At 43.5% G+C, this 288,358-nt stretch overlaps 2 protein-coding genes and 2 long non-coding RNA genes across 10 annotated transcripts; all 4 read left to right on the top strand.

The window, feature by feature from the left end:
* Window positions 1-31,245: 31,245 nt before the first annotated feature.
* On the top strand, window positions 31,246-126,589 carry BCAS1 (brain enriched myelin associated protein 1). 5 transcript variants are annotated; one of them, XM_060033385.1, is made up of 13 exons: window positions 31,246-31,317; window positions 32,456-32,464; window positions 33,828-33,888; window positions 58,768-59,339; window positions 78,875-79,021; window positions 80,072-80,116; window positions 82,507-82,641; window positions 89,140-89,316; window positions 100,871-100,912; window positions 108,387-108,560; window positions 116,500-116,565; window positions 122,483-122,743; window positions 125,681-126,589. In XM_060033385.1, the coding sequence occupies exons 1-13, from the start codon at window positions 31,246-31,248 to the stop codon at window positions 125,753-125,755; spliced, it is 1,836 nt and encodes a 611-aa protein (XP_059889368.1). In that variant the 3' UTR covers window positions 125,756-126,589. The 5 variants fall into 5 exon arrangements, with proteins under 5 accessions (XP_059889368.1, XP_059889369.1, XP_059889371.1 ...); XM_060033386.1 differs by lacking the exons at window positions 32,456-32,464; window positions 82,507-82,641 and having other exon boundaries at window positions 33,810-33,888; XM_060033388.1 differs by lacking the exons at window positions 82,507-82,641; window positions 100,871-100,912; window positions 108,387-108,560; window positions 116,500-116,565.
* Window positions 126,590-129,995: 3,406 nt separating this feature from the next.
* Window positions 129,996-179,928, top strand: LOC132438996 (uncharacterized). 2 transcript variants are annotated; one of them, XR_009522258.1, is made up of 3 exons: window positions 129,996-130,311; window positions 131,892-131,944; window positions 179,791-179,928. It is a non-coding gene; the product is annotated as an uncharacterized lncRNA (long non-coding RNA). The 2 variants fall into 2 exon arrangements; XR_009522257.1 differs by having other exon boundaries at window positions 179,871-179,921.
* Window positions 179,929-186,321: 6,393 nt separating this feature from the next.
* LOC132438446 (uncharacterized) lies at window positions 186,322-194,209 on the top strand. Of its 2 annotated transcripts, XR_009522195.1 has the most exons (4): window positions 186,322-187,099; window positions 187,987-188,097; window positions 191,031-191,085; window positions 193,346-194,209. It is a non-coding gene; the product is annotated as an uncharacterized lncRNA (long non-coding RNA). The 2 variants fall into 2 exon arrangements; XR_009522194.1 differs by lacking the exon at window positions 193,346-194,209 and having other exon boundaries at window positions 191,031-191,302.
* Window positions 194,210-243,830: 49,621 nt separating this feature from the next.
* Window positions 243,831-244,691, top strand: LOC132438997 (small ribosomal subunit protein eS1-like). Its single transcript, XM_060033389.1, has one exon. The coding sequence runs from the start codon at window positions 243,851-243,853 to the stop codon at window positions 244,643-244,645; it is 795 nt and encodes a 264-aa protein (XP_059889372.1). The 5' UTR covers window positions 243,831-243,850; the 3' UTR covers window positions 244,646-244,691.
* Window positions 244,692-288,358: the final 43,667 nt, after the last annotated feature.

The following is a 288,358-nucleotide window of genomic DNA, read 5'->3' on the forward strand; positions in this document are numbered from 1 at the left end:
ACCACTTAGAGTTCATAAATTCTTGCATCTATTCAGGAGGAGGAAATTCAGTTTGACTGTATTCTTTGGGCTTCTTATGCCATAGACATAAAAATAAAGCAGCTTTTCAATTTAGAGAGGACCTTATGACCCAGAGCGTTTAAGTAATTTTACACAAACAGAAAAGCCGGAATTATTAAAGAAGATTCAGATTCAAGCTACAAATCCCGTTCAATGGGGGCATTGTTCTTTTCTCCTCCAGGGAAGGTTGAGTGAAAGTGGATGGTTCCAGTCAAAATCAGGAAAGCACACTCCACTTTTTTCTCCCCACAGCCAGTTATGCAGTGGAATTACATAGTTGGGAGCCAGCTGGGGGAAGAGGGAAACAATACTGCAATTGAAAGAACACTGCTTTGCACACACGCTTGGTTTAATAATATGCTTTGTGTTTCTGCTTGTTCATATTATTGGATCTTCTCTGGTTAGAAATGCCCCAGCAAATTAACAAAGCTGCAGTCTCAGCCCTCACCAAAATAGGAAGAAGCGAGAGCCTCACAGGGCTCCCCACGACAGGGGTTCTTGCTCTGGATATACATTGAAACTACCTGAGTAGCCTTAAGATAATACGAAGTACCTCTGCCCAGGCACACCCGGAACCTACGGAAACTTAATTGCTGGGCGGGCAGCTTAGATGAGCCCAATGTACAGTACAGCCAGGGCTGAGAACCACTGAGCAAGCAGACAGGTGGGCAGGGCCGGACAGCTCTCCATCATGAAGCAAGCGGGCTCTCTGTCCTCAAGAAGATGCACTGTGGGAGGATGTGGGCATCATGGTGGATGTTCGGACATCAGAGAAGTCATTGGTCTAATTCCAGTCTGACTCTGACTGGCTGTGTTTTTTCAGGCCTTTTCTGTAATCTCCCTGAACTTCTCTCAATTTCTATTCTGTGGACCGAGGAAAAGAACTCATTCTACTAATGATTCAAAAAATCAGTATCGTGGCTCACAAGAAATACTTTTTAAGTGGACCAGGATAGAATGCAGTAGAATATAATTGAAATAGAATGTACTACATAGAGTAAGTAAGAGCATTTTTTTTTTCAGATGCCTGTGTGTGTGTGTTTCGGTGAACACGGTCCTAACGAAAAAATGTGTGTCTTAATTGTAAGTGACCATTAGAAAAGTTTGAAAGCCTGTATTCTCACCTACAGGGTTTTTGGGAGGATAAAACGAGATAATGTTGCAGTGCACGTCGCGTATGTAGTGCACATCACATATTATACAGATTAGGTAGATTGATAGATCAGTAGATTGATAGACAAGCAATCTACAGCAAAATACGTCTAATTTGGTGCACAGATGACGGAACCAGCTGGATGAAAGTGGGGCCACTTCAGCTGTGGTTCTGTTAGTGGTAGAATTGGAAGGTCTGTGTCCTAAGAGAGCATGATTTTGAAAGGGACTCAAACCCTCGATCGATTCCCTGTGTGATGAATGGGAATTTGCTCCATCACATTCAGATTCAAGAAATGTCACATCTCTTCTTTTCCTCGTTATCAAATGAATCCAGCTGAAAACCTTCACTAACTTCATTGCTGAGAAATTCAGTCTCAGTCCTGGTTATGGGGTCACTGCTCTTTTTTTTTATATAATCATACAATAATAGAAAATAATAATAAAACAGCTGTGATTTATGAACCTTATTATGTGCCAGGCACTGTGCTAAGCACTTAAGTACATTGTATTGTTTAATCCTACCTATGAGATACTTACTATTACAATCTCTATTTTCCAAATTGGAAACTGGGGATTCAGCATCTCCGGGGATTCACTTTGAAGTTACAGCTGCTGTTTCTGCTAATTACCCCCCTTACCGACCTGTTCTTCTTCCGTCTGCAGAGCCCAGATGCTTCAAGTGGGCTCAAAGATTCTCCCCTTTCCCCTGACCACAGGCTCAGACTGTAACCCTCATTGTTACTCTTAGAACCTCTGCTCTCAGAAGCTAGATTCCACTGGCGTCCCATAGCTGCCCTCCAGGGAACATGAAAGCAAAGGTGGCACTGGTCTCTGGCACTAACAAAAACAGCAACCACCCAAGAGAAGTGTTGCCCCTTCCTTGGAACTGGGCATAACCCTCTGTCTACCAGGGTAGAATCACTCCCCCTTTTTCAACCACCAGCCCCAGCTTCCCTCCTGGGATCCTCTATGCACCTCTTTCTTTTTCTTTAAGAAAAACCTAAATCTTGTCCTTGGAGTGTTTAGAAACCTCTGTCTTTGAGCTTGAGACACAAAAACCACGTCTCAGGGAAGCACAAACACTAAACACAGACAGTTTGGCTAATTCCTTAAGGAACCTCTCATGATTTCAAAACTCCTACATTAAAAATAAGTATCTCAATATTTGAGGTGTTCCACGGTAACAAATCACTTTCACTGACACCGTTGGTTCCCCACTTATTTGCAAACAGAACCCTGTTTATTTTTCCAGACAGCAATGCGTCCAGCCCTAGGAAGTGAGCCATGCTTGCTTCAAGCCTACTGCCACACGTGGCAACGTGTTACAATTTGCCAGTGATTTGCCTGCAGGTGAGGGGTTCTTGGAGCTATTTTTCTCCCTGCATCTGAGAGTGCCACTCAAAAGTGATGCTCCATCCTGCTTTGGAAGCTACCATGCCAGGATGCGATATTTAGATCAATACAACCATGGGATAATAGCCTAAGGACAAAAGTCAATGTTCCAAGGACAGTTCAGTGGAAAGGTGGAAAGTCCTACTTTCCTTGATGACATTATTAAACCAGTATCATCCCGGGGGCTGCAAATTTGTGTACTTCTTAAGTAATAAATAAGTGTACTTGTGATTTAAGCCACTGTTTTTGGACATTCTGCTACTTGTGGCTAAGACTATCCCTACAGATGCATGAATCCTTCAGGCAAAGAGGAGAAATAAGTCATTAGGAAAACCTGAACAAACTTTAGGGTACCAACTTCCTTGACTTAACAGTGTTTCGATCTTTTCTGCCTTTGCTGAGTTACTCAGACTAGATCTTCAACAAGCTTAGCCCTGGAAGCTCCTTCAGGTTTAAAGTGTTGGGGTAATATGTTATTACCTAGAAATGCAAAGTCTTTGTGTCCCTTTGTGTCTCTGATAGCACTGTTCAAAAACTTTTCAGATAATTCCACAAGCATTTATGTTCCCAAGGATGCTGGGGGATGGCAGCAGGAAGGTGCAGTACAAGGTGCCTGAGACACAGTCCCAGTGTTCATGGGGCTTGCTGTCTAGTGGAGAGATGGGCCTGGAAAGGAAACGTCTCAAATACAGCATGGCAAATACAGATTCCAGGTGAACAGAGAGGAGGGATGCTCTTACTTCAGTTCCCTCAAGAATTTTGGTATAAAGCAGAAATGGTCAGAAGTGAAGGGCATGTCCCATCCTTGATAATGTTAAGAGATGAATGAAGAAATTTCTCCAGGTGACTTTGGGGTTCAAGAGGGAAAGGGGGACGAGAAAAGTCTTTGGATGAAAGGAAAGGGATGTTGGAGATTCCAGGGAATTACTGAGGCTTAGGCAAGTGACTTCAGAGCAGAAGCTTCTGCCCTTCTTAAAAAAAAAAAAAAAAAATCCCTTAAGGCAAGAATATTAAAAGTCTGGCTGATAGCGTGAATTGAGGACCAGGGGAAAATATGAGATTGACAACCATAAATTACAAATAGATCCTTCCAGATTCTTGTTCTCCCTCTGTCATTCACTGTTGCCTTGTTCGCAGCTAATTTGACAGCGGTTTTTTTAGGTTGTCCTTTGCTGAGGTTTTTCCCCCAAAAGAATTTAACTAACTTTTCACTGAAAACTCTGAAAACTCATTGAAAACACTGTGAAAACTCACTGAAAACACTGAAAACTCAACTCTCTTTATTTTGATCCTGATAGTTTACTGAATTATTTACTATTTATTTCAATGATCACTAACAGGTGCTACCACTGTAAGCGGGTATGGGGGCAAACATAACTGAGTCGTATAAACGTAACATTCAACAGGTGGGAACAAAGGGAGCCTGCAGACCATGGAATAACCAACTTCCACAAGCCGCCAGGTGCTGTGGGCATCCTCAGTGTGTTTTACAGTCTGTGTGTGTGCAAATAAAAGAACCGTCTATTTATAGAGGGAATGGAGGAAAAATCAATCCAGAGGTGAATAATAAGATCTATTTTACTTTAGTCAATCATTCTGTTATCTGGGCTTTGAAATATATCGTACTTCCCTGAGATAGATACAGTAGTTCTTGGACTGGAATGTAGCATGATATTCTTGTTTTAAAAGACTTGCCGAACTTTAATTGGTACTTCTTTTTTAATGTAAATTTATTTATTTTTATTTTTGGCTGCGTTGGGTCTTCGTTGCTGCACACAGGCTTTCTCTAGTTGCGGCGAGTGGGGGCTACTCTTCGTTGTGGTGCACAGGCCCTAGGTGCGCGGGCTTCAATAGATGTGGCACAAGGGCTCAGTAGTTGTGGCTCGCGGGCTCTAGAGCGCAGGCTCAGTAGTTGTGGCTCAGGGGCTTAGTTGCTCTGTGGCATGTGGGATCTTCCTGGACCAGGGCTCGAACCTGTGTGCCCTGCATTGGCAGGTGGATTCTTAACCACTGCGCCACTGGGGAAGTCCTTAATTGGTACCTTGAGTCGCTAGCCCAAAAGCTGATCAGTGATACAGTCGGTCTTTAGGACTAGCTTCACCAGAACCTTCCTGTCCAGGCAGCTCAGGAGCCTCATCTCTCCTGGGGTGTCTCTTCTGTTTGCCTTACTGTTTCCACCCCTCTCCACCTGCGCTCTGCCTCCCAAGGCCAGCCTGTGTGGACGGCGTCAGCACGCAATTGACATAGTGCTGTGCCCTTGGCTTCCGGTTGGGTTTGGCCCCTGGGGATACCAGACAGGAAGTTAGAGAAAAGGAGGAGAGTGAGGTGACCTCAGGCTGGCCGTGTCCTTCTACAGAAAGTCACTGTTCTGCTTAAAGCAACCAGCTTTCTCCGCTCTCTTTCTTTCTGAGTCCACGGCTGCTACCCCTTGGGTTTCCACGCTGTCCTTGTCCTTCTGCTAAACTCCACACACACCTTGGGGATGAATCTCTCAGGAGATAAATCTCCCTTGAATTGTCCTCATTTGAGCGTGCCATCTGTTCCCTTCGGACCCTCACTGATACACCACTGGAGGGCTCTCTTGGATGCTAGCCACGGACTTGCGGTTTCAAAGACACAGGGGGAGAAAATCGATGGGGAAAGATGTGGTTACAGACATACTTTCCTTTTAGGAGGAGAAATTGTCAAGGCTTGAAATCTGCTTGGAGGCAAGGGTGTGGGACAGTTTGAGAAGTTCCTGATGGTACATGCTCTCCGAACAGCTGTTCTTGGCTTTTAAACAAGGCAGTGTCCTTTTATGAGAGTTTACACACTGTAACTTAGAAAAAACATGATTCCCAGGAAATCAGCAGCAGTAAATGATGCCAGGAGAGTTTGAGAAAACTATAGGTCCCGTTTTCAAAAATCCTCTTCTCTCTCTTCTTTTGGAAACTTGGAGCAGCGTTGAGAGTGTGCTGAATCATAGGAGTAGCACCAACGACAGTAAATTAATTGTCGCAAACATCGATTCAGTGCTTCCGGTGTGCCAGGCACGAGCTCCAAGCTTTCCGGGCACTGGTTTGCTTAATCTTCACCAACTGCCCTGAGAGTAGCTACTACTATTCTTCATACTTTACAGGTGAAGAATTTGAGGGCGACAGAAGGGCAGTGACACTCACTTGGTCACACAGCTGGTAAATGGCAAAAAGGAGTCAAACCCAGGTCTGTCTGATTTCAGTGCTACCCGGGGCTCGTCAAGCGTGGGCTGGGAGGCGGGCATGGGCTCAAATGCTGCCTTTGCTGCTTAGTGCTCGGGTTGCCTTGGGCAAGTCACCAAAACTCAGAATCCATGTTTATCCAATGAGGCTAATATTACCTGTGTCCCAGGGCTGTTGTCAAAATGAACCCAGGTCCCCTATGCCCCCTACAGAGACCCCTGTTACAGAGTGGACTTTCTAGAACATGCAGGAGAAGGGCAGGAGGTTGGCATTGCGAGGGCATGGAGTTCCCATCCCTTTGCAAATCTGCTTTCGTAATTCTTAATTTGGCCAACTCAGCTGGGGCTATAGTTGAGGAATAATAATCATGCTGAACGTTTATTTTTTGCCAGACTGTGCCAAGGGTGCTGTGTGCAAGATCTCCTTTCAACCCCACATAATCCTAAGAGGGAGGAACAATCATTATCCCCATCTGAGCAGTGAATAAACAGAGTACCAGAGAGGTGAAGTAACTTGCCCAGGGCCACACAGCTAGGAGGTAGCAGAACTCACATTAGCACCCAGATCTGCCTGGCTCCTGCACCGCTGCTCTAATCCCCTGTCCTATACCGCACACCTTTCTTTATTGCATTTAACAAACATTTCTCTGCTTACTCTGTGCCAGGAACTGTCTGAACCCTTCAAATATTAACTTGTTTCATCCTCATAAAAACTTCATGAGGTAGGCACTATTATCATCTCATTTTCATGGGTGGAGAAGACTAAAGCCCAGAGAAGTTAAGTAACTTGCCCAAGATCACACAACCTTTCCAATTCCAAACCCACTTTTTCTTAAGTTTGCAAATGAAACCAATGTCAGGCACTGTAGTATGATGGGAGTGACAAGTTTGAGTTGCCCATAGACTTAGTGATGTGTACTCCCATGTCATAAAGTTGTGTTCTTTGTAAAAGGGTGAAGGAAACAGATAGTGGTTTTCAATCCTCAGCCTCACCATAAAACAGCTTGGGGTGGGTCATGGCCTCAGTGGGGATACCAAAAAGATGTCAGAAAGCAAGCCCTGTACTGGTTTAACCTCAGAGATTCGAGAGAACCTCCAAGCCGTTTGTCTGCAGACAAAATAATTCTGTATGAAATGCTCCCAACAAGCAGCCCTGGGCCAGGAGAAATGAGCTGGAGAAACACCCATTCCCTTTTTCCACAGGGATATGGTGGATACGCCAGGCTGAACACTAAAGGTTAATTGCTCTGAGTAATATTGTAGCATTTAATCCTGGTGCCAGACGAACTGAGGCAATATTGACCATGGTTCAGCCAACATCAGAATGCAAACACAAATGAAAACCCAAGTCCTTAGGCAGAGAGAGTCCAAGCAGGAATCTGAATATCCAGAAAGAGCAAGCAAGGCCGGGCAATCCCCTCAGAACTTAAAATTTGGGACCCATATGCCAGCGCTTTACTACTAGCAGTGTTGTGTGCGCTGGGCCTTTGCACATGTAGCTCTCGGTGCTAGAAGCAACTTTCTCCACCCCTCCAGACCCCTGATTTTCACCTGACCAATGCCACGTTTTTGTTCAACTCTCATGTGTAAGATGCTTCCTTCAGGAAGGCTTTCTCCCCCCCGAGGCAGAGCTAGGGTGTCTCCTCCTCAGTCTTGTATTCCCCCTGCTGTTTGAACACTTTTTTTTTTTCAGTTTATACACATGCATTTCTCCCTATTAATCTGTGGCCCAGACAAATCTATACTTTTTGTGTCTTTGTATCCTCTTGTAATCTTAGCACTTACCACAAGGCCTGGCATGTGATAAGTGCTTAATAAATGTTGAAAGGAAAGAAGAATGGATGGATGCATGGATGAGTGGCTGGATGGTGGCTGGATGGAAGCGTGAATAACTGGGAAAATGCATGGTTGGGTATTTGGATGGGTGGGTGAGTAGGTAAGTGATTGGATGGTTAAGGGGATGACTGGATGGACGGGTGAGTAGACAGATGGACAGATACCTCTAGGAGGCAGCTGATGAAGGAATGACAAAAGCTTCCATCTTCTGGAATCAAAGAAATCAAGTCTTCTCCCAACTGTAATTGACCCACAGAATTCTGTAACTCCATTCCTGTGGAAGAAGGTACAGGCCCCACTCCCCCTTTCTCAGAATGTAAGTTGTCTTATTTTTAGACACTTGTTCTCCTTCAAGGTAGTCTATTTGCTAATTGTAAGCAGATTTCACCTGGATAAAGATATAGTTCAATACGGGTCACATCTAGGATTGATCCTGAGAGCTGAAACCACAGCCGCCCTTGTTCCTAAGGAAAAAATGAACACTTCTAGGGGTTTTCTTTTCCAGCCCTCTGGCAGGGGAAAGCCACTGGAACACTACTGATTTCTTAACTTGTGAGGGCTATGGGGTTTGAGGGGGCAAAACTGTAGTGAAGTTGGTTGTTGATCTGAAGGGCAAGCAATTCCAACTATTACAAGTAGTATGAGACCTGGGTTTGAATTTCAACTCACTTCTAGTTGTGAGAAAACCTGGCTAAATTTAACTTCTCTAAGCCTCCTTTTCCTCATCTGTAAAACAGGCAGTAGGAATAATTGAGAAACAGTATGAAAGAATATCTCAAAGAGTTTTGTCGGGATTTGAAAAAAATAGCACATTGTAGCGATTGTTCAGTCAATAATAGGTTGACATAGTAGCTGGTAGGTAGAAGTAACCCAAGTAGTAATACAAATATTTTCAATTCAATTAAAAAATGATTAATAGTACACTAGGATTTCACAAATTATGGAATACTTATCAGTGGTGATAGAGAAAAATCTTTACATTGTAAATAAAACGAGATTTATATAGCATTAACTCACCAAGTAAGCAAGTGGCAAAGTTATTCCCTGTGAAACTTTCTTTCAGTTACGAGTTACTGCTTTTAATTTGTCAAGGAGGAAATCTTAGTTTGATGCCGGAATTTCTTTAACATCGTTTAACAGAATGAGCAGGACTCAGGTGTGGGTCTTAGGCAGGTAACAGGATCTAGCTAGAATGTATGACCCTTCTTTATATTTGTTTGAAGTTTATTTTTTTAATGTTACTTTTCAATTGTGGGAAGTAATATTGGTTTTCCTTTTATGGTAATCATGTCCAATTAAAAAAAATACATCAAATAAAATTGTGAGTCAATTTAAAAGAAACATATAAGTGATAGTTTAGTTGGCATAGGAGGTATGGCAAAAAACCAAAAGTGAGTAACTAAAGTTTGGAAAACCCTGCAGGAGGAGGGAGAAAATACAAATATGGCCATATGGATAATGTTTAAATCCACCTATGAAAAACTTGCCATCTTTTTTCCTAACCGTCTGTTTTAATCTGTCAGAGCAGTGTACATTATAGCTCCTAAGAGATGGCTTTTCTCATATTCTCAGCTCTAGCTCTTTAGAGAGGCTAAAATAGCCCAGATGCCTAAACACTGCACGTGGTGAGTTGAGAAATCTCCTTCTCTCGAGGGAAGGAAAAACACTCACAAAGCTCAGCTTAAAGCTTCTGCCTAAATGCAAGAGGAAGATGGATGGACACCATCTGACAGCCTTGTTGGGATTCGCAAACTCAGGTGTCTACAGTTCAGAGAGACCCAGGGCATGTGATACACATGTTGGAATAAACTCTCCATCTAAAAAGAGCTCGATGCCTGGGCATTTTTCCAGAGGTTTTTTTAAAAAAAATAATATGTTTTAGATGAAAAAAATCATACCTGCTGCTTTAAACACACATGCTTTGCATACTAAGTATATGCAACTATATTTATATACATATAATATATAACATATTATACATTGCATTAAATGCATTGCATTAAAATGTAGTATATCAAATTACATTAAATATATTTCACTTTCACAAGGATACTTACAAATGGAGACAATGGGGTCTCCTACTCTTCTTTTTGGTACTTTTGATAGAAACTTGTGCATAAGAAACATGCATGGTTCTTTTAAATTTACCCTAAGAAAAAATGGCAGCATGAGGGTGAGGATAAAGGGCAAACGATGCTGGGACTCAGGGCCAGAGAAAGAGAGAGGGAGATGGAGGTCGGGGTAGGGGGAGAGGAGGGGACCAGGGTGAATTGAAACTTGAGCAAGGAACATGGATCTTTAAAAGGTACAGCCGGGCTTCCCTGTACTGTAAGAGGGATTAAGAGTGGTTAAGAGTCCGCCTGCCAATGTGGGGGACACGGGTTCGAGCCCTGGTCTGGGAAGATCCCACACACCGCGGAGCAACAAAGCCCGTGTGCCACAACTACTGAGCCTGCGCTCTGGAGCCCGCGAGCCACAACTACGAAGCCCTTGCGCCTAGAACCCATGTTCCACAACAAGAGAAGCCACTGCAATGAGAAGCCCGCGCACCGCAATGAAGAGAAGCCCCTGCTCACCGCAACTAGAGAAAGCCCACGCGCAGCAATGAAGACCCAATGCAGCCAAAAATAAATAAATAAATTTATTTAAAAATAAATAAATAAAAGGTACAGCCAATGTCCAATCCCTGTCAACAGTGATGAGAGACTACTTCCTAGCCCTTTCCAAGTTAGAACTGTGAATTTTCGTATGCAATTCCCTGATTATTAAATTAATTCCTGCTTTTAAAAAACACTCTTCCCTTTACCCATTCCTCTGTCGATGGACACTTAGGTTGCTTCTATGTCCTGGCTATTGTACATAGTGCTGCAATGAACATTGAGGTGCATGTATCTTTTCGAATTATGGTTTTCTCCAGATATATGCCCAGGAGTGGGATTGCTGGATCACATGGATAAAGAAGACGTGGTGCATATCTACAACAGAATATTACTCAGCCATAAAAGAAACGAAATAATGCCATTTGCAGCAACATGGATGGACTGAGAGATTGTCATACTGAGTGAAGTAAGTCAGACAGAGAAAGACAAATATATGATATCGCTTATATGTGAAATCTAAAAAAAAAAAAAAGGTACAAACGAACTTATCTACAAAACAGAAACAGAGTTACAGATATAGAAAACAAACCTACGGTTACCAGGGGGTAAGGGGGGAGGGATAAATTGGGAGATTGGGATTGACATATACACACTACTATATATAAAATAGATAACTAATAAGGACCTACTGTATAGCACAGGGAACTCTACTCAATACTCTGTAATGGCCTACATGGGAAAAGAATCTAAAACAGAGTGGATATATGTATAACTGATTCACTTTGCTGTACATCTGAAACTAACACAACATTGTAAATCAACTATACTCCAATAAAAATTAAAAACAAAAAACCAACACTCTTCCCTCTGACAACATCAGGGAAGATTAATCACTAAGATTATGGCCCTCATGCCACTTATTTCCACCTCTGCCTTGGTTGAGTAATGAAAGCTGATCAGGAAGGAGGCCGAGTCCTGGAAGATAAACGGAACTGGGTGTCAATTGTTTTGGCAGTCGACAAAGAATAAAGACAAATGTCCAATAAACATGTGACAGCATTTTCACCCTCATGTTCACTAAGGCAGGAAAAATTATGAGATGGCATACTGATGAGAGGTCATCTTTTTTCACTAAGCAAACACAAAATAATTTTTTTAACTGTGAATGCCCAATTTTCACCTGGATACGAAGAATCTGTCCCTCTCACACACTGATTCATTCATTCATTCATCTGTGGAAAAACAGAATATAATCATGAGTGTTGGCGACCCAGTCCCTGGCCTCACGGAAGGCCATTTAGTGGAGAGGAATTTGGCCATGTGTATGAAATGCCTTTAAAACATGACTATCCCTTTGATCCCACACTTCAACATCTGGGAAATGCTTCTACGAGAAAAATCTAGGAAATGACTTCAATAATACTGCTGCAAGGATGTCCATCTCTGTCATGTGTATAATAGTGGAATATGTCAAACACTTAAATGTACAGCATGGCCAGTAGTTAATTCATCTGGGGCATGGCTACTCAGAGACACTCCAAACCCTATTTTAAATGACATATTTGGCAGGATATACAGTGATTTTTAAAAAAAGATATCTTAGCTTCAAAACAGTATTTCAGAATCAGTAATGTTTGTGATATTGACATGGAATGAGAGAAATACCAAAAGAGAGTATTTCTCAGTGATAGGGTTATGGATTAGTATTCCTTTTATACGTTTGCTCCCTGCATATTTTATAATGAGCATCTATTCCTTCTGTAATGAGAAAAGAGAGGAGCAGTTTTTGAAGTTTTGTTCTCTAGAACCCTTTTAAACTGTTAAAAACTACTGAGGACCCCAGAGTGCTTTTATTTATGTGGATTAGAGCTACCAAAATTTGCCATATTAGAAATTAAAGCTAAGAATTTAAAAAATATTTATAAATTCATTTTTTAAAAAATAATAAACCCTTTCCATGTTAACAAAAATAACATTTTATAAAAAGAACTCTTTTTCCAAAAGCTTCCAACAAAACTATTTGGTTTGTTCCAAAACTGAAAACAAAAGGCAGAAATAATGGTACAGTGTTTCATTTTTGCCAGTCTTTTAAATTTCTGCCTTCCGAGAAGACAGCTAGATTCTCATATCTGCTCTACTTCAATGTGTTTCCATATGTTGCTTTGGTTAAAGTATAGGAAGAAAATCCAGCCCCACACAGTTCTGTAGCTGGACAAGGAAGAAGTATTTTAACAGCCTCTTCAAATAATTGTGGGTAGTGTGCCATGATGCCACGCCAAAACTTGACAAAGGACAGTTTCTTAAGGTTAGTTGTAGTGTGAAATCTGAAACCATATAATGAACTTTTTATTGTCTCTATAGATGTGAGAGGATGAGCGAGAGAAAGGCAAATAGCATCTTAGTGATATTATGAAGACTGTGTAACCTTTTGGCCCACCTGAAAGGCTCAGAGACATCCACAGATTCCTGGACCACACTTTGAGAATCGCCATCATAAATTATCCACAAGAAAGTGTGTAGCTCCTACCAAATGTGAAATAGCTAGCTAGTGGGAAGCAGCCTCATAGCACAAGGAGATCAGCTCGGTGCTTTGTGTCCACCTAGAAGGGTGGGATAGGGAGGGTGGGAGGGAGATGCAAGAGGGATTCACTTTGTTATAAAGCAGAAACTAACACACCATAGTAAAGCAATTATACTCCAATAAAGACGTTTTAAATTAATTAATTAATTTTTAAAAAAATTATGTAGCTCTAGGGTGTCATCCTAGGAGAGTTGGAGTGATAGCTCCATTTTTTTGTTTGTTTACATTTGTTTGAGTAACCTTTTGAATTATTTTTTTCACTTTTTCCCATGTGCATCTCAATTTAAAAAATCAACTTTCCTAAGGTCATTATCATAGATTGGTTCCATGGGATGCAGACTCTGAGATGGAGATTTGCCTGTCGGGAGTTTATTGGGGTGTGCTCTTGTGAACCACTCCTGGGGTTGGGGGGGGCGGGGTAAAGGGGGTGGGGCTGGGCAGAGGGAGAAGGGAAACACTGTCAATCCGACAGGGAGCTCTGGAGCTGAGCCCACCTTTCAGGGCTGTCCCCACTGAAGCAAGGTGACCAGGTCTTTATATGTATACTAACCAGTCATAGGATGCTGACTGCCCAGGGAAGGGCTGATCTGAGGCAGAGCAAGTTCCAGAGAGAGAAAGAGCCATCCACAGCCAGCCCTTCCAGAAGCTGGGACCGAGCGCTCAGTCCTGGAGGGGGCGTCCGGGCAGGCCTTGCAGCATTCCCTGCAGCCACATGGCTAGTTCAGTGCCAGAGCTGAGATTAAACCCTGTCCTTCCATTGGACTCTGGAGCCTCTGTAAAGAGACTCTCTGAACACTCTCCTCATGTAATGAAGTCTCTATCCATCCATCCATTGCGGATGACGACCAAAGCAGAAAATCCTAAGTTAACGGCGTAAGAAGAAAGGGTGGGATCTGCACATCACCCTGTCCTGCACGAGTACAGTTGGCCCCGGGCTCTCTGCTCCTCTCGCGGTGAGAATCTGATCCACTTGTCGTTTGCAAGCATGATAAGCAGGTCCAGGTGCGATTTGCTCTGGGCTCTCGCGGGATGGATTCTGGGAAAATGGAGGACTTTTCCCGAAGATTCACACACTTTCCCCATGGTGATGGGAATAAGCTAACTGGCCAGGAAGGGGAAAGGAAACCGTAGAAATTATGCCTTGGAAGTGTCACCTGAGTCTGAAGTGCTACTATTAAGAAAGTGAAATAATCGACGTAGGGATATCCACGCCCATCTATAAGATTGGAGATGGGGGTACCCAGCTACAGGGGCTACAGATACCTCTTACACCCACACGGCCGTAATGAATACAGTAACGGCCTGTGTCTCTCTGACACAGTAACCTTTTCTCTATTCTGGAAGTCCCCACAGAAGGAAATCTCTAGTTGGCATCTGTGTCGTTGTTCATGTTTGCTCTAATACAGAGGGAGACCTGAGGTGGTTTTCTGACACTCCTGCCCAGGAAACCCCGTCCACCTTTCTGAAAGCAGGAAAAGAAAACAAAACAAACCCTGCCTGCCCTCCGATCTGTGTTCTCTGCCTCTTACTTCATTCAGTGTGAGCAGGAAAACCCCACGAGAAATCACACAGGGAGGGAAAATTATTAGCACCTCATAATACCGTATTTCCAACTCTATTTGCAGAAGTATTTACAGATGCTTCTAATTTAAAACAGCTTTCTGACTGAAGTCTCTGAAGCACAGTACGTTGACAACAGTACGATATTTAGACAGTTTTATCCTATGTTCGTGGTAATGAAGTCTTGGAACGAGCTAGGAAGATGGGAGTCCTGTCCCCTTGCCATCCTCAAGAACAGGGGTTAGCAGGGAAGCCATTAATTCTAACGATTAGAAGAAAGAAACAAATGACTAAAATTGTGGGAATCTAACATGGTGTTTAATTTCCATGCCAGTCCGTGTAGATTGTGCTCCTTCTCGGCAGCCTCTCCGTAGCTGTGCGGGTCCTCCTACGGCCTTTATGTCCCTGTAGACTCTGAATAAGCATGTGGGTGCGGAGACCACTGCAAAGCTGGTGTTGGAGGCTGGTCTGCAGAATCAGATGGGTTAGACTGTGTGAGCTCCCTTACCCCGTCCATGCTCAAAATCTAGCTCCCAAGTCTAGACTAGGATCCATGAGGTCAAGATCTCCCTTCTCATCAGTGCTGTCATATAGAAGCTAATGTCATCCCTTTCTTTCCAAACCCTTCCGAACCATACTTTGTGCCAGGCAGTGTGTGAAGTATTTTCTCATTTGAAATAATCAAATTATCTCATTTGATTCCCACAAGTCAGGGTGCTGCTGCCAATACCCCCATTTAGCAGACGATAAAACTGAAGCACAGAAAGGGCAATCTACCTTCTCAAGGTCACACAGCCAATCAGCTCCCGAAGCCAGGATTCTTTTTTAGACTGCATGGCTCCAGAGCCTGGGTTTCTAATCAAGGCTGGGCCCTGGATTTAGCCTTTAACTGACTCCAGTGTCAGTCTATAGTTCAATTTGGAGCAAGACATTTGTCTTCTCAGAACCTCTGTTTCCTCCTTACCCAAGTAGATACCTCTTATGTCATATGATTTTACTAAGGAGCACATCAGGTAATGTACAAGAAAGTGATCTGAAGAATGCCAAGTGAAGAGTGGACACATGTATTAGATTTAGTGTCTCAGCCAAAGCAGGATGGGCATGCATGACCACACTGTGATGTCTGGGTCATTCCCCCCTCTGGGTCAGTGATCAAAAACACGGCTGAAATCAGCTCAGAATGAGTGAGAGGCCTGCAGGTAGAAAGGAGGAGTGTCTGCAGTGCTCGCCGGAGGAGGCCTGGAAAAGTTGCCAGGGACACTTCAGATTTCAGATTTCCGATGAATCTTCAGCAGAGGGACCAGCTCCAGTCCAGATTCCAGGAAAGCAGTTTGATAACAGGAGCTGACAACTTCATGAGTTTGTAATATTTGAAGAGGGGTGGAGATGGTAAAGAAAGATTAAGAGGAGAACCAGGTCATGAGATGTGATGATGAACACCACCTAAAATATGCATGGCCAGGAGCAACTCCTGCCATGTGGACGGTCAGAAGTGAATTCTTCCACCAAGAAGTCTGTCAACTCACTGCTACCTCCAGCCAGTGCCCTGAGCTTGGTTTAACACTCTGTGGTCACCATCTTGAAATTATTAACAATTTTATCTTTGAACTCGTGTTGTGGAAGCAAAATTGGATGGGACAACCTATTAGAATGGTCAGACCAGAACACTGACAACATCAGACGCTAGTGAGCGGACTTCCCTTCCCTGGTGGCACAGTGGTTAAGAATCCGCCTGCCAATGCAGGGGACACGGGTTCGAGCCCTGGTCTGGGAAGATCCCACATGCCGCTGAGCAGCTAAGCCCGTGCTCTACAACTACTGAGCCTGCTCTCTGGAGCCTGTGAGCCACAAATATGAACCCACACGCCACAACTTCTGAAGCCCATGCACCTAGAGCCCGTGCTCTGCAACAAGAGAAGCCACCGCAGTGAGAAACCTGCGCTCAGCAACAAAGAGTAGCCCCTGCTCGCCGCAACTAGAGAAAGCCCGCATGCAGCAACGAAGACCCAACGCAGCCAAGATAAATAAATAAATAAAAATGCTGATGAGGATGTAGAGCAACAGGAACTCTCTTAGATCGCTCGTGGGAATGCAAAATGTTGTGACCAGTTCGGAAGACAGTTTGTCAGTTTCTTATGAAAGTAAACATGCTCGTACCATGTGATCCAACAATCATACTCCTTGGCATTTACCCAAAGGAATGGAAAACTTGTGTTCACACAAATACCTGCACATAGATGTTTATAGCAGCTTTATCCATAATTGCCAAAACTTGGAAGTCACCAAGATGTCCTTCAGAAGGTGAATGGATAAATAAACTTGTATATCCAGACAATGGAATATTATCCAGCGCTAAAAAGCAATGAGCTAGCAAGCCATGAAAAGACATGGAAGAAACTTAAATACATATTTCTAAGTGAAAGAAGCCCATCTGAAAAGGCTATAAACTGTATGATCCCAACTATATGACATCCTGGAAAAAGGAAAACTATGGCGACATTAAAAAGATTAATGGTTTCCAGGGTTAGGGGGAAGGAAGGATGAACAGGCAGATCACAGAAGATCTTTTGGACAGGGCATTAGTCTGTATGATACTACAATGGCGGATACACATCATTGTACATTTGCCCAAACCCATAGAATGTGTAACATCAAGAGTGAACTGTAATCAAAACTATGGATTGGGGGTAATTATGAAGTGTCAGTGTAGGTTCAGTGAATGAAACAAATGTATCACTCTGGCGTGGGATGCTGATAGAGGGGGAGCCCTGCATGTGTGGAAGCAGGTGGCATATGGGGAATCCCCATACCTTCCTCTCAATTTTGCTGTGAACCTAAAACAATAGAATCTTTAAAAAACATCTGATGGAAAAGGCGGCAGGTACGTGAGCAGAGGAAGCACGGCACACACGCCTGCTGCCTGTGGCTGCCTGTTCACAGATAGCATTCATGGTGCCCCACAGGAAGAGAATCCCAGGGGACCGTGATGGGTGGGTGTCTAGCAAGCCTCAAGGTGAGTATAAAGTACAGTGTGTTGTCGCTACAGCCGAGTTTGTAGGGGCGCTGGCAGCCCTGAGAAGCCGCAGTTTCCATTCAAACCAGAAATTGTCTCGAATGCAGAAAGAAGGCGATGCAGTCTAAGAAGTATGAACAACAGAAGAACCCTATTGCATGAGTTGTTACTCATGTTACCTCGCTGCCAATGTGCAAAAATGATGACTTAGAAAAGGAAAGATGGAGCAACCAGTAGCTTCTTTTCCTTTCCACCCTTCCTCACTCCTCCATAAACTGAAAGTACGCGCTGTTGGTAGGATGCATGCGTGTCTAGAAGCAAAATCAAAACAGCGGAGTCAGTGTGTGTGGCATTTACTCTGCTTTAGTAAAAAGGCGAAATACGAGTGTGTGATGTGGGAGATTCTGCACAGGAGTTCACTGCATTTAAAACCGCTATTGCACAATAGAATATGAATGGTAAAACTCATGCTAATAACTTTTAAAATTTTTCTTTCCTTAGAGTGACTTAGAATAGCAAATAAAATACATAACACGTAGCGAGAGACTGTGGAAGAAGGGAAAGCGCTTTCTATCTCAGGATGTCTACCAGTACTATTTCCTGCTTTCAGAGCGAGGGGCTCAACATTTTCCTCTTGCACTGGGTCCTGCACATCATGTAGCCAGCCCTGCCCACATTACCACTACTCAGTAACACTCGAGGAGATTCTAAGATACACCAGCCACAATGCCAAGTGCCCTGCCTGATGTTCCTTCGTGGCCCGAGTCACTCACGGCCCTAAACCTCATATAATTAATTCTCCCGTAAAACAGATGCCAAACTCCTAATCATGGCGTGGACGTAACTGAGATGGGTGGATGTGAAATGCTTTGCAAAGAGTAGAATGCCATCCATGGGGCACTTATTGTCATAAGTAATGATGGGGGGGGGCGGTCCCATCAGGAAGTGCTTGCCCAGCACCTCTTCGACGGCGGGGAGGTGGTCACCCCGTTCTGCAGGGTGCTGAGAGTCGGGATACAAAAACCAGCACCAAATCAGCTCCAAGGCACTGGCAGCCAAGAGGGGCGGCAGAGACTGAGGGGGGCGGAGGGCAAGCTGCTTGTTCCACTCAGCAGCTGGTGACGTGTGAACCCAGGGTCCGGGAGCCCAGGCCCTTGACCCCCAAGGCCAGCCTGCCTCTGTGCTTGTGTCCGCACTGTGTGCGCGCCTGACAGCTGCTTAGCAATTGGGTTTATGACATTCCAGATTTAAAGGTACAGTGCTGAGCTGAACTTGAGGTTATAGACCTAATTATGGTGCATCCAGCTGTGAATTCAGTTTTTATTTCAATAGTATTTTTGTCCCTTAAATGTGGCTTTCTGAAAGGGGCCTTCTCCAGCTCTCCCTGTTTCTCTCTCTTAGCAGCCTCGGCTTTTGTTTCATAATGAGGATCCTACTCTGTGACTCTATTTGTAGGACTCTGTGTTTAATTATAATGAGCCCGGGCAGGGTGGGGACAGGGCCTCTTTTCCTCACCACTCTAAATGCAGGCCTATATATAGCCCAGTGCTCAACAAGTATTCATGGTGGGTGCTTGGATGTGCATATTAATGAATAAAGCCACAATAATTACTAGTTTGTATTTCTCCTGAATGTTTTCAAGAACACTGAATAATATAACTTATCATGTTTCCCTTTTTGCAATGGCTATCAGGAGGCTCAAAGCCACATCTGTGAAGCCTTCATAGCAAGTTTGTAAATCCACATGCAGATTTATATGTGGTGCTGGTCCCGTTTGCTGTACGCACTCTTATTTTTCTATCTTCTTTTGTTATCTTTTTATTTATGCTCTCATACTGCCTTGCATATGTCTTTCTAAGACACCTTAGTAAATATCCTTGCTGGAATTAAATAAAATAAATAGCCTGTCTGGAATTTCTGGCCTGCAGAGAAAAAGAATGCCTTTTCCAATGCCGGGCTCTGTCTCCAGAGCAATAAGCCACCCTTAGGTTACCTGCCTTCCAGTATCCAAAGCCCTTTGGGAGTGATGTTTATGCGACTGGGGGCGGTGCAGTGGGTGAGATGTTATTTCCTCCCGATTAGGTGGTTAGGTGGTGGCGGAGGGGGTGTTCCAGAAAGCGTGAAGGTGAAAGGCAGACAGAACGGTAAAACCTTACAGAACGTGTTTTCCCTGCTCTGCCCATGACCCGTGGTTACCGGGGAGGGGAATTAGCTACCCAGGTCAACCCGAGCAGCTGCGGCCAGTGAGGGCAACCAGACAGGATGCTTGTGGTGCCAGGGAGGCATTAGCACAAAAGAAATCAGGTACTCGGGTTTTATTGGAGAGGTGAGGACAGCCCCTGAATCCAGGAAGAGAACCTGCTTCTATAGGGCAGTCGGGGAGAGGAGGGCTCCACCCAGACTTGTGTTTGCCCTGCTCTGTGTATTCAGCCAGCAGGCTGCGGACGAGGAAGCAAAGGGCAGGGAGCCGCCGGGCTCAGTTGACAGCCTGGCACTGGGCAGCACCAGCTGGAGACACAGCGCTCCAAGTAAAAGCAGCTCCAGGTGACACCAGAGGACAGAAGACACTCCCACCAGGGGCTCAGCAGGTAATTGCTTCCAGATCCTTTAAGCATGGCTGGAGGGTTGGTTGTTTGTGGCAGGCAGTGAAATGTAGAAGCCAGGGGTCAGAGAGGGTTGCGCTTGACCCCGGCTCTGCCGCTGAGTCACTGCGTGGTGTTGGGTATGTGAGAGCCTCAGTTTCACCATCTGTGAAATGGACCCAAAGATAGCCTTACCTGAAAGGATACAAAGATTAAATGGCAATGTGGGCAGTGTCAAGTTCAAAGCAACAGAAACAGCTCCTATTTGCATGGAACAGTGGAGCGTCATTTCAAGTGTAAAACTTGGGGGAAAGTCAGCAGGTGGAAGGGTATTCTGTGTGATTTGGGGACCACCATCAGGACAAGAATCCCCCATAGTAAAGCCAACTTTGAGTCTGTGTCTAGGGCCATTGTCTAAGGAAGTAAAGGAGACAGGGAGAAGGACTCCCCGAGTGCCTTTTGTGAATCCTGCTGTTCACATAAATTGTCCTAGTTAACATTCAAGACTGCCCCTTGAGGTAGGTGCTGATTCAAATCCCAGCAGCACAACTGCAGAAATTTGCATTGCCCTCAGAAGTTTTCCTGCTTTGAAGAGTCATGGTGACGAGAGGGTGGGACCAGTCTCAGTCCCACCTTGGGCTGCCTGGTTGCTCTGGGGCGGGTGACTTCACTCTCTGGGCTTCAGTTTCCTCAACTATAAAATGGGCATTATCATAGTACCGAGATCGAAGTGACAGCCATGAGAGCTGAGGAGACCAACGCATGGGAACACCTGTGCGCTTGACACGTTAGCTGTTATTTTTGTTGTTGTTATATCATCATCGCCGTCTGATAATTAGGAAAATGAGGTTGGAGGAGGGCGTGGGTAGGAACTCCTTCTAGAGCTCACAGAAAGGAAGTTGTGAAACTGGGATCCGATCAGTGCCAGAACTTCAGTGAGAGGAGTGAGGCACTCACCCTGGGTGCAAAATTTAAGAGACACCAAAAAACTCAGTTTTCGAGATAAATTATATTTTAAGGCAATGGTTTAAAATTTTAAGATCAATGCCAAAACTCCACTGTGAACAAAGTAGCAACATATTTAGTAAAGATAGGATCAGTCCCAGCACTAACTTTGGTTTTTTTAAATATTGTGGTGAAATATATCGTCTATCTTGATGGCTGAGTTTTCTGGTGCCCCTTAAATTTTACACCAGGGGGCACCTGGCCCCATCCTCATGGCACTCTGCGCCAATTGCACTGCCTTAGATGCCTAGGGTGTATAGATCCTTCCTCTCTCCCTAAATAAAAGGCAAGAGAGGGCTGTGCTAATGTAGTTTTCAATTTAAGGGGTCCCAAATCATGGTGGGTGTTTTTTCCAAAGGGTTCTGAAACTTGGGAAGGGTTGTCTTTTTAGGAAAAAGGCATGTGCTTCAGGAGAGTAATGGGCCTGGAAAAGCCCATCCTGGCTTGTTTCCAGTGATGGGGTTGCACAGGGAGAGGGTTGGAAAAGACCTGGGAGGGCTGCTCTCGGCTCCCACAGGCCTGCCCGAGCTGCTGGCGGGTTAAACATTTGTGGAGCGTCACCATGTCAGCAGCTTCTTTTGCTGCCCAGACCTGGGCCTGGACGTGGTTAAGGATCTGAGTGCCTGAGTCACGTGGAACCAGGTTCAACCTTAGCTCTGCCTCTCCAGAGCTTTCTTTCTGATCAGGATTACTTTACTCTCCTTTATCCATTTAATCAGCAAAGGTGAGTTGAGGGCTCGCTCTGTGCAAGCAGGAAAAGCAAGGCGCCTGCCCTCATGGAGCTTATCTTCTAGGGATGAAGGGCTTGCGTCACTAAGCCTCAGTTTCTTTATCTGTGTAATGGGGGAATAATGTGGGCTGCTGAAAGAGAAAATAGAGACAATGTAAATAAAGAGCCTGGCCCCAGGCACCTTGGAGGCAAAATTCAGGGAGGCACTCACTCTTAGGTGCCCATCTGCACCTACCCAACCTTGAGGGGGAAGCCTCCTTGCATTTTGCACCCGGATGCCTCTCCTGTCCCACCCTACTCCTGACCCTGCCCAGCCCATTGTAAGCCTGCAGTTAATGTTACCTGCTATCTTTATTAGCTTAAAAATGGTTGATGCAACGCTCAGAATAAGATACTGAGCTCTGACCCTTCTAGGAACAACAAGGCGTAAATGGATGCAAACACAATGGAGTGTTCCAATAGCAGGACATCAGTTACGAAGCGTTCCTAAAACACTCAGCACCATTTTGATAAAGAAGCTCCTTCCCCTGGGCCCACATGGGCCCATGCCAGGGCGCAGGGCACAGGACTTGGGGAGCACAGAGACGGATGGATTTCAGTCCTCATGTGCTCCCCCGTGCAGGTGGCAGCCTGCACCACTGCACACTGCAGCCCATGCTCCCAGCACGGTGCTGGGGACCATGGGGAGATGCAGGACTATGGGACCTGGCAGAGCAGGTCTGTTCTCTTTATTCATCTTGACCCTGCCTTTGGAGTTGGGGGGCAGAGGGCTTCTGCTGGTGTGCCAGCCTGGCCATGTTGACACCGCCCTCAGTGGGTGGTGAGAAGGGCCACAGTTGGCCTGCATTCCATTGCATTGATCAAAGGTGTTTCTGTTTACTTGGTGACTAATTCTGTCGCCATTCCACCATTCGAGGACCTCCTCCTTTCATTTAACAGTCATTTAGCTGCCGGCTGGTAAGGCAGCTGCAGGGCAGGTTGTACCATATTTGGTGTTTGATCTGTTCCCAGGAGGATGGCATACTGTTAAGCTGTAACTAAAATGAGGAGATGCTGGCGGTGGTGGGAGGGCTAGGAGGGGATAAAAGTGAAGGTGTCTAAGAGAACAAACTTGCAACGAGTCATAAATAAGCCATAGAGATCTAGTACACAGTATAATGAGTATAGAAAATAATATTGCTTTACAATTGTGTAATGTGATAAATATCACTACATCGGCAGTTACCTTGCAATATATAAATGTATCAAAGTAACGTGTTGCACCTTAAACTTACACAATGTTACACATCAAATTTATTCAATTAAAAATCTTTAAAATTAATTAATTGATTAAATTAAATGAAGCCACATGAACACAAATCGCTGGAGTAAATGAGGGATTCAAAGGAAACTTCCAGAATGGCCAATTTACTTGTGGATCAGACCACAGAGCTAATGGGATCATAACATTAATATGAGAAATAAATAGTAAAAACTAACATTTTCTCATCTGACTACTGCCAAGCCCTCGGGCTAAATCTTTCCAAAGATTATTGATGACTTCTCAATTTTTTATTCCTCACTTTAGATCTGGCTACATTCCTTGACTAGTTATGATTTTAATTTCTCACTGCAAAAACACATATGCAATAAATATTTAATATTCTATGTTGTATTAATAAATAAAATATAGCATAAGTTATATGGCAGAGGAGACAGTAAAGGTAAGAAAGTTAAGAGTTTGAACTCTGGAACGAGGCTGCCAAGGGTTAAGTCCTGATGTTTCTTCTTACTAGCTGATCATCTGTATTGGTCAGCTCAGGCTGCATAACAAAAATACCATAGACTGGGTGGCTTAAACAACACATATTTATTTTCTTACAATTCTGGAGGCTGGGAAGTCCAAGGTCAAGATCCTAACCAATTCTGATTTGGGGGAAAGTTTTCTTCCTGGCTTGCAGTCCTCACACCTCTGCCCTCTTGCTGTGTTCTCACGTGGGAGAGAGAGAGCAAGCTCTTAGGTGTCTCCTCTTATAAGGACGCTAATCCTAGAGGATTAGGGCCCCACGCTTATAACTTCCTCTAATCTATCTCTAAATACAGTCACATTGGGCTAGGGTTTCCACATGTGAATCTGGAGGGGGATGTAATTCAGTTCATAGCATGATCTTAGGCAAGAAATTTAGGGTCCCTGGGCTTAGGTTCTGTATCTGTAAAATGGGGACCAAAAGAATATCTGCCTCATGAAGTTCTTAGGAGTATATAATACGAAAAGCATAAAAAAAATTAATACAGAAAAGTTAATACAGAGAGTTAATACAGAAAAGCATTCAGAGCAATACCCAGCATAGAGAAGGCACTGTAGAAGTAGTAGGTGTTATTGTTTCTAAAGTATGGCACACTTTATTTACCATTTATAATAATAGCTAATCTTTATTCCTCAACTGCTGTGCACCAGCCAGTGGGCTAAACCCTGCATGAACTGCTTTCTTTTCAGCTCAGCCTCCACGCAGTGACATTGGGGCCAGATCACTCTCTGTTGTGGTGCTGCCCTGTGCATTGTAGGATGTTTAGCAGCGTCTCTGGTCTCTACCCACTGAATGCCAGTAGCAGCCTCCCATCTTGAGTCATGACCATTAAAAATGTCTCCAGACATTTCCAAATGTCCCTTGGGGGGCCCCCAGTTTGAGAAACACTGCTCTTGAATCATTGTGAGAAACAGAAGCATATTTCTAAGGAGAACTTTTTTTTTTTTTTCAGTGGTACGCGGGCCTCTCACTGTTGTGGCCTCTCGCGTTGTGGAGCACAGGCTCCAGACGTGCAGGCTCAGCGGCCATGGCTCATGGACCCAGCCGCTCCGCGGCCTCTGGGATCTTCCCAGACCAGGGCACGAACCTGTGTCCCCTGCATTGGCAGGCGGACTCTCAACCACTACACCACCAGGGAAGCCCCTAAGGAGAACATTTTAATATAATAATGTAACTCATCAAGAAATATGACAAGATCTGAAATATAAAATGTAAATATATAGTCCTGGATAAGTGGGACCAAATGCACCAGACATTATATAATTTAATATACTAGCTCTGTGCCTGCTACGTGCCTACCTCATTTAACCTTTCCCACACACTACTGTGATGTATAAAGATTGTTGGGTAAGTGTCACAACCTTCCTGTGCCTCAGTTTCTCAAAAACAATGAGAAAATATCGAAAAAGACAAAAATGTTAATTCAAAAAGATACATGCCCTCCAATGTTCATAGCAGCATTATTTACAATTGCCAAGGCATGGAAGCAACCTAAGTGTCCATCAACAGATGAATAGATAAAGAAGTTGTGATACACACACACACACACACACACACACACACACATTTATATACAATGGAATACTACTCAGTCGTAAAAAAGAATGAAATTTTGCCATTTATAGCAACATGGATGGACTTGGAGAACATTTTGCTAAGTGAAATAAATCAGACAGAGAAAGACAAATACTGTATGATATCACTTATAAGTGGAATCTAAAAAATACAACAAACTAGTGACTAAAACAAAAAAACAAGCAGACTCACAGAGATAGAGAACAAACGGATTGTTACCAGTAGGGAGAGGGAACGGGGGAGGGGCAATATAGTGGTGAGGGGAAACGGTTATTATGGGATTATATGAAACCATGTGTGTGAAACTTTTGAAAATTGTAAAGCGCTGTAGAATTTAAAGACTCTTTCATTCAATTAAAAAAAAAGAAAATTGAGAAAATAGCATCTAACCCAGAGAGCGGTTGCAAAAGGGCCAAGGGAAGTCAATACACACAAATCAGAAGTGCTCGGGGGCTTCCCTGGTGGCGCAGTGGTTGAGAGTCCGCCTGCCGATGCAGGGGACACGGGTTCATGCCCCAGTCCGGGAAGATCCCACATGCCACGGAGTGGCTGGGCCCGTGAGCCATGGCCGCTGAGCCTGCGCGTCCGGAGCCTGTGCCCCGCAACGAGAGAGGCCACAGCAGTGAGAGGCCCACGTACCGAAAAAAAAAAAGAAGAAGTGCTCGGCTCATAGGAAACACTCAGAACATGCTTATTGTTGTCACCGTTACGAATACTGTCATTTTCCACAAGAAAAATGCATTGAAAGGGCCCAGTGCCTCACAATCGTGGGGTTTACAGAGGCATGTGTCACTCCAGAGCTCTTTTTCATGAGGGGGAAGAGGGGGTGCCCAGAAACGGAGGAGAGTGATGGCTCCCCGCTCAGGCTGCCCTTCTACCCTCCTCCCGCAGGGCACGTGCCCCTCACTTCTCAACAACCAATCAGGAGGTGAGGCTGTCCAGGAGCAAGTGTGCCCTGCACCCCTATTCTCAGGGAAGGAAAGCCGGAGACCCAGGAGGTTTCTTTTGATTTTCGGGCTGACAAAACAGAGGGCTCAAAAAGGAGTGCGGGACTTCCCTGGTGGTCCAGTGGTTAAGACTCCATGCTTCCATTGCAGGGGGTGCAGGTTTCATCCCTGGTCGGGGAACTAAGATCCCACATGCCACATGGGCGGTGCAGCCAATAAAAAAAAAAAGAAGTGCTTTGAAAGGGTTGTGAATGTTTTCAAATGCCCAGGCTGATTGTGATTTGTGGGACCTGGAAGCCAATGCGCGTCCTCCATCTGAGAATCCCGAGCTGGTTCTGGGTACCAGGGTAGTCGGCATCCGGAAGGGTCCCTGGCCTGGGGGATGCTCACTTCCCCAGAATATCCAAAACAGCACCTCTTGGCCTCAGCTCTCATGGAAGTCACCCAGAGATCTTGAAAATATTCCGATGCGGGGGCCCCACCCCGGGGAGTCTGATGGAATGGGTCTGGCTGGGGCCCGGGCCCGGGCATTTAAATCTCCAGCGGTGATTCTAATGTGTAACCAGGTTTGAAGACTGGCCTCAAGGACACGGTCGGGAAGCGGAGAAGTAAAGGGACTTTCTCATCTGAATGAGCCCCGTCCAAAGACTTACCCCATGTTCTCCAAATGCTGGGCCCTCAAACATGAGTCCAATTTCAAAAACAAACCCTTCTGCCATATGGAGGCGTGTGTTTAATGTCAGATAAGGTCATAAGAACAAAACAACTCACACCATCAGTTCATCAAAGAAGGGGCATTTTGACATCACCTTCAACTTTTTTTTTTTTTTTCAAAATAAAACCTAGCTCTTTCAAAGAATATGTTTTTCTTGATGAAAAAACTTGTCATCTAATTTATGTTTCTCCTTTGTTGGAGACTGGAGAAAACTTCATCACAGACAGGAATTGTCATCTGGACCACCTGGAGCCTCGGTTTTACCATCTGCTAAATGGGGATAAAAAGGGCCCTTGCCTCACAGAGTCCCCGACCTGGCTTCCAGGGTGATCAGCTTATCCTGGTTTGCTCAGGACTTTCCTAGCTTTAACAGGAAAGTCCTGCGTCCCAGAATGCCCTCATTCCCGGGACAACCTGGTTGATGTTCCCCATCACGGTGTTTCCCCTTATGTGCCTGATCGTGAGAATCACCTGTGTGCATTTGCTAAAAATACAGATCCAGGGCCCCAACCTGACTTTTTGGTGAGACGATCATGGGAATCAGAAGTGCTGCAAAGTTCTTTAGTTGATCATATCAGACAACTGGGGGAAAATGACTGAAAATCTCAGTGATGATCATGGTGATACTTCTAATCATGAAGAACACCTTCAGGGTACTCACTGCGTTGCCAGACCCTGTTCGGGGCACCTTCCACGTATTAACGCCTTAACTCCCATGAAACTCTTAAGTGTGTGCCCTTATTATCCCCATTTTACAGAAGAGGAAACTGAGGCCCAGTGAGGCTCAGTCGCTGGCTCAGGGTCACTCCTTCAGTATGTAGCCGAGCAGGGATTCTCAACTTGGTGGTTTGTCTCCAGAGCCCACATTTTTATCCTGCTGCAGTGCTCTCCACCCAGAATTCTTAGCACTGGGTTGGCACGTCATAAGGCAGATGTGATCATCATTATTGTCTTATTAGTTGTACTGTCTTTGGGGCTAGAGGACTTGCCACTGTCTTGCCAACTTTTATCGGAAGGTTTAACTGCTAAATGTAAAACCGTTTCCTTTGACCTCCCCAGACATTTTGACCTTGCCCTGGAGGCTGAATATGTTCATTTCTGCCGATACTGACATTGACCAATAGGTGGCAGTAACTGTTTTTGTCTCGTGGAAATCAGGCTCCTCGCAGAATTTGAAGGAAGGGCAGGAGCAATTTCACAACACATATGTTGTAACTGCTGGTGGAAAGCAATGTTATCTGAGTCCAAGTTGTCCCCGCAAAAGACGTGCAAATGGATTTTCCTTTTCTGAGTCCATTTGGCCTTGAATCTGCCAAGAGGCTCCTTAAAAGTGCAATGATTGGGGTAATGGAACCCGAACTCGAACCCGAACTCTGTGGGTTGAAAAAATTTCTCTCCTGCTTGCACACATGACATCTCTCCCAGTCCAAAGATTTTTTCATAACCTCAAATATTTTTATTGAAGGTAGCCCCCAAATTGGACTAAATTTAGATTGAATAACAGGAACTTTGAAAGTTTGTAAATCTTTTGGTAAATAATTTTTAATTTTATAAAACCTGGATGATGGAGATGTCATCTAGTGTGTGTCCATTTTTGCAAGTGGCCTTGGTCGAGGAATTTAACCTACAAAGCTCAGTTTTCTCATCTGTAAAACTGGAATGATGATGCCACTGCCTTGTTGATTTGCTATAAGGAATGAATTCATTTACAGCAAGTAAAGCTCTTAGAACAGTTTCTCAGCACATCGTAAGCACTCACCAAATTTGTTGTTGTTATTATTATTATTACTATCTTATCATTACTATGGTTAGAGTGTTGTTGTCATTATTTTTATACACAGTGGGTTCAAATCCTGGTCAGTCTCAATTTGGGCAACACTTAACTTCCCAGCTGCTTCAATCTCCTTATTTGCAAAATGGGTATATATGTTACCCAGGGTGATCTTGAGCAGAAGTGATAAACTTTGTAGAAAGGGCCAGACAGTAAATATCTTAAGCTTTGCAGGCCATATGGTCTCTGTTGCAACTACTCAACTCTGCCTCAGTACGTGAAAGCAGACGTACGTAGATAATACATAAATGAATGGGCATGGACGTCTTCCAATAAAATTTTATTTATGGATACCAAAATTTGAATTTCATATAATTTTAATGTGTCACAATCTATGATTCTTCTGATTTTTTCTCCAACCACTTATAAATGTAAAACCCATTCTTAGCTCACTGGCCATACTAAAACAGGCGGCAGGCTGGATTTGTCCCCCAGCTGTCATTTCCTGACCCTGGCCTTGAATATTCAATATTATATTCATAAAGTCCCATTTATAGATGAAGTGATGGCCTATTGTAAGTATGTATATCTTGGATTTTATAAATAGAAAATATTGCAACATAACTAGTGTCCTGTATGTTTTAGCACTGCTCAGCCTGATTACATGTTGTAGTTAGTAAACATATATAATCCCCAGATTCTGATATCTACCAGGTTCCCCCAAGAAAGCCCTTTTCTGGCCTCCCCAATTTCTGATTACTTGAGTCTATTACCGGGGCATAAAAACTCATACCATGGGCCAGAGGCCCATGGGAATCCTTGGAGATGCACTGGCTGCTTTCAGCCAGAAAGCAAAAGCCCTGGCTGTTATTCTGGGAGCCATCAGGGCAGATGAGCCAGCAGCCAGGTCTTTGGAGACGCACGCTACGCTGGAATCGTTTGTGTGCGTGGAAAAGCTTTTAGGTAGTAAGGAAGCTTGGAGTGGCTGAAAGAGTCCCACTTCTGGAACCAGACATACTCTGGGTCAAATCCTCACTCGGCCATTTTCTGGATGTGTCCTGGGTGAGTTTGGGAGACTCAATTCCCTCCTTTACAAGGGGAGGTAATAATATGTGGGACATATTATTACCTCCCCTTGTAAAGTTATATGTGGAACATTCCAGTGGTTGGGAGCACAGGCAGCCGGTGTTTGAATCTAGCCATCTTTTTTTTTTCATCTTTATTGGAGTATAATTGTTTTACAAAGTCTCTACCATCTTTAACAGGCTGACCTTTGGAAAGTAATTTACCTCCTTGTGACTCAGCTTCCTCTCAGCTAGAGGGACACGATGGCAACACCTCTTTCACACGGGTGTGTAGGGCTACATGAGACGGTACAGGAAACGCTCTTGGAAAACAGTGCTTGGAACTGAGAACATGCTAAATTATTGTTAACTGTTACCATTACTGTTCTAACAAGGCTCTTGAGAGGTTTAGTGATAATGTGGGTAAGTGTCTAGTTCAGCGCCTGCCTGCCGGGTGAGGGGTTGTTATGAATGATTATTCCCTCCACTCAACTAATAAGTAATAATTTAGCACCTGATCAATGCAAATGCAGTGCTGAGAATAGGAGATACAACAGTGGGTAAAGACAGACAGTCCCTGCCTTCGTGGTGCTTACAGCTTATTGGGGAAGGCAGACAGAAGTTAAATGCTCTGTTTTGCCCTCCAAATCTAGATCAATTGTTACTTCATTCCAGAACCATCCTATTCAGTGCTGCCACCTCTTGCCCTCTGCTGTGGCCCCCCTCTTGTTACATTACAAATTTCCTTTTTATTCATAGCACTGAATCCTATGTGTTTTGATAACACATTAACATATATATTGCTTCTTAAGAGCCACACATTATTCTAACCGCTTTACAAGCATTAACTCATTGTGTCCTTGTAGCAGTCCTGTAAGGCACAGAGAGGCTAATCAACTCATCCAAGGACACACAGCAGTGAGGGGCAGGGAGAGGGTTCAAGCCCAGGTTGTCTTGCTCCCGGTCTGTGCTCATAACCACTGCACCATGCTGCCTTGAACTATCGAAAACGGCCTGATTTGTGGATTTACTGTCTGTTTGTTTATTGTCTGTCCACCCGACAGATTTCAGCTCCATGAAGTCGGGGGCCTCATCCATTTAATTCACAGCTGTAACTCTAGTGTGTGGCACAGCGTAAGGTACAGAGCTGGCACTCACTATATATTTGTTGAATCAATAAATGAATGAAGATATAGCCAAATAAACACATAATTACACGTAGTGCTAAATGCTATGAAAAACAAAGCCAGTCCTATGAGAGGTTTTAACAGGACTAAATTTAGTTTGAGGGTCAGAGAATACTACAAATTATAAGTATTATTTTAACTGTCCCCATTCTAAAATCTCCTTGATATAATAGTTGTGACTGGCTAAGAAAGAAGAAAATGTTATCTACACGGAATATCCTTTTTGAGATGATAATATTCTCCCAGCAAAGAAATGTAATTGAAAACTGGGGCTGCATTTGACTTCAATTCTGTTGAATTTATGAGCCCAAAATCTCCCCTCATTCCCCAAAATAAACACAAGCAATTGGTCTACCTGGGGCTTGTGATAATATACCCACAATACCTTGGCAGTCTCTGCACCTTAGTTTTATAGGCAGGAGTGAGACTTCTGCTGGTCTTGGGTTTTCATTTTTCTCTGTGTCTCTCTTTTTCTCTGTTGCAGGAACAATGGGTAACCAAATGAGTGTTCCCCAAAGAGTCGAGGACCAAGAGAACGACTCGGAAGCGGACACTCACAAGGTGGTGTAGTTATGGTCACTGGGTCATTAGCTACTAGTTGGGAGAGTTGGGGGTAACGGCAGAATAAACAGCCTGCCCAGGGCTCATCACAGAGGCGTGGTTGATGCTGCTTTTCCCAGGGGTTGTTCGGTTGTATTCAAACCTCCAGAACCCATCAAGGAGCTTGTTAAGAGTGCAGGCCCTTAGGCCCCGCTCAAGGCCTGCTGAGTCAGAAATTGCAGGGCTGGGAGCCTATGAAACCTGTCTCCATGGTGATTGGTTCCCCTGGGGCCAATCTGATCTCTGTTCCCAGGTGGGTTTAGACCAGGGGTTCTCAGCTGTGGGTGATTTTGCCTCCCCACCAGGGGACACTTGGCAGTGTTTGGAGATGTTTCTTGGTTGTCACAACTCGGGTAGTGCTACTGGCATCTAGTGGGTAGAGCCAGGGATGCTACTAGACACCCTGCAATGCACAGGACGGCCCCACAGCAGAGAATGATCCAGCCCGAAGTATCAGCAGTGCTGAGGATGAGAACCCCAGTTTTTGATCAGCAGTTTGCAGCCGTGGCTGGACATTAGAATCATCTGGGAAACTTAAACATAAATCGTGAGGCTGGAATTGTACCCTAGACCAATGAAATCAGAATCTGTGTGTGGGAACCAGGGCGGCACCTGGATTTTCAAGGCTCCTCAGCTGTTGCGTGTTCAGCCGACGGGTAGAACTTCTTGTTTGTGAATCCCTCCTTTAGAAGATTGCTCTGGAGGGCTGAGGCCAGGGACACCCAAATGCTTCTCCTTAGACCTTAGATCTACAAGCAGGCAGCAGAGAAGCTACATGTCCACCACCAGTGCTTCTGCAATCAACTCAGTTTAAGATCTAGAGCCCAGTTAGACATGGAGATCATTGTAGGAGGAGGTAATACCTACGAACTGATATTGATCACAGCATAGAGGGAATTCCTGCTCAGAACAGAAGGCTGCAGTCAGAGAAGGTTCTCACACCTGACCACGTATTAGAATCCCTGGGAAATGGTGAAAACGCCCGATGCCCAGCACCACCTGAGACCAACTAAAACACAACCTCCGGGTAGGGGCCCTGCCATCAGTAGTTTCCCAAGATCCCCAAATGATTCCGAGTCTGGGAGCCTCTGGCCTCCAGGACCAGGCAGTGACAAAAATGAGCAAAGCGGGAGGGTGAAGCCCGTTTGCAGACAGCTGGTTCTGACCAACTTCACCCTCAGCACGTTCCCAGAGACTTATTTTTCATGTGAAGCTGGAAAATGGTGTTAATGCAACCTCCTGATTTTTTAAATATTGGCAACTGATTCCAAAATACTTAAAAAAAACAAACAAACAAAACTTCTGTGAGCCAAGTAAATCAATTTGCACACCAAGTATTACCCCAGGGATGCCTGTTATGACCTCAGACCCAAATGATCTCATGAGTTTGATATTTCAATTTTATGATTTCTTGGTGGGGTTAATGATAAATTCAGGAACACAGGCTTCTTTTATTTTTATTTATTTATTTTTGGCCACACCATGTGGCTTGGGGGATCTTAATTCCCCGACCAGGGATTGAACCTGGGCCCTGGCAGTGAAAGCACCGAGTCCTAACCACTGGACTGCCAGGGAACTCCCAACACAGGTTTCTTTTAAGCAAAACTGTTACAAAAATATAAAGAAAAGAAACATCTTTCACATCTCCCCAGTAGTTTCCCATCATCAGGAGGTGAGTATTTAGTCTTTTAGGTTTTTTTCTCTCTTCACTTATTAACATATATTATACTACTAATAGTATTGGCAAAATAAGACACGATATGCAAAGTACTTAGCATATAATCAATATTCAGTTAATGCCAACTATTAGAGGTATAATTTATTTTATTACTAAAATGACATTATATAACATACATTCTTTTTTGCAACCTTTTCTCCTTTCCATGTGAGAGTATGTGTATATGTGCGTGTGTATATATGTGTACATCTGTGCATACATATATATGTATAATCTTTTTAAATGTCTACAGTAAATAACAGAAGAGAAAAAAATTCAGGGCAGTGGTCTAAAATCGGAAGGGGGTTGTAACAGTGCAGGGGAAGGAGTGGACGCGGAGCAGAAAAATAGCAACAACGAACTTCCTGTATTTGACGAGAGACGCCTGTGCTTGTGTGCAGGACCCTGGAGTGTGGTTAACCTCACAGCATGTCAAGTTCTTGTCCCTTCCCTGGTCACACCAGCACCCCAGTTTGCCTGTGTGTCCCATCTGTACGAGGGTGTCTGTCCTGCTCGTGCTGTGGGGCTCATTGAAAGGAGGTAGAGACCATTCAAAGCTCTTATCAACACAGGAGTCCAGTCCTTGCAGCGGGTTATAGAGTTTCTCTGAGGCGTGATAGAAAACGGGGTAGTTCCTAGAAATGCAGACTTGAATTTTGTGAGGCACCCTTGCGGCCTTGAGTTTTTCCGACTTTCCCCAAAGACTCGGCTAATACTGCCACATGTTCTGTTCCAGGTGGCATCTGGCGACAAGTGTGGTCAAAATGGGATGCCGGTGATGGTATCCACCCACTCTGTTCAACTCTACCATGAAGGTCAGTGTCATGTGGGGACTGCTCCTCCTGGGGGTTGGGGGGATGGTGAAGGGTCTGCTGATCCCTGTTGATGGTGAAACAAGATGGAAGAGTTGAAGCCACAGACTCACGTGGAAGACACTTGTATTAGTTCCTGGGGCTGCAAACACAGTGTCACGAATCAGGTGGCTTAAGCAACAGAAATGTATTGTCTCACCGTGTTGGGGCCAGAAGTTGGAAATCAAGGTGTGGGCAGGGTTGGTGCCTTCTGAGATTTTGCGGAAGAATCTGTTCCCCTGCCTGTGCCCTGGTTCCTGGTGGCCTCAAGCACTCCTTGGCTTCTACGTGGTGCTCTCCCTGTGTCTTCATAGCATCTTCCTTCTCCGCTCTGTGTCCAAACCTCCCCCTTTTATGAGGACACAGCCCTGTGGGATTGGGCACACCCCCACTGGCCTCATCTTAACTTGGTCCTCTGTAAAGACCCTCTTTCCAAATGAGGTCATAGGAACTGGGGGCTAGGACTTCATCTCCTTGGCAATTCAACTCTTTTTTGTTGTTGTTAATTAATTATTTATTTATTTTAATTTATTTTTGGCTGCATTGGGTCCTCGTTGCTGCACATGGGCTTTTCTCTAGTTGAGGCGAGTGGGGGCCACTCTTGGCAGTGGTGTGCAGTCCTCTCACCACGGCGGCCTCTCCCGTTGCAGAGCACGGGCTCTAGGCTCACGGGCCTCAGCAGTTGTGGCCCGTGGGCTCCAGAGCGCAGGCTCAGCAGTTGTGGCACACGGGCCCAGTTGCTTCATGGCATGTGGGATCCACCCGGACCAGGGCTCAAACCCGTGTCTCCTGCATTGGCAGGCGGATTCTCAACCACTGCGCCACCAGGGAAGCTCCTCGGCAATTCAACTCTTAACAGTACTCATCTCTCTTGAGTATGTATGATGCCTGGAAGAGGCCGAGGCTTTACAGCAATGAATTAAAAGCAATACAGTAGAAACACTAAGAGTCTGGCCTCTTCAGAGTCCGACAGACCAAAGTGAAAATCCCTGTCCTGCAACTTACTAGCTGTGTGACCTGGAGCAAGTCGTTTGGCTTTCTAAGCCTCGGTTTTCTCATCTGTAAAGTGGGGATAAGAACACCTAGCTCACAGAATTGCTGAGAGGACTCAAGGAGATCATTCACCAAGCATTTTACATATTACCCAGCACTTAGGAATTCCAAAGAAACAAGTAAAATATAGAAGACGACAGAGGGCAGTATTAAAACTGGACAATGTAACTTACCAATTTGATTTCATTCTGGAGTATAAGGCTATAACTTCAAAGCATCAAAAATGACTGAGTCCTACGATGTGAGGAATATCTATAAATTATATGAGGCAGTATAGCCCAGTGGTTGAGGGTATGAACTCTGGAATCAGACTGCTGGTTTTGCCACCTACCAGCTGTGTGACCTTGAGCCAGTTAATTAACCTCTCTGAACCTCAGCCTCCTTGTCTGTGAAGTGGGATAATAACAGTACCTACAACACAGATATCAGATATAATACAAGTGTATCTTTCAGTGCCTGGCACATAGTGAGTGCTATGTATGTATTAGCTATCATGATTATATGAGGCTTATGGTTGCTGTCCTTTACATGTAAGTTTCTGGGCTTCAGCTTCATTTCCTGAACAATGAGATGAATCATAGCATTGGTTCCAGCGGCTTTAGAATTTCCTAGTGTAAGAAAAATAACTGCTCTCTGTTTCCCCTCGCTATGCTCTGCTACCCACACCACATCTGACACCAGATGTGTGGGTTTTCCATACAAGTGATTCTGTGACACCAGCTGGGTGTCCCACAATTCAGTTCGGTTCTGACACCATCAACCCAGAGTTAGCAGCAGCTCCCACAGGTAAAGGGCTCACTCCCACAAGACTACCTCCCACTTCAGTTGCCAATGGCAAGTGGGGAGTCCCCAGGTCACCCACAACTTCTGTTCCTACTTGGCTACAAATCAGAGGTTCTCACGATCTCCTCCTCAGATTCAGTCATTTGCTAGAATTGCTCACAGAACACAGGAAAACAACGTACTTATTAGATTACCCGTTCATTATAAGAGGATGCAACTCAGCAATGGCCAGATGGAAGAGATGCGTAGGGGAAGGTATGGGGGAGGGAATCCTGGGGGCAGTGGATGGGGCAGTGGATCTTCCATGTCCTCTCTGGACAAGCCACCCTCCCAGCACCTCCCCGTGGTCACCAACCCAGAAGCTCTCTGAACCCTGTTCTTTAGGGACATTTGTGGAGGCTTTATTATGTAGGCATGCGTGATTAAATCATTGACCATTGATGGTGGAACTCAATATCCAGCTACTCTCCCCTCCCTGGAGATGGGGGGCGGTGAGGCTGAAAGTCCCAGGCCTCTAATCACATGACTTGTTCCCCTGGCAACCGGGGCCCCCATCCTTAGGGGCTTTTCCAAAGTCACCTCAATAACATAAACTCAGATGTGGTTAAAAGGGGCTGGCTTGTTATGAATGATAAAAGTCTTCTTCATGGCTCTTAAAGTTAAGTTTTAGGAGCTCTGTGCCAGGAACAGAGATGAAGGCCAAATATAGATTTATTTTTTAATTTATTTTTTGGCCACGCTGCACTGCTTGTGGGATCTTAGTTCCTCGACTAGGGATCAAACCCATGCCCCCTGCAGTGGAAGCGTAGAGTCTTAACCACTGGACATCCAGGGGAGTCCTGTATTTCTTAATACATTATACCCCCAGGTTGCTTGTTAAAAACTTAGATGCCCAGGTCCCAGCCCATAGCCTCTGTCTAGACTACCCTAAGGTTGAGGCCTGGGGATCTGAACTGTTGAAAGCTTTCTAGAAGATTCTGACGCATAGCCAGGATTGGCAACCACAGGATGAGATCATGTCACAAGTCTCTTCCTGCCTTTCAACCTTGTGAGTCAAGCTTCTACTTTGATGTGCACAGAATGGATTGTACTGACAGCAGCGGCCTTTGATGAGAACAGTGTAAAGCTGGCTGTTGAGATGCACAGACTTTGAAATGAGAATCATATTGTTTTTATAATTTGCAAACTGTAGGTGTTCTCAAAAAATTGAGAGGCACTGAGAATATAATATGCCCTACAGAAATGGTTTTCTTTATCATCATTTTATCTGTATTATTACTGTTGTTGTTGTTTTTATGCCCCTATTTAATATGGGGCACAAGGGCAAGGAGTGTGTAGGAAGGGCATAGGAACAAACTTGAAAATTGAAAAAGTCTTTCTCTCTCTTTCTGTCTCTCTCTTTCTCTGCCCCTCCCTCCCTTTTTTTCTCCCTCCTTCCCTCCTTTCCTCCCTGCTCCCAACATTTATTTTTATAGAAGAGGCAGTCTTCCTGGAAAGAGGAAAATAAGTAACAGAAATATAGGGTAACAGTCTGGGACAGTGTATTGCTGTGTGGATACCTACACACAAGGGAAAAGAGAATCTGGTTTGAGTGAGTCGTAGGTTGGTTGCACGTAGCTCTCATACTCTGCAGCCTTGCATCAGCACCGGCTTGAGAATCTGTAAAGGGTTTAAGTTAATCCTCTGAAGTCAAAAACTCTGCCTACGTTCACTGACAACCCAGGTCTCTGCAACTCACTTTGGAATGATTATCTCATTTAATGAGGAAGGCAGCTTATCATCCTCATGCTCTTTCCCCTAGGTTATTATAGTTTTCGATGCAGTTTTTAAAGGGGTATGAAAGTGGGATTCTGGGTGACTTTTTTTGTCCTTTGGACAGAATTTTCTGACTGGGTCTTTTGATGCACATTTGTGTTCATCTCTCTTGCTGTTTGCACATATGTATGCACGTAGAGAAAAGTCACCAGAAAAATAGCTAAGTGGGATGCTGGGTGACTGTTTTCCTTCTTTCCATCTATACTTTTTCCTGTTATAATTAAAACTGTTCATTGCCATGCGGGAATGTTTTCTGTGAAGACTTATTGAGAAGCAGTGATGGCACAGTGGCTGAGCACACAGCCTAGGGAGTCAAGATCCTAAATTCAATTTGTGGCTCTGCTGTGTGACCTTAGGCAAGTTGCTCAGCCTCTCTGTTCTCACATCTGTAAAATGGGAATCATAATAGCAGTAGGCCAGAGCTTTGAAGATCACTGGGAAGCTTAAAGGAGTTGATAGACCTACAATATTTGGAAGAGTGCCTGGCACGTGGTCAACATGTGAGGAAAGTTTATTTTTCTGTGTTGGATTTAATGTTAATAAAGGCTGTCATTACAGTTTGAAGTTAACTGTATTAGCCCTGTCTAGCATAGCACTTAGAAATTTAAAATCTGACCTTAAAATTTGCTTTTCCTACATCCCTTATTCTTTTTCAATGTTTTACTTATTTGTCTTCCAGAGACACTGTGGGAGAGAGCAATCAGGCAAAACACCTCTTTTAAAGTGATTCATGAAGTTACATTCTGTTTCTTCATAGAAATAAATTTATTTCGCACAGTATTTTTTCTTGGGAAGGGCAAGAGACCAGGGGATTGTGATATCAAACAAACATTAATTAGTACAGCTCATGTGAATGAGGGCTTTCTCTCCAAAGCTTAGCATTATAATTCATCTTCAATAACAGTATCTTAGAAAATCAAAATGTCTCATTTCTATTGCCACATTATATTTCTAGCTTAATTTGCCAATTTCAGATGCCATTTGAAAGTCGTGTGTCAGAGAAAGCTGGTAATGATGCCAAAGCCTCGCACAGCGTGATTTACCTGCAGTGCCACAGAGAGCAACACGTTGTCTTGCAACTTCGGGTTAGAGGCTAACGTGTTTGCTCTACCAAAACGTGATTGTTTAAATTCATATATTCGGTTTCTCCCTTTCTTTTTCCAGTACATGTTGATTTGAATTCCAGAGTAGCTGGGGAAGTACTTCCAGCAGAGCAAAATGTTCATTGGTAGAGTGGTCGCATCAGTTAGGGCAGACACACACAGTCCTCAGCAAAAATAGGAATGAGCTACCACCAAATACAGCACCGTGAGGGATCTCAAAACTATCCTGCCAAGAAAAGGAGGCCAGATGGCCACATCTGAATCTCCTGAACCTGTGAATATGTTACCTTGCTTGTCAAAAGCAGGTTTTGCAGAGGTAATTAAATTAAGGATCTTGAGATGGGGAGCTGATCCTGGATTATCCAGGCGGGCCTAGTGTAACCACAGGGTCCTTATAAGAGGCAGTGTTGCCAGATTGGTCGTATGGATCACCACTTAGGCCCTAGCCAGGCTGAAGCCCCCCTGCCTTGGTGGGGAAGGTGCTTTTCCTGTTCGGATTCGCACAGCCAATGACGAAACTGACGCTGAGGCTGAAACAGCACAAGCTTTATTCCATGGCCAGAGAATGGAGAAGCGGGGACTTAGTTCGAAAATCAACTTCTCAACCCGCCTTGGTCTGAGACACCGTATATATAGGAGGGTCGAGGCAAAAGGGAGGGAATTGAATAAAGAGAGGGAGAAATGTACAAGACTTCTCTGAGAATAGGGGTGTGGTATGCTCAGTACTGGAACAACACCCCTTTTCAGTCCTTGTATGCCCTCCTCCGGCTGTTGCCATGGCAACTGTCAACAGTCACGGTGCTGGCGGGTGTCATTTAGCTGCTAATGTATTACAGTGAGCATATAATGAAGTTCACGGTCTGCTGGAGGTTGGGGCTTCTGCCATCTTGGCCCTTGCTGATTCGAACCAGTTCTGGTGGGCTCTTGTTTTTCTCTTCTGGTGGTCTCCTGTAAAATACGATAACACTTCTCTGCAGCTTATATCCCCTCAAGCAAGGCGGAGGGTTAGAGCTCAAGACTAACAGCCATGGTAACAGGAGGCAGGAGGGTCAGAGTCAGAGAAAGAGATGTAATGTTGGAGTGGATGTCACAGAGAGAGAGACTTCAAGATGCTCCATTGCTGGCCTTGAATATGGAGGAATGGGCCATGAGGCAAGGAATGTGGATTACCAAACCAAACTTGGGTCCACTTGCCCCATGCACAGCAAAGCCAATATACTGACACTGGATTGTGGTGAAGGAAAGTACAGTGTTTATTGCAAGGCACCCAGCATGGAGAATGGGCAGCTTAGGCTCAAAAGACTTGAACTCTCCCCTGGCTTCTGGGGAAGGGTTTTTAAAAGCAAGCTGAGGGAGAGGGTTGCAGGCTGCCTGATCAGCTCGTGGACGTTCTTCTGATTGGTTGGTGGTGAGGTAACTGGGAGGTATTTCAGAAATTTCAGTCATCAACCTTCTGGTTCTAACTGATCTGGGGTCTCCGTGCTGGTGGTCATCATGTAGTTAACTTCCTCCACCTGTGGGGTTTTTAGTATCTGCAAACCAACTCAAGGATATGGCTCAGGATATTATCTGTAGCCCTTGAAGAGGAACTAAAGGTCTGGACTTTGTTTTGTGGCTAAACTATAATTCTTTTGTCTTGCTTGACTGTTTTCCTTTGTTTCTGCATTTTCTCATTTCTGTGATTAAATTTGCTCTTGGGAACTTGGGGAAGGCCTAGGAGGCTAAAGGTTTTCTGTAAACAAGAGGCGGGGGACACAGAGGTCTGTCCCCTAGAAGGTCCTGTAGGGTCCTGCTCGATTTCAGAGCAAGGAAGCAGATTCTCCCCTCAAGCTTCCAGGAGTTGACCCATTTTTGATGTCTGACCTTTAGAACTGTAAGATATTTTGTGTTGTTTTAAGGCACAAAAATTATGGTAATTTGTTACAGCAGCAAAAGGAAACTGATATGAGCACACTGAAGCTTCCGAGGCTCACAGACCAGGTCCTGGCTCTGCCGCTCACTAGCTTTGTAACCTTGGCAAGAAATGTGTACTCTCAGAGACTCATCTCGAAAATGGGAAGAATAATAATATTAACTGTGTAGGGTGGCTCCAAGAACAGTGGCTGGCACAGGGTAAATGTGACGAAATAAAAAGACAGGGAAATCTACAAGCAGAGTAGCCCTTATCATTGGCCTTTCCCCTGTTGTATCACCTGCCCAGACTTTCCCACCTGTGTATTTATGCCTAAAACCTCACCCGTTTTTAGGGAAATAAAAATGCCTCATTTTTCTCCTTCTTTGATTCCTTCTATGAAAATTATCACATTAGTTCCCCCTTTTAAAAAAATTGTTCAGTTCTCACTGCTGATGAATGGTGGAGACTAAGGCATGATTTATCTGCCAGAAAACGCCATTTTTCAGAAACAGAGGACCGTCTCTGTTTCACCTGGGTAAGAAGTTTCTAAAAAATTAATCTTTCCTTTTTTTGTTCCTAGTTGATTTTTTTCTAAAAAGAATTGCCTGATTTTGCTTTTTTTAAAAGAAGAATTGGAATCATTTCACTGGATTGAAAATCCTTGAGTAAACAGTGCTCCTGCCGATGCTGTAACGTGATGAATGGGAGGAAAAGAATATGCCAATCATGATGCCTGGGCAAAGTGTGATGGGAGACCCGGTGCCAAAACTCATAGCTACCTGATAGAGAGAAAGACGTGGGACCAGCCTCACTGGTTGGGAAGGGAGCAAACACACGTGCCCTCTTAGCATCCTCTATCTCCCCACAATTGGCCAGCTTTTTTAATGTTTCGCCCACTTGAGTAAAAATTCCTGAGAACAGAGTATTTCCTTTGTTGTTGCAATAATCCCAAAGTTAACACAGGCTCTGAGATACACAAAGGGCTTGGAAATGACTGATGAACAAACGAACGGTGGCACAGAGCAAGAAAATGCGGCTGAAGAGAGAGTTGTAGATCCTGATGTATCTGCTGCAATAATACAGCCCTAAGTAAATAGCACTTTTAATTATAACGAGAAGCCTGGGGGTTGGCAGTTCCAAGCTCGGTGCAGCATCTTGACGGCATTATCAAGACACCAGATAAGTGTGCCAGTTATGTACTGCGGCTCACAAGATGCCACAGACCCACACATCACATCCTTACATGACGGGGCCCAAAAGCCAGAAGGGAAAAGCCACGATTTGCTGCTCTTTTTTCTCCTTTTATTAGAAAAGAAAGGAAGGTCCTTCCTAGAAGCCCCTGCCTCAAGTAGGCATCCACTTATATCTCATTGGCCAGAGTGAGGTCACATGACCACCACTAGCTGCAGGGGATGCTGGGAAGTCAGGTACTTCTCTGGGCAGCAAGCAAAGAAAACGGGTTGGAGTGGATTGGCCACTGGACAGGCAGTCCCCAGTGTCTGCCAGTGTTTTGATTTCAAAGAATTACAATTGAGCAACCGAAAGTAGCCACATATGTTTACTCAGGCCTTTCAAAAGTCATTAAAGGGATCTAGCTCATTTCCTGAACGCCCGTTTTCTCTCTCCTTCCACCATCTTGCTGTATATATCTCACTCAATAAATAAGCTCCTTATCTTCAGTCCTCCACCCTGCAACCCTGCTAGACATGCCACCCACACAGGCACTTCCTCCGGGTTGCACTGCGACAGCTCTCTACTTAAAGTGGTTACAGAGAATCCTGAAAGCGCTCTGCCAGGTGGCCTGACAGCTCCTGGCTCCTCTGTCCTCGGAAGTATGCAGAAGTCCCTGTGAAATCTAATACTTCTCAACCTCTTAGTGCTTCTTCTCATCAAAAATTCTAGTGGAGGGCTTCCCTGGTGGCGCAGTGGTTGAGAGTCCGCCTGCCGATGAAGGGGACGTGGGTTCGTGCCCCGGTCCAGGAAGATCCCACATGCCGCGGAGCGGCTGGGCCCGTGAGCCATGGCCACTGAGCCTGCGCATCCGGAGCCTGTGCTCCGCAACGGGAGAGGCCACAGCAGTGAGAGACCCGCGTACCGAAAAAAAAAAAAAATTCTAGTGGAGAATTTCTGTCTGGTACATGTAGCCTCCCTGTTACTCTGTTGTGATAGACAGTCTCCAAAATTGCACATCCCTCCCCTCCCCCCAATAATCAAGACTTCCCAGTATTCACACCCCTGTAGTCTTCTCCCTTGATATCTGAGATGACCCTGTAGAACCAATAATATGTAGTGGAAGGGATGATGCATGACTTCCAAGCCTAAGTCTTAAGAAGCCTTCCAGCCTCTGCCTTTGTCTTTCAAAGCACTAGCTCTGGGGAAAGCTAACCACCATGTCAGAGCGACTCAGACTGCCATGGTGGAAGGGAGCCCAAGCTAGTCACATGAAGAAGCCATGTGACAAGAAAGAAATGCTCAGCTAGTCCCCAGATGTTCCGGCCATCCCAGGCCGGGACAGATCCTTGAGCTCCACAGACGTGTGCAAATCCCTTCCATTCAACTGGTACATCTTTAATTCATTGTTTTGTAACAGCTACAAGGTATTTTAAGGTGTGGATGTACTGTAATTCATTCAGCCATTACCCTGGTGTTGGGCTTTTTTTTTTCTATTTTTCTCTACTCTGAGCAATGTTGCAATAAACATTCTTGTACATGTTTTTTATTCTTTGTATTTTAGATAACTTCTTCAGGAGGGAAGCCGTGTAATGCAGGCACGTGTTGTTTTATTGAGCTTCACTTGATTGTGCTTTGCAGATACTGCATTTTTTGCAAATTGAAGGTTTGTGGCAACTCCGTGTTGAGCCAGTCTATGGAGGCCATTTTTCCAACAGCATTTGCTCACTGCATGTCTCTGTATCACATTTTCGTAATTCTCACAATACTGCGAACTCTTTATGGTGATCTGTGATCTTTGGTGTTACTATTGTAATTGTTTTGGGGTGCTGCAAACCTCGCCCATGTAAGACAGTGAGCTTAATCAATAAGTGTCGTGTGTTCTGTCTGCTCCACCGACCAGCTGTTTCCCCATCTCTCTCCCTGTCCTCAGGCCTCCCTTTTCCCTGAGACACACCAACTGTTGAAATTAGGACAATTAATAACACTATGGTGGCCTCTAAGTGTTCAAGTGAAAGGAAGAGTCACACATCTCTCACTTTAAATCAAACGCTAGAAATGAATAAGCATAGTGAGGAAGGCGTGTTGAAAGACAAGACAAACCGAAAGCTTGTGCCAAATTGTTAGCCAAGTTGTGAACGCAAAGGAGAAGTTCTTGAAGGAAATGAAAAGTGCTATTGCAGTGAGCACATGAATGGTAAGAAAGTAAAACAGCCTTATTGCTGACATGGAGAAAGTTTTAGTGGTCTGGATAGAAGGTCAAATCAGTCACAACGTTAGCTTGAGCAAAAAAAAAAAACACCCTAATCCAGAGAAAGCCTTCACTCTCTTCAGTTCTATGAAGCCTGAAAGAAGTGAGGAAACTGCAGAAGAAAAGTTTGAAGCCAGCAGAGGTTGGTTCATGAGGTTTAGGGAAAGAAGCCGTCTCCATAACAGAAAAGTACAGGGTGAAGCAGCAAGTGCTGATATAGAAGCTGCAGCAAGTTATCCAGAAGATCTAGCTAAGATAATTAGTGAAGGTGACACTAAACAACAGATTTTCAGTGTAGAGGAAACAGCTTTCTATTGGAAGAAGATGCCATTTAGGACGTGCATAGCTAGAGAGGAGAAGTCAATGCCCGGCTTCAAAGTTTCAAAGGGCAGGCTGACTCTTGTTAGGGATTAATGCAGCTGGTGACATTAAGTCGATGCCAGTGTTCAGTTACAGTTCTGAAAATCCTAGGGCCCTTAAGGGCTAACTCTGCTCTGCCCATGCTCCATACGTGGAAGAGCAAAGCCTGGATGACAGCACGTCTATTTACAACATGATTTACTGAATTTTTTTTTTTTTGTGGTACACGGGCCTCTCACTGTTGTGGCCTCTCCTGCCGGGGAGCACAGGCTCCGGACGCGCAGGCTCGGCGGCCATGGCTCACGGGCCCAGCCGCTCCGTGGCATGTGGGATCCTCCCGGACCGGGGCACGAAACTGCGTCCCCTGCATCGGCAGGCGGACCCTCAACCACTGCGCCACCAGGGAAGCCCCAAAAATGGTTTCTTGAGATGGAATCTACTCCTGGCGATGAACCTCTGAAGATTGTTGAAATGACAACAAAGAATTTAGAATATTACATGAACTTAGTTGATAAAACAGCGGCAGGGTGTGAGAGGATTGGCTCCAATTTTGAAAGAAGGTCTACTGTGGGTAAAATGCTGTCAGACAGCATCACATGCTGCAGAGAAATCATTCGTGAAAGGGGCAAACTTCATGGCTGTCTTATTTTAAGACATTGCCACGGCCTCCCAACCTTCAGCAACCATCACCCTGATCAGTCAGCAGTATCCACTTCGAGGAAAGACCCTCCACCAGCAAAAAGCGTACGACTCTCGGAAGGCTCAGATGATGCTTAGCATTTTTAGCAATCGAGTATTTTTAAATTAAGGTATGCACTTTTTTTAGACATAGTGCTACTGCACACTTAATAGACTACAGTATAGTGTAAACATAACTTTGATATGCACTGAGAAACCAGAAACTTTGTGTGACTCACTTTATTGCAATATTTATTTTATTGCTGTGATCTGGTGCCAAACCAAATCTCCAGGGTCTGCCTGTACAATGGTTAGACAGGTGCTTTTGGACAAACCACTTGTGTCTGAGGCCTCACCCCACCTCTCAGCAGCTGTGTGAGGATAAACAAGAGACTTTGTGACCTGACGGTAGAGAAAATGAGATAGTGCTTGCAAACCCCTTTACTTGGTGCCTGGAACAATAAATGATGGCCATTATACTTATATAGACTCCTGAAAATAGTGGTTCCCAAACTTGAATGCACATTAGAATCTGCTGGGGAATTTTTAAATCCTCATACCCAGGCCTCACCTGGAATAATACAATCAGAAGCCCTGGAGTGTAGGGCCCGGGCATGTCTTTTTTCAAGTTTCCCTGGGCTAAGTATTTTTAAAGTTCCTCGTGTTCTGCCAGCGTTGAAAACCCTTTGAAACACACTCCAATAGAAAATTCCTTATTCACATTTTTCAAAAGTGAAACATTGGCATCTCTGTTTTAATTTGTTTGGGAACATTTTTGTCCCTGCCATGGCTGACGCCGGGGGCACAGCTTTCCGTTCCAGGGCGCAGACCGTCTGGGTGCATTAACTTCCACGCAGCTGTCAAGTAACACACAGCCTGCTCTTTGCCTCTCTGGACCAAGAAGACAACCAGCACACTCCTCTCTAAAGATAGAAGCATGCACACGGTTCCTGCAGCTTGAGCGATATGAACCTGTCCCTCTCTTAAAGGGAAGACCAAGAGAGCCAGGGAGAGACCAAGGGAAAACATAAAAAAACGGCAAGAAGAGAAACAGTATCGTCCTGTGACAACTGCACATCATCTCATTTCTCCGGGGCGCGTTTTCATCAGATCTGGAAATGGAATAAACACACCCGCTTGCCAACAACTTTTCAGTTAACAAAAATAAAAATAATAAATCACTTAGACCAAATAAAAGGTAAGGTGCCCTCCAGATTGCTAGAAGTTTAACAATTGAAACAGCACATTAGTGGGTGAGATCTGATATATGCAAACATACCTCAAAGACCAAATACTTCTGGGAATGAGAGCAGGAAGACATAAGCGGAGTCTGGCTCCATTTGTCAGTACAGAAGCTGGGATGTGTATCAGTGATTCTCAGAGTGGTCCCTGGACCAGCATCATCCCGTCACCTCAAACTAGTTAGACCTGCAGCCCAGTTCAGACCTCCAGAATCCAATGCTGTGGGTGGGGCTGGCCCTCTGTTCTCACAAGCCTTCCTGGAGATTCTGACACTCCCCCAGAAGCAAGGACCACTGCAGCTGAGAACTGGCACGAGATGTGGAGGCTGCAGGAAACTGGAAACTCTCCCTGTGTCAGCCCTCGGCCCGGCTGCCCTGTGAGAATCCCTCAGCAGACAAGAGGATATTTCAGTGAAAGCCCCATTTTAGGATTTGCAAATGAAATTCCCCAATTCAGAAACATCTAAACATTCTGCTGGCCCAGCGCCAAGCTGTCAGTGGATCTCATATTTGCCAACCTCTGATTCTGTAAAGTTTTTCTCCCTAAAGCGCATCTCTCAGCAAAGCCTTTTTAAATCATCATCATTGTCATCAGGTTATCCCAGCCTGAAACAATTAAACATTTAAATCCTACAGCCAACTCCCAGCGTGCTGGCTTGACCTCTCGGCTCGCTGGGCATCCTGCCCATGATGATGGGATCCCATGTGAGTTTCCCACAGGGAGGGACCAAGTGGGCGGGAGGTCGCCTGTGACCCGTCCCCTTTGCAGCTGTCCTGTCTTAAACCAAGAAGCTGCCTGTGGTTAATTCACAAGTCCTTTTTAGAATGACCTTGGGAGGTACAGGGATTCCAGGTGACTTAAAAAGTTTGAGTTTCTGAGTTTGCTGAGCAAAGGGTCAGACTCTGGAATATGGAGGTGCCCCAGAGGTCATGCCCCTCACTCCAGGATGCAGGACCCACTTGGCCTGGCAACTCCTCCAGTCAGAGCTGCACCTTGTCGCTTGCAGAGCCTGCCATCACCGCTGGGCAGCCCCAGGCAAACCGGAAGCAGGTCACACATTCCTCCAGTTGGCTTTAAATCCCACCTCTCTTTGCTAGACCTCACCTTTCCCTTTATTTTTTCTTTTCATTACTTTACATTTTTAAGTGACCTGGGGGCTATACCTAGCAAACATTCTCAACAATTTACATAATAAGATAGGACAGGGAACACCTTCCCATCCCCAATTCTGATCACTCCCCAACCTCCATCCCCAAATTTCCTTTCTTAGAGGCCGGAACTCTTTACAGTTTCTTGTGGCCCGAGGTATTCCACGTGTGTATATTTTTAAATCCTCCCCTCTACCTCTTGACACCATTAAAAAAACGAACGGGAACATACTATACAGACCGTCGAACATGGCTGTTTTTCACTTACCGTATGTCTTGGAGAATGTTAATGCCTGTGGAGCAGTTCACTGTGTGGACAAATGATCATTTATTTAACCAGGTCCCTATTGCTAAGCCATTAGGGTGTTTTACTATTTTGCCACCACAGCAATAGTCCAGCAGATGATGTGTATCTGTTACATGTGTCTTTGTGTGGCTCTGTGCGATTGTATTTATAGGGTAACATTCCAGAAGTAGAAATCAGAGCTCCCAGAGTTTGTGAATTTTTAAATATTGATATATATTCCTGAATTATCCTCCAGAGAGACAGCCAGATTACGCCTCCTCCCACAAGAGATGCGGGCATTCTTCCTCATCCTTTCTCCGCTGCCGGTTACTGCATGTTTCCCGTTTTACCAAGTTGATAGGAGGAGAGCTAAGTCTCACAATTTTATTTTGCTTACATTTTACTACTCATCAGGTTGCACATCTTTTCATTGGCTTAAAAGCCAACCCTCTGTCTTTTCTGTGGACTCCCTGCTCACGTTTCGTGTTGAGCCATCCCCTGCTGTGCTGGTGTTTATATAATGTCTTCATTTTCAAAATTGAGATATAATTCATACACCATAAAATTCACGCTTTTCCAGCGTACAGCGTAGTGCTTTCTAGTGTATTCACGAGGTAGTGCGACCATCGCCACGACCTGATTCCAGAACATTTTCATCACCTCACAAAGAAGTTCCTTGAGCAGTTCATCTCTCGTTCTCCTCCCCAAGCCCCTGGCAACCACTAATCTGCTTTCTGTCTCTGTGGATTTGCCTATTCCGGACATTTTATGTAAAGAGAATCATACAATATGTGGCTTTTTGTGTTTGGATTCTTTCACTTAGCATGATGTTTTCAGTGTTCCCCCATGTTGTAGCAGGGAGCAGCACGTCATTGTTCTGTATGGCTAAGTAATACTCCACTGTATGGATATGCCGCATTTTGTTTATCCAGGCATCAGCTGATGGACATTTGAGTTGTATGCCAGTTTTTGCGTGAACATATGTTTTCATTCTCTTGGTTATGTACCTAGGAAGGGAATTACTGGGTCATGTAGCAACTTGATGTCTAACTTTTTAAGGAACTGCAAAGCAGTTACACCATTTTACATCCCAGCAGGAATGTATGGGAGTTCCGATTTCTCCACATTCTCCTCAACACTGGTCATTGCCTGTCTTTTTGATTATGGCCATCCTAGTGGGTGTGAAGTGGTAACATATTGTGGTTTCGATTGCCTTTCCCTAATGACTGATGATGTTGAGCATCTTTTTATGCGCTCATTGATCATTTGTATCTCTACTCTGCAGAATATAATGTCTTCTGTTTTTTAATAAATTTATTTTATTTTATTTTATATTTGGCCGCGTTGGGTCTTTGTTGCTGCACGCGGGTTTTTCTCTGGTTCGGCGAGCGGGGGCTACTCTTTGTTGCAGTGCATGGGCTTCTCATTGTGGTGGCTTCTCTTGTTGGGAGCACGGGCTCTAGGCATGTGGGCTTCAGTAGTTGCAGCACGCAGGCTCAGTAGTTGTGGCTCACGGGCTCTAGAGCGCAGGCTCGGTAGTTGTGGTGCACAGGCTTAGTTGCTCTGCAGCATGTGGGATCTTCCAGGATCAGGGCTTGAACCCATGTCTCCTGCATTGGCAGGCGGGTTCTTAACCACTGCGCCACCAGGGAAGCCCTATAATGTCTTCTTGATTTGGCTCTTTTCCGCATCCTTCTCCTCTAGCCCCTTGTTTCATATGACTTTCTGGCTAGATACTCTTAGTGCCCTGGGGCCCCAAGCTAATAACTGTCACTTTTTAGCCGTGTTCTTTGTGGCCTGAATTCAACCTACCCCCACCTAGCATCTCCAAAGCTTACCCTTTGTATCCTAAGAGCTGAGGGCACTAATAGAATGTTATATGATTTTCTTGTTGATTTTTTTTTCCATTTAAAAGCTGTTTAATATTGTAAATATATGTGATGAGTGTTCCTGCTGCTTTGCATCACTGCTACCCTTGGGGGTGGGAGCCACTCATCACGTTGCTGCTGGAAATGTGAATCTCTAGAGCCTCTTTTGGGGAAGTAATCTGGCGGTGTCTCTTTTAGAAGTTAAATGCACATTAATTTGGGTGCAGCAGTTCTACATCTGTACCTCTATTCCATAGAAATAAAGTACTGTTTTAGGATTTTTGAATATGGAAGTTTTCCCCAATGTTGTTTATAATGGAAATGGAAAAATAAAGGTTTGGAAACTATCAGAATGTTCATTAATTAGGCAATGGCATACATGTCTTTTGGTATATCCATATTAAGGAATATTTTGCAGCTATTGAAAAGAAGATAAGATAGATTTGGATATATTGATTGGGAGGGAGAACTATTGATGTCTTAGTCCATTTGGAATGCTCTAACAAAAATACCATAAACTGGGTGGCTTAAACAATAACCATTTATTTTTCACCATGCTAGAGGCTGAGAAGTCCAAAATCAGGGTGCCAGCAGATTCTTTGTCTGGTGAGGGACAGGTTCCTGGTTCACAGTCAGCCATCTTTTCACTGTCTCCTCACACAGTGGAGGAAGCAAAAGAGCTCTTTAGTGCCTCCGTTCTAAAGGCACTAATCCCATTCATAAAGGCTCCACCCTCATGACCTAATTACCTCCCAAAGCCCCCACCTCCTAATACCATCACAGTGGAGGTTAAGATTCAGCTTATGAACTTTGGGGTGGGGGGTGGGGGGCAGACACAAACATTCAATCCATAACAGTGATATATAAAAGCAATCAAAAACAATATCCAAATACCATATGCTAACACATATATATGGAATCTTAAAAAAAAGGTTCTGATGAACCTAGGGGCACGACAGGAATAAAGACGCAGACATAGAGAATGGACTTGAGGACACAGGGAGGGGAAAGGGTAAGCTGGGACGAAGTGAGAGGGTGGCATGGACATATATACACCACCAAATGTAAAATAGATAGCTAGGGGGAAGCAGCCGCATAGCACAGGGAGATCAGCTCGGTGCTTTGTGTCCACCTAGAGCGGTGGGATAAGGAGGGTGGGAGGGAAATGCAAGAGGGAGGGGATATGGGGATATATGTATACGTATAGCTGATTCACTTTGTGATACCGCAGAAACTAACACACCATTATAAAGCAATTATCCTCCAGTAAAGATGTTAAAAACAAAACAAACAAACAAACCAAAAAAATCTAACATAATCGTATTTTTATAAAAACCAACCAGGATATATGTACATGTGTCTGGGAGGCTTGTATGTATTTGTCTGAGCATGAACAAAGTTTGATAAGCCACCCGGCTTGCAGATGTTCATTATACTGCAGTGAGGGTAGAAGGTAGAGATAGGGAAAGGAAAGGGTTGAAAGATTAATCATATGGGAGGTAAACACATGTTAAATGTGTATTATTATCGAACTGAGAAAAAAATCAAACATCTGATGTGTCTTTGAGTGAAATATTTGCTCATGTTGGAGCAAAGCCTGGTTCTACAGGTAAATTATCTTTGTATGTTCCAGACTTTTATAGGCATATGAATGATAGGAAATGTGTGAGTAAAGAGGAGAGGAAAAATCCTTAAGTCACTGGTGTAGTCTTGCCCCACAGTGACTAACAGTCACTGCTGACTTCAGAGGATGCTTCCGGGAGAGCGTGGGGTGAGTTACCTTCTGCCCACATAATGTTTGAACCCAGCATTTTCATCACCAAATGTTTAGACACATTGTATCCAGCTGACAGTTGAGAATTCTTCCCTCCTGCCCCCCAAACCCGTTCCTTTCTTTTATTTATGCTAGAATCTCTTGGAGAAGATAACCTGGCTTTTTAATATTGAGATGGAGAGCATGAAATCTGATCATTCAGTGAAGTTTTGAAATCTAACATCTCCCTCCAAGCCATAAGCAGCTGCCACGTGAATCCTTATTTCAAGACCTTTAAAACAACAAATGCATTTACACAACACAGAAAGCCACAGTTGTTTGAAGTGTCATTTGACTCCTGCAGGCTGACCGCAAAAGGGTCATTTTTGCAAAACTTTTTGAGGTCTTCATCGGTCTTCCCTAGGGCCTATTGTAATCCTTTGATATTCAACTACAGTCCCCTTTTGAAGAATTTAGTGTGTCATCATCTACTTTCCCTTCTATTTTTCCTTCTTCTTTGGCGAACTACTTTAACTCTGCCGGATCCCCATCCAACAATAACCATGTGTGTGATCTTTATATGACTATGAACTCTTCCATCGTTTGCAAGATTTGCAATTTCCCTTTACAATTAGTGTGCATTGTATTTCCTCTTTATTTAGCTTTTATGCTGACTGACCACCATATTGACAGTGTCGCATAGGAAGGGACAGCGTCGCGTAGGAAGGGATGTCTGAGTGGGGAATCGTAAGTGGACACTTCATTTGTGGATAAAATTATGATGACAGTTTCTGTTTTCCTCTTTAACCTTAAGAACTAGGAATGTTTAGATAATGAATTCTTAAAAGAAGTCCAAAATAAGTTTAGCCATTTTAAAATGAAAGTGGCAGGGAGGGGAAACATAGGGGTAAGGAATTAAGAGATACAAACTACTTTGTATAAAATATATAAACAAAAGCATGTATTGTACAGCACAAGGAAATATAGCCATTGTTTTGTAATAACTTTAAATGGAGTATAAGCTATAAAAATATTGAAGCATTGGGCTTCCCTGGTGGCGCAGTGGTTGAGAGTCCGCCTGCCGATGCAGGGGACACGGGTTCGTGCCCCGGTCCGGGAAGATCCCACATGCCGCGGAGCGGCTGGGCCCGTGAGCCATGGCCGCTGAGCCTGCGCGTCCGGAGCCTGTGCTCCGCAACGGGAGAGGCCACAACAGTGAGAGGCCCGCGTACCGCAAAAAAAAAAAAAAAAATTGAAGCATTATGTCGTATACCTGAAGCCAATATAATGTAAATCAACTATACTTCAATAAAAAATATACATAAAAGTTAAAAAAAACCAACAACTCCATCTCTGCCACCGCCATTATTACTTGGGTTGCTATTTTTGCCGTTGTTAGAATCATGGCTGCTGAGCATGTGCTATGCCCCTGGCTCTTCTCCCTGCCTTACTGTGTTCCCTGAGTTAATCCTACTATATGCCAAGCACTGCTGGGGGCACTGGGGATGCAGCTGTAATCAAAACACACCAAGTCTGTCCATTCAGGGCTTACGTTCTACTGGGGAAGAAACAAGTAAACGATGAATTAATGAGATCGTTTCAGAGACCAATGAATGCTCTGCAAAATCCATGGAGTGAATGGGGTGAGTGGGAGGGGTTACTTTAGAGAGGGTGGTCTAGGAAGGCCTGACCTGGGGCCTGAATGATGACGAGGTAGCCATGGAAGATCTTAGGGAAAGCGTTCCCAGGTGGAAAGGACAAGTGGTGTGAAGAGCCTCGGGTGGGACTACAATTGGTGAGCTGAGAGGTGAGAGGAAGCACACAGTATGAGCTGAGGTTGTGGTGGGTGTGGTCTACCGTACAGTTTGTATTACTGAGTCCAAGTTTGTGCTGCACGACAGACCAGTAATTTGAGAGATGAGGCATTGGGGCAAGGAATAGCGACTTTATTCGGAAAGCCAGTAGACCAAGAAGATGGTGGATTAGTGTCCCAAAGAACCATCGTCCCCGAGTTAGAATTCAGGCTTCTTTTATACTAAATGGGGGTGTGGCTGGTTGCTGCAAACTTCTTGGTGACAGAATCCTTTGTTCTTGCAGCTGTCCATGTAGGTCTGGTTATAATGTTCCTATAAGCCTCCACCAGGACAAATGTTATTTTCTGTTCTGCAACTTTCTATCTCTATATGAATGGAAAAGTGTTATACCTTTAAAGGTCAGAGCCCATCTGAAGATGGGCTCTCCTGTATATTTCAGGCTCTAGGCAACTTTTTTTTTTTTCTAGGCAGCATTTTTTTATACAAAGATGCAGAGCCAGCATGACTAAGCACAGGCAACAGAGCGCAAGGGTTAGAGCTAAAGCGATAGATCCAATATGGAGTCAGGCTTGTTCTTCTCTGTTGTATTTGGACTTGATTTTAATGTGATGAGGCCCTCTTTGGATAGTTTTATGCAGATTAATGATATGATCTGATTTTTATTTAAAACAAATAAACAAAAATCATACACCAGTGTTGCCCAGATATGAGAAAGCACAGGCTTTTATTCCGCCTTGTGCAGAGTTTTTTTTTTTCCTTGAAAATCCACTAATTCTGTTAACCAGACTTTGTTCCACTCATCTTTCCTCCTTTGCTCTTCTGTTCTTGCTTCTACTACAATACATTGTTAGGAATTTGAGCTTTGAAATCAGGCAAACATGTGTTTAAATCCTGACTCCACCACTTGTGAGCAGAATAATGTTAGAAAAGTGACTTTATTCTCAGAGCCACAGTTTCCACATCTGTAAAATGGGAGTGCTGATGGTATCTAGCATAGATTTGCTATAATACATAAATAAAATGTATCTTGTTACATACAGCATTTATTATAATGCCTGGCACCTGGGAAACATTCCATGAATATTAGCTGTTGTGATTACAGTTGTACCAAGTGAAAATTGTAGCTTTGGCACATGAAAAAAACAAAACAAAAGATAGCCCTTACTCAGAAGTTCTGAACAGTGTAACACAAACCTTGTATGTGTATGTATGTGTGCGTCTTAAATATGTGATAGAAATCTGATGAAGCAGTTTGTTTTAACTAAGAATACTTGGTGCTTGGAAAAAGCATTCTTGAAACTTCTCTGGCCCAGGTTCTTAGATTTCTGAAGATAAATTAATTCATATAATTACTATTTTAAAAGTCTTTCCAGAGCACCCAAATTTAGAGGTTAAACCATTGGAATAATTCCTTTCCTTATGCTTCTATTTAGAAAATTAAATAGTAATTGTAGTAATAATATATAAATATAACAAAACAACTAATAGTTATTAACTATCCACCACGTACCCGCCTATGTTAAGCACCATGTAGGAAGTATTTCATTTAATCCTCACTCTTTGAAGAAGACCCTTATTTTCTTGTCCATTTTATAAGAAAATTGAGGCATAGAGATATAAAGTAACTTGTCCAGTTCACATATTTAATATTTTAGAGGTTAAACCCAGGTCCCTCTGATCCACAGTCTAAGTACTTAACAATTACGCTAAGATGCCATTCATCTCCATCACATGTCTAGATAAAATGGCTTTCTTAGGGCTTCCCTCGTGGCGCAGTGGTTAGGAATCCGCCTGCAAATGCAGGGGACGTGGGTTTGAGCCCTGGTCCGGGAAGATCCCACATGCCGCGGAGCAACTAAGCCCGTGTGCCGCAACTACTGAGCCTGCACTCTAGAGCCCACGAGCCACAACTCCTGAGCCCGCATGCTTCAACTACTGAAGCCCACACGCCTAGAGCCTGTGCTCTGCAATGAGAGAGGCCACCACAGTGAGAAGCCTGTGCACCGCAGAGAGGAGTGGCCCCTGCTCACCACAACTAGAGAAAGCCCGCGCGCAGCAACGAAGACCCAACGCAGCCAAAAAATAATTTAAAAAAAAAAGACTTTCTTAAAACACACACACACACACACACACACACACACACACACACACACAACAAAATATATTTTCTGCATTAAGGAGATCAAAATTTTCAACTCTCCTAAATATTTGGGAGCTACCATTTACATTCTTACTTGATTTCTTTTTATCTTCCTTAAACTCTTACACATTTTTTTCATGGAAAGTAAAATCTCTTTGGTATGTCATCTGTTTGTCTGCTTTAAGAGAAAACTTTTTATTGAAACCAGATTCCAGATGGGCTTCTCCCAAGATTTTTCATAGGAACAGAAAGCTTAGTTCCAGTCATCTAGAAGGAACTTTTTATTCTTTCCATAATAATGTGAGGAAGGCTTGTAAATTATCCCCATCTTTGCAAGAATATAAAACCTGGAACTCCAATGGGTTTTCTTCCTACTCATTCACACAGATTGGGTGTGTGTGTGTGTGTGTGTGTGTGTGTGTGTGTGTGTGTGTGTTAATGCTTCAGAACATAATGTATTTGTTTTTTAATGCTTATCTAAGGTCTCAAATGACTGGAATCTCTTTGCCCACTTGGATTTTTTTCCTTCACTTTTACTGAGAAAACAAAGTGTTGGCGGGTATTTTTTTGTTTCTATCCAGCTTCTTAGAGCTCACTTTCTCCCATTTCATTTTCTTTCCCCTCCTCCATCCCATATTAAATGCCTCCTAGACATATTTGAAGAGCCCAGAGACCACTTCTCAAGGAGAGGATTGATTGCTATTAATTAACAGGTGAAATAGGTACTGACAAATTCCCTGAAATTCCCTGCAAGTCACTGAGTATGTACTTAATTTGAACTGGCATAAGTGAAAAAAAAAAAACAAAACTTGCTGGCTCTGGCTATGTAATTGTAAACCAGCTTCAGGGACAGCTGGATTCAGGTGTCCAGATGCTCCCATGGACCTCTTGGCTCTGCTTTCACCTATGTTAGTTCTCAGGCAAGCACTCTGAAAGGTGACAGCCAAGGCCACCAGCTCCAGTTGTACCTCCTACTGGTTTGCCAACCCAAGCACAAAGATTTGTAACTCTGTTCTAGTAGGTTCAGCAAAAGTCGCAAGACTGATTTTTGTTAGTGTAGCGTAGGTCATGTGCCCACCTAGGAGATGAGCATTTTAGCAAGGGAGATAGAAGCTTCAGATGATGGACTTGGATATACACTCACTCAAGTTCGGGGGGCAGAGCTTCATGGAAATGGGTTGCCCCATCTAAGAGGTCCTAGTTCTTACAAGTTATCAAAAATACTTTACCCATTCTCTGATATCAAGAGCTATGGTTTGTATCTGTTGTAACTCTTCATGCACTGAAGTCTAGTTTAGATACCTGGATGTAAGGGATGGATCCTTTGTTGAAGCAATATATTGGCACTTTTTTGGAAGTCTGTCCATGGGAAGATTCTTTTCAAAGACTTTTTCTCTGACTGTAATACTCTTACTTACCACTAGCTCCTTGTCTTCCCGCCAGAGAGCAGGGAAGACTAGAGGAGATCAGTTGATGTTCTTGGCATTTTGAAAAGCCCTTCCTTGTTTTGAATCTTCATCTCCTCCTTTTTTGTCAACTGCTTCCCCTTCTCCTGGCATGGAGCATCCCCACAATTCATTTATATTCACTCTGACAGTTCAACTGCCTGAGTTGCTTATTTGGCATCTTGACACATCCATCCATCACTTCTTTATTCCCACTCTCTCCCTCCCTCTTCCCTTCTGAGTATAATAGTTACCACAATTACGAATTCCAGGACCACAAGAAAAATGGTTAAGAAGAGCCAAAGGATATATCCAGTGTTCATAAAGGGTCTGAGTTTATGAGGAGCCCCTAGTGCTTGTCACCGGTCTTCAGTACCATTTCTTCTCTGCTCCTCAAAGCTTAAAGAGGAGACCACCACTCTGCACAGGAATCCAGAGCCCTCTCTCCATCTCTCCCTCCCTCTCTCCATCTCTCCCTCCCTCTCTCTCTCCTTTACTGTTTGTTCTTGACTTTAGACACTGTGAGATCCTAGAGTTTGGCAAAAATAATTGCTAAGGGATGTGTGTATTTCTCACTACCTATGAGCAATATGAGATGAGCTAAATAAACCTCGGTTCTCTTCTTTCTCTTTCTATCATCCTGCAAACAGATATTAAGAAGTGGTTGACTACAAACTACACAGTCACAGTATCTGTCAGTTACTAAGCAGCTACTACGGAAAAGGCAGGATTCTTGATCCTTTGCATGAGTTTTCTCCTTTAAACATCAGAACAACCCTGCAAGGGAGCTTCTATTTTTCCCATTTTACAAATGAGAAAATTCAAAGAGTTTTAGTGACCTGCCCAAGGTCACACAGCTTATCGGTAGAGAATCTTGATCTTCAGCTGTGATTTCCAATTTTGTAGTGTATCTTTTCCCCTTAATATTGCACTGCTTTAGAAAAGGGCCCTCGAAAAGAATGCAGTTCAGTTAGGTCGACGCAGAGTTCAAAACAGAAACAGGTGGATTCTGGAAACAGCACCCCTCCCTGGAGGGGGCAGAACCTGCACCCACAGTCTTGCACAGGTAACGCTACACTCTGCCTCCATGCGGCCCAAGGTCTAATCCACTTTCCTGTGTAGACATCTGAACTTCCAGACTTCACAGTGGAAACTTTCTAGAATATAAGATAGAGCATGAACTTTGGAGTCAGATTTCTGCCCATAACCAGATTCTGCTTGTTGGCCAGCTGTGGGAAGGTGGATCAACCTCTCTGGCTGTCCATTTTCTCACTCATGAATAATGACAATAACTAACGTTCATAACATTTATTGAGCATTTACTATATTCCAGGCACTGTTTGATGTGCTTTAAAAATATTAACTCATGGAATCTTCATGACAAAATTATGGGTGTAGGTCCTACTATTTGCCTCATTTTACCAGAAAATTGAGGCACAGAAAAGTTAAGTAACTCAGATTCAAATTGACAGTCTGGCTCAGTGGTTCCCGAATGTGAGTTTTGCCCCCAGGGGACATTTGGCAACTTCCGGAGACATTTCTGGTTGTCACCACTAGGGGATGCTATGGGCATCTGGTGGGTAGAGGCCAGGGATGCTGCCGTACACCCTGCAAGGCACAAGGTGGACCCTGGAACAAAGAATGATACGGCCCCAAACAACAATAAGTCCCGAGGCTGGGAAACTTGTTCTCCTAACCCCATAACTGCTGTCCTGCCTCCCAGGTGAAATCATGATAATTAGCTTCTCACAGGATTCCCACGGAGATAAAGAAGATAATTAATGTGTCACTAACACAGCACCTGGTGCGTGCCTTCCAGTAACTTGGCTTTCCTCTTCCCTAATCTTCCATTCCTCTCTCCAGAGAAAAGCAGGGTCAGAAGACACCTCGATAGCTGACTTCTGCTCCGCAGAGGGACCCAGGCACAGCAGAGTCCCAGACTGCATCACAGCCTCTGTGTAGGAGACGTTGGGAGTCCATTAGCAATCCTTGAATTTCCTCGCTGGGCTGAATGACCGCTGTTGATGTTTGTGTTTACAGTTGATTTGGAAACAAGTGTCCAGGAGGATAATGTGGCCACTTCTTCCCTCAAGACAATGGAGATAAGCGCTGTTGCGGATGCCAACGGGAAGAATCTTGGGAAGGAGGCCAAACCCCAGACACCAGCTGCTAAATCTCGTTTTTTCTTGACACTCTCTCGGCCTGTACCAGGACGTACCGGAGACCAAGCCACGGATTCATCCACTGGACCAGTGAAGCTTGATGTCAGCTCTGATAAAGCTCTAGGGAACAAAGACCCGAGTGAGCCCATGGCGCTTCCGGTGGCAGCTGCACTGGGTTGCGACCCAGATAAAACCCCCGTGCAGACCCCGGCCCAAGCCGAGGGGCCCTCTGCCACTTGGGGACCAGAGTCTCGTCTATCTGAGTCCGGAGGGGCAGCCCCCTCCAAGCCCAAGGACTCCAGCTTCTTTGACAGACTCTTCAAACTGGACAAGGGACGGGACAAGGCCCTCGTGGACCGCCAGCAGGAAGCCAAGAGTGCAGAGCATCACCACCCCACCGCCGAAACTCCTGGAATCTCCACGCAGTCGGACGATGTCCCTGCAGAGAGGGTAAGACAATCCGTTTTGTTCTTAATGCAGGCTCGGGGGGCACTTGTGGGGCAGGACGATTGCACGTGTGTTGCTGTGCCATCACGGAGGGGTCCTGACAAGGTCTCAAGCCGCGGATCCCTCTAGAACCAGCAGCACATTGCAGCGCGGTGCTCGCCAGGGTTTCTGCGGGGCAGAAACATCTGTTGGAAGAACAGCAACAGCTGTGGCATCTGTTTCACGTAAAAGAAAAGAGGAGGTGAGTCACATACAGATGAATCTGTCCTTCCATTTATCAAAGGCAGAGGTGGACAGGTTGCATTTATGATCAAATGGAGGCTGGAGGGAAAAGCATTAGCAGAATAAAAACGGTTCCTAAAAGACTTAAATACCTGCCCGTCTCAGTAGCTGGTTTCATATACAGAATGTTTATGGGCTTTTGTTGGAATGCAGTTCACTTCTTCCGTTTAATAGCTTGGACTGATCTTTAACTATCTTTTTCACTAAAGTGTGCGTTTAAAGAAAGAGCTTTTACAGCTCTGGGCAGACTCTTTTATGTACAAATTATTTTTCAACACGCTGGAGTAATACCTTTGTAAAAAACGAGATTTTTTTTTTTTTTTTTAAGGAGGCATCTGAACCGGTTGCTTTCTTTCCTGCGCAAAGAAAGGCAAGTCCTTTTGATCTTAAAAAGAGCGTTTGATTTTAACCTTGAGAGTTTGTTTGTATTGGGGACCGAGAAAAGAACTCCTTGAATGAAGAAGGAAATAAAAGTAGATACATTGTATCTTAAGGCACTTATTCCCTTAGTTAATGGATTTCAACAACAGGATTTTTCAAAATTTGGGAGTAAAGTGCCCCTACTTGAGCTTAGACCCAGGAAAAAATTAACTGGGTTGTTTTTTATTACATGGTCGTGTATCGTTGCTGTCAATATATTTGTCTTCATGACAACCAGCTTCCCTGCCAAGTTGCTAATGATAACACTGGCTGTCATTTATTTAGCCTTTACAATGTGCCAGGCTCTGTTCTAAGCACTGTCCAGATATTACTTTCCTTCAGGAAAATGAGTATCACATTAATCTGAGGTTTTAATGTATCCAGGATGCTGTCAAAAATTATACTGTAAATATTAGACACCACCTGAAAATTCTGGACTGTTAGAATTGAGGCACAGATGATGAGGCTCGTATGTTTAGGCTCATGCTATCAGCATTCTTGTCATTTCTGTAAATTTTTACTCTAAGAACTGATTATTATAGTTTCTTTCAAAAGTTAGAAAAATTGCCCTTTAAACACCCACTTCCCCAAATGCAGCAGTTCAGGAGCCAATTGAATAGCTTTCTGTTTAATTCAAAGTGAGTCTTCAGATGTATGCTGGCATCACATCTTTACTGAGGGGGACGCTGCCAGGTGCAGGTGAAGCACGGCCACAGTGGTGGACAGGACAGGGTCCCGGTGCTCAGGGAGTTTTTGGTCTAGAGAGAGAAGAGGTACAAAAACCTCACAGTGACAATGCAAGGTGCCCAGTGCTCTGGTGGGGAAGGCCAAGTGTTGGAGAGGATGTCCAGACATGAGGAGAATTAGCCTACCTGGCCCAGGGAACCTTCCATCAAATGTATAAACCTGGAGCCCGAAAGATCCTTGTCTTGGGGCTATAAACTGGTCATCAATATTCATGAATATTTGAGAAGCTCTTTACTACTTTACTTTGAGTGGGGAAACTCTTGTTGCCTTCTTGTTATTGGTCATGGGCTACTAAGGCCATTCTGAGTTTTTGAAGAGTCACATGTTTCATTTTCATGGGCATCCAAAGCCAGCCCATTGCTTGAGTTAGGAAAAGGCTGAGTTATTTATGGAAAGAGGATGAAGGACTGAGCTTTCCCCATCTTGGGATAGGTGTCTGTGATGCACCGAAATCTCCATCCTAATTAAGTAAACCCGTTCAGCCTCCGAGAACTGACCCTTGAAAGTATTTAACCTTAAAAGCTTAATGTGATCCATCCATTCCTATCCTAAGAAGAGCGCAGAAAGGTTTAGAATTGTGCTTTATCAACTCAGTTTTATTTTAATTGAGTGCTCTGGGACAGCACCTCAACTGGAGTGGAATGAGTTCCAGAATGAGATGAGATTCAGAAGATGGGGTCTGTGTTGGGAACATGGAAGGTATTTAATATAGTCAAGCCTGAAGTTCTAGTAACCTCTCAGAAAATCTAAAAATTGTCACTTATCTTCCTTTTGGAATAAGTGAATTTGTTTCCCTAGATTCACCCATGAAATTTGCATCTGTGTTTGTTCCACTACAAATTTCCATTTTTGGTTGGTTGTATCATTGGGATTTGAAATATGGAGTGCTCACTCTGCCCTACGTGCTTATAAAACATGGAAAAGTTATGAAATAGCCACTCATTTCTCCTCCAGTCTGTAAACTTGTGGATATTCAAATACATATATCTGTAAAGGTTTTTAACAACAACAGCCTTCTGATTGTTAAGATTTCTGTTCTGGTCCCTGGCTGCACAGTCTGTATTTTGGGGAAAAATCAATTGTCCTGGAAGTGTAATGAAAGGGTCCAGCCCTCAGAAAGTAACAGGAATAAAACTTCTCAGTCAATGGCTTTCTTGGTGGGAGTAGCACATGATGCATAAGTGGCCGTCAATGTATCGATTGAGAATTCTTAGGGTAAATTATGCCTTCGGCTCAGCGGTGTCAGCTGTCTCTCCTCTCCCACCCACTCAGTCCTCCCCCCCACCACCCGGTTTCACTGTGTGTCTCTTACTGGATTGGAATTCCAGCCACAAACCCACAGAGCCGTGAATTGGGAGAAAGATGCCACCATTTCATTCTGGGGGAAACACACAAATCTTCTGTGTTTTCAGAACGACAGTCTTATTTTTGTGCCTTATAAAACTACATTCAGAGCATAGCATAATTAAAACAAGGCCAGAATTCACGAACAAATGAAGCATTTACTACATAGGCCAAAGAAAAGATAGATTATATGCCTGAAAGGTTTCACTGAGCTGTGATTCACACAAACCAATGTGTTGGCAGGGATGAGGTGGGTTTTTTGTAATTTTTCTCTCACCCCAACAATTGAACCAGAATTATAAATACGCATTTAACAGATTCAGCCCTCTCAAAATTGATCGCATCATGAAAACTTGATCTTTAGTGGGTAAAAAAAAAAGCAACACTGAATTTCTATTGTCACTGGTTAATTCCAGAAGTGTCTTTAGGTTGGGGGTACGGGTGCTTTAAGTGTTGCCAAGCACAGATTCAGGAGATTTAAACAAGACTATCCCTTTTCTTTTAAAAGTTTAATTAAATTCTGTGTTATTTAAACACCAACCTTGTGCAAGGCACTTAAAAGATAAATTATGGTCCTAGACCTTCAAAGATCATGTGATCTAGTAAGAGACACACTATTTTTTAAAAATCATATGGTATTTGTCTGTTTTCAATTCACTCTTTTTTTAAATTAATTAATTAATTTGTTTATTTTATTTTGGGCTGTGTTGGGTCTTAGTTGCTGCGCGCAGGCTTTCTCTGGTTGCAGCGAGCGGGGGCTACTCTTCGTTGCAGTGCACGGCCTTCTCATTGTGGTGGCTTCTCTTGTTGTGGAGCACGGGCTCTAGGCGCGTGGGCTTCAGTAGTTGTGGCTCTCGGGCTCAGTAGTTGTGGCTCGTGGGCTCTAGTGCTCAGGCTCAGTACTTGTGGCGCACGGGCTTAGTTGCTCCACGGCATGTGGGATCTTCCCGGACCAGGGCTCGAACCCTTGTCCCCTGCATCGGCAAGCGGATTCTTAACCACTGTGCCACGAGGGAAGTCCCAAGACACACATTTTTAAGGGAGGTTGTGATAAGTGCATTGATCCTGAAATTCATTCAGGCTACGGATTTTTAGAGAAGTACTCAGTGTTTTGCTTCCTCCTCTTCTTTTCTCTCTTGAACACATACCATTCAGGCTTTGTCCTCCATAAAACCTGCTCTTGTCAAAGCTGCCACGATGTCACACCTCCCCCCTCACCTCAGCTGCCAAACTGAGTACATCTCCATCCTTATCCTACCCTACTTGCGGGTCACACCTGACACAGCCCACCATCCCTTCCTTCTTGAAGCAGCATCCTCACTTGGTTTGCAGGCTCCCCACCTCCCTGGCTGCTCTTCCTTAATCTCTCGTGCTGAGTCTTACCCTCTAAACATCGGAGTCCCCATCGTTCAGTTCTTGGATGTCTTCGTCTTTAACTACACTTCCTTCCTTCCTTGGAGATCTCCCCCAGTCCCAAGGGTTAAATATAGCCATCTGCTGACAAGTCCCAGATTGATGTCTCTAGCCTAGATCTACCCCCGAAGTCCAGACTTGAGTATCTAGCTGCCTCTGGTGCCTGTCTACTTGGATTTCTACACCGCTGTTTGAATGTCTACTGGACATCTGGACCTCGATAGGTCCAAAACTGAACTCTTCATTCACACTCAACACCACCACCACCGACAACATACCCACTTGTTTAATCCACAGGCTTCTCATCTCAGTTACTGGCAACTCCATCCTACCACTGCTCTTTAGTGGTAGAACTGGAATGAAAGAACCAAGATCTCTACAGTCCTTTTCTACATGGTATAAAGTAGTGAATTAGAACATAAGCATTGAAGTCAAGTAGCCTAGGTTTCAACTCTGTGTCTGTCACCTACTGGCTGTGTGACCTTGGGCAAGTTACTTAACCACTCTGAGCCTCAGTTTCTTCATCTGTAAAATGGGGATAATAATAATATCAAGCACATTTTCACATTATTCACATTTCTGAAAATTAAATAAGTCATGTAAAGTACTTAACACAGAGCTATTGCATTTTGAGAAATATTATCAGTATCACGGTTTTTCTCCCCCTTACTTCACATTTTAGTCTTTTTACCCTTCCCCTCCATAGTCTTCAACCAAAACCTGCAGAGATAGCACAATTGAATCTAACTTGAAAGCTACATAACCAAAGGCATAAGTCCTAATTTGGGTTAAAAAAAAGATGCCAGAGTTGTAAAATTATTTTTAGAAATAACAGAATTTATTCTATACCCATACCTGCAAGCCCCATACCCGCAAGCCCCGTTTTCTTTGTCTGACATTCAAGGGTCTCTACAAGCTTTCCTTTGTCTGTTTGTCTAACTGTATTTTCCCCTATTCCCCTAAATTTATCTGGTCAAAATGGCCAACATATGACCTGTGCAGATGCCTTCTGCTCCCCAGGATTTTCTCTACCTGTATCTCCTTCTCTCTCTGTTTATCAGAAATCTACTTCACCTTCAAGTGCCAAGTTCTCCACGAAGCTGACGAGATGTCCCCACTCCTGGCTGGTTTCTGATGACGTGAATCCCTCTAGTGTTTCTTTTCTTTTTTTTTGGTATTCTATATGTTAAGTGAAATTCTGTGATAAAATCACTTTGAAGGAATCATCTCACTGAAACATCAAAACTTACAAGGGAATTTTTGTATCTTTACCATTTTACAGATGAAGAAATCAAAGCTTTAGAGAAATCAAGTCACTCACTCCAAGTTACACAGCTAAAAAAGAATACGTGTCCGTCTCCAAAGCCCATACTTCTCATGCTCAATATTATGTTTATACCAATTATTTGAAACTGCAATAACGTTGCAACTATGAAAAATTAAATAATGATGTGAGGAAGTGCTTTTAAAAATTTTAGTACATGCAGTATTGGAAATATCAAGTTAATCTCAAATCAAAAAGAAAAAAAAATCCCCTCATTCCAGCATTTGAAGGCCAAGTGAATTACAAGGTGTGTTTTTTATTTCATCCTGTTTACCTCTGGCCAGAAGGCCATGACATTTCAACAGGTAGAGAGAACTATCCACCCAAAAGTGTTTGTCAGTAAAGAGGGAAAACCTGTCTTAAATTATACAGGTTATGGAGTAAGCAAGGTTTTCAGCTATAACGCTATAATTTTTATGAACTTTATAAATTAGCACTAAGAAACATTTGATGTGAAACATTTACTGTAGCAGAGGTGCAAGTGTTAGGAGCCTGATTGACACAGGAATGAGTTCAGATTTTACCACTTACTAGCTGTGTGGTAGAGTCAACTAATAACAATTGCCCCAGTTTTTAATAATTGGTTATTCCTTGGCTGTGTAGTAAGCATTTGTCACACCTTAATGGCTTTGATTCTTATAACAACACAACAAGGTACATATTTTTATTGCCATTTAACAAATGAGGAAGCCAGGGCTCAGAGAAGTTAAGTTACTGGCTCAAGGCCACACAGCTAAATTAGTGGCAGAACTGGAATCAAGATCTGGCAGTGACCAAAGCCTGTTACACTCACTCATTTCAAAACCTTGTGTTTTCATTCACAAGAGGAAGATACTGCCTGCCCTAGACGCTATTGCAAGGACAGAGATGACATGGGCAGTCAGTAATAATAATGCTAAATGAAATAGTATATTTTCTAAATTGTCAGAAACTTAGAAATAAAGAATAATGAAATAGAGCAAATGGTCTTCCAGTATGATGGAGTTTGGATAGTATATCATCTATGGTACCTTTGGTTGCAAGTAAAGAAAAAAAAAATCAGTAGTGGCTTCGTTAATGAAAGGAAATGTACTATTTCTTGTACATAATAAGAATTCGAGAAGTGGGTTGTTTAGTCTGGTTCAGCATCTTCACAGCCCCAGAATGCATCAGTCTTCAGTGCCCTCTGTGTATTGGCTTGGTTCACAGGCTTGATCCCTTGTGGTTTTTCTTTTTCTTTCTTTTTTTTTTTTTTTGTGGTTTAGTTGATGTACAATATTATATAAGTTTTGGGTGTACAAGATAGTGATTCACAATTTTTAAAGGTTATACTCCATTTATAGTTATTGTAAAATATTGGCTTTGTGGTTTTAAGAAGGTTGCCATAGTTCCAAGCAGTGTATAGAGTCATAATGTTCTATCAAATAAAATAGGAGTTTCCTAAAATTTACTCATTGGTGAAACGAAGTCACATATCTGGGTGGAGGTACAATGGGGGGGGTGGAAAGTTTCTTCAGTAGAAAGCAGGCTCTGCCCGCAAAGAAGATATGTCACAGGTAGAAACCAGATATATTATTTTCTATCAACTTTATGTGAGAAGAACATTAAGTGGATGGAGCTGCTAAAGGCTACTACAGTATCTCCCTATGGTAATTTATTTAAATAAATAGCTCTGTTTTTTTTTTTTTTTTTTTTTTTTTTTTTTTGCAGTACGCGGGCCTCTCTCTGTTGTGGCCTCTCCCGTTGCGGAGCACAGGCTCCGGACGTGCAGGCTCAGCGGCCATGGCTCACGGGCCCAGCCGCTCCGCAGCATGTGGGATCTTCCCGGACCAGGGCACGAGCCCGCGTCCCCTGCATCGGCAGGCGGACTCTCAACCACTGCGCCACCAGGGAAGCCCAATAAATAGCTCTTTAACTTGACTGATCCACAGTAAGAAATAGATTTTACATCTTGATGTGATACATGTGCATGTACATGAAACAAAGAATTCACCAAATAGTAGTATTCTTACCGCACGTAACACAGGCTATTTTCTATTCTTTCCAGTCTATTTCATTTGATGGTTTTAATGCTGGTTTTGATCCATTAAATTATGTTCCAGTCCACCCGTAGTCACAATCTGAAGTTTGAAAAACTCTTTTCTACCACCATCACCCTTTTCACATAGGGAGACAGTGATCTTGAGGGATGTGACTGTTTCTTATGCAACTGGGTGTCCCCAGTGCACCCTGCCTGGCACACCCTGGCAGGCAGTAATGTTCGTTAGATGAACTTGACAAGGATGAAGGTGGTACGTACACATCATGTTACAATTTTTCAAAGAATGTTGGAATGTATTATTGCAATCTCATTATCACCTCTGCCTAACACAACTTTAAATAAAAATGATTTCGAAATATATGTACGCTATAGATGTTTTCTCATAGATAAACTATGTAGAATCATGAATCTCTACTATTTATTTGGTATTTTTCATTCAGCCTTTAACATGTTAGGGTGTTAATCATCACGGTTGAGTATCAAGTGAATTGTGTTTTGCAGTGAATTTGCAAAATAAATTTTGAGTTTACTTTCCCTTTGGCATTATCCAGTCTGATTCTCTCCTTCCAAGGTTATAATAACAGTCCTGATTTATTGAGCATTTACTGACTCACAGAGGAGTGCAGTAACTTGCATAAGATAAAGTGGCTAGAAAGCGGCAGAGCTGGAATTTGTCACCTACAGGCTTAGTCACTGTGCCTGTGAGTTTAAAAAGAGGGAACGTTTAGAACCTTTGGAAACATATCTTTTTAAAACTCCTGAAGCTAGTATTTCCCAAACTGACATTCTGTGGACTCATCAGTCCAGTGAGATCAGCCTAGAAATAGGGTGCCACCGTCAATAGTTTCGGAAAATAGTACTTGCTTTATACTCTCCTGAAGATTCACAGTGATGCCAGCCTACTAAAGCCTCTGAAAAGTTCTGCAGCAGAAGCACACCTGCTTCACTTTAACTGCTTCTCAGACTTAATTATCCATAGAACAGTTGCATCTTCCAAGGAATAGTTCTTCTAGGAAATGCTGAGCTACGCATGTAGACCAAAGTTGGAAAATGGGCTCTTGTAGGATGCATCATGCCACAGATGGGTTTTATTTGACCTACGCAGTGTCTTAAATAATATTTTAATTAATTGATAACATTTTGAAATTGACAAAGTTCACAATAGTTTTAAATTATGAGATTTCAATAGAATTCCGTATTTCAGAAATTTCTGGAAAATGGGAAGTTTCATCCTATATTCCCAGGTGGGATGTCAGTTGTGACTGCCCCTCGAGATGGGGCATTCACTCCCCAGTTCACCCAAGTCCCCACCCCTCCCTGTTGGTTCCTGAGAGTACAGCGTGTGAGTTGTCCTTCACTATAACACTTGCACTGTTATTTTCTTGTGGTAGAGTTGAGAGTAATTCCATCAGAGACCACTTTGCATCCTTCGTAGCACATAAGGCAATTTGAAGCAATTTAGGTGACCATCTGGCTAATAAACTATAAATCCAGCCCAAGAGTCAGTTTGTCGGCAGGTGTTGAACAGTAAATGGGAGGCATTGATACTTTAATTTATTCATTCAACAAACATCTGAGTGCTTGCTTTGGGCCAGGAATGATTTTAGGATGGATAGAATGATGTACCTCATGGGAGCTTTCATTCTAGTGGAAAGACCAGCAATAAACACGAAAATAAATACACAAAGAGTTCCAGTGTATTAAAAGGGTTACAAATGAAATAAACAGAGTTTTGAGAAAGCAGAGAAGAGAAGGGGCTGGTAATTAGGATTGGGTAGGGGGTAGGGTCAGGAAGGATTTGGTCTAATGTAAAACTTCAGGAAAAAGGATGTGACTTTTCTTTTTTCTGCATAAGGCCAAACCATTCTTAGAAAATCTGCAGCTTAATTTTGGCAGCATTCAAAACAGTTTTCTCACTCCTGGGAAGTGTTTGTTAAACAGATGACAAACTCGTTCTAGACTGTGGGTTATTTGCTTTTGTATTTTGAAGTGGTTTTTTTTGATGTTGGATATTTTTTTCTCTAATAAGTGTAAATTGTCATTATCAGTCTGGAGGTTGCACATGTTGGAACTGATCATAGAACAGAAGAATCTACCACAGATTCTTTTTTTGCCTGATGTGAAGTGGGAATCACTCTCCACCCACCCTTTGCCCACAGTAAATGTATTTTTCAATTTTATATCATACATAATGGACTCTATTTAAGAGTGTGCCAGGGCTTCCCTGGTGGCGCAGTTGTTAAGAATCCGCCTGCCAGTGCAGGGGACATGGGTTTGAGCCCTGGTCCGGGAGGATCCCACATGCCGTGGAGCAACTAGGCCTGTGCGCCACAACTACTGAGCCCGCGTGCCACAACTAGAAGCCACCGCAGTGAGAAGCCCTCACACTGCGCAGCAAGGAAGACCCAATGCAACCAAAAATAAATAAATTTAAAAAAAAAAGTGTGCCAACTTATGTGTTCTTAGGAATATCCTCAAAGTAATTACTGTTGCCAAAAACAGAAGCAAGGAAAGAACATTGTATTGCTTAATCCTCGACCCACATTTCACTTGCCATTGGAAATCAAGTTGACAAATTCACTTACCCCTCAAGCAGAGGAGTTACTGAGACAGAAAATGGAAAACCCTTATTTATAGGAAGAAAGTGTGAATTGCTTTCTCTGATAGATTTCTTTCCACTCTCCACCTATGACTACAATGAACAACTGGTTTATTTAATCTTTTAACTAAAACATCTCTGCATCCGTCAATATCATGGGCTAATGAGGCTCTACCATGTCAAGGTGCTATGTTACACTTCTGCCACCAAGATAGAATATGAGTTTTTAACATCCTGAGGTTATGTCTACAGAATATTAAAACAGGTGGTGATCTTATGATTTATAATAAAGAGCATCATACTGGATAATTGGTCCAACCTCGCTTGATTCAATTAGCATAAGCAGCTAAAATGAACAGTTGCCTCTCTCTCCTCCCAAAAAGAGGAGGGAAAAATAGGTAAGTGGAGCATTTTTAGATCTGTGTCATGCAGATTCCCCAATTAGAAAACATGCCAGAAGACAATATGAAAATCTGGATTTCACGTTTCAATATTTTTATGTTCTTTTTATTGCCCTCTGAAGTGTCTGATAATTTCTTAACTACCTGCATCACTAGGAAGTTTATTTCAACCGTGGCACTTTGGCAGTACACAATTTTAAAGCCTTAAGAAGGTTTGAAAAGGCAATTTGACATCTAGGAATTTATTGAGAAAATGGGCAACATTTTATCCACAAGCTTTTTTTTTTTAAGTCTGGCATTGCCTGTAAGAGAAAAGTTGGGAAGATCTAAAAGATCTAATTGCAGGGTTTTTGTACTGATTGTGGTACACCCTTACACTGGACATCATAACAAAGATGACATAGAAATAGAAGTATTGACATGTGAAGACGGTTATAACATAATGTTAAATAAGAAAAGCAGGTTCTGGACTTCCCTGGTGGTCCAGTGGTTAAGACTCTGTGCTTCCACTGCAGAGGGTGTGGGTTTCATCCCTGGTTGGGGAAGTTCCACATGCCATGTGGTGTGGCCAAAAAAAAAAAAAAAAAAAAAAAGGAAAAAGCAGCTTTCAAAATAATATATACAGAAAGGTCCCTTTTGGGTAAAAATCATATTTGCCTTGCCTGCCCACACATATTCATCCTTCCACCCAAAGAGGGGTGTGGAAAGAAAAATTGCGGATTGTTAGTAGTAGTTATTTTCTGTAATGGGATAATGGGTGCATGTTATATTTTTACTCTTTGCTCATCTAGATTTTCTCTTTTTTAGAAACAGAGCAAGTAAGCACTGAGTACTGCCTAAGTATAAGGAAAATACTACAATCTAGGTAATTTCCTGATTCCTCCACTAGATAGCGCTATGAAGCTTGCAGCATCCTGAACTGTATTAGAAACTGCAGTAGTAACAAGCGGTTTAACAGGTTATTTTCGCTCACGGTAATTCCGGAACTGTGCAGTCCAGAGCTTGTGTGGCAATTTCCTGCTCAGAAATAACACTGATTTTTAACACGTATAGCTCATGTGTATTTTGGAAAGAGGAATTTTGTCGTGGGTGGCAGTTTTCAAAGCCCTTTCGTAATTGGCACTTCTTAAGGTTGTGCTACTTGCGTTCTTTCCTAATTTTTGCTTAAAAGATGTGAGTGCATTTTTATCCGTTGATGTGCATTGGGAAGCTATAGTGGGAAAAAATAAAAATACAAAATTAGCTACAGGGGTAGACCTTCCTTCGGTGGTTTTGGGCTTTGTAGTAAAACAAAGTTTAAAACAAAAAAAGCCCAACTCTTTCGGAAATGTTGACGTTCCGTTAAATATTATTGGTAGACTTTGTTCTTAGAGTTCCTTCCTGCTTGTTTCAGTAATTTGCTTCCCCTTCTATGGGAATTGGAGGATAAATTTTTATTTTTAAGAATTAACCAAATCCCATTTTTCATCCCCAGTCTGACAATGGGTGTATGCAGGTGATGTGCTCCCAGAAGAAAAAAAGTAAAGACGTGATGTATGTCTAGAGAACATTGTTGCTGAGCAGATGATGCCCTTTGTGCCGCTGGGGCAACCAAGTGGGAGAGGAAACATAGCTCCTCCCTTTAATCCCAGGCAGCCTGTGGATCGAATTTCCAACAGATGGAAAAGAGTAATGGGTTTCTGTACCAGTCAACATTTTTTTAGACAAATCTTCCTGTGTTAAACTGCCTGTTAGACACTGATTTCTCGGTACAAAGATTCAAAATGAAACCATTATGCACAATCGGTGGGGACATCTAGATGAGGTAGACATTCATCACAAATAGTTCCAGACAAAGCTTTTTTTAGCCTTGATCGTCCTGCCTTCACTTGTATTTTCACTTGGACAATGCAGACCTTGCTTAGAGAAAGACGAAAGCCAATTGACAATTTACAGTGGAAGGAAGGTACCAGAAGTTCCATATGCGTTTTATTATAGGCAATCAAATTAGGATGAGGCAGCACAATTTTTCAACATGACAAATTGTGATCACTTAACTAGTGTTCCTATCTGTTTGCCCTTGGAAGCCAACAGAAAGGAAAAAAATACAGGCCTCTTCCATATGGATGAAAAGCAAGCTGATACCATGGACACCTGTTTGCTTAAAAAGAAGTTTCCAGATATTTCCTGGAGAACGCCTATGTTTCTATCTAAAATTTCTGTTTGCTGAGAATGATCTGCAGGCCTCATGAGAATAGCACAGATGTATTTGTAGTTAAGGACAAAGCTCCTACCAATAACCCAATATTTAAGGCATAGGCCACAAACTGGTGGCCTTGGGCTGGATCGTCTTCCAAACTGCGTTGAGTGTGGCCCTCTGGATGTTTTTTAAAATTTGGAATTAGTTGCCCACATTTTGTTTTAATTTTTAATAGATAATACATTCACATGGCTCAAAATAAGAAATTATGAAACGGTATACTTTTCTACCAATGCCACCCGCAATAGAGAATCACTGTTTGTATTTTTAAATGAGTCTTTCTTGAGCATATATTAAGCAAAAGATAAGTATAAATTCAAATTCCTTCTTTTTTAAGCAAATGGTAATATAATATACACTCTGTTCTATCCCATGCTTTTTTTTCCCAGTTAACACTACTTTCTATATCTGTACAGCTTCCTCATTTGTAACACTTGCATAGTTTTCCAATGAATGGATGTACCATGATTTAGCCAGGACCTTATTAATGACATTTGGCAGGTTTCCAGACATTTGCCATGACCTCATTGTAGTGAATAAGCTCGTGTATTTGTTATTTCACACTTATGTGAATTGAGGTTTAAAAGCAACCCTTAGGAGTGGAATCGCTTGGTAAAAGAATATATTCTTTTTCTTTTCTTTTTTTTTTTTTTTTTGCAGTACGCGGGCCTCTCACTGTTGTGGCCTCTCCCGTTGCGGAGCACAGGCCCCGGACGCGCAGGCTCAATGGCCATGGCTCACGGGCCCAGCCGCTCCGCGGCATGTGGGATCTTCCCGGGCCGGGGCACGAACCCGCGTCCCCTTCATCGGCAGGCGGACTCTCAACCACTGCGCCACCAGGGAAGCCCCTCTTTTTAAAATTTTAGTTGATAATGCCAAAATTTCAGCCCTGCCTCAGGACTGAAATAGTATATACTTCAATCAGTAAAATATGAGGGCCATTGAAAAACATTTGGTCATTTCCAGTTTTCAGCCGTTACAATAAAGTTTTTATAAACGTTAATGTATGGGGTTTTGTGTGAATGTCAGTCTTCATTTCTCTGGGGGAAAAAAAAGCCAGGAGTGTAATTGCTAGGTTATGTTGGAGTTGCATATTCAGTTTTTTAAGAAACTGCTAAACTTTTCCCGATTGGCTGTACCGTTCTGCATTCCCGTCAGCAGAGTATGAGTGATCTAGTTGTTCTGCATCCTTGCCAGAATTTGAAACTGTCACTATTTTGCACTTTACCCGTTCTGATAGGTGTGTGGTGACATCTTATTGTAGTTTTACTTTGCATTTCCCTAATGGCTAATGAAATTGAACATCTTTCGTTTGCTTATTTGCCATCTATATCTTTTTTTTTTTTTTTTTTTTTTTTGCGGTACGCGGGCCTCTCACTGCTGTGGCCTCTCCTGTTGCGGAGCACAGGCTCCGGATGCGCAGGCTCAGCGGCCATGGCTCACGGGCCCAGCCGCTCCGCGGCATGTGGGATCTTCCCGGACCGGGGCAAGAACCCGTGTCCCCTTCATCGGCAGGCGGACTCTCAACTGCACCACCAGGGGAGCCCGCCATCTATATCTTTTGTCCAGTGAAATGTCTCTTCATGTCTTTGCCATTCTCTAATTGGATTGCTTGAATTTTTTGTTTGTTTTACTGTTGAGCTTCGAGAATTCTTTATTTATTCTAGATTCTAGTCCTTTGTCAGATAAGTGGTTTGCAAATACTTTCTCCTCCTTTCTAGCTTTTTTTCCATTAAAAAAAATGTATTTATTTATTTGGTTGCACTGGTTCTTAGTTGTGGCACGCGGGCTCCTTAATTGTGGTATGCAAACTCTTGGTTGCAGCATGTGGGATCTAGTTCCCTGACTAGGGATTGAACCCGGGCCCCCTGGACTGGGAGTGCGGAGTCTTAACCACTACGCCACCAGGGAAGTCCCATTTTTTCCATTTTTTTAAATAGGATCTTTCACAAAGCAAAATCTTTTAATTTGGATGAAGACCAGTTCATCATTTTTTCCTTTTATGGATGATGCTTTTGATGTCAAGTCTAAGAACTCTTTGCCATAGATCCCAGAAATTTTCTCTTATTTTCTTCTAAAAGGTTTTTTTTTGTTTTGTTTTTTGTTTGTTTGTTTGTTTTTTGACCTTGCTGCACAGCATGTGAGATCTTAGTTCCCTGACCAGGGATTGAACCCTTGCGCCCTGCAGTGGAAGCACAGGGTCCTAACCACTGGACTACCAGGGAATTCCCCTGAAAGTTTTATACTTTACATTTTGTATTTAAGTCCTTGGTCCATTTTGATCTTTCCTCTATTGAATTGCTTTTGCACCTTTGTCAAAAATCAGTTGGGCACATTTTGTGTGGGTCTATTTCTGGGTTCTCTCTTCTGGCCCAGTCAACTATGTGTCTATGCTTCTACCCACCAGTACCACACAGCCTTGCTTACTATAGCTAAATAACAAGGCTTGAAATCAGGAAGCCTGCTTCTTCCCACTTAATTCTTTTTTTTCAAAATTGCTTTAGATATTCTAATTCCTTTGACTTACAAATTTTAGAATAATCTCATCTATCTCTACAAAACATCTTGCTGGGATTTTGATAGGAATTGCATTAAACCTGTATATCACCTTGGGAGGATTGACACCTTTATTGTGTTGAGTCTTCCAGTTCATGAACACTGTATGTCTCTCTGTTTATATGTTCTTTAATTCCTTTCATCAGTATTGTATAGTTTTCTGCATATAAGTCCTGTACATATTTTGTATTTCATTTTTGGTACAAGTATAAATGGTATTATTTTCTAACTTTATTGACATGTAACTGAAATATAATTTTTGTGTAAGTTTAAAGTGTACAACTTGATGATTTGATACACGTATATACTGCAAAATGATTACCACAGTAGGGTTAGTTAACAACTCCATCACCTCATATGATTTCCATCTCTTTCTTGTGATGAGGACATTTAAGATCTACTCTCTTAGAAACTTTCAAGTATATAATACAGTATTGTAAATTATAGTCACCATGCTGTATATTAGATTCCCCAGAACTTATTCATCTAATAACTGGAAGTTGGTACCCTTTGACCGACACCTCCCCATTTCTCCCACCCCCCAGCCACTGGCAATCACTTTTCCATTCTCTATTTCTATGAGTTCAGCTTTTTAAAATTTCACATATAAGTGATATCATACAGTATTTGTCTTTCTCTGACATTTATCTCAGCATAATGCCCTCAAGGTCCATTCATGTTGTCACAAATGGCAGGATTATCTTCTTTTTTCACGGCTGAATAATATATATTATATACAGTCTTCTTTATCCATTTATCTGTAGACAGACACACTTGTTGTTTCCATATCTTGGCTATTGTGAATAATGCTGCAATGAACATGGGAGTAGAGACATCTCTTCAAGATTCTGCTTTCATTTTCTTTCCCACAAATGGGATTGTGGGATCATACAGTAGGCCTATTTTTAATTTTTTGAGGAACCCCACACTGTTTTCCATAGTGGCTGCAGCAGTTTAGGGTCCCACAAACAAAGCACGAGGGTCCCTTTTCCCCACATCCTCGCCAACATTGTGTGATGATAGCCATTTTGACAGGTGTGAGGTGATATTACATTGTGGTTTTTATTTGCATTTCTACGGTGTTTGGCTGGTGGAGAACAGTTATTGTCTAAAAGCTTTCTGTCATATGCTAGACTGGCCTTTTCCTAGCCCTTTGGTTCGAGCAGGCGTTTCGGGAGGGTTTGCCCATCGGTGTTTCCTGGTCATTGGCTTCTCCAACTCCAAGTCCAGGATATCTGCGGCAAAAGGAAAACCCAGGCAACTCACCACCATCTTGTTGTTGAGGTACCTAGCTGGCCTGCCTTCTCCTCTCCACCACTCGGAGTCCTTTTGTGTTTGTTTTCTACATAATGTCCAGGATTTTCCACTGTGTTTACTGGGAGGAATGAAGGAAAGTCTATATCCTCCTTCTTCCTGGAAGCAGAGTCTTACGTTCTTTTTTTTTTTATTTTTTTTTATTTTTTATTTATTTATTTATTTTGCGGTACGCGGGCCTCTCACTGTTGTGGCCTCTCCCGTTGCAGAGCACAGGCTCCAGACGCGCAGGCTCAACGGCCATGGCTCACGGGCCCAGCCGCTCCGCAGCATGTGGGATCTTCCTGGACCGGGGCACGAACCCGTGTCCCCTGCATCGGCAGGCAGACTCTCAACCACTGAGCCACCAGGGAAGCCCCTCGACTGCTTCTTCTGCTACGGGGCTCTTTGCCCCATACTCCACCCCCAGCCCAGAAACCTTCCACCTAGAAAGCGCCTACTCTATAAGCTGCTGCCCAGCAGATTGAGAGGAAGCTCAGTGTGACTGACGGTGGTCTTCTCTAACCACCTTGCGTTTATCTGTATCTCAGTTGACCTGAACAATCTACCCCGAAACCCTCCCCACCCCCATCCCCACCTCATCCTTTTCTACATGTTTTTCACGCCCTTTCCTCTGTCTAAAATTCCTCAGCACGCCATCCTTCCCCCACCTCCGCACGTCGACCTGTAGCTCAGGCTCCAGGGCCGAGGGCAGACGCCACCTCATCTTCACACCTTTCTTGTCCCTGTACTTCAGCTGTTCTCAACCTTGTGCACATTGGAATCACCCAGGGGCTCTAAAAATATTGACGCCTGAGCCCCACCTCCAGACATTCTGATCGAATTGGTTCGGGTGGCATCTGGGCATTAATACTGGTTGAAAACGCTGTGCAGGGCTAAGTGGGCTAGCGGAATTCTTTTATCTCTTTATGCGAGTACTTATCCCCCTCTGCTGGCCTTTATCCACTGTGAGACTGTAAGCATCTCGAGAGAGGACTGTGTCTGATTCATTTTTGTTAATCTCACCGGGCTCAGAACAAGGCTCAGTAACGTAAACTATGACAGTAACAATAATGATAATGATAATAATAGCTAGCATTCACTGCATGTTTACTATGTGCTACACACCATGCCAAATCCTGTGGATGGATTATCCCATTTACGCCCCGACCACTCTGAGAGGCAGGTGCTACTGATCCCCCTTTTACAAATGAGCAAACCCAGGCACAGATGTCAGGGAACAGGCCCAGGATCGCACTGGTGTGAAGGATGGAACAGAGAGTGGAGTCTGGGCGGGCTGGCCTCAGAGCCCGTGCTAATATCATTTTGCCTCGATACAGTTTGTACATGGTCAGAATTCCCCCAGCAAGCTATTGAGTGAAGGTGAGTAAATGAGTGATTGGAAATAAATAACTATTTCCTAGGCAATAGCTCCGTCAGGCCAAGTGGGGCACCTCTCCATTAGATTTAGTCCTGGTACCACTTTCATAATGGCTCATGTTCCAAACACCTGCTTGATGATTTGTGTAGTATTTTTTAAATTAATTAATTCATTTATTTATTTTTGGCTACATTGGGTCTTCGTTGCTGTGTGTGGGCTTTCTCTAGTTGCGGCAAGCAGGGGCTGCTCTTCGTCGTGGTGCATGGGCTTCTCATTGCGGTGGCTTCTCTTGCTGTGGAGCACGGGCTCTAGGCGTGTGGGCTTCAGTAGTTGTGGCACACAGGCTCAGTAGTTGTGGCTCGTGGGCTTTAGAGCACAGGCTCAGTACTTGTGGCGCATGGGTTTAGTTGCTCTGCAGCATGTGGGATCTTCCCGGACTAGGGCTCAAACCCATGTCCCCTTCATTGGAAGGTGGATTCTTAACCACTGCGCCACCAGGGAAGTCCTGACTTATGTAATTTTTCTTCTTTTTTTTTTTTTTTTTTTGTGGTACGTGAGCCTCTCACTGCTGTGGCCTCTCCCGTTGCAGAGCAGAGGCTCTCGACGCACAGGCTTAGAGGCCATGGCTCACGGGCCCAGCCGCTCCGCAGCATGTGGGATCTTCCCGGACCGGGGCATGAACCCATGTCCCCTGCATCGGCAAGCGGACTCTCAACCACTGCGCCACCAGGGAAGCCCAATAACCCCGTTTTTAATGCAGGTTCTTCTGGCCCAGTCCTTGGCATTAGGGTAACCCACGTGCCAAATGAGTGTGCCGGAGAAGGTGGTCTAGAAACTCAGAGAAGGGAGTAGATTCCATGGGTGCTGTGGCCCAGAAAGACTTCAGTGGAGAAAGTAAACTTGAGCCCGAGGCTGAAGAATGAATGGGTTTGAGGTAACCTGGCTTGGGCCAAGGTCATGGGAGTGAACGTGAAAAAAAGGAGGATATTCAGCCTGCATCCCAGCCTCCTGGGTGAGTTAGAGAGGAAAATCCGTCCCAATAGCACATCCTTCACACAGTTAACTCCCAGATCCTGAAAGCGGAATTATTATTTTAAAACATCAGTACTTTTTTTTTCAGTTGATACAATTCAGCACTGCGGGGATTGTGGGAAATCAGATAGAGGCATCTTCCATGATTAAACTGGAAGACCACAAAATATTGGCATCATACATAACCTCTGTGCAGAATTGGGAGAAAAGGGTTTTTGTTTGGGATGCAACGTGCACTGCTGCGTTTGTTAGCCTCTGGCTCCAAACAATGTCCCTCCAACTAACTGCAAATGCTGATTATGTTAGAAAGAGGGGGCAGGGAAGGAAGAGTGACTCTCATAAGCTCCTGATTGTTCTACACCCCCGTGGGCAGAAGAAGTATGGCTGGAATTAGGGGGTAAGGGAGACAGGGGCGCGAAGCAAAAATATTACTTTGAGAGTCCACATTCAACAAGCGGCAACCATGAAAACTCTGTCTTGTTCCTAGGACATAGCTGACGGCACGGGAAAAGAAGGACAGGAAATCCCAACTGTGAGTTGCTCTGTCCCCGGGGTCCCTGAAGAACTGGAGATTGCAAAGGAGGACCCCCAGACAGAGAATAATAATTCCATCATGAGCTTCCTTAAAACTCTGGTAAGCAGTTTCATCTCCTTTTCTATTCTATTCCTCAATTTTATTGCTCAAAAGTTTTGTTAGATCTAAGAATGATGCATACTTGAATGTTACTGCTCTAAACGGCTTGATGCAGCTGGGACATTGGAGAACAGGGACAAGATGTGCTTCGTAAGGGAATTGGCTTTCAGTGAAGGAGTCTTTAGTTGCTGCGAACTGTGAGATTAACTATGCGACATGAGCTATGTGGTAGTAGAACGCTACTGCAATTGGATATCTTATGGTCATTGATCATAAAAATAATTGGAAAATACTTCCTTGAGTTGCTGACCTATCAAAGCATTTTTGCCACTCAAATGGCAAATAAAACTGTAGAAATCACTATCTTGTTACATCTAAAGCTCCCATTTGACTGGGTGGAGGCAGGGACTCACATCTTGCATTGCTTGCTCCTGTCTGACTCTTCAGACCCCGCAGCTTGGCACCTGCCAGACACTCAAAAAAGGGCTGAATGCGTGAATGCATAATTAAACAGACATCTCCAAGTGTTTGGGCTATTCCCAAAGGCCAAGACCAACTTCAAAAGATAAAACAGAAAAAGTCAACCGAATGTGCCACAAACACCAAAGGCTTGTACATTTGTTTGGATTTAGTGGTGGACTTGTTGGAAAGTGTGTAGCCATTCCAGGAGACAGTTTTGAATGTGGTCAAGCTCTTAGTGAATGTATAAGATCTGATGCATTTCATTATAAAATATTAATTTTGTTAACTTATGTATACTTAGGTATTACCCAGAAGTCCATGGGTTTCTACTAAATTAAAAGGACTTCTCATTACATTCCTTACTTGTAGAGTGAAGTGGACCACCCTAAATAAAAATATGAAATAGGGAATTCCCTGGTGGTGCAGTGGTTAGGACTTGGCACTTTCCCTGCCGGGGCCCAGGTTCAGTCCCTGGTCGGGGAACTAAAAGAAAAAGAAAGAAAGAAAAAGAAACACCCTACAGAGCTATGGTTTTTTTTTTTTTTAGAGCTATGGTTTTTAACATTTGGTTTTTCTCAAACTTTTAAGGTTTCGCCTAACAAAGCTGAAACAAAAAAAGATCTGGAAGACACGGTAGGTCATTTGAAGTGTGTTTGGGTTTGGATTTACGTATGCGTCTTTGTTTTTGGAATTTTGTGTGCGTGGGATATACCTACACACATATATACATATTTAGCAATTTAATAGTGCTGTTAGCTTGTCTTTAAAATGTTCCACTTATGTTAATGGTATTTTAATGCAAATTTTGGTGGGAAGCTTGAAATATGTGCCAATTCTGGCTAAATAATGTCATAAAAACCAATTTCTTATACAGAATAAGAACAGAATACTCATTATTATATATCATCTTAGTCTTTTTAGCTGTGTGTAGAGAGACCCAGGGAATATGGTAAAAGTTAGCCACTGGAAATGCAAAAGTCATGAGACTCAATTTAAAGCAGATGTGAGCTGCTAGATTTTGGTTTTTAAAAAATATGTCTTGCTTTGTTTTTCATGTAATTTGAAAAAAATTAGTCTCCACTGCAATGGCAGTTGCTTGGTGCATGAAATAGTCACCAGTCGACACTTGCCAAATGAAGGAACAAGTAGAGGGGTTAGGATGCCCTAGAGAGTGTGTGCTTTTTCGCCGTCATCCTAGAAATTCAGCCAGTTCCCCTCAAAGTACATTTTGTTTGGAATGACTGCTTTCTAGAGATGTTTTCCCTTTGCACTTGAGAGAACCGATTTCCTTTCGTAGAACACGTGGTTTAAATTTCACGGGAATCATGAGGGAAATTTAACTTGGTGACAGATAAATGTCTTGTGTCCTCCTTTTGATAACTGAAAGTGCTTTGAAAGGCACTGGGACCAAATAAATGGCTTGGCCAACCCAGTATATCTGCTCCCCGTATTTGAAGGGGCTAAGTTGTGAAAAGGATCCTAGAATTTGTCTCAGAAGACCTGTGTTCGAGCCGCAGTCCTGCTACTTGATAGCTGTGTGATCCTAACCTGTCTGAACCCAAATTTCCACATCTGTAAAACTGGGGCAATAAAAATTCTGCCTCCCCAACCCCAGGACTGAATGAAGGTGTGACAGTGCCTGGTAAACCCTGGAGCTCTGTTCAAATGTAGGTGATCCCTATTTCCATAATCACAGCAGGACAGACTGAACATCAGGATTACATCTGTATTGTACTGATTGGTTCCTCTAGAATTTTCTTCTTCCATTGAAAAAAAGATATATCTGAGGTATCTACGTGCATTTTCCCATAAGGTTATTTATTTGCTACAAGGCAGCTAGGGTCAAGTTCAATGAATGGTTGGGTCCAAATGTTTCTCTTTGGGTTCTGTGTCCTGCATTGTTGGAAATCACAGAGTCAGCACAATAGGCTATAAACAGTGGGGTATGTGGGTGTGTTGTGTGGCTCCCCGAGTGACCTGATGCCCTCACTCCCTTTAGCTGCTCACGGCATCAAGGCTCTTCCCCCACCCAGAATGTCCCAGCTGAAAGTACCTAGTGGTAAAATCTCATGGCCCTGCCCAGAGAGCTATGCGCTCAGTGCTGATGGAACTGGACCTCAAAAGCAGGTTTTGTGAATGTAGGTTGTCCGTGATGCCCACAAACAGACCTCTTTCTACCAACCTGGTTCTCATACTTGCCTTCTTGACATCTTTTCTACTGAAGTTCTTGGATTCATGCTTTTGAAATGTCAACACTTTTGTCCATCTTCTCATTTGGCCCTGGGCAATTTTTAGCACACTCCACTGCTGCACACACAAAATCCCCTGCCATTTGTGACTTGAGTCAACAATTCTGAATGGTTGTAGCTGGGCTATTTTAGTTCCAATTTCCCCTCACTTTGGCTCAGTGGACTGACTCACTCTAGAAACATCTTTTGCCCAGGAGATCTGCCCATCTAGAAGTCAGTTGAGATTTTTGTGGGTGATACTGCTTCCCTGAAGTTTCTAATACCGCAAAAGAGGAGATCAGTTTGAGAATGAAAGCCATTTAGTGGCAGTACTTGACTCCAGGATGCAAAAATAAATTGCTTGTCTTCAGGTATTTTTTTCTTCTGTTTCACGTGACAATAGCATTTAGATTTTTAAAAATCATCGGGTAGGGACTGCATTATCGTTTTTATTTTTTAATTTTTTTCACCTGGATATTACATGTCCTGTAGACAAAGCTTAAATATCTTGTCATTGTCTTTAGCAAATGGAGCTGCATTAATCTGGGTCATTTAAATAGGTTGCTGTGTTGAAAATCAACATGTACCTGAAATAGACTGTGAATTTGCACTTTAACAAATCGTCTTTGAGAGTTTGAAAAAGATAAGCATTCACATGATGTCTTGTGATTGGGAGATGGGGGTGATATACCGGCAGCTAATTGAAAAAGTAATTACTGCGCTTAAAAACAACAGAAAAAAAATGCATTCTGTTTAAAAACAAAGTTCTAAGCTGTGACTGCTGTTGCCCAAAAGGCATCTAAAGCAGAAAGTGTCTGTGATGGACAAGCTGGGCAGAAGACATCCGAGATCCAGGCTAAAGGCACCAAGAAAAAGCATCTGCATAGCCCCAGGCTAGGACTCGCCTTTAGAAAATTCTTTAGGCATAAGGTCTGTATCTTGTTAAAATAGGAGGAAAAATAAGAACCCTGGTCTTCACCACATGACACATGTGCCCATCCTGTATCCAGCCTGCTCCACTTCAGTGAAGACAGAGCCTTGGGTGGTAGAAATCATTAGAGGGGAATTAAGTACTATGTGAATCAAATTTCAGAGATTTTAAGTCCCCATAATTGTAAACATCTCAGACTACTTTCCTAGTGTGGACCAGGGTTCTGAGATTATTCTTCTAACCTAGTGTTTCCCAAATGTTGAATGTTTGCATACCACCTTCATCGTTTTTGGCAGATATACCACTATTTACTTGATATTTTTATATTGAAATTGACTCACTTCCTATTTAAAGATATCTGTAAAAGTAACTTTGTATTACATCACACTTGGAAAAGCAGATCATTTTTCATAAGAGGAATGTACCATTATATGGGCAATAAAAAAAGAGATTACATTCTAGCTGTCTCGCTTGTGTTAAGCTCTGAGTCTATTGCCATTTCTAGCTTTATGAAAAGGCAATTAGCCAGCAGTAGGGAAATGTTAAAGATTTCTCTACCGGCACCAGACTGAGATTTTCCCCCAATGGTCTTAGAAAGATGAGAATTGAAAAAGGAAAAGTATTTTCACGATTTTAATATTTAATATCATAGCACAATCTGAGGCCATCTCTGATCCCACCAATGGTATGCTTGCTATACTTTGGGAAATGCTCTTCTAACCTCAAGATAACAATTCTATCTTCCTGTGGTCCGTTCCATCTCTTCCCTGTATTAACTAAACTTATACTGAGCCCAAATGGAAGCCCAGGCAGAACAAAACAATGAATGAAGGCAGAGCAAGTTCTGTCTCCACGTTCTTGGAAAGTAAAGACAACAGAGAAGTGAGTTTCGGAGATTTCACTCTTCTAATGTCTACGAAAATGCCAGTATTTGTCTGAAACCATCAATTAAAAGGATCCCTGACTTGGGCCAGCATGCTTGTAAATTTGTTTAAAATATCCACCATTCTCCACTAAGTTGAATGAACTTATTTGAAAAACTTCCCCAGCTGGATGTAATAGTCCCAGGATTGTGTATGCAGATAAAAGCTCCGTAGAAAGCTCTCCCGGCGGAATCTATATTTGCATAAACAAACTATGTTATGAAGCCACCCTTCGATTTCCATACAGGGTTATTTTGTCCTGTAGCGAGACAAGGGGGTGGATGAGAGACACTGCAATGGGGGAGGGAACCTTAAAAAGTGGTACCACTGTATGTGGGCGACAGTTTGGTAACTGCTAGTGAAATCTGTCAGGGATCTGGTACAAAGGAATCTAGCTGAATTCCCACCGGTGCTTCGGTGAGTAGGGGCCCTTGAAAGTTTAAGACGCTATGACTCCCCCTCCCCCGACCCCCACAGATCTGCATTTCATCACGACATTCATTTCGTGCCTCCAGAATCTCTCCCCTCCCACAAGTGGACCACCCAAGTTCAGTATTCCTGGGGCTTCCCCGAATTGTTGGCTTCACATCCTGCCAACTGAGTTGACGTTTGGGGTAGGAGAGGATTCTAAAACCACTGGGACGATGGAGAAGAAACGACCCTTTCTGGGATACTGTAACACAGACTAAGGTTTTGCCTTGAGTTACATTCGGTCTATTTTTTTACGTTAAAGTAAAGTAAGGGGACAATTCCCAGATGTTCTTAATTCTCATTTATACAGCAGTGTGGTAGATCTCATTGGCTTTTACCTTCATGCCTAGGACAGTGTTTTTCTTTTCCTCAATTGGTTGTTCTGTCATCCCAAAAGATAGGAAAACAGGGCCATTAAAATTGACCAGGCAGAGTCCATCAGTGAACCCTGTTGCATGATTATGGGACGTGTGATACTCATCCTCCTTGATTTCAGTGTGACCTAAGACAGAAAAAAGACATCCAAGCAAATTCAAGGGTAAAACGTTATCTTCTAGTTTTGCTCTTAAAAAAAAAATACAGTGGTTACCAATTCTGGTTAACTCCTCCTTTCATTTCTTTGTATGTCAATTTTCCTTCCTATAAAAAGAATCTGCTTAGTTTCAAAGAGGAAAGGCTGACATTAATCAATGAAATAAGTTTATTATTATAAATAATAAGGGGGTCAGCGTTTCTTTGCTGAATCTGAATTTTTTTTCCTTGACTTAATCACATGCGGTTCCTCAGAATAAAACCTTTTCACACGACCTGCAAACGTTGGACATGACCCATGTACACAGAGCAGGACATTGTTTTAGAATGTCTTTGCCACGCCCGGAAATGTTCCCCTCCCCACTCGGGTTTGCTCAATGCCCACCCTCTCCGCAAGGCAGCTAAAACATTAGCAGCTGCCTCCCAGGGTTCATAAGCTTATGCCACACATTCATTGCTTTCTGGCTCTTGGTACAATGTTTCCATCTTACTAACACGTCCCCTCTGCCACCCTCAAATGTGAAAATGATGAAAACTTCTTGTGGAAGAAGGTAAGGTCATCTGATATGCAATCTCCAAATCTAATACATTAGAATTTCATGGGTAGGGTTGCCAGATAAATAACAAGTACCCAGTTAAATTCAAATTTCAGATACACAGCAAATAATCTTTGAGTATAAATCTAAGTATGTCCCAGGCAATATTTGGGACATCCTTAGGCAAAAAACTTATTCTTTGTTGATCTGAAATTCAGATTTAACAGGACATCCTATAGTCTCACTGTTATTTGCTAAATCTGGCAGCCCTACTCAGGGGATTGTCTCCAAAAAACATGGATAGAATTTTCGTAGTCTCCTCCGTAATGGAGACAAAGAGCATGAATTCAGTTGATGCTGGCAGAACACCATGTGGGGCACTTCTCTGGGAAGCGAGGAGATGAGTAGGCAGGGAAAGGATGACTAATGGGTGTGTGTGACTCCACAGCCCTGTAAGGAGGGGGTGGGTGGACGGAAACATGACATGGCAGGGTGCTATGTGGGTAGCTCTCTGTGGTCCCTCTCGTAAAATTAATTTGTTATTTATTTAATGCCTGTTTTGAGCCAGACACTGGGCCTGATGGGTGGTAGGAGTGTAATGGTGACTAAGACATAACAGCTCTTGCCTTCACAGAACTCATACTCTGGCCAGAGAAATGCATACTCAACAGTTACACAGATATATTCGTTATATTTTATTACTATACATATGATAGAGTCATGTCCTTGTCATGTTTTTCGAAGATCTCAGGGTATCTTCCCAGGGCAAAGAGAATTGGCCATTTCCCAACAAAACCGATCAGTATAGATGTGTTCCTCAACCTTTTTCCCATTATCACCCCCCCACCATGAAGCTTCTTTAGATATTTTCTCCCTAATTGCCCTTCTCCCCATGGAATTTTAGTACAACAGCTACACTGTTTATCTGTTGATGTACCGTGGCCCTTAGTAGGGCCATAGGCAATATAAACATCTAAAAATTGCCCATAACGCACCGCCCCAAGAACAAGGGCAATCTCACCCCCCAACTTTCCCCCACGTGGAGTTAAGATTGCCGTGGCTGAGAATGCATATGCCGTAGACGGTTCCATCCCCTGATGGGCACAACAGCACATGGAGTGGGGAGACCTTGGTCTGTTGGAAGCAGTGTAGACAGAGTAGCTATTCAGAGTCTGGGTTTGGGTATCAGACTCCCTGGATTCAGATGCCAACTCTGTCGCCTTATAAGTGCAATCACAGGCAAGTTATTTAACCACCTGGGACCAAAATTTCCCTAACAATAAAATGGACATAACAATTAATTCCTTCCTCATAGGACTGTTGTTAGAACATTCAGTTGCTTAAAACAGTGCCTGGCACTGGTACCTTTTATTGTCACTATTAAATCAGAGTTAAAAGTTGGCCATCTCTGTGCCTAGTCTCCTTGGACCCTAGTCCCTCTTCCAGAGGCTGAGAGAGAAAGGAGGCTGAGGGGAACAAAAGGAAAGGGTCAAACCAGCCAAACCAGAGGCGTGTGATGGGCTAAGCAAACTAGACCTGTCCTGGCTAGAAGTCTAGAACTCCAGAACTAGCTTTTTTTGGTAACCCCCACGTGGCTTTGGCTGGGTAGGCTGAGCACATACGCAGGGGTGTCCAGGAGCTGGTTAGGTAACGCGGCGTCTCTAAGTATAGAAAGCAAAGCAGCAGAATTTAAATCAAAGCAGTGTGGAGCAATGGAGCATCTGCTGTAATGATGTGAGCAGAACGGACGGTTTACTTAAGCCAACAAGAACCCTTTCTTAGAGATAGAAGTGAGGTCAGCCTCACCCCGCCCCCAGATTCTTGGCCTAACATGGACCCCTTGAGCAAGTGGGGATTTTCCCAAGAAAGCAGAAGGGGAGTTGATGTTGGGGACCACGCGTGGCCACTCCTTTCCTTCCTGCTTCCATCACGGCTCTCTGATGCTTTCAGAGGGCGCTGAGAGCACGCTGTCCGCTGTGCCTGGTGTGCTTCTCCTCCCTCCTGCAGCTAATTTCTAGTCACCCTTCAGGTCAGGACACAGCATCCCTTTCTCTATCAAGCCTTCCTGATTGCCATGATGGATCTAATTCCCTAGTTTAGCCTTTTTTTTTTTAGCACCAAATCCTTCTCTCCACCCCACAGCACTTATCATAGTTGAAATTTTACATACATTTGTGGAATTATTTGTTTGGTGTGTCTCTCTCTCTCTCTATGAGGACATGTAACCCCAGCACTCAGTACCCATCGCAGGTCATAGAAGGCAGTCGATGCATTTTTTATGAGTACATGAATAAATCATAGTACTTTCCTCCTGTTTTCTGGAAAAGCAAGCAAGCTAGTTGGTGGAGGGCACTTCCCCTTCAACCAGTGCTTGTTAATTTAATTACCATTTAGAGCTAAAACAGCACCAGGTGTCCGAGACCATTTGGAACATGCATAAATGCAGAACCGTCTGAGCTCAGCCATTTTGATTGCACTGTTGATACAAGGCAGAGGTTATTTTAAACCCTAGCATTATGCGGTTTTATACATTTTTAAATGGAACTGGGATTATTCCAGGATCACCTATCACAAAAGTCATTTCTATACATTGGCCCTGTAGCTCCTGATTCGAACATAGAATCTGTTCAATAAATGACTCCCTCCTAGTATCAAAGAAGTCAGCACAGAAGATACTGTCTTACATCAGATAGTAAAGTTCACATTTTTTGTGAACTCCCTTTGGAGGGGCAACGTGCAGTGTGGAAAGAGCACCAGATAGGAGCCGGAAGTCTGGATCTGAGACCAGACTGTGGCCCTGGTTAGTGTAGGGCAGGTCGTAGACCTCAATTTCCCCATCCATGAAAATTCGGGCATTCGATTAGGTGGTCTCTAAGACTCTTTCCAACATCAAAAATACTCTGAAACGTCCTGAATTTTTCCACACCCTGTTTCTACTGCCAGATTTTTTTTTTTCTTTTATTCAGAAAATGTAGTCAAAGATCTGACCTCCCTGGGAATTTAAAGGGTTGTGTCACAAGTCCCTGGACCAAGGATCATTAAAATGAAGATGCTTAAGATGACGAGGTTAGGTCAGGTGAGCCCAGTGTTAAAAATTTTAATGCAATGTTCACTCACATTGCATTAAATGGAGGTAAATGGAGACTGTAAGTCTCCTAACTCTTCCTTTGTCCCATGAGTCGGGAGGTGGCAGAGCATGGAAGTAACAGCCCAGTCACTGAAGAGATCAGATGTCCCGGAAGGGGACCTCAGCCTGGCCGCTCGGAGTGGGGAGAGATGGGGGGCGGTGGCATGGAGAGAAGGTGGGGGAGAGCAAGAGAATAGGGACTGAGTGAATAGCATTTGGAGTTTTGTATCAATGACGATCCATCCAGTCCCATCTAATTTAGATGTTGAGGCTGCATCTGAAAGTGAAGAAATGGGGCTTGTGGATGCTGTTCAAGCTCAAACCTCTTCCCTGAGTTCCTTACACAAACTCTATAGACTATAGATCTCTAGATCTTTATAGACTAAACTTTGTAGACTACAGATCACTATAGTAATCTCTAAAGCAGAGTGTGAGAGGAAAACTTCAGCACTTCTCTTTGGAAGTATATTTATTGGAACCCATCTTTCATTTCAAATTTGGATTAGTAAAACAATACATCTTTATCATGTAAACAAATACGTGTGTATTGGAGGTGCATGTTCAGACTATTTTTACTGCCATGACCATGGTCGAAAGAAGACCAGGGTCCTCAACATGACCTAACATTCTAACAGCCAAGTGCCTCTTCCAATCACTTTGAGTCCTAATGCGTTACTTACATAAACATGTTACATGATGGTTCTATATATTTTTTTTTCTGCAAAAGGAATATATCTTGATCTTTTTCCAAGATTTTAACACAAATCCACATCCATGTAGCATATTTGGAAAATACAGAAAATTATGAAGAAGACACTTAACTTGCATAACCCCAGTCCATATTTGTAAAAAAGAGATCTTTTGCTTTTGAAATCCTGAGATCATTTTAATTTTTTTGAACTCTTATAGGGTGCCGAAAAGTCACCCACCACTTCAGCCGACCTCAAGTCAGACAAAGGCAATGTTATGCCCCAGGAGCCCCAAGGGGCTGCCAAGAATTCTACATCCACTGAAACAGCAAAGGAAGGTGCCAAGGAAAAGGGGGGCCCCACCTCTCTGCCTCTGGGCAAACTGTTCTGGAAAAAGGTAAGTCCTAGTTTCAAGATTTGGAGAGTCCTTGGGGCCAGGATGACTTGAGATATGGTTTCTATTGGGCCAACGGATGTATTCAGCAATGCATGGAGTTTCTTGTTCTCCAGAATGACTCATCTTGCCATTGAGTTGAAGACTTGTAGCTCACCCCCGGGAAAAATGAAATACCTATCGCGTTAGAAGCATGTGTTTTGTGGGAAAGAAAAGGAAGTGAACAAGTCGAATTTTTCATTCTTGGAATTAATCCGGTTCATGACAGAAGGTTTATGGTATTTCGTGATTTCATTTTCTTTCTAAAATGGTGGGTTACATGAAGGTTATGCCCCCACCAGCAGTATAAGGGAGCACATTATCCTACACCCTTGACAACAGCGTTTTATCAAACTTCTTAATACTCGCCAGTCTTACAGAGTGAAAAATGGTACTCAAGTGTAATTTTAAATTATGTATAGTTTGTGAATGAGGTAGGGTGCCTTTTTTTTTTTTTTTTTTTTTTGTGGTACATGGGCCTCTCACCGTTGTGGCCTCTCCCGTTGCGGAGCACAGGCTCCGGACGCGCAGGCTCAGCGGCCATGGCTCACGGGCCCAGCCGCTCAGCGGCATGTGGGATCCTCCCGGACCGGGTCACGAACCCGTGTACCCTGCATAGGCAGGCGGACTCTCAACCACTGCGCCACCAGGGAAGCCCCGGGTGCCTTTTTTTTAATCTGTGTTAAGAACCATTAATGTTTTTCTGTGAATTGTTTATTCATAAGTTTTGCCCATTTCCTAAAACTGGGATCGTTGGGTAGATTGTTCCTTTCATCACAGCACAATATTTCTCTTTGTCCCCTTAACAGCTTGGGGCTGTTAGTATATTTATTTAACATCAATGCTGTTTTGCTCATGGTACATCTTTGGCCATTCTTGTATCTTCAGTCTTCCTTAGATTTAAGACTTGTGAATACATTTTTAGTTCCAGAACAAACAAACGAAACTAATAAAATGTGGGTTACTCTGGTTTCCTCCTGGCTTTCTCTGAGCTCTCCCAGCCTGGCGAGATGAACCGCCTCTGGGCTCTCTGCCCCTCCTACCCCAGCCAGATGGAAGCAGCCATCAGCAGCCCCAAGGTCTCCATCTCCTTGGTTGTCAACCAGTTCACCACCAGGGCAAGCCCACAAGATGCTCTGTGAGAGGAGAATTCAAACCGCTGTCTGAATTCTTTTCCCTTGAGAATTAAGGTGCCAAGTAAGGAAATGAGGTGGGTAGGGCTGAGCAATTCTGAGAGCTATTCCCTGATCTCATTGCTGAGCAAACCTCAGCTGCCAGACAGGTGCAGAACTCTTGCCTGTTTTAAATGTGGCCAAAAGATGAGCGAGAAGTCAGGGATGGGGCAGGGGGAGGTGGTGGGGGCAGGTGTAAGATAGAACTGGAAAAATCTAACTTAGCCGTTTCAACAAAACATCCATGCCACTTGGCACACAATGCAAGGAAGGTGATAAATACAGATGCCGCTGTGCTGTTAGTTTATGCTCTTGTCCAGAATCCAGCTGGATTTCTGAAATGTTCTCCTGTTTGTTTTCTGTTGTACAGAAATCTCCCTTCTAGGTTCTGCCCAGAACACAAACTCTTAATACTTAATGAAAACTTGGGATGATGTCACTTGGCATTCTGTTCAAATCCTCCTTCTTCACCAGTCTTTTTTTACAAAAATATTTTATCAGCAATATAATGAAGGGGAAAATTTCCAAGAAAGTTACATCCATATATTGGTGGCAAGGGGGAGACTTAAGTGACTCATATTCAAATATTTTTACTTAAATAGCCATATATACATATATTCAAAGTGTATTAGGAAAAATAAAACTAGCACATTAAAGTCAAGATTTAACATATATTTTGGTCAAGGTGAGACTATATAGATTTAGTTTAAAAAGGCAATGCAATTAAAAGGAAAGTGTTATGTAATTAATGGTACGGATAATAAGTAAATAACGGTAAATCGGGGTCCTCCAGGAAGCGGACACTAAGACAGAATTGATGTGCAGGAGATGTATCGGAGGAAACCGACTGTGGAGGATAAAGGGAAGGGGGCAGGAGTGGATGGCGAGAGGCTGCAGACCACAGCGAGGGGCTGACACCTCTGTGCAGGGAGAGAGGGAAGGAGGAGAGGGTTGGAAAGACCTCAGGGTGGCTGTGGTGCTGAGCTGGGCGGGAGGTATCCCCCAGAGCAGAGCGTGCCCCGGGGGGAGTCCTGCATTGGGCAGGACCAGCCCAGCACCCTCTGTGCTCAGTCGTTTCCGGGGAGCAGCGAGATCTCAGCGGTAGCAGATGCTGAAGGCGTGACAATCGAAGCCTGCCTTTCTTGCAGGGAAATCTGACCAGCACACGGCCACGGCTGCCACAGATGGTGCGTACAATGTGGCAGAACTATACTGGAGGTCAGCAAACGACTGAAGTTGGAGGAACACTGATGCAGGGTTAAAAGCTTAGAGTCAGACAGATCCCACTCTGAGTCCCAGTCCACCTCCATGAGCCTCAGTTTCCTCATTTGTGAAATGCAAATGATAATAGTACCCATGCCATGGAAATGAGCGAGGATTAAATTTTAAAAGGCCAGTAAACGCCTCCCCGCCACCGTCACCACCACCGCGGTTCACACAACAGCGTCTGATGAGTGGTCCGTCCTCCTTCCGTCATTTATGCTCAGAGGGCTGGGACACTAACATGTCCACTTCTGCATCTTTCTGTGCCATCCAATCTGGGGGGGCTTCTAAACTTCACATGCTTTCTCTTTCCTTATCTTTGGCATCTATAAGGGATGTGTTGGTTCCTCTCTGAAATTCCGGCTCTTTCCATTGAAAATAAAAGTCAGGACCACTGGGCATTCATCTATTCATTTATTTCAGTCTCACTGGTTTTTCACCATTATCTGACTTTTATTTCTTTAGTAGATCATAAAAACAGTGAGGTTAAGAGAAACTAAAAACCAAGTCTCCTGTAAATCTTGTCTTTCCTTCTTTCACCCAATCTGAAAGAATAGATTATATGGAAGTGAAAAAGGGGAGAGTCACTCATTCAGCAGTGGTTCTTTGTGCTAATTTTTTGGGGGGGGGTGTGCGTGCTACGTTTTAGGCATTGAAAAAATATCAGTGAGCAGATTGCTGTCCTCTGGTAGCTTACATTCTCATGAAGGAACTTATTTCTAGTAGGAAACAGAATGAAAGTCTTTGTTTTCTTTTCTTTAAATTAGAATAAGCTTTGGCTATAAAACCATTCTGGTAAAAATTTTGAAAAACAAACAAAGGGAAACACCAGAAAATGCTGATATTTCCACTAACTAACCCTAAGCTTGCTTTCTTCTCTTTTAATTGAAAAGCTTTTAAACAAACACATTTTGAAGTTTGCAATTATGAACATCAGAAATGAATTTTTCCCCTAACAGGCTGTCAGTATGAAACTATTTATTATTTTGATTTCTAGTCTTGATTGCTAAAGTAGTTCTTATTATAAACAAAAACAAAAATAAGCTTTGAGAAAATTAATTTCAAATTATGTTGTGCTTGCCAGAAAATGTTTAAATCCAGTTATATGGCCTAACTGCGCCCTTGATTGTTCAGGGTTAACTGGAATACCATTTGCTCTGTGACCTCACAAAAGTTATTTACTCTGTTTGGGTTTCTTTTTCCTCCTCTGTTGAGTAAAAAGATTGGAGTAGATTATCTTAAAAAATCTTGGGGATGGTGAGTTTGCGTAACAGTCAGAATCAGAAAGGTGGGACTATGTAACCTTGGGCAAATTACTTGATCACTCAGAGCCTTTATTTTCTTATCTGTAAAATAGGCACTGTGTTTATCTCACAGTGTTGTTATGAGAATCCAATCATTTACATGGAGAGCATCTGAGACATACTAAGGGCTCAGTGAACGGTGTTACCCTCATTTCTTCAAGTATGACGTCGCTGGTTATGATCTGAAAAGCCACGTGGGGCTTCAAGTGCCAATAGCACCCGAGGTACAAAACAAGTCTAAGACATATTTACTACCATCAAAACCTTGAAATCCACTTGGAGGAGTAGGATATACACGCATGCATGCACGCGTGCGTGTGTATGTGCCGGCACACAATTAGTAAATGATACATTTGGAGCACCTTCAAAACAGCCTTTTTCCTGATTTCCTTTGGGAGAGACAAATGATGAAGTAGAGAAATAATGCGAGTTCTGAAGCCAAAGAGACACATGGTCAAATCTCGGCTCTGAGGGTTGCTGGCTGTCTGAATGTGAGCAGAGACTTACACCCTCCAAGCCTCACTTTCCTCAGCTCTGAACGTAGGAGGTGGTACCTACCTTTCATGATGTGGGGGGAGAACTGAGTTGGAAAATGAATGCAAAGTGAGTGGCATTCAGTGAGTGAATTACAAAACAGTCAGGTGTGGAATCCAGTGTTAATCCGTGGAATACAGCTTAAAAACTCTGCGGCTGTTCAGACAAGGGAGCAGTCAGTGTAGGTCAAAACAGACTAAGAGAACTTAAAAATTCCTTTGACTCATCTGGGTTATTTCAAATACAGAATCTTGTGTGTGATCCCAGAATCCATGGGGATCCTGGTTTAGAAAGCCCGGCACAGGGCTGGACAATTATGGAAGCACTTGAAAGATGGGATGAAGTATCCAGCCTTGACAGAAAAAGTCTTAGGTCCACCGTGAAATCAGTGAACTCAGAACAGCCGTCACGTGATCCAAATGGTGCTTCTGGAAGACTTGGTAGCAACAGGGTGTCTTCTGGCTTAAGTGCTACCATGTGACAGCATTTTAAAGAAACATTCCTTTAAGAATTGAAATGCGCTGTTTAAAGGAGAGGAGCTCTTGTTAATCCCGTTTATATGATAAGTACATATGCTATTTAGATCCTTATTCTTGGCAATATAAATGTCCAGACAAGATCCTTTAGATTTCAAACTGGATTTTTGTTGTTGTTGTTAATGAGATTGGACAATTTTTAGACTCGCCAGATAACAGCCAGATGTCCAGTTTATTGAAAAAGATTGAAGTGTTCCTGGTTTTGAGATTCGAATGAGAATCCCACGCTCTGTGTGTTTCCTGACCAGCCCCACACCTTATCATGCTCCTCTGGCTGAAGGACTTGAGAACCTAATAAATGCCTCTGGTCTGCAGAAATCGACCTTGCACTTTACAATCATTCTCTCTCATTCGCTTTGAAGTGAGTTGCTGTGCCGTCCGATTTTCCTTCCTGTCTCTGAAATTCCTTTCCCAAACATATTCCCAGTGTGGAAGAGTTAGTCTTCTCTCCTCCTCCTTAGAGATCACCCATCACGGCGTACTCGCTGGCAGTGGAAATGATGAATTGGAATCTGGTTCTGCTGGGTCCTCAGCTCACAGGCTTTCTGCTGTGTGGAAAAGATGAGGAGAAAAGGAAGAAGCTGTCCGATGTCTTTGTCTGTAGTTGTGTCTTGAACGTGGAAACCATCCCAGTTACAGATACACATTAAATGTGAGATCCAGGATGTCAGCTTTGAAGGAGAATTAGAGACACACCTCAGACTTCAAAGGGAGGTATTGTTTTAGAATAAGAGCAAAATGTAATAGGTATTGGAGCAGAGGCCTGGAAATTAGGGGAGATCTGCTTCCATTTTGAAGACTGACATGGATTACTAACATAAAAACTTAACCTGCTGCCTAACGCAGAGCCCAGTAATATGGGTTGCTATCATTATTATTATCTTTGATAGTATTACTGCTTTTCTTCAGTTCTGTAGTGTCGCATCTAAGGCATGTTCACAAGATGGGTAGATGCAAGCCAACAAAGGATATTTATTAGAGGATCAAAACCACATGCAAGAAGCTGTCTTTGGGACGGCCTCTGGAATCTGGCCTCAGGCCTGTTTATTCAGAGTCTTTATTTGTAACTTGGTCAATAAACTGTGAAGGGCATTTGTCAAGTTTACAGGCTGGGTGGGCTCATTAATGCAATCCAAAATATAAACAATATAACAAAATATAAACAATAAGGATCTCAAAATACTGGCACAATGGGCTGAAGTTAGGATGTCCTGGGATTTTTGTTTTACGAAGGTCAATGTGCCACTTATCCTGTAGGGAACAGATCATCACAATTTTAACTGAGACCCACACCATCCTGTACCCCATTCCAGTGCTGGAACCCAGCATAACCTAAGAGCAACGTTGAAAATGTCTGCTCCTAAGGGATTCAGGAGCAAACGTATATCTGAGATAGATATAAGGAAATTTTGAAAACAACATGGAATTAGTCAAGAAAAGTTTTTTTTAATATATTTTATTGAAGTATAGTTGATTTCCAATGTTGTGTTAATTTCTGCTGTACAGCAAAGTGATTCAGTTATACATATATACACATTCTTTATCATATTCTTTTCCATTATGGTTTATCACAGGATATTAAATATATTTCCCTGTGCTATACAGTAGGACTTTGTTGTTTATCCATCCTCTATATAACAGTTTGCATCTGCTAATTCCAAATTCCCAATCCATCCCTCCCCCACTCCCTTTCCCCCTTGGCAACCACAAGTCTGTTCTCTGTGTCTGTGAGTCTATCTGTTTTGTTGATAAGTTCGTTTCTGTCATATTTTAGACTCCACAGAAGAGTGATGTATGGTATTTGTCTTTCTCTTTCTGACTTACTTCATTTAGTATGATCATTTCAGGGTCCATCCATGTTGCTGCAAATGGCATTATTTCATTCTTTTTTATGGCTGCGTAGTATTCCATTGCATACATATATGTACCACATCTTCTTTATCCATTCATCTGTCGATGGACATTTAGGCTGTTTCCATGTCTTGGCTATTGTGAATAGTGCTGCTGTGAACATAGCGGTGCATGTGTCTTTTTGAATTATAGCTTTGTCCACATATATGCCCAGGAGTAGGATTGCTGGATCGTATGGCAACTCTATTTTTAGTTCTGTGAGGAACCTCCATACTGTTTTCCATAGTGGCTGCACCAATTTACATTCCCATCAACAATGTAGGAGGGTTCCCTAAGAAAAGTCTTAAATAGGTCAAGTAGGCCTAATTTATGCCACTTTTCCTCAGCATTCACAAAAATCGTTTCCATTAATTGAACACATCCTATGTGCGGGCACTGTGCTAAGTGCTTTACACATATGAGATTAACGTCAGCAGTTTTCATCGACTGAAGCACGTCAATCCACACCCCTACTCATCCCATTCACATAGTTCTAGGAATCTGAGGAATGTGATCACAAATCAGTCCAGGCCCCCATATGTCTCTACTGGGTGATCTCTCCCACACCACACCACTGTCACCAGAGCCACCAAGGAGAAGGTCCACACCAACTTACCCGACGCCTCACTGATGTCCTCACGAGCCTGCCATAGTTCCCCTGCCACTTGCAAAGCAGTAGGAGAAAACTCTCTTTCTGTGTGGTGCTCAGCTCTGGGAGCAGCGGCTCGGGACACAGAGTGACACCATTTAACCAGAGCCACCCTCGGCATCCACGCAGCCCTTTTCTCCCCAGTGGACGCCCAACTCGAGGGTAGCTGAGCAGGTCTGAGTTGGTCTACCAGCCACCAGCATCCTACCCAGAGCTCCTCCTGCAGGTAGCTGGCTTGCCTGGAGTCCTAACTTCCATCGGTGAATTCTCTTTCTGATGTCCTTTTCTTAAAGTCTTTATTTCTTCTCCTCCCATGCCTTCTGACTTCTAGAAAAGACTGTAGACAACTGACCCCTCATTGCAAACATGGCTTAAGTTGTCCCTCCCACCATACACACACCTTCCAGAGTCTCTAATGCCCTTGGAAAGGGAGGTCTTCACATACGTACGGGGAGGAGCTGTGTGGCCTGACCCCAGCCACCAGACGTAGGTGAGTCTCAGCTCTCCTCAGGCATGACTTTCCCTTCACAGGCTTTATTGTATCTATTCCTTAGAACAACTCTCTGATTGGTAACAGTCCAATAGCCCACTTTTGAGTAAGTGAACTGAGGCTCAGCGAGCTGTGGTTGACTGGCCCAAGGTTGCACAGCTAAAACAGTGAATTTGAACCTGACTCCATAGCCCAAGATGCTCTAGACTTGGGTTCTGAGCAGGTTTTCCTTACATGTGCCGAACACTAAAGGGAAACAAGAACCTGGCGTCTCATTATCCAATTTTGGGTCCTTCTTTTAACTGGATTTCAGCCACCCCAACATGAAGGCTATGCCCTTAGGCCAGTGTGCAAATGTACAAAAATGTGCAAAATGATTTTGAGTGGTTCTTGAAGACAGCCCTAAACATTTAATCAGTCATGTAATGCAAAGTTATCTTCTCGCCATTCTACTCCGTTTCCTTTGGTGACCTTAATTATAAAATCTCTTCGTGATATTAATAGGCATTTTTTACTGTGCTAATAACACTTGCTGGTCTCTCTTTTTAACAAAAACTTAAAAATAATTAGAATTTAATGAGCATTTTTGTTTTATTCATTGCAGTAGTTTTGATACATACTTTTGGTTACAGGGAGGATGTTGATATTACATTCATGATAATGATAAGATGCTTTCTTTTAAAATATATTTGTTTAAGTAAAAAGATAGTCAACTTAAAGACAAATATCACGTAAATACAGATGGTACACGGGCAGGTCAAGAATCGTGAAAATGGTATGCAAATTACTGACTTTTGAGAAATGTCCCACTGGGCTAATTCCCAAAATAAGGAGTGTTTTGCTGGGTAGTAGAACTTTGAAGTGGGAAATAGTCATTGCTTTTGAAACAGACGGTACTTATAATGCCAACTTTGAAACATCAGAAGGATCTGGATGTCTGAAGCCGTAACAAAGATGATGGAAACATCGCTGTTGAGAATAGCTCCTTCCACGCCGCACCATCGCCTACACCCAGTTCTCAGTTTCCTGTAGAAAACAGTGAGCAGTCAACAGCCAAGAACTTGCCAGACACAGGAAACCAAAGCACAAACTAGTCTCCTTACAACCAACTGGGACAGGAAAAAGGCCTTGAAAACCTAAAAGTGCCGTTCTTACATAGTGGGCGGGTTTTCTCAGCCTAACGTAGACAGTATATTGACTCTTGAAACTTTTGTGGGTCAGGTTTAAGGACGCCTGGCTTTTAAAATATCATTTAACTCTTTGCCTTTTCATGGGATTAAATAGCATCCAGGTGGTCTCGGGAGAAGGGGTGTAGTTCCAAGAAAGCTACACTGCTTGCAGTTCCTTTTGAGTGTGCTATAATTTTCTGACAATCAGAAGCTTCCAGAAAACCCACAGTCCATTTTAGGGACATATTTTGTGCGCAGGTAAGCTTCAGTATGAGAAGATAAGGAAAAATAAATGGTCCAAGCTGAAGATCTCATCTAGCGAGAGAGCAAGTCTGGTAGAGGAGGAAGAAGCCCACACAGTCACACACACACACACACACACACACACACACACAAACAAAGTGATTCTTTTTTTTTTTTAAATAAATTTATGTATTTTATTTATTTTAATTTTTGGCTGCATTGGGTCTTCGTTGCTGCGTGCAGGCTTTCTGTAGTTGGGCGAGCGGGGGCTACTCTTCGCTGCCGTGCACGGGCTTCTCATTGTGGTGGCTTCTCTTGTTGCAGAGCATGGGCTCTAGGTGCGGGGGCTTCAGTAATTGTGGCACATGGGCTCAGTAGTTGTGGCGCACGGGCTTATTTGCTCCGTGGCATGTGGGATCTTCCCGGACCAGGTCTCAAACCCATGTCACCTGCATTGGCAGGCGGATTCTTTATCACTGCGCCACCAGGGAAGCCCCACACAAAGTGATTCTGATCCTTCAAGTTACCACGGCAGGGGGAAAACCTGGCTTTTGGAACCATTTTCACCACTTTTTTTTTTTTTTTTTTTGGCGGTACGCGGGCCTCTCACTGTTGTGGCCTCTCCCGTTGCGGAGCACAGGCTCCGGACGCGCAGGCTCAGCGGCCATGGCTCACGGGCCATGGCTTACGGGCCCAGCCGCTCTGCGGCATGTGGGATCTTCCCAGACCGGGGCACGGACCCGTGTCCCCTGCATCGGCAGGCGGACTCTCAACCACTGCGCCACCAGGGAAGCCCTCACCACTTTCTAGCTGTACCATCCTGAACAAGTGACTTCACCTCTCTGTACTTCGGTCTCTTGTCGTGTAAGTGAAGGTCACCATGCTGACCACTTGGGGCTACTTTAAGTGACATGGTGTATGCAGAGCACCACATGAAGAAGATATATTTACAAATGTCAGGTCCCTTCTTCCTCTCCCACTGCATGTTTTTTTTTTTTTTTTTTTTAATTTATTGATTTATTTTTGGCTGTGTTGGGTCTTCGTTTCTGTGTGAGGGCTTTCTCTAGTTGTGGCGAGCAGGGGCCACTCTTCATCGCGGTGCGCAGGCCTCTCACTGTTGTGGCCTCTCCCGTTGCGGAGCACAGGCTCCGGACGCGCAGGCTCAGTAGTTGTCGCTCACGGGCCTAGTTGCTCCGCGGCATGTGGGATCTTCCCAGACCAGGGCTCGAACCCATGTCCCCTGCATTAGCAGGCAGATTCTCAACCACTGCGCCACCAGGGAAGCCCTCCCACTGCATGTTTTTAAAGCAAAAATAAAGGCAGGACTTGGAACAAAATCAACATAGATAAGAGTTCTTACCCTGGAATCCAAAAGAAAGACAAGAGTCTATGAACACCCTGAAATTATTTGCAAAATATTTTGTTCATGTTTACTTTTCTGAGAAGAGAGACCAGCTCTGTCAAGTGAGTCTCAAAGTGGTCTGTAAACACCACCACCCACCCACCTAAAAATCCTTCAGAACAACTGCAAAAAATATGCAAAGATGACCTCCCAAGTTGGAGCTTGGCGAACTGATATAATGATTGTGATATTGACCTTTGATAGGATTTGGATAACTCCTCTCTTATTTGGGGCAGGACTGTAGATGCCAGAATTACTGCAGGGATTAACAGGGTTTGAAGCTGGGTGTGTTGGACCCCAGCCCTCTGGCCCTTCATAGAAGTATTTTAACCAGATTGTACTTTGGCATGGTGACCTTGGCCTACGTTGAACGCTGATGTAAGATGGAGCTTCGGATGCTGGCCACTGCCCGACTGCCAGGGTAAGGCTGAGTACTGCTTGCTCTCTGAGCACCATGGGATGGATTTCTCTGGACACGTTACCAGAATTTTCCTGAGAAGCTCATGTATCTTGCCTAACAATGACTGTATCGTGTGACCAATCATAGATCCCTCTTTTCATCAGCTACCAGAAACTGTCAAGGCAAACGTGTTCCTTGCCCACAGCCAAGACTGTAGTTTGTGTTTTCTGTCGCATCCCTTCTCCTTACTCCATTTGTATTCTGCCTGCATCTGTATGTTTATTTTTCCTTTGTTACATTTTAAAATACATAACTTAATTTACACTGTTTACATTTGTGTAAAGCTCCTTGAGTTTCTTCTTGGAACAAGGTAGCATAAGCTATGTCCAAGAATGGCACCCGAGAGCTGTTAGCCCCGGTTTTGGTAACAGTCTGACTCTTACTTTTGTTTTTATCTTCCCTTTAGTCAGTTAAAGAGGATTCAGTTCCCACAGGTGCAGAGGAGAATGTAAGTTATGCATTAAATGACAGAATCATTCCATACTCATCTCCGGCATGATGGACCACTGGGGGTGTCAGCTCTGGGGTCCTGGGTTCTTGCATGTTCCAAGTGTTATTCATCCGCTGTAGACTCTTTCTGCCTTTCACGTAATTAGGGACCGTGGGGGAACAACTTTGGATAAATATTTGTAAAGCCCATTGAACCAATGCAAATAAAATGCAAAATCAGAGCACACATTTTTAGCATTTGTTACCCTTAAGGGGCTGAAAGAGTCTACTAAACATAAGAACATCTTGCCGCTTCCTTAAGGGACAATGATGCTGCACCCTCTGCTTCATCTTACTTCGATCGCTCTTGCGCCTTTATTTCCATGGCAACCTAGATTCTCCACTAACAGTGGGTGGTACCCAGGACAGGTAGTTGCATCAGATATGATGGCAGATTGCTGCAGTAGTTGCTGTGAGACTCTTGGTCTCGGGCAGGAGAGCCAACTGTATGGGTCTACACTTGACAGACATAGGTTGAGCTTCACTCTCTTTTTGGCCTTTAATTTCCGAGAATGATGGTCAAAACTTTCAAGACGTTGCGTTCATGTCTGAAGGAGATGGCTCCCTGTGAGACACCACAAAAACGTGTCTTTCCAAAACATCTTCCAGGGAGATGAATACATTGGCCTTATGAGTTTCAGACCCAAAACAGCAGCTTTCTGCTCTGAAAGAAGTACAGTCTTTGGAAAATGTTCTAAGTGGGCGAAGTTCACAGCCCCTTAAGATAGAAACTGTTTGTTATCATTTCACCAAAGCAAAATATGTTTGGCTCTTCCGAGGTGTCTCTTGTTTGCTTGCCATTGATGGGACTTGTGTTTTCACCTTTATTTAATTGCTGGAACTGAGCAGAAGTTGAAAATCCAATATGTTCCAGAAAGGATGTCTGTGATGTGGAATAAAAATTAGAATGGCTATGTCGTAATTCTTGTTGGGAGAAAACCCTTCGGAATCTGCTCTGTTGTTGTTGTTACTGTTGTTATTTCTCTTTCCTTCTCTCCATCTCTCCCTTCTTTCTCTGCCCCCCCCACCTTCTTCTTCCCCTTCTTCCCCTTCCTCTCCCTCCCCCTCCCCCTCCTGTCTCCCCCTCCTTCTTCTTCTTCTTCTTCTTCCCCCCGACCCTTTCTTTTTGGAGCCAAATTTAGTAGCTCACAAAGCTCAGGTCTCTGGTAATTCAAATTCTCATGAGTTTGCTGGCTATTTTCTAGCAAGCCTAGGTCTCTGTTTCAGCAGCCTACAAGAGGGACCTCTTCCCATGAACTTTAAATTTAAAAGCTGCAGGTTAAATCCAGGGCAGTTGTTAGCTTCGAAGTTCCAGGTTTTCTGAAGAGAAACTTCTTTTTGGATATTCATGTGTAGTTGCCTATCCGAGGAACCTCGTGTCTCTTGCAGCTCGCACGGGAAAATGCAGAGTTGATCTCCAGCAGGCAAACAGAATGTGTTTTATTTTCAAATTTGAAACAGAAAAATAACATGAATTAGTTAAATGATTGATACTGAAAGATAACACAAAATCAGATAGAGATACAAATGAAAGCAAAATATTGGGATGGCCAAAAAGTACATTCAGGTTTTTCTGTAATATCTTATGGAAAAGCCCAAACAGACTTTTTGGCCAACCCAATATTTTTGTCAAGAAAATAAAGAAGCATTTAAAGATCGCTTTAAATTGCTTAGTCCTACAAATGATGTTTCTATTTCTAAGCTTTCACATTTCATCTCCTAACTGTTAGTTGGAAAGAGCGAGGCTAAAATGTTGTGATCTTGGCCCCATCATCCCCAGGCTGTGCTGCCTCTTGGACCTCAGTTTACTCATCTCTTAAATGGCCGTAATAATATTACCTACCCCTTAGGATTCTTGTGAGAATTAAATGAGTAATGCAGGTAGTATGCGTATTTCAGTGCCTGAAACATAGGAAGAACTCAGTAATTCAGGGTTGGCAAACTACCATTAATGGGCCAAATATAGCCCATCACCTGTGTTTGTATGGCCCATGAGCTAAGAATGGTTCTTACATTTTGAATGGTTGAAGAAAAATCAAAAGAAGAATAATATTTTGTGATGCGTGAAAATTACACAAAATTCAAATTTCAGTGTTTATGAATAAAGTTTTATTAGAACACAGACACCCTCCTTCCTTTACACAGTCTATGGCAGCTTTCATGCTACAAGGGCAGAGCTGAGTAATTGCAAGGCCCTTTGCAGGAAGAGTTTGCCTCCCCCTGCGGGAATGTCAATGCATAGGAGTTGTAACAACAGGAAGTGAGTGCTTCCCAGTAATCAGGGATTATATTTCCTCATGAAATTACACACCTCACAGCTGACTCAGTGTCCACGTGGAGTCAAGGTATGTGTAAAACAACTAGTTTAATTTCCTTTTCCCAAGTAAGAGAGATGGTGTTAATCCAAACAATGGATAATACTCTAATCCTTCAGAACAGGACAATTAGGTGTCATTAACCATATTACAAGAGTCCTGAAACAGTCTCAACTTCTTCTGGCTGAAATGCGATTGAGTTTAGTTTTTAAAGTTTCTCTACCGAGAATTTCCAAAACTGATCTATCACCCAGTGCAAAGTAAAGAGCAGGCTGATGTCAACATTTTTCAAAATGTTTTATGAAAAGAAAAATAAGGTGCTTGAAGCCCCTGGAAGTTTTAACGCTTTTCCTAGAATGAGCCTTTGGTCCTAACAGGAAAAAAAATCTGTTTATCCTGACTACGGAAAATATTGAATTCTTTTGTTGTAACCTGAAAATGTTTTGACCACTGGTTAATTGAGGTAATGTTCTAACTAATGGTGGGGGGCTGGGGGCGGGGGTGGGAGCTTTCCTTTCCAGTGACCTATTAGATCAGGGAAACAGGTATTTCTCTTTCTTAGTGATGAACTTCTCAGTTGCAAGTGAAAGAAAACCCATCTCTACCTGGATTAAAAAGAAAGTGGAATTTATTGGCTCTCATGCTCTCCCTTGGCTCAACCTTCTTGGCCTGGCTACGTCCTCTGCCTTCCAACATCACGTCAGCCAGTGCAGAGTAAAGGAGAAACTGGTCCAGCAGCAACCCTGCACGTCCTGGAATTTGTTCCTGTTCATTGACTTAAACGGGTTCCCATGCTCTGTTAGTCAGCATCTGCCAGGTTGTGTTGCAATAACAACCAAGCCCCAAATTCCAGTGGTTTTCAATAGCACAGATTCTTTTTTTTTTTTTTTTCCTCACTCATGCTGCATATCAGCTGTAAGTTGGCTTGTGGGTGATCCTTATGGCCTCTTCCTACTGAAATCTAGATGGAAAAAGCAGCCCCTTCAACAAGGAGGTGCAGCTGGAATGGCAGAGAGAAAATAGTGCCATGGCTGAGCCATGGAATAGCTCTTAAAACTTTCACTCAGTCGAGGTTTATATCATGTCCACTCACATTCCATTCTCCAAAGCAAGTCACACAGCAGTGGGCATGCATGTGTAATTCTTTTATAGGAAGGCAGAATGAATAATTGGGAAAATTCTACTTTCTGCCACATATTCCCATCCCTGAACTCATATGACCAAGGAGCTAGGCCATGTTAATTGGCTTAGACCTGCTCAACCAGCTTCATCCGTATTACATAGTATTAAAGTTAGGGAGGATTGTCCTCCCAAAGAAAACCTAGGGGGCTGAGAATGAGGAAGAATGTGAAAGAGTTACTGGGTATAAAAATGAAATCTCTACAGTGTCTTTGCAATTAAATAATCATGTTATAAATCAAATCAGAACAAATCCAAATAAGATTCTATAATTTAAAAATTTAATATCAATATTATTATGTCATGGGTGAAGTTTAAGTGGAGGAAATCCATTTTGCTATAAATCAGTTTCTGAAACTCACAGCTCTAGTAAAAACTGTGTAAACCAAATTTTAAGAGTAAATATGGTATATTACTAGGGGCAAAAAGTGAAACCTTTTGCTGAAATGTGTATTGTCCGTGTTAATTGTACTAGCCATCTACATGCAACATACAATATCCCCTACTGAAATCAAGCAAGGGAGACTTAATTCTAAAATGTAGCACAAATCTGATTTTCACCTTGTCCACTGTACCCAAAGTTAAAGTGTGCAGATGCAGTCATATATTCTGATTAAGGAACAACTCTTTCCAAAGCTCTGGCCTGGAAAGGAATCAGAAAGCTATCCAAAGAAAAATCAAATTCTCATGTCTGTATATGCAAATCAGATCCTCACTTAGCTCGAATCCTTCTAGATTTCCACACTGGATGTCAGTGGATTTTTTTTTTTTCTTGGCTGCTGAAAGCCAACTTCTTGGCCTGACTTCAAAGCTAATGAGAGTCCCTAGAAGTCCCTTTTTTTCTTCCTACTGAAATAGTTGTGTTTTGAAGAATGGACTCTGGGCTAGGATTTATAAGTTGACACCCCTTGACATTTGGAAAGGTCCAGTAAGAAAACCATTGGCACTCAAGTAAAGTTGATGTGCAAAGTTATTCCCATACAGTCATTTTATCATATGAGTAAATGGCCCACCACGCTCTCCACACAAAAAATGAACTTGCTGCTTCAATCGCAAATAAATCTGAACCCAGAGTCAGTGAGTCAGACTCTGTTCATTACCTACCTATGGGCCATTTCCCATTCCTCCACCCTCTTTCTCTTGATCTTAGGTAAGGTTGGCAACCCCAAAGTATTTCACTGTGATTTGTCTAAACCAACAATCCCGTTTTCTTCACCAATAATTAGTCAAGGGGTAAGGATGTGACCTACTTTTGGTCAATGAAATGTACCCTGAGTAGAGGATCAAAATACAGAAGTTCATTTGAAGCCACTCTTTTGCTGTGACTGTCCTTCCTTCTTAGGACATTGGGTTGAGGATGTGATGCATGGAACTGTGGCAACTACTTTATATCCATGAGGCAGCAGATAAAAGGATGAAAATTCAGTATGACAAGGATGGCAGAGCCAAAGGATAGAAAGAGCCCAGGTTATAGAAACACTGTGGAGCCACCGAACCAACCCCGTAACTTCCTACTTTCAACCTTCTTCTTCCATATTGTTATTGGTTAAGTCACTATTAGATATTCAGTTACTGGTAAACAACTCCATCCTCATTGAAATGACTACTTGCCTGTGGTGCGACTTTGGCTAAGTCATTCACTCATTATGATTCTTGATCTATAGAATAGGGATAATGTTACGTACTCTGAGCTGTCTTGAGTAACTCAGTAACTCTTTATTGAGGTAATGTATTAAAAATACCTTGTACAATGTCTGACATAGTAAGAGATAGTTATTGATATCTTCTCTAAATAGTGGACATGTGCATGGTGGGTGATTCCAGGTAATTCATGCCCGTGGAGTAAATGGCTCTCAAATAGCCTAAGTAACAACCGCTAGTGTTAATTAAGTGCTCGTTACATGTCAGGCACCGTTCCAAGAACTTCACACGTGTTGCCCGATTTAATTCTCAAAACAACTTTCTGATGTGCATACTATCCCCATCGAGAAGTGAGAAATGAAAGCACAGACGTGTGGAGTAGGAAACTTGGATTAGAGCCCCTGGAAGGGGTAGGGTCAAGATTTAGGCCCAGGCAGGCTGGTCACTCCACCAGGCTGCCTACATTTCAGATGTACCCCAGGGCTCTTGTGGCTGAAGCTTATTTTTCAGAAATGCAATTAAGTCAGGCCTGGATGCGGAAACCCAGGACCACATTTGACCACTAATCCAGCCTCTTATCTGGCTCTAGTCTCTGCCTGGTTTCCTAAAGACAGGCCTGGGTTGAAGACAGACAGCCCAGCAGCAGAAGCCTCCTCCCAGTCGTGCTTTGTTTGACTGTCCAGTGGTTTTAGTGTTTTACTGTCTTTCAGTGGGACGACATAACTTTCATTTGTTGTAGTTCCCACCACTCCTTTTTGTCTTAAACCTGGTCAATCCATGCTGACTTCACCTGCCTTGCATTCTGGGGACTTTTGACTTTATAACTCCCCAACCTAGATCTTAGATTACAAAGGGAAAATGCTGCAAGTTGTGTCAATACCTTAAGAAACGGAAGGTGGGGAGAGAATGCTATGATTTAATTGCCAGGTTTGGGGATGTTTCTATATGCTGATTTGCTGATGGGCACCTTCCTGCTTCAGCTGACAATATAAAGATGAAGGGTCCTTCTCAATTTGGATCATTTGGGTTATTTGCAAACCAATGGTATATTCCGCATGGAGGAACGGAAAATGATTTCTCCACAGTCATCCTGTGTTTTTAGAAATGACTAAGTTCCCTTCCCCTCCTCCCTAACAGCAAGAACAGGATTTGGAGGAAGCTGGGGGTCTGGCACCAGCCAAAACAAATGCAAAGATGCCTTTGGCTCTAGAGGACTTCTCTCTGCGGCAGAGATGACAAGTGTTTGTGTAAAGGGCCAGATAGTAAATGTTTTAGACTTTGCCGGCTACGTGGAGTCTCCGTTGCCAATTCTTCATCTTTTTAAACAATTTTTCCAACCCTTTAAAAAATCTAGAATCTATTCTTAGCTCATGGGCCATCCTCAGACAGGCTCTGGGATGAATTTGGTAGTAGTTTGCCAACCCCTGCCTGAGGAAACGAAAAGGAAATTATAAAACTCCAGGCCAACTAACTCTGTCGCATTGCAGGGACCAGTGCAAACACAAAAGCTGTCCCAGGTGTGACTGGGGCACAGCCCAAACGGAGTGAGGCGATGCAAACGAACAAAATCTGGAATCAGAGCGCAGGTGAACCATCTAAGGGCAGGGCTTCCATCTCAGCCCCCCACTGGTGGCCATCCCTTCAGACATTCAAGGGGCGCTGAGCTCACGAGGTACCCTGCTGGGGGCCACAGGAACTTAGCCAGGGTTCTCTTGCCAAGTTCATCCTGTTTCTGAAAGCAGGAACTTCAGTTAAGTAACAAGAACAAGTGACTGGTCTGGGGAGAAGTGGGAAAATGAGTTAACAAGGAAGTCAAGCCCATTAAACTGAGAAGCTTTCACGCTATCCTTTCTTGCAAAGAGGACGGTTTCTCCACAGCTGCAGCGAGCTAGGATGTGCAGTGGAAAACATCCTGGCCACTGTCCTAAGATTGTACCCTTAAGGACATAATTACACAGGCCAGGTGTGATCTACCTTTAGGGGAGACCAAACAGGTGGGTCTGATAGATTGATTGGAAGGGGTATTGAGCATGCTCTGAAGGGCGGTCCTTAAAAGGGACTCCCTATGCAAGCCTTGTAGCTTCCCAGGGCAGGAGTTTTGTCTCTTCCACTTCAGCATATTTGGAGAGCACATGATATGATGTAAGTATTACTTCTTCAAGATGTGCCTGTGGATAACCTAGACTCCAAACTGTAGCTACCATGTGGTTGAGGGGAGAACCGGGACCCCACTTTATAAAACATGTCTGGGGGATGGGGTTTTTTCCCACTGTCTTATTACCTGGCAAAACAATCCAGGTGGTGTGTGAATCACAGGTAGAGGCTGTAAAGTCCAAAGAAGTAGAATCAGCCTTACAAACAGTGGATCTCAGCGAAGAAGGAGATCGCACACCTGAACCCACAGAAGAAACGCTCAAGAGCGCAGAACGCAAAACACCAAGACCCTCTCTGATGGCGTTTCTCAGACAGATGGTAAGCCCTTGCTTCCAGTTCAGGGAAACTGAAATACATACATCAGCTTCTGAGACCAAAGAGCCCAGGTCAGGCAGTGAGACATGACTCTAGGTAGTATAGATGGAATATAAACCGAATAGGAGTTGAGAAAATTCCCTTTCGTCCTCCTGATTTAATCACAGAGAATGTCTCTCTTTATTGCTAATTTTCCTTAACCTTTAACCCCTGCTAACTGCCTTCTTAACAAAGGAGGAGCTGGCCTGGGCTCCTGAGCTGTGGCAGACAACAATACCAACCTGGAAGTTAATAGTGTTGCTTACTTTTAATTTTATTTATTTTTAAAAGTTTCGCTGTGTATTTGGCAAATGATCCCATTTTCCTCGTTATGGTAATAATATGCAGTTTCCTTTGAAAATACGTTTATTTACATAAAGAACATAAGGCATTTTTAAAGGATTAAGTAATTAATAGTTCAAGTTATATTTTGATGTTGGAAAACTTCTGAAGGGGATGTATGAGTGACACAAATTTGGGCAAAGCTTGTTTATAGATAATTCCAGAAAGGGTATGATATGAAAGGAAATGACGATTTCCTAATAGTGAGGGTGTATAATTTAGTTGGTGAATTTGCCATGTTTTTAATTTCTATAGAATGGAAGGAATCTGGGCAGACATCTTTGGGCGTCTGTGAAGAGTCATGTGCATAAAATATCTAAACATCCAGGAACTTAATATAATGCAATCAAACCCCAATCGGCTGGAAGACAAAAAAACAAAAAGCCATGTAAAAGGTCATTGGTTTAATTCTCTTTTAATGAAAAACAAGAATTTCATTATAGTGTGCCTTTATTTTCAGGAGTATTTGGGAATTAATCCTTTGAGAAAGCAACTCTCTAATTTCACAAGCTCAATCTGTTAAGGAATTCTTTCTAGTCCACAAAACAAAACAGAACAAAACCCTTGCCAGTGGGAGATGAGGAATATTAGAAATCACTGTTAGAAACTGTTGACAGGAATCATTTTCTTTTATTGCTGAATTCTCATGGAGTAAGAAGTACTGGGCAGCCTGCATGGCTGGAACCCCATCTGTATTCCTGGCCATTTATTCTGCAATTTGGCACTGAAAATGGGCATCAAGATTTGAGATTTTTAAATCAATTTTTACATGACATCAGGAAAGAAAAGAACATTTGGCCTCTTTCTGGCAACCCATCTACATTACAAATGGGATCCCCAAATAGCTCATCACAACATTGAGGATGGTCCAGCTTTCTAGTTTCTGGATGGAGTTGAGAGATACAAAAAAAAAAAGCAAACAGAATGACTTTCTCTTCCAAATAATCAACATGAGACTTCTTCGTTTAAAAGGGAGGAAAATACAAGAGCCTCCAAATAAAGCATGAAAGACCTCTAAACCACCCAATGCATCCATTCAAAACAAGTCCTTAAATTCAAGTGAGGTTCCATACTTAAATTCATCCTCTGGAGTTATCCATTAGATGTTGTTTGGGGATATTTTCTAGCAGTAGAAACTGTGTAAGTCTGAACAAATTGGAAACAAGCGTCGTTTGGAATTGATTCTCCATAGGATAGGCATGGGGTAGAAAAGGACACATTTCCCCAAGTAATCCTCCGTCACTTCACAGTGCCAGGTCTTATAATGTCCATTGTTCTTATTTCCTGTTGCCCACTAAAAGGGTTATACCTGGGAGCTTGAATATTATTGCTTCCTTTTAATGTTTAAACCCCCAAGCTTCCATGATTGTTGAGATTTCCCCTAAAATTCCAGATTTCTTAATTATTCTGGTCTTGCATTCTGTTTTGTTTTCATTAGAACATTATATTCCCATTGCAGTTAATTCAGATACACAAAAGACAGGGGTTTTTTCAAGTTTACCACAATTCCCACCACTCCCTATTGCCCCACCCAGGCCACCTCCCTCATTGACATTTCTGGTCTATCCCGTGGGTATTTGAGTTTGCAGCCCCAGATACAGAGCCATCTCACTCTTTATGAGAACTTCATTGAATCACATTGTCTGGGTTTATCATGTTCTGATTAACCGTTGCGCTATGGATGGACATTTGGTTTCCAACTTTCTGCATTTCATTTATTCACTTATTCAACAAATAATTATTAAGCTCTCACTATATTCTAGACGATACAGATACGTAAATAGATGTGGTCCGTGTCCTCATGCAGAACAAAGCCTAGTAAGGAAAACAGACTTATTTTGAAGTCTGTGCCATATTCAGTGAGCATACACCATGTATCTTCCACACGTGATCTCAGCGGCTTCACTAACCTGCATGAATATCGTTATACGTCTACTTTTTGCCCAGGTGTTAATATCCCCATAGTGTAGAATCCTGCAAGTCAGCTTCAGCAGTTTTTTTCAGGAAACACTTTTGGGTAATATTTCATAGCTTTCAAACTAAAGTCTTTGGATTTATGTAGGGAAACAACAAACAAACAAAAAACTGCTTTAAGGGCTTGACGATAGAGGCAGCATCTGGCCCATCGCTATGGGATTTTTATTTTCTATTTCTTTTAGTATGTGCCTGAGCATTATAATTGAATAAGTGAATGTTTTAAACTGATTTTAAGTATTTTTAGCAAAATATAGTTTTTAAAAGTAATTGATTTAATAGAAGGGAAAACTCAATTGCAAACACATCACCCTTGTTTTGTAATCAGGGTTTCCATTCATCTGATCATTGATTTTCTACTTTCTAGCCTTCCCTTCCCTTAAATTTCTTTCAGATAGCGTATTTTACTATCCCATGGCAAAGTACTTCTCGGTTGAGTATTTTTTTTAAATAAATGCATTTCCCAGTTCATTTCTAAAGTGATCTTTTTCTTTCCAGAAATCAATCTTTCCTAAAAATAGAAAGAAGATCATTTTTCAAATAATTATATTTCAGGGAAAAGAAAATAGAGTCATATAAGTCCTAACATTGCATTGGGCACATGTAGATATAGCACTTCACAAAAATCCTATGGGCTCCTGCAGACATTCGAAAAAATTGCAAGGAATAGCTAAGACATCTGTCACACCCTAAATAGAAAAAGAGTCTTATGTGTATTAATTCAACGGTATGTCAAGAAATTGGCTATCTGAAGCACTAGTATATTTTTACAAAGTGCGTGGGTGGAGAACTGTATTCATGTACCCACAAACCAGGTAGGCAGATGAAACCAGAAAAGGTGGTGGATGGAAGTACAAAGATAATAGATTTATACTTTGTCAATATTAATAACACCTTACACTTGAAAAGTGCTTTCTCCTGCAAACCATTGTCACATACATGGTTTCATTTAATCCTCCTCCTGTCTCTTTCTCTAGACCATTAGTTTTGTAAGAAACTCTGTTGGAATAACCTTCTCAGGCTTAGATAAGAAAGACTCTTGAACTTTAATACTGGGCAAATTAAAGGCCCAAGTGAGACAGCCATGAAATCAGAGGGATTTTGTTAATTACACTCAATCTAATAAATCTAAGAAAACCTGCTGAAATTGACTGTCTTGTGGAAAAAGGAGAATCGTTTGTAAGGATAATTATAAAACAACAAACAGGCGTCTTTTAGCCAAAGTTTTTGATCTCAACTTCTTCCCTGAGTGTTAACATATGAATATTGAGTTGTTCTTTAAGGTAAGGTTTCTGAAAGTAGCATTTGTTGGGGGCAATTCCTGTCTCCATCAGCGACTTGCATTCTTTCCTACCCTAAAAGGGGACTCTGGAGTCATTTGGTGGGTCTCAGCTATTAATAGTAATAATAATAATAGCTACTGTTCTAAAAACCCTGTGAAACAAACACTCTTCCTGCCCCACTGTGCAGATGAGGGCACGAAGACTCAGTGTTTAAGGGACCTGCCCAAGGTCGCGGAGCTGGTCGACAGCAGAGCCGGAATTCAGAGTCAGGCTTTCGTTGCTTCTAAAGCTGAGCCTTGTCACTGCTGCCTCCTGTGCTGCTTCTGGCAGCCATTTTCTTGGAGAGTAAATAGAACAACCATAGCTCCATTTTTGTGATTCTCCACCTGAAATTACAACAAAGCACGAGAAAGCAGAATTCATACATGTCTTACATAAAGCTTGGACGAAAGTTTTCTGAATATACTTGTCACTAAAGCGAGATTTACCTTGGCTGTGTCGTTTTGTCTGAATTGTCCAATTCCATTTCAGGTGAGCGTCTTGGTAAAACACAAAGATTGGACTCATAACCTCTGTTTATCCTGGAACTTTCTAGCAGGTCCAGTTCTTTAGATTTGTTGTAATGAGGTTGATTTAGTAAACAGTCGGGCTCCTCTACTCACACTAAATTAAAATATCCCAATTCTTCCTTTAAATCGCAACTTCAGTTGGGATAGATCTCTATCAAAATACACTTGTATTCCTTTCAAAGAGATTTGAACTGACCATCAAACACTTCCACTAGAATTTTAAGTACCTAAGTGATATATATCAGAGATGCTTCCAGCATTCTTCAGAGTATCAAGCTATAGGAATGCATGACACAATGAAAGAAATTTAAAAGTGATTTCATTAATATGCAAGGCTTGGATTCACAACCAGATCCCATTTCAGCACCGCAGGCTGGATGCCCTGAGATGCTTCATCTTGGATTCTTGTGAATAAAAATAAACTCTTTGTAAAGAAACTTGCTCAGTATCATACTGGGAAATCTCCACAATTACTTAATAGTCTTCAAACTGTTCTTTAAAGTACTAAATAGTCTCTGAAAGCATTTTTGTCTCTTTAAACAGCAACTCTGTTTTTTGTGACAGCTGGGAAAAATAAGCTTCTGAGGTTATGGTCCTTTGAATAGAAAGCCCAACAGGAACTATTTTAATTTGTCACTGAAAGAGGGCTCTGCAAAGAGGAAAGAGGAGGGGTAGAAGGAAAACAAAGGAGAGAGGGAGAGAGGGAAAGAGAAAGGAAAGAAGGGAAGGAAGGAGGGAGGAAGGAGGGGAGGAATTGTTAATAACTGCAGGTATTGAAGAGACCTCAGATGGACTTAATAAGACCCTTAGTCTAAACTCAGCATACAGTCACCTTTGCATAAATACCGTTTTATATGTCTCAAAGTGAACAACAGAGAAAAATCTTAGAAAAACTCGAGGTATTCTCCCTTTTTTTTTTTTTTTTTTTAAAGACTTTTAACCTATTTGCAATGATTTCCCTGGCAGCATGACGGTCTGTTTTCAGGATGGTAGTAGCCTAGATCCACTACTGTCAAGGGAGCCTTCTGATTCAATCCAAATTCTCCCTCAAGGGCTAGCTAGGAAAGGAAGGAAGAAGAAAATCAATTTTAACCTTAAACTGGCAGGTACCTAACACTAACCAAATTGAAACAATTAAAGGGAAGTTAAAAATCTCTCTCTCTTAGCGGGTGTAACATGACTCCTAATTATCCATTCAGGTTTTGCTTTAAAAAACCATGTTGGTTGGTTGGTTTTTGCCTTTCAGCATTCCCTAAAGGCCGCCTCATTAGGACAGGACCCTGTGTTCTATAGGACCCTAGGGAGTATGTTTGAGTAGGCAGGGTAGTTACAACACAGCCTGAATTCTGGAGGCCCCGTGAAATCCCAAAGTGGTAAAACTCTTGGGTGAGAGCTGAAAGAGCTAGTTGCAGGGAGAGAAATAATAACTGAGAGCCCTTTCTTTTTCTAAATGTTCTCAAGAAATTGGTCCTTGTAGAACAATGCAGAAGACCTAGAGGAAGAAAAAAACCACCTTCCATCTGAATGGGTCTAAATTGTACAAAGAGAACAGATCCTTATTTGCCCTTGGGTTGAGCAGCTTGGGGAAACCCATGACAATGATATCTCTAAGAAAAGTGCATGGAACTTCCAGACACTGGGAGTTCAGGCTGAAGAAAGAGTTCAGGAATGGCTTCTCCATTCCTAATCAATGAAGAAGTAGGTATCAAGGTCCTAGTAGCCTAGCTCTGGAAAGGTTGCTTTGGGGGTAGGAAGGATATTGGAATTCTCATACTGTGTTCAATCATAGACAGTCCTAGTCAAGTCTTCTGGATCAGAGAACAGCACCAAGCAGTAAAGATAAGCATATTTGTGCCCTGATGATAGGCACGTCCCATAAATATCCCTATTTGAGATTTTCAACCTCCACCTTATCCAAGCCCTTATCATTTTTCCTAATTAGGTAGCTTCATAGTAGATGCTCAATAAGTGTTTGTTCATTGAATGGTACCTCCTACCTTCTACGGGCAGTGTGGGGAGGAGGTTAATGTAGAAGATGGGGCTTCCCTGGTGGTGCAGTGGTTAAGAATCCGCCTGCCAATGCAGGAGACACGGGTTCAAGCCCTGGTCCGGGAAGATCCCACATGCCGCGGAACAACTAAGCCCGTGTGCCACAACTACTGAGCCTACGCTCTAGAGCCCACGAGCCACAGCTACTGAAGCCTGCGCGCCTAGAGCCGGTGCTCCACAACAAGAGAAGCCACCGCAATGAGAAGCCTGCACGCTACAATGAAGTCGCAACCAGAGAAAAGCCCGCGTGCAGCAACAAAGATCCAAAAGCAGCCAAAAATAAAAAAATAAATAAGAATATAGAAGATGGACTCATTGCCATAGTGCCAAATCATGGCTCCCAACCTGCTACTTCCATGACCCATGTTAGTTTCTCGAAGCTTCCATTTTCTTGCTGGTAAAACAAGAGCAATAAAATTGTTCCTCTATCTTAAGACTGTGGAGTGATAAATAAATGAACTAACGCATGTTATTATATCATTTAGTACAGTTCCGGGCACTTAGCACTCCACTAAAAGTTAGCCTTCGTAAATAATAATTTTTATTATCTCTGCTAATATGAGTACCCCATCTCAGATTACAGAGGCACATGATATTAACCAGTAAAAAAAAGTACTGAATGCTTTAATGTTTGTAACTGTTCTCCGTGCAGGTGTTATATAGGTTCTTGCTGTCCGCAAGCAGAACAGCCGAGATAATAACAGTGGAATCTAAAGTCTTCTTCTTTGTGCCACAGAGCTTAACCTCCACTTCTACAATCCCTCCCTCTAGCCAGGAGGAGGAGACCATAAGCATTGAAAACATATGTGGGGTTAGACCTGAGTCCAAATTGTTAATAACTGAACAATTCATTGCCAGACTTCTTAGGCCTTCTATCAAGCGTCAAGCATAGAACATTACTAAATCCACAGCTAAAACTGCAGACTCCAGCATTGGTCTGTATTTGTCTATGGCCAGTTAGCTTAAAGCAGTGATGCCTCAGAGTCACCTGGAGGGCTTATTAAAACAGATTGCTGGGTCCCAGCCCCGAGAGTTATTGACTCGGTAGATCTGGTGTAGTTCTCAGGGTTTGTATTTCTATCAGATTCCCAGGTGATGCTGAAGCTGCTGGTCCCGGTGTCACACTTGTAGAAACTTTAGCTTAGATTTTTGATTTAAGGGCCCAAATCTGTGACGTCAGCCCCATTCAGCCCTGTCCCTGATGCCGCCGGCCACAGGGGGCACTAAAGATTGGAAAATAGAGTGTTCGACAGTCCATCACTCTGCCAGGGGCAAAAAATACTACAGCAAAACACCCACCACTTAAATGTTACCAATAGATAGCTACCAATGGTTTAATTGTTTGTTTACTTATTCATTCATTCTACATGTTCAACCACCTTCTGGTTCCAACATCAGTATTTTCATCATCATTTGTTTATCCCAGAATTACCTAATCCCAGGGTTTAAGACTTTTATTGTAGTTATTTTTGGAGACCAACACTTGAATTTAATCCGACTCTGGTTATAGACCACATAGAAATCATGTGACTCATGAGGAAGGCGTTTCTAGTTGGTCTTCCATTTGTCCTGACCTTGAATCTCAACAATGAATGACTGAGGTTATCCATTTCACAACCTCCCTTGCGTTCTCCATGTTGCTGTGCTTGTGGTAGCTGAAAGGCCATTGTCTGTTTGTTATTTTAGTCAGTGAAAGGGGATGGAGGGATCACCCACTCAGAAGAAATAAATGGGAAAGACTCCAGCTACCAAGTAAGTGATCTGTAAACTCGGTTCAATGGTGGGTTTAGCTGGCATGCTCTTGGTTCTCTGCAGCCTTATTTCTGATGCAATTCTCAACCACAGCCAACTCATTTGATGTCTCTAGGTTGGGTGCCTGCTGTATACCAGGCACCACTTTGGGCTTTGCAGATGCAAGCACGAACAAGCTAGAGTTCCTCAGCTATTTCTTACCGCAAAGCACCTTCATGTGCTCTTCCCTCTCTCCACATGGACAATTCTTTCCCATTCTTCACATCTTGGCCTAAATGTCACCTCCTCAAAAAGCTGTTCCCTTTCCACCCATCATCCCTGCATCTTGTCCTTTTACTTCATGGCACTTGTCACACATTGAAATAAGTCATATGTCCATGTCTCCCCTACCCCTTCCCGCCCCTGTCTGGAGTATTTGTAGAGCAAGGAAGGGGCCTCTTCTATTTTTTTTTTTTTTTATCACATTGCATGGTGCCTGGTACATAGTAGGAGCTTTTTCTGGAATAGATGTGTGAAAGACATGGGGTCAGGTGGTTCGTTTCTATCATTTTCTCTATCCTAAAGAGACAGCTATGACATTTTTATAAATATATGTATTGTTTTTTCCCCAGTGGGATCATCTCATGCTCAACACCCTATTTTATAACCTGCACTCTTTTTTAACTTAGAAATATACCTCCACAAAAATGTCATCAAATATTCTTGTTCTAATTTTGGTAATACAGAGATGTGGTTAAGAGCATGGGTTGCAGACTCAAACTGCCTGGGTTTGAATCCTGGCTCAGCTATTTTTTAGCTGTGTGACCAAAGGCAAATTACCAATCTCTCCATGCCTCAGTTTCTCATGTGTATAATGGAGCTAGGAAAAGTGCTGCCTTATAGGGCTGTCATGTTTAGGTGAATCCATACATGTAAAGCACTTAGAACATTCCTGGTGTAGGGACTCAACAAGTGTTAGTTGCTGTGTTTATCAGCATGAGCTGCCGTAACAAAATACCATAGAGAGGAGAGAGAATGAGTATTTTGGTGTCTCTTCTTACAAAGACACTAATCCTGTTGGATCAAGGCCCCATCTTTATGACCTCAATTAACCTTAATTACTTCCTTACTCCAAATACTTTCACATTGGCTTTATATGGCTTCACCATATAAAGCCATAGCTGTTGCTGTTGTTCTATTACTATTATTATTGTGCTTCTGATGAGAAATTATCACCCTGTAATGTTGTTCGTATCACACACACACACAGATTCCAGCAATTACTAAATAATTTATGATATTTCTACTTCCATAATAATTAGTTTATCCTGTATATTTCGACATGGAATATATTGCTTTTTAGTGCATTCAAATTATTTTCATTTTTCTTTTTTAACTTATTACTATACCTGCCCCCCCCAAACCCATACTCTGGACCACTTTGGAACCAAAAATCCCAAAGGTTACTACCTTGGAAACATGATAAACTTACGTCATTCACCATGAAACACTGAAATATGTTTGTACATTTTGTCTGGAATCTGACAGTGAAACAGTTATGCCAGTCATTTTGGTGATTCTAAAATCTGAAAACAGTCAGTGGAAATTTGAATGAGCTGGAAACGTCATTCTATTTACACTCATCTAGAAATGTTTTGAGCATTCTATTTTCCAGGGCTTTGGATCCAGACGTGAGAAGATTGGTGTGTACTATTGGGAGATGACAAATGCTTCGTTTAACTTTGGAGGGTGGGAACAGACATTCTCTGCTCCTGTTAGATTTGCCCTCTGAGTTATAAAAGCCTTAGTTGATATTTCCATGAAAAAAAGCCCAAGAAATTCCCAGCCTGGGTTGGCTTCCAGTGTCTGAATCAAGCGGGATGCTCCAGTAACCTTGTGCTCCAGCTTCCTGCCAGCATCCCTGGGTTCTAGGAGAGGAGACACTCGGGTTATTCAGATGGGAATAATTTTCGTTACAAATTTTGAGACAGCGTCAAGCCCCAAAGCAAAGATTCTAAATCTTCTGCATTTCATGACAAAGCAGTCATGCGCAGTTCCGATTCTTAGCTCACTCTGAAGGTAAGGAACCGGCCATGTATTGTTTCCAGAAGTTCGTTTCTAAGCCATTTTTTAAAAAAAATTAGGCCTAATAGGGATGGAGTAATAACCATGTGGTAAATGGATATGACCCATTGAAAGCTCCCCTCCTGAAAAAAAATCAGTGTCCCATGAGAGCTGTTGGTTTGTAGGGACTTCCCACTTCACACCCGAGTGATGTGCTAAGGGAAGTATTTTGGGAACACTTGGAAGGCGAGTTGCTGGCCATTCATCCAGCCCATTTTGATGGCGACTTACCATGTGTCAGGTGAGGTGCTGGGGATAAAGCAATGGAAGAGACACAGAGGAGTTTCGTGCTCCGGAGGGAATCAGAACATTTCCAGGTGAGCAAAGAAATCCCCGTGATGACTGCAAACATAAAGAAAATTCAGGGGCTTCCCTGGTGGCGCAGGGGTTAGGAATCCACCTGCCAACGCAGGAGACACAGGTTCCAGCCCTGGTCCGGGAAGACCCCACGTGTTGCGGCACAACGAAGCCCCTGCGCTATAACTACTGAGCCGGTGCTCTAGAGCTCGTGAGCCACAACTACTGAGCCCGCGTGCCACAACTACTGAGCCCATGTGCCACAACTACTGAAGCCCATGCTCTGCAACAAGAGAAGCCACAGCAATGAGAAGCCTGCGCACCACAAGGAAGAGTAGCCCCCCCCGCCACAATTGGAGAAAGCCCGCGTGCAGCAACGAAGACCCAACGCAGTCGAATAAATAAATAAATATTTTTTAAAAAATACAATAGGGAAAGGTAGTTAAAAAAAAAGAAAAGAAAATTCAGCAGTGTTCTACAAGAAGGGGGGTCAGGCATCTTTAGACCCTCTAATCAGGGACTGTGTCTCCAAGGAGGTGATGACATTTGAGCTGAGACCGTCCGGGAAAGAAGCAGTCATCTGAAGCCCTGGAGACAGACCGAGCAGAAGCACAGCCAGTAGGAAGCTCTGAATTGAGAATAAGTTTGTTCAAGAAAAAAAAGCACCGTGTGGCTGGAGCAGAATGAGTGGGGGGATGGGGGGTGGGGCGGGATAGAAGATGAGGCTGGAGAGACACGGGGACTCGATTCAGCAGGTGTCTGTATTTCTTGAGCGCCTTGTCTACACCCGCAGCTTGGATGCTTAGCCACTCAGAGTCGCTGCTGCTAGTGTTAAGCCAGGACCACCAACTCATCCCAGTGGGCCCGGGACGTTCCTGGTTTTAAAAAGGCAGGTTCCATGTCCTAGAACCCCCTCACTCCCAGACAGACCAAGACGGTTGGTCCCTTTATGCTTGGCATCCAGACGCTGTGTGCAGTGGGCTTTCCATTACTAGCTAATTTAATCCTCACAACACCATGAAGTATGATTTGTTTGTTTGTTACTCCCGTACAGAAGAGGAAGCTGAGAGATCACACCATTTATTCCAGGTCATACAGCAAGGATGTGATGAAACCAGAACCACACCATGTTTTTGTTTTTGTTTTTAATTTTTTATTTTATTATTTATTTATTTATTTTGGCTGCATTGGGTCTTCGTTGCTGCACGCGGGCTTCCGCTAGTTGCGGCAAGCGGGGGCTACTCTTTGTTGCGGTGCGCGGGCTTCTCACCATGGTGGTTTCTCTTGTTGTGGAGCACGGGCTCTAGGCGCACGGGCTTCAGTAGTTGTGGCACATGGGCTTCAGTAGTTGTGGCTCGCGGGCTCTAGAGCGCAGGCTCAGTAGTTGTGGCACACGGGCTTAGTTGTTCCGCGGCATGTGAGATCTTCCTGGACCAGGGCTCGAACCTGTGTCCCCTGCATTGGCAGGCGGATTCTCAACCACTGCGCCACCAGGGAAGTCCCCACACCATGTTCTTTTGACTCCAGACACTGAGCTTTTAGCTACTCACTGTATCTTAAAATCTTCTATGCAACAAAAACAGTTAACAGGGTGTTTGAGCAGGGTCACTGGTTTCTGGCCTTTGTGCAGAGCAGCACGGTGGGAGTTTCTGTCTCTTTCTAAGGCGAGTATCTGCTCTAGGCCCTCTGTTATACTCAACATCTGTATCTTAGCATTTGCTACAACTTTGGCAACTGGGATCCAACAGAAATATTCAGGACATGTGCTTGTAAAACATCTTCTTGGGCTGCACTGGATGTCTGAGGCTTTGATCTCCAAGGAGTTCTGCCCTCCAGGAGGGCGCTGCAGCCTGGGGAGGCCTTCGGGACAGGGGAATTTTCTCTGTCTTCCTGCTCATTTCTAAGGGGTGTGTTTGATTCACTGATGTGAAATGACAGTTCTATGCCCTCTGAATCAAAACTGTCACTTTGTCCTAGAACTTTGTGACTTGGGGACAACACATACATTTTATGAATCATAAGTTGTAAATATGTATCCAGTGGGCCAAATGCAGCCCACAGGGATAACTGTGTTGTGGTTGTTTGCTGTGAACAGGGCTTTAAAACTTTCGATGTCAATATTTTTAAACTGACATATTTTGCATTTGAAATAATTCGATTTCAAGCTTCCATCTGAAAACATAGAAGATATGACAGCACTGGGGCTGTAATCCCACATCGTATCTTTGGTGGGTCTGAGCAGTTGTGGCCCCTTTAGACAAGGCATGTGGCATTCAATTCACCACAGTGCCCCCTACTGCAAATTGTCTCCCCAGCATCAAAGCCAGCAGAGCTTGAACTGTTTTTCGTACACTAGAGAAATATTTCTTTGGCCTTATGCTGCTTTCACAACTGGGGAAATAAGTTCACCATATGATTATTCTTACTCCTAGCCTCTTTCATGCTTTCGTTTTATCTGTCTGACCCCCAGAGTCATTTCAGTTCAAGCAAATTATGGGAAAAAGTCTTTTACTTCCTAACAGATTTTTGGTTGTCTGTAATTTACGTAGAATTTTGGATTTTACAGCCTTATTCCTCCAAATTGTAGGAACCAAGTAGGAATGCAAACATTTCACTCTACCGTGAAAAGATGTATGTTCACAACTAAAACCATTATCTTCTTTTACCACTGTTTTATGAAATGACAGTTTCACGCTAGAAATTAAGATAGACATAATCATGAAGAAAAGACCAGGCATCCCAAGAAGAGTGACGTGTGGTTGCAAGTGGGAGAAATCCCCTCAAAGCTGGCTCATATAAAAAGGGGCTTCAGGAACGGCTAGATCCAGGGGCATGCGTAATGCCATCCATACGAGGGCTCTTTTTTCCCCTTTCTCTCTCTTCATCTCTCAGCTCTGCTTTCCTCTGTGCCTCATGGTTCATTTTTCAGAAAAAAGAAATTCCACTTCCAGGATTTTTCTTTGGAAATGGTGGTGGTTCTGGAAGCTCCAGGCTTTCATCTTCCCAGCTTCAAGTTCATGGAAAGGGAACTGACCTCTCTCTCGGTTGCTTTAGCAAAGCCCTGAGATTAGCCCAGGTTTAGCTGCCTTTGGCCAGCTGGAACCAATCCCAGCAGCCCAATCACATGCAGTGCTCTGACCGGCCAGTCCTGAGTCGTGTGCCCTTTGTCCAGGGATGAAATGAGTGTGTCGAAACCACAGGGAATAAACCAGAGAGAAGGGTGGTTCTCCAGGGAAAACCCAGGTTCTAGTTCCCGAAGAAGGAGTAAAGAATGCTTGCTGGGGAAGTTTTCATTAATGAATGAATGACCAGATTGGTAAATAAATGTCCCCACTGTGACCTCATACCATAGAAAGTATTTACACATTTTTCTTACTTTTTTCCATCTCACCCAGGAATCCTGAACACGTAGGCACCATCCAACCTTTGAACATCTCTGTTTTAACATGTTTACTCACCTGCCACTGAGCGTTGTCTTGCAGCCACTAAAAATGCATTTTGTTTGAACTTGCTCTAGGCCCCAGAGGCCACTGAGAAGGCGGTGGTGCCGCCGGAGTCAGAACCGGCAGTCGCCGGCCAGAAGGGCAAAGAGGGCGCCTGCAAGGACAAGAAGGCGTCTGCCGAGACCGAGAAGCAGAAGAGCAGCAAGCAGGAAGCCAACGAGCCGGCCCCGCGCGTGGAGGCCCCGGGGGAGGCGAACTCGCTGCGGGACGGGGACAAGTCCCAGAAGAGGCTCGAGAAGCGGCGACCGCCCCTCGGGGGCTTCTTCAAGGGCCTGGTGGGTGGACGGTTCGCCTCTTCTTTCTGGGCTTTTCCAAAGGGGACCGGCTGGCCAGGGGGTGGCTGGGCCTTGGCCAAACACCGAGGATCTGCTGTGTGCCAGGCGCAGAGAGCAAGGTGGGCGCAGGCTTCGCTTTTCCGCGGCCACAGGCAGGTGTGACGCTGATGGCGGGGGTGGGGGGTGGGAGGCAGGGGCGGGCACGGGAAGGGAGCCTGAGGGTGAGGACGTGGCCTGGCCTTGGGTTTGGGAGGAGGGGGGCGGGGGCTTCTCAGAGGTTCCATGTGAGGAGGGACCTCAAGTTAACCTGTAGAGGGATGAGGCAAGGGGAAGTCTGAAGGCAGGTGAGGTCCAGGCCATGGGAACAAAGGTGTGGGGGGGAGACGGCACGGATCTGAGGCTCAGTCTGGCTGGAGGAGAGGGAATACAAGGATGGGGTGGGTTGGCAGGAACAGGTGATGATGAGAAGCAGGGATACTCGTCTGTGGCCAAAGTCAGCCTTGTGGAGTTTGCACCAGGGAAGCTGCTGTGAGCCTGGCCCTGGGTGGTGGGTATACAGACCAGGCTAAAACTTATTAGCGCCTTCCCTCTGGGGAAGTCCAGTGAGGGGTGAGTGGAGGCCAGACATTAAATAATGAATTAAGCTTGGGGTTCTTTATTTGTGTCCATTTGGTTCTTCTCTGTCTCCTTCTTCAGACTGTTAGCTTAGGGAAGGCAGTGACCAGACCTGTCACAGGTAGACGTGCTGTCCCCTCCATCCCGCCCGCGTGTGGCTAGAACACAGTCGACACCCCAGCAGTGTCTGTTGATGAACGAATAGATGGAGTGAAATACGCTACTAGTAAAGGTTTCATTATATCTGGGATAACGTAAATCCTGGCAAACAGGGAGAAGAATCATCACCCAAATAATAAGGAAGAGAGACAAGTGAAATCATACCCAGGGCCCGTGGGAACGTGGGTTGAGCCAGGAGGGCCAGGCAAGGCAATACTACTGGCATCAGCTATGGGGCCAGTGAACCGGGGTTCACCTTCATGTTGCAGTGAAGATGGGGTAGTTACGTGAAGCAAACTGCCCTAACCATTCCTAACTATGCCATTTCATGAGTATCTGTAGACATTGGTGGCTTCTAATATTATAGTAGAGGTTAGGCGAGACATTGGTGCCCTCTAATATTATAGTGGAGGTTCGGCGAGGGCTGTGGTTCCTCTGGCCCCAGTTGGGTCTTTAGAAGCATCTCTGGGGAGTTTATTAGAAATACAGACTCTCAGGCCCCAAGTTTAAAATTTTATCAGTGTCATCTATTTCTGTCTCGTCTTTGTGTCCTTGAGTATGTGTGTAGAACCTCAGTTTGAGGCTCACTTTCTAGTGGGACACATGGAACTATAAAGTAGATAAATTAAAACACAGAAATGTTAGTGTGGGAAGTCACGGAGGGGAAATAAACATGGTAATGTGACGGGTTACGCTGGGGATGAGGACAGCAGTACGTGTGCAGCTTGGAATCTGTGGATCCAGAAAGTGTTTCTGAGGAGATAATATTTGAGATGAGACAGGATTGATTATCGGTGCCAGACAGGAAGAGAGCAAGACTCTTTGTTCCAGCAGGAGGGAACAGCATGTGCAAGGGCCCTGGGGTGGGAATGAGCTTTGTATGTTTGAGGCCCCGTTGCTGGGAGCTGGTCAGCTAGGTGAATAATAAAAGTCGCTAAGGTTGGAGCAGTGGGCAGCTCAGGCTGGCTGTACAGGCTGTGCAAAGAATGTTGACATAATCCTACTTAAATTGGGAAGCTATTAAAGGGTGTTAAGCAAGGACCTTTGTTTATAGCCTTTAAAGACTATTTTGCTGCTATAGTGCAGAAATGGCTTATAGAGTGGCAAGAGCAGAAACAGATGCCCAGGGTAGCACTTCTAGGGTTACCTGGGAGAGCCAGTGGCGGTGTGGCATTGTGATGCCTGCAGAGATGCCAAGACGTGGGCAGGTTCTAGATAATAATTACAATTCAAGTCACCGAGCCCTTCCTCTGAGGCTGTGCTTCACTTATATTCATCATCTCTTTAATTACGGCAACGTCCCTTTGAGGTGGAAGTGCTTATTCTTCAAGTCCTCCATCTTCCCATTGTCAGGAGACTCCCAACAGTGGTGGAGAACGAGGGAGGGGTTTCCTGCCATTTTGCAAGGATCCGATCAAGCCCTGAGGACCGTCAGGCTGGACACATTTCCCTGGGGTTGTCTGACCCCTTTCCTGAGAGGGCAACGCCGGCAGCGGGACTGGCACCAGCCAGGGACCCATCGAGGCCCTGTCACCTACAGGAAACGAGCTTCTGGCCCCCCTCACCCCCGCCCAGCCCAGCCTCAGCCCTCAGGTCAGCTTCTCAGAGACTGCACCGCCAACCACTCCCTGCGTGACCTTTGCCCTCCTAGTGACATCCCCTTCATTCTGCCCCTTTTCCCCTCCTCCTCCATATGCTGCTTGGATTCTAACAGAAAGCAGCCTACTTGGCATTACATGAAAACTTTGCAAAGATACGTTTTGTAAGAAAAGCAAACAGGCAGTGTGGTTAGAAAGTGATTAGAGAGGGTGACGGAAGTGAGCTCTAACTGTGGCAGGTTTTCTACACCCCAGGTACTAAGTACATTACAAGTCAGGACTCACTTTATCTTGGAACAACCCCTCCGAGATAAATGTTATCACCTCCATTCTAAAGATGAGGAAACTGAAGCAGAAAGAGTTCAGCCATTTGTCCAGGATTTCACAACGCTAGAAAGTAATATAACTGGGCACTGAACTCGGGCATCTCATTGGAAACCGTCCTCTTACCCACTGGCCACGAATAAGGTGTATTTATGTGGCACAGAGTCGGTGCTACATAAATGGCAGTTGTTGATATTACAGCTGTTCACTAGGATACAACTTCTTGTATATTTCTCTCCAGGGACCCAAGCGGATGTTGGACGCTCAAGTGCAAACAGACCCCGTATCCATCGGACCAGTTGGCAAATCCAAGTAAACAAATCACCACGGTTCCCACCAAGTTCCGCCACCAAGAGGTCTTCTCCCCACTCAGTCTCCTCCCCAACCCCGCTCCATGTATATATTTTTTCTTCTGATGGCCACGAAATGAAATTCTGCTTACAGATTAAGCCTGAGCTGTTGTATATTGAGGTGTATTATTTCTGTCTCTGGTCCAGTCTTTCCTGGTAAATATAACCGTCAAGATGGTTTAGCAGGTTAACGAGCCAGGTCAGAAGAGTCGATGGTTGCCAAGCAGGTAGGGGGAGGGGACCGAGGACTGCGTTCTGGTGAAGTTATGAAAAATGGCCGGTGATGAGTAAGTTGCAGAAGGAAAACGCCTGCCTGAAGGGATTAAGCTTTGTAGTAAATACACGCTCATCCTCTCAGCTTGAAGAGGAGAGACAAGAATCCGTTTGTTTAAGTTCATGTCTCAAGGAGGGAAAACGTGGGCTCTGTGTTGGGAGGTTGCCAATTTTCTGGAACGGAATGTGTGGGGAATGACAAAGGAATGAATAAGAGTTGTTTTTCAAATAGGGTTCTTGAACGTTACTGACGAGCGGGAAAAGATTGACTGGAGAGGGCTTGACATAATTTGGGAAAACAATTGCTTTTTGAGGCTCAGTGACAAGGGCGGGGATTACAACTTCAAAAAAAAACAAACCAAACCGAGTAAGTGAAGTTGCGAGTTTATTTTGCAACACTAGGGGGCGCCAAGGTCTCCATTTTCATCCCGCATCCTGCATCCCTAACAAAGATTTTGGTCTCTGCAATCTTACATTATTAATGTTTCTCAGATGGCTGAGGGGCTTGCTTCATCTGTTCTGTCTGACACTTATCTCAAGTCTGTCTGTAATTTCCTAATGTTCTCAGGATGTGCTCTGATAAAACCCTCCCTATAACCCCAGTTAATAATAAAAATTTACAGAAGATTATTCAAATACCTGAGTTTTTTTTAATACTTGTACAGAGGAGTACATAGGACGATGAGTGTATTAAAATGTAATCCAAAGTAGCCATATGATTGACTGATACCATGTATACTGTATCTTTCTCTGATTTAATAAAAAGTACATTTACATCTGAAGGATCTTTTAATTTTCAACTTTGAAAGCAGGTCTCTCGTGCTCTATGTCTGAGATGCCTTTATCTTCCACAGTAGAAAATCAGTGCTCTTTTTGCATCTTATCTCTTCTCCCAGATCCTTCTCAATTTCCTTGTATGTGGGCACGTGCACATACAAATGTGTGCACACGTATATTTGTATATACGCACACATGCACATATATACAAACACTTTCTTAGGCCACGCCGCCTAGAGCAGAGCCTGAGACAGGGATTCAGATGCACGTGTTAGGCTGAAGGAGGGCTCCCAGGGGAAAGGGAAGAAGAGAAGGACAGGGCAGGGATTGGTCTCAGCTGGAGTTGAGTTTCGTCCTGATCTGCCAGGGGGCCCTGGAGCATGAATTGCACCATAAAGTTGGTCATACCTACAAGGCAGGGTTTGTCCCCTTGTTGGTGAGACATGGGCCACCCTGGCAGGTGTCAGGACAGGCAAGCTGCTCCCACTGAGCTGAGAAGCTGGATCCCTTACCAGCTAGAGGATGAGGGTCATCCCAAGTGTCCACTACAGGTACACATGTATACGTCCAAGCGTGTATTTATACCCACATATGCACACATTCATACGTATAAACATAGTTACTTCTATACAGGAACAGATAAGTGCATGCACACATTCATAATCATACACAGACACGTGTAACCGACAGAACCACATGCATACACTGACTCATACAAGTCCATTGCATGTACAATCCATCACAGTGATTAGAAATAACATTGAACATCCTCTCCTGACAAGTCTATACCTTAGGCAAATAAAACAATGGCTTAGGCAAAAAGGCCTTTGGAAAATGTGTTCGGGACAAAAATGTTTCTAAAAGAACAAATTGGGAGCTCCTTGGCTCCTGGAACCCGCTGGCTCCCAGCTTGGGCTGCCTGAATGCTCAGTTTCCAGTAAAGACCAGAGGCCTTTTCCTTGCAGAGGGGTTGGTTTCTTCATCCCTCCTGCCCGAACCTGGAGAGTCCTCAGTGTCTGTGACTCACCCAGCTGAGAATGACCTCATGCTGCTTCATGTCTGCATGCTTAACTTTGCCCAAATGAAGAAAAAAAAAAAAAAACATTGGGGAAGCCCTTGGTGGGGGGTGACTTTCCCTCCACCTCCACCATCGCCATTACAGTACATGGGATGATTCAAGGCAAACAGGCAGCTGGTTACTGCTTTGTCTCTAAACACCAGGGGGGTTGCCTGGTGTGACCTTTGGGCTCCAGACCATACCAGTCTATTGAGAAAGGTGACAGTATTATTTGCAAGCTTCACCTCACTGGACACAGGGGCTTTTTGCCTTGAAGAGAAATGTCCCCAGGCAGGGCTGAGTCACTAATGCAGAAGGAGCCCTCCCACCCTCTCCCGCCCCAGAAAAACATTTTTTAATTTTTAAAAAGAAGTTCTCTGCTGCGAATCTTGCTGGAAAGCATGCCAACAGTTTCTGTAACTGGTTTCCCATCCTCCTGGCCAAAAAAGAGAACAATCTTGTAATGAAATTGCTTTTTTTTTTTTTTAAGAAAATTTAAGCCAGATAGGACTCAAATAAATGGCTTATTGGGGGGATTCTAAAGCCAGTTGTAGCCTGAGAAGCAAGTTCAAACTCCATTTCTGAGTTTTGTGGAGTTTGTTTGGTTTTGACTGGCGAGCCAATTCCTGATGCGTTTACAATAAATACTAATTTCCATGCTCCTGCTGACCTAGTGTGAAAAGAGCACACAGTTCCCAAGTGAGCTCAGGAAAGCTCCCAGGACACGGATTCACAGAAGGACTGAAGTTCTTCAAACTACAGAACCCAGGAATGCCATTTGGATAGCAAAACGGCACACAGTAAAATGTTAAGAACACCCTGAAACTGAAAGAGAAATTACGACCTGGAGGAGGGGGCAAAGGTACCTTTTTGAAGTTGACATACTCATTAAATTATTGACTTCTTTATTTTTAGGTGCACATGGAAGAGTGTCTTCTCCAATGTCATGAAGAAGTACCCTTTCCAGGAACTGGGCCTTTGAGCTGAAATGGCTGCAATCGGGGAAAACAAAAATCAAAAAACTCTGCTTTCCAGCTCCAGCCAACGGCGACTTCTGGACTGATATCCATAAAAGAATTCATTCAAAGGCACAGTTGTTCTCAGCAGCCCCTGAGGTCTCTCATGAATTCATCCTCTTGGGGAAAGGGACACATACCACCCAAGGAAATGCCAAACTGGTTTTATTGTACCCCCCTGCCCTTTAAACAAATTATCGGGGATTTAAATACACACACACACACACACACACACACACACACACACGCAGACTCTCTAGCTGGACTGTTGTTGTTTGTTTGCAAACAGATGCACTGGGGTCCCCTTTAATTAGATTCCAAGAGGCTAGAATCTGTGTTCTGCTGGCTCTCTCTCAAAGTGCCTGGAAGGGAGCAGACCTGACGAGTATCATTTCTTTTGTCAAATAATCCCAAGTTGACCTTAAGCCTTACAAAATAAAATCAGATCGCCACCCTACCTTAGAAGGAAAGCAAAATGATTTCCATTATTAACTCACCCAGGTTGCAAATGCAGGGAATGCGCTTTGCAGAAATGTAAGATGATTCTTATCAGCTTTTATCCTCCCAATGTCCCTTTTTCGGCCTTTTAAAAAGGCAGTTTGCTCGGTGAGTAGGATTAGGTTCCTCTGTGGTCTAGATCTTGTTCACTCTATCAGTGGAAATAAAGGGAGTCCAGCCCCCCTGGAAATTACAGGCTCCATTAGGAAGAAAAGAAATTACTTACAGAGCAGCAAATTCTGTAAATTTGTAATTCAGATCTTAGCCCTGGCCTGAATGCCAGTCAGGATCCAGCCCTTTGCATAAATTGGTTTTCTGGGGAGCTTAACTCTTTCGCCTCTGTTTCCCTTCCCCGGAAACCTATTCACTCAAGCCTGTCTATCCCCTGGCCCTTTAACTAGCCATAGCCCGTGCCTGGGTAGCAACCCGTGCAATTTCACAGAAGTAAGGGTAATAATAATAAGGCCTTACATTAACACACTTCACCGTTTATAGACTGCCTTTTGAATACATTATCTAATTTAAAGCTGTATGCCCCTAACTGCACTTAATTGCCTCCTTTGTTATATTTTATTATGAGGGGGACTGGTGTGCACCTGTATGGCTTTTTTTTTCCCCCAAAGGCGCACTCCTTAACAAAATGGCCTCCAGCTGGAACTCTGGCAATGATTGCTCATTGCTCACGTGATTTATTCTCGTTGAAGGACATTTCCCTTTAAATCTGGCCACAGCCGGGAGTTCCAAGATCTGGCGTCCCACAGTCTCTAGCCTGGTCCTTTTCCCTGACTGCCCGACCAGGAGGCTGGGCTGAAGCAACTCTTTAAGAATATGTTACTCTTAAGTAACTTCTAGAAAGTGGTCAAGTTGAATGAAGAGAACTAGAAAAAGAGGGCCAAACCGGGTAAGTCAATTGCCTTCTGTGATTCTCAGTCCCCCAAGCAAAGGTAAAGTTGGTTGTTGGTGGTTTTTCCATTCTTATCAGCTCAGTCTTGGAAGAAGCTTGAGGAAGGGTAGTGTGATTGCAAACCGTTTAAGTTGGTGTCATTGCTAAGCATGTAAGTCACCCTCACCAGCCCACCACGCTCCACAAAGCAGCCTTGCCTCTCTCATCTCCACACCCAACTAGGGGAGAGGGCGAGTGACTTACCTCGTCAGTTTCCTCCCTAAACAAGAGGATAATAAAAGTGCCAACTTCATGGAGTTGCTATGAGCATGGAGCAAGTTGGAGCAAGGCAAACGCTTTATGCAGTGGCTGGTGCATAAAAAACAGTACAGGAGGGCTGATAGAGCACGGGGCATTTTAGCACCAAGTAGCTGAAAACTCCTGCTCAAATTGGCTAATTAATAATAAAAACAGTAGGGATATTTATCATTTCATGTAACAGGTGTTTTGTCACAGCCTGCCTCTGATTCTCTGGGACTCTGCTCTGCCATGTCCCATGAGCTGACCTCATCCTAAAACCAGTGCCAGATGATGGCTGCAGTGCCAGACAAGGGAATGACGGGATTACCATAATCAGTTTTGATTTATCATTTTGGTGAAATCAATATTGAGACGGCAACTAGGATAATGCAGTAAACAGTAAAACAAGCATTAATCTCAGTTTTTTTTTTTTTTTTTTTTTTTTTTTGTGGTACGCGGGCCTCTCACTGCTGTGGCCTCTCCCGTTGCGGAGCACAGGCTCTGGACGCGCAGGCTCAGCGGCCGTGGCTCACGGGCCCAGCCGCTCCGCGGCATGGGGGATCTTCCCGGACCGGGGCACGAACCCACGTCCCCTGCATGGGCAGGCGGACTCCCAACCACCGTGCCACCAGGGAAGCCCTAATCTCAGTATTTTTTAAAAGTAGCCGTTCCCCAAAACAACCAGGCCCCTTCAATTCAAATTGATGGGACCTGAGCAATTATGATGCCTGCCCTGCAAACCAGGGCCATTAGACCGTGGGCTCGTCAACACCGGGGACCTTCTTGTCTCACTCACTGCTCTATCGTCAGTGTCTAGCACAATGCCTGGGCATAGTAGATACTCAATAAATGGCAACCAAATGGGTAAATTGATAGATAAATATTCTATGGCCACGTCCATTGGGAAGAGGGTTGCCTTATGCTCTAGTATGAGTTTATTTTAGCTCCAAGTGTTTGATCACTCAGACATCTTCCCTCCTCAGGTGCCCAGCTGAGTGGTCCTCAAAGTGTGGTCCCATACCAATCAGTATCAGCATCACCTGAGAACCAATTAGAAATGCAAATTCTCAAGCCCCTCTCCAGACCCACTGGATCAAATGTGTGTTTTCACAAGTGCTCCAGGTGGTTCTGATGCAGAAAAAATTGAAAACCACTGGTCTAGGTTGAGCTCTTACTTCACTGAGCATCAATTAAAAAAGACCAGGAGATGCAAAGATGATGATAGCTAACACTGGACTTTACTATATGCCAGGTATCGTGCTTCACATGAATTCCCTTGTTTATTGCCCATTTTACAGATGAGAAAACCAAGGCTCAGAGAGGAGAAGCAACCTTGCCCAAGGACACACAGGTCAGAACCAAGGTTGAAACCCAACCTAAGCTCTTAAATGCATGTTTTCATATCTGTGGGAAAGACAGGCAGACAAAAAGACAATCATAATATAATGTAAGATAAGTAAATGCAGGGCATTGTGGAACTCAGAGGAAGGCACTGCTACAAGACTACAGGGGATGGCCATTGGAGGAGGCGACAGTTGAGCTAACTCTCAAAGAATGGCCAAAGGGGTTTCCAGCAGAACAGAAGTTCAAAAGCCCGGAGTCTACAGAGAGAATGGCAAGTAGCTCAGCATGGCTGGAGAGAGGCTGCGAGGGGAGGATAGATAAGATGGTGAAGGCTGGGGAGAAGGCCAGACCAGGTCAACAGGGACACGCAGTAAGGAGCCCATGGTAAGAAGTTTAAACTTTCTCCTGAGGGCAGTAGGGAGCCATGGGAGAGATCTGAGCTGGAGGGTTACAAAATCAGATTTGTATTTTGTTGCAGGCATATCTAATAATGCAAACTCAATTCAACTAATATTCATTGGATTCCTTGAGTGACCTGAACTACTAGATACCATAAAGTATCATCATTTTGTTTTTAAGACTCTTTAACGAGTGTAAGAAATACTCAGATGAAACCTCTAAATGGCACTGGTCCGTAAAAAAATGCTTCAATGCTTCTTCCCAAGCGTCGTAAGTGTGAATTTGGAATTTTGTCCCACAGTCCATCCAGATTACCCACATCTATGAACCAAGGCTGTGAGATCTTGAGTCAGTTACTTTACCTTAGTTTGCTCATCTGTAGAATGGGAATAATAATGGAACTTAACTCAGAGACTTGCTGAGAAGGGTAAATGAGACAACGCATTTATGGCTTGCTAGCATGGTGCCCGGCAGGTGTTGAGTGCTCAGTCAGCATTATTGATGAGGCTGGTGACACCTGTGCAAGGTAGAGTGTACGTCTTCTCTTTCAAGGGCTTAAAGCCCATCCAATCTTTGGGACACCCTTAAGCCGCATCCCTGTCTTTCCCCGTCCTGGTAACCACTTGTCTGTCTGGCTCATCCAAGAAAAGAGAAAGGAGGGAGGAGAGAGGGAGAAAAATGCCGATCTTCCCTGGTGTCCATCCCCTTCTAAAATAAAGTAGAATTGGGGGTGGGTGGGGGAGGGAACTCAGATCTGCCTTTGACTTTCCTTGGTTGTATCTACTTGTACTGTTAGCCAGGTTGCTATAGTAACAGATGCTATGGCTGCCCCGCCTCATTGCTCCTCAGTCCAGCTCTGAGTTCACCGGTACTGATAACTTCCTACCTCAATGATCCCTCCATGATTTGCTTTTCTTCTTGGTGGCTTCCTCCAGGGGCTGTGAGAACTTGTTCAGCCCCCATGCAGGGCATCCTGGAAATGCCTGAAAGTTCATGTCCCCAGAGGCTACCCTCAACCAGTGAGGGGTGGAAAACGGTGGATAAATATCTCAGCTTCGCCATCTTTTGGGGTGGGTCTTCCGCATGCTCCCACAGTGTCCCCAGCAAGACTGAACCCAACTGCCCCAGTAGTAACACTCAGAAACACACTCTCCCTCATTCACGCTCCCGGGGACCCCTTCCCAAATAAACAACCTGCGTCCAACTTCTTGTCTCAGGGTCTGAATCTAAAGCGCAAACGTCTGTGTCTCACTTAGGGTTCTCTCAGGGAACCTCGCTTGTGCCAGTAGTCTAATAGAGGAGGATTAATATGGGTAGTGGTTTTAAAGGTGCTGGAAGAGCTGACAAGGCAAGCATGTGACAAGGAGGCCATCCAGAGATGAGACACAGAAGGAAGCCACAACCACTATTAGGGCCAGACAGATAAAAGGAAGAGGTGGTGTTACCAGACCAGGGAACCCGGTGGTCCTGTGGGAAATGGAGCGCCATGTGGGGAGGTGCGGGAGGGGAAAGACTGCCTGAGGGCAGCTGTGGGGACGGGGGTCCGGAAGCAGTGTTTTTCTGCTGATGGGAGGGAAAAATATCGTGGTGCCAGAGCCTTCCACTGGCTGAAGCAAACCAGGAGCCAGTTGGCAATGGAACCTGGGAAAGGCAGTGTGAAGGGCAGCATGGAGAGAGGAAGTAGGAGCAAATAGGCAAATGCCCAGCACAGTCCAAGACCCTGCTTTAAGAGAGAGAAAAAGAAAAAGCAGGGAGCAGCTTTGGTCAGGGACCCATCCCCTCCCCTGTTTCCACAGACAAGAGCACATCTACTATGGTCTCTGAGACAGCCCTGTCACCTTCTGTCTCTTCAGGACAGAGGAGTGGTTAAGGACACAGGCTCTGGGTCCAAGGGCCTGGGTTGGAATTCCAGGTCACTTCACTTCTCCCAGGCTCACTTTCACATCCATAAAATGGAGCTGAGAGTGGAATCCACCTCCTGGGGTTGCTACGGGGATTTAACAGCACACTCCCTGCAAAGCAGTTAACACGGTGCCTGGCGCATAATAAGTGCTGAGTAAATGTTCACGTTTATCAGAACATTATGAGATTCAACTGTCATTTGAGTATTTGGAAACTGATTAAAATTCCTGCTCAGACCTGTTTCTTCTTCTCTTAACCACACAAACCCCCAACTTCAAGTCTAGAATCTGAGACTCTGCCTCCAGTCTCTACTTCCCTGCCTTTAAACAACAAAAATAAAACACCAAGGAACTTTTCCACTTTCACAGAAGTCCTGCCAGAACCCAGGGAGAAGCAGCCTTCTCCACCCCTCTTGGCTCAAAACCCTCTCTCCACAGCCCCTGTCCCCTCCCTCTCTTGGCCAGTTGTTCACAAGTAGCTTAGCAGTTTTGAGGACACAAAAACAGGAAATTGTGCACCAGTCCTGACTAAGGCTAAAAAACTCATGTGCAAACTCTGCAACATACAGATTTCTTCAGCTCACACAAAAATAGGGCCTTGAAAAATCAGGTCCCCTAGCCAAGATCTCTGGATTTGCTTAATCATGCCCTTTGCAAAATTATAACTTCTTTAACCATAAAGAAGAGATGGTGAGAAAGAGGGAGGCGGGAGGTGAAAGGTTTTAAGTTAACCACAAGACAAGACAGGAAATTCTGGAATGGGGGCTGGTGGTGATGTTTCTTTCATCCCTCGATGCCATAGCAGCCTTGGATAGCAACTCTGGAAAAATGACCAAGCCAGGAATTTTTTTTTTTTTTTTTGCTGTTGACTCTGACTCAGAGGGAAACGTAGGCTTCTTCATTCAGGGGCTAAATAGAGACTATTGGATCCAATTAAATAAAAAAGAGAGAGACTATCAGAGACTATTAGAGACGAGAAGCAGAGAGACTCTGAATCGTCTCCATCTGACCCTTTATTTGACGCAGACAGCAAACATTTGGTGAGGGCCTATTCTGCCCTTGTTCTGTACAGAGACAAGGAGAAAGACAGAACAATTTTAAATCTAGAAACTCTTGCTAATATAGCTGTGATATGTATAAAGCAGAAACCCCCAGGTCTAGAAGGAGAAATAAAGAAATCCACCGTGGTAGTTGTAAGCTTCACCATTCCTCTATCAGTAACTAATAAACAAACCAACAAAAGCAAATTAGTAGGAATTAAAAAAAAAAAATTAAAAACAAAATTTGACCAGCACTATTTACACAGTTGGTTGAACTGACATTTATAGAACAAAGCAACCAATAACTGCAGAATATATAATGTTTTTGAAGTACATATGGAATATTTACCAAAATTGACTGTGCTGGCCATACAGTAGGCCTAAAATTTAGAAGATGGGGCGGGCAGTGTTTGCTGTTAGATTGGATAAGAGTATCAGAAAGAGACGGAAATCAAGGTTGACATTGAAGGACTCGGTGCTCTGAAGTCAAGGGTGACTGGTTCATGCTGCATAATTACCATTTTGGAAAGATGGTGTGTGTGTGTGTGTGTGTGTGTGTGTAGTAGGCATAAGATAGTCCGGAGTATTTCTATGTGTGAGTCAACCTGGGAGTGAACCTGTGTCCAACTGAACATGAACCAATTATTCAAACTTGGTTTCTGGAATATTCCCAGGGTGAAATAAGTCCCTGGTTTTATCATCGTCTTCTCAGTTTAAGTGTTTGCTTGTCTTGTGAACTGGGTTGACATTATCTGTTTCAACTTGGAATGGTGGACACACAGAAATAAATCTATGAAAGTCCCATGACGTTGACAGACACTTCTGAAAAAAGGAGTGGATGACCCGATTCCTGGCCGCCTTTATCAATGTGGGATTGGTTTATTCATTGACCGATTGAGTATCAGTTGTGAGTCTGGGCCTGGGAGAGTGGTAAAAAGAAAAGCAGAGGACACTCCAGTATGGCTAAGGAGGGGTCCATTCCCAAGGCCATATATCAAGGAAATGCTGTAGGAAATCCCACATGCATAGTTGTGTGTCGTACCCTTGTGTGATATGTTTGGAGTAGTAATGAAGAACATTCTAGGACTCAGTTCTTCTATGAACTATCCCTAAGACATTGGGCTTGTATAAAACATCACGTCTCAGTTTCTTCACTGTAAAATGGCAGTGATTTTGACAATACCATCATTGTAGAAGTAACCAGATGAAATTCCCAGCCTGCTCAGAGCAGTACCTGGGATTAAGTTAGCACAAAATTAGCATTTGCAGCTCTTATCGTTATGCTGCTTCAAACATTTTTATCCTTTTAAAAAAAAATTTGTGAAATCATATATTTCTTTAAAGATTATACTCCATTTATAATTATAAAATATTGGTGATATTCCCCACGTTGTACAGTACATCCTCGTAGCTCACTTAATGTTGGATTGGCCCAAAAGTTCTTTCGGATTTGCTGCAAGAGCTTATGGAAAACCCGAACGAAATTTTTGGCCAGCCCAATACATAATGTTTTATACCTCTTAATCCCCTACCCTTCTATTGCCCCCCTCCCTGCTTCCCTCTCCCTACTGGTAACCACTACTTTGTTCTCTATATCCGTGAGTCTGTTTCTTTTTTGCTATATTCACTAGCTTGTTTTTTGTTTTTGGTACGCGGGCCTCTCACTGCTGTGGCCTCTCCCGTTGCGGAGCACAGGCTCCGGACGCGCAGGCTCAGCGGCCATGGCTCACGGGCCCAGCCGCTCCGCGGCATGTGGGATCTACCCAGACCGGGGCACGAACCCGTGTCCCCTGCATCGGCAGGCGGACTCTCAACCACTGCGCCACCAGGGAAGCCCGTGCTTGTTGTTGTTTTTTTTTTTTTTAATATTTATTTATTTGGCTGCATTGGTCTTAGTTGCAGCAGGTGGGATCTTCATTGTGGCATGTGGGATCTTTCAATGCGGTGTGAGGGCTTCTCTAGTTGCGGCGTGCGGGCTTAGTTGCCCCTCGGCATGTGGGATCTTAGTTCGCTGACCACGGATTGAACCCATGGCCCCTGCATTGGAAGGCGGATTCTTAACCACTGGACCACCAGGGAAGTCCCTGTTGTACTTTTTAGATTCCACATATAAGTGGTATCATACAACGTTTGTCTTTGTCTGGCTTATTACACTTAGCATAATGCCCTCCAAGTCCTTCCATGTTGCAAATGGCAAAATTTTACTCTTTATTATGGCTGAGTAGTATTCCATTGTGTATGTGTGTGTATATATATATATTTATATATACACCACATCTTCTTTATCCATCTGTTGTCAGATACTTAGGTTGCTTCCATATATTGGCAATTGTAAATAACGCATGTGATTGTAAATACATGCATTGGGGTGCATGTATCTTTTCAAATTAGTGTTTTTGTGTTTTTTGCATATATGCCCAGGAGTAGGATTGCTGGGTCATAGGGTAGTTCTATTTTTAGGTTTTTGAGAGCTCTCCATGCTGTTTTCCATAGTGGCTGCACCGATTTACATTCCCGCCAACAGTGTACTTAGGGTTCACTTTTCTCCACACCCTTGCCGACGTTTGTTATTTGTGTTCTTTTTGATAACAGCCATTCTGACAAGCGTGAGGTACATCTCATTGGGCTTTGGATTTGCATTTCTCCGATGATTAGCGATGTTGAGCATCCTTTCATATGCCTGTTGGCCATCTGCATGTCCTCTTTAGAAAAATGTCTATTCAGGTCTCCCGCCCATTTCTAATAGGGTTTTTTGGGGTTTTTTTTGTTTTTTTGATGTTGAGTTGTATGAGCTATTTATATATTTTGGATATGAACCCCTTATCAGTCATATCATTTGCAAATATTTTCTCCCATTCAGTAGGTTGTCTTTTTGTTGATGGTTTCCTTCGCTGTGCAAAACTTTTAAGTTTAATTAGGTCCCACTTGAAATCATATATTTTTAATGTTAGGGGAGAATAAAGATAAAACAGCCCATGATAATCCCATCTCCCTGACTCAGTCTTATCATTACATAGTCCTTTCAGATATTTTTTATATAGATTATTTCATACAAAAGTACCTTGCATACAGCAGGTAATCAATAAAATGCATACTGACTGCCTGATTGTCCGATTCAATGCAAACTATTTTGTGTTATGCGTTGTGTACCTAAGTTATATTACGTATGATATGATGATATTATAATTATAGCATGTACATTCCCCTTATGTTTTTTCGTAAGCTGTGTGATCATAATTTTTATGGCCTTAGGATCTCTCATGTCAGCACATGAGCTTGGCTAAGCCGTTTCTCTTTTGCTCATGTCAACGCACGAGCTTGGCTAAGCCATTTCTCTTTTGCTGTCGTACGTAGAATTACTGCAGATCACTCTACTTTGGACTCTACCACAGTAAACAGTTCTATGTATTGTGTTCTGCCTTTTTTGGAAATTTCTTAAGATGATCGTAGACTATGGAATTAAACATCCCAAGCTAAACCTTTAAGTTAGCTGAGCAGGGAGTCCCAAAAGATGAAACCAAAATGGGACTCCTTCCATAAGGTCAGGTTGAAATAAAATGAGCTCTACAAGATGATAAAACTACGTATGATCCTATCTTCATTCTGAAGTATTGCTTTTCACTCTTTGAAAAAACATTGTATGAAAACCTACAACTCCCTCAACACGGATCAATAAAAGGTAAGAGTAGTTAGACGTGTTCATAAACAAAAACAACGGCACTGTCACTCTTAGTAGGTATGTGTTTAAAAAAAGAGCTCGTCAGACCTCTGGTTAATCCAAAGACTGGCTTTTAAAAGCTGCGGAGAAAGATTCTCAGCCGTGTATTGTGTTTCCTGAAGCGGAACCCCTAACATCTTAGGATGGGTTGGGTGGATAAGTTTCTCTCTCACGGTGCTGGTAAAGCAGAGAGGAAGGAGCGATCACAGCAATCTGTTTAAGTGAGAGCCGCTTCCTAGTGATGCGGAGACAGCCAGCTGCGCCTTGATGGTTATTTGTCACAGCAATGATGGGTGCAAGCCTGGTGGTGCAGAGTCTCTGGAACCAGGCAGCCATGGGCATGAAAAGCGCCTTTGCCACTTGCTACCTTGTGACCGAAGGTACCTTAGTAACTGACCGAGGCAGGGTTCAGTCCCAAATCTCCCTGGTTCTGAAGTCCCTGGGCTTCCACAGGTAACACTACGCTCTCTCCAGATTGGTTGTTCTCCTATTTTGGTTGATTCCAAAGTTTAGTGGAAATGGGAAGAATGAAAGAGGGAAGGCCAAGGAGAAGGCTGTTGCTGTGCCTCCTTGAGAGAAGATGGTGGCTGAGGAGGTGGTGAGAAGTGGCTGTTTTCAGGACTTACTTGAATAAAATGTAACACGATAGTATAATCGATGTGGACCTGAAAGGGGGCTGAAGCACACGGCCTAGCAGGTAATAGTGCTCAACAGATTGGTTCATTGGCTCCCAATGGATACCAACCTGGAATTGGGAGGTTTTGCTTTTCACAGGAAAATCTGCAGGTTAACAAGAGTATCTTTCTCCCCACACCGTCTTTTCTTATTTCATCCCATGAATGATGGCCTTAAGGTAGGGTGAGAAGAAAAGAAAAATAGGTAACCTGAGAATAAAACTACTGATTCAGTGATAGTTACATGTCCACTCTCTGTATTTTATCCTATTGAATCTTCAAAGGAGCCCAATGAGGTGGGGATCTTCTCCCCATTTTACACATGAGAAAACAAAAGTAAAAGGAGTTTACAGAATTTGCCGGAAGCCACAGAGCTGTTAAGTTTAAAAAAAAAAAAAAGAAAAGAAAGAAAGGCAAGGATTCCATACGGGTTTGTTTGATTCCAAAGTTTACAGGCTTAATCATGAAGCTGTATTGCTTCCTGCCATGTTAGTGGGAAGGAGGGAGATTCAGGGGGAGGGAGAGAGCTTCGTTCTTCTGTCTGCACGTTACATAACTCTTTCGGGATCAGTTTAAGGAAACGGGCCAAACCTCTGTTGCCAGCCTGTGGCTCCAGCCCGCTCAAGTTCTGTGTTTTCTCTTATAAATGTAAGAACACACAACAGCCCCTTGGGGTGGGAGGGGGGAGGGGTTGACACTTGTCACCCAGCATTGGGGAAGTTGATCGTTTTAGGTCCTTTTTAACTGTGTGAATGCCTGACACTTGACATTTGGGCAAAAGGGGAAATAAAAAGTCCCCAAAAGGCTGCCTGGGTCCTGCGTGGCTGATTCCTTGCCAAACAAGAATCCTCCCTTGGCTGTCTTCCCTCAGAAATGATTTTCAAACTACAGTTTTAAAAACAATTCCTTTGGGGAATTAAAAAAGCAATCATGTTTTCGATAGAAAATTGTTGTGTCAACAGAAATGCATGAAAAATAAAATCACCAATTTCCCTATCACCCAGAGAAAAGCACTGTTAACAAATGAATGCTTCCTTCTTTCTTTTCCCTTATGCATATAGACCTTTTTTTTTTTTTTTTCCTGTATGCGGGCCTCTCACTGTTGTGGCCTCTCCCGTTGCGGAGCACAGGCTCCGGACGCGCAGGCTCAGCGACCATGGCTCACGGGCCCAGCCGCTCCGCAGCATGTGGGATCCTCCTGGACCAGGGCACGAACCCGTGTCCCCTGCATCGGCAGGCGGACTCTCAACCACTGCGCCACCAGGGAAGCCCCGGGCATGCATTTTTTAAATCAAACATTGTATTACCAGCACTTCCCCATGTTTTCAAATTTAAAAACTTGTAAAACGTGGTTTTTAGTAACTACCTAAGAGTCTACCCCAATGATTATTATAACATATTTAATCATTTCTCCATTGGTGGACATTCCTTTGTATCCTATTTCAAGCAACATTTTCTCCCTAGGAATGTTTTGCCTTTATACAGGTATTCTGGCCCTATCCTACCAAGCAAACAATTTTAATTTCCCATCAAAATCCTTCTAGGCTTTTCTACATCAGAATAGTTGGGATGCGAATCAGAGGAGTGATCTCAAATCACAAGCAAACCCCATGCTCTACCATAGAAGCAATGGCCTGTAAGAGGAAATCAAAATGCCCTTTTATTGAGCTTTTCAGTCACCCCAGTTAAAAGCCAACCAACAAAGAACTTTCTCTTGCCTCCCCCCGCCCAGGCCTTTCTGTAGCCTTATGTTCCTCTTTCTCTTTGCTTTGATTTCTGTCTCTTAACCTCCCATTTACCCCTCAAGATGCTGTCATCTCTCCTCCACTCTCATTGCCCTGCTGCAACTGTCCTTGCAAAATGCCAGATGCATTGTCCTATGCTTTCAAGTAATTTCTAACTGCACAAGTGATAGAGAAAGGCATTTTCCTAGTTAAAAATAATTAACAACTTAAAGATAGATTCCCTGGTAACCACTTATCCCTCATCTTGGAAACTTTCCCCTCCAACAAGGGTATTTAGCGTTGCAAGTGTGGTGATGGGGGAGGGGAGCAGTTTCCATGTCCTATCTACACATACAGAGAGACTGAGAGGGGCGGAATGAGAGGGAGATGGAAAAGGTGCCAGGTAGTATTTGTTTCGTTTGGAAGTCTTTTAGTGTAGCTTATCTTTCTAAGTGATCCTTGTGTCTCCACAGCTCAGATATACAATGGACCAGAGTTTATTTACCTGTAACTCTACTGATGGACATTAGGTGTTTACTGTCACAAACAAGGAGGCAACAAAGAGTACTATTGACCCTCTTCCTCTGGGCACTTCTGTGGGAATTTTACTGCTCTAGGGAAAATACCGAGAACTGGACCTCCAGGCCACTGAGCTGAGTACTTTTTCCTGATAACGTGCACACACATTGACATCACCCCCTCCAAGGTGGCAGCGCCAATTTACATGAACAGCCTACTTCAATCCTTCTACACTGGGCTCTTCAGTAGCGTCGTGCAGCAATACTACCCCATCTACTGCTTTTTAAAAAACTGAAATATAGTTGGTTTACAATATCGTGTTAGTTTCGGGTGTACAGCAAAGTGATTCAGTTATATATATATGTATTTCAGATTATTTTCCGTTATAGGTTATTACCAGATATTGAATATAGTTCCCTGTGCTACACAGTAAATGCTTGTTACTTATCTATTTTACGTATAGTAGTGTGTATCTGCTAATCCCATATTCCTAATTTATCCCCACACTCCACTCTCTTTCCCCTTTGGTAACCACAAGTTTGTTTTCTATGTCTGTGAGTCTGCTTCTGTTTTGTATATAGATTCATTTGTATTATTTTTTAGATTCCACATATAAGTGATATCATATAATATTTGGCTTTGTCTGACTTACTTCACTTAGTATGATATTCTCTAGGTCCATCCATGTTGCTGCAAATGGCAATATTTCATTCTTTTTTATGGCTGAGTAATATTCCTCTGTGTGTGTGTGTGTGTGTGTGTGTGTGTGTGTGTGTGTGCGTGTGTGTGTGTATTGGACAATTGGGTTGTTTCCATATCTTGTCTATTGTAAATAGTGCTGCTGTGAACACTGGGGTGCATGTATCTTTTTGAATTAGAGTTTTCATCTTTTCTGGATATATGCCCAGGAGTGGGATTGCTAGATCATATGATGGTTCTATTTTTAGTTTTTTGAGGAACCTCCATACTGTTCTCCATAGTAGATGCACCAATTTACATTCCCACCAACAGTGTAGGAGGGTTTCCTTTTTCCACACCCTCTCTAGCATTTATTATTTGTAGACTTCTTGATGATGGCCATTCTGACCGATGTGAGGTGATATCTCATTGTGGTTTTGATTTGCATTTCTCTAATAATTAGTGATGTTGAGCATCTTTTCATGTGCTTGTTGACCATCTGTATGTCTTCTTTGGAGAAATGTCTATTTAGGTCTTCTGCCCATTTTGGTGGTGTTTGTTGTTGTTGTTGATACTGAGTTGTATGAACTGTTTGTATATTTTGGATAATAAGCCCCTGTCGGTAGCATTATTTGCAAATATTTTCTCCCATTGCGTAGGTTGTCTTTTTGTTCTCTTGATGGTTTCTTTTGCTGTGCAAAAGCTTTTAAGTTTGATTAGGTTCTATTTGCTTATTTTTGCTTTAATTTCTTTTGCCTTGGGAGACTGAGCTAAGAAAATATTGCTACGTTTATAGCCAAGAATGTTCTGCCTATGTTCTCTTCCAGGAGTTCTATGGTGCCATGTCTGATACTTAGGTCTTTAAACCATTTTGAGTTTATTTTTGGATGTGGTGTGAGGGAGTACTACCCCTCTACTTCTTATTCTACTTCTTCCTGTTGCTTTTTCATTCTCCCAGCCTATCTTTTGTAAATCCCCTTTGCAATCATCCTCTACTCTGTCCTGAAGTGGCTCTTGCCTGGAATTCCTCACTTCTTTCTCTACCTGAGCAATCTCTTATATCCCATGGCTTGCACAACCAGCTCCTTCAGGGGGTCACAGACTCAAATATGTATAGGAACCAGGCGGGTGAAAGAAATAGTGGGGAGTCCATGAACCTCTCCCCTACCACCCAAGCCCCAATTCACCCCCAGCTCCAGCCATTGCTGCTTTCTTGGAATCCACGTCTAATACTCTCAGATAGTTTTTTCTTTCAAAAGAAGCTGGAAATCTAGATTGGTATATAAATGCTCACATTTTTCAAGAATAGGAAATTAATTTAAAAGAAATTGTAACCCCATGTGGTCCACACAACACACCTCTGAGGATGATTCAGCTGCTAAGATGCCAGATGGGAACTTCGACCTCAAATAGTGATATAATCACTCCCTTTCTCAAATCCCCCTTTTCCTTCCTTGGGCCCGTCCCTTATCCCATTGGTCACTAATCCTCTGATTCCGCCTAAGAAATTGTGCCAGAATTCGGCCCACGCTTCCATCCTCACTGCCGTTGCCTTAACTCCGAAGCTCACCAAATCCCCGCCCTGCCTGGGCCTAGAGCATCCTCCTTGGCCCACCTTTGTGCTATCCTCCTCGCTGTTCTAGAGTGTTCTCAAGCCCACCTCCACCCCCACCCCCCACCCCCACCGCAACCTGCTCAGAGTTTTAGTAGCGTCACATTGCTCCCAAAGCAAAGTTGCCAGCTACGGCCACGTTGAATCAGCATTTGGCCCAGCATTGTAAGATCTGACCCAACATAACCAAATCAGATTTCATATAAACCTTCAGATATTGGGCTTTTCCTGAAAGATCTGCCTGGCTGGCAGCACTGGGTCTGCAGCTTCACATGGAATTAATTACCCGGAGCCCAGCAGTGACTGTCACCATGGAGAGTTGGGGGCTTTGCCCCCGCCCCTCTTTTCTCACCCTGACCAGCCTCCTGTACCTGTGTTACTGGCTGGCCCTGAAGGCGTCTGCCAGCCCTGAGCCACAGGCTGAAGCCCACGCTGTTAGCTGCGCATGAGACCCTGTGCTATCTGGCCCCTCTGCCCCCAGCCTAAATTCCCAGCCCCTCTTTTCGACTCCCCTTTTTGTTCCTGACTCACAAAAAAAATTGTTTCTGACCTGAATCTAAGCACCACTCAAATACCATGACTGTTTTAGTTACTTAAACCAAGGTAGACGCACTCCGTTCAGAGAGGTCGTACGTTTGGCTCCATAAATCTCTCTTCAAATCGCTAATGAAGTTGAGCTTGCTCTAGACAGTGCGTTTCAGGTTTAAGAAACTCCTCCTGAAGTTAGTTCTCAGGAGGACCCCACTCAGCTCTGATTCTAATGGAAGGAGACTGAGGGGCTGACAGACAAAGTCACACCTACTTCATGTAACACCCCAGGAGGAATGTCCTGAAAATCATCATGCAGTAAAAATGCAGCTCACCTTCCTGCAGGACACACACACACACACACACACTCCTTTTAACTAACTGGTCTTCTTCCTTGATATACGCATTTAATAGTAGGCATGAGCATTGTTTCACTACATGGTACTTAGTTACAAATAAGTCATTCATAATGACTATCAAGATTATTTTTGTAAAACGAGATAAAATTGTTTTAATTTGTTTCAAGATGCTTTGAAGTGGTAAATTCTACTCGATGCCTACCCCATATCCAGTCTCCCTTCTTTCTTATTAACAGAATATCAACTTTAAGGGGGGTGGGGGTGGGGGCTTTAGAAACTTTAGCTTTAAAAACTACATTTCCCAGCCTCCTTTGCAAGTAGACGTGGCCGTATAACATGGTGCTGGCCAATGAGATGTCAGAAGTCATTGGTTGGGGGGCCTTCTCAAAAGGCTCCTTAAAGTTTGGGGGTTGGGTGGGTAGGGGGGTGGTCAAGACTCAGGTGATCTCTTTTCCCATTCTCCTTTTCTGCTACCTGAAAAACTATGTGACTATGAGGAAAAGACCCAAAAATTTAGCCTTAAAATCTATGCTACACCAACATGCCTCTGAATTTCTTACTAAACGGGAAAAATAAATCTTATTTAAGCTGCTGATATTTGGGTTATCTCTTAAAGGCAGGTAAACTATATTCTATTCGAAGCTACTTTGAAGGGAGGAAAAAAAACATTTTTCCCTCTGGCTAGCCCACCAAAAATCACTGGAAGGGACTAATTAAGGAACAGCTGAAATGATATTACTTTATTCATAGCAAATATTTCAAAATTCTTAATGTCCTGTTTCACCATTTTTTGGTCTTCTGGCTCAAATGTAGTCCAATGTGAAATTTAGCAACTGTGCATATAATAAAGGGTGATGTGAAGAACTGACCATCTGAAATATTTAAACCCCAATTTTTATTTCCATTTTGGCCGAAAGCAAGATGTTCCTTTCGGTGGTAAGAGGCCCTCAATCTCCCACTTTACTCTATGTGACTTAACCTGATTGCATTCCCACTGACGTTCTGGATTTTTCTGTAATCTCCTTTCCTTAATAAATTCAAGATGGCCCCACACATCGCAAACAGTTTATAATAGTGTTACTGTTTCTGGGCTAAATTGGGGATGCAACCCTGGCCAGTAGCTATGTCTGTGGGTATCTGAATAATTGCTTCAATTCCCCACTTGTTTCTGAGTGAGTGTCGGCCTGACCTCTGGGCACGGCAGATCATTACTCACAGTCAAACTGAAAGTTTCAACGCTAAATGTGACCGTGTGTGCTATATCTGCTTTCTCTCTGGCCGATTATTCAAATACCATCGAGTTGAAGTCAAGTTGTTCCAGAGTGCACTGAATCTTTGCCCCAAAGGTCCCCGTAGGAGTCCTTCCTTGAAGAGCTTCCTTTGCTGTATTGTAATCTGTTTCTCAGTGAATATGTGATGATTGGATGCTTTCAGCCTGATTCTTTTCTCCTGCCTCATGTCCCCTGGAGATCCCGCTGCCTCCTTATAAAAGCCATGTGTATCTTATCTCCTCCAGCGCAGTTGCTAAAACCAGAAAGCGGCCTGGAAAACATTTCCCCAAACTGTACTGTTTTTCATCCTTTCTTTCTGACACCTCCAGATAACTTGTTAGCATATTGTCTTTCCCTGCTTAGCATTGCCCCAGTGGGTGTTGGGGGACTGAGTGACATCACCCAGGAATTTATAATTAGAAACAAAAACGCCTCTTTCCAAATCTATAACACCAGGAGACAACTGGAGAGATTTTTAGAAGTTGTTGGTGAAACCCCAAATGTAAAAGGGCTTTTCTGATCAGGTGGACACTCCACTGGCTTTTAGGACGCGACCAGGAAACCACTGGGAACAAGCGGCAAATAATCTTTCCAAGTGCTGATTGCAGTGCCACATGCCAGGGTGGACACTCAAGACCTGGGGTTAGCCTTGGACACTTGGCAGGAAATGTCACTGGGATCTTGGCTCTCCCCAGGCAAAGCTGTGTTTCTCGAAGTTCCTGGAAATCTCTGAGAAGTGGTCTGAATTTCTGCCACTGCAGAGTTGGAACACAGTGACTTTTGATTATTGAGTTTTCATTTGTTCAACCAATTCTTACTGAGGGCCTGTCTCAGCAAGTCTTATGCCTGGGGCCTTAGCTGCTACCACCCAGAGTTCTGGTCTTTTGCTATGAATAATATGACCAGAGCTCTACTGTCTGATACATTAGCCGCTAGACACATGCAAGTATTTAAATTTAAATTAACAAGGGACTTCCCTGGCGGTCCAGGGGTTAAGACTCCGCACTTGCACTGTAGGGGGCTGGGTTCCATCCCTGGTCTGGGAACTAAGATCCCGCATGCGGAAAAATAAAATTAAAAAATCAATACATTTAAATTAACAAAAGGTAAAGGAAGCTACAAATTTGTCTCCTGGGTTGCCTTGGCCACATCTCAAATGCTCAATAGCCACGTGGGGCTGATGTTACCCTGTTGGGCAGCACAGATCTAGAACATTTTTATCATCATGGAACGTTCTTGTTGGACAATGCTGGGCTAGAGAGTCTGACTTGCCTGGGACACTCCTGGATTACACCTATTGACCAGCTGTAATCAGTAATAGCACCTTCTTTTATTCTCAAGGCATAAATAATAATTTAAGAATGGAAATGAACTTGGCCACCACCTCCTGGCAGCCTCCCTACGCCAGTCTTTGGCAGGACTTCGCTGCGCTGAGACCCCAAGCCCTTTGCTTTGATGAAAAAGTTGGCAGTGTCAGCAAGCCCCTTGCCTTTTTTCCTGATTCTCTCGCACCTGTCAAATCCAACAATGTTTATTGGAAAAAAGAAAATCCCAGTGAAGAAATTGTCAGTTCTCCCAAAGTGAATGATCTGCTCGTAAGCAGTTTCGGTTTTGGTTTTTCGTTCCCCATGCCCCAAAGACCTCAGCTTGGCCCCATTTGCCCTGAAGGCTGCCGGTGGGTCACACAAGAATGGGAGATGGGGAGGCAGGCTTTGCCCACCGCGGCCGCCAGGCCCCGCCTCTATGCCAGGGACCTCCGCACTCAGGCCCCGCCCCCAGCTGCCTTCCCTCCTGGCCTTGGCCCCTACCTGTCTCGCCCAGCAGAGGGCACCTGAGTTTACTCTTCTCTGTAAGGAATATTTACACAATCGTTGGGGATTTTTTTTTTCTTCCAGTGTTACTTTTTTTGTGAGTAGCAATCCGAGGTGCCAGATAATATAGGTCACTTTAAGGACATGTCATCCAAACGTGGAGATGAGAGCCGTTGGGGCGGCAGGCGGCTCGTAGGGAACCGCACACTCGCCCCCGCGGACGCAACACCGCAGCCCCCGTGTCCGTGGCGCAGACACCATTTTGCAGAACTAAGGAAGGAGGTCCAAACCGTCTTCCCTTCAATCCGTGCCGCCCCTTGGGCCAGGCCTGGGGGGCTAGCGGGCCGCCCCCAGGAGCTCCCCGCTGATGCTGGCTTTGCCCTTTGGGGGCGCCCTGGAAACAGTCTTGCATCTCACACCCCTGCCAGGGAACAAAATGGTGGGAACTGGAAAGGGGTGGCTGCAGGGACCGGAGGTGGACCCGTATACAAGTTGCTTAGCTGCCCCTCCCTGCACCATCAGGCCGCATTTCAGTATCTATCTGTCCGTCTGTCATCTAGCATCTCCCTCTCTTTCAATCTCTTTTTCTACCCCTGTCTCTATCTCCTCCTCCCCCATTTCTCTCTCTCCCTCTCTCTCCTCCACCAATATCCCTCTCAATCTCTGTTTCTCCCCCCCACTCCCTCTTTTCCAGTTTCTGTTTCGTTCTCTCTCCGTCCCCCCCACCCCCCATCTCTCTCCTTATTCTTCCGGCAGCATTCTCTGCTGGCGTCTTCCGCTCTCCCCACGGAAGGGGGCTGGAGTCCCAGCTGATCTGATGTCTGCTCTGGGCTTCTCAGTGTTCGTAATTCATTGCTGAGCATAGTTTGTGATTTATTTTTCTGTATCTAAGGGGTGAGGTGCTGAGGCAAGTTTGGGTTTGGGTTATTTTTTTCCTGTTTTGGTACCTCAAACATAGGAGGTTCAAAAGCTCCTTTCTAAATGGACGTTCACTGCTCTTTTCAAGATTCCCAGACAACTTTTTGAAAGGGCTTCTCGGTGGCAAACCCCCAGGACTACTCTGTTGTACCTTCTGGGAAGAAGACAAGCCTGCGGCTGGGCTCCTGGGCTCTAGTTGCTGGGCGATTTGTCGGCGGCATCCTCAGTGTCCTTTTCTGGAATAATTGCGCCTTCCTTAAGGAATAAGTAGGACGGTGCAGGTAAAGGGCTTCGGGAAGGCACATGGCATGGATTCAGTGAACTGCAGCGAGTGCTAGTTTATTATTTCTTTGCCACGAGCTCCCTCCAGGAGGCTAGAGCTTGGCTTCTGAGCACAAGTGCTTGACGGAGGGAGCTTTGTGTCCCCTGAACCGAGGAGTCCTGCGGGAGAGGTTTGGCCCTACCTCACCTGCGACTTCCTTTCTGTGACTTTGTAAGTCAGGGCTTTGTGATTCAGTTTCTCTTTGAATAAAACAAATGCTCTTTACTTACCACTCCTCCCATACTGTTGATAAAACACACTCAACACACCTTTATGGAGCCCTTATGATGAGCTAGGTTTAGAAAGAAATACCCGGTCACTGCCCCACCTGGCATGGTGAGGGTGCCTGGGGCAGCGCCCGTGTTCGCCTCAGTGCTAAGGGCACGTCCTTCTGTTCCCCAGGTGTGCTTGGTTGGGTGACAAATAAGGTCACTCTACAGAAAACGTAACACCAGGCCTGGGTAAGCTCAAAGTCAGGTGTAAGAGGCAAAGATACATTGATAGATGACGGAGAGATAACTGATAGATAGGAGAAAAATAGATGATAGATAAATGGATGCATAGATAGATAACTAGATAGACAATTGATTAGAGACAACAGATGAAACAGATAGATAGATAGATAGATTAATAGATGAGAGAGACAGACAAACACACGGGAGATTGAGAGAGCTAGACCTAGACCGGGCATCACATCCTACCTGCAGAGCTGAGTAGCTCTGTGACCGTGGACAAATCACCTCCTCTCTGCGTCTCCATTCTTCATCTGGAAACCAGGGATCACTGGGTGGTACCCATCTCTGGGGCTGGTGGGCTGACTAGCGGGCAGGTGCTTTGGCCTGTGCTCATGCACAATCGGCTCAAGTTTTCTCAGTGGGCAACCGATCACATGGTCGCGGCTCTAGCGAAGAAGGGGTTCACCCCCCCAAGAAAGAAAGAGAACATCTCAAAAGGAAATAATTGTAGCATACAGTGTTGTGTGTCGTGTCAGGAAATAGAATTCTATTTTATGGTTTAGTACATTTTTCTTTTGGAGTTCATCTGGGGCTGGGGAGATGGGCTCTACTGTCAGATTACGGGTCATCTAAACTGACAACAACACAGCAGGCCAGGAGGGTGAGGGCTAGGGTGGAGGACGTACACCATGCAACAGGGGAAAGGATGATGGCGTGATGGCTTCTGCCTAAGCTGGGTGACAGGAGAGGGACAGGGACAGGGGAGGCAGAGAAAGTGGCCTTCTGAATAGGAGCCCAGACCTCCTGCCATGTCCTGCTCGCACATACCCCCAAACAGAGCAGATGAGGCAGAGGCCAAAGGAAGCACGGTTTTCATTTCAGAAACATCCACGTCTCCTGCTCCACCAACTCTCCAAATGCCTTTTTTTTTTTTTTTTGGCACTACATGTGGCAAGTGGGATCTTAGTTCCCCAACCAGGGATCGAAACTGCTCCCCCTGCAGTGGAAGCATGAAGTCTTGACCACTGGATCACCAGGGAAGTCCCCAGATGCCTTCTTGAATTTTATTATCCCAACCCCCCAACCCCTGCCCCACTGAGGAGGAAGCCAGAGCCCAGGGAAGCTGGGTGATTGTGACAGCCACAGGCCAGAGGACCAGTGTTTGGACTCTCCTCCCTCTCTAAGGCTTTCCTGCCTCTGATTACTTTCCACCTTAGGTCAAGTTATGGGGTCCTCATAGCTGAGATTTGTCTTACCTGCTTCTTAAACCTCAGCTCAAACTGCCTTAAGCAAAATAGGAATTTATTGGCTCATATAACTTAAAGATCTAAGAGCTGATAGCTTCAGGCATGGCTGGATCCAGGACTGGGGCTCAAACCAATATCCACCAAGTTCATCTCTTTTTCTGCTTTCTTCTGTGTTGGCCTCACTCTTGGACGGGTCCCCTTTCCGAGGTCCCCCCTTGGATAGGGGACCTATCCAAGAGTAACTTGGTACTCTTGGACCAAGTAACTCTGGTAACTTCACATTAACATTCTCTCAGCTATAAGCCCCAGTGGAAATAAAACACCTCTTTGCCAATAAATCCAGCAAAAGTCTTGGCTCAGGTCTCATCTAACTAACTTAGACCATTCGTGAACAGATCAATTTGCCAAGCCTAGGTACTAATGTCCATCCCTGAAGACAGGATTCAGGGTAAGGCCCCCAAAACCCACATGAGCTGCAAGTTGGGGTGGTGTTAGTCAAAGGAAAATGAGGGAGCTTTTTACTCAAAGAACGGAAAGTGGATACTCTGTAAACAAAATATATGGATGTCCATCGCATGCAGTAAGGGCTCAATACACTTTAGCTATTAAAGGGAGCACTTGACCAAAAGTTAAAGACCTTAGGGGATCATTGAAGCTCCAGAATCATACCTTTAAGCCGGTGGTTCTTTATCTTGGGGGTTCTTTGTCTTAAAACTCTTCCATCCCTGAGCCCCACCTTCACGGGTTCTGATTCAGTTGATCTGGGGTGAGGTCTGCCCAGCACCGGTTATTAAATGCACCCAGGAGAACATAATGTGTGGGGCTGAAAACCACTGCTTGAAGCTAATACACACGCTTGGCTGGTGCCCACAAACTCTCAGCCATGGGACCACCTCCTTTAAGACCCAAGGAATTATTAGGAAGTAATGATTATATGGGATGCTTCAATGCAGAATTTTAAAATCTCTCCACATTATTTCTTCCAGTGTCCCATGTGCTGAAACCAGACTTTGGTGGTAGCTAAAAAAGTGCAAAGTGGAACAGAGCTTGGGTGTGTGAGAGTGTGTGTGTCCCTTGTGATTATACAAAACCTTACCTGGAGTGGTTAAATCAGCAACACAGATGACTCAGAAACTTAACTAATGCTGAGTCATATGCCTCCTTGTTTTTCAACTCTCTTCCCCCTTCCTCCACCTCATGTCATCCACAAACGTCGGATAAAAGGTTGTGGGTATTTAATATCATCAATGACAGACGGGCGGACATCATGTGCCTCCAGAGATGATATCCTGAGGATACAGCATCTTCTCTGCTCCGCACTCCAGCCAAGAATGCACAACCTATACCTAATCAGACAAACACAACTTGAGGAACATTCTGTTATAATGGGGTAGCAGTCAGGGGAAGGATGGTGGTTTTCAAAAATGCTAATCTCACAAAAAACAAAGGAAAACTGTGGAAATTTTCTGGATCCAAGGAGGCTAAAAGAACATGACAATTAAATGCGAACCCTGCCCCTAGACAGGACTCTGTACTGGCGGGGGGAATGTCAAAAGCAACAGCACAGGCTAACTGAGGAAACTGGAATATGGACGATAAATTAAAGAGTTGTATCAGGATAAATGTATGAAGTTGTTAAATCTACTGTGGCTGTGTGAGAGATTATCCCCATTCTTAGCAAATACATACTTGGAATATTCAGGAGAAAAGGGCCATGATGAATGTAACAGCCACAGATGGTTCAGGAAGAAAGTTTGTGTGTGTGTGGCAGGGGGCGGGGAGAGAGAGAGAGAGAGAGAAACCGAACAATCAAGTAAATGGAGTAAAATATTAATAATATTAGGGGCTTCCCCGGTGGCACAGTGGTTAAGAATCCGCCTGCCGATGCAGGGGACATGGGTTCGAGCCCTGGTCAGGGAAGATCTCACATGCCGCGGAGCAACTAAGCCCATGAGCCATGGCCACTGAGCCTGCGCTCTGGAGCCCGCGAGCCACAACTACTGAAGCCTGTGCGCCTAGAGCCTGTGCTCCGCAACAAGAGAAGCCACTGCAATGAGAAGCCCGTTCAATGCAACAAGAGTAGGCCCCGCTCGTTGCAACTAGAGAAGGCCCGCACACAGCAACGAAGACCCAATGCAGCCAAAAATAAATAAATAAAATAAATTAAAAAAAAATTTTTTTTTAATTAATAGGTAAATATACAGGGTATACAGGTAATCTGTATTATTTCTATATTTGCAACTTGGTGGGTAAGTTTGAAATTATTTTCAAGTAAACAGTGTTTTAAAAGCTGGAGACAGAGAAAGGCTATAAACAATAAACAGAGTGTTCGTTTAGTTGAAATGTAGAAATATACTTCATAACTCATGAAGATTAAGAATTCCAAACACACGCACACACACCCCAACCCCCATATATCAAAGCTCATACCTCACACTAATAAAATGAAGCGTTCCTGTTTGCACCCGAGACAATTCAACAGTCAAAATGTGAGGTGCATTCCTGAACATTTTCATAAACTCTCCCAGATTAGGGGGTTTACAGGAAGCTGCCGGATGGTACAGCCACACCCCAATGGCTTCTCAGGACCCACTAAGTTACACTGCAGTACACACAGAAACACTCCCTCTACTTAGAGCGTCCCGGTGGTATACATTGCCCCCTTAGAATAAAATCCAAACTCTTAACGTCTGGCTCACGAAGCCCTGTAAGCATTTGGTCTCTCTCTTTTTTTTAATTTGGCTGTACCACGTGGCTTCCGGATCTTAGTTCCCTGGCCAGGGATAGAACCCAGGTCCCCGGCAGTGGAAGCGTGGAGTTCTAACTACCAGACCGCCAGGAAATTCCCTGGTCTCTTTCATTTATCGAGCTTCATCTCAGACTCCCCCTCGTTAGCCTGCTTTCTGGTTCTTGAACACGCCAAGCCCTTTCTTAACTCAGGGTCTTTGCATCTGCTGTTCCCTCTCCTGGAAAACTCTTATCCAGTGCTTCACATAACTGTCTTCATCTTCCAAGATCATGTCAGTCTCAACTGTTGTCCAGCTCTCTCTATTTATCATAGAAATGACCACCAAGTGGATTTCTTTTAAAACTTCGTACAAATATAGTGCAGAAACCTTATCTAAACATCTCCCACTCTGCTCAGTCTCTGGGTACTTCTTTTCGCTTCTGCTCTTTATAAAGAGACTATGCTGCATGACCCCACCCTTCTTTTGGGGTTACCCTCACCTCCTCAGAGAGCCCTTCCCTCGACATTCTCCTCCTTCCTTTATTTTTCTTCATAGCACTTATTACTCTCTGACCACACACACAGTATATATCTGACAAATATAATCTACATATATTTCTGACTATCACTCCAACTCCCCAACCCCAACCTCCAATAGATTGTAAATTCCATGAGGGCAGGGAGTGTGTATATTTTTATCACCACTGTATCCCAGCACCTAAAGCCGAGCCTGGCATAATAGACACTCTAGAATTTTTCTTGAATGAATCAGTGAATAAACGAGCAGAACTGGATACACAGCTGGCACTCCATGAATGAACGTTGGAAAGAAGAACAAAATTGGAAGCCTTCAAGTACCTGAATTCAAGACTTACTATAAAGCTACAGTAACCAAGAGAGAGTTTTTACTGATGTAAGGAGAGCTTTGTAGATCAGTGGAACATCCAGAAATATACCCACACAAATAGGATCAGTAAAAAAAAAGGCATCAACTTAACGGGAAAATGGTAATCTTTTCGACAAATGATGCTGAACAATTGGATATCCATAACAAAAAATAATGAACCTTGATCCTTTTCTCACAGTATACATGAAATATTCATTTGAAATGGACCAAAGAGCTAATAGACCTAAATATGAGAGAAACTTATAAAACTTTTCAAAGAACACAGGAGACAAATCTTTATGGCCTTGGGTTAGGCAAATATTTCTTAGGACACAAGATCATCTATATAAAAGGAAAAAAATGGATACATTAGTCCTCATAAAAATTAAAAACTTTTGATCTTCAAGACCCTATTAACAAAATGAAAAATCAAGTTACAAATGGGGAAAATATTTGCAAAGCATATAGCTGATGAAAGGCTTGACCCTACAGTAGAATAGATAAAGAATACCTATATTCTAGATATATAAGTAATAAGAAGACAATTTTTTTCAATGGGGAAAATGTTTAAGCAGACACTTGACCAGAGAAGAAAGAAGAATATCAAATAAGCACATGTACAGATATTCAATATCATCAGTCATTAGGGAAATGCACATTAAAATCACAATGAGATATTACCACACACCCGCATTCTAGGCTAAAATTTTAAAGATTGATAATACCAGCTGTCAACAAGCATCTGGAGCAATTGGAACTTCCATACAGGGCTGATGGGAATGCAAAATGGTGCAGCCACGTTGTCAAACAGTTTGGTATTTCTTATAAAGTGAAACATACACTTAGCATGCGACCCAGCAATCCCACTCCAAGGCGTTACCGAAGAAAAATAAAAGCACACGTCTACACGAAAACTCATGTTCAGTCATTCATGACAGCTCTATTTATAATAGCCCCAAACTGGAAATAACCCAAATGTCCACCCACTGACGAATGAATAAACAAATTGTTATACATTCCTGTGATGGACTATCACACAGCAACATCAAGGAAGGAATTACTAATATGCTCAAGAACACGGGTGAATCTCAAAAACATGTTCAGGGAAAGAAGTATATGATCCATTTATATGAAATTCTAGAGAAGGCAAAGCTATAGAGACAGAGAGCAAACCAGGCATTGCCAAGGTTGTAGTGATGGTTGTAGGGCTGTATGCCTTTGTCAGAATTCAAAACCAGACTTAACATGGGTGCATTGCGTTGTATGTAAATTATACCTCAATGAAATACAAGCATGTTGGATGAAAAAAAAATGTATTTCTGTCAGATGTGATATTTATTCACTTTCCACCTGCGGAAGAGTGCTAGCCTCAGCAGCTGTTGCCTGTCGACGCTGACGTTCTTGTTAAGCTGCTGGGTCACCATAACCTCCTCTGGTGTTGCCAGAGGACAAATAATAATGATGACTAATGTTCATGCCTTGGCCCAGTCACTGACCTTGACCTCCTCATCTGTAAAATGGGATCATCGCAAGGCCTGCCTCCTAGGCTTGTTTGGGGGAGGGCAAGAGGAAGTCATCCATATTAAGTATGACCTGGCAGATGCTCAGCAAGTATTAGCAAGCACTACACTAATTATAGGTTGGGCATTTATTACTGTGTCCGGTCCTGGGCTAAGCTCTTCGGAGACTTTATTCCATTTCACCCTCACAGGGCAGGGCTTCTTCTTACTTCCCTCTTACAGATGAGGCTGAAGATCAGACCAGTGGGGGGGGATAGAAGGTCACACAGCTGGTAAGTGGTTGGATTTGGGATTCAAATCCAACCCTGCCTGACGGCACACTCAGAAGTGCTACGGGAATCCAGTTCTGATCATCACTGCTCTCCTTTCTCTTGTTTCCCTTCTATTCTTGAGTCACCAAGGAGTCATATCCTGTGTCATTAGATCCTTCAATGGCCCCTCTGCCCACTGAGTCCTCCACCCACCTCTATGGCACATCCTTTCTTAGTGTCTTGCTAAAAGAATATCCAATCAGTTGGAAAGCATTCATGGTCATCTCTTCAGAGAGGCCTTCCCTGACCTCTCTCCATCTCTTTTTACTGCTGTGTTCTTCATGGCATTTGCCCTCTCTGACATTGTATAGTATCATTTTTGTTGACTGTCAACACACACACACACACACACACACACACACACACACACACACACACACCTCCCTATCCTCGTCCCCCACTCCACAGACAAGGGCTGAATCTGTGTGGAGTGTTGGTTTTTTCTTCCCCACCATGCTACCCCTAGTACTTAGACTCTTCACATGGAACTGGTATAATCATAAAGTTTGAGAAGGAACTTGTAAGGCCCTCATCCAATGCTTGCATTTTTATAGATGGGGAAATCCAGAGAGGTTAAGTGACTTCCCCAAGGTCACACAGCTGGTTGGGGCAAAGCCATAGAGCAAGCATTGAATTCTTTTGGGTCCCCATCAGGTGATGGTTCTGCTTCTTCACAATGCCCTCATGTCCAGGTCTAAGAAAGCAAGAGGCACAAGACACAATTTAATCATTTTTAAAAATTAATTTGAATGTCATGTAGTAGGGCTGGCAGTGAGGGGTCTAGGGGACATTTGACCCAGGCCTTATAGTGATCTTCTGATGTCATCTCCAAAAATATTGCAGGCCTTCACAGGGATGTAGTAATAGGGCTTCACCTTTATACTTGTGTCCCATCCACAGATCATGCTGCTTATATAGTTCATTCTAAGATATGGTGTCTTATAAATCCTATAATCCTGTATACAGCCCAACGTCATTGCAGTGAACAGTAATCAGTGTGTGTATTCAAGTTCTTATTTTATTCAGTGTAGACACTGAAAATATTTCATAACTTTTGGTAACCCCTGTTTCCGCAATTCTTTATTTTTATTTCTTGAGATGCTAGAAGTCTCATCAAGTAGGCACAGCCTGGTCCTCTCCCAGACGCTCTGTGGTCCTGGGTCCCATACCTGTGTAGTGTCCACATTCTTTGAGATAGAATCCCCATCATACTCACTCCCTGGGGGTACACAGCTCTCTGGAAGGCTGAGAAAGACAGTCTTCTCAGGCACAAGCTCTAACAGGAGGTGGTGTTTCTGCAACTGGCTTTTACACAATTTCCCTTTTGCATCTCTACACAGCTCAGCCTCATCCCTGGTTGCATGCTGTTCTGTGGATGACTTGGCATGAAACATTATCTCTGCAAGAAAAACAAGTCAAAGGCTTAGGCCCTGATGGTGAAATCAGCACTCACTCAGCGAGCAGCCAAGGGAAATGGGTACCTGGCTATGCTCAGGCCACTAGATTAAAAGGCAACATCCCACGTGCCAGAGGGCATTACACAGAAGCTCATAAGGGACAGATATCTAGGAGTGTGTTTGTCATAAACTCAAAATCTGTTTGAATAGCCGACCCAAAGTGGCAAAAAGAACTATTAGCCAACCAGTGACCCAAAGGGTGACTTTATACTTCTGGGATGAAAACTGATTGTTAAAGAAATCCTTTGTGCTTATCACAGATATCAACGTTTGATGGCATTGGCTGGTCCCAAATTATGCCAAAAATGACTGTTCAGTAGCAATTAGAATACCTTTTTGCTTCCCCTTAGACAAATTTTCGACGGTTGAAGCTGCCCAGTTTCTTAAAATGAAAGTCCATCCTTGCATATAGATAAGCCCTAGCACTTGATTCTTGGATTAGTGGATTTTCTCTGTTGCAAAATTTGGTCATTAGTCAAAGTAAATATTTACATATCCATTTAGAGTTCAGATCAGAAGGAGGAGGATGTAATAGCAAGACTACTGCCGTTGCAAGTGGAAGCAGCATAACTCCATCTGCTTTAAGAATAAAAAGGAATTTATCATTGTATGTAACTGACGCATCCAAATGTACTGTCGACTTCAGGCATAGCTGGATCCAGGTGTCTAAGGCAGTTAGCAGCAGGAGCGGGCCATTCTCCTTTTCTTGGCTCTCTTTTCCTCTGTGTTGGTGTTATTTTCAGGTAGACTCTCTCCATATGAATATAAAGTTATCATCTGTAGCTTTAGGCCTAGATGATCCTCATGGCTGGTGAGTCCAAAGGAAACACACATGCGCACACGCACCTTTCCCAATACCTCTAACAAAAGTCCCAGGTAAGAACCTCACTGACCATATACTTGAGGCACGTACCCAGTCCAGAATACGTTCTCTCTTAACTGGCCATTTCGTGTGTAACCAGTTGTTTACCATTACAAACCAGACTGACCCGCCGATGCTCTCCTAGGTCTCCCTAGGCATTCATGTAAGTTTACGCTGGAGTAGAGAGATGACTTATGTCTTTGGACACCAGACACAATAGCTGGCTTACCTTTAGGAACCATGGTCTAAGAAAACACTGTGAATCTGTAAACCAGGTTTACACACCAAAGAACAAGAGAGCTCTCCCTTCCTACAGGAAGAGCAGGCATGTCCTCCCACCTCAAGCTCCCTTGAGAGCTGGAACCACCATCACCAGTGTCACAAACATTACTGTTTGCTCTCTCACCTGTGACCATCCCTGGCCACATTGGATCACAGAGTTTGAGTAATGCATATATTCAATGAGCAGAACGATGCAACGTCTCTGCATTGATGGAAGGATGTGAGAAAAGAGGACAGAGACAGAAAAGGCCGAGTGAGCTCTGAAGTCCCACCTGCCACTCTGCTAGCTACCAGAAGCATTGCGCTTCCTTTTGCGGACGGTGCCAAAGCCGGCCCTGAGCGCTTCCCTCCTGAAACCGTGGGCGGGGAGGCCCTGCTGCCGGGGCTGAGTCCACAGAGCCCACAGACCAAGCCCTCAGCCAGGAAAATGAGTCAAAATGACCTTTCCACTCTGCCTCCTTCCTTTAGAAGGAAATTTTCCCTGACATGGCGTTTCATCTTAATAAATCATGTGCAGTAGACTTCAGGGCTTGAGAAAACATTAGCACTGGCTAACATAACCGGCAATAACAGAATTTCTTGCAGCCTAAATAAAAAGTTGATGTATGACTTCCCACTTTCATTCCTGCCTCCCCACACTTAGGCTTTAATACATTTTTGTAAACGATAATAAAATTAAAAAAAAAAAAAACAAGACAACAGAGTGAAGTACTTCTTGAGATCCTGCCCAGTCTATTTTTTTTTTTTAAGTTTACAATAGTCAGAATCATCGTTCAGGGTTAGGATATTCATCCAAACCAAATCCCAGATCTTTTCATCCTGAGTCGGACCCTGGCTGAACACCTTGCCCTCGTTCGAATTATGGACCTTCTGACCCAGCTCAAGGCATGGGATTAAAGCTGCTACGGAAGCTGAACTCACAGATACTCGTCCTGACTTGGCCACTCTGAACTCTGCTCCACTGTAAGAATCTGTGCGTTTCCTACTCTCATTTCCTCAGAATCTGCTTGGGAGTGTCCGGGAGGCTGTCATGAACAGACTTGCCATAAAAACAATGAAATAAATGGGGAGCAGGTCTCTTTCTGGAATGCGATTTTTTGTGTGTGATAGGAAAGAAAAAAAGTGGGTAAGGGGCAGAGAGAAGTCAGGTGAATCCAGTATTACCATGTCCACCTACTTACATTTCACCCCTCTGGGACTCCTCGCTCCTTAACAATGGCCCTTTTAGCTGCAAACACAGAAGGGCTAAACTTCTTCTAGCCTGTCAGTGAGAACTACCACCATATATTGGTGAGTATTTCTGTACCAAATTCACTTGGAAAGGATATCAAGTCTGGACAAAGCTCATACTGTCATGGTCCAGTTCCAGTTATTTTAGGCAAAGAAGGGAATTTCCACTTCTCCCTCTAATCTGTCGCGGGCACTCTGCTCTGAGTAACCACTTCCCTGTAATCTCTCAGAGTCCAAGTTATTTAACAGGAAAAAAAAAAATCCCCTGATATTATGCAGAGAATTCCTAACAAAGACAGCCACTATAAGAACATGTCGATGAGCTCACGCAGGATCGAAGGTGTGACCTCTTTCAGTGGAGGGAACGAAAGAGAGTTGATTCTAAAAGGCAGGAATGAAACGGGGCAAAACTGACAGTCATTCAACATCGTTGTTCATGGTGACAGTGGCTCTCATTTATAGCAAACTTACTATGTGGCAGGCACTAGTTTATCTGAACCATTATTGCACTGGTCTTATTTGCAAGTTTACAGTGTTTAAGGATTTTTTTTTTTAGAGTCAGTTAATATATATTAAATAAAAAATAAGTGCAGGTGGTAACAGATATGGCAAAAATCCATAGTAATGTGCAAATAACAACGGAGAAACGATGAGCTGGACAATACTATTTCTCAAAATAAAACAAAACAAACAAAAAATACCACCACAACAAAGAAAAGAAAAATGAAAATTCTTTTTACCATATATTAAACGTTCCTTAGGTGCCAGACACTTGATGCTTACAAAAGATTATAAGCATTAACTCTAATCCTCACAAAAAAACCTATGAATTAGGAAATATTATTATTATTATTTACATATTTATTGGAGTATAATTGCTTTACAAATGGTGTGTTAGTTTCTGCTTTATAACAAAGCAAATCAGCTATACATATACATATATCCCTATATCTCTTCCCTCTTGCGTCTCCTTCCCTTCCACCCTCCCTATCCCACCCCTCTAGGTGGTCACAAAGCACCGAGCTGATCTCCCTGTGCTATGCGGCTGCTTCCCACTAGCTATCGATTTTACATTTGGTAGTGTATATATGTCCATGCCACTCTCTCACTTTGTCCCAGTTTACCCCTCCCCCTCCCCGTGTCCTCAAGTCCATTCTCTAGTAGGTCTGCAGCTTTATTCCTGTCCTGCCCCTAGGTTCTTCATAACAATTTTTTTTTTGGATTCCATATATATGTGTTAGCATACAGTATTTGTTTTTCTCTTTCTGACTTACTTCACTCTGTATGACAGACTCTAGGTCCATCCACCTCACTACAAATAACTCAATTTCGTTTCTTTTTATGGCAGAGTAATATTCCATTGTGTATATCTGCCACATCTTCTTTACCCATTCATCTGTTGATGGACACTTAGGTTGCTTCCATGTCCTGGCTATTGTAAATAGAGCTGCAGTGAACATTGTGGTACATGACTCTTTTTGAATTATGGTTTTCTCTGAGTATATGCCCAGTAGTGGGGATTGCTGGGTCGTATGGTAGCTCTATTTTTAGTTTTTTAAGGAACCTCCATACTGTTCTCCACAGTAGCTGTATCAATTTACATTCCCACCAACAGTGCAAGAGGGTTCCCTTTTCTCCACACCCTCTCCAGCATTTATTGTTTGTAGATTTTTTGATGATGGCCATTCTGACTGGTGTGAGGTGATATCTCATTGTAGTTTTGATTTGCATTTCTCTAATGATTAATGATGTTGAGCATCCTTTCATGTGTTTGCTACCAGTCTGTATATCTTCTGTGGAGAAATGTCTATTTAGGTCTTCTGCCCATTTTTGGATTGGGTTGTTTGTTTTTTTGATATTGAGCTGCATGAGCTGCTTGTAAATTTTGGAGATTAATTCTTTGTCAGTTGCTTCATTTGCAAATATTTTCTCCCATTCTGAGGATTGTCTTTTCGTCTTTTTTATGGTTTCCTTTGCTGTGCAAAAGCTTTTAAGTTTCATTAGGTCCCATTTGTTTATTTTTGTTTTTATTTCCATTTTTCTAGGAGGTGGGTCAAAAGGGATCTTGCTGTGATTTATGTCATAGAATGTTCTGCCTATGTTTTCCTCTAAAGGAAATATTATTTATCCCCATTTTATAGATGAGGAAACTGAGGCTTAGGAATGCCAAGTAACTGGCTCAGGGTGACCTAGCTACAGTGTCAGAGCTAGGACACCCACTCCCACTAGACGCCAGAACCCTGGGCAGGTGTTAACTGTGATGTCATTGCCGTTCGTGCCAAGCGCAGGGTTGGATCATCTGGATGATACCACTCACTCCTCTGGGCAAAGGAAATGCCACAGGCCACTGGGAAAGAAGCCACTTCCTGTCCCTGCAGAATGAGAACATCCTCCTCAAGGTCCTCACCATCCCTGGGTTCAGCCTCTAAGCTAAACAATTTATCCTTGTAGTGACAGATGATGACTTAGTCACCCCGACCCTGCCCTTTTCCCTCTTCCTATAAGCAGCCGTGTTTCATGGGTGGTTAAAGCACACCTCAGAATACAATTTACGTAACCAGCAATCACTGGGCACTGTGTGAAAGGTTGCCGGTGTTCCCTCGGGTCTCGCTCACGGGCAGAGCACCTTCCCGGCTGCAGTGATGCTGACAGCAGCGTCAGCACAACAGGCGCCAGCTCACCTAGGAGATGGTCCCTCCCCCTTCGCGGGGCAGCCCACAGCCAGGGTGTGACGGGCCAGCCCCTTGGCCCCCAGGTGACACTGTGGTGCCTTGTATACTTTAGATCCCCGTGGGATTGGGCTTAGACTCCAGCTAAGAAAAAGCTCTGCTTAACTCCTCCCCCTGCCCTGTCCTGCTTCCCTCCCTTGCCTTCTTCCGGCCGCCTTCTCTGGCTAAACCGTGGGCACCCAAATCCACATCTGCTTCTAGAAACCCACTGTGTGCCAAGGCAACAGGCACTGGAACGCTCAAATGAGATGTGGTCCTTGAACATCAGGAGAAAGAAACTTAGTGGAGAAAACAGTTACACAAACCCACATACAATGAGATAAGAATTATAACAACACCTGCATCCTTTTTTATTACCTTTCTTTTATTATAGTATTTATACTATAAGTATGTGAAACATTACTCAAGTGTTGTTCTATTTGATTCGGAGAACAAACTCATAAGGTGGGGACTCCAATTAGTCCATTTAGAGTCAAGAAAAGCGATGTTCAGAGAGGTTAATTAACTTGCCTGGGGTCACACAGCCAATAAGTGGTACAGATAAGATTTGAACCCAGATCTCTCAGAACCTCCTTACTCTTTTACATGGTCTCTTTCCCAAGTCTCTAGATCAGGGGTCAGCAAGCCAGGCTTCCTGAGCCCTGTCTGTTTTTATAAATAAAGTTTTATTGAAACACCGCCGTGCACATTATTTACATATTGTCTGTGACTGCTTCCAGCCTACCAAGGCAGAGTTCAGCCTTTGACACAGACCCACACAGCCAAAAATATTTGCAATCTGTCTCTTTGCGGGAAATTTGCCAACCCCTACTTTATTTATTTATTTATTTATGGCTGTGTTGGGTCTTCGTTTCGTGCGAGGGCTTTTCTCTAGTTGCGACAAGCAGGGGCCACTCTTCATCGCGGTGCGCAGGCCTTTCACTATCGCGGCCTCTCGTTGCGGGGCACAGGCTCCAGATGCGCAGACTCAGTAGTTGTGGCTCACGGGCCCAGTTGTTCCGCGGCACGTGGGATCCTCCCAGACCAGGGCTCGAACCCGTGTCCCCTGAATTGGCAGGCAGATTTTCAACCACTGCGCCACCAGGGAAGCCCGCCAACCCCTACTTTAAATGATGTTATTGTTGTTGTAGTTTAGCTTCAGATGAAACGTGAATTCTCTTCCCTTCAAATCAAAGTTTCCTGTTCCACCGCGTTTTATAGCAGAGACTGTATATCCTTGCTCAACCCAGGGGAAGGGAGCAGCTTACCCACTGTATTAAGTTCTCATGAAACACTCACTGGAGAATAAAATCACACCGTCTGTTTGGCCTACATCTCCCTGACTGTTTCACCTACTAACTCTTTCAAAGGAATTCTATCATTTCCTCAACGGATGATGCTTATAGAGAACCACAAGGAAGTTTCCTCTCGAGATTTCATTGTTCAAATATATCCCATTACCTTTTGAACCGCCCCCCCCCCCCAAGAAGTTCCTCTTCTAGCCTTTTATTTACTGAATTTCAATGCTTGGAAATGGTGATCACCTCCTTCCAGGGTTTTCTGCCACACAGCTCTCAGACTTTGAGCCCTTTTCATCTTTTCCCATAAGTCAGGTGCTTCTTAATTGTGTTTTGTTGCCCAGTCTTTGAACTGCATCCAATCTGTTTGCATTCTGGGATGATTAAAATACAATGAGTACCAGGAGACTGACTGAAAGGAAACATACCCAATCCATTCAGGTTCAAATGGCAAGTTGAATTTGAACCCAGCATACTATTTCCCTCTCTCTGAAAGACTTTTCTGGTCACCAGAATTTGCTGGCTGTGTTGTTGGTAGCTTGTACTAGCTATGTTTCTTATTTAATCTTTAAGACTCCTGATTTTTAAATGTAAACTCCTACGCTAGGTAAAATTTGAGACAACCTTTCTGCAAAGCAATTTCATCATGCACATCGAGGCATTTTTAAAGTTTATACCCTTCAACTCAATCACCTCACTTCTAGAATCAGTCCCAAGCCTTAGAATCTAATGAAATTATCAGAGATGACACCAATGATGTGGATGTAGGGATATTCATCATGGTATTATTTTAAAAAATAGGAAAAATGAAAAAATCAATTTTAATATAAAGGAATGGCTAAGAAAACAATTTCACATTTTTCTGAAGGAACACTTAATAGGCATGAAAATCCCATGTTTAAAGAGTTTTTGTGAATATTGTAAAATGTTCATGAAACAATAAGTTAAAAACTATATACTGAAGAATACCAAATGTGTAAAACACTTATATTTGTGTGTATATATGTATATTTTATAAATACATAGTAAATAGATTTATTTTCTATTGTTGTGTTGGTTGTGTATGCCCAGAACCTCGCTTATATTTGTTTGTGTGTATATATGTATATTTTATAAATACATAGTAAATAGATTTATTTTCTATTGTTGTGTTGGTTGTGTATGCCCAGAACCTCGCTTATATTTGTTTGTGTGTATATATGTATATTTTATAAATACATAGTAAATAGATTTATTTTCTATTGTTGTGTTGGTTGTGTGCCCAGAACCTAGAGCAGGTTTCTCAGTCACGGCACTTCTGATATTTGGGGCTGGATCATTCTTTATTGTGGGGCCTGTCCTGAGCATTGTAGGACAGTTGGCAGCATCCCTGGCCTCTACTCACTAGATGCCAGTAGTACCCCTCCAACCACCCAGTTGTGACAACCAGAATGTCTCCAGATATTGCCAAATGTCCTTTGCAGACAAAATCACCCCTGGTAGAAAACCACTGGCCTAAACATATAAAAGGTGTTCAATAATATTGTTGAATAATTCAATTAATTAGAAAAGAGACATGGAAATTTCAGTAGTTATCTCTTGTTAATATGATTATTTTGTTACATCATTTGATTATCATTGTATTTTTCCAAATTTTCCATCATGGCAGGTCCTGTTCATAGTCTCTTACCCACAATTCCAAAATCCACAGAGCTCCTTTGACAGCAAATCTGGACTCCTCTGAATTTACTTGAGGGCTTTAATGATCCCAGGTGGTATGAATATTCATACATTTGTTTGAATAAGTATTAATGTGTTATTTGATATTCAGTGTAAACAAAACATATCTAAAAATCTGAAAAGAATCTGGCTTACACGACACACCTGGTTTCTAGGTTTTGGGACATAGGACTATGGGCCTGTATTACTTTTACAATCAGCAAAACAAACAAACGAAAACATAGGGAAAGCATCGAGATACTCCTCTACTCAGCAGAGTAGAACGAATCGAGGAGGTATTATGAAGTAAACACTCACCCCAAAAATCCTCTCCAAAAAGTAAATTATGGAAAAAAGAAAAAGTTATGGGCAGTTGTAGTAATCTTATTTGACAGATGTGGAAACAGATGCTCGGTGGGTTTCAAAACCAAGGTCCCACAGCTGCCAAACACTGGTGTTGGGTGTGGATCTTGGGTCTATATGATTGTCTCCCACCTGAGCTGCTTTCTTGCTTCTGTGACACAGAACACAGCAACTGGCAGTCAGCCTCCATGTCGAATGAATGGATGAGCACCTTCCTGGGAGGAAGTTAATTTCTTAGAAGACCAAGGTCATCTCAATTCTACCTTAAACAGGAAATCAAGCAAGGGGGGGGGGGCTTGGCAGGGGCTAGATAAGACCCGGGGCCGACTGATAAATGTTCAGTTGCAAAGTGGAAACTGTCACAGGCAGTGACATAAACAGTCATGCCGCTTATACGATGCCCTGATAAAATTGTGGGGACAGAGGCTCGGGACCAAGACCCCTTGGGTTCCAGTCCAGGTTCACCACTGACTAGTTGCAGGTTCATTAAAAGTTCTGTGCCTCACATGCTCATTTGTAAAATGGGAACCACAATAAGACCACCATCACAGGTCCGCTGTGAGGACGGGATGAGTTAACTCAGAAAAAGTGTTAAGAAGAGGGTCCCATGCTAGGCAACCACAGATATCCTCCCCTCTCTTCCCCCAGTACATCCTCCTAAGCATTAGCTGATCTGACTGCTCTCTGCCCCATAAGGAGGCACAGAGAGGCACGAGAGTCCCAAGTGTGTAAACAGATGGACTTGGTGGCACATTCCTGTTCTTGCAGCCTCGAGTTGTGTGACGGGGCAAAGCCGCTTCCCCTCTCCGTGCCTCGGTTTCCTCATAGATCCAACCTCAGTTAACAGCCATCATTATGGAGACTTTGAGAGAACTGAATGAGCTATGGGGTGTACACTGCTCAGCTCAGTCATTTTTCTATAGTGGTGGCTATTTTTATTGACATCCTATCCTAATGACAAGAAACTGAGAAGCAGAAATTCAGGCAACAGCACCTAAAGGTGCAGAATCCTCAGTGTTTTCCCTAAGAACAGTGCACCCCCAGGGATGTTATGTCGACGGCTGGTGGGATACAGAATGACATGAGGGGATGTAAGGACAAAATTATTTATTACCTTTAATAGTCATGTTTTTATTTTCACAGTTTCTACCTGTGGCAAGCGAATCGGTCTCCCATTTACTAAGGTGACAAAGTTTCCTTTTGATATAAATGTAGTTAAGTAGTAATAAGTACTACTTATTAATACAATATTATTTTAATATTAATATTAGTTGTGCAGTAATAAGTAGTAGATCGATCTAAAGAAAAGTATTAACTGAATCCTATACAAGGCAGAGACTGTGGTCCATCATATCTGGTGATTAAAACAGCCCAGCAAGATGGTCAAGGGGCCTCTCGAGGGCTGCAGGCAATGACGGCCTGTGTGATTCACCCTGCGTTCTACGTTCTTTCTTAGTGAATCCTTCCTCTCTCTGACTACACATTGACCTTGTCCTTGACAGATTTCCTAACCACAAATTAGAACCATCTTATCAACTGTCTTGGTCTCCTATGTTAAGTCCTTCCTAATTTCCCATTTTACACCTTTAACTGGCACGCGTATGTGTGTAAGAAAGAGAGAGAGGGATCCTTGTAAACGAAGATCATACTTTCTTTCCTTACACTACGTGCTTCAGTAGTGGACACGTGGAGGTGACTTAATAATGATAGTTTACCGTGTGTGATATGAATGCATGATTGCTTCTAATCCCCCTGATAACTTGATAAGGTAGATATGATTACATGCCAGTTTTTATAAATGGGGAAGAATTTGAGACTCACAGAGGTGCTGTGGGCCCAAAGGGAAGCAGCTGAAAGTAGAAGTTGAACCCAGGTGGTAGTCTGAACTTGGAACCTAGATCCTAACTATTACACAACATTGAATCCACTTTAAAAGATGCCTCAGGTGGATGGATGGATGGATGGATGGAAGGAAGGTTCAGGACAGGCATAAAGAGGCAACAGGACGATCTTTGAATAGTCCTGAATCCATGTCATGGGTTCTACTATGTGCTAAGCACTGGACAGACGTTACCTTTAATCCTCACGTAAAATCTTTGCTCAGAGAAAGGGTGACATGGAGATGTCGTAGAGGTTTGCTATTAAGACATCTGCTGTTAAGACCACAGACTCCGAAGTCAGACAAACTAGGTGCCAATCTTGGATCTGCCACTTAAAAGCTGAGCGACCTTGGGCTGCAACTTAGACTGCCTGGGCCTCGGTTTCCCCATCTATAATGGGATGATGATATCTACTCCACAGGGGTCCTAGAAGGATCAAATGAGACCTTGTGTCCCCAGTGCCTGCTTTACATCATGTTCTCAACATATGGTCGCTGTAATTGTTGCTGTTGCTGTAGTTATCATACTTGTGAATCTCAGAACTGAACTACCAACCCAGGGTCATTTTAAGAGAGGGAAGAGGTTGGGAGTTGAAGTCGGACTTGAACATCAGGGGGTGTAGTTGGAAGACTAGTGGCTCTCCAGAAAGGTCCGTAGCCTAATCCCCAGAACCTGTGGCTCTTGTTACTTTGAATGGCAATGGGGAATAAAGGTCGCAGATGGAACTAAGCTTGCTCATCAGCGGACAGTAGGGAGTCAGCTGAAAGTAGGAAGGGGTAGCCTGGATTATCCAGGTGGGGTCAATGTAATCACAGGGTCCTTAAAAGTGGAAGAGGGAGGCCCTAGAAACAAGTCATGGCGGCATCGGCGTTGCTGGCTTTGAAGGTGCGGGAAGGAGCCAGGGGCCAAGGAACGCGGCGAGGAATCAGATTCTCCCCCTGGAACCTCCAGAAAGAACGCGGCCCCGCCAACACCTTCAGTTTAGCCCGAGGAGGCCTGGATTGGGCGTCTGACCTCCAGAACTGCAGATAAGTTTATATTGTTTTAAGTTGTTTTTTTTTTTTGGTGGTACGCGGGCCTCTCACTGTTGTGGCCTCTCCCGTTGCGGAGCACAGGCTCCGGACGCGCAGGCTCAGCGGCCATGGCTCACAGGCCCAGCCGCTCCGCCGCATGTGGGATCTTCCCGGACGGGGGCACGAACCCGTGTCTTCTGCATCGGCAGGCGGACTCTCAACCACTGCGCCACCAGGGAAGCCTGTTTTAAGTTGTTTTAAGGTGATTTGTTACAGCCCTAGGAAACGCATTCAGCAAGGAAAGATTCAGACTCTGGCCTCAGATTTATAGGAAGTCAGAGGTCTGGGCAATTCGCTTCACGGAGGCAGGTTGGTTTCACTTGCCCTCTAAAAATAAAACCATAGGCAGCCACTGCCTCTGCTTCTCCAGCTCGCCTGCCTGCGTGCTCGGACCCTTGTGCTTGGGAAGGGGGTGGGGCGCGTCTATACAGCCTGACGGGGGAGTGGGCTTCCGGCTACTCAGCCGGAGGAGGGATGCCCCCGGGCCCCAGCCACCAGCAGTTTCCACGCGGTAGCAGGTGGAAGGCGTTTCCAGCTGAGCGGAGGGAACTGTCGTTTTTTTTGCAAGACCAGGAAACGGCTTTCTAGTCTCCGAGTTCCAGGGCTCAGAGGAGGAGGGATCGCTGTTATTTCCTTCACACCAGAGCTCTGGTTAAAACAGGAAATGAGTTGTAGGGCCACTGGCATCTGACAGACATCAGGGCACCGTCGGTTTCTCCTTTTCCTTTGCAAATGTGACTGGCTTCATCGTGGGCAGGAGAGGCTGACCCTTAGAGACAGGTCCACCTGTAAAGGGAGATTTTCTCACTTTCAACTTCAGCTGTTCGCTCTCATTATTTAAACGGCAGTCAATTTTACAGACAAAGCACAGATCTCAATTGTTCTCAGTTTTGACACTTACATACACCCAAACCAAATTATAGAATGTGTTCATTACCTGTGCCCTGTCCTGGGCAATACCAGCCACCAGCCGCTCTCCAGAGGCAACTATTCATCTGCTTTGGTTGCTAAAGATTAGTTTTTTTAGAATTTCATATAGATGGCATCAGGCAGCATGTGCTCCTATATGTCTGTTTTTTTTTTCCACTTTGCATAATTTTGATTCATCTGTGTCGTAGATCAGTAGTTCTTTCCATTTTATTACTGAGTAGATACATCCAATCAATGTATCTTATTTTAAAAAAATCTGTTTTGTTGTTAATGCTATTTGGGTGGTTTCCAGTTTGTGGCTGTTCTGAATAAAAATGCTGTAAACATTCACGTATAAGCCTTTTGTATGGACATTTGTTTTCATTTCTCTTGAGTAATACCGAGGAGGAGTAGAATTATAAGAAACGGCCAGACAGTTCCCAAAGCCCTTGTACTTCCGTCGGCCATTAAATAACAGAACCATAGTAAAGGTTTAAGTTGTTCCTCCTTGTGGGTTTGTTCTTTTTTTTTTTTTTGGCTCTTCTAATGTGTGTGAAATTGTATCTCATTGTGGGTTTAAACTGCATTTCCCTGATGACTAATGATGTTAAGTGCTTTTTCACGTGCTTATTGGCTATGCCTATATCTTTTGTGAAGTGTCTGAGTTTTTTGCCCATTTTTAAAACATGTATGTTTGTCTTTTATTAGTTGTAGGAATTCTTTGTATAGTCTAGATGCAAGTTCTTTATCACATACAGGTGTAAAAATTTTCTCCCGATCTGTGGCTTGTCTGTATTCTTTATAGTATCTTTGAAAAAGCAGAAACTTTAATGTCCAGTTTATTTTATGATTCGTTCATTTTGTGTCCGAAGAATTCTTTGCCTAACCCAAGTTTACAAAGAAGTTTTTTTTAATGTATTCTTCTAGAAGATTTCTAGTACTAGCATTTACGTGTAACTCTCTGATCCATCTCAAATTTTTGTGTGTGTCTGGAGTTAGCGCGGGAGATGGGATCAACAAATTCCACGGCCAGTTCTGTGGAGACATCAGGATGACTGTTCTAAGTTCAGGGTCTAGTGCAGGATTCAGCAAATCTTTCTCTATACATAGAAACAGGGCCAGAGAGTGAATATTCTGGGCTTTACAGGCCATATGGTTCCTGTTGCAACTCCTCTACTTTGCCTTTGTAGTGCAAAAGCAGTTATAGACAACATGTAAACACAAGGGCATAGCTGAGTGCCAGTAAAACTATTTACAGACAATGAAATTTGAACATCGTATAATTATTACATTTCACGAACTATTATTTTTTTGATTATTTTTTTAACCATTCAAAAATGTAAAGATCATCTTTAGCTTGTGGGCTATACGAAAACAAACAGCAGCCGGATTTGACCTGCAGCCTCAAGCCATAGGTTGCCAAGTCCTGGGCTACTCGGCAAGGCAGACATTCAACAAACAGAAGGACACGCTGTGACACCAGCCTGAGAGTAAAGAGCTGTGTGCTGTGGGCGAGAGAATAATAGGCGATGGGTAATCGGATGAGATCAAAAGGGATTATAACTAAAACACAATGAGATACCACTTCACACCCATTAGGATGGCTATTATTTGTTTAAAAATAAAGTGTTGGTGAAGATGTGGAGAAATTAGAACCTTGGTGCCTTGCCGGTGGGAATGTAAAATGGTGCAGGCCGTGTGGAAAACCTGTAAAAGTTAGACAGAATTACCGTATGATTCAGCAATTCCACTCCCAGGTAAATACCCAAAGAATTGGAAAGCAGGAACTCAGACAGAAACGTGTACACCCATGCTCATAGCAGCACCATTCACAAGAACCGAAGGTGGAAACAACCCAAATGTCCATCAACAGATGAATGAATAAACATGTATAAATGCAATGGAAAATTATTTGGCTATAAAAAGAAAAATGAAATTCTAATACATGCTCCAACATAGATGAAACTGGAAAACATTATGCTAAGTGAAGTAAGCCAGACACAAAAGGATAAATATTGTATGATGCCACTTATCTGCAGTAATATAGAACAGGCAACTTCAGAGAGCCCGAAAGTGTAATAGAGGTTACCCAGGAGCTGGGGGGAAGGAGGAGTTATTTAATAGCGTTCCTCTTTGGGATGATAAAGTTTTAGAAACTGACAGTGGTGATGGTTGTATAACACTGGAAACATACTGGATGCCACTGAATTGTACACTTAACACTGGTTAAATGGTAATTTTTTTTTTAAACAGAGAACAGGAGTATTTATTTATTTTTAATTAATTTATTTATATTTTTGGCTGCGTTCGGTCTTCGTTTCTGTGCAAGGGCTTTCTCTAGTTGTGGCAAGCGGGGGCCATTCACTACCATGGCCTCTCTTATTGCGGAGCACAGGCTCCAGACGCGCAGGCTCAGTAGTTGTGGCTCACGGGCCTAGTTGCTCCGCGGCATGTGGGATCTTCCCAGACCAGGGCTCGAACCCGTGTCCCCTGCATGAGCAGGCAGATTCTCAACCACTGCGCCACCAGGGAAGCCCCTATGGTAAATTTTTTATTGTGGTAAAATATACATATTTTTAGAAATGAAAGGAATTATAATTAAAAGTCTTTCTCTGAGTCTGTCAGGCACTGCACTAAATGTATCACATATCAATTTACTTAATCTTTACAACACTATGAGGTAAGTTCTGTTATTATCATTATACCCATTTTATAGATGAGGAAACTGAGGCACTAGGTTTTGACAACTTGCCCAAAGTCACACATCTAGTGAGTTGCAGAATCAGGATTCAAACCCCAGCAGTCTGGCTTTCAGCTACCACGATCCACTGCCTTTAAAAGCAGTCACTCTCAGCTTTGGCTGAACTCGAGCATTTTCTGGGGAGCATTTAAAAATCCCCGTGTCCAGGCTGTACCCGGTTAAATCAACCTCTGGAGGCTGCACCAGGCATCACTAACTGTAAAAAGCTCCCCGGGTGCTGCCAGTGTGTAGCCAAGGTGAGAAAAACTGAGATGATGTTACAGCCATGACCTCAAAAGTGAACAGGAGTCAGCCATGGGGGGAGGGGGAGAAGGGTTCACTCCAGGCCATACATTTTATGAGTCATGTATTTTTATCAAACCGCACTGGTCTTTTTCCTACGTGAGAATAATGACGTGTCCTAATAGGAATGGTTGCCGATATTTATTGAGCAATTATGCCCCAAGCATGACACTAAATGCTTCTCACACTTTGTCTCCATTAACATTCATGATGATATTAGGTGTAAATGCCATCATCCCCATTTTACAGATGAGGCAACTGAGGCCTAAAGAGAGTGAGTTGCTTGCCCAAGGCCACACTGGTACTAAGAGGCAGTATGTGGGTACCCAGGCACATGTGGTCCAAGCTCAGCTCTCCAGCCTGCCCGGCCAGGGAAGCTGGCCAAGGGTGTCCCAGCAGGAACAGTGAGAAAGGAGGTGACCTACCCACTGCTGTTGGTTTTGTCTTATTTTGTTTTCTGTACCTGTCTGCCTATGGAAAGGCCTCTTGATTGAGTCAGGACCTTGGTGCTCCCATAACATCACCATGGCCCGGGGCTGCTCCGAGGAAGAAGTTTGTTAAAGAATCTGAATAATCTCACTCTGGGGTGGAGAGGAGGCCTGAGGCTGGGAGAATTTTGTTGGGGGGATTTAATGCATCGTCAGCTGGCATCCAATAAGGAGATTCACAAGGCCCCTGGTTCGGGGAGAGTGGACCAGGGTGTGACAGTGTGTACGTTTCTAGGTCTGGATCATGTTGATTGTGTCCACAACTCAGAGCAATGCTCCACTAGGGAGAGGGGCTGACCCCGGGAGACACAAAACAGAGAAGAGTCCCTTGACATTTTCCTCTGATTCTGAAAGGCCGAGACCACGTCTTGCTAACACAGAACTCTGCTTCGAGAACAGTGTCTGGCACACAGTGTAGCTGCTCATTAAAAACTTGTGGAGCAAATGCATATGTGCAATGGGTGGGGGAAGGGCTGCCCTGCAGATGCGTAGATGAACTGAGATCCTGGCTGGACACCTGTTAATAGACGAAGGGATGAAGGAAAAAATGTTCCAAGGAAGGAAAAATTCATGTTTCAAGTCCAGATTAAGCTTTTCTATGATGTCACCCATGACTGATGAGGAAACTGAGGCTCAAAGAGTTCTAGTGAGTTTGTCAATTACGATGCAGCTAGAAAGTACCAGAACTTGGATTTGAACTTGGGCCCCCAGACTCCTGTTCCCGGGTTGTTTCTACTGCACATTAGCAAAGAACCAGAGGATAATGCAAGTGAATAGAAAGAATATTTCATGGCAACACGAGGACCCTAAACATCATCACCAATGAGAAAAAAATCATAATAGCATTAGCTAAGATTCATTAAGAGCTTACTCTGTGCCAGGTGTATGTGTATTTGAAATACATTATCTCTAGAATCTTCCCCCCCAAAAAAACCCCATGGAATGGAAGCTATTATCCTTATTTTATTTTTTTATTTTTTCTGGTATGTGGGCCTCTCACTGCCCTGGCCTCTCCCGTTGCGGAGCACAGGCTCCAGACACACAGGCTCAGCGGCCATGGTTCACAGGCCCAGCCGCCCCACGGCATGTGGGATCCTCCTGGACCGGGTCACAAACCCCTGTCCCCTGCATCGGCAGGCGGACTCTCAACCACTGAGCCACCAGGGAAGCCCCTATCCTTATTTTATAGCTGCAGATATGAGGTCCAGGGGCATCAACAAGCCTCAGTTTACACAGTTAATATGGAGCAGAGCAGAAATTCAAACTTGGGAGTCTCAGACCACAAAGTTTAGCCACTGTTCTCCTGTGAGTCAGTTCAGTGTCAGGCAAACTGCCCTTTGATTGTAACTGAGTTGATGATGATAATTATTATACCTTCCTTTCTGGGGCTTTTAATGTTTCTTTTCTTTTTTTTTTTTTTTTTTTTTTTTTTGCGGTACGTGGGCCTCTCACTGTTGTGGCCTCTCCCGTTGCGGAGCACAGGCTCCGGACGTGCAGGCTCAGTGGCCATGGCTCACGGGCCCAACCGCTCTGCGGCATGTGGTATCTTCCCAGACCGGGGAACGAACCCGTGTCCCCTGCATCGGCAGGCGGACTCTCAACCACTGCGCCACCAGGGAAGCCCTAATGTTTCTATTTTAAGAGAACTTTCACAGTCCTTTGACAAAATTTTCCACATTTCAAAACCAGGTGTTTTGGTGTCATGTCCTGAGTGATGGAAATATTTCTGGTCTCAGCTGTGAAAACATAATTGGTAGATAGCCACAAAGAATATGAACACGGCTGCAGAGTAGGTTGTTATCAGCCTGGGGTCAACAGCTCTGTGTACCTTCCCCGGGCCCCCTGGTGCCCAGTCAGGAAGCTGGGAAAGACTGCTTCTCCCCTTGCTCCTAAAACTCCTGGCCTCTCCCTGCCCTTCACCCACTCCCCTTCAGGAGAGCAGCAGAGACTCATCTGCTAGGTAAATTGGGGAAGAATCAAGCTGTCCTCTGCTCCCCGTCTCCTTGTGGAGGGGGAGTTATTCTCTGATCCTATGTTGGAGTTGGAAGATTCATTTCATTCTGGGGTCAGTGTGGGGAAGTCCAGTGGCCCACAGATATCTAGATTTATCAGCAATAGAGGTGACGTCTGGGCTCCCATCTGTGCTATAGATTGAATGTATGTTCCTCCCCTTCCACAAATTCATATGTTGAAACCTAATCCCTGGTGTCATGGCATTAGGAGATGGGGGCCTTTGGGAAGTAATTAGGTCATGAAGTTGTGGCCCTCACGTGTGGGATTAGTGCCCTTACAAAAAGAGATCCAGAGAGCTCCCTTGCCCCTTCCACCACTGGAGGACACAGTGAGAAGACAGCAACTCGGAGAGGCCCTCGCCTGGCCATGATGCACCCTGATCTCCGACTGCCAGCCTCCAAAACTGTGAGAAAGACATTTCTGTTGTTTGTCAGCCACCCAGTCTGGGGTATTTTTGTTACAGCAGCTCGAATGGACAAAGACAACCTGCTCGTTCTTTTGTCTTATTTCTCAATTGCTTAAGAACTCTGGCTGGGAAGGGACCTACCCCAAAAGCCCATCCCAGAGGATGCTAGTTTTAAAGAGGTGTGATGTCTGATCTATAAGCGGGAACAATGATTCAGCATCAGGGATGCTCTTTCTTTTCAGTTCACTTACTTATCCCACATTTACTGGCTAAGCACCTGCTGTTTGACTGGCCCTGCACTAGACACCCTTTAGATAAGGATGAGCTGCTCCAAGTGGGAGCAAAAGGCTTCATCAAGACTGAAAAGAGTTTTCCCTTCTGACCTTTTGACTGTAGAGTGGGGTCAGCTCTTTTTGAGAAGGCTGGCATCCAGTTCCTATTGCCTGGGTTACAGTGCCCTGATTTTTCTTTGAGGAAATACGCACCCCCTCATGAGTCACCCCGGTGGGACTGTCCAGGCACTCTGCCCTTTCCTAGCGGAGGGATGAATCCACAGCCGAGATTAAGTCAATGCACTGCAATTCTGGGACGGTTGATCTTCACCAGAGTGAGGCAGGGTGGAAAGCAAACTGTAGCTCCCCTACTCCAGAAGAATACTTTTGAGAAGTCTGCTTGCTCCCTAGATGCATGGGACGGCTCTGGTTCTCTGTCTTCCTCCCTTCCTCTCTTTTTCCTTCCTTAGCTCTCAATTCCCCATCTGTGAGTGACTCAGTATCAGTCCCTTAAACTCTTCTCAGCACAGGTCAGCCAGAGTTGGTTGCCTTTGCAAGAGAATATACAACCCCACTGTCTGCACATGGACTGGAAGAATTAGAACCTTGGGTTCCACACCTTCATCTAACAGCTGGGGAAAATGAAGTTAAGAGGAGACTTTCCAGTTTGGGGTCGAGGAGGCCTTGTGGCTTGATGATTAACAGCACGAGTTCTTCAGTCATCTGGTCTGGACATAAAGCCTGCCTCTGCCATTTTGTAGTTATTGATTGATACGGGACACATTAACTTCCAAGCTTCAGGTCATCATCTCTGAATATAGGATACTAATAGTACCTAGCTCCCAGGGCTGGGAACACTATGAAGTGCATAATAACCTTTGGCTGTTATTTTAGTGATTATTCTTCTAGATTTCTTCTGAGAAGTCATGCAAAACAGGAATGTAAATTGCAAAAAAGATGCTGAGCAGGGAGGCACTAAAGAAAGCCTTTCTCCAAAGGGGATGTTTATTTCAGAGGCACACAGGGGGAGGCTCAACCAGCTGTTTTCCAGGAAATCATCCACTTAACCCAGGGTGAGCTCTAAATTTTAATGACCAGCCAGTGTCGAAGGACTGGAAAAAGAAGAAAACAAACAAGGATGATGTAAAAATCCAGCCACACACTGTATAAACTCTGAGGTCTCCAATATTTAATCGGATTCCTGAGTTTGGAGGTGGTTCCCACCTCCATCAGGAAAAGAATCATAACCATCACTAATACTGGCAGCTAAAAAATGAACTTAATAGTAAATATCAGAAACCAAATACCAAGGCTCACTAGGATCTTGGAAACAGATGTAATTGATAAATCCATACGCGTTGGATTAAAAGTCTGGGGGTGGGGAGGGGAGCTCTGTACTGGAATTTTCTTCTGCCACAAATGCTCTCCCCAGTCCCCCACTTCCCTGTACACCCAAACTCTCTCATCTCACCTCAAATGTCACCTCCTCTGAGAAGCCTTCCCAGTTCTAATGGAGCTATGATCTCAGAAGGTCCTCTTTCTTCCCAGCAATACCAAGTTTGTAATGAGATGCTTTTTGCAGTTGTTGGATCAGTTGCTTTCCCCAAGTAGACTGCAAGTTCCAGGTGACCAGAGATCTTGTTTGTTGTATATACTACTGTAGAACAGGTTAGATTGGTTTCAGACCCACAACAGAAACTCTGTGTATCTTTGTTGATTTAATGACTTCGGCAATGTTCTATTATCATTCATTCACTCACTATATGAGGACTTAAATCTTTAGCATGAATACTATATATTCATGCTAAAGAATATTTAGCATGAACACTTCTCATTCAATTAATTATTAATAACCTATAAGTGTTTACTATCTGCCAGGCAATCTGCCCACAAATGTGGGCAATGAGGACACAGCCGGGACAAAGAAACAAAAATCTCCACCCTCATGGAACTTAGGGGGAAGGGACCATCAATGAATACATAAATATGACATAAGTTTGTGGAGCCTTAAGTGCTTTGGAGAAAAATAAGTAGAGGAGAGAAATAGGGAGGGTCAGGATGGGGGCAATTTTGAAGAGAGATGCTGGAGAAAGCCTCCTTGGGCAGAGACCCCGACAAGTGAGGGAACACAGTGAGGGGCACCTGGGGGATAATTCCGGAAAGAGCAGCAGGTGCAAAGGTCTGAGGGGGTGTGTCCTTGGTTAGTGTGGCCACAGTGGAGAAAGCAAGGGAAAGAGGGTGGGTGAGGCAGTCAGGGGAGCAGATGCGTGCAGGTCACCGAAGGACTTGTTTAGATTTTGCTCTGAGATGGGGAGTCATTGGAAAGACACATCTGGGAAGAGATGTGGGAATTAAAATTATTTTCGATGGAATTCCCTGGTGGTCCAGTGGTTAGGACTCCACTCTCACTGCCGAGGGCCTGGGTTCAATCCTTTGTCAGGGAACTAAAGATTCCACAAACCGTGCGGAGCGGCTAAAAAAAAAAAAAAAAAAAAAAAATTCAAATAACCTGACTCTGGAGACTAAATGGAAAGGGGGACCCAGGGAGATGTAGGGGGTTGTTAGGCAGCTCCAGGAACCCTTTTTCTGCCTGCACCAGGGCAGGGGCTCACGTGGCAGATGAGTTGTCAGGCTCTGTGAAGGTAAGAGCACCAGGAAGTGCTGAAGGATTGAAGGTGGGATGTGAGGGGAGAAAGGGGTGTCAAGGGTGACTCCAATACTTCTGGCCTGAGTCACTGAATGAACAGTTGCCACGAGCAGAGTACTATGAGGAAAGCAGGTTGGAGAGAGGTGGTGATGGTGGGGAGGGAGAATTCCAGAGGCTGGGTTTCACGCATGTGATGTTTCAGACTATTTTTATAACATCCAACTGGAGATACTGACAGGACAGACACAGTCCTTGCCTCTCTGGGAACCTATATCCTAGTGAGGGAGAAATCCCGTCAACACCACAACTAAGAGACAACCTAACCTGTCATACAGTGCCAGGTGTCGTGATGGTCATGTGATGGGGAGTGGTGACTGTCATAGTTGACTGGGGGCGGCCTCGGTGGGCAGGTGACGGGAGAGCTCAGACCCAGGACAGGGACAGCAAAGCCAAGTCCCGGAGGAAGGAATGAACTTAGTGAGTTAGAGGAATAGAAGGAAAGCAACTCCAGAAGGCTTGCCCACAGCTGGGTCTTACTTTACATGTGATGGGAAGCTGACTTTGAGGGAGGATGTGGTCACCTGATTTCCATTTTTACAAAAGGTAACTTTGGAGACTGGATTAGCATTAGAGGGAGCAGGAAACGTGATTGGCAGTCCATTAACCCTCGTCTAGCCAAACAGGACGTCGCCTTGGAAGGCCACTGGAGATGGAGTAAATCAGAGAGATGTGGAATCTGCTTTGGAGGCAGGGCCAGCAGGATGAAAGAATCATCCAGGATGCTGCTGCAGTCTTGGGGTAAGTCGTTGAAGGCTACCATGAGCTAAGTGGGGGCGACACAGCTAGGAGGATCCAAGCCCTCTTTGGTCACATCAACTTTGAAATGAATGAGGAAGGAGGCACAGGGAGATCATATTGGCATTTTTTTAATGTTAGTAAAACATACATAATCGCAAATTGCAACTATCCAGCTTGATGAATTTTCCCAAAGTTGTCACATATCCGGGAAATCAGCACCCTGAAAGTCCCCGTGTCCTCTCCTAATCATTCTTCTTTCCCCAAAGTAACCTCTGTCCTAGTCTGACATAGTTTTACTGGCATTTTTAAACCTATGATTAAGAGATAATAATCAGAGGTAAGCGTGGAGCATTTGCTTATGTAATTCTCAGAAAAATAACCTCACTTGGTTTTTTAGACTAAGGCTTTGTTTTCTTTTGTCGTAATTTTGAGGTTTGCTCGTGCGTCTTTTTCTCCTTCTTCCCACAGGAGGTGCTCACGTGGAGTGTGAGGTCTCGCCGGACCCCAGGCTGGCAGGTGGCCTTTGTCTCCGTGAGTCAGAAGGGCATCAAACCACGGCCCGAGGTTTAACCGCGAAGCCCTGCCCCTGGCACCGAGCAGGTCCTCCCCCCCCACCCCCTTCCCCTCTGCGTTTCATTTTACTCGTCCAGTCCCAACAGAAGGCTCTTCATAAGGCACCGTCGTCAGTTTATAGTGCTTGCAGTGTTTTAACACTTTAATGACATGACAGCCAATTTTATTCTGTCCTGGAAATTACTCTCTTCTGTTTCTGTTTCTCTCCCTCCCTCTCTCTCTTCTCCTCCTCCTCCCGTCTCACTGTTCCTGCGATTATTTCTTTTGGAAATAATTCCTCTCACACTCTGCCTCCATAAATCTCTGAATCCCGGCAGATGGAACAAGGCTGCTATTACGAGGGAACAGAATCAACAGGGAAGCGGCAAGCGGGAGGCAAGCTTTATGCTCTGTGGTTTCGCCCCAGTAGGAGGACGTGATGACACCTCCAGGACAAAAGGTTCATCTTTTCAACTACTTTGACTTCTCAGGAGCCCCCCAGCCCCGTGGTCTTTTTATGAGAGAACTCTTTTCACCTCCTTGGCTCTGCACATGTTTTCTACATAATATTAAACAGTAACCTTTGAGTCCCCACATACTGGACGCACAGACCACAGTACACACAGACACACACACACGACACGCACACACACACACACGCACACACACACTCTGGCAAAGATAAAACAACTTTTAACTTAATTTGGCTCTTCCTTTTTTTTCTTTAACACCTTGAGATATAATTTACATGCCGTAAAATTCACCCATTTTTAGCGATGTAGTTCGATGTTCTTCTTATTTACCGAGTTGTATACTGGCTGTTTCTTTTTGAAAATGGAGCCCGTGGGTGAACATTTTGACCCCACGTGCTCCCTCCTCACTTTGAAAGGTGACATCTAAAGTGCAGAGAGCAACTTCTGTTTCACCCCCAAAATAGCTGTTTTATTCATTCTGCCATTTACAACTTACTTCCTGTGTTTTGATTCTGAGCTGCTCAGACCTGCTTCTTAGAAGCCAGGTGGATTCATTTTTTACACTGTCACGAAGTTTCTCTTGTGTTAGAGGAATTTTCTGTTTGCTTGTTTGTTTTGTTAGTGTTTAGTGAGTCTTCAGATCTTTGTTTCATCTGCTGGGCTAATTAGAGAGACTTGAAATGTATCTTTGTGACGCGAGAGACTATATAGAAATATTTGGTATTAAAAGCTCAGCTCAAACGGTCACAGCATTCTAACTGCTGAGATTGGTAAAAAGAAAAAAAAAATGAAGTTACCAAGAAATAGAAATAGGGCATGGAGGCCTAGAACTTTTTCCTAATATTACATCTTCATCTATAGTTCGGTCTTGATATCTGAGTCTTTCTCATTTGAAAAGCAGAAATGAAAATAATCACTTTAGGAGATCTGCCTGAGGACTGCATGAGCTAATTCACTTGAAAACACCTAGAATGCTAACAATTTTTAAAAATTTATAAATGTTCATTGGATACAAATCCTAAGGAACTTCACCAATGGCATAAGGATCGTGTTTTGGCCACGACACGGTACATTAATAAAAGCATAGCACCTGCTGTTGAAGACTGTGTACCAGTTTAACCAATTGTTCAACGAACAGGTAATGAGGCTTGCTGTGTGCCAGGCACCGGGGATAGAATGGTGGACAGGCAGGTAGAGTTGGATGGAAGAGAGATGTTCAACACATAGTTGAGCAAATAAGTATCTAAGTACAAACCGTGCAAGGGTTAAAGAAACCATTCTGGTATGTGTGTATGCATGTGTGTGTGCGCATTTAAAGCAATTTAAGGTATATTTTGCTAGTAAATGTATACCTATGGGCATAGAGAAATTTTCTGGAACAACTCATGAGAAATTGGTTACAAGTGTTTCTTTTTGTAGATAGATAGGGGAATGTCTTCCACTTTTTATTCTGTAACTTTTCTATGCAATTTCAAGTTTCTAACTATAAGCATGTACTTTTGTTTAGCTGTTTAAATATCAGTAGGCTTCTCTGATCAGTAGGCTGGGAGTCCATTATTATTTTCTTCATTAGACTTCTATTAAAAAACAACCTGTTATTTAAAATGAACAAATGATTAACCGCTTGCAATATTTAACTTGTCATGCCAATTAAATATTAAATATTACACTTGAGAAGACAAAGGTCATTTACAAGAGTGCAAGACTGCATCAACCCACACTAAATTGTTACCACCTGCTCGCGCCCCCAGTTTGCCCAGACAACACTTTCATTCAACAGATATTTACTGAGCGCCTACTGTGTACTAGGTAGGCATTGTTCTGAGCACTACTAGATAAAACAAAGCCATCAGGGAGTCAGGCTAGATTCTAGTTGGAGGAAACAGACAAATAAGTAAACCAAATACATATTTATATATAATATGTGCTATAAAAAATTAAAGCAGGGCTGGCGGGCAAGTGACGGATGGTGCCCTCTGTTCATCATATAGAACACACTCTGTAGTTGTATCACTGGAAAGAAAGACTGGGAGGCCCGAGAAGGTGCCATTTCAGCCTGGATGAGGGAAGGAGGGAATGAGCCATGCAGATAAATGACTGCCAAAAGGACCAGTAAAGGCTCTGAAATGGGAAAGCTGGAAACCAGCAAATCTTGGCAGTAAGTACGTGTACTGACCATTGCACCATTCATTCTGTCCATTTGTCACAGCGTTCAAAACACTTCATTTAAAATTTAAAAAAAAATACTCAAAATGAACACTGATAGCTTCATTATTGTACATACAGGGCTCAGATTATGTGGTTCTGGGCACTGCTTCTCTTGTTCGATATTTAATAAAAAATAGTTGATGTGAACTATACATCCTAGTGAAACAGAGATACATCTTTATTAAGACGTGTTTTAAACTTCTTTAGCCATATCGTCATTCCGATACATTTTTATTATTCTAACAGTATCTCATAAAATGTGTATTACTGTACTACATGCCCATTTCTAGCCACTGAAAATTAAATTAGTGAATATTAATTACTTCACAGTCATAAGGAAAAGGATGCTGAGATGCGTTGTTTCCCGTCTACCCTGAGATGCTTCCCAGCAGGAGGGGCACAACGATAGGTAAGTGAATCCATGAACTACTTGAAATAACAAGAAAAAAAGCTGACAATAACTAGCCTTAGCTCACCATCTAGCTGTATATGCTGGGATGCACTTCCTGCTGTGGTCCCCACCTGTAAAATGAAGGGCAGCTATTACGTTGTCTGACTCCTTTGATTCCTTCTCTTGCTCTCTCTCTCATATTCTGAGATCTAACTTTATGAATTGATTAAAATAACTGCTTTGTAACCAGTGATTTTCACTGTCGCTGGCTGAACACTAAGTTAATCTTCTCTTCCTCCTTCAAACAGGATTCTGTGGGTGGGCTGCCCTATAACAGTGGTTCTCAACCCGAGGCGATCCGAACGCCCTCCCCACCCCCCTTCTAGGGGACACGTGGCAGCTACAGGAGCCGAGGTTACCTGTCATGACTGTGGGGGGTGCCGCCAGCATCTGGGGTCTAGGCCCAGGAAGCTGGTAGACACCCCACAACGCACAGGATAGCCCCCTGCAACGCAGAATGACCCAGTCCAAATGTCAACAGTGCCGAAAATGAGAATCTCCGGTCTAGAGAAACTGGAAAAGATGGAGAAGGGAGGAAATGAATGGAGGGCACTGCCTACTTATGTCCAGCTGGTATTTTCCCACCTAAGAAACAACACAGCAACTTTGGTCTTTTTTGATGCTGATTCTCCTCTATTGATTACGCTTTATTATTCCTGAAGACTTGGGTGTGTGACTTAAATAACCCCACGTTAGACACAAGCACAACAGAATAAATGAAAACTGGAGGGCAAATTCTAACATGTACCATAACTATAAGAACATTCTTTCTAAGGCTTGAAAAAGTCTTCAGATCCTTGGTTTAATTTAATCGACAATGCGTTCATCTGCATATGGCATTCAGCAGCAAAATAAACTTTTTTTCCTGCGTCTTTTGTTTCCGAATCAATGGGGAACAAAGGATATCCCGGTTCCATTCAGGCAGTTTCAATGATTCTCAAACGTGGGAGTAGTCGTCGAGCCATTTAAAATACAGTGATGAGAAAGCATACTTAGTAACCTTGTAAACATGCTATGAAAGTACAAGGGAACCTTTAAGAAGGATATCCAAATGTCCTTTTTATATAATAGCCCTTTGTACTATGAAATGTTCAGAGGTCCATAAAATGGAATTGAACAGAACAGACTAGAAGAGTGCAATTTCCAAGTTTTCTAGTAATGGTGCTGTTAAAACATTATTTTTGTTTCTTAACACTCAGAAAATTAAGTTTCCTCACCCCAGGATCAGCCCTACTCACAGAAAGGACTTTGGACCCATATTTAACCAACCCTCAGAAGGGATTCAAAAGGAGGCTAATTGAACACTGAGGTTTTTGAAGCTCTCAAACGATGACCCAAGTGTTTTCTTGAAAACAGCAGCAGCTTGGCAGGAAGCAGGAATTAGACAAGAGAATTGATGGAAACCTGCCCTCCAAATGGGAAGAAAAACTTCCAATAACAAACTGTGAGGTTTGAAATCACTGCGTGTTATATATTTATTATTCAAATGGCCACCGCCCTTATTGCCTGGCATTTTCTCCTGCTTCTGAGCTGCCCCAAGAAACGCACTTTAGTAAGTATGATCCCCCCTGTCTGAGGAAAGGGAAACCCCTCTTTGTCTCCCCATTCTGCCCCCCGCTTCTATCTGCATTCTCGCTCTGTTCTAGCTGCATGTTTTGCAATCCCCTCCAGTGTTCCAAAGGCCAATGAAATCAGTCTCCCATAAGGGTACCCAGCCAAGTACACTCACTGCTCAACTGTATTTTTCTCTTTCTTAGCCCTTTCACCCACTAATTTCAAATTTCTCTTTAATAGGCCAGCTATGGCAGACCTCAACCAAGTAAGTGATGAAAAGGCAAGCTAGGAAACCACACAGGTAAGGTTTCTCGAAGAGGGGAGCAGCCCGATGTTTCTCATCTAAATCCTGAGGCCTCACTCCAGCCTACAAAGACAAGTGGCAGGAAACTAACAGCAATAATCAAAACGAGCTCAGCTGGCCTCGAACTGCTTTTAAAAAAGTGTGCGGAGGGGAAGGAATACAGGCACTCTGCCCAGGAGAACCTAGAGAGAAAGAAATCTTCTCTCTTAAAAATCCCTGAAGTTTGCTGCCAGTGATTCAGTACATACCTGACCAAAAGAAGAAAATTTCCTACCCTAACTGGTTTGGCTGTTTCCCGGCTACTACCTAGAGAAGTAAACAGAACCTTATCATCTCAGTTACATCTGATGTGGACTTTTTTTCCCAAGGAAATATCTGTAATTTCAATGCAGTTCCATCACCGCCACTGCTGTCTTTGAACTGGACTGACTGACGACACTGTCTTGGATGACGCCGACTCCACAGCAACAAGCCAGGGAAGCCTGTACCTTCCTCCCAGCTGGCCTCCCTGTGGCCACTGGGAGGGCTGGGGGAGTATTTGGTGACTGGGGACCTCGCACTTATCTTAGGTTGTAGCTGAACGGAGAAACGTTCTTCCTTTGCCCTCTGGGCCCCTCAGTCGGTCAGGATTTCTGCTGATCGCTCTGCACCTCTCAATGAATCCAGCACTCTGGGCATTTTTCTCTCTTTATTCAGGAAGTGGCGAGCTGAGCCCTGAGATTCTTTCTGCTCCGATGATATAAACAAATTGCAGAGGAAGTCAAGTCAAACTTTCCCTTGCTGCTTTTGTTCTCCCAACTAGCAATTCAGAAAACAGAGCCAACTTTTTTTCTTTTTGGATGCCTTTGAAAGATTGCTCTTAACTGGAAAGGCAGAAACCCTCTTTTTTTTTTTAAACAAAGATACTCAACTTATTTTTTCAAAAAAGAAATGCCCTAGACGGGTTTTTTTTTTTTAAAAGGCCGTTTCTGAGACTTTTCAAACCAAATTGCTTCCCTGACATTGCATACTTACCTAATGGTGGTTCTTCCCTTCAAATTTCAACCAAAAGAGCAATAATGAGCTTCGTGAGGACAATGGCTAAACCTGACTGGAGGCTCCCGGGGCCCTAATTCACAACCAAGGCGAGGCAACAGTCACGATTCAATAAGGGTGCTAGTACAAGGCACATGCCAGACAGAAAGGAGACATCTTATCTGTATAATCTACAGACGCTGCTTGAAAAATCACACATAATTAAGCCCTTCTCACAGTGGAAGCTACTTGAAGCTTTATCACCAGCTTGTAAGATGTCATCTCTGGGCTTCACTGATGGCTCTGAGTGAACATTTCCAAACCAGAGGCATCTGACAATCCGGGTGACGTGTTTACCATGCCTACCTTAGTCATCTAACTAAGAAGCTCTGCACTACATAACTGAAGGAAAGCAGAATGGCGGGGATGGCCCTGCGGTGGCTTCCCGCACTGGGTGTTCTGTTACATTAATCCTGGTGCAAGAAATAAGACATGACAGTCATATGCATATCTATATGCCACGCTTGCCTGTCCTCAACTGGCCCTCCCTGTACACAGGTGGGTAGTCAACTTTCAAAACAGCCTGATTTTCTAGTGAAGCATGTTAGAGTTCAAATACAGGCTCAAGCTACTTACTGCATCTCTGTGTTCCCTTCTCTACTACAGGGATATGTTCTAACATGGCAGTGCTGTTACATGGGTTAAAAATAATAATATATAGAGATATCTCACCCCAGTGTGTGGCATAATAACTACCTACTCTCAAAGGTAGTTGTTAATAAAATTCATAACACTGAGTTCCCCGGGTCAGGAAAAACTAGCATTGGTAGAAGCTGAACATCGTAGTATTTGCAAGGTTATTTCTATGTCAGAACATGTTTGTTCAATCATGATCATCCCTGCCCTCCTTATCTACAAACATATATATACTGGAGATATTTATAGACTACTAGGTATATAAAATCATTTATGCAAGTTGTAATTGTGCAATTACTGAATAAACAGTAGATGAAAGGAAAATGTGAGGTTCTGAAAGCTGGCTTTAATTCATGGCTTTCTTTTTTTTTTTGGCTGCGTTGGGTCTTCGTTGCTGCGTGCAGGCTTTCTCTAGTTGCAGCCAGTGGGGGCTACTCTTCGTTGCGGTGCACGGGCTTCTCACTGCGGTGGCTCCTCTTGTTGCGGAGCAGGGCTCTAGGCGTGCGGGCTCAGTAGTTGTGGCTCGCGGGCTCTAGAGCGCAGGCTCAGTAGCTGTGGCACACAGGCTTAGTCGCTCTGCAGCATGTGGGATCTTCCCAGACCAGGGCTTGAACCCATGTCCCCTGCATTTGGCAGGCAGATTCCTAACCACTGTGCCACCAGGGAAGCCCTAATTCATGTTTTATCTTATATTCATTAAACTATTTATTTACTCGTCTACACTCTCCTCTCTGTTGATTATCTTCCAGGCACGCATTTCCCTTGAGCAACATCAGATGAGAAAGCAATCGCTTTTCCATTGCAGGGGAAACAGAGAAACAGGAAACCCAGAGGCAACGACTTGCTTGGAGGCCTCCAAGGTATGCACGGCAGTGTTAGAAGCTGTGTGCACCTCCACACCCCATAACTACTTTTAAACCTTTGATGTAGAAACGTGCAATACCTACAATGCTCCTGAATTTCTGTAAAGCAATAGAGCGATCATGCACTGATGCAACTGCCATACATTTACAGAATTCAACATTGCGTTCAACAAACTATGTCAAATACCCACCAAGTGCTGGGCACTAGGATACAAAAAGGAGTAGTCATCAGTGCTGGCTGGCCCCAAATGAAGACTAGACACACACTTAAAGGACCAGAAAAGCAGGGACACCATTACAATCCCTCTTGACTGCCAAAGGAGACAACCAGAAAATTCAGAAAAGCTATTTTTAACATGTACGTGTTTTTGTCTCTTTGAAAAATATAACTTTTCATTTTAGTTTGGATTTTTTTTTTTTTTTTTTGCGGTACGCGGGCCTCTCACTGTTGTGGCCTCTCCTGTTGCGGAGAACAGGCTCCGGACGCTCAGGCTCAGCCGCTCCGCGGCATGTGGGATCTTCCCGGACCGGGGCACGAACCCGTGTCCCCTGCATCGGCAGGTGGACTCTCAACCACTGCGCCACCAGGGGAGCCCTTAGTTTGATTTTTATTTTAGCTTTTATTTGGTTATGGGTCTTGGGATAGCGTGTATTACTGTTCAGGAAATACACCTCTCCCATGCCTGCTTTGGATGGAATATACTTCCCTGACCCACTGATTTGGGCTCAGTCATGTAACTTTGCTGGTAATAGGCTGTTAGCAAGCAGGATGCAAGCAAAGCCTTAGAACGTGTTTACACCGTGGGTCTCACTCTTTTTGCATGTCCAACGGTGCTGTGAGAAGAACATGCCTGTTCATTCAAGGAGGATGAGAGACACCTAGAGCAGACCCTGATGCAACCCACACCTTGAAGCCCAGCCCAGACAGTCTAGATCATCTGAAAACCAGCCAACTTGCAGATGCTTTTGTGAGATTAAATAATTATTGTTTTAAGCCACTGAGCTTTGGGTGATTTGTTACATGACATTAGCATGGCAATAGCTGACTGATGTAGGCCTCATAATACTTATAGGTCTTAATCTGTCCGTGGGCATACCGTGACAGATACTAAATTACCCACCCCCCCCAAAAAAAGTAATTAAAAAAAATGCTTCAGGGCTTCCCTGGTGGCTCAGTGGTTGAGAGTCCACCTGCTGATGCAGGGGACACGGGTTTGTGCCCCGGTCCAGGAAGATCCCACATGCCGCGGAGTGGCTGGGCCCATGAGCCATGGCCGCTGAGCCTGCGCGTCCGGAGCCTGTGCTCCGCAACGGGAGAGGCCACAACAGTGAGAGGCCAACGTACCGCCAAAAAAAAAAAAAAAAAAAAAAAGCTTCAAACGCTTGTCTTACTGATTTGTTATGTAAATCAAGGTCAGTTATAGCCTTTCATGGACTAAATGAAACTTGAGGTCCATAATGTTTAAATGAAACAGCATATGGTTAAAAAATAAAAGAGGTATGAGGCACCAGATGAAAGCCTTCATTTCCACAAATGCTTCATTCCAAAAACATTTTTCACTCAAAGAGATACTGGTTGTACTCTTGTGTTCAACCCTGAAGATACAGTACTAAGTATTAATAGCTAACCCTTATCAATTGCTTACCAGGGACTGGGTTTCGTTTTTTGGTTTTTTACTAGTATTTTTTTGGAAGTATAATTGATTTACAATGTTGTGTTAGTTTCAGGTGTACAGCAAAGTGATTCAGAAATATATATATACACACACATATATATATATATATATACACACACACATTTTTCAGATTCTTTTCCATTATAGGTTATTACAAGATGTTGAATATAGTTCCCTGTGCTCTACAGTAGGTCCTTGTTTATTTTATATATAGTAGTGCGTATCTGTTAATCCCAAACTCCTAATTTATCCTTCTTCCCCTCCCTTTCCCCTTTGGCAACCATAAGATTGTTTTTTTTATGTCTGTGAGTCTATTTCTGTTTCGTAAATAAGTTCATTTATATCATTTTTTTTAGATTTCACATATACGTGATATATGGTATTTGTCTTTCTGACTTACTTCACTTAGTATGATAATCTCTAAGTCCACCACACTGCTGCAAATGGCATTATTTCATTCTTTTTGATAGCTGAATAATCCATTGTGTGTGTGTGTGTGTGTGTGTGTGTGTGTGTGTGTGTGTGTGTGTGTGTGTGTGTGTATACGCCACATCTTCTTTATCCATTCATCTGTCAGTGTACACTTTGGTCGCTTCCATGTCTTTGCTATTGCAAATAGTACTGCTATGAACGTTGGGGTGCATTATCTTTTTGAATTAGAGTCTTCATCTTTTTCTGATGTATGCCTAGGAGTGAGACTGCTGGATCATATAGTAACTCTATTTTTAGTTTTTTTAAGGAACCTCCAAACTCTTTTCCAGTGGCTGCACCAATTTACATTCTTACCAACAGTGCAGGAGGGTTCCCTTTTCTCCACATCCTCTCTAGCATTTATTATTTGTAGACTTTTTGATGTGGCCATACTGACCGTGTGAGGTGATACCTCACTGTGGCTTTGATTTGCATTTCTCTGATAATTAGCAATGTTAAGCATCTTTTCATGTGCCTGTTGGCCATCGGTATGTCTTCTTTGGAGAAATGTCTATTTAGGTCTTCTGCCCATTTTTTGATTGGGTTGTTTGTTTTGATATTGAGTTGTATGAGCTGTTTGTATATTTTGGAAATTAAGCCCTTGTCGGTCGCATTGTTGGCGAATATATTCTCCCAGCCCGTAGGTTGTCTTTTCCTTTTGTTTATGGCTTCCTTTGCTGCTTCCTTCTTAATGCTTTATCTACAACTTATTTAATCCTCAAAACTGAATGTAGTACTTACTATGTTTACTGTGTAGTTACTATGATTATCCCTATGTTGCAGATGAGAAAATGGAAGAAGCAAGAAGATTAGTGACTTACCCAGGCTTCCACAACTTGTAAGTGACAAAGCTGGGATTCAAACCTAGGCTGTCTGGTTTCAGAGCTCACACTCTTACCCACCCTGGGATGTTGACAGGGAATTTGCAGAGTAAAAGGGGCAGCAACCTTAACGAACAAGTCAAGTCAATAATTACAAACCATGGGCAGGACTATGATTGAAAAGAACAGGAAACAAGGGTTAAGAATAATAGAAACTGGCCTTCCCTGGTGGCACAGTGGTTAAGAATCTGCCTGCCAATGCAGGGGACACCGGTTCAAGCCCTGGTCCAGGAAGATCCCACAAGCCACGGAGCAACAAAGCCCGTGCACCACAACTACTGAGCCTGCGCACTAGAGCCCGCGAGCCACAACTACAGAGCCCACGAGGCACAGCTACTGAAGCCCACGCGCCTAGAGCCCGTGCTCCACAATGAGAGAAGCCACCGCAATAAGAAGCTGGCGCACCGCAACGAAGAGTAGCCGCCGTTCACCACAACTAGAGAAAGCCCGCGTGCAGCAACAAAGACCCAACACAGCCAAAAATTTAAAAAAAAAAAAAAGAATAATAGAAACTGTTTTAGACAGGTTGCCAGAGAAGTCTTCTCTAGGTAGGGGAAATTGCTTGAAGGATGAATATGATCAGACCAAAAATGGCTGAGAGAAGATTGTTCTCCAGAGAGAAGAGCGGACAGGTTAGTCTTGAGTCAGTACACAGACTGGTATATTTTAGGGACTGAAAAATGGCCATTGCTTCAGGAGGCCAAGAAGGTGAGTGTGTCTCTTGCTCATCTCCATAGGACAGGGGTTGGTCAACAGATTTTTTGTAAAGCACCAAATACTAAATACCTTAAGCTTTGTCGGCTCTGTGGGCTCCGTCTCAATTACTCAACTCTGATGCTGCAGCATGAAAGCAGCTGTACACGGTAAGTAAATGGATGAGCATGTCCAAGTTCCAATAGAACTGTATATATGGACACTGAAATTTAAATTTCAGTGTGACAGTTCCATAAACAGCAAGTATGTGTGTGAAGACACACAGGATAGTCAGATGTGGTGCATTTCTCATGTATCAGGGAACTTACATTTGATACACCTTGAGCTTGGAACTCTGGTGAGTTCTCTATCAAAGTATAAGTGATACCAGTAAAACATAATTTTGAATAAAACTAATAACTAGGTTTTTAACTAATAACTGGGTTTTTAAAATCATTCTACTAATCACGATTCTCCAGAAAAACAGAATAGGATATGTAAGTATAGGAAGAGATTATTAGGAAACTGACTCACGCCATTACGGAGGCTGAGAAGTTGCACAATTTTCTGTCTATAATCAGGCAGCCCAGGAGACCCAGGGGTGTAGTTCCAGTCTGAGTCCAAAGGCCTAAGAAACAGGAGCACCTAGGGTAAGAAAATCAAAGTCCCCACTCGAGCAGTGAGTCAGGAAGGGCTGAATTCTTCCTTCCTCTGCTTTTTGTTCTATTCAGGCTCTCAATGGACTGGATGACGCCCACCCACACTGGGGAGGGCGCACTGCTTTACAGAGTCCACTGATTCAAATGCTAATTTCATCAGGAAACACCTTCACAGCCATTCCCAGAAATAACATTTAACCAACATCTGGGCAACCCATGATCCAGTCAAGCTGACACACAAAATTAACCATTACAGTCTGCTGAAGAGGAGCACACGATAATGGTCACCCAGGAAGAAGTATTGGCACTGACAAAGATAACGCAAAAGAAACGCTCCATCGTTACAAACTAGTTAATGGGTGTCATCATTCAAAGAGTATTTGAGATTCATCACTGCTGTGGAAAACTCAAATTGCCTAAAATCTTACAGGTCACATTATAAACAACTGGACAGATGTTTTCCCAAATCTGACACAACAATCCTAAAAATTTACATCACCTAACCAGTAATGTGTTGCAAAGCCAAAAGAAACTTTTCTAAATTGACAACAACAAATTTTGATCAATCCTGATGGTGGAAAGATTAAATCTTCTTTCTAGTAGTCTCTCTAAAGAAAATGATAATCCAAGATCACTGTAATATTAACAGGTAATCCAAGAGCGTGCAGCCAAAATACACAGGAAACGCACATTACAGGGAAAGTCAGGTAGTTAATAAAATATAAAGATGTTATTTGGAGGATTTTGTGATGTCAGTGTTATTTTCAGCTTTAAAAATTGGGTAATTTGTAGTATATTTTTATTCTAAATAAATACTAACTTTTATAACATTTTTCATAACTTTTCTACATCCTTTCTCTTAAAGCCCCCAATTTTATAACCTTCAAGGCTACCAACCTGGAACCAGCTCTGATTAAGCATCTATTATAGGAGCCAGGCATCTCTAGATGCTAGAAATGTAACATTGAATGGAATAGACACTGGTGGTTTTAAAATGTCTACAAGAATCTGAAAAAGAATACATATATGTCTAACTGAATCACTCTGCTCTACACCTGAAACACTGTACATCAACCGTACTTCAATAAAAAAATTTTTTTAAGTGTAAACACATTGGGGGAAAATATTCTGTGACACTCCCCCTTCAAAAGGCAGAAGCCTCTCCCTCTGAGCTTAGGCTGAACCTCATGACTTGTTTCTAAGGAGTAGAATATTATGCAGGTGACACTGAGCAACACCCAAGCCTAGTCAGAAAACACACTGTGGTTTCCTCCTTGCTCTTTCCCTCTGGAAGGCAACGGCCATGTCCTGAGAATATTCAAGCAGCATTATGGAAAAGTCCACATGGGGAGGAACTGAGGCCTCCAGCCAGCAGCCCTGTGAGCTCCATCTGAGAAGCAGATCCTCCAACTCCAGTCAAGCCTTTAGATGTTGGCGGCCTCGACCAACATCCTGACTATATCGTGACTACTTACAAGAAACCTTGAGCCACAGCCACCTGTCCAGAATCTCAGTGATTCCTGACCTCAGAAACGGTGTGAGATAAGAAATGTTTGTTATTTTCAGCTGCTGAGTTTTGGGGTAGTTTGTTACACAGCAAGAGATAAATAATACACCACCAAAAGTCCTGTTTTCATGATTCTTACATTCCGATGTTTGTTTAGGGGCAATGAATAAATGTTGTTTGAGGAGATGATGAACGACAGTAAATCAAATAAATGTATCAGATTATTACCCATTCATTTATTTATCAAATATTTACTGAGAAGCACCATATGGTTATCTGTGTTCTAGGCATCAAGCTAGAATAATAAACGAGAAAGACAGAAAACCCTCCCTGCATGGAGCTTCCAGTCTGGTAGAAAACCAGGTTTTTGCCCTGTCTCTGATGTGACGCTCCCTCACTGCAGGACACTGGAATGAAGCCTCCATTTCCCTGTTGCAGTTACATACATTATCTGACATAATGCCCACCACAGCCCGCTCTCCCTCACGCACCTCCATTCTGGAGCCTCCCCTGGTCTCCCTTGCAACTTGGCCATGTGACACAGTTCAGGCCAGTGAAGGAGATCGCTGGGAGTTTTCTGGGCAGGTTTGTTGTCTCAGAAAGGAAAAGATGTCCTTGGTTCTACTTGCCTTCCTTTTCCCTAACTTGTGAGTAAAGCGGTTAGGCATCCTGCAAGCATGAAGAGAGAATCGCAAAGCTCTGACATTCTGGAGCCATTGAAACATAACAACTTCCTGCTCTGGACTTCCTTTTAAGTGAGGGGAAAAACAACCTAAGTCTCTGTAGGCTTTTTGGTATGGTGGTTGCTACTTACAGCTGAAAGCATTCCCAACTGATTTAATGAAACTGAAGCAGAGAACGTTTAGATAGCCAAGGTCACAAAGCCAGTGGATGGAGAGATCAGAAAGCAAAACCAGATCTGATTGACCTTAAAATCCATACCCTTAATCACGATGTTATACTGTCATTATGGTTCCCTCAAGTAAGCAAAAACGCTAGAGCAAATGTATGTGCTCCAAATAGAGTAACAAGACTATTTAATGTTGCCTCCAACTCCAGGACACTAAATCTACATGCCGATCTTAACACTTAATTGCAAATTTCTCGGAGGTCATGGAAAGTGCTAAGGAATTCCTTAATATTGATGATGACGTTGAAAATATACTAACCATGTATATATCTTTTAGAAGAGTTAATAAAGATAGATCCTATGCCTTGAGGGTCCCTTCAGCAAAATATTTCTAGGGCACCTACAATGTGCCTCCTAATTTACTCCCATGACCTGTTTCTGTCAGACAAGTTGAGCCCGTGCTCCTCTTTTAGAGATGAGAAAATTGCAGCTCAGAGAGGTGATAGGAGCAGGGTTAAACTCAGTTCTGCCATAGCCCAGAGCCTGCATCATTGCAAGTTAGGGGGAGAGTAGTAAGATGTATCCCGTATGTGAGAGCAGAATAAATGATATTGGATATGGCAGCAACTCTGACAGTTTATACATGAATGAATAAAATTTGGGAAAGACTCTAGTGGTAGACATTGAAGTGAAATAAAACATGGGTCAATTCCTGCTCTAGCCCCATCTAGCTGTGACATTAGGTAAATCTCCCAATCTCTCTAAGCCTCAGTTTCTTCCTCTGTAAAATGGAGAGAATATTAATACAACCTCACAGAATTGTTCTGAGGACTCAATGGGGCAAAGCTGCTGGGCTCCAGGCAGGCTGTCCAGCTAGCCCTTGACAAATATTAATGGTTATCATTATTTTAATTATTGTCCCATACTTCCTCCCTATATACAAAGGAGACAGTTTTGATCCTTGTATTTCTCCTCGACAATTATGAGCACTCCCAGTACTAGAAGGAATATGCAGTAATCTGAGAGCAAAGGATCTCTGCAAAAGCAATGTCCTGAATTTTGCTAACAACGTTTTCCGTGCCCATGGCACAGAACAAAATGAAGATAGAACACGGTGAGGGTGTCTGGTGGGGAAAACAGGGTTTTGCTGCCCTGGCTTGGAGGTTCTTTTTCTACCCCCGCTCTATCCCCTACCACCGCTTCCCTTCTTGTCCACATTGATCTAGTTCTCCCTCCACAATCTTGTCCTGCAGTTACATCAGCACTTGTTTTCATTTTAATATAATAGATCCCCGACCTCTCCCCACGAAAGTAGTGTCTTGGTTTACAGGGGAAAGATGCAACACAACTGGGGGTGTCCTAATTTCCAAGGCAGTATTCGAACATGGCCCCCTGTATTCATGTCCCTTGGAGTGTAGGCTGGCCTAGTGACTGTCTAGCAAATAGAATACAATAAACATGGGAGGATAGCACTTCGTGATTAGGTTACAGAGGACTGTGACTTCCACCTCTGCCAGCAGACGCTCTGTCCCTGCTCAGCTTGTACACTGATGAAGCAAGCTGTCATGTTGGGAAGCTCCACGCAGCAAGGAGCTGAGGGTGGCCTTTGACAGACAGCAAGAAAAGACCTGAAGTCCTCAGTCCAAGCGCCCTTGAGGGAATGAGTCCTACCAACAGCCACATGAGCTTGGAGGCAGATTCTTCAACTGAGCCTTCAGATGAGACCCTGGCCTAAACTGACACTTTGAATGCAGACTTGTGAGAGACCCAGCTAAGCAGAGTCCAGATTCCAATCCACAGAAACTGTGAGACAGTAAGTGTGCCTTGTTATATAAGCTGCCATTTGGCGCAGAGGGTGTGTGTGTGTGTGTGTGTGTGTGTGTGTGTGTGTGTGTGTGTGTGTGTGTGTGTGTGTGTGATTTGTTACACAGCCATAGATAACGAATACGGACCCACCTACTCAATAAACAGGAAGAAGGGAAAGAGTTGGATCAGGATCTAGCATCTCTGGATTCTGGCCACATTCTGCCACCTACTACACGAATGATCTTAGAAAAGGCATTTCCCTTCCTTGCCTCAATTTCTTCTGTCAAAGGAGAGGGGTGAATTAAGGATTATAATTTTTTGTAGTTTTTCTCCTTAAAAACTAGTGATGTTCTGCCCTGGGTTCACTCTCTCCTTGGCAACAATCAGAATTAGATACAAGCTGTCCTGGTGAAACAGGGGTGGGGTTCTGACTCACCTCAGGCCTCACCGGAACCACTTTAGCCATTTATATGACCTGCCAGGCACAGTACTAGCAGATGCCAAGCTGGGAAAAGACATACAAGACTTTTCATGGGGGGGACCCATAGGATGGGAACACCAGAAAGGAGCCAGAGGAGGCTGGGAGAAGAGTTAGACCACAACGCTCGTCTAACCCCCGCAGAGGAGAAAAGAAGAACCAACAGGTGGGTAGGAGTAGTCTGAGTCTGTGGCACAATTCTAAGAAAGTTCTGGCAAAGCCACGTGCTTCCCAGAAACGAGCCTGCTTTAGTACCCCTGTTGCAGGCAGTCACTGGTAAGGAGAAACCTGGGGGAAATGTGGTCTTGGCACAAAGGTGGATTTCAGAGCAGGGCATCCGGACCCTCGGTCAATTACAGGCCCTGCTGCGGGAGACCCGAGAAGCACATTGTCATGGCTTCCACATCCCCTGAGGTTCCTTCTAGTCTAAAAATCCCACCCCATTGTGGGGCCCGCAGGATGCACGTGGCCCACAGATGCATTTTGACTGGCTCACGGTGTTTAAAATAATTAGCTACAACACCAAAACCTTCATCCACAGAAAAAAATGTTGATACACTGGACATCATCGAAATTGAAAACATTTGCTCTGTGAAAGACACTGTTGAGAAAATGAAAAGATGACCCGCACACTAGAAGGAAATGTTGGCCAATCATATATCTGACAAAGGATTCGTATCCAGAATATGTGTTTGAAAACTTTCAAACTACAATAATAAGAAAACAAACCACCCAATATTTTTAAGTGGGCAAAAGATTTGAACAGCCACAAATAAAATATATACTGACGACAAATAAGCAAATGAAAAAATGTTCAACATCTTTAGTCACCAAAATGAGAGACCACTACAAACCTATTTAGAATAGCTGAATTAAAAAAAAAAACATATCAAGTGCTGGCTTCATAGGACTGTTGTGAGGATTAAATAAAATAATGTGTGTTTGATACTTGGCAAATAATGCATCCCTAATACATGTGTTATTGGAAATTTCAAAAGAAAATTAAGAACCAGAGCTTTGGAAGAGAGGGTTAAAAAGAAGACAGAGGGACTAGAATTTGAATAAAATGTCAATGGATAGGAGTTCACCTCAAAGGAAGTGATTTCCCTTCCTGAAAATTTCAAACACTCCTGGGTCATCTGCCATTTTACAGGACAAAGAGGACGGTGTAAAAATGACATCACATTTCCTAAACATCTGCTGTTCCTCAGGTACTTCACTCGGACTCTCGTATTGCTAGGCCCACATTATAGATGTGGCTCAGAGAGGTCAGTGGTTTGCCCAAGACCACACAGCAAATGAATGGCAGAGCCAGAATTCCCAAGACGTTCCTTCTCTCCTCCTTACATAATACTGCCTTCCCAACTAGGAAGTAGGAGCAGCAGCAAGGAGGAGGATGTTGCTCACTCAGGGGAACTTTCTCACTTTAACGTGCTTCCTGCACACATGAAATCCCTCCTCCCATCCCCCCCCACCTTCCTGCCATCTGAGATCCGCCATTTTTAGTCTTATATTGGGTACCTGCCCCGTCCATGTCCCCCCCAGCCCGTTATATCAGGGTTAGCCAGTGTTATTTAACATGTTTCTCATTTGCATCCCCCCATAAGGAATATTTTTAGACTGTTTTTTGTAATTACCCCATGATACGTTAATATCACATATACACTATACATCTGTTCATGCACTGTGCATATTTCTGTGCTTTATCTATAAAGAGTATGATTTTTGAGAAATCGAGAAACAGTGTGATCCCCTGGAGGGCAGCTCTGTGCCCCTTGGGAACGTGGGTGTCAGGGGGAGCAAACCCAGCAGCACAGTATGAAACGGGGCTTACCTGGTGCCCGACACTGTTGTTAAGGGCTTCACATGCATCGACTCATCCAGCCCTCTGCTCAGAGGCAATAGTTTCTGGGTTCCACCCAGAACTGGGAAGCTGCGTAACTCTGGGGACCCTTCTGGAAGATGGAACACTTTGCTTTGCTTTCATTTTGCTCATCTCCAATCTCTCTCCATCCTTGTCCACTTCCAGGCTAGAAGCAGAAGTGATTCTAGGAAAGCAAAACCACAGGAGGATGTTGGCTTCTCTTCCAGATGGCAGGCAAGATTACTCCTGATCGTCCCCACTGCCATCTTTTCCCAACTTTTAAAACCTGTTCTGAATTGTTCCTTTAATTTCAAAAGTCTTTCTGAGTCACTGTTTGCAGAGGATTTTGAGTCCAAAAACGTCCTGAAGCCGCCCTTTTCTAGAAATCATGATGACTAACCTTCACAAGCACTGAGCTAAGTTCTTTTCAGGGATTATCAACATTTCATTTTTGCAACAACTGCCATTTTACAGGTGAGAAATGGAGGCTTGGAGAAGTCGGTTAATTTACCCCAGGTTCCATGAGGACATGCGGTGGCCAGCCCGGCTGCAAACCCAGGACAGACTGGCTCCAAGTGTAGGCTGCTAACCGCGATGAGAAGCCACCGCTTAATTTTAGTGTATCACTTCCCTCAAAGTGGAGAGGAAACAGAAGTTGGAGATTTTTCAAAGTGGGAGGGGGTACCTTTGTGCTTTATATAAGTTTACTCTCCCAGCCACAAAAGAATACCCTGGTGCTTAGTAGACTTTTTTTTTTTAATGATGCTTCTGATAACTGATTTGCTACCCAGTCACTTACTTCTTTTAGCAAGAGATTTCTCTCTTCCTACTCAATTACTATATCATAAAGTGACTCCCTCAAGGGAGAAACTTCGCAGTGAAGACAAGGCTGCGAGGGGAAAAGTTCACCATCTTACACTTTGCCACATGTGCCCAGAATCTTCGGACAGATCTGAATAATGAGTTGTGTTTTCTACGTTGCTCAAATTCGCTTTTCCACATACCATTCTCTAGTTTGGTTTGCACTGTGTTAACCTTGAATCTCTTCCTGTGTCCTTGGAGAGCTAAGTGAACATTCAGGTTTTTTTTTTCCATAGTAAAAGGAAGAAAAAACTTTATGTCTATAATGATCTATAATGTTTCTATTCTATTATGTACAAAACAACGGGAAATATACCTTCTACTATGTACTTTATACAAATTACCTCTAATCCCTTCAAAAGCTTCCGGTAAATGTCCCAACACCCAGTTTTAGATAAGGAATCTCAGAAAAGGGAAGTGACTGACCTGGGGCACACAACAGGGTGTTGAGAGAAGCAGATTTCAAGCTCCCCTTTCGCTGGTCCCCGGACTCATGTGCTTTGCAATATCACCATTTCCTGCACGTGGCCAGAATATCGGTCAAAACTTTCTCTTTCAGGCACCTTTGAAACTTCCAACAGAAGCCTAAAATTTCCATTTCTAACCCAATAAATCCCCCCCGCCCCGAAAAAAAAATTCTTGACATTCTCAATTCGTCACTTCTTTGGTTCTTAAAACTGGTGGGCAGACTTCCGGTTTCTAGTCCATCATGTAAGAAGCTTAGAAGTCACCTCTCCATCATAGAAACAGGCAAAAAGCTGAACAAACTGAAAACAATTAACAGCTGTTCTTAGATCAGTAAAAGAAATGAGGTCACAGGGCAAACCACTGCCCCCAAATCGGGGAGACAGACAGTTGAATACAGAAAATCACCACTTATTGGACCATCAACCTTGGCGGGAGCCAGTGCCAGCATAGGGAAACTGGTGCTGAAATTGATGAATTGTTGGAGGCTGCTGTGGACAGATCTGAGAGTCAAAAACTCCAGGGGTACCCAGTCATGGGGGGGTTCCCCACACTGTTTTACTGGACCAGGTACTCACAGTGAATATCAGAGAAAAGTCCCCTCATTCTTCCAGCAGGGGAGGGGAAAAGGAAGCATTCTGAAATAGGCCAGACCACTCTGTACCTCTTAACAAGGTCTGCCCTCAGGAGAAACTACTTAACCAGGACTTCACCTGCTGGGATTTTATAAGAACTTAACTGATTTAGGAGAAGGAAAATACCTAACTCCAGGCCCCTATAGCTCTCCACGTGGAGGAAGGGAAATACCCGGCTTCAGCCCACTCTAGCCACCTGTCCCACCTTAGGGGGTGAGGAAGACGAACTGAGAAGCATCGGGGGGTTCACAGTCCAGAGGCACAGTCTCGCTAAAAGACTGAGAGCTAAACACAGGACTACGAAACGCTTCCCCTCCCCTCCCACCTCATCACCACCTTACTAAAAACCTATAGCAGTTCCTGTTATTGGGTACATCATGTCAGGCTATCAGCAAAAAATTATAAGGCATACCAAAGAGCAAAAAACAGTTTGGAGAGAGAGCAAGCATCAGAACCAGACTCAGATGTGGCAACGATATTGGAATTCTCAGACTGGGAATTTAAAACAACTATGATTAAGATGCTAAGGACTCTACTGGGTAGACAGCATGTAGAAGCAGATGGGCAATGTAAGCAGAGAGTCAGAGAAATTCTAAGAAAGAATGAAAAGGAAATGCTACAGATAAAAAGCACTGTAACAGAAATATTGTCTTTAATTGGTTTACTAGTAGACTGGACACAGCTGAGGAAAGCATCTTTGAGCTTGACAATGTATCAATAGAATCCTCATAAGCCAAGACGCATAGACGATGAAGACTGAAAAAAGAAAAAACAGAATGGAATTTCCAAGGGCTGTGGGAGAACCACAAAAGGTATAACATATGTATAAGGGGAATACCAGAAGGAGAAGAACGCAAGCAACAGAATATTTGAAGCACTAGTAACTGGGAATTTCCCTTAAATGAATGTCAGACACTAAACCACAGATCCAGGAAGCTCAGAGACACCAGGCAGGATAAATGCCTAGGTCTAGGCTATATCTTATTTCTTCACATCGTATAACTACATCTAGGCATATCATATTTAAATGGCAGAAAATCAAAAATAAAGGAAAAACTCATGAAGGAAAGGGAAACTGCCTTACTGATGGGCAAAGATAATGACACCTGACTTGCCAGAAACCAACACACAAAAGGAGTGGAGGGAAATACTTAAAGCATTGAGAGAGAAAAAAACTGACCGACTGAGAATTCTGTTCCAGGCAAATTATCCTTCAAAAGTGAAGGAGAAATGAAGATGTTCTGAGACCAAGAAAAACTGAGAAGATCTGCTGCCAGCAGACCAGCCTTCTAAGACATACTAAAAGAAGTTCTTTAGAGAGAAGGAAAAAAAATCAGAAACTCGGATCTACATAAAGAAGAGCAACAGAGAAGGAAAAAGTGAAGGTGGAATAAAAACCTTTATTTTCCTTATTCTTTACTGATCTAACAGATGCAGCTTGTTCAAAATAATAATAGCAACAATGTATTCAGTTATGTATGCCTGCGCGTGCGCGCGCACGTGTGTGTGTGTGTGTGTATGCTTATGCCTAAGTGAAGAGAATGACAGCGATGATGCAAGGGATGGTGGACGAATAAGGATTGTTTTTGAAGGTACTGGTGTTACCTGTGAAGTGGTACAGTGGACTTGGATCAATTATAAATGTGAGTAAATGCACATGTACGTAAGTGTATACTGCAAATTCTAGGGCAACCACTCAAAAAAGTAGAAAACACACCCCATAGCCACACAGCCTGGGAGAGCGCCATCCTCAGGTGGAGAAACTGAGCTCCAGACACAGGCTGAACGAGCAGGGCTGGACACAGCGGTGCTCCTTTAAGTTTCTTAGATGCAAAGAGGTGGTGTTTTTTTTTTTACTTCCTCACACGGCCAGTCCTGGCACCCGTGGCCTTACTTTCAGTGCAGAGTAGGGCAGCCAACAGTTATAACCTCAGCGGCTTCCTCACCTCTGGGACCTTTTACAAAATGATTGCTGCTTGCTGTTTCCTTACCTACTAGTGTCCATGCCTGCAGCATCTAAAAGCCAGATTTTAAGGATAAAAACCACAGGTGTTTGTCTTGTTCACACCTGTCTCCCATGCCTGACAAAGTGCCTGGCTCAGAGTTTTATGAAAGAGTGAAAAAAAAAGTGGATAAAGGGAAGGAGGGAAGGAGGGAAGGAAGGGAGGGAGGAAGGAGTTTCTTAGAAACTCTTTCAGCTGAATCTCTTTGGAAAGGTTTCCCATGAAATATAGAGTATGGGTCAGAGTTCTGCTTTTTCACTGCTTCAGTGCTTATAAAGTGTGTGTGTGTGTGTGTGTGTGTGTGTGTGTGTGTGTGTGTGTGTGTGTGTGTGTGTGTAAACAGTTCAGCCAGAGAAGGATAATGCCATTGATCAAAGGGATGAGGGAGGAGAGGGAGGCTGAGGGGCAGGGGGATGCTAGGACACAGCTATGAGATAAACCGAAAACACTGCAGTCTGCAAAGTTGAAGTCTGGTCAGGGACGGGATAAAATCCAACTGTTCTCACTCATGAAATCAGCCTCTCAGCTGGGCACACGTCGGGTACACATGTTGGTATCTACAGGCCAAAGGGAAGGGCCTGAAAGAGAAGTCTTAGGACAGTACAAATGGGGAAGCAAGCATTGCCCTTGAGCAACAGGACAGGTAAAATCCTCCATCCATCCATCCATCCACTGGATATTCGCTGACTGCCCATTTTCCTTTGTGTCCTTTCTCTGTAAAAATCATGGCCATGCTGCTTCCTGGAGTCCTCCTAGCAAATCCTTAAATCCAGAAGTGGTTTTGGAGACCTCCAACACAGCCTCTCTGAGGATGTGACACTTGAGCCAACCCCTGAATGAAAGAGCCAGGCTTAGGACTATCTGAAAGACAAGTATTTCAAGCAGACAGAATAGCTGGTGCAAAAGCCCCGAGGGCAAAATGAGCTTGGTGGGTTTCAGGAATAAAAAAATTGAGTGTAGTAGGAACACCATGCAGGGTTGGGAGTGGCCGGGGCAGATCCGGTGGAGTTATAAACTGGGGTGTAGAGTCTGAATGTGATTCTAAGTGTGGTGGGAAGATACTGGAGGGCTTCAGAAGGAAATGACTTTGAACAGTGATGGCAGCAGGCAGGGCCAGAGAAAGTGGGGAATATATTCAGTATTTCACTCCTAAAAAAAAATATCTTGCACTCGTAAGTCCAGCCTCATTCCTGCCCCCACCCCCCAGCCCCCAGGTCTAAACTCAGGCTGCAGATTACCAACTAGTAGTTAAGCAGCCATGTCTGGCTGACAAACGCTTTGGTCCCTCCTGTGCCCCACTCCCCAAAATCTGGGCTAACATTTTAAAAATAAAAAAACCTATAAAATTCACCCTTTGGACTTTTAAAATGCGCACAGCTGAGTATATTCAGTCCCACAGGGCACCTGCAGCCGGCCATGCACTCAGGCCACCTGGGCCCAGGTCTTCTCTTCCCCACAAGCCCTCCCAGCCGAAGGGCAGCAGGTGTCCTGGTGAGACCCAGTGTCCCAGTGAGACCCAATGTCCCATGACACACGGTGTATTAAGGAGCTCGCTCTCGTTTTGTTTTGTTTTGGTTTTTTTACACAGCTCACATTAGCCATACTAAGGCTAAACCATAAATAACCTCCATTTTTATAGTTTGAAAAGTGTCGAATATCAACAGTTTCATATGTTCTACCTGGTCCCCAGAGGCCTTTGGGCTTGCGTTTTAGGCAGTTTTAACTTTTTTCAGTTCCTCAAACTGCCGTAAGAGCTCTTGCTTCCAGGTCTTTATAAATGTTGTTCCTCCCCCTTAAACTCCTCATCAGGCTTCACTGGTGATGGGGTTTCCTCCAGGAAATGTCACCTGACCCTTCACTATCTGGGCTGCTGTGCCCCCTGAATTCTCCCAAAGGGCCATCTTCTTCCAACATGGATAATAATAAAAATATCTAACACTTAGAAATATGTTAATGCCAGACACTCTTCTAGTAAGTGTATATACATTAGATATGCATGTCTCTTAACCACAGTTGGCAATGATCCAAGGTCATCTCTTTACAAGAGTATAATGGTGATATACACAGGCACCTTGGAAATATTGCCAATTCAGTTCCAGATCGCTGGAATAAAACAAATATGGCAATAAGTGAGTCATGTGAATTTTTTGTTTTCCCAGTGCGTGTAAAAGTTATGCTTACACTGTTAAGCGTGCAATAGCATTATGTCTAAAAAAACAATGCGTATACCCTAATTTAAAAATACGTAAAAAATAAAATACTTCATTGCTTAAAAAAAAATGCCAATCATCATCTGAGCCTTCAACAAGTCGTAGTAGTAACGTCAAAGATCACTGGTCACAGATCACTGTAACAAGTATAATAATAAAAAAGTTTGAAATAGTGCAAGGAAGGCTTCCCTGGTGGCACAGTGGTTAAGAATCTGCCTGCCAATGCAGGGGACACGGGTTCAAGACCTGGTCCGGGAAGATCTCACATGCCGTGGAGCAGCTAAGCCCATGCGCCACAGCTACTGAGCCTGCACTCTGGAGTCCGCGAGCCACAGCTACTGAAGCCCGCGCGCCTAGAGCCCGTGCTCCACAACAGAAGCCACCGCAATGAGAAGCCCTCGCACCGCAACGAACAGTAGCCCCCGCTCGCCAAAACTAGAGAAAACCCGTGCGCAGCAATGAAGACCCAATGCTGCCAAAAATAAAAATAAATTTATATTAAAAAAAAATAGCGCAAGGACTACCAAAATGTGACACAGAGACATGAAGTGAGCCGATGCCGTTAGAAAAATGGCAACAACAGACTTGCGCGACACAGGGTTGCCCCAAACCTTCAATTTGTAAAAAACGCAATATCTGTGAAGCACAATAAAGCAAATTGCGTGTAAAAAAAACAAGGTATGCCTGCAGATAATTTTTTTTCTCCCCACCCCACCCGACCTGCCTATAATTTAATCCTTACAACAACACTATGTGGTACATACTTTTATTAGCTCCATTTTACAGATGAGAAAACTAAGGCATAGAGATATACTGTGATCAGCTCAAGCCCATATACTTAGTAAGTGGCAGTGCCAAGGTTTGAACCCTGTTTTTCCCAGAGCCTGTGCCTTTGCCATGACACTCTCCTGTGTCGTCACTGTAATGACTGTTTGTCTTTCTCAGCCACTGGACTGAAAGTGCTTCAAAAGCAGGGCCAGTGTCTACACTGCCCTGAGGTGTATGTGCAGTGCCTACTTCCATGGTATCTGGCACAAGGAAGGTGCCAAATGCATTCTTTATTTACTGGACTTGACAGGAGGAAGAGAAGGGAAGGAGGTGTTGCCCAGATATTAAGGGATATATGATGTTTTAAAAAAATGGTATGAGCCACTGCTGATTAGGGAGCTTGAGAACTGATCAAAGGGAGGGAGCACAGAACTAAGAGGAGGGGCAACAGCAGAAACAAGACTCGAATGGGTCCGTTCTGAGGGGTGGGAGGGCGGAAGAGTCACCACAGGATATAGCCTTTGGCTTTTCCCAGCAAAAGTAGGTCAATGGCAGAATAAATGATCACAGTGACTTTCTTACATTTTGATATTCTTAGAGTAGTAGGCAAGAGGGAAATGTTAGGAAGAAGAGAAAACTAGAGGCATTGCAGCATGCTAGATGACATGTAATACACAGACCTTTGGCTAAACAGTGTGGTCATTATAATTTTAATATTCATTTGCTATTTCACTGACTATTTACTATGCACTTAGGACGTGCTTAGTATTTATTTTCTCTAGTGAACAAAGCAAAGCCACTAACCATGTGGAGATTACATCCTAGAGCCATGCTGTCCAACATGGCAGCAACAAGTCACATGTGGCCCTTGAAAGGTGGCCAGTTGGGATTAAGAGGTGCTGGGAGTATAAAATAGACACCAGATTCTGAAGACTTAGTCCAAAAAATGAAAATGAAATCACATTAGCAATCATTTTACACTGATTTGATGCTGAAGTGATAATATTATGGATGTATTAAGTTTAATAAAACATACTGTTGAGATAGGCTGGGACCTGGGACCCTCTACCAGAGTGCTTGCACTTGGGCTAACATCTCTCTGGGCAACAGAATACAAAGAAACTATAAGGGACTAAAATAACTGCAAGAATGGGCATTTGGGGCAATTATGAACAACAGGATACAAAAAGGCCACAAACCAACTGCCATTTCTGCGGTGCTGGGAGCAAAAACAGGGGATTGTGTGTGATCCCTGCATGCAGCACCACTGAGGGGGTGGGCAGACCACCTAAGCTAGCCACCTACCCACCCCACAGACCCGCCCCCCCTCCGTCATTACCCCATTTAAGGACTTAAGCAGCTCCTCTCAGGGAGAGTGCAGAGGCACCTGTTTCTTGTTCTCACTCCCTCGTGCTGTAGCCCGAGCCCCAATAAAGGTTTGCCTGGAACTCTCATCTGGCCTCTTATCAATTTCTCTATTGATTAAAGAGTCTAAGGGCCTGGGTTGGTAACACTATTATAATTAATTTCACCTATTTCTTTTCACCTTTAGAATGTGTTTCCTAGAACGTTTTTAATGTCCTATGTGGCTTGCACTGGATTTCTGTTGGGTGGCGCTGTTCTAGAGGTTTATAAGCTAGCAGATAAATACGGGTGTTAATAAATAACCTGTATTGATGAATGCTTTGAAGAAAAAGTAAAGCAGGGCAAGAAAACGGAGAGAGATGGGAGGTGAGGGCTCTAGCAGTATTTCATAAAGGTTGTTCTTGGAAGGACATTCTGAGCAAGGAATATTTGATTATCCAAAGAAGTAGATAAATCTTGGTTTCTAGAAAAACTGCCTAGAGCCTGTTCTTTCACTGTATTATCAGCCAAAATATTGAATGAATACTCACAGGAAAACTGAGGGAATAAAAACGGTTGAAATATTTTGTGCCTCCTTGTATGAATGACTTCCAGACTTAGGAGCCAGGAATAATGATTTTCTCTTATAAACAGCCAGCAAATAATCAGAGAACAATCTTATTTAGGCACAAGTAGTAAAGATCTTAGAAATAGATTTTCCCTTCCCTGTAGCTATTTGCACTCACATCATCCATTTTTATTTAATTCTGATAAAATAAAACCCACGTCTGATGATGGGTAGGGGGCGGAGGAGAAAACGAGAGTTTCACGTTCCTCAAGGCCTAGTTCAATTCCAAGCAATAATTGGGTTTCCTGTATCTACAGAATAAATGCACAGTAGTGGAAATTCTGTTTCAAGTGGGCAGAGACACTTTTAAAGTCTTCCATATTAAGAGTATTGCTATTACAAGAATAGGGTAATTTAAGCCTCTCTCAAAAGTATGGTATGAAAAGTTAAGCCCAGATTAGAGAGTTCTGCCCAGGGGAAATGAAAATAAACACAAATCGAAGCAGTGCAACTGCTGAAACTATTAAATGTGCTTGAACTTTGATCATCAGAAAGCCCTTAAAACGTCAGGTGTGTACAATCTCAGAGCTATTTATCAGTTCATGGATTCCATTGTCCACAGTTGCCACAGGTTCACTGCATTTTAATTAAACTTGACAATGGACACAATGTTTACTATTAGAACAATGAGACTGTGTACACAACTCAAGAGCTGTGTTTAGTGGGTTCAAATCCAATAAAATAAATTATTGCAAAGTTTTGCTTTCATATTCAGGGAACCCTAGGTATATCGCAGATCATACTGTGTGGTTGACAACAAGCCCCATACACTAAAACCCTGATGTACAACAGATCTCTAAATTGCGGGAATTAGAACTGTGCCTACCACTTAGGAAAGGGTTCTACTGTATTTGTTTTATTCCTAGATCTTGGCTGTACATGAATCAAAGACTCTGTCTCTTCTCATTCCCCACAAGGAAAAAAAAAAGAAAGGACAAAGAGTATTTCCTTTATTTTCTAAAATTGCTTCCAGTTTTTCCTAGCGATTCTTAAAAATAGAAGCTTGGCCAGTGGCTTAATGGTCAGCTCCTGAGACTGACTCATACATCTGAGCCATCATTTAGGGAGGCATTATCTAGAAGAGCCCTGGGAAAGAATTCTGTCCTAATCACTAATATATGTTTTTAAAAACTAGGTTCTGGCCAGAGTTCTCAGACACCCTTGAAGAAGAAGAATGATTTGATTATTATTTCTGTTGACTGGCCCTTCAAAACTTAACAGCAGGGCTTCCCTGGTGGCGCAGTGGTTGAGAATCTCCCTGCCAATGCAGGGGACACGGGTTCGAGCCCTGGTCTGGGAAGGTCCCACATGCCACGGAGCAACTAGGCCCGTGAGCCACAACTACTGAGCCTGTGCGTCTGGAGCTTGTGCTCCGCAACAAGAGAGGCCATGACAGTGAGAGGCCCACGCACCGCAATGAAGAGTGGCCCCCGCTCACCACAACTAGAGAAAGCCCTCGCACAGAAACGAAGACCCAACACAGCCAAAAATAAAATAAATAAATAAAAATTTAAAAAAAACTTAACAGCAGCTGGAATGACCAAGTCATCATATACCATGAACGGAGAGCTACGTGTATTTGAGGACATATTCGGAAGAGCAGAGGTTGACTCCTCCTTTCCCCCACCCCACACGCTTGCATACCTCTCATCTCTAACTCACACACGATTCAAGTGCCTGCAGCAGTCCACAGATATTAGCTCTCTGGTGGAAATACCAATACTGGTAAAGGAAACCCCAAAGGGCCCAGAAAGAAGCATTCACACAAGAAGGTCGCACCAAAATTTCATTAGAAAGGAAATAGGTCCTTACGACAAAATAAAACAAACTGTCGGAAGATGCCAAGAGGATAGTATTAATGTGCTTAGCTAGAAAGCGATTAATCAGCCTCCTTGCTTCCCTAGTTTCCAGCTGTAGAAATATGCCAAGGGGAAAAAAAACATCTCCCCTAACACTATCAAGTGTAAGAAGAGTGCTGTTTTGACTCCAAAGCCAAGGCTGAGGACTGGGGCTGTGGGGTGGGAACGTGGGCCCTCCCTAACAACAGAAAAGACTTTTTTTTTTAATTAATTTTTTTATACAGCAGGTTCTTATTAGTTATCCACTTTATACATATTAGTGTATATATGTCAATCCCAGAAAGACTTGCGCAGTATCCGTTCCCAGACTATAAACATTCAAAGACTCCTAGCCAAGCACATAATAAAATTTTCTTCTCCCTCTCTGATTTCCTGTAGTTTATATGTTCACATGTAAATCGTGATTATTAGTGTCGTCTCTGACTTAAAGAATGCTGAATTTCTCCGGAAGTTACCAAAGCCTCCTGCTGAGAAGAAAGCACCTTTTAGGAGATATTTCACTAGTTGAGAAATGTATGTGTTCACTTCAGCAATTGTTAGATTTGAAACAAGAATATGAAAAACGATCCACTAGTAGTGATAACAACAAGAGATGTCACCCAGGAAAGCCTGTCTCTACAAACAGAAAAGGAAAACACAGCATTCTTAACCCAAAACTCTAAAGACAGTCTTGCGTAAAAAATCACGAATCTAATCCAAAAGTCAAACAACGTTTGCTCCAAAAGGTGACACTCTGAGAATGTTCCTACAACTGGTTTAGATCAAGACGCAAATTTTCTCTTTCACTTGGGAAGTAAACACTGACTATAAGACTCTTTTAGGAGACGAATCATTTAGCCCCTGCATCTGACATGGGATTAGGTCATTTGTTTGTTTCTGGGATATATTCTATGCTTGAATATGACTGGGTTCCACGATTTGTTCAAACGTTTTCTGGCAATCTCTGATTTGTTCAGACAAAGACGAGAAGCTTAAATCCCACTGAATTAACCGGGTGGGTTATTACCAAGGTGGAACAGAGCCAGAAAGCTGAAAACATATACACCATGCGCTGTTGGAACATAATGTCTGCCTTCCTGAGGACAGGATCATTCCTAGGACTCTCACCCACCAGTTAGCTAGATGAACTGGAAATGTTTTTTTTCTTATTATTTTTTTTAAACAGGAGGAACAGAAGAGACTGATAATTCTCAGGTGAGCAATTCTTTTGCCTCTTGGAACATACTAGAAAGTAAAAATAACCATCTTCTTTCTTATAACACTGACATCGCTATGTTAACCAAAAAGGGGAGAGAAGGAAAAGGAGAGAATAAGAAACAGAATACCATGCTCCACAGTCACAGAATAAACAACCCAAACACACCTGAATGCACTATTCTAAAAACTCAGAAGTCACCGAAGTAGCGTCCATGTTCAATTAATTGAAAAGTTTAAATAATACCTCCAATTTGAATGCCATTTACCCAGGACTTTCACATATATTATTGTTTTGTCTGACATCACTAATCATTTTGTATATTGAAGAAAGTCGAGGATTAAAGGAGATTAAATAATTTAAGAAAGATCATGCACCTAGTACAAGATTGAGCCAAAACAGACCTTGGTACGGGAATTCCCTGGCTGTCCAGTGGTTAGGACTCCGTGCTTCCACTCGTGGGGATCCAGGTTCAACCCCTGGTCAGGGAACTAAGATCCTGAAAGTTGCACAGCACAGCCCAAAAAAAAAAAAAAAAAAAAAAAACTAACCTTGGTATATCAATCTTAGTTTCTGGTTTTTATCATGACACCAGAGAATTTTCTGGTCCTGCTATAACACTTATAACATCTCGAACACGTTCACAGGTATCCCCCAATTTTTATGTACCCTGTCACAAAATTATTTTGTAAGAATTAAAGCACTGCACTAAACTGTACCCGTCAGTGGTTCATTGTACATTAACAGATCCCAACAATTGGTCCACCTCCTTCTGTTCTGCTCAGAAAACACACTGGAATAGGTCACAGGCCTATTTTCCCAGCCGGCATCTCTTCCCGTAGAAAACTACTCTCGCTCCATAGAACTGGTTCTCAACGGGGGTGATTCTGCCCAGCAGGAGACATGTGGCAATATCTGGAGTTATTTTCCTGGTCACGGTGGGTGGAGGGAGGTTAATACTGGCATCTAGTGGGTAGAGGCCAAGGGTGCGGTTACATGTCTTAGGATGCAAAGGTCAGCCCCCACAGCAAAGAATTCTAGGGCCCAGAAGATCAGTGCTGCTCCGGTCCTATCACCCTGTGGGCCTGACCTCCTCCTGACCCTGCACCAAGGACCGACAGGGGACCCAAGCCTGGCCAACTGGGATCCCCTTGCCCACGAGACTTTTGCCGGAGATATTGGGAAGAGTGTTCTCTATTTCTCTCTCAGGTCAAAACCTTAAGGCCAACAAAAACTTGGTCCCACCAGATTGAGAACTAAGAGGGAGAGAGACAGAGAGGGAGAGGGGTCTGAAGACTGTTTGAATCAGGCTCTGCCTTCCCACCTCTTAAGCTTTTGAGCTATAGGAGCCTATAAATTCCACTTATGTAAGGGGATTTCTTCTAGGACTTTTGCTTAAGCTAATCTGAGGTGGACTTCCACGACTTGCCAGCAAGAGTCTTGGCTAATACAGAAGCTGGCGAGTGAGAGTGATATTATTATAAGAATACCTTACTTTCTAACTAATATTTTTAAGACTACGTCATTCACCAATGCCAGGACTTTAGCTGCTACTACTAACAAACAGCACTGCAGCCCATTAGTCAAAAGCAAAGTCTCTTCCATGTATATTTAAAATAAGGGATAACCAGAATCACCAATGTATTGTTTTCCTTTACCTGATCAGGGAAGAAGCAAAGCTAAAGTTTTGAGGCTCGTCAACCAAATCAAAGACCTAGTACGTGAAATAATTTAAGGAGTTACAGCTGCCAGACTGAGTCCAGAGTCAGATTCCAAATGCCAAGGCAATCACTTGATAGGCAATGTTAGGTTGCGTAGGAGGTGTACCTGAGTCTTTGACTCACCTTGAACACGAGAAGTCTGGGGTGTCAGAAGGGATTCTTCCAGAAAACATTTCAAGGAATCTCCAGTGGGATGGTTAAAAGGCATCTCAAAGTCAATATGTTTGGGGAGGGAGAACCCAGGAGAAGCAAGATGGACTCTGAGCTGAAGAGATGGAGCTGAGAGGCTGGGGAGACTGAGTCAGCTGAGTTCAGAGGGCAGGGTACCAGAGGGAGGAGTGGGGTGGAGAGAGAGAACTCCAGAGACAGGCAAAGGGCCCACGTGAGGTCTTCAGCTGACTATGGATCAGCACACACTCAAGAAACTTCGAGGCTTTGGAGACAACCACCCTGGATTCGAGCAAGCCACACTGGAGCTCACACAGCCCAGCTGGACAACCTCACAATTCCCAGGCAATGGGCAGAACACTGTCTTGCCTCAGTAGCAGAGAATAATTAGCCTTGGACGCTGAACGCTGCTTTGATCCTGCCAAACAAATCTTAAAAGCGAGACCTGAAAGAATCAAACCATTTCCAGGTCCTTTAACTGCATTCCAGAACAAAGCTTGGAAATATTCATGGAAACATAAAAACACCCCACAGCCAACAAGGTCAAATACATATGGGCAAACATTAAAAAAAAAAAAACAAAAAAAAAACTAGGCCTGCAAAGATGGAGGAAAATAGGACCCAGCTGATACTTGTGAAGCAAAAGAACTGCCCAGGCAGCCCACAGAACCATGAGAAATAATAAACTATTGATGTTTTAAGCCACAAATTTTGGGGTGGTTTGTTAAACAATAGAAACTGGGAGAAAAAAATCTTGTCTGCCCTGGAGTGTTGGACTAGCCTCCAAACTTGTTTTCCTGATTCCGTTCTTGCCCCCTATAAATATCTCAATAGCAGTCCGAGTGATCTTTAGTCTAGGTCACGTACATCTTAGGCTCCCAACCCTCCCATGGCTTCCCATTTCCCCCAGTAAACAACAACAATCTCTAGGGGGCCCTCCACACTGTGCTTCTCCACCCACCTGGTGAAACATACTTATGCCTCCCAAAATGAAGCCCAGTCACTCCTCTTTGCGCTTTCACATTTAAGGCATACCTAACACATCCTGATGTCAAATTTCCCGCCCCCTCCCCGCCCCGTAGAAGGAGAAATCCCAGCCATAAAATAGACCCAATACAAAACACAAAAACAAAAGAAGAAAACAACCTAACCTCACGTCCAGTCTCCTCCTCTTGGCCCTCTGGCTCCAGCCATTTGGGTCTCATTCCCACTCCTCAGATATGCCGGGTAGCCCGAGCGAGGCTCGGAGCCTTTGCCCTTGCTGGGGCCTCTTCCTGGAATGCTCTTCCCATGTATGGCTCTTCTAAAGGCTTTCCTCGTAGGAGATCCTCCTCTGCCTGCCTGCAGAAAACAGGGCCACTTGCTGGTGTCCCCTGTCCCCTCTAGGCAGCACCACACCCATTTGACAGGCAGTATGCTTTGCTTACTTGTTTGTCTGTCCCTGAGGGCAGGGGCTTTATTGATTCTGATTCCTGCTCTCTCTCCAGCACACACAATTGGTCTAAAACCTGTAGCAGGCAATCAATCAAAATATTTGCTGGATGGAATGAATGAAGAATGAAGATGAAATGAATGTATGATTGACTACTAAACACAGGACCAGGTAATGCCGAGTATAAATTTTCTCCCGTGGAGGTCTGTACTAAGAGGTTAGTAGGACGATATTCTTGTAAATGTTCTTAGCCTCCAACTGTATCTCATCAGCTCTTCTAAATGCCTTAATTTTTTGTTATTAAAATGCTGTCTTTCTGCATTTCCATCAACAGCCCCCCTTATGGGCCCAGAGCAACAGACAATGAGGGCTTGCTCTCCCAAGGCTATAGACAAGATTCCATTTGCTAAGGTTGAATCTGAAAAAGAAAAGGGGGAAAAAAGGCACCTACAACGACCACAAAGCAAAACAAACTAATGCATGGAGCGTAAGGGGGGTACGAGAAGAGTTTCTGGGGTGCTGGAATATTCTATGTCTCTATCTGGTGGCTGTTCACACAGACCTGTTGTTCAGTGGGTGAAATTCCATTAAGCTGTACGTTTACGATATATACACATTTTAAAATGTACCTATGCATAATAGAAAATTCTCTCAATGATCTACTTCTTAATTAAAAAAACTACAAACTGTGACGTATGTGTTCAAGTCTCTGCAGTGGTCAGCTGCCGCCTATCAGTGACCAAGTCACACTTGACCTCTCCTCCTGGGCTCCCACCACATGCTCTGTGTTGTGCTGGGGTCTGGAGACCTCAAGGGCGGAATGAGGATCAGTCTTTGCCCTCAGAACACTTCCCATGTGGTCGGGGCCAAGAGAGTAACACACCCGATGAGTCAACGAGGACAATGAAAACAGCAAAAATTAAAAAACTTGAATATTCACTAAGCCTTTCCCCAACGCCATTCCATTTGATAAACAGATATTTTTAAATGCCAAACTGCACTGTAATACAGTGACAAATAGAAAATAACCTGTTACCCACCTTTGGAGTGGGGCGCGAAGAAGCGTCCTCCGGCCTGCCGTCCTTGGAGCCAATTGAAGGAGACCGAGGTGGATTCAGAAGTAAAGGAAAGCTTCATTCTTTGACAAAAGATACAACAGCCCGGCTCTTCGCTCCAGAGCACACACTCTCCCAACGGGCGGTGCGCAGGACTGCTTTATAGTGTCAGCGGGGAGGGGGCGGAGTTCTCGCGGGATCAGCGTAGCTGTGCGGCTGGCGATGCTCTGGATCCAAGCGCCCTGCGCAGCCACTGCACACGGCCCGCCGCCGCCATCTTGAATTGCAGTGCTGTGTGCAGTGCTTACGCATGCGCAGCCCCACTGAAGGCGCCTGAGCAGCCATTTCACGGTAGGAAACCTGAAGTTCCAGGTGCAAGACGTCTGCACGTGGTCTCCTGCCAGCCAGTGAAACTAGACCAAGCACAAAGGAAAAAGGAAAAAAAAGGTTAGACTTTATTTGATTACCCAGATTGTGTTTTTATTTCCCAGGAGTTGTTAATGGGCTTTGCCGTTAGAAGCCTAAATATTTCACAATGAGGGAATAATATAGTCCCGTCATGAAATAGAAAATAGAATATTCGATAGTCCTCAGAACTAAGGTATAAAAGTATGTTTAGTGGCATGAAAAGATGCTCATAATGTCCTTGACTAAACCGTGGGAAAGTGGTGTGTACAACATGGTATGGCGCGCACGCACGCGCACACACACACACACACGCGCACACAGAACAATTCTAAAGAAAGTACACCACCATGCTATTGCCGGTTAACTCTGGGTGGTGAGAACGATACTGTCCTTCTTTCCAAGAGCTCAGCTCTGATACGGCCTCTTCTTTCTACCTTTTCAGTCCCTCCAAACACATTTGCTCACTCCCATGTTCAAACATGAGAACACCCTGACACCCACGGGAGATGCCGAGGAGCTTTTCCCAAACCAGGTTTGTCTCGGGGCTTCGTCCCCTCTTTTGGAAGTGAACACACATCCGCTCAACCACTTTGAATGCCTTTGCTCACTCTCACCCACACGCTCTCACACGCACAGCTTTCTTGATGGTCTCTGCCTACTGAGTCCATTGGTGCCGATGTCAGTGTCCCACAGCGCATCATATATTCGAAAAATAAAACAAGACACCTGTGTGCACACCTGTTAAGCTAAAAGTAGTGGTGAGAACTTAAGAAACTTGTGTGCAGAGCAATGTGGTTGAAACTGTGGTTTCTGTGCACCAGCAACTGGGTGAAACACTTGTAGGATCTGGGTACCTTATGGGGAGGGCAGTGCAACATTAATCAGTAATATTCCTGTTTCTCTAGATCTTTTTTGGCATGAACTCCAGGGGTGGAGCCAGCACTCACGATGCTGGGAGTGAGTCACAGTAAGGTTGGGCATTGCGTGACTCCTGGGAGAGTGTCTAAAGCCGGTGTCAGAGATAACCTGGGGGTCCCTCCTTTACTGCCCCACCTCACCCCTTGTCATGGAGTATGAAGACATACACATGCTGCCCTCAGTCTGTCCTGCTGTATTAAGTGAAAGCTTCCCAGGTTTGCTTATCACTTTGCTAAGTGCATAATGAGGACATCAGTGCCAAGCACTCATGCTAGACATTGGGGATATAGTTTGGTTCACAAAACATGGCTGGCTGCCTTCATAGACTGTGATGGGGACAGATAACCAGGCAGAACAATGAAGTGTGATCAGGGATCACTGGGACGATGAGGGTTAGGGGAGCAGGGGCAGACCCCCAGGAAGGGAGCTGGGAAGGATTCCCAAAGAAGGTGAAACTGGATTTCCCTTGTATGACTGGGTTCAACAGGGAAAGTGGGCTCAGCTCTTCAGTGACAAGCAGAGACACTGAGTCTGGGAGAAAGGGAATATAGAGAGAAGACAGCGGGAAAAGAAACCCTCCAGAACGTGCGGACTTTATATTTCAGTGAAAGAGCGTGGACAGCGAGAGCAGTGAGAGCCACTGAAAGGGTTCCATCCAAGGCATGAAGTGGTCCCCGTTGTGTCCCAGAAAAGCCACACAGGCCACAGTGCAAAGACCAGACTGGAGGGAGGCATAGTACATTGTGATGGAATATTTGGGGTCATTTTAAAGTATGTGAATATAAATGTATATCAACATAAATGCCAAATGTTAGCAGTAGACTGCATCGCAGGTAATTTTTTTGTGTGTGTGTGTGCTACGCGGGCCTCTCACGGTTGTCACCTCGCCCATTGCGGAGCACAGGCTCTGGACGCGCAGGCTCAGCGGCCATGGCTCACGGGCCCAGCCGCTCCGCGGCATGTGGGATCTTCCCGCACCGGGGCACGAACCCGTGTCGCCTGCATTGGCAGGCGGACTCTCAACCACTGCGCCACCAGGGAAGCCCTGCAGGTGATTTTTATTTTTGTCTTTTAAAACTTAATCATATTTTCCGATTTTCGTATGGTAAATCAGACATTTATAGAATTGGGGAAATTTTTTATTTTTAGTGTACTTGGGAGCAGGACTAGGACATTGTTGGGAGGAATGGTCAGCCCTTAAAGGACAGTCTTCCCCCTTTGGTTCTGATATCACAGAGCTGTGTCCTCGAAAGTTTGAAGGGGCCCTTGGACTCACACACAGACCTAAGAGTAACTGCCAGGCCCCAGGCATTCATGTGGGTTAACTCAGTTCCCTTTAGCAGCTCCGCTGGATTGGGTTATGGTTCCCATTTCCTGATGAAGAACCTGAGGCTCGGAAAAGTCAAGTCCGTGTAGCCACTTGTTGGGAGTTCCTCTCATAACACCACAAATTGCTGTCGATAGGAACCTGACACCTGTCTTGTTCTTTTGTCTCTTTGTCACCTGGATGCGTATGTGTGCATATATGTGCATGAGCTTGTGACCCCCTCAGGCGGGAACTGTGGGCATCCCTCTCATTCTCTTCACGTCTCATTAGGATTTACTGATAGAAAGTCAATCAAGCAGCTGCTGCAGGGCCCTATGGAAATAGGTTTGAATCCCAGCACCACCTGTGACTTGTTATGTGACTCAAGTCAGCCTCGGAGTCTCAGTTTTCCCACCTGTAAAATGGGGGTGGTGAAAATACCAGCCCCACAGCGTTCTTGGGAGGATTGCAGGCTATCAGATGTATAAAGCGCTTAGTGGGTGCCTAGCTCTTATAAATATCATCTATTAATATTATTTTTTAATTCCCCCCCCAAAAAAGATTCCAAAGAACATTCTGATAATAGCGTAATTGAGGTGAAGTGTTCGTACCATTTGACCCAGGAGTTCCAGGGTTAGAAATCTGTGGATATATTCAAACAGGGACAATAGCCAACAAGGAAGACCAGGAGAAGCGTATTGACGTTAAAATACAGGAGGGTTTCCATACCAGATGGTCAACAGCTGCTTCCTCAGGCCCATCAATCCACCACCCAGGCTGCCTTGGCCTCTCCCTGGAACCATCTGGGGCATCCCAGGATCCAGAAACTAAAGGGTCAACAAAGGGTCCCACTGCCTGCTGCCTTCCGATTGGTCCGGCCAACAGGGCTACTTTGAAGCTGCACCACCACCACCATCACCACCACCGTCACCACCACCACCAGCTCAAGGATGTTTCCCTGTTTCATTTGCTTCTTTGCATGTTTTGTGTGTGTGTGTGTGTGTGTGTGTGTGCAGCACAAATCTGAAAGCAACCTAAGTGCTTCATAATAGGAGGCTCATTAAATAAATTGTGGCATGTCCCTCCTATTGAATATCATGCAGCCTTATAAGAAAGAACGGCCGGGGACTTCCCTGGTGGTGCAGTGGTTAAGGTCCCACGTGCGGAGGGGGTGTGGCCAAAAAGAAAAAAGGCACAGAACTGTTGGCTCTAAAGTGTAGACATTAAAGACAGCCAGCGAAGCAGGTCACCTGTGCGTATATATTGTACAATTCCATTTGTACAAAATAAATGGGACAGACATTTATAGGTGACTATATGCAATATATGTATAAATTTTTATATATGCGTATATAAAACATGCAATGCATGTACATAGTGTTCAGCTGATATTGTTCATTATTATTTAGAAAAACTAAACATCAACAGAAGAAAGACTATCTTCCAGTTTGGTACTATGTATCAAAAATGTAAATACATCCCAAATATGCACATATGCTTACAGACTAATATATATATGTAATTTGAGTGTAGGACATGCCTATGTACATTAAAAACTGTGCGCAATTTTTACTTCCAGGAAGTGGAGCTGGAATGCAGGTGATGAGTGTTCAGATCACTTTTAGGTCTCACTTTACACTTCTGTTTAAAATTTTTGACCATGAGTACATATTACTATTATTTTTACATTATTGTTGTTGTTTTGAAACAGACAGACTCCGAGCAAACTGTAGAGTGTTCTGGCCACTGCAAGGGAACTTGGTAAAAGGGGCCACAGGGGGCCCTGGGAGCCTGCATTGTGCAAGGGAAATACAGGGTTAATACCCCTTCCCAGGCAGCCTGCTGCTGCAGCCCTGCAATTAGGCTAATTAAGCAGTTTCATGAGTAGGACAGAAATGTAATTGGGGGGCTTCCCTGGTGGCGCAGTGGTTAAGAGTCCGCCTGCCAACGCAGGGGACACGGGTTGGAGCCCTGGTCCGGGAAGATCCCACGTGGTGCAGAGCAACTAAGCCCATGTGCCACAACTACTGAGCCTGCGCTCTAGAGCCCATGAGCCACAACTACTGAGCCTGTGTGCCACAACTACTGAAGCCCGCCTGCCTAGAGCCCGTGCTCTGCAAGAAGAGAAGCCACTGCAATGAGAAGCTCGCGCAATGAAGAGTAGCCCCTGCTCGCCGCAGCTAGAGAAAGCCCACGTGGAGCAACAAAGACCCAACACGTCCAAAAAAAAAAAAAAAAAAAGTAATTGGCCGCAGACACCTGAGTTCTCAAAGGTAGATGCTGGAAGGCTCCTGGAGGGGTGGAGGCACCATGGAGGAGAGGAGCTCACTGCAGGGGCTTATCTAAAAGTATTCTCTTTCCAGACTTCGGAGAAGATTTGGAACAGACTACCCCCACCTCCCACCCTGGGGGCATTCAAAGGATTGAGACCATGGGGGAACCAGTACAGAAAAGGGGTGGAAAACAAAGTTGAAGCTCTCCATTCATTGCATTTTTTAAAGGGGTATTTTTCCATTCATTGAGAAAGAAAAAGGAGTCTCTTTTGACTGAATAAATAAATTGGACTCTTTCAGGGTGAGAAGTTCTGAGCCAAGGCCTGGGGATGGAATGGTGGGTTCTCCAGGAGCTCCAGGCTGGTGAACTGGTACGAGCTTATCTTATATACAACACCACCTAACGTTTCGTGGGGGCCTGCTGTGTGCCAGGCGCTGATCTAAGGCTTTTCCTATGTTAATCCATTCGACCCGCACCTCCCAACGCGATGTGCACTACCATATTTTAGAGTCTAGGACATATGTTTTTGACCTTTATAACTAGAGTTACCAGAGTTAGCAAATAAAATTCAGGACCCCAATTAAATTTGAAATCTGGATAAACAATGAATAATTTTTTCATATAGAGATGTCCCAAGTAGTATGCCCCAAATGAGATACACTGATCCTAAAACATTATTCATTTTTTATCTGAAATTCAAATATAACTGGACATCCTGTATTTTATGCAGCAACTCTACTTAAAACATTTCTAAAGTCCCTGTAAGTCTTAGAGTCAGTGGGTTATTTTATAATTAGTAACAATTTTTTCTTTCTTACTGGTTCATGGTGTTACCTTTCGGTGGCTTCTTGGAGTGGTTGAACTGTGATATTATTATTCGCGTTAGACAGATGAGCAAACTGAGGCTGGTGGAGATTAATTCACTCCCCGAGGTTGCAAAGCCAATGGCACAGGCAGAAGTTGAGCTCCGGCAGACAGCTCTAGGGCCGCACGTGTGACTGCTGTGCTTCTGGCTGAGGAGGGCGCTCCTGATGTCGGGGCAGCTGAAGGGATCGTTAGGAGCCACGTCGTTACGTTTCTGATTTTTCTCTTTTTTTCCTTAAGATTCTGTAAAGCCTTTTGGATCTGTATCTTTAGTTTCCTGCATAAGAAGAGTTAGGATTCAAGTTCAAGTCATAGATTACAGAGTCTTGACTTTAAGAGTTTCTCTGGTATTAAAAAATGAGCTCCGTGGGGCAGGCTCCCAACCGTCAAGTGGATTCAGATGGCGGTGGAGCCCGCGAGTCAGAATGGCGTGTGCTGCAGGGCAGAGTGCTGACCCTGGTTTAGCCAGGAAGGGATGGGGGTTAAGGAAACAGACTCTTAAAATTATCAGTCAACTCGTAACAAGTGTTCAAATCCCAGCATTCATGCGTCCAAAAAATATTTAGGCTTCCTAAATGCCAGGACAGTTATAGAACTAGAGACCTGGCAGGGAAGGAAACAGAAAAAAAACTCCTTGCCGTCATGGAGTTCAACCTTAGAATGATAAAGACAGGAGATGAATAATCCAGTTATATAGTAGGGCAGAGGGTGATAAAAATTATGGGGGAAAGTAAAGCAAGCAGGGGAGAGAAATAGGAGGTGATGGGAGTTGTAGGGGTTCCAGAGAGCTCTGAGTGGAAAGGGGACATTTGAAATGAGTAGCATTGACCACCGCCATCGTCGAGTGATGTAGGAATACACTAGGCCCCACCAGTTACGACGTCTGGAGCAGTGCTAGAGGTATTTCTTTTCTGTTTTAAATATAATTCATTTAATTGTCAGTTTTATAGCTTAATTTTTAATAATGGCTGTGTTTAACAACTGGATCACAAAATCCCTTCAGATCTATCAGTCGGCTCTTATGAGCCTGTGTAAGTCAACTTCAGCTCACTTTCCACACCTTGTTTGCCCATTTAATGCCTACCCGTCCTTCAGACCTCAGCTGAGCAGTCAGGGAATTCCCAGAGCACCCACCCCAGGCCCTGTCACCCTTGTGTTACCTGATTATATGTGTGATGATTGTTGTGTGGTTGCCTTGACCCTTTGCGAGGTCAGCTCTGTGAAAGCAGAGTTTCTGGTCTGTCCCGTCTCCCGTGCCATTCACAGGGCTTGATGCGCCGTAGGTGCCCAAATAATCTTTGTTTAAGGGACGCACGAATGAATGAGATATTTCCATTAAGGCTTTCCCTGCCTCTTACATGTACAAGTTTTGGTGATATTGTAAAGAAATTATTTAAAACTTTGTGCCCAAACAGTGAATCATTTATTAAATAAATGGCCCACTTCCCAGCTCTTTACAGGAGCTCAGTCTTTTTATGTCGTGGACCCTTTTGGGGGCTTGGGGAAGCCTGTTATGCCCTTCTCAGAATGGTTTTTAAATCTTTAAAAATGCATAGGCTTGCAAAGAAAACCAATTATATTTAAACGCAGTTACTAAACAAAATTTTTCAACAAATATGTATTATGATAATATATGTGCTTTTTTATTAACACACTAAATGACAAGACCAATATGAAGTCTAATAACTAATTTTGAAGTGGGAATAACTATAAATGATATTTCAAATTATCTGTAACTGATGTGATATGAAAGTATCAGGTTTCCACTGGTGACAAAGTTTCAATACTGCTAATTTTCTCTCATTTTTAAAATGAGAATAATAATAATATTCAGGTTAGTGTTATATGTTTATCTATTTATCCTGAATTTTATCCAAGGATCACTTGGGGAGATCCGTGGGCACCAGGTTAAAGATTCCTGTGGAGAGAGCAATTAGCACAAGGGTTCAAGGGAATATAGATCAAAGATCTCCACACAAGAAAGAGGCTGTACAAATGAAAAGCCAAGATTTGCTGTCAGATGTTCCTGAATTCAGACTCTTACGCCTGCCTCCTATAGGCTGTGTGACCTTGGACACATTCCTTGACTACTCTGAGGCTAAGTGTCCTTATCTGTAAAATGGGGCTAATGGCGTCACCTCCAAGGAGTGTTCTGATGCTTAAATGATGTAGAACTGTGCCTGACATGTAATCGATGCTCAGAAAATAGTAGCTACTATTTCTGTTTTACTTATGCCAGTTCTTTTTGACTGGGAAGCTCCAGTGCTTTTAACAGAATCAAACTGAGTCATTGGTGACTTAAGGGAGGGAAACTATCCCTGTGACTGTTGAAGCTTGAAAACTGTAACTTGGGACAGAGAGCAGAGGGCACATGTATTTCAACTGATTCTGCTAAGAGGACTTCAGGCTTTTTATCAGGAAAAGACTTTGAGCAGAGCCTCTGGAGCTAAAAGGCCGAAGAGAAACACACACGGCTGCTAGAGCCTTGCTGGTGAGATCCACCCTCCAGATTCTGCAACCAGATACAGTTTGGGTGGTCCTCTGGCCCAGTTTACCCAGGCCTGCCCTGGACAATACTTGCAGTTTCCATGTGATTATTCATAGCATCATTTTCACTCTTCATAGCATCCCGGTTTGTATGATATATTAGATAGTCACTGTAGGTAAGGAGTACACCCTTCTCTCGTAGCTGCCAAGCCCCTGATGAAATTCTTTCGAGGGAGCAGTTAACATTTTTTCCTCCTTGGCAGAATTCAGAAAGGGAGCTTGCAGGCCCTGGAATTCTGATCCTTTTCTTTCAGGGTTCTGCAGTCATCCTTGCATATGGGCTTTGGAGGCAAAGAAACCTCCAAAGCCTGGGAGGGAGAGGTTTTCCGAATGCAGGGTTTTCAGTGCTAAAACTGGGTCAGTCCTGGGGAAATCGGGCCGGTTCGTCACGCTATCTGGAATCAAATCCTGACTCTAGTAGTGACCATTTGCGTGACCCTGGACACGTTATTTTTTTCTCTCTGAGCCTTACTTTTCTGGTGTCCCAGTGGGGATAACAATGTTTACCCCACAGTATTATTATAAGGATTAAGTAAGATAATATTTTTAATAAGGATTAAGGGAATCAATATATAAGCACCCATCCAATGACTTCCATCCAAATAAAACTTAATAAAATAAAACCCAAAGTCCTTTTCGTGGCTTATGATGTCCTACGCAGTCTGGCCCTTGGGTACCTTCCAACTTAATCCTCCATGTCTCCCTCCTCCCTTTGCTCCCTTTGCTGCAAGCACTGGCCTTTGCGCTGGTCCCTGCACACCTCACTTGTTCCTCCTCTGGGCCTTTGCACTTGGTGTTCCTTCTGCCTGATGCTCTTCCCCAGACATCCTCATCACAGCCTCTACACAGATGACCTTTTTTGCAGAGAGTTCTTCCCTGGACACCATCTAAAATAGCTTCCCCCTGTCACTCCCTATTCCTTTACATGCTGTATTTTTTCCCTCACAGCATTCGTCACCACCTGATAGTATATTATAAATCAACACATTTAGTTGTTCATTACCTGATTTCTCCATTAGTCTGTAAACTCCCTGAAGCAGATATTCGATTTTAATCACTGACTCCACCGCCCCCACTGCTATATCTTGAACAGTGCCCAGCACAGTGCATGGGCCAGCAGTACTTTTAGAAAGAAATGAACACATCCTACACAGCAACAGGGTCTTTTGAGTTTGGGAAATGGTACCCATCCTTGTGGCTGCTCCCCTGTAGTCATTTGGGAAATGCTAGGAAGGTCTGCTGGGACCTCTGTGTGCTTCGTGTGATACTTAGCAGTTCACTTACCGGTGTGACTGGCAGGTGCCGTATCATTTATAAATGAAAGATTCAACAGTCCCCCCTGTTAAGCCCTCAGACCCTCTTCTGTTGCTGGAGTCCATTTCTGGAGTGACAATGAAGAGGCATCCTTTCTGAGGCAGGATGTGGGGTGGAAGATAATTTTGAAAGTCAGGATTAACCTAAAATCACATTATCCAAGTTACGCTTGAAAATCCCTTGAGCCTAAATCTCGCGTGATGTAGGTATGGCCTGGTACCTACAGCTATGGAATCCTTTTTATGCACGGTTAAGGTTGAAGATCCTCTGAGCTGGACTAAACAGACAAGCACGAGGAGCCTGTCCACACCTGTGTGCTTGCAGGCACGCACATCTCCTCGTCTTCAGGACGGCTCTGTCCCAGCAGTAGATGGTGGATGGTGGGGAGCTTGAAAGTGGCCTGCTTATCATGGGACTTACCTCCATGTGCTCGAATGTTAAGCCTCTGTGGCCTTGATATGAGTTCATAGATTTGTTTGCAGTTGTGAGAATTAACTGGGAGAGTGGGATTTGTTTGTGAAAATGTGTGTATTTTTATGGTAGGAGGGAAGGGGGGTGGATGGCCTTAACTTCAGCCTAAAAATTAAATGCACGTATGATGCATTTCGAATGGACTCTACGATCACCAGTATTTTCAAGTTTTGAAGATTTCCAAGCCCATCATAAATGCCAAGTGCTATGCTAGGTTCTAGGAATAGAAGAAGGATAGAATCATTCATTCATCCAGTGTTATCATCTGCTATATTCCAGAGTGGGGAGGGGTGTACAGGAGTGAACAGCTTCAACAAAGTCCCTTCCCTCAGACCACTTATATCCCAGGGGTGGAGACGGCAGACGGGTAAACAGATACGTCCTGGCTGGAGAGGATGTGGAGAAGTTGGACCCTGATACGCTGCTGGTGGGAATGTAAAATGGTACAACCACTTTGGAAAACCATCTGGCAGTTCCTCAAATGATTAAACATAGAGTTACCTTATGACCCAGAAATTTTACTCCTAGATATAGTCCCAAGAAAAGAATAAAAACACATGTCTATACAAAAACTTGAATGTTTATAGCAGCGTTATTCATAATAGCCAAAAGGAGGATACAACTCAAATGTCCATCAACTACTGAATGACTTAAAAAATTATGTAGCATATCTTTACAAGGGAGTAGTATTAGGCCATACAAAGGAATGAAGTACTGATGTGTGCTACACCGTGGCTGGACCTTGAAAACATTATGCTAAGTGAAAGAAGTCAGTCACAAAAGACCACATATTACATGATTCTATCTATAGGAAACATCCAAAATAGGCAAATCTAAGACGAAAAGTAGATGAGTGGTTGCTTAGGGCTAAGAAAGGGGATAATAAGGAATGATATCTAAAGGGTACTGGGTTTCTTTTTGAGATGATGAAAATGTGCTAAAAATTGACTGTGGTGATGGTTACACAAGGCTATGAATATACTAAAAACCATTCAGTTGTACACTTTAAATGGATGAATTATATGGTATGTGAATGATATTTCAATAAAGCTGTTAAACAAAACCAATTACATCCCGGACCATTGCGGAGAAACTGGCTATGGAGAAAATAAAGCAGGAAGGGGAGGCAGAGTGATTTTGGCAGAAGGGGTGCTCTTTCAGCTCAAGTGGTCAAGAAATTCCTGTATGAAGAGGTGGCATCTCGGCCAAGATGGAGTGAAGTGAGAGACTGAGCGTCGTGGGTGTCTGGGCAAAAAGTGTCTGGTAGAGGGTGCCTCGAGGGCAAAGGCCCTTTGGCAGGAGTGTGTGGCTGTGTTGAGGACCAGCAAGAAGCATGTGTGGCTGGTCAGGGGGAACAAGGGGAAAACTGCTGAGAGGCTGGCTTGGCAGCCACCCATCGCACGGCCTTGGGATGATGACCAGAGGAAGCTCCGAGGGGCTGAGCAGCCTGCCTGGAGGCCCACAGATAAGAATCCCCGACAGACCTGAAGATCTGCTGTGAGTGGGCACCCAGTCCGAGCTCCAGCCGCTGTGCGGGGTGTCCGCCATCATTTGCTGCCCTACCCGCTGTTCAACGCTTTGAATCTAATTGTCAGATTCACCGACTGAGTCATTTCACTATGAACTTGTTTTCCTACGAGGAAAGTGGCTGCACCCTTGTAAAGAAAATGGGGGGAAAAACTGTAGTGTGTAAGTCGTGTCCTTATCTTCTGTCCAGAGATTTATCGAATGAGGGTGGATGCACAGTCCGGTTAGGTGCAGGTGAATGAGTGATGTGAGCATACAATTTCCTGGCGAGAGACTTCCATTTCTAAGTGATGAAAAAAATTTACATGATACTGCAATTTCAAGGGCAAGTTATTTTCTCAGTTTTCTTGGCTTAAAAATACAGAATGGGCTTCCCTGGTGGTGCAGTGGTTGAGAGTCCGCCTGCTGATGCAGGGCACACGGGTTCGTGCCCCGGTCCGGGAGGATCCCACATGCCGCGGAGCGGCTGGGCCCGTGAGCCATGGCCGCTGAGCCTGCGCGTCCGGAGCCTGTGCTCCGCAACGGGAGAGGCCACAACAGTGAGAGGCCTGTGTACTGCAAAAAAACAAACAAACAAAAATACAGAATGGCTTTGGGGAGAGTCAGATTTACTATGTATTTGGCCTAATATGAGTCAGTAAGTGTTGGCTTTGCTACAGAAGCACCCTTCGTGTTCCCAGGTGGTGTTCTCCCACGTTTCTAAACGGAGGGTTAGGATGCCTACGTTCTGCCGCGGTTTGTGATGAGGTCGCTGGTGATGGAATAGAATGAGGTCAGGAAATCCATTGAGACCAGTGATGAAGAGCAGGGCTGTGGAGTTGAGAGTCCCACGCTGGAGTTCTGGATCCACGACGGCTGGGCCGTGGGCTGGCTCAGGGCTGCGCTGGGGCCCGCTCTGCCAGCGCGCAGGAGCTGGTGATCGAATCTTCAGGAATCTCACAAGCTGGTGGTTAAACACAGCTTATGAAAAAATTAAATTCTACACACTTACGATTAAATGAAGGGTATTAAATACAAAGGATATGCTAAGTGAACGAAGCTAGACACAAAAGGACAAGTGTGTGATTCCACTTTTATGAGGTACCTGGAATAGGTGTATTCATAGAGACAGAAAGAACAGAGGTTCCCAGGGCCTGGGGGAGGGAGAAGGGAATGGGAGTTATTGGTTGATGGGGACAGAGCTTCTGTTTGGGATGATGAGAAAGTTCTGGAGATAGTGCTGATGCTTATGCAACACTGTAAATGTACTTAATGCCACTGAATTGTACACTTAAAAATGGCTAAAGTGGTCAATTTTATGTATATTTTACAACAGTAATGCACATGTGTGTTGTATATGTATACACATATGTATTTATCCGTTGTGTATGTATATAACTTAAAGGAAACAGATACTCAAAATTCACTTTCTAATGCTTCTCCTACATTTTACTGTTGCTCTTGAGGTTATTTACATGTATGGTGGAAGTAATACGTGGTACTATTGCAGAGCTCCTCTCAACTCTATGTTCAGTGGGCAAAGCCCCAACTGAGCAGGAAAAGTGACCAGCTGAGCCCCTTGAACCTCAGAATCATGAAAAAAATAAATTATTCTTTTAGGCCACAAAATTTTGACATGGTTTGTTACTCAGAGTGATACCCAGAACAATCTTCGCTTACCATCAAGATTATGTGAAAGAAAAATATTTTTCTACTATATTTAATTCATTAAAACGATTGCTTGATTGCTTTGCTTTTTTTTTTGGCTGCGTTAGGTCTTTGTTGTTGCGCACAGGCTTTCTCTAGTTGTGGCGAGCGGGGGCTACTCTTCGTTGCAGTGCCTGGGCTTCTCATTGCAGTGGCTTCTCGTTGCGCAGCACGGGCTCTCGGCGCGTGGGCTTCAGTAGTTGTGGCTCACAGGCTCTAGAGCGCAGTCTCAGTAGTTGCGGCACACAGGCTCAGTAGTTGTGGCTCATGGGCTCTAGAGCGCAGGCTTAGTAGTTATGGCACCCAGGCTTAGTTGCTCTGCATGTGGGATCTTCCTGGACCAGGGCTCGAACCCGTGTCCCCTGTACTGGCAGGCAGATTCTTAACCACTACGCCACTAGGGAAGTCCCAAACAATTGCTTTTCTTGCATTTAAACTGAATCCTTACTAATTCAGGTTGGATGAGGGCTGGGTGATGGTGTGAACGAACATTATCAAGAGATTTAGAAACCTTGATTTTTTTTTTTTTTTTTTTTTTTTTTTTTTTTTTGGCGGTACGCGGGCCTCTCACCGCCGCAGCCTGTCCCGTTGCAGAGCACAGGCTCCGGACGCGCAGGCTCAGCGGTCATGGCTCACAGGCCCAGCCACACCGCGGCATGTGGGATCCTCCAGGACCAGGGCACAAACCCGCATCTCCTGCATCAGCAGGCGGACTCCCAACCACCGCGCCACCAGGGAAGCCCGAAACCTTGATTTTAATTGCTCGCAGGCGACATGACTTTGGCTGTCTTCTTCCTCTCTGGACCTCAGGGTCTTCATCTGTAAAATAAGATTAATCTATTAGATTAAAACTTACTAAGCACCACTACATGTCAGGCACTGCACAGCGCTGTTGTCTTCTCTCATGAGGCTTATCCTATAGCAGGGTGTAACAGTCAAGAAAAAGATAAATAAGCCATTTCAACAGTGTTAGAGAAGTGCACAAAAGGAAACAAAACCAGAGGAAATAGAAGAATGGGTAGAAGGAGGTGTATGTACTTTACACGGAGAGCTGAGGAAGGCCTTTTTAGGGAGGGGATATTTGGGCATCAGTCTGAATACAGGACAAGCCGCCTGTGTGAAGAGCTGCGGGGGTCGGGGGGGCAGTAAAAGAGCAAAAACTAATTTGGGGGGTGGCTGAGGAACGGCCAGAAGGCTGCCACAGATGGAGCTAAATGAATAAGTGAGACACATGAATGAATATAGAGATGAATATAGAGACATAAGGGCCAAAAGTAAGCAGCTTGAGGAAAGATTGGGCCACACAGGGCCTTGTGTTATAGGCCACTGTTGAGCTATATCAGTGGTTTCCAACCTTTGGGCTGTAGTCCCCAGCAGTGACGAAAACTGATGGATGGATTCACGAAGAGAGGAAATTATTATAAAGACCCCAGATTTGGTATATACATAAAATAGTATCTATCAGTTAAATACATGGATCTCACTTCTCGTGTACCACTAGCTTTTAAATGTATTGGCAATGTTGTTGTAGTTTCCCAAAATACAAATACACTGCAGCAGCCCTTGAGAATTTACAGTTATGCATTTGCCATTATATTTTTCTCAGTCAGTGAAAACGAATAGCTTAACTATATCATGTGACTGTGAAACGTCTGGTGAAAAAAAAAAATGAGCTCATATTCCAACCTGGAAGGACACACCTTCAGAATGTCTAGACACTTCTGCTTCTAAAATATAGAAGATTCTGCTGCAAGAAAATGTGTTACGGCACAAAGAGCATGTGGTGATTTTTAAAAATTATTATTACTATAGCAAGAGTTTATTGAGTACGTACTATCAGCTGGGCACTGTTATATTCTTTTATTTCAGTTACTCATCTGATCTTCAAAACAATTTTGTAAAGTGAGAATTACAATATTCATTTTACAGATGTGGTAGCTTAAGGTTCAGAGGTGGTAACTAAATTGACCATGTTTACCCAAGTAGTAAGTGGTAGAGGAAGAGGTGAAGACCTGTCCTAATAGAAATGTGTCAGTTAGGTATGCCTGTGTAACGCATCACCCCAAAATTCAGTAACTTAAAACAATAAGCATTTATTATTGATTCTGAGTCTGTGGGTTTAGCCAAGTGGTTCCTCTCTTCAGAGTTAAACTCAGGCCTCTGTAGTCAGCTGTGGGTTGAGCAGGTGGCTCTCCCGATGTAGAGTGGGTTCTCTCACAGGTGAGGAGGTTGGCTGGCTGTAGGCTGGTCCGTGGTGGCTTTAGCTGAGACAACTGAGCCTGGCTCCGTGCGGTCTCTCATCCTCAAGAAGGCCATGCCAGGCCTGTGCTTATGGCAGTAGCAGGGTCCCAAAACATGCACAGAATACATGAGACCTCTGGAGGTACAGGCTGGGAATTGGCTTACTGTTATTTCCCCTGCTTTTTGTTGGTCAGAGCAAGACACAAATCGAACTGATATTCAAGGAGTGGTAAGTAGACTCCATCTCTTGATGGAAGGCACTGCAAAGGTGACATTGCAAAGGATATGAGTATAAGGAGGGATAGAGAGATACAGCCATCTTTTGCAGTCATTCTACCCAGACAAAGAAAAATACAAGCTCTTGTGTTACTAAAGGGCAGGTAATGAGGCACACACTTTAATCAGGAATCTCAAAACCAAGTAAGTTCCCCACTTTGGAGAACAGTTGGCAGTTTCTTACATGTACATTAAACTTACATCTACCCTATGACCCAGAAATTCCATTCCTAGGTATTTATCCAAGAGAAATAAACATACATGTCTCTAAAAAGAGTTATACAGAAAAAAAAAAAAAAAAAGAGTTATACAGATACATCCACAGATACATCCATTACAGTGTTATTCATAGTAGCCAAAACCTGGAAAAGAAGTAATAAATGTCCATCATCAGATGAATGGATAAACAAAGTGCTGGTTTTCCACACAGAGAACTATGACCCAGGAGCAATTTAAAAATGAACTGGTGGCCTAGTGGTTAGGATTCTAGGCTTTCACTGCCTTGACCCGGGTTCAATCCCTTGTCAGGGAATTGAGATCCCACACGCCACGCAAAATGCGGCCCAAAAAAGAAAACAAACAAAAATAAATATATAAATACATAAAAATGAACTAAGGAGACACAGCATGATGAACGAATCTCCAAAACCTTACATACTGAAAGAAGCCAGACACAAAAGTGTACATTTTGCCTGGTTCTGTTTACATGAAGCTCCAGAACTGACAAAGCTGAGCTGTGGGGATAGCTATGGGGGTGGGAGCGTTTTTACTGGGAAGAGGCGTGAAGGAGTATATGCGAGTGATGGAAGGTTCTGTATCAATTAGGGCGGTGGTTACAATGTTGTAGACATTTGTCGAAACTCGTGAAACTGTACTTGAAATCTTTGCAATTTATTGTATACAAATTGGACCCCAGTTCATCACCATCATCATCATCAAGTCGGGCTTCCAAAGGCTTTTCTTAGAAAGGTTTGCAGGGACTGGCAGGGTTTCACGGTGAGGGTGAGACTCTGTGAGTCGCAGCAATAGGGAGGCTCGAAATAGGGGGCCAGAGGGCCCGTGGGGAAGCCGGTAAAGCATTGAATGTGTCCTCACCTGCTCCTGCTCCTGCTGCGACAGAAAGGAGGATAAACGCAGGAAACATCAACAAAATGTGCATGCAGATTCACTCCAGCTAGCTGGGGTGACAGGGATGTGCCTCCATGAGGCCAGCTTTATTTTCCCAAGAGTTTGCTGGCAAGAGGCTGAAACGCCGCCTTCCTGGAGTCACGTGGCAGGAAGGAGAGCAGAGATCTCTGGGGAGCCTTCCGTAGGAGTCAGGCCCCACGCAGAACGTTGTGAATCAGGTTCTGGTGTTTATGCAGCATAGAAGCCAGTAATTCTCTCACTTAGAAAACCCCTCCGAATGCAGCCAACTATTTGATCACAGAGACTAATCAAATTGAATTGTACCAATAAAAATTAATACAAATCCTGGTGTAGAGCCCTCAAGCTACCCCTGGGCTAAGTGGAGCAAAGTGGGGACCCTGGAGCTTGTATTTTAGGGACTTTTTTTTAATAACTCGTGGTCCTGATTTGGAGTGCATCATTTCTCCTGTAAAGACAACATAGCCAAAGTCATTTTAAAATCCCACAGAAACCAACTGAGGAACTGAGGACAGGTTGGCATGTTTTGAGCAGCCTACCTGCATTATTCTCACACAACCCACTGCAATCCCATATGGTAGTTGTTATTGTTCCACTTTACAGGTGAGAAAGTTGTGGCTCTGACTTGCTCTCAGTCTGTCTGATCCTTGCTCAGTGATTTCAAAGTCCAGCAAAGTGAGGCTTTTGAATTCCCTATAAGAAAATCGTTCACATTTTATGTTCCCTTTTGCAAATCATCTAAAAATAATCTTTCCGTATTCTAACTGAGCATCCTGCTGGTTCCTGTGCTTGGGTTGACAGTCACTGGCTCCAAGTTATATTACTTTATTTGTGGAGTGAATGGGAAGAAAAGAGAGGCAGGCTGAACATGTAAAGGGTGCATCTGAGCCCCAGGAAGGCTTTGTTTCTCTCCCTCTGGTCCCAAAGTTGAAAAGTGGTGGGCGGGCTGAGTCACTGCACCGTCAGAAAGTGCCTGTGATTGGGAGTCCACGCTGCCTGCAGAGATTTCCAGATGTCACTTATGTGCAGTTGTTTCAGCCACCATATTAAATTACTGTGGCTTATTTGGGTTTAACAGTTTTCATAGTTTTGTGTTCATCTGTAAGTTTGCTTTGATCTTAGGGCTCCCGAAGAACTGAGTGTAAGGGACGTAAGCCTTCTCTTATGTTACTGTGCATTTATGTTGTATAGTTACATACATATATGTTAACACTTGACATCTACAAGACTTCTTTTCTTTGAAAGGTATCTGAATATTACTCATATTTCAGAGAATCTGTCTTTCACCACTGCTGCCCCGACTACTTTTTTTAAAGTGCATACATTTCTCATATGTTTCATAAAGAGATTTCAAACTACTGGGAGTCAAAAAATGCAAATAAAAACCAAATACGATTTCTTTTGTAATATCTGCAAGTGTGTGTGTGTGTTTTAAGTTTAAAGTCCTGAGTTTCTTGGAAGAAACAAATACATCTATCCACACAGTGCAGGTAAACTGTAAATCAATACAACCTTTGGGGAGAATGCAATTTGACAGAATGCATCAAAAGCTTTAAAAATATGACAACCACTACACCAGGATTCAACTGACAGGAATTTATCCTGAGTAAATAACGTGGAAGAGGAAGGAAGGAAGGAAGCAAGCGGAAAAGGAGGGAGAAAGGGAGGGAGAAAAAAAATATAACCAGAATGTCTGATATTGGGAGATTGCCTAGAAGTTCCCTGCTGGAATATGATACAGCCCTTTTAAATGATGCTAGTGAAGAATATTTAACATCATGATGGAAAAGCAGTCCCAAATGTCAAAAGAAAAATTAGAATATTAAACACATCCCACCTTTCATAAAGTACACGTTTTAAATGCAGAGAAAAAAGACTGGATGGATTCCTAACAGAATGTCAACACTGGTGATTGTTAGATGGTGAGATTAGCAGTGATTTTATTTTCTTCTTTTTGTTTTGGGTTTTTTTAAAATGCCCTACTGTGAATGAATGTAATTTTGGAAATCGGTATGGTGAGTGAACCGCAGCATAAAATAAATTCGGGTGAAGATCCCAGCTGCATCAATTCTTCTGAGTTACTCTGAAGAAGTTATTTCATCTCCCTAAATCTCTTGTTTCCTCACCAGTAACTTGCGGATAATGTTTATGCCTATTTTAAAAAGCTCTGAGTATTAAATGAGATAACACGCATTAAGGGACTTAGCACTGAGATTGGCAAATAGTATGAGTTCAATAAGTATCATCTCTAATGAGGAAAGGATGATAAAAATGTTTTCTTTGAATCAACCATATGTTTAAGTAAACATTTCTCAGGCTTCTGCTAATCAAACATTTAGCTTCCACTAGGAAGTTCTGCTAGTGGGAGAGAGAGACAGAGAGAGAGAGAGAGCGAGATAAATCCCCGGTGTGTTTTTACTGGCCCTATAACCTAAGGATATTTCTTTGGAGCTCTGAAAATCATTGTTAAGCGTTTATTAATCACAGACCAGTGGTGCTTTACCAGGGACAATTCTTCTACTCACCCCCCCCCCCCCCACCACTCAGGACATTTGACAACGTCTGGAGACAATTTTGGCAGTCACCACAGAGCATCTAGTGGGTAGAGGCCAAGGACGCTGTAAACGAGAGCTACCTGCCCCAAATGGCAGTAGTGCCGAAGTTGAGAAACTTCACCCCTGGTGTTCTCACGCACAGTCTGACCGCTGGAACAGTGTGTGACAAAGTGAGCTTATTGTCTTACTACTTTTTGATCCATTGTACGTTTGTGTGTGGAACTGAAATGAAAACATTTTAGAAACCACCCCCATCTCACTCCACACAGACTTATTTTTCCTCTTCAAACCCACTGGACCTCAAGGCCTATGGTGCACAAGATATTAGGTTTGTTATCAGGGTTAAAAGATGAAACATGTTTCTACCTTTGTCCTTTAAGATAAAGAAAGACAGACCGCCTAAGGAACTGATTGAAACCCAGGGCGGTAAGTGAGAGACAGTTTGGGACTTGGAGTCTGACCAATATGAGCTCAAACTCAGCTTCCTCAGCTATTCCCCGTGGGACCCTGGATAAGACTTTTCACTTCTCCGGAAGTTAGTGTCCTCATGTGAAAAAATGAACCTGACAGTACCTAGGTAGATGAGGGTGACAGCTAGGAAAAAAAAGAGAAAAGGAGAAGCACTCTCGACAGTTATTCTATTAAGAGTGGGGTTTTTTGGTAAGCACCCCAGAATGCCCATCAAAGCTTAGTGCACTTAACCTGTCAGCCAGTGGCACCCCGACTTCAGAGACAATGGGCTTGATCAAACAAATCACAAGGAAGATTACAAATACAAGTTGCTGGACAAACCTGTTTCCTAAAATAACAGGTGCTGAAGCCATGATCCTAGGTGCCAAGAAAGGAGTTCACAGGGCAGTGCTTTGCCAAGAAATAAGTTATCAGATCAGAAGTAAATGTGACTGGTTTATGAGCAGCAAAACTCAGCTCCAAAGTGCAAAGCTGGAAAACATCTTTGGACAACAGACACTCATTTGAGAGCCTTACTTAGTATACAAAGAGAGCTTATAGATGGTTTCTAAAAGGCAACTCCCGCAAGAAGAAACAGAAGAGGCTGTCAGTGAATGCAGTGATGTTCATCCAGCTCATTAGTGAGGCTGCTGCCTTCATGGCACACCTCCAGGGGGCGGGGCTCACGTCCTAGCCTATTTGGAACGCACTCCCAGAATTGTGCAGTTCACAGGCAGCCTGCTCCTGCGCAGTGTCCCTACTTAGTAAGCAGCACAATAATAGTAACAAAACAACAACGAGAGTATTGTAGTACGTGGAGGGATATTTTTTTAACTGCTTTATTGACATGTAATTGACACGATAAGCTGCACATTTTTAAAGGTACAGTTTGCTGTGTTCAGTCTTACGTATATACATACCTATGAAAGCTTCACCACCAATCAGTTTAGTGAGTATATCCTTTATTCCCAATTTTCCTTTGTAATCCCTCTTTTCTTCTCCCCGCTACCATCACCAGGCAACCAGGGCTGCTTTTTGTCACTATAGATTAGTGTGTACTTTCTAGAGCTTTTAGAGTTCAGTGGAATCATACAGTATGTAACACTTCTGTCTGGCACCTTCGAGCATAATGATTTTGAGGGTCATCCATATTATCACATGAACAACAGTTCATTCCTTTTTATTGCCAAGTAGTATGCCATTGAATGGATAAACCACAATTTGTTTATCCAGGCATCTGTTGATGGACGTATATGTGGGTTATTTTCAGTTTGGGGCTATTGCAGTAAAGACACTATAAACATTTGTGCACAAGTTTTCATATGGACATCTATTTCCTCTTCTCTTGGATAAACACCTAAATATGGAATGGCTGAGTCATAGGTTAGATGTGTGTTGAACATTTTAAGAAACTGGCAAACTTTTCCAAAGCAGTTGTTCCATTTTGCACTCCTCCCAGTGGTGTATGAGGCTCCAGGTCTGCGTTCTCACCAGACTTTCATGAAGTCGGTATTTTAACTTTAGCCAGGAATATCATACATAATAAAAATAATGTAACAATGAGAATATTTTTAACTGTAAAACTGGCAGAAGGATGTTTTTATTATTAATACCCAGCATTGGCAAGGGAACCGGGGAAAGCACTCATATACTGATGGTAGAAATGGAAGTTAGCATAATCTTCTGGGAGCCACCTTGGCAATATATATCAGATGCCTTGGAACCATATTCTATTTTATTGAGCAATTCCACTTCTGAGAATTTATCCTGAAGAAATAAGGATGCATGCAAACATATATGCCACAGCCCTGGTCCCTGTGGAGGGAGGTTTTGCATCCGTTAGTCTCCTTGAGAAGCAATAAAAGCTGAACGTCAGAGGTTTACAGCTTAGAGTCCACAAGCTAGCCCCACCTTTCAAACCTGATTTCTCTGACTCTCAAAATGTTTTTAAATCATTTGAATTTTTTGCCTGCATTTCAAAATGAGGAGCTATCCCGTGAAACTCTAATTTCCAAGCATTTCTTGAAAAATTAGAAGATTAGACACACCCTGGGCCCACATGAAAGCACCAAGCAGAATGAGGTACCCTTCTACACTGGCCTAATTTATAGAATTTACCACACTCTAGTACAAACTGTGTGTCCCTCTAGTCTACTGGGAGTACCTTTGAGAGACACCAAGATCTATTCTTCTCCTCCCACCTCACCCCAGTGCCTGACACAATGAATAAATATTTGTTGAAAAATGAGTGGTTGGAAATTACAGTTAGTTTAAAGTGTGTGATTGGTTGAAGCTAAGTCAACTGAAAGACAGAGGGCCATATTCTGTTGTTAAGGCGCCAGCAAGATTCACTCTCTCCATCGTTGGTGAGAATGTAAAATTAGTTGTAACCTTTGGTAACACCGATCGGCATTTTAAAGCCACATACTATTCGATCTGGTTGTCCCACTTAGAGGAATTATAAGACAGATACGCTAGCATCTGGGCATTTGTGAACAAGAATCATAGCAATATTGTTTGTAGACGCTGGAAACAATCTAAATGTCTCTCAATAGGAGACTGAGTAAATAAATGATCATTTATACAGTACGATATTCTGCAGCTTGAAAGGATCTATTTGTGCAGATACAGAACAATCTCCATGGTTAAGTGAAACGGAAAAGATGAAGTAAAGAGTGTGGTGTATCTACCATTTGTATATAAAAAGGAGGTGTGTGTGCATGTGTTTGTGTGCATGCATACTTGTATTTGCTAATATATGTATACAACAAGGTTTCTCAACCTCAGCAGTATTGACATTTGGGGCCAGATAATTCTTTGCTCTGGGGGGCCAGCCCTGTGCATCTTTAAGATCCCTGGCCTCTATCCACAAGATGCTGGTAGTACCCCTCCCTCAGTTGTTGCAAGCAAAAATGTCTCCAGACATTGCCAACTGTCCCCTAGGGTCAAAATCACCACCACTTGAGAACCACTGGCACAGAGCACCTCTGGAAGAATATACCAGAAACCTGTAACTGGGGCTTTGTCTGAAGATGAAAGCTAGAAGACCACAACCAAAAGAGGAAAGGAAACTTTATTTTCACCTGTTTGAACTTTTTAACTTTTAAAACACAAATATAATAAAAGTTTCATTTACATTTTTTCTGATGTCCAGATACCTGTAAAACAGAAACCACTTTTTAAATTAAAAATGTTTGACATAAACATTGTATAAGTTTAAGATATATGACATGTTGATTTGATTAATTTATAATTACAATATGATTCCCATTGTTGTGTTAGCTAATACCTCTGTAGAATCTCAGAATTATCATTTCTTCTTTTGTTGTTTGTAACATAGTACTGTTGTCTGTAATCACTAGGCCCTACATTAGATCTCCAGGACTTATTTATCTACTAGTTGCAAGTTGGTACCTTAAACATCTCTCTTATTCCATCACTGCTCCCACCTCAGCTCCTGGTAACCACCGTTCCACTCTCCAAAACAGAAACAGTTTCAGAAAATACGAAAAGTTCTGAGATCCACTGGCAAGGAATTCCCTTGTCTCTTTTTAGTCTGTTTTTTAAAGTAACAGGATTGATTATAGATTACATGATTTTTTTCCCAATTTGCCCCATTTGCTGGATGGGAAAACTGAGTCAAGAAAATGAAAAAGTCCTAATGCCATCTGATTGGTAACCAGTTTACAACTAGCACCCAGATTCCCCGAGACCCAGTCTTTGCTGCCACTTTGGGCATGTAAGTCTCCACTGTAGAACACAGACCTTTCCAATGAGTTAGAAACTCAAGAAGGTAGTACTCATAACTCCTGTTTCCCAGCCAGTAAATGTCCATCTTTGTTCCAGGACAGTTTAAGTTGTGCAGTGGAGGCTCCCTCCAGCCCTGAGACCCAATATGTGACAAGTTCTAGCTGGAAACATCACATTTAACCTCAATCGTCTATTTATAACAGGGTCCACCATCTCTGTGCTGTTTACCTCCTGATTTGGTTCTTCCGGTGAATTATGTGTGAATCATAAGTAGTATCTGTATGGTGCTTTGGAAAGTGAATTCCACCTACAATCATATTGTCATAGAAACCCTTCCAGAAAACTATGAACAAACTTTATAGGTGAGGAGATCACTTCAGAGAGGTGCATTAACTTGCCCACCATCACAGTTAGTGAAATGGGAGAGCCAAGTTTGGAACCAAGATCAACTGAACCTTTGCTCTGTAAGATCCTTCATCGAAGTCTTCCATTTGCCAATAAGAATCCCATTAAAAACAAAAATAACTTCCCAAGTATGGAATTAAATTCTTAATTAAGAACACATACTAGTGAATGAAATAAGACAGTAAAGCATGTAGCATCATGCCAGGCATATAATAACTGCTAACTAACTGTTAGTCATTATGATGAGGCAGAGATCTTCATATACAAAAAATATATATAGTATATTATTAAAGATGTCTTAAATTGATAGTGTAGGGGTGAGGTGCACCCATCAACCTGTATTATTTGGCAGCACAAAGTTTTTTAAACGTTTGAACTTGTTTCCACAGTTTCAAAATTGGGACATTTCACATGACTAATCCAGATGTATGGCATCTCCTGGAACACTGACGCCTATGGGCTGGAGCTCTGGAGCCACTGACCTCATAAGACAGCGTGAGTACTTTCTGGTTCACCACAGACTCTTTACGTGCCTGAAGTAAGCCCTGTGGGTTTGCCATTTCTCATTGGTGGTTAAGAGAGGACTCTGGAGAGTCCAACGACAAGTCTTGGTTCTTAGCATTGCTGCCTCCTAGTCGGGTGGCCTAAGGCAAATCATTTCACCTTTCTGAGTCTCTCCCCTGGCACTGTGGTGATGCTTAAATAAAATACTCTGCGTGAAAGCATTTAGCACAGTGCCTCCTAGACGGCTTTCAATAAAAGTTAGCTCTTCCTATCATTAGGTGTGGGAGGCGGAGTAATGGCCCCCTAAAGATGTCTGCATCCCGATCCCTGGAGCCTGTGAATATGGTACCTTACACAGCAAAAGAGGTGTTGCAGGTGTGATGCAGTTAAGGATTTTTAAATGAGAGATTATCTTTGATCATCCAGGTGGGTCCAGTGTAATCACAGGGTCTTTGGAAGTGAAAGGTGGAGGCAGGAGGGTCAGTGTCAGAGGAGATGTGACGATGGAGGCGGAGGTTGAAGTGATGCTCTTTGAAGATGGAGGAAGGGACCGTGAGTCAAGGAAGGCACATAGCCTCTAGAAGCTGGAAAAGCCAAGGAAGTGGGTTCTCCTCTAGAGCCTCCAGAGGGACACAGCCCTGCCGACACCTTGACCTTAGCCCGGTGAATCCCATTTGGATTTCTGACCTCCAGAACCGAAAGATAATTAATTTATTCTTTTTTAAACCACTAAGTTTGTTGCAATTTCTTACAGCAGCAATAGCAAACTAATATATTAGGTTGTTTAATCCTCACGACAGTTCTATGAGGTATGCCAATGGTATGTAACATTCCATTGTTACAACTGATCCTTTCTGCAGAAGAAACAGGCTCAGTAAAGCTTAAGAACATTGTCCAAGGACCCACAGCAAGAGAGTGGCAGAGTCCAGGGTCAATTCCAAGACTTTCTGAAGCCCAAGTGCAAGATTCTCCTTATGACTCCCAATTATCGAAGGTCATTCAGCTCCTACATGAATGATCCCAGAAACAGAAATATCCTTACTTCCTGAGGCTACTCTTTCAATGGCTGAATAGGGTTCACCATTATGTCTTCCATATACTGAGCTACCTTCTGCCGCATTCTGCAATAGTTAAGACACTTAGTTACAAGTGAAGCAACCCAGCTGGCCTGGTGGAAGTAAGAAGGGGAGGTGGCTTTATAACAAAGACGAAAAGATATCTCACAAAGCACATGTCCAGGAAGGCAGTTACACTTTCAGAAGAACTAATACCAAGAAATGGGGAGCTGAAAAGAATCCGGGCCAGGCAGAACCCTCCATCTTCCACCTCTGCCTCTTTGCATTCCTGCCTCATTCTTTTCTTCTGTAGATTGATTTTTTCTTGGCTGCGCCATTGTCATGGTGGCGAATGGCTGTCCCACATTTACACATTGCAGATGCAATCATATGGAGAGGCGGCCAGGCAGTCTGTCCCCAAGGCAGACTCCACGTTCCCCAGAGAAAGGATGAATTGTTCTGGCTTCCCGCAGGCATCCACCCTTTGTCCCATCAGCTGTCAACTGGAAGGCAGGGTTGTAAAGAACAAGTATGGCCTGCAGGGTCTCACCTCACCTGAGACAGTGGACTCGGGGTGGACAGGGGAGGGGTGGAGGAGCTGTCATGAGCTGAGCTGATACCCCAAAAGGTATCACATTTATTTCCCCAAAGTTTGCCAGGAAAGCAATAGGGAGAATAAGACAGCTTCTTCCACGTGGAAGAATTTGGGGGTTTTCACAAAGCTCTCTCTTCCCTTGTGGTCATCTCTTTCCCTGGGAAACATCCTTAGATCCTTCAGTCATTCCTCACTATGACGGATACCAGATGACCCATCAACCTGAGTACTCCCCCCACCTCCCCCTCGGCCTGCACGACTTTGCAAGATCCCCACTCAAATTTGTAATTTGTCTCCATAACTAACCTCCCTTCTCCAAATGTGGGCTGCCTCGCTCATTTAAATTGTTTTCTTCCTTTACCTTCCTTGGACCCACAAGGCATGTACTGACTGTTAATGCAAACTAAGGTCATTTCCTTGGCAGCTGTATACATCTGGCTCAAATTGAGCTTGTGGCCAACTAGAAGCCCCAGATCTCCTTCCCAGGAACTGCTGTCTGGCCAAGTCTCCCGATTCCCAGACTTAAATAATTGATGCCAGAATCCACATCAGTCCCTGGTAAAAAGTTTCATTTGGCTGCGGGGACCATTGTGAACCTTGATCCTCTTATATCAGCTTTTTGTCTCCTAGACATTTCATCTGTATACCTTAATTTTTCAGTCCTGAACTGAAATGATATCCAGAATAGACCTAAATCAGTGCCCCGTGGCCAACCAATGGACACTTCCTAAGTTGCCATGGCTCTAGTAATCAACATTAAATATACTGAAAATATGCTGCAAGTATCTTATGATCTTATATATTCCTGGAACAGGAAGAGTGGCTGCACAAATTCCTCAAATATTTTTGATGTTTAATTGTTATAAGGACAGAAAAGATCCAAGAATATGGGAAAACCTCTGGAAGTCTTTAATTTAGATGAATCATAATAACTATCACTGAGTCGGCACTACCAGGATTATTGAATTTACTTCTCACATCAACCCTGAGGTATTCATATTTCCATTTTATAGGTTTGTAACCAAGCTTACACAGAAGTAAGTTGTAGAAGTGAGATTTGAATTAAGGCTGTTGACAACCAAAGTGCCTAATCCCAACACCAGGGGTGGGCAAATTTTTTCTGTAAAAGATCAGACAGTAAATATTTTAGGTTTTGGGGACCATCCAGTTTCTGCCTTTGTAGTGTGAAAGCAGCAGTAGACCATACATAAATAAATGGAGGTGGCTGTGTTCAAATAAAACTTTATTTACAAAAGCAAGCAGGTATGCCCCATTTGGCTCACAGACTGTAGTTGGCCAACCCGTCCTAGAATATTCTTCCTTCCAAATCTGCATGGCGAAATCCTACTCAAATAGGCAGGTCAAATAGGACCTTTAAGTTACAAAACTAGATAAGCTGAATTTGGTCCATGGATCATAGCCTGCTAACCCATCCTCAACCATCATGCCTTCTAATTCCGTGGGTTAATTTATCACTGAAGAACTTTGAGTTACTGGCTGTGACCTCAGTTTCCTGGTGGCCATGCTGTTCCTCTGGCCAGGAATGCAGAGTTGAGTGCAGTACTGATTGTGAGTTCTATTTGTTCTCCTACATGCGTTTAAAAAAACAAAAAAGGAAATGTTCTACTGGAAGTTAGAATTCAAGCAAGGATAAATGGCCTGGGAAGCAGAAGAGTGAAGATTGATTCGGGTATAACGTGGCAGGATGAGGGGTTGTAACTATCGTGGCAACCAGGGAAGAAGTCACCAACTTTAAAGAACAGGTAAAAGAAATCAGGACCAGAGCCCTAATATGAACTTGAGCAAGTTGAAGAGAACAAAACAGGCATTTAAAGCTGATGCAGAGAAGGCTACCGCTTCCAGAGATGCGTTCTCCGGGTTACAGGAAATGCAGGCACTAGCAATATTCACTGGGCATTTTGCAGGCAAGCCTATCCTATTAGCCTCTGGCCAGCTTAACCTTATGTTTCTCAGTGTTAACAGTTTTCAGGTAAACTGTTCGTTGGGTTGCTTTAACCTTTAGAAACACAGAAAATATAAACAGTAATAATTGGCTGGTTTTAATGACACAAAAAGACATAGGTAACAATAACAAAAGCCCTGGACATCTTTTATCAGGTTTATTTGTATTTTTTAATGTGAAAATAGGACTCGTTTACTCGTTGCCTGATAGCCTTTGACAGAGTGCTTAAGAAAACAGGAGTCCCTTTTGGCTCTCGGAGCAGCACCATGGCGGTCGGAAAGAACAAGCGCCTTACGAAAGGCGGTAAAAAGGGAGCCAAGAAGAAAGTGGTTGACCCATTTTCTAAGAAAGATTGGTATGATGTGAAAGCACCAGCTATGTTCAATATAAGAAATATTGGGAAAACACTAGTCACGAGAACTCAAGGAACCAAAATCGCGTCTGATGGCCTCAAGGGTCGTGTGTTTGAAGTGAGCCTTGCTGATCTGCAGAATGATGAAGTTGCATTTAGAAAATTCAAGCTTATTACTGAGGATGTTCAGGGCAAAAACTGCCTGACTAATTTCCATGGCATGGATCTTACCCGTGACAAAATGTGCTCCATGGTCAAAAAATGGCAGACCATGATTGAAGCTCATGTTGATGTCAAGACTACCGATGGTTATTTGCTTCGTCTCTTCTGTGTGGGTTTTACTAAAAAACGCAACAATCAGATTCGGAAGACCTCTTATGCCCAGCACCAGCAGGTCCGCCAGATCCGCAAGAAGATGATGGAAATCATGACCCGAGAGGTGCAGACAAATGACTTGAAAGAGGTGGTCAATAAATTGATTCCAGACAGCATTGGAAAAGACATAGAAAAGGCCTGCCAATCTATTTATCCACTCCATGATGTCTTTGTTAGAAAAGTAAAAATGCTGAAGAAGCCCAAGTTTGAATTGGGAAAACTCATGGAGCTACATGGTGAAGGTAGTAGTTCTGGAAAAGCTACTGGGGACGAGACAGGTGCTAAAGTTGAACGAACTGATGGATATGAGCCACCAGTCCAGGAATCTGTTTAAAAATCAGACTTTTAATGGTGACAAATAAAAGACCTCATTTGTGATACTTAAAAAAAAAAAAAAAAAAAAAAGAAAACAGGAGTTAACATCAGACACATAGTGCAAATCTCAACTCTACCATTGGTAAATGCAACTGTGGGGTCAGGCCAGCTTCTTTGAGCCTCACCTCCCTCATCTGTAAAATGGGAGTATGAATAGAACCAGCCTCACATACCACCAGGTGTCTTCAAGTTCTCCAATCTTGCAGACACTCTAGATTTTTCCCCCTGTTGTAGCAGAAATTGACCAAACACCTGGAGGAAATGGAGGTGTTTCCTGAAGCCCCTCATGTGCCTCTGCCACTGGAGATTTTTCATTAGAGATCTGTGGTCTTCTTTACCCTGCTTTCCCCCCGCCAACCTCTCCCTCCTGTCTCTGACCTCTTCTCCTGTCTGCATCTCTCCTTGGTTCCTGAGACTTCTGCCCGCCTTGAAATGCCACCTTCTTTGCATTCCATTGTTACAACTGATCCTCATCAATTTTTCATCTCCCTTGACCCCACTGATACCATACCTAGAAAGCTGGACTCTTCTACTCAAAGAAACCATTGCAGCATCTACCAAAAGCACTGTTCTTTGACCCAGCAATTCTATATGATATGAAGAATTATCTCTCTGATAGGTTCAGGAAAATACTGTATGTTGAGGCTATTCATGTCAGCACTGTTTATAACAGACAAGAAAGAGACCACCCAGGGCTTCCCTGGTGGCGCAGTGGTTGAGAATCTGCCTGCCAATGCAGAGGACACGGGTTCGAGCCCTGGTCTGGGAAGATCCCACATGCTGCGGAGCAACTGGGCCTGTGAGCCATAGCTACTGAGCCTGCGCTCTGCAACAAGAGAGGCTGCGACGGTGAGAGGCCCGCGCACCGCGATGAAGAGTGGCCCCCGCTCGCCGCAACTAGGGAAAGCCCTCGCACAGAAATGAAGACCCAACACAGCCAAATAAATAAATAAATTTATTTAAAAAAAAACAAAAAACAAAAAACCACCCAAATATCCAGCACCAGAGAACTGGTTAAATAAACTTATATGTGATTATAAAGTGGGATATTTTGGGCTTCCCTGGTGGCGCAGTGGTTGAGAGTCTGCCTGCCGATGCAGGGGACACAGGTTCGTGCCCTGGTCCGGGAAGATCCCACATGCCGCGGAGCGGCTGGGCTCATGAGCCATGGCCGCTGAGCCTGCGCGTCCGGAGCCTGTGCTCCGCAACGGGAGAGGCCACAACAATGAGAGGCCCGCGTACCGCAAAAAAATAAATAAAAATACAAAATAAAAATAAAAAAATAAAGTGGGATATTTCTTAAAAAGAGGGAAGAAGCTCTCTTTGCACTAATGTGGAAAGATATCAGGATAAGTTAAGTGAAAAAAGCAAGATGTCTAAGAAGATGTATGTTACACCAGAGTTTACCTTGAGAAAGTAAAAGACTGAACAAGAAAATGTTTGTGCTTCGTGTATAAAAGAAGACTCTGAAAGGACACCCAGGAAAGTAATAAAAAGGGGCCAATGAAGGTAGTAATGGGTCAGATGGAAACAGGAATGTAACTTCTCGTGCTATCCCTTTTTATATTGTTGTCTTTTCAAACCATGTGAATGCATTAACTACTCAAAAGCTTGAATTTTTAAAAAAAACTATCAAGGTGTTTAGAGCAGTAATTTTCTAAGAGCATGTTGCTACTCGATGTTAAAATATTTTTGTTTCTCTGCACTATGTGAAAAATAGATGAAATTAGCTAAATAGTGTGCTTGGAATGGCATCTCCTGCATAGAATGTGGTAGAAGTTGAAGCTATTTGTGGCAGCACGCAGAAGTGATCAAAATGGAAAATACCTAGGTAGCATTATCATTGTCATATCTATATGTTCATGTTGCCTAAAGTAAAGAGATTGAACTTGGATTTCAGACCAACCTGGGTGGAATCCAGCTCCAAAGCTCGCTGGCTGTGCACCCTGAGCAGGTCACGTCAATTCCAGATCCTCGGTAGCTGTGTGTAGTGGGGATCGTTACACACCACGAGCGAGGGTTGTTTATTCACTCCTTCAACATGTAAACGTTTAACTACCAATAATGTGCCAGGTGCTGTTTCAGGCTGAGACAAGACCTTAAATTCTAGACCGGTGTTTCTCAACAGAGCAATTTTGCCTTCTAGAAAACATTGGCAACGTCTGGAGGCATTTTTAGTTGTCACAACTCGGAGGAGCAGAGGGAGATGGTGGGTAGAGACCAGAGATGCAGCTAAAGGTCCCGCGATGCACAGGAAACCCTCACCACAAAAAGTCAATAGTGCTGAGGCTGAGAGCTCCTGCCCTACCCTGTTCTAGGAGGGGAAAGAGAAAACAAAGTTAGAATAAACAAATTAAAGACAATTCAAGACATTGCTCTGTGCTACGAAGTCAGTAAATCTGGGAATGGGACAGAGTGACCCGGACGGCTGTTGTAGCCGGGGCGGGGTGGGGTGGGGTGCTGCTGTCAGGGCAGGCTCCCTGAGGACAGGACGTTTCTGCTGAACACTGGCAGCTAGGAAGGAGCCAGGCAGATGAGCCCTGGCCAAGCATGGCTTGTTCAAGGAAGAGAAGGCTGCAAGACTGGCTGCAGTCGAGTGAGCAGAGGTGCCTGGAGGGGATGCGGGGAGGACCGGGGCCATATGCCTGCTGAGGATGTTTTATTTTGTTGGAAGTACCGTGGGAATCCATGGAAAGGTTTTAAATAGGGAGCTGGCGTGATCAGCTGTGCATCTTAAAAAAGCCATTCTGGCTGCTCTGTGAATGACATTGAAGGAGGATTGAAGGAGGGCAAGAATGAAGCAGGAAGAGCAGGTAGATGCACCGTCCAAACGAGGCAGGTGGGGACACCAGGGAAATGATCTGAGAGCCATTAGTGGAGGGAAAACCCTCTAGGACTCTGTGGAGAAGAGAATTAATTGAATAGCCCAGATCAAGTGCGTTACCTGTAGAGCAGCCCGTAAGCAAAAGGAGTTTTAATCCTTCAATTTGGAAGTTAGTATTTAGCTAAAACCAAACTTAAGAATGTACTTTTCAGTATCCAGTTTTCCCCAATTGCCCCAGGGTGGTGAAGGATCAGGGGCAGCTGGCCGTTTTGATGTTTGAAAGTTCTGGAAGGAAGATGCACACCCGGGAAAATAAGAAATACAAAAATGCAGCAATAATTCCAGTTTGGGGAAGGTTACAAGAGATAGTCGATGTGCCCAAATTCTTCAACAGGAGGATATCAGAAAACTCAGGAAGTATTTCAGATAAGAAAAGAATACTCTGAAAAACACAGGTCTCCACTAGGAGTCCGATGCTGACATAAACAGTAGATTGTCAGCACTGTCAACAATGGAAGAGCCACGTCAAACACGGCATTAACCGTAGTCCATGTCAAGCCACTTACAAGCAGCTGTTTAAAGATTTTTAAACATAGAGAATATTGTTTATGAAACGTAATCTAATCACCCAAGCAAAAATGACACAAATTCCACGGCAACTGTGGAGATTAAAGAAGTGTTTTAAGGACAAACTCCACATGAATCCCTTATCTACCATCCCTCCTGTAAATTTTACTCACCAAATAAAAGCTTTCAGGAAAAATGTTAGGGGAGAAAAAAAGACAATTCACTCTAGGGAGAAAGACTTTCAGAATCCCACTTTGAAACTGGCGTATAAACACCTCTAACCCTGGGGAATTAAAAGGCATAGTTAGGCTTTATTATGTTTTATATAAAGTCTAAAAATAATAATAAGGTAATAATAATAGCAGCTGTTGTTTACCAAGTGTTTTATGTGCATCAGCGCTGATTCACCAAGGGATTTGAGATCTTCCCTTTGCAGGTGAAGGAAGTGGGGTCCAGAGAGGCTGACTGACTTGCCCAAAGACACGCAGCTATTGAAGGGTTTCCAGGCTTCTGACCCTGGCAAGTCATTCTCTAAATCATGCTCCTTGTCGCATCTTGAGCAAACAGTCCAATACCTCTGGGCATGGGGGAGAAAAGAGCAGAGATACCACTTAGACTAATATTAACAACTAGTCTTAATCGAGCACCTTCTGTGTGCCCATTTCTACAGCTAAGTGCTTCACTTAGATCATCTCATTTGATTCTAATGATAAGTCTGTGAGTAGGCATTTCTATTATTTCATTCTACAGCTGAGGGACCTAAGGCTTGGAAAGGTTCAGTAACTTCTCTAAGGATTTGAAACCCTGTGGTGGGGCTGCAGAGTCTGCATGCTTAGTCATCCCCTGCAGTGAAGCAAAAGGAAAAGGAATCTCAGGGAGACAGGAGGTGGGATGGAAGCTTAGATGCAGCTCAGATAAAGCCTCATTGCACCCTATGTTCGTTTCTTTCATAGCAAGTTATCAAATGGTAATTAAATTATTCTTTTTTAAAATTTGTATTTATTTATTTATTTTTGGTTGCGTTGGGTCTTCGTTGCTGTGTGGGCTTTCTCTAGTTGTGGTGAGTGAGGGCTATTCCTACACTTCGTTGCGGTGCGCGAGCTTCTCATTGCCACAGCTTCTCGTTGCGGAGCTCGGGCTCTAGGCGCACGGGGTTCAGTAGTTGTGGCACACAGGCCCAGTAGTTGTGGCTTATGGGCTCTAGAGCGCAGGCTCAGTGGCTGTGGTGCATGGGCTTCGTTGCTCCACGGCATGTGGGATCTTCCCAGACCAGGGCTTGAACCTGTGTCCCCTGCATTGGCAGACGGATTCTTAACCACTGCTCCACCAGGGAAGTCCCTTAAATTATTCTTTGAGGAATTATTTGTTCAGTGTATGTCTCCATGTAATTATCTGTAAGAACCTTGTCTTGCTTACCCTCTTGGGCCCAGTGACTATAACAGAATCAGCACACAGTCAATGCTCCACCAGTGTCTTCTGTTTTGCTTTTTGCTTTTGTTTTTTTGGTTTGAGTCAAGGAAGCAGTCATTGGAAAGGGGAAGTGTGGAGAGTCACAAAATGAAGGAATCATTATCCCAACGCAGAAAGCAGGCATATTCGCTTCCTGCCTTCCAAAATCTGATCTCATTCTTTCCCCCAGAACTTTAACTCTAGCTCCACGTTGGTCAAGAATTATTCTCCACGTGTCCGATCAAAGAGGGAAACTAGAGAACATCCAAATGGGCACCTCTCGAGGTCACAGCTCCAACCTGGGACATCAAGAGGGTTATTTAGGGCAAAATGGTTGCCTTTGTAGTGAGTGACATCTTGGGAGTGTCATTCTCTTTATCAGTGCCTGGGATGTAATTCTTGTTGGCTGGGGTGAGATGCATTGTGTTGGATATTCTTATTGACTCACCTTTCCTCTCTGCTTCCTGTACCTCTGCAGCGTCATAAGTCACTTGCACAGAAAGTGACTCTGTAGTAGGTCAAGCCAACAGATTGTAAGAAAGCTGGCTCCAGGAACCCTGCTTGGCCATGGGAGATAATACTGCCTAGTGGTTAAGAGTAGTTCGTAAGAAACAGATCTGGGACTCAAAGCTCAAGCCTTTGAGTCCTAATTGGCTGCCCACCTGGGAAGTTCATCCTTCCTCCATCTGCCATGTTGAAGAAATAAATGTATGTACAGGCAAGCCCGTACGGATGGATGCACTTCTGGTGGGATTACAGTTTTGGATTTTCAATTCAAATACACCCAGCTTCAGAATTGGGCTCTGCCACTTTACAAACTGGGCTTCCTGGACTTCTCCAGGCTTTGTCTGTGTGGGATTATTAATAGAACCTCCTTAGAGTTTTGGAGCCAAAATTAAATGAGATAAAGAGCATTTAGTACAATGGTTAGGGTAAAAAGTGCTTGATAAATGATTGCTATTATGTTATTAACAACCATTCGTTTATAGAAAGAGGTTTCCAAATTTTACACAAAACAGAAATCTTCACTTTCCTCTCATTTTTTCTTCCCCAAAAGGAAACAGAAATTTGCAGTCAAGACAAAAATGATAGAACTGCTCCAAGTTGATGCAGTAGTTTACTTTTTAGGTCACCATGTTTATACTGGGGTGATAGTGGTGTATCTGTTAATACTAAAGCAAAGAGAAGTGTAGCACAGACATTCCGAATGGCATCCTTGATTTCATTATTTTACGGTGCGTCTTACACGTCTTTCCTCAGCCTGTCCTCCTAGTGATCATCTGTATTTTTCAGGTAGGTTTTTTCTGCACAAATCCCACCCACCCCACTTTTTGTAAGTGTGAAGATTACGTGGACAAAGACGAATTCAGTGAAGCTGCAGGCTTTCGTGGCCAGCAGCTACTTTTCTTGGAGAACTGAATCCAAACGTCTCAAGGGTTGGGACCTGGGTGCGCCGTGTTTCTGAATGGACAGGTGGCAGAACTTGAATATAAATCACTCGACAAACGGATCCCTCCTCGATTAATCTTTTATTCAGAAACAGACCCTGTTTTAAGGGGAAATTAAAGGCAATCAATAAGCAGGCTTGCCTGGGCGGCTTCTGAGCTTGAGATGCAAATATTATTCCAAATTCTGGATTCCAAAGAGATCCCTCCATTGATGTGTTAACAACCTCCTCGTGTTTCTATGACCTCAGATCCTGGCAGGGCGTGAAGCTGTACTTACCGGAAACAAAAGGAAAGCACTCGTAGAATAAACATTTGCTAAGTGGACTTTGACTGTAAACCCCAACTTGTCCTTTCCTAAGGAAAGGATGGAATTCTCCCTGAACCCGGTACTGATGCACTGAACGTTTAATACATTTATATGTTCAAAGAGCTGCCATGACGGATTCTTTCTCTGGTGTCACCTGACATTTCAGCTTCATGTTTGTAGCGCACAAGATAGCAAATGTTTTGGGGTAGTCGTCCCCAAACAAGGCAACCCTTGGCAACTGGGAATAAGCAAAATTCCATTTGCCTACCAGTCAAAAGTGATTGCAACCAAATGTTGGTCACCTATTCATAAATTCACAGAGTCAAAAACAAATTCAGAGAAGATTTATTTAGCACCTATTTATGCAAGATATTGTGCTAGGGTACTGGGGATAGACAAGCACGTTTGACAAGGAGCTTATATTTTTAGGGGCAAATAGGCAATAAACAATTTAAAAAGTAAAGATAAATCAGGTTGTGGTGAGTGCTATGAAGAACAAAACCAGATAATGGAAAAGAGAATAACTGAGGGGGATAGGCCTTGAGGTAGGAAATGGCTTGTGTTTGAGAATGAGAACGTTGCCCACTGTAGCTAGACTGTGGTGGGTGAGATTATGTCTCACTGACAAGCAGGCCTTAGAGTTAATAATACTTCATGAAAAATTAAATGTGACAGTCAAAAAAATTATTTCTTCCTGTCGATGGAGGTACATGGCTAATCTTTTTTAAAAATTTTATTGAAGTATAGCTGATTTACAGTGTTGTGTTAACTTCTGCTGTATAGCAAAGTGATTCTGTTATATATATTCTTTTTCATATTCTTTGCCGTTGTGGTTTATCACAGGATGGGACATGTCTAATCTTTAACCCTGGACATACTAAAAGAATCTCAAAGCCTGAACAGACATGTACTTTTAAAGGATTTGGGTTTACTCGTACTTAATCATTTTCTTTTTAATTGCTGTGCATCTTTATTATGCTGGTGAACTTAGTATTGCTAACATTGTTAGGATTACAAATTGTTATCCCTCGAGTCATTTTCAGTTAAGACAATATTTACTGTATTCTTAGAAAGATATTAAATTCTAAAACTGCATACGTTAGCCTCAATATCTGTTCATCAGAATTGAGGTTTCTACCTAATTTGCTTTTCCAGATCTAAACTCAAATAGAGGCTAACCTAATATACCATGTTTTTTATCTTTTACGTGAAGGGAGTTTGTAATATTTCCCAGGAGTATCTTTCCAAGTGAACTAGTCATCTACAATGTGAGGCTGCTAAACCTTTCATGAAAGTCGATTTTCCAGTCAAAGCCTGTCTTCTTTTAAAAGTTTTCTACACACCAGCGTGTGGTTGGTGTGGTGACCAGCTGCTAAGATGGACCCCATCTCCTGGTATCTCCAACCTTGTGTAATCAACCCCCTCCCTGTCGTATCAGGGTTGGTCCATGTGACCGATAGAATACACAGAAGTGATAGGATGTCACTGCTGGGATTAGATTATCAAAGACACTGCAGCAAATCGTAGAGCCCAGGCATCTCCAAAGTTTCTGCCACCTTTTTGAATTGGCGATATTTCCCCAGATTTCCTCAATGGCAAGTGACAACAGAAAATAATTGACCCTAATCAATGGAGGAAGTACCCTAAGATTTCTGGATTATTCCAAGGCAAGAGATCCTGGAGATGGAGAGACACTGAATTTTCTTCTGCTGTGTTTAGGGAGGGTTTTAGAATTGTGAATGATAGCAGGTAGCAGAGTAGCTGAGAGAGCTGCTGCTATGCTCTTTGCCTGCTTCTTCCCCTCCTGGCTGTGTGACCCGAGTCAGGTTGCTCTGTCAGTGGTAGGGTCCTTACTTATAAACTGGGAACGAAATAATGACTATTTCATCAGTTAATTGATCAGTATACGAGCTGATTTGTGGAAAGCACTTAGCACTGTGTTTGGCGCATGGCATATGCTATATACATTTTTGCAAATATTAAGAGCCCACAGTGAGTGAATGTTTCAGGCACTGTGCTGAGTGAGGTACTATGATAGTTCCCATTTACGGATGAAGAAACGAAGGCTTGGGGATATGAAGCAGCTTGGCCACTACCTTATAGTTCATGAGGGGTGGAGCTGGGATCCAAGCCCATGGGTTTTTGATCTAGGAGGCTTTGCTTTGAACATCTGTGTGATAGTTGGGCCCAAAGATATTTTGATTTATAAATTCACACATAGAAAAACTAGTTTTTAAGGATATGTTATAAAACTTTTGTAGTGATACATAGGAATGTTTTGTTCTAATTTGTTTTGGTTTTGCTCTGTGTATAATTTCTTCCTTCCTTCCCTCCTTCTCTCCTTCCTTCCTTCCCTCCCTCCTTTCTTCCTTCCTTCCCTCCTTCCTTCCTTCCCTCCTTCTCTCCTTCCCTCCTTCCTTCCTTCCTTCCTTCCCTCCCTCCTTCCTTCCTTCCTTACTTCCTCCCCTCCCTCCTTCCTTCCTTCCCTCCCTCCTTCCTTCCTTCCTTTTCATCCTTCCTCCACCCCTCTCTCCCTCTCTTTCTCCCTTTCCCCAGCAATAAGGGTATGTAGTTTAATGGGGTTTTTTTAACATCTTTATTGGAGTATAATTGCTTTACAATGGTGTGTTAGTTTCTGCTTTATAACAAAGTGAATCAGTTATACATATACATGTTCCCATATTGTTAATGATGTTTTTAAAACAATAAATTTTAAATGTACCATGCAGTTTGCCCCCCAGGGCCTTTTGTTTACAATGTCCAGAGAGATTTTTGGTTGCCACCACTGTTGGGGGATGCACTGGCATCTAGTAGGTGGGGACCCGGGATACAGCTAATCGTCCTACAGTGCACAGTCCCCCACAACAGAGGATTGTCTGTCCCCAGATGTCAATAGAGCAAAAGCCGCCTTCCTGAGGGGCAGGTTCTTGGTAGAACCCACCCTGCTATGGCTTCTCCCTCTGCTGCCCTGTGGACCTTGATGGAACCACTCTGCTCCCTTCTGAGCTGAGTCATGCAGATGTACCACAGGGCAGCAGCGCTGGGGCCACAGGCTAAGGGCTAGAAAGGGTATGATGGAAAAAGAAACACAGAGAAATGTTTATTGAGGCCTTACTCACACAAGGCTCTGAACTAACTTCTTTACACCAATTTAACCTATTATGAGTCGATGTATCAGTTATCCTCACGATAACCCTGCCAAGTAGGTGCCATTTTTATACCCATTTTGCAGATGAGGAAGTTGAGGCTCGGGGAAGTGAAATAACTTTTCCAATGTCACACATCAAGAAATCGGGAATTTGGAGATTCTTAACTGAGGCTGCCCAAACCCCTCACTTCCTCCTGATGAATGTTCTGTGAAAATCCCTCGTATTACCCTCTGAAGAGCAATCAAAATGGACTTCTCGGGCTTCCCTGGTGGTGCAGTGGTTGAGAGTCCGCCTACCGATGTAGGGGACGCGGGTTCGTGCCCCTGTCCAGGAAGATCCCACATGCCGCGGAGCGGCTGGGCCCGTGAGCCATGGCCGCTGAGCCTGCGCGTCTGGAGCCTGTGCTCCGCAACGGGAGAGGCCACAGCAGTGAGAGGCTCACGTACCGCAAAAAAAAAAAAAAAAAAAAAAATGGACTTCTCTTGCCCCTACGGTGATTGATTTGGGGCCAAGGTGTTTTAACTAATAGGACTGCCAGCGTGTTTCGATTGTTCTGCTCAGACTGTTAACCAATTGCATCAATTCCAAGTGGTGCCAGTGCAGGCATTTTTGTTGCAGAGTGTTTGGTCGTTGGCCAGGCTATTTAGTTTCCCTTAACTTGAGCCTTTTATTTCCCTGCCCAAGCCACAGGTCTATAAAGAGTCCCACTGCGGAGGCAAACACAAATGACAGAAAAGTCCTGATGCACTGGAAAAGGATTGCATAAAGCCTATACCTCCTTTTCTTCCGACTTTTGGCTCCCGTGCCCCATTTTTAGACATCATGTAAATCATAGGAAAATAACCTAATCTTCAGAATTTATTTTTAAACCACAACCAAGGAAACACTGCTTTGGGGAAGACTTGAGGTGAGTGTAAGTGCCATGCAAACGGTTACAAGTTCACTGGAGCTAAACATGCGCCACTAGGTCCTGAATTGTAACCCAGGTCAGACCACCAGTCATTCAGGTGACTCAGTTATGCTCAGAGACTTACCAAAGAAGGAAAGAGTCAGAAATGCTTAAAGGTTTTCAGCTCCAAGGGGTGATGTGAAATATGTGTTCTGCATATCCTTGAGCGCTGTGACAAGTGCCAGCCACCACAGGCCCCCACAAAACCCAGGACGGTCCACTAAGGAACTTCCTTTTTTGAAGGGCAGTTGAATTAAAAACCCACCAGGATCCACCCTTCTGCCTACTTGTCCCCTCACCTCGGCTCCCCATTAGGCAGCTTACCCCAGTCACATGCCCTGGTCACACGTGTGGCCTTTCTGTTCATCAGGGCTCTGCCTGGCCCACCTGCCCTGAACGCAGCCCCCGCCCGACCCACCAGTCACGCTCCTCACCCCCAGCTCGCCCTGCTCCGGGACACTTGTCACTTCCTGCCATCGTCCTGTCCACTTGTTCTTGGGCTGCCTTAAAGATCAGACTTAAGACCGACAGTCGTATCGTTACAAGACAGACCCTAAATCCATAGGACCAACCTTCACATCCTGCTGGCCATTCAACTGGCTGTGGGACTTTTGAAAAGATACTTAACCTTTTGGTTTCTTAGATTCCCATTTGTAAAATAGGGAAGCCTAAAATGAGTTCATGTATAAAGAGCTTAGGGTACCACCCAGCATGTAATAAGTACTCTGTCAAGGTTGTCGTGTATTAATAAACACAGTTATTTTATGTATTGTAGTTATAATAAATATAACAGGCAATCTAGTCAATTCTGTATTGATTTATAAGTTCATTCATTTGTTATTTATTAGTGCTTTAGTAGCTCCCCTAGTAGAAAAGGAGTGGCCTAAGAGCAGGGACTTTTGAGCGCAGTACCAGGCATACAGTAGGCACCTCATAATTATTTGTGGAATGAATGAATGAATGAGTGAATGAAATGATGTGCTTCCTTTTATCAGCAAAGGATGAGGAAATCCCAACAGAAAGGTTTTACAGAATCTGGATGGAAAGTCCTGAGAGATTATATTTTACTGTTACCTTCTTTTCTTTTTAATTAATTAATTTATTTATTTATTTTCGGCTGCGTTGGGTCTTCGTTGCTGTTGTGCGCGGGCTTTCTCTAGTTGCGGTGAGCAGGGGCTACTCTTCGTTGCGGAGCACGGGCTCTAGGCTCGCAGGCTTCAGTTGTTGTGGCTCGCAGCCTCAGTAGTCGTGGTGTGCTTGCTCTAGAGTGCAGGCTCAGTAGTTGTGGCTCATGGGCTCTAGAGTGCAGGCTCAGTAGTTGTGGTGCACAGGCTTAGTTGCTCCACGACATGTGGGATCTTCCTGGACCAGGGCTCAAACCCGTGTCCCCTGTATCGGCAGGCGGACTCTCAACCCCTGCACCACCAGGGAAGCCCTAGTGGGTTACCTTGAAAGGTCAGAGAAAGCTGGACGCCTGTCAGGTGGTGGCTCCCGCTCTCAAGGAGCAGCTGGTGATGCAGCACAGCGAGTCGCAGTTGCTGGCATGGCCCGGATCATCTTCAAGGCAGACACACTCGCTGAGAATTCCACGGGAAGTTGGCCTCCTTGCCGTCTCCTTGGAGAATCAGAAAGTAATAACCTAAGTCCTTTCATTTCTGAGCCTGGGTTTATTTAGGTTGGAAGAGAACTTTAAAAACAAACTTAAAATGTGAAATGTAAGACTTCAAGGGGAAACTAAAAATAGCTGAGTGGGATTATTCTTTCACTCTATTGCTATTAGCAGTATTTATACTGGTCAACCTTAGGAGGGAAGGAGGAGGAAATAAGCTTTTCTTCAAAGGAACGCAGGAGGATTTGCGGTGGCAGATGGCTTGGGATCCGACACTCTGGCAAACATCATCTTTAATAACATCTGTGTATGCAGAATGTTCTCGTTTTCTTACCACCGACCTGGGCAGACAGCGGTTTCGAGATATGTGTTTAGTTTTATGTTTTTCACCATTCTTCCACATTTTTCCTGATGAAATAGTTCACGTCTCATTTCAAAGCTCTCACCTGGGAAAAGTGAAGACACCGGGCTTCTGGTTCAGAGCAACTGCCTTTATCTGTTGCCCAATAATACCGCACCACTTACGGGCTCACCTGACATGACACCCTTGATGTGTCATGTTCGTGATCTTATTTGTCTCCAATGACAAGTGGATGAGTTATCTTTTTTAAAAGACATTTTATCCATGAAGAAACAGAGGCTCAGCACCTTGGCCAAGTTCATGCAGCAAGTGGCAGGTGCACAGGCTTACTTGCCCCGAGGCATGTGGGGTCTTAGTTCCTTGACCAGGGATCAAACCCGCGTTCCCTGCATTGGAAGGCGGATTCTTTACCACTGGACCACTGGAGAAGTCCCTTTATTCTTTTTTATTAACAGAATCCTACCTAAGGTTATTCAGGGTGCCATTACGCTCAGCTTTAAAAAACCTCATTTCCCAAGTTCCCTTGCAGAATTTTTCTCTTGATAAAAAAGCATAGATTCTGCTGGCATGCACACTCGTTACTTTCTCCTCTGCTTCTCTGATGGACTATGTCCCAGTCTTGCAATGGAACAGTTCTCATGGAATCATGAAGCTGAGGGCCACATGCAAAGGATGTCTGCACCAGGAAGGCAGAAGGAGTTGGCATCCTTGGGAACTTCCTTGGAATGTTCCACCAGCCCTGGAATCTAAACTTCTTATTATGTGAAGGAGGAAAATATCCTGTTGGTTAACCACCATTTGGTAGTTCTTACTACATGCAGCCAAGTCAACTTGTTAGGCAACCAGTAGTATGTGCTACATAGAGGAGCCTGGATGTTCTGTGTGAGGAAAGCTTGAAGTGACCTCTTCTAATCCAGTTAGCTCAGCAGAGCTCAGGGGAAGTCCTCTCAATGTACAAAAGTATATAGTGGAGTTGCGTCATTCATGCATTTAACTTAACAAATGAGCAAATGGAGAAAGAAATACCTTTACTGGCTTTCATCAACCTTCCAAGTTCACACGAGGCCTTGGCCTTTGATGCATCCAGAGAAAGAAAAGCCAGAGCCAAAATGCTAACGGAAACAAGAACCGTTCACCCTTGACTTGAGCTTCCAAGAGCCCTAGTCCTGGCAGTTAAGCAGTGAAAGATGCCAGCTGATCTTCTGCCCTCGATCTTCCTCCTAGCGACAGAAACTCACATGGAAGTCTGGAATTAAACTTTACACTCATCTACTGGTTGAAGAAAAAATATTGCCTCCTGTAAGAAGGCAGCAGAGACAACACAGATCAATCATTTAATGTGGATCTATTGAGGGTAGTTTCCTGAGAGGTTGAACTTAGAGAACTTTTAAAAGAATCAGAAAATGCCATTGTTGCCCTTCAGTCTATGTTCTATTTAACCATCATCATCAATGACTAAGCCAGCGAACATCTTTTGAGCACTTACTATTTGCCATGGATGGTGTGACACATTTTATGTGGATTTTTCTCATTTCCACCTCACAAGTCTATAAGGAGCTGTTGTTACCCCATTTTACAGATGAGGAGGAAAGTAATGCAGAACACGGCTAAGAAATGTGTCCAGAGTCACACAGCTTTAAAGTGGCAGCTCGGGGATGTCCGCAGAGGCCATCTGATCACCCACACTAGCTTGTTTCACATCACACATCATATCTGTTGAGCCCGTTCAAACTCAGTGAAAGGCATTCTGAAGACAATTCCCAAATTTAGTGGTACCGCCTATGTTTATTTCAGTATGGTGCTCTCGTGACAGCAGTCTAAGGAAGGGAGTTCGTTAATAGCATAACCTAATCATACAAGTTATTCAACATCTTTCAGTGATAAGAATTGAAGATATGATCTATTGCTTATAGGACACCAGTGCCTTTGCTGTGATATGGAGTCCAGAGCATTTCAAAATGCGTCTCTATGTGTCTACTCTCTGTCTCCAGGGAGTTTATGACCCAACAGGAGGTGCAAGGTAACTGTCTCATGTTTGATTTTGCCTCCTTAGTGCTTCCCATGTGCCAAGGAAATTCAGTGTTTGATCGTCCCCACAAGCCCCTGTCTAAAGTCAGCAGCAGCATCCTGAGTGTTAAACGGAGAAACAGAGACTCGGAGACGTTGCCTGAAGTCTCGGAACTAGTATGTGTGGTGCCCCGGCACCACCGCAAACGTGAAGGTCGGCCTTACACAAGGGGACCCGGCGCAGAGAAGTGAGGGTCAACTGAAATGTAGCCCCTCCTCCATCTGCCATGCGGAGGCCCCTGAAGTGGGCCTGTCAAGCCGTCGGCTCAGAGAGGTAGCATCTGCTTTGAGCGAGCACATTTTCCAGTTTTCAAAGGTACCAAATGGACGAGGGTTGGTGAAACCAACTAAAATTGAGTTAATAGATGCCTAAGACCATGTTTGCAATCATCACCAGGGCAAGGATAGGAAGAGTGTTTCTTCATTACCGGCCTTGGAAAATTTTGTTAGCCTCACTGTACTTCAATTTTCTCAACTTTATAGTGAGGATAATAATAATATCTACCTTATAGAGTTGATGTGAGCATTAAATGAATTACTACTTGCAAAGCACCTACAGCAGTGCCTGACATACAACTGTAAGTGAGCTATGATTATTAGCCATTATTATTAGTTTTATTATTGTTGCTAATTTTACATCACTTTTGAACATGCTTGAAACCTATTACTTGCCCCTCACCACCACTAAATTCTTGACTTCAGTATTTTACATTTGGACGAGGTTAGTTTTGTTTTCCCTTCAGCAAAACCCAGCAAATCATCCATTTAGACATCTAGGTACTACCTTTTGAGTTTCTGTTTTAATGAAAAAGGACTCAAAGTTTTGGATCAAAGTCTACCTTCAAGAAAATTTAGTCTAAAAGTTAAGCAGGGAGGGCTTCCCTGGTGGCGCAGTGGTTAAGAATCTGCCTGCCAACGCAGGGGACACGGGTTCAAGCCCTGGCCCAGGAAGATTCCACATTCCGCGAAGCAACTAAGCCCGTGTGCCACAACTACCGAGCCTGCGCTCTAGAGCCCGTGAGCCACAACTACTGAAGCCCGTGCGCCTAGAGCCCGTGCTCCACAACAAGAGAAGCTACCACAATGAGAAGCCCGTGCACCACAACGAAGAGTAGCCCCTGCTCGCCGCAACCAGAGAAAGCCGGAGTGCAGCAACGAAGACTCAACACAGCCAAAAATAAATAAATAAAATAAATATATAAAAATAAAAAGTTAAGCAGGGAAGTAAGAGTTGATCCCATTCTTTTGTTTCCTGCTCTGCTATAGACTTGCTGTGTCATAGTTGTTTTCCATTCTGTGATTCAGTCTTCCTTTCTGTAAATGAAGGGGCACACCCCTAGAGTAAAAGGGAGCCTGTGATTGTCTCAGATTACTATCTATATTTGCAGAATCATCTTGCCGCCCACTCACAGCGATCTAGTGTGGTCCTCTAAGATCAACAGCTGTACAGTCAACTCAGATAATAAAGTAAAAATAGACGAGTTCTTGGCGGGGCTTGCAGACGCTCATGGTGTGTACCTGATGACAAAGGTAAAATTAGTCCCTTCCCCAAAGTCTAAAGTAGGTATTTGGAGGGGAAATCATACTTAAGTAAACTTCTGCTTTGAATTTTATTGTACTCTTGGAAGTTTCTCCAGAACATTTAGCACAGGTGAACCCTGGAGTTGACTGAACTCCACCTGAATAAAATCTGATAGAAATTATACCTGCCTCTGCTGAAAAGGTTGAACAAAAGAGGTGGGAATCCTAAACACTCTCTGGCCAATTGTTTACGTGCATGAATTAACCTTTCATGCCTCTCTCTCCTCACCTGTAACACAGAGGTTGTTTACTCTGACAGCCTCCAGGTTGCTATGAGGATCAGATAAGAAATAATATGACAATAGTGCTCTGAAAAGGACAGGAACACAAACTAACATTTGGATGAGACTTTCAAAAGAAAGTCTTTACCTCATTTGATTGAATGAAAACAAAATTTCTTGCATGATCCTCATTTAATAAAAACACATTCTAAAAGGTGGGTGCAAATAGACCTTTTCTAACAGAGTTCCCTAAGTCTGCAAACCTCAGGGATTTTGACAAACTTTTGCCGACCAGAGGTACATCCTGTAAGGTTGAAAGTCCCAGCCTTGAGAGAATAATTTGCTGGCTTCACAAATCTTTAAGATCCGCCCATGCTGGTCATTTATTCTTTCAGCACATACGATTAAAGCTTCAGTAATTAAGCATACTGTTCTCCTAAGAGAAGCCAGTTTCAGATTCATAGCTGGAAAAGCTTCTCAGTTTGCGCCTTGCCGGCCAGCAGTCACCATTTTGCTGAATTCCCGTTGTCTGTGCAGATAGATGGATGTGGGAAGAGGGAACCCCTTCCTCAGTCTCACCACCACCACCCGCCTCAGGCTCCTTCACCTTCTATTTCCTATTTAACGTGATTTATAAAAAATAAAGTGAAAATAGTAACAGACAACCTAGTGAAACTTCAACTGAAAAATAACCTGAAAATAAAAAGGCAAGCACGTTATTTTACGGTAGATTAACCAGACCAAAATGTTTTTGTACGTAATCGAAAGGGCCTCCAGGAGCTAGTGCATCCCTCTCTTAGTCTCTGAAAAAGGTTGGTTTTTATTTATTTTTATTGGAGTAGAGTTGATTTACAGTGTTGCGTTAGTTTCAGGTGTACAGCAAAGTGATTCACTTATACATATATATATTCTTTTTTTCAGATTCTTTTCCCTTGTAGATTGTTAAAAAGTTTGGCTTTTAGATGTGATTTTGCTTTTTAGTATTCAAAGGTAGGATCTGATGCCTTAATCTAGTAGGATGTGTGTTTTAAAGGACGAATTATAAAGATCATCAGTCATTTTGGATGATTCCTATTCTTTTTTTAATGCTAATTACTTTAAATAGAGTATGAGAAAGAGGAAGAAATTAAACATTTCCTTTTTGCCCAACAGGCAAGTTTCAATAACAATGTTAAGGAGTCCACCTTGTTCCGGGGGTGGGGTAGCATTCAAAGTCAGCTTCCAAAAATGATCAAACTAGGAATGCCCCAAACCAGGAAGTCCTTTTGTGTCTGGAGCCTCCTAATTCTTAGAAGTTAAAGGGATTTCTGTTTATTTTGAAGTGATGCCTTAGGGTGTTTTTGTTTGTTTGTTCATTTGTTTTTGCAAGTTAATTTTATTCGCTTTTATTTATTTTTTGATTACACAGCAATGGAAGGATACTGCAGTGTATATGACTGAAAACAGAAAATTGCCCTCTGACACACAAGCCTTCCTCCACCCCCGCCTGTTTCTCATTTACTTCCTGTGTTAACGCTGAGGGTGTATTATTCTTATCCTTTTTCTGTATTTTTACACACATTCATGTGCACACACACATATGTAGATATATGGCTTTTTTTAAACAAAGTGAAAATTATATAGTATTCACCCGCCTACAACTGTGTTCAATCAACAGTGTCAGCCCCTGGCCAAGCTGTAGCCCATCTCACTCCTCTGAGCTTTTTTGGAGACACTCTTGTACACTTAAACCGTGTTAATTTTCCACTGCCTTCTAGAGGCAACTTCTTAAGGAAGCGTTGAAGCACGCGAGAGGAGGCTCACTTCCCCCCTTGTCTGGAGGAAATAATGCCTTCAAGCTTTTGGAAGCTGCATCACTATACCCCATCGCCCTATTCTTGTCTTTGTACCTAACAGACAAATTACACTTTTCCTGTTAGCTGTGGCTTTTGAGTGTCCAGGACCAGAGCAGCTCCCGAAGCCAGAGAGAGAAAACAGTAATGATTTTTCACAAGGGGACGTGTCTTGATGGAGGCAGAGTTTAACCACAATGACAAACTGCCCAGCTCAATCCTGCCCGTCTGGAAAAGCATCTGCTTTCTTTCCCCTGCCTGGTTACTAGTGGGTTTTGTCACCTGATTCATACAGATGAGATTACTGAAAACAGCAGGCAGCCACAAAGCTCCAGGAAATAGAATCGTGTGTAGCTCCTTTCTGAGTGTGTGTGTGTGTGTGTGTGTGTGTGTGTGTGTGTGTGTGTTGCACTGCATGTTTTACATGCACATTTATAACTGCAACATTGGCCTGGAAAGATGTTCTGACAGAGGAAAGGCAGGAATCTCCCCAGCAGCAGGCAAAGCAGCCCAGGGGTGGGAACAAGGCCCAGTCAGTTTCATTTACCTTCAGTTCATCCAGTCGAGGAGCACCAGCCCCTCTCCTAAGAGAGCCTAGTTAACAGACACAACTCAGGGGTCAGATTCCTGGATTCACATCCGGGCTCTGCCACCCACTGCATAAACATTTTTAATTTAGTTTACTTTCTCTATTCCTCAGCTTTGAAATAAGGAAGAATACACATCTGCATCTTTTATCCAAACCCTTATAGCTGAATATGCTTTGGAATTCAGGATATTTGGATTTTAGAAGTGGAACGTAGTGCTGTGTCATATGTTACAGAGCATCTCCAGCAGGGCCTGGGGCAGCACCCCTAATCCACCTCACTGATGTGTTTGCAGGGAAACATACACAGGTTGAATTAGGGAGGTAAATATAGGCAATCAATAGCTTCACATTCGTTCAGGTCATACTTTGCAGCCAAATGAGTCAGGTCAGATCAAATCAGATTTTGCTGTCAAGTTCGTTGTTTTTTTTTTTTAAAGTATGATTTTGGAGTTTCAGGTCTGTGGACCCTTAATAGACTCCAGCTCACTGAGTGGTAAGGAGGATTAAATGAGATAATTAATGCCTGGAAAGGGCACTTAATATGGTCAAAAAGTATTTGCTGAGTGCCCACCAAGTGCCAGGCACTGCACTAGAGCAGTCGGCCAATAACCACATGGGGAGGTAGCACACGTTTTCTGAAAGGGGTAAATATCATCACTTTTTGGTATACGTTCTCTATCACAACTACTCAACTTTGCTGTTGCAGAGCAAAAGCTGCCATGGACAATACATGAAAGAATGGGCATGGCTGTGTTCCAATAAAACTTTATTTACAAAAAAAAGACAAAGGGCCAAATTTGGCCCATGAGCCATAGTTTACAAACCCCTGATCAAGACAGACATGATGCTAGCTCATCATGGTGCCCACATTTGAATGCAGGAGACAATCGACTAAGAAAATAAATGTCTAATCTGATTATGATAGATATTACAAGGCAATAAACAGGCTGCCTAATTGAGCGTAACCAGCAGGGCGGGAGCAGCAGCTCAGTTCATCTTTATTAAATGAAGAGTAAAGTGGGGGAAAACAGTCAGAATTAGAGGAACCCAGGCTAGGAAAAGTCATCACTCAAAATGTAACAAAAGCCAAAAAAAAGAAAAGGAAGCTGGAATTTAAATATATAGCCACTGAAAATGGAAAAGGGGAACTGAAGAGTTCTTGAGGGATACTCTTGAGACCAGGCTTTCTCCAGTGTGGTCAGGGGACCAGCAGCAGCAGCAGCATCCCCTGGGAGCTTGTTAGAAATGCAGAGTCTCAGGCCCACTCCAGACCAACTGAGTGTGAACATGCCTTCAGCAAGCCGTCCAGGTGATTCATGTGCATGTTACTGTCTGAGAGGTGTCGCACTGGTCCACGCCTTTCTTCCACTAAACAAGACTTGACATTGCTAACGGGTACTGAGCACTGCTTTAATCTTTATAACTCCTTTAGGAGGTGGGTCTTATGCCCATTTCACAGATGAGGAAACTGAGGCTCAGAGCGTTTAAGTCACTGGTCCCATATCACCCACTTTGTAAGTTCTAGAGTAAAGTTTTTAGATGCAAGCTTTCAGAATCCCAGCCCTGCACTCTCAACCACAATTCTTTCTTGCTCTGCAGGAAATGACAGGAAATAGTCTCCCTCCTATAAACTCTCCAGGAAAGGAGATTGACATTGCCCTAAGTCAGCTGCAAGGGAGACTGGAAATCAGTTTTCAACATTTTCAGTTTCTATGGTGAGAAGTGGGCTGATTCGTACCACGAATCACTCCCTAAGTTTAAGAAGTGGGTTCAGATGGTGGGCGACTAAAAAAAGGATAAACACCCACTACAGTTGACGAGAACACATAATCTCAGAACTTTCTCTGCTGGACACATGAGAGCAAGAACTCTGATAACTAGCTTTGGGATCTAACTGAGTCTACATTGGCCAAAGGCCATGTTTAAATATTTTTCCAGTTTTCTCATTTAAATGGAAAACCGGACCTCTGATAGGTGTCCTTAACTTTCCTCAAAGCCTAAGATAAAAGATTTGCCCAACCCCCTGGAATATCTTACTTTAGAGTGGGTGGCACTGTTGTTTTGCTGTTATTTTCGCAGGCTCTGCCTCTGTCTTTGGGAAAATTACTTCAGCTCTCTGAGCCTGAATCTTATCTGAAAGTCAGGCTAAGGATAACAGCAGACAAAACGTACTGAACGCTCACCACGTGCAGATGCTGCGTTTCCTTAATTGTCATAATCATTATTGTCTCCATTTTACACATGAGGCCACTGCTGGACAACTCCAAAAAGCAAAGCCAACAGCACCGTATTCTAACCAAGGGGACACCTAGAGTTGTGCTACCGGAGCCTGTAAAGAGCATTAGCCACTTACCTAGTAAGCTAGTAAGTGACAGATTAGATTTGAACCCAGCTTCCCTGATACCAGAGCCAAGGACAAGTTTGTTCATTCATCTGTGCTGTGTTTTCCTTATCTGTACCTCTACCTTGCAGAGTTAGAAAATTACGTAAGACACAGCCATAGGGCTAAGAGTTAGTTCATAAAACAAAAGCTGGTATTACTTTATTTCTTACAAGTTCTCTGAACAGTAACAATGGCACCCTTTTTTTTTTTTCTTTGCGTATCCCCTCTCAGCCAGGATTTGAAACAGGTCATCTGTATTCCTGCAACAAACAGCAGACTCAGGTGGTTCCCTCTCAGTACAGAGTCTATACTTTAAGACACTTCCATATAACCAGTGCGATAAACTGTCCATGCAGTTAGTCCAAATTCAGCTGTAGGAGTGTGGTCAGCTAATTGACAATGGAGAGGGAATTGTTTAGAGATAGTTAGCAAACACTGTGGCTAAATGACCACCCTCCAGCAGCAGCTGCAAGGGCTTCTTGCAATTCAGATACAGGCTTTTCACTGGTAAAACTAGGGACTAGTTAATTAGCATGATGATATTAGAAATGGATTTGCATTGGTGAAACTAAAAGTATTGGAGCCTTGTGAGTTGACTAGCATGCATTACAGGATATATAACAACCCATCCTTCACCTACACCCTTCCCCCTCTCCTCCCAAGTTAATTCTGTGTCCAGCAACTAGTTTAGGAGGAGTTCTGATTATGTCATGCTGACCAGTGAGCACGGAATCCTACTTTTAGAATGTTGTTATGCCTGCCTGGAGTGAACCTCTTATTTAGGGTGTGACTAGAGCACCTGAAAGAATAGAGTGCTGGGACTTCATCAGCCTTCCAGAACAGGTTGTATGAATTGTTGTGTCTGCTTTGCTAAGGAATGTTTGGCTGTAAGAGTAGCAGAATTTGGACAGAGACTTGATTTTACGACAACCTGTAGCTAGACTGTAGGAAAACAGCTAACTCTCACCTCTGCCAGAAATAACCTAAGAACTGTTCCATGCACATTGGCTCAGATCACAACAATTTACCTGGTACCCAAGTGCCATCACCCGTGTCTGTCTTTCTAAGAGAATTGCTGCTGGTCCAGCTTTTAGTCAGCAATGTAGTCACAGAAGATGGGCCTAGGACCAGGACATGAACCTTGATTAGTCTAAGCCAGGGGTCAGCAAACTGTGGCCCGCAGGTGAAATCCAGCCCTCCATCTGTTTTTGTAAATAAAGTTTTATTGGAACACAGCCACACCCACTCCTTTAGGTGTTGTCTGTGGCTGCTTTTGAGCTGTTGCAACAGCAGAGTTGAGTAGTTGCAACAGAGACTATCTGGCGTACAAAACCTAAAATATTTACTATCTGGCGCTTTACAGAGAAAGTTTATCTATGTGTAATACAGAATAGCGCTAGTCAAAGACTTCTGTGGAAAGAAGCATCGGCCTCACCTGGGAGCTCATAGGAAGTGCAGGCTCTCCTGCCTCACCCAGACCCATTCCGGGATCAGAATATTTAGGGGGTAAAACTTCCCACAAAGGGGAAAAAGAATTTCATGACTGGCTTAGGTCAGATATCCTTCATCCCTTGGACTGGGTGAATTGCTGGCCAAACTAAATGCAGTTTCTGTTAGTAGGGAAGAAGAGGAAATAACTGTCAGGTAAGGAACCCCAGTTGCACTCAGTGTTCAGTCTCCTTTGATTACGGAGTTTTTACATATATAAACAAAGCCCCAAATGCCAAGAGTTTATATGTTACTATCAAGGGGTAATGGAACAGGGATTGTCATTGGATCTGGACAGACTTAGCTTGATGCACAGGGCATTGGGCAAGTCCTTTTATCTCCCTGAACTTTGGGTTTCTTAAGTGTAAAATAAGAATAGTAATTTCAGATGTAGTGTTTGTATCATATGGGATAAATTCGGCAGCAAGTAATGGAATAGCCTGTAAAAAGTGACTATTTATTATCTAACACAACACGGAATCTCGCGGTGTAGGGAGTTATAACGTTGGATAGGAGGATTAAAGATGTCATCGAAGATTTAGCCTCTTTCCGTATTTCTTCTCTGCCAACTTCCATGTGTTTACACTCTCTCCCTTTGTGAATTTAAGGTGCCTGCTACAGCTCCATCACCTTATCCTCATTCAGAGGCAAGAAGAAGGGAGCTTCCTGAACAGCTCTTTTGATGGGAGAATGTCTTTCTCAGAAGTGTCCCCCCAGCAGAATTCTCTTTAAGTCTTATTGGCCCAAAGTGGTTTATATAATTCCCCCTAGACAATCACTGATAAAGATAAGATTACCATGATTGGTTTACACCAGCAGGGGCCTGCAAACTTTTTCCATTAAGAGCCAGACAGTAAATGTTTTAGGCTTCATGTGCCGTACAATGTCTCTCACAACTACTCTGCTCTAGTAGTGCGAAAAGCACCCACAGACAATGCGTAAAATCACTGGGTCTGGCTGTGTTTCAGTAAAACCTTATTCACAAAAAGAGGTGGAGTTCGGCCCACAATCCATAGTTTGCTGATCCCTGTTCTATACCTTAGTCATTCAGAGTACAGGAGCTACATTCAGATAAATTCAAACCCTGGTCTTCTCACTTACCAGCTGTGTGACTGCAGAGAGAGAGCATAACCTGTCTGTGTTCCACTTTCCTTATTGTATAAAATTGAAAATGTTTAGGCCTTCAGGAAAGAGAGAACCCAACTAAAATATGGCATAAATGTCCTCCTGATAGGGCAGCTCCCGGGTTGGTTAATTCAGTTATTCTAGTCCCAGATTCTTTTGATCTTGTTCTGCCCGCCTCAGTGTATTGGCTTTGAACTTCAGGTTTGCCTCTTATAGCCACAAAATGGCTGCCACAGCACCTGGTGGCATTTATTCACCTTAAAAAAGTCTAAAAATGGGAAGAGAGAACATTTTTTCCCTTGTTTATCTTTTCATGAGCAAGAATAACTTTCCCAGAGACGTACCCCAGCCCACTTACTTTACCTCTCATTGGTCAGAATTTTGTTGTATGGCAATTCCTTAATCAGTTATTAGTAACAGAAATAAAATTATCTTAACTGCTTAGACTAATTTAACCATAGTTGGGAGTGGGGTCCAGGCACTGACAATTTGTTAAAGCTCTGAAGATGATCTGACCTGTGGCCAAGGTTGAGAACCACTGATACTGACCAATCAAAACTCCATCCCCTGGGACTGTTGAGGTTCTAGCTTTCCCTGAAGCACATAACAGTCAAAAAAATTAAAAGTAAAAATATACGAATGTGATAAAATAGATAACTAATGAGAACCTGCTGTATAGCACAGGGAACTCTGCTTCACTTTGCTGTACAGTAGAAACTAACACAACATTGTAAAACAACTATACTCCAATAAAAAAAATAAATAAAAAAGTGTAAGGTCAAAAATACATGTATGTGTGTGCATGTAAATTGTGTTTTATTAGCAAAGAAAATAATTAGTGATTACTATTAGGTAGACAACAATCAGGATCTGCTAAACATAATTTTGAAAAAAATAATATGTAGTCCCTTGCGTATTTTTAATTGACATCTTAAATTTTTCTACCACAATTCAAATAAGCCCATTTTGTCTTAACAAGAAATAGAAAATAGTAAGCATTTTGGGACTTCCCTGGTGATCCCATGGTTAAGGCTCCGCGCTCCCAATGCAGGGGGCGTGGGTTCGATCCCTGGTCAGGGAACCAAGATCCCGCATACCGCACATCACAGCCAAATAAATAAATAAACAAAATTTTAAAAAAGAAAATAGTAAACATTTTGTATGAAAAAATAATACAGAGAGTGACAGTAATTGCAATCCGTAATTCATTGTATGACCTGATAAGTTTTAACTGACGTATTGAATAGCATGCACTAAATCTGAAAATATACAGATAAGTTTTTTTATCCTGAGACATATCCAGTGTATCCTGAAATATTTGATGGTTCTAGAAAACATTCCAGTTCCATTTATAAGAATAAACAGTATTATTAAACTTCTGTCATGGTTTGGAATGCTCTCTAGAAAGAAATGCAGGTAACATAAAGTAATATAGAATGCCCCCATTTAGGTGCCTTGATTAATCATCAAAGGTGGGTTTCACAAAACCAACGTTTGGATTAGTCCCTTTGTTTGTTACCTTGAAGACTATTGCAGCACCTACCCCCTCAATGCTCCGTAGAGTTGCTGGGGGTACTCTGCCCTCCTACCACCACCTCAGACTTCTCTGTAATGTAGAAAAAGCGTTATTGTGACCAGTGTGAACTTAGGCATGCAGGAGCATTCCCAGACAGGCTTAGGAATAAGCAAATGTAAGCATAAACTTGTAGATTCTAGAAAGTAATTCCCTTAATACTATCCGTGTAACATCCTCCTGCTTTGAGACTACTGTTCTACAGAAATCCATTGGGTTGCTTTGCAGATTAAATGAGATAATACAATTAAGCAGTTAGTACAATACATGGCACGTACTTAGTAATTGGTAATTATTATTATTATTTCCAGTCACAAATAAGTGAGGAGCATCTTGCTCCCCTGTCTGACAAGGGGAAGGAAGTAGCAGCGTTAGGAAGTCAGAGCCAGATGTCTTAGATCTGAGGATAACCCCTCTGCTAAGCCTGCACCTGGAGAGCAGCACCTGAGACCTTCAAGCTTGGGCAGGTCTTAATGACAGCCTCATGGCTGAGAGCTAGAAAGAACCAACAAAACTCCTCAACATACCACGACCCTTCCCATCTCAAGGAATGTGCCTTTATTCTGTCCTCTGTCTGCAACTTTCTTCTGGAGTCTAGATCTTCACCTGCGACCTCTACTCAGGTCTCTTCCTTAGCTTCCCCATCCCCTATTGCTACACCCAACTTTGACACTCTCCATCCCATCTGTCCTGTTTAATTCCTTCCTTAGCCCTCCTCGGGAACCAAGTGCTGTACCTGATTCATGGTAGGTACCCAAGTAGGTAAAAATTGAATGAAAGGATGGACAATCAAAACCAACCTCCTCTTAGAGGCGAAAGAGTATGGTGTTTGAGGTCAGGATTTGGGGGTCATTCAGTCACGTATTATTTGTTTTTGTTTTACATATTCTTGGGTTTCTAACAGATTCAGTTCCCGATAACAATTACTATTTCTGACATTTTAGATTCATTTTTCCTGTTAAGCAACACATTAAAAAAAAAAAAGAGGCATTTTTAGAGCAGAAGAAAACATATGGGTTTAAGAGCATGGACTCAGGTGATCTAGAGCAAGGATCTGCAAACTTCTTTTGTAAAGGAATAATTATGAAATATCATAGGTTTTGCAAGCCATAGTGTCTCTGCCATTGTAGCTCAAAAAGCAGTCAAAGGCAATATATAACCAAATGAGCATGGCTGTGTTCCAATAAAACTTTATTTACAAAAACAGGCCTTGAGCTGGATTTATCCATCAGGCTGTAATTACCAACCCCTGACCTAGAATTACTTTTTGTCTCTACAATTTTCCAGCTGGTGATCTGGCTGAGTCTCCATTTATCTATCGAATGGACATAACTATACCACTTCATTTGGTTTGGAGGGTAAAATGGATCCGTGTATAAATCATTCCATGTAAGGTTTCTATAAATGCTGCTGCTTCTCTCGTGGTAGAGATAGCAACTTGCTACGTCATGCGTTTAGGAGGTGTCACACTCGACCGCAGGCAGCCTCTGGAAGAGATTTTCCTTGTCCAGCGAGTTTAACTTGGTCCCACCTTAGCTTTTGGCTAAGCTTTTTTCCTAGGAGGAAAAAAAAAAAAAAAAGAGCAGAAGTGGACAGGTGACCCAAATAGATTGGTCTCTTTGGGGAGAGGGATAACTCTGCCCCTGCCAAGTACTCCTTTTGCTCCAAATCTAGACTCCTTTTTGGAGGAAAACTCTGTCCCCCAGGTTTACCCTTTTTGTCCAAAGTCTCAAGCTGGCCTGGAGAGAGCCCTTGAAGGCATATCATGAAGCTCGTTCCTTTGACTACAGCGCTGCTCATGTGAGCACCATGGCAAGACCAACCTTTATTTACTCTGTGAACTAACATCACAGAGGAAAAAGATCTCCTGGGATGGGTTTTGTTTTCTTCTTTTCTTTGGGATGTTTTTCTTATGTCTGGACTTCCCACTTGAGTTTTTAGGATTTCTGGCATCAGTCATGGGCTTTGTCTCTCATTTCTTTGTGCTGATTGTCAAATGCCCACATATTATTTACACCTTCCATTCTCTCTGGGGTTTCTAATCCTCCCTTTCTTATTACTAGCATTTCTTCCTAAACCTCGCCTCTTTTTTTGACCAGCGGGCTAGCTCCCCAAGCCTCAAGATAAACAGCAAACGAGATTGTGAATTTCAATGACAAATAGGGCAGGCCACGTATTTTCCAGCCCCACATAATTTTTTAACTTGGGGATGATAACTTCTTCGGTTTTCCTGCTCTGAACATCGACAGGCCCAGTTCCTCTTTCGTTTTGGCCTCCTTGCATCTCTTCCTGAATTAAAATTTTCAATTAGCTGAGTTGTTTCAAGGCATGTGGAGCTACCCTGCTCTTTAACTCAAATTTCCTTCTTCCCGGGCGTCACAGAAATATGCAGTACACACTGCAAAGACAAAGAACAAAAAGACCTCGTATCCATGATTTCACCGGGTTTCCAACTGGATAATGAAAGCAGACTCCTCCCCCCGGGAGGGGGGTTCCCTCACCAACCTACTGAACGTAAAACCCCACCCACTTCTTTCCAAGGACACACTTTGTTCTAAATCCCCAATGCCGTCACTCTTGCACACAAAAAAGGGCAGGAAGCTGTACCTAAGTTGTAAGAGTGAGCTGCGATCTTTCTTTGAGCCCAAGATAAAAGGAGTAAATGGGAGGGAATTACCCAATATGAAGTATGCGTTTTGTAATAGGCGCGGGATGCCACGCGTGAGCTGGGCTTGGCCGACTCCTGGGTTGGGGGGAAACACGACTTTTTTTTTCTTTTTCATGAGCCTCTCACTCTCAAGCTGGAGGAAAGATTAAAAACTACAGGGAGGCAAACGTGTTCAGAATAGATTTTTAATGGGTTAATAATACTCTCTTAAACCTGTTTTTTAGTTAATTCAGTCAATTCTTTGGATGAAGGAAAGTTGAGGACAGGTGTAGGGTAAAGGAGTTCTTTTCAGGAAGAGGTGAGTGTGTTGAGCAAAGACTCACAGGATGGACAAGAGACTAGAGGATGCCTGAAATCCACCCAAAGCCCATCCAAAAAGGCAAGTGAAATACATTAAGGAACAGCCTTCAAGGAAATACTATGCCACCATTTAAACGTCAATTTTTTCTAACATGGACCGCTCTTCAAGAGATCTAAGTGAAAAATGGAAGGTGAAAGATACTTGGTAAAGACAGAAGAGTGTGAGTGTTTGATAAACATATGTGCTGATCTATGTGGAGATTGTTCCTGACCCACTTAACCCTAACAGCGATTGTCTGCGGGGAGGGGGGGAGGTTCACCCTTCCCCACAAGCCCTTTAACTTGAATTCTCTGCTCCCCTCAACCCAGAAACATGTATTGCCTCATTTTTCTCAAAAACTTATAATTTTTAAAAATGCATGTAGACATAGAAAATTGCTGCTAGATATTTTAAGTTAAAAAAAAAAGTTGTATAGTAGTGTCTATAAATAGGATTCCAGTGGTATATTTAAAACAAAGAGTATGTGTGTGTATACACACACACACACAAACGTGCATATTTATGGAACATGTCTGGAAAGATATATTACAAGTAGTTTTGAGCTAGCTCGATCGAGATCGTGAGCTAGCACAGGTGAGGAAAGGGAATGAGGAACTTTGAGTATTTTACCTTAATTTTATACTAGAGATGACATATGACTTCGATTTTTAAATTTTAAAAGCTGAAATGAGAAGGAAAGAGAAGGAAATGGTCAGATACTGACCCACAGTACAGGAGAAATGTGGGCCATGTCTTCCCAGGGAAATCAAACTCCCAAGAACCCTCAAAATAGATTTCTGCTTTTTGCCTCCTTAACAGTGGGACATTATACATTATTAAGGAGGCTGGAGTTTCTCCCCTTCCCCTAAATACTGCTTGCCGGGACTGCTCTGAGCGGCTTCCCGAGGTGGCCCAGCTGGTGTCTGTTGGGGGACCCACCTGCCTTCAGGAGCGTGGACACGCAAAGCCAGGCGGCAGGCTGGGCTTGGGAGCAGAAGTCATACCGTGTTTACTTTCCTGCCTTGCGCTGTGAGCTGCACTTGAATGACTCCATTAACAAGAATGAAATGACTTCATGATAAAATCCTGACTCTGGCTGCTGTCTGCTGTTTTCTGTGATGCAGCCGTCCTGTGAACGGGCTTCTGTTGAAGTCCTATTTGATAGTCTGCCTCGGATACGGTGCCATGGAAATACCCTCTCCCTTCTCAGCTCTAGGCTAGGAAGACCTCTTACATTTTCTTCTGCCTTAGGCATGTGTGAAAACGGAGTGGGGAAAGACACACTTAGAAAAATAGAGTTTGAAGTCTATGTGAGTCCCAGTTTCCAGGCGCTTACACTGCAGTTCACCTACTGAAATAAACATATTTTGCAAATGGACATGATCTGTTTTCTGGGATTGATAACAAACACAGAAGGTCAAATAGCAGCCCTAATCATTTCTGCATGTGCACTTTTCGGGCAAGGAAATGCCGGGAACGAAGTTTACAGCTTATCCAACTTCCAGCGCTTTAGGTTTTTTTTTTCTCTTTTCTAGGGCAGCTTATTCTTGCTTCCACGATGTTCTGTTTGAAAGGTCCCTTCTTGCTTCCCAACAGTTGTTTGGAAATTTCAACATTTAAGTCACGACCTTATTATTTTATTCGGGGGGAGGGGTCAAGTCGAGAAGCCAAATTTATACAAATAAGGAGTGTGACAGAACAGCCTAAGATTTGAAATTGGAGGAGCTGGGGGTGGGGGGGCTGGTGTCGGTCACGCCCCGTCTTCCTCGTTGGCAGCTGGAGTCTTTTGGATCCCTTGAAATTATAATGTCTGTGTTTGCAGGTATTTCTGAGACATCATTTAGATTCCTTTAAATTAAGGTGAAATGTTAAAATAAAGGGGGACTCGACTGTCTCTCAAGATGAAAAAAGGATCTACCGGCTATTGTGTGACCTCCTCAGTGCCTGATTGACTAGTAGAAAACACATCTCCATGGGAACAGATAAATGTCTGCTTTTCATGCCGTGAAATAACCAACTCGGCCTGTGGAGCTTCACCAACCTAGCACTTTATTTGGACGGCTGTAAGCAGCCTCTCCCTTTTCATGTTCAGCCAAAGTATCTGCTAGAATTTCTTTTCAAGTCTATGGAGAAAAAAAAGAAAAAAAAGAGTTTCCTCCCCCATCCCCCCTCTGCATGGAGTTAATTACTGTATTTTCATCTGGGAGGGTGGGAAAAAATACACGCTGAGCTGACATAGCACAGAAAACAACGGCTGCTGGTGTGTTGTATCTGCCTGGTGTCTATTAGCTGTCGGTAATTTTTTTTAAGGTATCGTGGTCTGCTGTAGTATTTGGGTGATGTCGGCAGGACAAGCAAACAGCCTGGGAGGCAGGGCCGGGGACTGGCTGTTTTGGATTGTTTGTTTACAGTCATGCCAGTGTTGGGCTGTGTGACCTTAGGCAAGTGGGGAGCAGCGCTGTTTTAATATTGTGGTCTGAGAAATGGAGGTGAGGAGAAGGGTAGGAAAAATTGCTGGAGAGTCTCAGGTATCTGCCTCCCCTCCCCCTAAAATCCCCAACATCTGCCATTTTAACTCCCTGATCACTGATCCATGCTCTGTGCCAACAAAAATTCGAGAATGGCTCTCAGGAGATCTGGGGCTTTCTCGAGTGATTCCAGACACTTTTGCTTCTGTTCCTGCTTTAAAATACCACTGGAAGCAGCATTTTCTGATGAGATTACAGCACTTCTAATCCAGTTTCTGAAGCAGGGGGAAAAAAATAAATGAAAAGGAAAAAAAAGAAAACATGGAGGTGAAATATATATATATATAACCCCCCCACACACATACGTATATATATTTTTTCAACACACAAGGTTGAAATCTTAAGCGGAAAGTGTCTTAGCCTGCTTGGTTCTAAAACTGGGCACAAGAATGTGTGGGTTATTTTATTGGAATCCATTCACCCGTTCCTATTATTCTCTCCTTTGTTATTTAAGCTATTGGTGCCTTTGTCTCTCTCCTCTTCCTCAGCACCTCCACCCACCCACCCAACAAATCTGAACAAGAAATGTTTAAAGACCGGTGAACTACAAACCCACTACACGTTTTTCAAAAGAAACCAGGTTAAAGATACCTGCAGTCTATGTAGCAATCAAGCCTCAATCCCAGCTCTTCCATAGACGTGATTCCTAAATATCAAAACCCCAGTGGTCTTTATCTGGACCAGCTGCTTCTGATGTCGGGAAGGAATGTGGCACATCAAGTGTGTGAACACTGCCTCTATTGTATCCAAACAGGCTGATTGAAGCCTGGATAATTGGCATGTAACCTTCACTATTAATAGAGAAGACAGATATGTGAATTAGCTGAATCCCTCCGACATATGCCATGCATTAGCTAAAGGAGCTTACAATTCTCCAAACATCTTGGCTAACTATTACACCAATAATTAAGCTTTAGAACTTGATAACTTTGGGGGGAAATCAATAAATAATAGGGAAGCTCCACACTCCCTCTGAATCAGAAGTGCTTCTGTAATCTTATTACAAGTCCAACACTGTTAGTGGTTGTCATTGGTCATTTGGGGGGTTGAGGGTTTGGGGGTTTGGGACCCTGTGTGTGTGTGTGTTGCTGATGGTGAGTTTCTGGAGGAGATTGATAACTTAGGGGCGTTATTGTTTAGTTTCTATAATCATCAAGGTATGTGAGTAGCAGTGTACACTTGCCACGTGCTGTTTGACTATCTTGTAAAGGAATAGACATACCCCAAATGAGATATAGTGAAACCCCGAATTAGGCTATTTAGAACTGTGCATTTCTAAATACTTGGTTAGTTTCACATCAGTTCCTGAGACTAGAGGAAGTACTGTAGGCTGATGGTTAAGAAAATAAACTGCCTTTAGACTGCCGGGGTTTGAAGCAAGGCACATACTAGTTTGTGACCTTGGGCAACTTGTCCAACCTCTCTCTGCCTCAGTTTTGACATCTGAAAAGTGGGAAGAACAATAGTTCCTAGCCCATTGGGACTTTGTAAGGATTAAATAACTTGTATTCAGAAAGTATTCAGAAGAGTAGAGTATAAGTAAGCATTTTCCCTTTTCCTTTAATAAATATGCACTGAAAGTGTTTTTCAAACTGCAGGTTGTGACCTAACAATAGGTGGTGAGAGCCATCAGCAGGTCCCAACCATCACTTTCTTTATAGGATGGAATGGAATGGGACCTCCCTGGTGGCACAGTAATTAAGAATCCGCCTGCCAATGCAGGGGACGCAGGTTCGAGCCCTGGTCTGAAAGATCCCACATGCCGCAGAGCATCTAAGCCCATGTGCCACAACTGCTGAGCCTGTGCTCTAGAGCCCGCGAGCCACAACTACTGAGCCTGTGTGCTGCAACTATGGAAGCTCACGCTCCTAGAGCACATGCTCCTCAACAAGAGAAGCCACCTCAGTAGGAAGCCTGTGCAGCGCAATGAAGAGTAGGCCCTGCTCGCCACAACTAGACCCAGCGCAGCCAAAAATAAATAAATTTATTAAAAAAAAAAAAAAAAAGGAATGGAATGGAATGGAGTACATGACACATAGGAAGGGTATGTGCTGTTTTATAAAAGTTTTGGTATATATATATATATATATATATATATGTATACACACACACACACACACACACACGTAGGGTTGACCAAAAAGTTTGTTTGGGGTTTTCTGTAAGAGCCTGTGAAAAACCCGAATGAACTTTTTGGCCAACCCAATACACATACTTGTGTGTGCGTGTGTGTGTGTGATTTGTGTGCATGCTATATCTCAGTGTAAATATGTATTTCTTTTGGGGGTCAGGTTTTTAAAAAAATGTGAAAAATCTGCCATCAAATAACTTAAAATCTGGGAACAGGCTAAATGCATCAAGAGGAGATTGGTTCAATAAATTAAACTACATTCGTACAATGGATTATCAGGCATTAATAAGAAAGAGGTCAGCTTCCACGTGCTGATTTGTATAGCAGATACCCAGAAATATTACTCTGTAAAACTAAAAAGCATTGCAGGGTGTATTATTTATAATCCTATATATATATAAAGAAAAAGGGCTTTATCGTGTGTGTGTGTGTTACTATGTCGAATCTTAATCTGCTGTCAGGCCCTGTGCTAAGTGGAGTCTGCCTTCCCTGCGGTTTGCCTGCTCAGTGATTGGTGCCATCCTCCATCCAGTTGAGCTGCCAGAAGCCTTGGAGCCGTTGGTGACATGCCTCTGTCTCTTGCTCACCACTGGGATCCAAAATCCATTCTATAGGCTTCATCTTGAACCCTCAACCCCTGTTCCAAACTACTGTCATCTCTCTCCTGGGCAACTAAACTCTTAACTAGTCTCTTAACTAGACTCCTAACTAGTTCCCTTCAGTCACCTAACTAGTCTCAGCGCATGCACTCTTGCCTCCTCTCCCAACCCATCTTCCTAATGTAGCCCCTCCCCACCTTGCTTCAATTCTTTTTTTTAATACATTTTCTTTTTTTAAAAAAATTAATTAATTTATTTTTGGCTGTGTTGGGCCTTTGTCGCTGCGCATGGTCTTTGTTGCAGCAAGCAGGGGCTATTCTTTGTTGCGGTGTGCGGGCTTCTCATTGTAGTGGCTTCTCTTGTTGTGGAGCACGGGCTCTAGGCGTGCAGACTTCAGTAGTTGTGGCTCGTGGGCTCTAGAGCACAGGCTTAGTAGTTGTGGCGCACGGGCTTAGTTGCTCCACGGCATGTGGGATCTTCCTGGACCAGGGCTTGAACCTGTGTCCCCTGCACTGGCAGGCGGATTCTTAACCACTGCGCCAGCAGGGAAGTCCCTTGCTTCAATTCTTGCCATGCCTACCCAGTGCTCTAGAATTTTGGGACAAAACCCAAAATTCTAGAATGGCCTCTGTATTAGTTTCCTGCCAATGCTGTAACAAAGTACAACAAACTACGCAGCTTAGAACAACAAAAAGCTATTGCCTAACAGTTCTGGAGCCTAGAAGTCCAAAATCAAGGTGTCGGCAGGGCATCTTCCCTCTGGAGGCTGTAGGGGAGAACCCTTCCGTGCCTCTTCTGAGGCGGCCTTCAGTCCTTGGCATTCCTTGGTGCACAGCCGCATCACTCCAGTCTCTGCCTCTGTCCTCTCATGGTTTTCCCTTTGTGTGTCTGTGTCTTAAGTGCCCACCTGGCTCCAGTGTGACCTCATCTTAACTAATTGCATCTGCAGCAACCCTATTTCCAAATAAAGTCACATTCTGAGATGCTAGGGGCTGGGACATCAATACATCTTTTTGAGGGCACACATTTGAACCCATGACAGTCTTAGAGACCCTGCCTGGCCAGGCCCCTGCCTCCCTCTCTGGGCTTCTCTCTCACCACTTTGTCTTGTCTTCTGGCTCCATCACAAAGGCCTTTTTCCGATGCCCAGGTTGTCTCCTGCCAGAGAACCACTGCTCAGGAGTTCTGTTTTCCCGATTAGCATGCTCTCTCTTTGCCCTCTCCAACCTGCACTCCCATTTCACCTCCAGATTTCGACTCCTCTGTCCCTCAATAGATGCCTTTCTCAAATGCCCCAACCCAAGGACCAAGCCAAGTTTCTCAGATTATTGCATAATTTTATAATACCACCCACTTCTCATTTGTCACACTTGTCACAGCTGCAGTTTTTCATTTGTCTGTTTGTTGAAGGTCTTCTGCTCCACAAAACTATCAGCGCTTGGAAGGCAGAGCTGGGCTACACCTTCTTATCCTCACCTCTTAGCACAGGACATAGTGCCTGTGGGTGTCTGACGCCATATTGGTGCATGGATGGGTGAATGTACTGATGGATGGTTGGACATACTGATGGATGGATGGATGTACTGATGGTTGGGTGGCTGTACTGATGGATGAGTGAACGAATGAATGACAGATTTTTCTGACATTCAGTTCATAAATATAAGCCATAGTTTTATAGATTTCCCTCTTCTAGACATTTCTTGTAAAAGGAATTATACAATAGGTGGTCCTTTATGACTGGCTTTTACACTTAGCATAATGTTTCCAAGTGCTATTGTAGCATTATCAGTACTTGATTCTTCTTTATTTCCAAATAGTATTCTGTTATGTGCATAGTCCCCATTTTATTTGTCTATCCGTCAGTTTATGGACATTCGGCTTGTTTTTACTTTTTGCCTCTCATGAATAGGGCTGCTATGAACATCTGAGTACAGGTTTTTGGGTGGATATGTGTTTTCAGTTCTCTTGGGTGTATACCCAGGAGTGGAACTGGTGAGTCACATGGTAACTCTATATTTATTATTATTTTTTTAATAAATTTATTTATTTTATTTTTGGCTGCATTGGGTCTTCGTTGCTGCGTGCAGGCTTTCTCTAGTTCTGGCGAGCAGGGGCTACTCTTTATTGCGGTACACGGGCTTCTCATTGCAGTGGCTTCTCTTACCGCGGAGCACAGGCCCTAGGTACGGAGGCTTCGGTAGTTGTGGCTCGTGGGCTCAGTAGTTGTGACTCGCAGGCTCTAGAGCGCAGGCTCAGTAGTTGTGGCGCACGGGCTTAGCTGCTCCGCGGCACATGGGATCTTCCCGGACCAGGGCTCGAACCTGTGTCCCCTGCATTGGCAGGCGGATTCTTAACCACTGCGCCACCAGGGAAGCCCTATATTTAATTTTTGAAGAGCTTCCAAACTGTTTTTCAGAATGGTTGCACCGTTTTACGTTCCCTCCAGCAACACAGAAGGGTTCCTTTCCAATGTCTCCACGTCCTCACCAACACTTGTTCTTTCCATCTTTTATTTATCATAGCCATCCTAGTGGGTCTGGCTTATTTTATTTAATTAATTAATTAATTAATTAATTAATTTATTTATTTTTTCTCGGTATGCGAGCTTCTCACTGTTGTGGCCTCTCCCGCTGTGGAGCAAGGCTCCGGATGCGCAGGCTCAGCGGCCATGGCTCACGGGCCTAGCCGCTCCGCGGCATGTGGGATCTTCCTGGACTGGGGCATGAACCCGCGTCCCCTGCATCGGCAGGCGGACTCTCAACTACTGCACCACCAGGGAAGCCCTATTTTATTTTTTTTAATTTGCTTTCCAACACCCTGACAGATGGTCTTAATTTTTTGTGGTTCTCCACTTGAGATACTCATGAAAGCTACAGTACAGCTCCTCAGAAAAATGTACACATGCATATAAAAAAAGTGCCTATAATTTCAAAGATTTCGTAGACCTCTCCAGAAGTCATCTATTTATTATCTAGTGAGGGGTGTCTGTGGACCCCAGGTTAAGATAAAAAATGCCAGTGGAAAAAAATGGCTGAATCAGTCACAGATATAGAGATGTGGAACGCTCAGCCCCAGTGCCTCCCTCAAGGTGACCCAATTAGTCAAGAAGGCAGAAGAGAGGCGGAGCTGATGCACTCAGGCTCCAGAATCTTACTGTGGGTTCTTATCTAGATACAGCCTTAGCTGAATCATTTAACCTCATTGAAACTATTTGTAGATGAGTGTCCTCCTCCATACAAGGAGGAAAATAGAACCTCCTTCAAGTTGGTATTGTTGAAAGGATTAAATGAAATAATGTGTGCTGTGTCTGCATGAGGTGGCAATCACCAGTATTAACATAGTGTAAACCCCTTTCTCTAATGACCACGGCTGTTGGCTTATAGCAGTAGTAGCCATAGGTCAAATTTAAACATGTTTTCTTTGGCCCACAGAGTGTTTTTATAAATGGGAACATTACTTCTTTTAAAATGTGTATTTTATCTTCTACTGATAAATTAGAAGATCTGGCAACACTGGGATCATATATTCAAGCAGGTAGAGCCAAGAAGCAGCTGCCACTTAGCGTTCTCCCGGTTACCGCAATCACCAGCCCTCCCTGCCGTATCACACTTGGCCGGCTCTGCCCATATCTCAGCCTCGTTGGCAATTGAGTTTGTCAGGATCCCAGCAGGAAACAGTTAGCATCCTGAAATAGAGTAGCTATCCAAGGAGAGCTGAACAAAGGGAGGATTTCAAAGATATGAGCAGGGTTAAGAGAAAAGAACAAGAGATGGTGAACACCCTGAGGCTAGTAGCATAAGCATGGAGCTAATGCTGCTCAAGGCCAGAAGAGGCAAAGGTGGGTTTTGGCTGCCAGAACCTGAGGAAAGTGGCAGTAGGAGGAAGCCACCTGATAAGTGCTATGGCCTTCAGTAGAGGGAAGCAGCCAACCTGGGGCAGGGAGAGAATTAGGGAAAGAAACACCCTAACCTCACTTTCCCCCTGCCACCAGTCTTCACAGGTGCCTTCCATTGGCCAAAACCAAGAAGGAACCAGAGAGCAGGGAAATCTGTTAATTCAGTCCAGAAAAGGCACTCACAGGGTGGGGAGGGAAGGTTGAAGGGTAGATGGGGAGGGAAATGAAAAATATTTAACATATCATCTTTGATTTTTAAATTATTCCTCTAATTATGAGCTATTAATAACATCAAAAACCACCCTCTTCACTACTCATGTTTTAGACCATTTCCACTCACCAGTGTAGAACTGGACACCTTTGTTTCTCCCCGCTGTACTCTGAATGGAGTTGGATGATATTTCTGTCCTCCACCCAACAATCATACTTAATTGTTGTCCAGATCATCACTGCCCACTGGAGACAGGAGCTGTCTTATTCATCTTGAAAATCCCAGAACCTAGCACTCTGTCAGACATATAACAACTATTAAAAACCCCACGATTGTGGGTGGATTTCCATGGATTGTTCTAGTAATAAAGGGGACACCTGAAAAGTGAGGGTGGGAGAAAACGTCATCACCAACTATTCTCATCTACATTCTCATTTCAAAGAAGGGAACAGTCATTCACCAGATCACAAAATAAAATAGTAACAGTAACAACAATGTTAAACATTTTTTGAGTACCTACTATACATGCATTATCATATTTAAGTCTTTCAACAATACCATAAGTCATGTAATATTATTATCCCTATTTTTCAGGGGAGGAAACTGAAGTATAGAGAGAGCAATTACCTAAGGTCAGTATTAGAATCAGGATTGGCCATCAGATCTGGATGGACACAGTCTTCACTCATAAATACTGCTCTTCATAGTTAAAATAGCCTCAACTTGCTATATCACATCGAGTGTTTGTAAGTTGCACTATCCATCTGTTATCAGTACGTATCAGAATTTTGGTTATGCAGCAAGTAGAGACCCAATTTCAGCAGTGGCTTAAGTACATATAAGGGTTGTTTCTTCCATATATTGATAACAAGAAGTTCAGGGGTCAGCTACTGCTGGCTTTGGTTCATTGGCTTAAGGCTGTAGAGGCTGAGGTTTCTGGCATGTGCTTGGACTTGCCCTCTTAATGACAAAATGGCCACTTTAGCTCCAGCAGTCATTCCCATGTTCTAGGCATGAAAAGAGAGAAAGGTAATAAAATGCGAAATAGCTTCTGCTAGTTAGATAAGGCCTCTTTACAGAGCATTCCCAGATGCCTCATTTATATTTTCTGGTCTCACTTCAAGAATCACTCCTTTTGGCAAGAGAGACTAGGATATAGATATACTGAACAGGAGACATTGCTGGCCCCAACAGTATGGAGGTCCTGTTCTTAAAGAAGAGGGGGGAAATGGGTGGTGGAGAGGCAATTAGCATTTTCTTCCACACTTCAAGTATCTCTTTCTACCTGTCTATTCATATCTATATCTTTAAATATTTATGCTTTACTCCAGGGGTTGACAAACTAGGCTCACTGCCAGCTTTTGTAAATAAAGCTTTGTTGGGAAACAGGCACTCTCATTTGTTCATCTACTGTCTACGACGGCTGCTTTCACACCACAAAGGCAGAGTCTAATAGTTGCAACAGAGGCCATCTGGCTCACAAAGCCTAAAATAGTTAATATCTGGCCCTTTACAGAAAAGGTTTGCCAATCCCTATTTTACAATCTCCCTTTTTATCTTTGGAAAAACACATTGTACGTCACCGTGACTCATTTGCTGAAATGAGAATAGGCCCAAATATGACAGGTGAGCCAATAAGCAGTCCCCTGTCATGATTTAAGGGTCATCATTCCTGCTGTAGCTTCAATTAACAAACACCATTCAAGGAACATCTGAGACGAAGAGGCATTTCCATTGGCATCTGCTGCAAGGTCTGAGGAATCCGATGTTGTCTTCCAGCATCTCTCATGACAGTGGCAGTCACGTGCAGTAAAGAATGAACACTTTTCACCTCCAGATGCCCACAGACGTTCCCGGGGACTCAGACACGGGAACAATCTAAAATTATCCAGCTTTGTATGCTATGGAAATAGTCTCATTCAAAGGCAACTACGTATTTGTTGGGATAATTACAAGTTTGATAAGTGCAAATTATCTGAGGAATAATTTCTGTGAAGAATTATGCACAAGTCCTAGAGTACTGGTTAACAAACATTTTATAGCAAATTGCTATAGATGGAGACAAATCAAAAATATTTATGTACCTACAGGCACGTAAAAATCTGCACGCCACTCTTTCATTCAGTTCTCAGTACAGGGCAGACATATTTTTGCAACGGATTTGAACCTGAATAACTCATAGACCAAAGCCTTTCTGTTTGCCAGCCTACTGGCATTGTCATGTGGCCATACCATATACAGTGTATAGCTTGCTCAGCCTGATAGCTCTGAAATTGTGTTTCTGGACAGATTTGTAATCTGAGAGGAAATGCACAACCAAATTTGTGATCAGACATTTTTAATATGTCACATTATCTTGAATTTATACAATTCAAATTTCTGTCATGTTTATCACACTGTATTTAATTTGAATTTATGGCTCCCAGACAAATAGAGGATACAAATGTCAGTGTGAAATGCTTTGGATTGAAATACCTGTCCATACACCACAGAATTTCTCAAACATGGCACTTCTGGGCTGGAAAAGTCTTTGTTGTAGGGGCTCTTCTGTGCGCTGAAGGATAATTAGCCTCGTCCCTGGCTTCTACCCACTAGTTGCCTGTACTGAATCCCCCCTCCACCTGCTGTGACAACCAAAGATGTCTCCAGACATTTTCAGATGTTTCCTAGGAGGCATCATCACCCCTGGTTGAGAACCAGAGCTATAGTTTGTTCCAGAACATTTTGTTTTGTTTCGTTTTCTTCAATTTTTTTTTTTTAATGTCAGTTCATTGGTTTGTTTATTTATTTATTTTTGGCTGTGTTGGGTCTTCGTTTCTGTGCGAGGGCTTTCTCCAGTTGCGGGAAGCGGGGGCCACTCTTCATCGCGGTACGCGGGCCTCTCACTGTTGTGGCCTCTCCCGTTGCGGAGCACAGGCTCCAGACGCGCAGGCTCAGTAGTTGTGGCTCACGGGCCTAGTTGCTCCGCGGCATGCGGGATCCTCCCAGACCAGGGCTCGAACCCGTGTCCCCTGCATTGGCAGGCAGATTCTCAACCATTGCTCCACCAGGGAAGCCCCCAGAACATTTGGTTTGAACCCAGATCCAGATTCTCTACTATTTACTAGCTGTGGGAGCTTAAGCATAATTTAACCCCTGTTAAATCAGACCTTGGTTTTTCTCTCTGGAACATACACTCAATAACAGTTTTATCTCGTAAGATTGTTGTAGAATGAAATGACAACACATGTAAAACAATAAATTCTCAAGACATGGTGGCTATTCTAATTTTATTATCATTGCTAATTATCCATGTATCTTCTGGTGGCAGAGTCCTCACTCTGGGCTTTGTAGAGTAGGCTTCTGAACAGCATAGACAATCACCCCGAGCTGGGACTGATGTAAAAACCTTGTGAGCTGAGAAATAAAGTCTTTCTTTCCAAGTGAAATGAAACATTGGCTTTCACAAGCCATCAAAAAGTTTTTAAGAACATTTTAGAAAGCTGTGAAGCAAAACGAGCTCTCTTCTTCCCTTGGTGGACAGAGGAAAGGGCAGGGAGGCATCTTTCTTCAAGGCCAGATCAGCCTGGAGATGAAGGTAAGAGTTTTAAGGGAAACGCACACCTCCTGCTACAGCCCCTAGAATGACTGGTGAGTGTGCTGGTTTCTGCTGATGCCAGCATGGGGCTCTCCTAGAGCCTGGGAGGAATAAACGTGTTGGCTCTTGAAAGAACCAGGCGGATGGCTACCAACCCCAATTACTTTCATTTCTCAAGTGTGTAAACTCTACTGGTACAATTGTCTGCCTCTCCAGTTTCAGGAGGTTTTTATTGCCAGATTAGCTATTTGAAGCCTGCCTCTTGCCTCTGTTGTCCTGGAGAATGAACCCTTTCCTTGAACATGGCATTTCCCCCCAAAATGCTGTCACTGAAGAATATGTTTTATCCCCTCTCAGGTCTTGGATGGGAACATTCGGCTGAGATTCGCTTTTCCTTTTCTCTAAAATATATGCATAACTCCTAGGAATGTATTCTTAAGATGTACTCCCACGCACGGTGAAATAGTGTACAACAGCGGTCCCCAAACTTTTCGGCACCAGGGACCGGTTTCGTGGAAGACAGTTTTTCCACCAACGGCAGGGGGTGGACGGGGCGGGGGATGGACGGCGGTTCAGGCGGTAATGGAGTGATGGTGAAGTTTCACTCTTTTATATTTTTTTAAATTTTTTTAAATTTCACTCTTTTGTCTGCTGCTCACCTGGTTCCTAACAGGCCGCTGAGCGGTGGTGGTCCACGGCCCAGGGGTTGGGGACCCCTGGTGTACAAGGCTATTTATTGCACACTGTTTGTCAGAGCAAAGGAGTGGAAATGATTTAAATTCTCACCCATAGGAGATAGGGTACACAAACTAATTAAATGGAATACTATGCAGCAATAAAAAAGGATGAGGAAGAACTTCACTGATATGGAGCAATCTCCAAAATACACTTCGAAATAAAAACAAACAAAAATATACATAGCACAAAGATTGCTTGCATATTCATAGAATAACTCTGGAAAGATATGGGAGAAATTTGTAACATAGGTTTTTTTCCCAAGCAAGAACTGGGTCATTCGAAATTGGGTTAGAAGGAGATTCAACACCCTTTTGTTACCTTATGTAACATGGCAGTTATTGATTTTTTTAATAAATAGGGTATGTAAAAGGTTAAATAATACCTACCCGCAAAAATAAAATGTATAATTATCATAATATTGATGTATCTTGATGGAGGTTGGAAAACAGTGTAAACTGTACTTTTTTTTTTTTCTGTTTTTTTTCTGTTTTTTTTTTTTTCTTTCTTTTTTTTTTCTGTTTTCTTTTTTTTCCCTCTTTGGTATTTTTCCCAACTTTTTTTTTTTTTCGGTACGTGGGCCTCTCACTGTTGTGGCTCTTCTGTTGTGGAGCACAGGCTCCGGACGCGCAGGCTCAGCGCCCATGGCTCACTGGCCCAGCCGCTCCGCGACATGTGGGATCTTCCCGGACTGGGGCACGAACCCGTGTCCCCTGCATTGGCAGGCAGACTCTCAACCACTGTGCCACCAGGGAAGCCCCCTCTTTGGTATTTTTATATAGAAATAATTTGAGATTTACAAAAGAGCTGCACAGACAGTACAAAGAGTTCCCATGTAGCCTTTACCCCACTTCCCCAACTATTAACGTCTTACAGATCATAGTTCACTTATTAAATGAAGAAATTTGACATTAATGCAATACTCTTTACTAAACTACAGACTTTATTCCTATTGCACCAGCTTTTCTACTAAGGTCCTTCTGTTCCAGGATCCGATCCAGAACATCCCATTGCATAGTCTTCCTGTCTCCTTGGTCTCCAATCAGTGATAGTTGAACCATAGTGTTTTAGCCCTGGCTCCACCCTCTGCCAATAGGAAGAGTTGGAGGAAAATGAAATGCCTTGATCTTGAAAGCATATAGGACACTGGTTTGTGCATGGGCACAAGTGCAACCAGACGCTGTACATCTTCTATCAGAGCGCCTCTCTGGGACTGTGGACCTGCTGCTCTTTCTCTCTGAGGAAGGAGAAGAGTCTTCCCCAGATATTTTGCACAGCCAGATCCTCCCCTGCATTTAGATCCCAACTTTGATTAAACTCAGAGATGCGGTCCAAAGCCTGTGCAAATTGGTCCTCCACCTACACGAGATGCACAGTAACTACAGAGGTTCTCAACATGTTTTAGTGCCATGGACCATTTGACAGACATTGACCTCTTCTCAAGATCATGTTTTTAAGCACAGAAA

The sequence above is a fragment of the Delphinus delphis genome, chromosome 15 (genome assembly GCF_949987515.2).
Source record: "Delphinus delphis chromosome 15, mDelDel1.2, whole genome shotgun sequence".
NCBI lineage: Eukaryota > Metazoa > Chordata > Mammalia > Artiodactyla > Delphinidae > Delphinus > Delphinus delphis.

Bases quoted from the DNA above. Each gene is read 5' to 3' on its own strand.
- LOC132438997 (XM_060033389.1), top strand. From the start codon at position 243,851: ATGGCGGTCGGAAAGAACAAGCGCCTTACGAAAGGCGGTAAAAAGGGA.
- BCAS1 (XM_060033385.1), top strand. From the start codon at position 31,246: ATGGGTAACCAAATGAGTGTTCCCCAAAGAGTCGAGGACCAAGAGAAC. The intron at 82,642-89,139 runs GTCTGTATCTTG...GAACTCTTATAG, and splicing joins GAAAATTCTTTAGGCATAAG to GGTGCCGAAAAGTCACCCAC. The intron at 108,561-116,499 runs GTAAGCCCTTGC...TTGTTATTTTAG, and splicing joins TGGCGTTTCTCAGACAGATG to TCAGTGAAAGGGGATGGAGG.